Genomic DNA, 288,358 nt, shown 5'->3' on the forward strand with positions numbered 1-288,358 from the left:
AGATATTATAAATAGTCTCACCATTATCATTGTTCCTTCCTACCCAAAAAGGGAGGCGATCGAATATGAGCTCGCAGCGATCAAGAACGGATTTCGAGAGATGGCTAGCACCTGTAAGCACTCTGACTGTCAAGTTAGTAAGAGAGTAAATTGATAGAGTATAGATAAACTAGAGAAGAATATATATTGATTTTGGAGAGAGTTGATTTATATAAAAAGAGGGTGATGGGATTGGTTATCCGATGTTGAGGGAGCTCCCTGGTAGTGGCATAGTGCCGATCGGACCTTCATTAAATGCGAATGATATTTGCCATTAATGATGATGGGATCAGGAGCAGGCGCAGGAATACCCTGCATGCGATTGTAATAATATTGTTGCAGGTTAGTACAATGCCAATATCAGGTTAAGGTTGAGTTGAGATTGGGCCGTGGGCTGAGATCGAGCCGTGATGGAGCTAGATTGAGCCACGGGCTAAGATAAAGTTGGATTGGACCAAACTCGATTTAGGTTGGTACAATCCACTAATAATTGACTTGGAAAAATTACATAGGTATAGAGAGGTGGTTACAAATAGGTTATGTGGAAATCTAGCAAATTGACCTATCCATTCTGTAGCATAAAAAATATAATTATATAAATAAAGTGTACTTCAGGTGGGCAAAAGAGAAGCAGTTATTTTCTTCTGTGCATTTTTGTTTCTTTCGTCCATTTAGGAAATTTCTAATTGATTGACAAACTTCTTTTCTTTTCCAATCATAGAAATCCAAGGTTGTTGACCTTAGAACAGCATACTTCTTGTAGGTGGCATACCAAGACCTCTAAGCAAGCAAATAAATGTATCCCCCCTTAAAAATGTACAAGGGCAGGGCAGATTCATGCTTCTGCAAGTTGGTAAACCAGCTATTTTCAACCCTTTCCCATTTGGTCCCTCATCAAGGGGTAGCAATTAACAGGAATACAGATTTGTGACTTAGGAAGTAGAGAGATTCAAGTGGAAGAGGGCCATATGAGCCACATGATAAATTAAAAGGCTTGAGAGATGCCTTAGAATCTAAAAAACTTATTTTAAGTAGGACTAATACGGAATATAAAGAGTAAGTTTAGCAAAATTAGAAATAAAAATTTGAAACAATAAACTTGATGAGCAACAGGGAAAGTGTTATGCTGGCAAGGAGTTAATCTTATCTTGGTTCAAGTGCTTTTAAAAAACGATAGATTTAGAAGTATGTGGCCTAAATTCAATAGTAATATGACCAAAATGGGAAAGTTCATTGGGCCCTGTTTGATTGGTCACTTTATCTTTTTTTTTTTTTTTGTGAAAAATGGCTATTTTTTTTTACTTAAATTTTAAATTTTGATGTGTTTGATTACCCAATTTTTTTATAAAAAATAATTTCCATCTTTTGGTCACACGACCCTATTTTGCCACTTTTGCTTGAATTCATTTTCTTAAGGGGGGTTAAATTTAATTTCCATAAAAAAAGAAAACCACGCCCACCACCGCACCATGCTAACATTCTTTTTCCATCGCTGAGAGTTTTAGTGACCATCAATGATGGCAATGGACAATGATGACAGGGCAATGGTAGTGGCCGACGAATGCAGTGGACGGGGGCAATGACAGTGGGCGATGGCAACAGTAGGGGCAATGGCAGTGGGTGATGTCATCGACAATAGCAGTGGGCAATGGCTGAATGGCCATGGCAACATCGGTGATGGTTGTGGGCGACGTCACCGACGATGGTGGTGGGCAAGCGATAGTGGCTATGGCTGAAGTTACTGGGCAAATAGGTTATTTTGATTATTTTATACATGTATATTTGATTTATTTTTTAAATATATATTTGATTATTTTATGTAATTAATTATTAATTTGTGTATTTGATTATTGATTATCTATATGTAATTATTTTTATAAAAAATAATTATAATTAAAAATCAAAAATTAGAAAAATATAATATTTTTTTGAAAAAAAATTAAGGCAATCAAACATTTTATCTAAAATTTAATTTTAAACAATTTAATTACTCAAAAAATATTTTCTTCCCACTTAAATTCTCTGCTTGCAATCAGAACGCACCCAAAGAGTTTTGTGATTATGATTTGCATTCAGCTGAAAGGACTATCATGGGGCTGTTATCCTGAAGTCGGTATTGCCAAGAAACTGATTCACACACGCAAGCAAAACAGTAAACACGACATATAATGGTACAATCCTAATATGCCTATCTTCGTGAACACGGTCGGTTTGATTATATGATGAATATTGACTATAACAGCTCCACCAAGTATGAAACGAAGTAACAGAGAAACATCACAAGCAACGCAAAGAACACCCCTCTGTACACGCGTGTTGAAAAATATTAGCAAAAAATTGTAATCCACAAAGCTCTATGAGATCAATTTCTTCGCTGTTGGGGAAAGCCGCCTGTTGGGCGACGGCGGAGCAAAAAATGCAACTATGAAAGAGATTTTGCTGGGAAACTGGCTTCCACCAGATCCGCGGGCAGCCTTGGAGATTCGTCATTTTCATGGAAAAAGGGCTATTGCCCTGGCAATAGCTTTTCTGTTGTGGAATGGATTTATGGAAAGTTTATTAACCATAAATTTCATTTATTTAGGTCTATTCAATTAAAAAACCAAATTTAATATTCAAAAAATTCATGAGTGATATATAGTAGTGGGATGACGAATGAAGCGCAGGCCTGGTACATGGCTTGTAGGTGTCGGTGGTGAATATACAATCTATTCCCCTCTTTCTGGTGGAGGGGCGAAACGGATCGAGCAGCGGTGGCGGGAGCGAAGAGCGGATCGAGCGGCGCTGGCGGGTGCGACTGCCAGTTTCTGTGCGATCGGTGTTGGCGGGGGCGACAGCGGTGCGAACGGCTGTGGCGGGAGGGAGAGAGAGAGAGAGAGGGTGAAAATAAAGTGGGGTGAATTCAGAAAATAAAAAAAAATAAAAAAAAAAACTTTCAGTAAAGTTTTCTCGAATGATTCTATACAATTAGCATTTATCAATTTTCAGCAAGTAACCAAAAGTGAAAAACTTGTAAAAGAGTCTAATACTGTTAAAGGTTTGTCTCGATTAGAGAGTCTAATGATCAGTTGAATAGAGAGTCTAGTGATCAGTTGAAATAACAAGTGTCAAGTATTATCATTAAATAATTAATCTTTATGACTCAATTATAATTTGTTATTAAGTTGAGAGTAAATAGATAATATTTATCTTAATTAGTTATATAAGGATGCCCACTTATTTTATACACAAGGGGTAGGCGTTTGGGTATTCTATTCTTATTGTGAGTATATTTTATGCGATAGAGAGAAAATGTTAGAGATTGTAAATTTTATGATAATTTTTATAATCTTAGGTGAGTCAAAAGATTGTACTTGAATAAAACTGTACTGATCATTCTCAATAAAACGAAATATTCTTAGTGGGAGGTATTAAGACTGGACGTAGGATTATTTCAAAAATAATTTGAATCAATATAAAATTTGGTGTTCTTGTTGGTTTGCATATTTAATTCTATCTTTTTTTAATTCTATATTATGTTATTTATATTTCAATTTTTATTGACAACTAATCTGTAGGTGTGTATGGTTATGAAAGGTTTGAATTCCGTCTAAAGACTCAATTCAGTAATCCCTAAATTAACAAATACATTTGCACTCATCCATAATAGTCGCAACACTTTTAATCTATTCTCCTAATTGATCATTGTCATTAGTTTTTGGTTTTCAATTTTCATTAGATCAACATATTAAAAAATGCATAAAGGAAAAACAACCCATGTACAAAAACAGGTCCACGAATAATTCGCACGTGGACCTACAGACACCAAGGACCCTGTACCTACAGACCATTTGTTTCCCTGCTAACTACCGAAGTTCTAGTGTGGCCATTGGTAAAATAATAAAACAGCTCCCTTTGGACTGCCCTGTTTATAAAAGTAAGATAAGAAGCATACCATGAACTCTTCCGACATTCCACGTGAGTAAATGGTGTCATTGGATTTGGGACCCTTCTAGCCATGCCTACTCCCTCCTCATATATTTCTGAAATAAGCATGGCTTTAGTGTTCATAAAAATTTACGTACACGTAAAACCATGTCCGGAAATGAATTGCTATTCGTCCGAAAGTAACATCTTGGACATTATTTTGGAAAACAAAATACAGCTCATGTTACAATACAATTGTTTTTTTCCCCTAATATGTAAGATCTGGAAATGGTTTGTGATTTGATGAACAGCTATACAATCCTAAAATGACCATTCTTCTATTTAAACTCGACCCTCTAAAGCTCTCCCATCAATATTTCTTTCGCCTTCCCTGTTCAATTAAGGGTGCAATTTCGAGGGAGATGGGAGACAATCGCTGGCTGGGATATTAGTGTACTGGCTAGGCATGCATCAACTTCAAATCCCTGAGCATTAGGAAATAGTAAATTTCATTAACCACCCTGAGGTTTGGTCTATTTTGATAGCACCTCTTATATTTCAAAAATTAAAATAACTAGTCTACGTTTTTGAAGTGGACCCTGCGGGCTGAACAGTCCAATGGGGCTGGACCACCCCGTCAGACTGTTTAGCATTTTCCTTTTGAAGATTACATCAAATCAAATTTCCACCATTAAAGAGCTCTTCCATGGACTTTACTAGAATTTGATAGCATAAGCAAAATATGAGTTATATAGCTAAAAATAACTTCAAAATAAGTTACTTGTAAATTATATTCTAAATCAGTCAAAAATTACAACTTTTTATCAAATAGGATCGCCTATATACATGTAAATAAGTCCTACCATGGGCCGTTCTATAACCATCCGCTAGTAATCATCACTATGTATTGCTCCTGTACAGCAAGCCTGCTTTACAACCATAAAACTTTTATAGAGCCCGTTGGAATTCATCATCCACAATTACAAAACCTTACAAGCTCATACAATAAGCTACAATCGGATAAGGGCGTTTTGCAAATAGCCAAAAAGGAGGGGCCGGGAGGAAACAAATGCCAAAAACACTTAAATTTGGCACTTAAATGCCAAAAACACAAAATATTCATGGCCTCTTCGAAAGCATTCATATTTTCCTCCCAGCATAAAATATACATAAATAAAAGGCTACAATATAAATTACATTTCTTTCATGCATTTCCACAGACAATGAACAAAAAAACCCTACTTCACGGTGACAAAACACATAAAAAAGTTGGATAAATTTAATATATATTTACTGAACTTTAAATTATTACTATTTATTTATTCAACTTCAATAATCCATCACCTATTATATCAAATCTAAAGTGGCTAATGAAAAATGCCCACGTAACTAAAGTGTAATATCTCAAATTTGAAAATAAATAATAATTATTCAAATCAGTGTTTAAGGACATTAATGAATATTCAAAAATTTAAGAGGAAATATTTATTTAGGTAGTTTTGAGGAAAATAAGGGATTAAAGATACTTAATTAAATTATTAGAACTAAGTTAATAAAGAAATATATTAATATAATAATTAATATATTGTATGGGATAAATTTAAATAATAATAATAAAATAAGGCAAGTGAAGGAATCTTGAAGTGAAGTAGCTAATGTGTGTATGTGTGATGATATACTGTGTTAATAGCAAATATTAATTTAAGTTTATACATGTTATGCTAATATCCTATTATATTAATTTAGTAAACATATTATGTGTGTGAAAAAAATCAAGGGAAATGGAAATGAGGATATTTCCATGAGCTGCCACCTCAATTAATGCATGTGTGTGCGTGTCCCTAGCAGGTGAAAATCAAACGGCTGGGAAGAGATGAGGGAGAAAAGACAATTGAAAGGAAAAATTGGCAGGAGGCCATGATTACGTCTGGGGAGAGTGAAATGGGATAGAGACTTAGCCTCCAAGGTTTCAATTGCATGCTATATACATGAGTATATGAATCAATATTTAATTGTTAGCATAATATATTATTAAAGAGGATTGAGATTGAGGCAGTGGAGTCGGCAGAAACTTAAGAGCATATATATATATGCTAGTTTTGCAAAGCTATGATATATATATATATATAACTAACAGTGAGCTTGATGGGTTAGGAAGCTGCCATGGCCGACGAGGAGCAGCCGCGGCTTGAAGAAGTCGCGGCCATGGCGACGTGAAGCAGCGGCAGTCGGGGCGGCGCGGTGGCGCGCGGTGATGGCCGGAGGCAGGCCCGGCGACCAGCGGAGGGCCGGACAGAGAAGGCCGGCCGCAGCCATGCGTGGTTGCAGGCGGCCGGATGCGTGGGAGGAGAAGAAGGAGGCAGCAGCGCGGGGAAGAAGAAGAAGAAGAAGAAGAAGAAGAAAGGAAGAAGAGGAAAATGAAGAAGAAAAGAAGAAGAATGAAAGGAAAGGAGAAGAAGAAATGGAGTTGCAGGCGCGGGTGAAGCAGGGAAGAAGAAGAAGAAGAGGAAGAAAATAAAGAAAAAAATAAAGGAATTTTGGGATTTTTCGACAAGGGAAGTGATCAGGTACATGGGTAAAAATTTGTAGAAGCATGTTACGTTTAAATTATAAATTTTACGCGATTAAAATTAATTAATTTGGGTCCCGGTTGTGTTATTTGTTAGGAAATGATTTAATTTGCATCGGGAGCTCGAGTGAGGTCAGAATCAGCTGGTTTCAGGCAAGCTCCTAACCCTCTTCTCGTGTTCTTTAATTCCCGTGAAAGACCCCGTGATTTCCTGTATTTTATCACCTCCCTTACTTTAATTCGGTACATTGCCTTATTAGTTGAACTATTATTCATTTGTTTTAATTTAAATTAAATCCGAGACTTCTAGAGTTTTGTTTGTTGTGAGCTTATGGGGGTTTGTACCGCCCCCACTCCTTTTGGGAATGATGCTGAACCAGTTTGGGGACTAGGTTCCTAGACATGAGGGTTTATTTACGATTTTATTAGGTTTACTTACAGTTTTTCTCAGATTTATTTGTGGTTCGGTTAGAGCTATCGAGCAGTGGGGCAGGGGTCGGTTGTTGGTGACGTTGGGGTAGACTATGGTACGGCCCTGATGTGGACCGTCGGGTGGACACCCCTAGTCACTGACCGTTGACCGGTGCCGGGCATTGCTGACTAGCTCTGCCGGTATGTGATTTACTGCATGATTAGATACATTGTATTACTGTTCATGATTTGATATGCACATGGGTACGGGATGCATATTGGGATATCTATTTATTGAGAATGCTTGGACACGGACATTCTAGTTTGGTTAGGTTGCATCCAGCGCGAGCATATGCATGGCGTGTGGTTTACTATGTGGGCGGAGCATGGCCTGATGCCTGGATGTATGGGCGCCTTGTATCACGTTGATGCTCACTACGCCATTGCATTTCTATGTGCATTGCATGGATACTGATAGTATTTAGTTCTCGGACGGGAGTACCGTTCCGAGGGAGCCTATGGCTCGGTTGTCGGGAGTACCGACGGATACAGGTGACGGGAGTACCGGCCTGGGACAGCGCGCGCAGGTTTGTTGCAGATATTTGTTGCCTTTCAGGGCAGCGGCAGGTTGGTATGGGACTTGGGTGCCGTGTGTCTTGTGTGGGCCCCAAGGACCGATATGTGCTTTTATTTTGTTATGCTATTGAGCTGTTGTGTTGTAGTGTCTCATGGCTTGTGTGTACCTGGGGGTTTATTCTGGGGTGAGATTTCTGGTTTTGAGTAGCCTTATGCCTTTTCTTCCTTGTGCTTGCTGAGTCTCTCGACTCACCTTGCTTTCCATCATTCCAGGTAGTGGCGGCGTGAGCCACGGCAAGGGAGTCAGCTTTAACGGCAGAGTCGGTGTGGTGTACAGGCAGTCTCGTCAATCCCTATCCACTCTGATGTCTAAGTAGAATTTACTCTATTATTTCGTACTGTGCCAGGTGTTTTCTCGAGTCTTGTGTATGTCGGCACAGGAGTTTGTGTTTATTTATTTATCTTGTGACCGCTGTGTTAGCGGGGTACCCATAGTGCATGCATGTCTTGAGCTTTGCTTCCGCTGTTCTTATTTTTTTTGTGTATGCATGCCGGGATGGTCTTTGTCTGGTGTTTATTACTTTTCTCCTCCCGTAGGTGCTCCCGTTCGGGTAGTCCGGGTGGTTGGAGATATCCGGGCGGGGGTGCTTACATAAAGAATTTAACATACACTTACTAAACTTTAAAAATATAATTACTTACTCACTGAATTTTGGGATATATTTAACATACACTCATTGAACTTTAAAAATATAATTATTTACTCACTGAACTTTAGAAGCAAACTACGTAAGAAAATCAAAATCAAGAAACAAATAAAAAGGCCTACTCATATGGTTCAATTTTGAAAGCAAACTGAAGCATAAACTCAACTAAAAAATCACCATAGAAAAGTTTGCTTAGGTGCCTCAATTTTGAAAGCAATGCATGTGCAAAAACTCAACCAAGACAACAGATAAAAACAAGCTACTCAGATGTATTAATTTTTCAAGCAAACCAGCAACAAAAACTCAAACTAATCAATTAGTATCCTTTAACCAATCAACAAATAAAAAAAATATAGATTTTTTACCTCTATTAAAAATAATGAAATCCACAAAAATGTATTAAAAAATGAGAGCAAGAGCTAAAAATTGATTACAAAAATCGTCTTCTATGCCAAAAACTAATAGCTAAAAACTGATTATAAAAATCGTCTTCTATGCCAAAAAGCAACAATCTTTGAGTACATCTTTGTGAATTTTATTGTTCTTAATGGAGATAAAAAATTTGTAATTTTTTCATTTGTTGATTGATTAAAAGATACTGATTGATTAGTTTAAGTTTTTGCTATTGATTTGCTTGGAGAATTAATCCATCTGAATAGTCTGTCTATATATGTTGTCTTGGTTGAGTTTTTGCATATGTATTGCTTTTAGAATTGAGGCACTTGAGCAGGCTTTTTATGGTAATTTTTTAGTTGAATTTATACTTTAGTTTGCTTCCAAAATTGAACCATCTGAGCATGCATTTTTATGTGTTTCTTTGTTTTGATTTTCTCACGTGGTTTGCTTTTAAAGTTTAGTGAGTAAGTAGTTACATTTTTAAAGTTCAGTATGTTAAATTCTTTAATCATGTGAGTATTTTTTATTAGTCATTTCAGATTTTGTTAATTACGTGGATATTTTTTGTTTATAAGATCAAACGATAATATAATAGGTGATCGATGGTTAACGTTAATCAAAATTCAGTAAATAAATAATAAAAATTCAAAGTTTAATACGGAAGTGGTTACATTTTTAATTTTTAAATTAAGTTAATTGAGTATATATTAAATTTACCATTAAAATTTTCACCGGATAGCATTTGCTTCTTCCATGAACATAGTCTCCAGTTTCTTGCTGTTCGCCTTCATCCAGACTTTTCATTACCTCTTTCACTTGAAAAGGCTTCGCCTCAAGAGCTCCCATCTGAAATCGCTCGAGTATGTTAGATTCGAAAACCGCTTGTGAATAAAATGCAAGGCTCAAAATGCAATCAAGCCGGTTACATAGGAAGCCAACGTCCATGCCCAGCTCCTGGAATGCTTTCAGGGTCTTCTCCCAGGTTGTGAAATCATGTCCAGATGTTGTGAGCTGGGAATCCCTAATAGCGTCGGCAATGTAAACAGTTTCAGAAATTAAGCCGGCTGCTAGTTTACAGTTCAGGCTCAGGCCCTCAATGTAGATGACCATGGAGCCATGCTTTTCGATGGCAGCAAATCTCATAGTACTTTGTCCAGACGTAATGCGGTACAATGGCAAAGTAAATTGTGGCCATCGATGATCTGGAATGGATCATTCTATCACATTCATAATTTTCTCTTGCTTGTCCCTGGCCACTGGTCAGGTTTGAATAACAACCCACAAAAAGACAGAAAATACAACCCGTTTTGATTGGATAAAAGAAAACCTATACCTGGCGTTGAGGTAGAAAAGATCGATGGAAGGGGAATGCCCTGACAGAATGAAATGGAAAGAAATCCGGCATCGCCGCCTCCGCCAAAATCGATACCTCCGCCACCTCTGCGGCCACCAACAATGGAGGATACGGTGATTTCCACGGGTTTTCTTGAATTGTCCCGGCCACAGTGCACATGGCGTTGATAGTACTTCGGGCAGGCTACCAGATCCCACTTCTTGCCGTCGGTCCTCCGGCACCGGCCGGTATCCCGATCCATGGCACCCCTTCTTCTTTGAAGTCGGTTATCTTGGAAAAGGTGAAACTCCTCGTTTTAGAGGGTGTTCGCTTAACCTTTTTTTTTTTATTTTTTTTATTTTTCTAGTTATATTAGGTGTAAAAATTAAAAGGAATTAATGCTTAATAATGTGTTTGAATAAATATATTTTAAGATTTCATTTATATAATTATGTGTTTAGTTTGAAAAAATTGATAAATTATAAAAATTTAATAAAAAAAATTAAAATTGGTTGTTGAATAATATAAATAAAATTTATAAAAATATTATTTTTTAATAAAAAATAAATTATAAATTGATATCAAATAAATAAAATTATTATAATTACATGCTGATAAATTATACGTAATTATTAAAAAATATATTAATATAATATATATGTTCAATATATATATGTATACATAGATGGCGGCCAATAGGGATGGGTCTGGAGGTGGCAATCGATGATGATGGAGAAGTTGAAAGTGGTGATGGCAACGACAACAACTAAAGTTGGAGAGAGGCGGTGACAGTGACAGAAGAGGTGGAGAAAGGTGGTGACGGAAGAGCTGAAGGAAAGTGGCAAAAGAGAAGTCAGAGATAAACTAGATGGGCAAAGGTTGGAAATTAGGATGTTTTTTTAGGGTAAATTGGTCATTTGCTTAGTCAACAAAATAAGTTACCAAGAGTTTATTTGGAAAACAGGGCTCTAGGTAGCACAGAAACGGAAAAGGATACGTTTTCGAAACGAAACGGAAATGCTAAAATGACATTTTTTTATAAAAGTAGGAAACAGAAACGCAGGATAAACTATAAATTTTAAAAATATAGGGAAAATTTTGTAAATATAATTTTTAATAAAGTAAATTATAAAAAATAATTTAAATATAAAAATTTACTTTCGGTAATATGTAATGTGCCATAAAATTAATTTAATTTTGATATAAATAAATTAAAAACAAAATACCAAACAAAAATTAAACAAAAACGTAAAACACAAAAAAAAACTCATACAACTCCAAGGCTCCAACCAAACACGCCCCAATTGGCTATCTACCATTTGCATATTGCTCATGCTCGCAATCCAGTGGGCGACGCCGACATCGATGTGTATTGAGAGGGGTTCGACCGAAGAAGAAGAAGAAAGAGGGAAACTAAGGGGGGTTCAGTCGAAGAAGAAGAAGAAAAAAAGAGAGAGAGAGAAACGAATGGGGGTTCGGCCGACCTTGGGGATGTGTGAGGCATGGCCGCTGTTGCAGGAACCAAAAGAGAGAGGGAAATTGAGAGGGGTTTGGCCGGGATGTGGCTGCTGTTGCAAGAACCAGAAACGTGTTTTCATTTAATTTGAACAAATTGCGAAATGGCCCCCAAACGTTTCGCAATTTACAGAAACGACCCGAAAATCATTTTGGATCGCCTTTGCTATTTTCGAAACGGGAAACGCACTACAACAAAAATGATTTATTGAGGCATCTTTTTTAGGGCATTTTTTAGAAAGTGTCATCTAAAATACCATTTTAAGGCACAATCTAAAAAAGTGCCCCAATACAATAACTTTAAATGAGGCACAACAATTAAGTACCCTATAAAATACCATTTTAAGGCACAATTTAAAAAAGTGTCCCAATAAAACAATTCTAATAAGGCACGATAATGAAATGCCCTAATAGACAAATATAAGTGTCTTAATAGATAAATCTAATAGGGCAGAATTTTTGAAATGCCCCATTAAAATAATTCTAACAAAACACTCTGATGAAGTGTCCTAATAGACAAATCTTAAGTGCCCCAATAGAGTAATTCTAATGAAACTTAGATATACTATAAAATAAACATAGGCACATATATTAATAAGATGATGTGTAGATTAGGTGGTCACGCGTGTGCAAGAAGAAGGAAAGGTTCAGGGTTCAAGCTGAGGGAGAAGTAAGTTAAAGTTAAGAAAATGCTTTGTGGGGGATATGAAAAATAAATTTATAGTGATTTTTTAGACATTTTTAATTGTCGCAACAAACTTAAATTTATAGTTGTTTTTGAGACATTTGTAAGTGCCTCAATACATTTTGGGGGCACAATTACAGGCGGCATTTTTATTAATACCCTAATAGTTAAAATGCCCCAATAAACTATCTATTAAGGCATTTTTAAATACCTCTTAATCCAAAATTTGTTGTAGTGACCATTTGAAAACGCCGAAACAACATCCCAAATGCGTTTCCATTCAACTTAGGCAGGATTTATTGAATAAGTTACTAAAATAGATTATAAGCTCTATAGTGTTTAAGCTACTAAATTTTTAACAAATGTGTAACAAAATATTTTCATATAGCTTATAAACTAAGATAATGTTTATTAACCAAGATATAAATCGAAAAATGTGAAATATGAAAAGTATCTCGGATAAAAGTATTGTTTATTATATTTGTTAAATTTTATGGAAATAAGTCATAACTTTTTATTTTAAACTTTCAAGATAAATTTATCCATTTCTTAATTTATCTTAAATTTTATAAATAAGTTATCTTAATAAAAGTTTATTATACTCATTTAAATAAATACTACCTAAATGAGTAGCTTATAAGTGATTAAACACTGGTAAGCCAAACACCTCTTAGAAATTCAAGACATTCCATAGGCCTGATACCTATTTATAATAATAAAATTATCACTTAATTGCATTATCTTCCCTCATTTTTGGTATATTTTCACGGGATATCTCAAGACTTCAAAATTACATAAAACTATTCATGACTGTACTAGAATTTGATTTTAGTAAAATAATAAAATTGAGAAAAAAACTCTTATTAAGTTTATTGACTATTATATATTTTAAATCCTTACAAAATTATTAGAAAAAACTTTTTTTTATACTTGATTTAGGGTAAATTATCAACAAAATGAAAAACCTTCAGCTTAGGTTTAATTCTATATCAAATTTTTAATTTTTTTAAGTAATATACCTGATCAATTTTTCAATTTCAATTATGGAACATCATTGCTCCCAGTTAATTTTTATCATCAAAATAGTAGCAAGGCATTGAGAGAAAATTGATTAGCTTATGAATTGATGTTAGAGAGAAAAAAAAAAAAAGATAAAATGAAAGAAAGGAGGTAAAGCAAAGTTCTAAAATTAAATGGTACACTTGGTTGGATTTTTGAGCAATGAATATAAAAAATATGACTTTCATTAGTGTTCATAAATAGAGGATGATGTTATAAAAAAGAATAAGGTCATATTACTCGGATCAAAAGTTTTAGCACAAGAAAATTGTGGAGATGTAACCTTATTAGAAAATTATTGGGACTTTAGCCCATGTTAGAGTATAAGGAAAAATGACTAAGGAGCTTGTGGTGAGCGAAAATAAATGTAGCACTCGGGGACATGAGCTATGGTATATACATCTAAATTAGATTTCACCAAAAGAAAGATATGATGGATGAAGGGCTAAACCAAAGTACCTTCGAAAATAAACCTCAATCTCTAGTTGTTAAAAGGTGGACACCATCGAGCAAAAACAACAGTATTGCATAAGGCTTCAGGTTAGAAAACTTTTCCTAAGACTCCCAATCAAATAAAAGCGACTGGATTTTCTTTATTCTTTGGCTAATTGAGAGGGTGTCCAATCTAGCATACAACAAATCTAAAAAGAAGGGTCTTATGCAAAGCTTTGGGCTCTTAGAAAGGTTTTGGCAAAGGCTTAAGGATCCTTATCATCTTTATGCCTTGGATATGACATATGTAAAGGTCACAAGATGATCTAAAGTCTAGATAAACCAAATCGGGGAAGGCAAGCAATGAAATACCAAAGGATGACCTCTAAGGGTTAGGTGCTTTCTATTCTAGACAAATTTGGCTTATTTTTCTGGTAGTTGGTAAAAATTAGACTTAGGTACTATCTTTCTTGTAAAAAGAATGTTCTTCTTGTGATAGCGGAATGTGATGCAACAAGTCCAGCTCGTAGTGACTCCTTTGTCCCATAGCAGTTGTGGGCATCTTATCGTGTAGGTTTTTTTTTTTTTCTTGAGAAGTAAGGGTGTTCAAAAAAATTAATAAATTGTGAAAATCAACCGAATTGAACCGAACCACATTTCACCACGCTATTTTTTGGGGGGAACAGTCTGGCATGGTTTGAGAAATCCTCAAACCTTGCGGTTTGTGATTTGAGAATTTCTCAATTTGGTTTAAAATCGAACATCCAAGTATAATGTAATAATAAAATAATTATAAAATAATTTATTCTCAAACCAGAAAAATAGATCTGGTACTGTTTATATATAAACAATCAAACAGATTGTTTATATCCAAACAGATTATTTATATAAACAGTTTGTATAAATAAAATATTGTTTTATTTATTTTAATTCATGGATTAAATAATTAATGAAACAATTTATTAAATCTTGAAAATTGTACTACGAAAATGAGTGAATTAATATTTTGAATGTTTTAAACAAACTGCAATGCAATTTCGACGCACCAAATCAAACTGCATTATATGATTTGATAAAAAAACTGTACAAATAATTTGATGTATTAAAAATATAAAAAATCAGCTTAAATCGGACCGTGCACACGCCAATAAGGAAGCCTAATGAAAGCATTGCAGAGAGAATTTTTTTATTATTTCCGGTGACAAGCTGATCCATCTTTCTTTTGGCATTTCAAACTTGGTCAATACTCACTCAAAAAGGTAACTAACGAAATAGGTAGTAGATTAATAACATTATGGAGAGGGTTGCAAGAAGTGATTGCATTTTACAACAAATAAATGAAAATTAATTACAAAGAAGTATTCAAAATAAGATAGTTTGAAAGCAATATTTACCGAAGAATAAGTAAAGAGGACCTTCAAAACTAAAATAAAATGATAGAAGGCTTAGAAGCATTATCTACACGATTTCTGGACAACCATCAATTCTTGCTTCTTTCTCGCTCTTATCACATCATTTTCAGGTCAACTCTAATTTACTATCATTTCAATATTTTAACAATAAAAAATAAAAAAGACTAATAGGTTTCACAATTAAATAAAAAGATAAGTTTAGTGTATTACTAGAGTAAATTTAGAATCATTCTAATATCAGAACTAAGCCAAAAGTTAGGCTTTGCTTGTAATTTACTTTTTATTTTATATCTATAATGCCACTTTTTATTAACTATCTAACATAGAAATCCTCTCGTGGAAAGATTTTCAACAATAAAAGATTAAAAGTATTAAGAGAATTGTCTTCCTTAATATACGTTTATATCCACTTAATTTGGTGATAAAAAAAAATTAAGAAATATCAGGGTGGCGGCCCCACGAAGGGAAGGGAAGAGCTGTCCCAGATGGAGTAAACAAGCATACGAGAATCCAATTTGGCAAAAAAGTTAATACCATCCCTTCTAAATATAATGGGTTATGATAGACGTTGCTTGACAGAGAGCAAACCTCGAGACATCAATGCATGTGAAAATTAGGTCTCTGAAATATTGCGTTGGCGTTTAAAAGAAATTAAATATATTCTTTATTTGCTCAAAAGACAAGACTACTGTACCAAATAACCAAACAACGTTTACTACTACTACTACTACTACTACTACTGTAAATTTAAAAATTGAACAAGTATTTTGAATGCAAAAATTCAGAAAAAACGAAAATTTAAAAGTAATCGATTTGTGCAGAGAGTTCTACTTTATCCAAAAGTGCTAGGTGGAAGGTGAACCATCATTTGAACTCTTACAATGTCCATGCCAACAATTTTGTAATTGGCATGCTAGCCTCATATAAAAGCACCGTATCCTCAAGATTCAAAATGAGTTATATGATTTCAGAGTATAAGTTAAATACTTTTCACACTACAACAGCTGCTGCCCTTGTACAACAATGGCGGCAAAAAATGAGGAGCAATGGGGCCAAAAAATGAGCAAAGAGGTGAGCTACTGCTTAGATCAGAACAACTTTCATGTAATTTTGTGCAAAGCAATGTTCAGATCCGAAGAAATGGAGATCAGGAGTGGGAGAGAGTGATGCCATTCGGCCTTAAAGACTCGTTTTTGATGTGCTCTGATTGACTGGGAAGGTTGATGAGCATTATACCTGATATCGAAGATGTGGACAACAGGGTCAGCTGAACCAGATGTGATATAGAACCCATCGGGGGACCATGCCTGATTTATCAGAGCAGACTGCGATTCGCTACTTTCTTGCTTCCAACCAAAAGCATGGATCTCTGTCTGCCTCAATCTTATATCAAACAAGCGCAGCTGTCTCCCTGGAGTTCTGCAGAAGAGATGTTTTATGCTAAAGCCTTAGAGGTACAATCCAAAAATTAGAAGTACAAGGAAATGTGTCTTGAACCAATTTTTTTTTTTTTTTTTAAAAGAGCAAGGAGAGAGATTATCATTGTAAATGGGCACCCAGCCACTGCTTTCTATAATTTAATTGGTTTAGCATCTCAACCTGCGACCTCTAGCATACCATCAGTGGGGAAACAATATCACTTTTAGACAGTACACAAGTGATATGAACTTAAACTTGAAACTATTCTTTCACATCATAGTTGAACTTACGCAAGTGGGGAAACTTGAACTTAACCAAAGAAATCTTTCACATCATAGTTATGAAACTATTCTTTGCCAGCCTGATATTAATTTTTGTAAATTCTGATGTATAGATTGGTAATTTTATTAAACTGTATCCTTCTGCGCATGTGTGTGCATCTTTATGAACCCAAATAGTGAAATAATGCAGCACACAAGTGAAAACAGGCAGCCATAATTGATTGAAAAAGTAATAGTTCTAAAATCACCTAATAATTAGTGAAGGATAATGCGAAAGCACAGGATAAAAGAAGATTTTGATACAGATATTCAATTATGCTTACCCAGTCTGCACCATGAATAGATTGAAGTCGCACGGATTAGGTAGAACACTCATGCATTTGCTTTCTATTTGATGTTTATAGTCTGCCCTCCCTGCCAGTAAATCAAACCCAATAATTCTCTTGTCTGCACCTACAGACAATACAATCTGCTTCTGCTGCATACCAGCAACTCCCATTACAGCTGATGAATGTAGACTCCTGTGCAATGCTTTTGGCTTCCATGAGTTTTCTCCATCTTTACCTGCCCATAGCATTACGGCATGATCACTGCCACCAGTAACAAAACAGACTTTGTCCCATGGCATGAAAACTATGTTGTTGATAATGCCCTTAACATGAGGCTTCTCCTCCAAGAAAGATACACGCATTCCCTGTCAAAGAACAACCAAGAGTCCGAGTTATTTTATATATTTATTTATTTTTTTGGCTGGAACAGTTCATATATTGAAGGAATAGATGGGTATGGAGTCCATCACAAAAGGGGATGTCAACTGTTTCTCTTTATGGTGATGTTTGTGATAAGGGTCTTCAGAATTTCCTTGGATAGCCACATGGAAAACGGGTGCCATTCCAAGGGTAGTATTTTTTTAGAATGTGGACACGCTACCATAGATGCCATATTGACTATAATTTGAGAAGGTGTAGGCAGATGGAGTTGGATGTATCCCCCCATCCAATAAAAGCCATGCACAACCAGGGACTTCCCCATCAAACAACACTTTTCCCAAACAAATAGGGCAAGTATTTAGAAATCATTTCCTTAGAACTGTGACTAATGTCTAGAGTGGAAAGTTCTTCAAGGTGCTCTCTCCTTCCTCATTGGGCCTATGCCTTGACCTGGCATGGAGAGAGATCATGTGAAGGCATGCTAAAAGGCAACTAGCGCACTCTACTCATTTGCAGAAGTAAGCAGGCGGCTCAAAACTCTCTCTTAACACCTAGAGCCTGTTGCCTGAATGATTGTGAGGAGGAAGTCAACTCCTTAATTCTCAATGCCCTCGAGCCATGGAGCACTGGTCACTTCTTCCCACATTGCTGTCCAAGCACATGACGTTGTCAAAGACTAACCAACCCTTAAAAAAGGGGAAGGTTCTCGTGTGGAAGGAATTGGATCTCACTTAGTTGCTCCCAAGATGTAGATGCCTCTCTTTCCCTACCACCTCTAATGGCACTATGAACATATTATTATTGTGTATATAGTGTATCCACTACTTTCCACAAAACTGAAAAGGTCTCCTATCCATGTAATACTCCTATTTTGGGGTAATGAAAAATCTTCTATCTTCAGAAATGGGTTTATGGTTCAATGTTGTTTGAATCCCCTTAAGTTGACAGAGGCACATAATCAGATGGCAAATAAATTCAATCAACTTGGGACATAAGAAGAATGTGGGAGTATCTAACTGGCAGCTGATGTGGTGATAAGAGGCAACAAATCACACCACACTCTGCTCTCACAAATTAACATGCAAACACATGGATGAACAGGGAACCTAACATGCAACTGAGTTATAATTACTAATGCAACAGAATGAAAAGACAAATTGCTTTCACACGCACATTCTCACATGAATATACATGTGCTGATGGCATGTCACATGAACTTTCATGAGACTAAGTTTTCAACCGTGACACCTACCCCTTTTGTTTTATTCAGATTCAGCACTGATATCTGGGAGTCTCCACCATCAGCACTGTACACACAGAATAGGCTGCTGCCCTCTGGGTGCCATGCTATATCTTCTGGCCATCTCCTCTGCTTTGGTGATACACTGTCAGTGCTACTTAATAGACTGGCACTTGATCTGTAATTTCAATGCAATAAACAAAACAGGTCAAATTGTCAACTTTAAACTTACTACAATTTCTAATATGTCCAGAAAACACATGATATGATATCACTTCCAATATAACCAAGTCTAAGACCCAACAAAATATTAATATCCCCAAAACTGGCAGCCTCTAAAGGCTTCAGAAAATATACATTCCTTGATAAAGTCCCAAAAATACATAAAAACATCACATATCAACAACCATAGTCTTTCCTTTGAGTTGAAGTCTCAAACCTAGAAAACATGAAAGGAGCAAGTTGAGTGATGACACTCAATAAGGGCTTTATGAAAATCATACATCTCATGGTTTTTTATGAAGACATAACTGGATGCTCAAGCATTAAACAAAACATTTTGATGCTAGGAAAAAAGAAAATCATACACTTAGGGAGGGGCATATTCTCCTTTTGCACCCTCTAGGCTATCCCACAAGCCCTTCACATTTCACATGTTTTCCGCACAACCGAATGGTGAATACTCCCCAAGAACACACACTTGGGCAAGGTTTCATTCTCATGCAACATTCATTACAAAGCAAGAGCATACTTCAGGTTAACACTGCATCAAGTGAACACAAACAACAAACTAACTGCGCATGCATGAAGTATGCTCATGCATGAGTATTTTTCAACAGTTTTGTTATTGATTCACTACCTTACATAGGACATTGTTCCTCAGTACGTGCCAAGGTGCATATTTTCCAACAGTTACAAAAATTCGAATGGATTGCACCACTGGCTTTGTTTTTGCACAAAGAGATGTCAAACTTGGCAGCATTCAAACATTATTTGATTGGTATTTTTCAGTCCAAAAGTGAGTCTCCTTGCCATGACGCTTAAACTAAAGTTCCATTTTCAGAGGTCTTCCCTTATTGAAAATTGTCCTTGCTCACTTCTAAATACCCATTATATCATGCCCACTACCACCACCTCAAATTTCATGCTCAACAAGGCTTGGCATGCAAATCAAAGTGGCTCACTGGGCATCTCATGAATTCCAAATTCAAGCCTAACAATCTTGGCACCCGTTATAAACTTAGGTTATAAACTTAGGCCACAGACCTCCTCCAGTTTCACTTCATAATCCTTTCGTTTGTGCAATTTTTAACTTTTTTGGGGCTCAAAAGGACTATTGCACCCTTGGGAGTAAAACCATTAACTTTTTATCCACAAACTTGGGTCCTTTCTTAGCCTAAAATCCTTTGCAGGTCCTAAAACCCCAAATGAGGTTTGTCCAACTTCCTTGGCCTAAATGAAAATTTCCATTTTTGGTAGTGGCTGTAACTGCTATTTACGAAACTTCAAAGCCCAAAATTCTTGGAACTTTGTAGAGGCTTTCAAATTTCATTCTATAAGTCACCAAATACGCAGACAAGTCATCAAGATGTCTCCCAATGCATCAGACAAGCATTAAATGAACTCAAATAATAATTTAGTGATTAATTTGCCCAAAGTACAAGCATCAGGGCGTCCCTGGCTTCCATTATGAAAGATCATTTGTGAAGGATCACTGGGGTTAAAGCCATATTAGGTGCAGCAAAGTTAACTTTAAAATGAAAATCTCAAAAAAATGAGAGTTAACATGAGAAGAAAGAATTGGATGAAAAATTGGAGCATACCCTCTGCCTTGAACTTGCCACAAGTTGACAACTCCATCCAAAGCACTGTAAACAATTTCAAAACACCAAAATTAGATCTAAATGGAGTCATATAAAACAATCAAAGAAGTCCATGCTAAGCATCAGTTGCTTTATATGTCAAAAAAGTGGCATGCAAATACATTCCTTATTTTTTATAAGTAATGCATTCAAAAAATAATTCCTTTCCATAGATGAAATAATCTAAAAGGAGCCATGGGGACACTAATAAAATCCACTTAACAGGGCAACAGAAAAATATATACCACCAAACCCCATTTTCACCATGGTTCTGCACAAGTAATGAATAAAGAAGGAAAAAAAAAGAAGCATCAGAACTATAATCTGATAAAATTTTCCCTTCAGATCAACCAGCAGCATTTAAGCTTGAACAAGTAGCAGCTTGTTAATAAACCTTTTTCCCTTATGAAGCAAACTAACAAAATTAGCAGGAGTAATGCAATAATGAACATCTGTAGGCCAGATTAGTATCAATGGAAAAAGAGATTATGCTCATCAACCAAAAATACAAGTGAGACAAATTTGTCTTGCTACAACTTGCGCCAAGTCCTGTAAACCATGAGACAAATCTGATAAAAATAAGGCTCTGGTAAACCATGACCCCTTCATCAAAATTTAATAGTTCCAATTTAGCAAGCACAGGCACATCATTTTGGGCGTCTATCTGCGCTTGACAAGTACTGCACATGGATACTTGTCCGACATTCCAGGATATGTGGGCATGCCAAATGGCATGCCTTAATTTTTTATTATTATTTTAATTTTTGGGCACATCAAGAACACATGGTAGACACAAATGTCCATGAGTTGAACACAAGATGCACACTAAGGAGACAGCACAGGGTTTTTAATTGAACTTTTGAACTTTTTTCGGGGTATACACAACAGAGTAAGTTTTTTATTAAACATTAACATTCATAACACAATTGAGCCTACACAGATCTGACAAAAATAGCTATGTTTTTTTAATAGATAATTTTATTAACTACTAAATCTAAACATTTTGAATATTCTTTTCTATTTGTTTTGTAGATAGCGGTATATAATTTATAAGAAAGTGTTGCTTTTGATTGGTAAACGGCATTTAAATTTAAGATATTCCATCTCTAATAAATATCATGTTTTTGGCAGTTTGTACATGATATTTTTGTTTGTGGATATTATTTCAGACGTAGTTATTAAAAATATAATTTTTGTGATATGCTCATAATATCAATATCCTCATTTTCTTTCCTATGTATCAATATTGTTGAGAATCCGTGTGAGAAGATGAGGACATCAACAAGGCGTGCAACTAGAGATAGAGATGAAGCCAGGATGATGCGGATAAAGTTTCTAGTTAAACTAGAGAAATTATAGGAGATAAAAGATAAGTTCCTAAATAATAGAGATAATAGTATATATATCTTAGAATTTGAAAATCTTTACAATGTTGTAGCTAAGTAGAATTCTAACGTAAGTAGGATACCTCCTATATAAGAGATTGGCCTATGGTCTAATGCATGCAAACGAGGAATATTTTTTCCTAAGTTCTATTCAACCTAAGTGTTTAAGCTTAGGTGTTCATTCTGTTCATGGTATCAGAGCTCGATTGATCTGAGTCTGAGTTATTCAACCGTATCCCTGCAACAGCCATAACTACTCCAACATCTATAGCATCTACAAAATCATCCCTTGACCCTAACCCTCAACCGATGGTGAATCAAGGACTGCCCCTATCATTCGAAAGCCAAACCCTGCAGATCACTCAACACCAATTGAATGGCCAGAATTTCCGAGAGTGGTGTCAATCGATCACATTAGTGATCAAAGGAAAAGGCAAGTATGGCTACTTATCTGGGGAGGTTGTCACACCACCAAAAACTTATGTTGATTATCAAAGATGGGAGACCGAGAACTCGATTATAATGGCATGGCTCATCAACTCAATGGAGCCGAAAATTGGTCGCACATACCTCTTCTACAAGACAGCTAAGGAGGCATGGGATGCAATCCAAGAAACATATTCTGATCTCGAAAATACTGCCCAATGTTTTGAGATTAGACCAGCCATTAGAACCACTAGGCAAGGTAATGTGAGTGTGACTGAATATTACAATACTTTGCTAGAGTTTTGGTAGGAGATTGATCTCTTTTATGATCCAAGCTGGGAGTGCACAGCTGACAGTATGAAGTATGGCAAGATGCTAGAGAAAGAAAGGATTTTTGACTTCCTCCAGGGCCTTAATTCCGATTTAGATGAAGTGAGAGACCGCCTACTTGGTGCAAAACCTCTTCCTTCCCTCCGAGAGGTATTTGCCAGGGTAAGGAGAGAGGAAAGCAGAAAATGAGTTATGCTACCAGCAAGAGATCCAAGTGCAGGGTCGGCACTTGTCACAACCAAGAGGGAGGAATTTCCAGGGATAAACCATGGTGTGAATATTGCAACAAGCCATATCACACCAAGGAGACCTGCTGGAAATTGCATGGAAAGCCAGCTAATTGGAAACCCAAGAATAGAAGAGAAAAAGAGAGAGCATATACAACTTCAGTTACAACTCCTCCTATACCCGAGAAAGGTGTAAGTATGACTCCAACCAGTGACCAGATGCAGATTTTACAGAAGTTACTGAACAACACTCAATTGACAAAGGATCTCGACACACCAGCAGCCAATACATCTGCATCATTGGCCCAAAGAGGTAACTTAAAGTACTCTCTAACTATTAGGAGAATGAATGAAAAAGGGTGGATTGTTGATACCGGGGCATCTAATCACATGACCGGATCAACCCTGTTTTTTGAGAAATTCCAGCCTCAAAATAAGAAGCTAACAGTGTTGATGGCAGATAGGAGTATGTCTATTGTTAAGGGGCATGGGAGTGTATGTGTGGCTGGACTGCAACTTAAAACAGTACTATATGTGCCAAATTTGATATGCAATTTGTTATCTATTAGCAAGTGAACAAGGGATATGGATTGTACTATGACTTTTCTTCCCTCTCTTTGTATTTTTCAGGACCGAACCTCGGGGAAGATGATTGGCAGTGCTGAGAAAAAGAACGGGCTTTATTGGATATCAGACAACCCATCTCCCTCAAAACAGTTCATTCCTAGACTCTTGTTTACCGTTCATTCTAATTCTAATATTTTGTTATGGCACAATAGGCTTGGCCATCCTAGTTTTTCTTACTTGAAATGCTTGTATCCAAATTTATTTTTCAATAAAGAGGGAGTAGTTCTTCAATGTGAAAGTTGCATTCTTGCAAAACAAACACATAGCACGTATTAGTCTCATTCTTACTCTCCTTCTAAGCCTTTTTACTTGATTCATAGCAATATTTGGGGCCCAGCAAGAATTCCAAACTTAACTAGTGCTAGATGATTTGTCACCTTTATCAATGACCATACTAGAGTATGTTGGGTATATCTCATGAAAGACAAATCCGAAGTAAATGCTATCTTTTAAGCCTTTCATAAATTGGTTCAAAATATTTTTCAGTCCTCTATTTGCATCTTTACGACTGACAATGGCTGTGAATACTTCTCTCAATCCCTCACCCAATACCTAACAAATCATGGGATCTTTCTGTTAGGCCCCCGGTTTTGCATACTTACTCTAGGCGTCACAAACAGCTGAAGGAAGTTGGAAGCACAGCTGGAGGAAGCTTCGGCCAGCATGTGCGCAAGGGATAGGATAGACAATTGGCTGGTTTTTGTAACAAACCAGCAGACACGCCTGGCCTGCATAACCAAATACGGTTATGCAGGAGAGAGAAGAGAATAACAACATATAAAAGGGGTAGGAAGAGTGGTAGAGGGTGTGAAGAATTTGGAGAAATTGTAGGAGAGTTTTGGGCCTCTCGAATGCCCAGTTGCTGCTGTATTTGCCTTTAATTTCTGTAATTCCAACTTTGAAGAGTAATTCAATTCAGTTTATCCATTGGAAATCCTTCCTATCGGTTGGATTCCAACATTTTCATCAAAGCACCTGCCCCTATACTCCTCAGCAAAATGGGATAGAGGAGAGAAAAAACCGTCATTTACTTGAAGTGGCTAGATCCCTAATGATTGCTAGTTCTACTCCTCATAGGTATTGAGGTGAGGCGATTTTAACAGCCTCTTATTTGATCAATAGGCTGCCATCCAAAGTGATAGATTACCAAATCCCATTGAAACATCTCTTGCATTATTATCCTTATACACGCATCCTTAACTCACTTTCTCCTAGAGTCTTTGGTTGTGTTGTGTATGTTCACTAAACCGGGTCTAACCATCACAAACTCGAGCCAAGATCCTTCAAATGCATATTCATTGGCTATTCTCCTACACAAAAAGGATATAAATGTTACTGTCCATCATCACAAAAATTCTCTCTTATGATGTGACATGAAAAATGAGTACTATTACTCCAGCAGTAAGTTATAGCAGATTGAAACTCATTGGGATTCTACGGTATCTCTCCCTCTTCCACCTTCCTTTCAAAACACTGATCTACCTCTCAAGGATACAAGCACTCCCTCTCAACCAATCCTCGTGGAATTAGCCAACCTTGACTCATCCAACTTGCTGGTTCCCCAACAACCTGACCCATTGAATCATTGATGACTGATTTAGGGGGAAAGAAGGCTATCAAAGTATATTCAAGACAATCCAAGTGTCCTGATCCTCATCCCAACCAATTGTTAGAACCAAGGAAAGGTCCAACAAAAGATGAGGACCTTGCTGAAATTGCTGAACCAACCAAAGAGCATGATGCCAGCCACGAGAGTGATCTGGACATTCCCATTGCTATCCGAAAGGGGGTGAGATCATGTGTTAAGCATCCTATTTCTAATTATCTAACATATTCCAAGCTGTCTACAAAATTTCAGGCTTTCACAACCACTATTGATACAATAACAGTACTCCAGAATATCCAAAAAGCTCTAAGAAATCATAAGTGGAAGGAAGCAGTGATGGAGGAAATGAAAGCACTGATTGGTAATCACACATGGGATGTTGTTGAAATTCCCAAAGACAAAAAGATCATCGGCTGCAAATAGGTATTTACTGTTAAGTATAGATCTGATGGTAGTGTTAACAGATACAAAACAAGATTAGTAGCCCAAGGGTACTCTCAAACCTATGGAATAGACTATGAGGAGACATTTGCTTCTGTAGCAAAATTAAATTCCATACGGGTTCTATTATCTCTTGCTGTAAATTTGGATTGGAAATTGTTTTAGCTAGATATTAAAAACGCCTTCCTAAATGGGGAATTAGAAGAAGTATACATGAGAATCCCACCTGGGTTTGAAGAAGAAGGGAAAGCTGGCAAAGTGTGCAAACTACAAAGATCACTCTATGGGCTAAAGCAATCTCCACAAGCATGGTTCAAAAAATTCAGCACAACGATCACTAAATTTGGCTATACACAAGGAGAAGCAGATCATACACTTTTCACCAAGTGTACAACAGGTGGAAAAATGTGCATTCTAATTGTATACGTGGACGACATAATTATAACCGGTGATGATACTTCAGAAATTGACACTTTGAAACAGAGACTGAAAGAAGAATTTGAGGTTAAAGACCTTGGAGAAATGAAATACTTCTTGGGAATGGAAGTGGCAAGAAGCAAGTAGAGCATACTAATCTCTCAAAGAAAATACAGTCTGGACCTCCTCAAAGATACAGGTATGTTAGGATGTAAACCAAGGCACACACCCTTGGAAAGAAAGTGGAAATATCTCCTAAAAGATAATGATCCACCTATTGATAAAGAAAGGTATCAAAGACTTGTTGGCATAATGATCAATCTCTCACTCACACGTCCAGACATAGCATATGCAGTGAGCATTGTGAGCCAATTTATGCACTCACCTACTCAACAACACTTAGATGTTGCGCACCATATTTTGAGGTACTTAAAAGGGACACCTGGAAAAGGTTTGTTATTCAAGAAGGGAGAGAATAGAGGGGCAGAAGGATTTGCTAACGCTGATTGGGCCGAATTAGTTACTGATAGCAGGTCTACTTCGAGTTTCTTCACTAAACTATGGGGAAACCTTGTCACTTGGAAGAGTAAGAAACAAACCATAGTTGTAAGAAGCAATGCTGAAGCAAAATTCAAGGCGATAGCTCAAGATATTTGTGAATTAATTTAGTTGACAAGAATAATGGAAGATATGAGAATGCCTCTAACATTGCCAACAAAGCTATATAGCGACAGCAAGTCAGTCATAAGCATTGTCAATAATCCTATACAACATGATAGGATGAAGCATGTGAGGATTGATTGAAACTTCATACAAAGCGAAATTGAGGAAGGAGGAATCCAGCTAACTTGTGTTCCTACAGAAACTCAAGAAGCAAATGTTCTTACAAAAAGCTATGTCAAGATCGGGATTTGAAACTTTGATTAGCAAGCTAGGAATGAAAGATATCTATTCACTAGCTTGAGGGGGGGGGGGGTGTTGAGAATCCATGTGAGAAGATGAGGACATCAACAAGGCGTGCAACTAGAGATAGAGATGAATCCAGGATGATGCGGATAAAGTTTCTAGATAAACTGGAGAAATTATAAGAGATAAAAGATAAGTTCCTAAATAATAGAGATAATAGTGTATATATCTTAGAATTTGAAAATCTTTACAGTGTTGTAGCTAAGTAGAATTCTAACGTAAGTAGGATACCTCCTGTATAAGAGATTGGCCTATGGTCTAATGCATGCTAACGAGGAATATTTTTTCCTAAGTTCTATTCAACCTAAGTGTTTAAGCTTAGGTGTTCATTCTGTTCAAATATTAATACCCTTGCATCCGCCTATGTCCATAAGTCTCCAAGGTGCATACTTCTCTGGTGCCAATGATGCTCTATTTTGTCTTTCATTCCAACAATTTCAGCAAATATAACAGGAAATAATTACATGCATACTATAAAATATCATTGCACTTGCAAGATGCTCAAGCATATATGTTTTGAAGTATTGCAAAAACCTAAACTGATACACACCCTGTTACCATTGATTTGGAGTTATGGAACAACTAGAGTCCTGGAAGGGTTAAATACATTTTGATTTGGAGCTTGATATTCATGAGACATCTGATTGTGAATTACTTCCATCTTAAAAGAAAGGAACAGGGAAAAACAGCAAGATCAAAGCTAAAAACACGGTTCCTTTGAGTTCACAGTACATTTGTGCTGTTTCCTGTTTGTTTAACTTTGTGCCTGTGGCTTACATGAAACACAAAAATCCTTATAATAATTGGGCTGGAAATGTGTTGAGCCGGCTTGTGAGATGTTTGCAACTTGGCTCATTAATTAACTCAAAAAGCTAGGTTCATGAACCAAATGAATTGAACACAAGCTGAAAAGTATAGTTCAATTGAATTATATATAATAGTATATAATACATATTATATGACATCATATATATATATATATATTAATAGTACTATTACATTCTAATATATCTCAATAGTAGAATACATAAAAAAGAATTTCCAATCTTAAAATTCTAAGTATTATAAAATACTTTTTTTTGTGATTAAAAATTTAATTTTTACCTAATGAATATCCTATAGTAAATTTAATTGGACATAATATAATTGATTCTGGTAAATTTATTAATTCAAAATTATTGCAGATTTGACATGTATTTTCTTTCCCAAGTAATTAATTTTTGGCATGCTAAAGTAAGACTTCTTTGGGTTTTTTTTTTTTTTTTTGTGTAGACTCAATTGAGTTAAAGGAGTCAAGCTAATGAAATCAAACCAATTCTAATCAAGTTGAGCTCGAGCCAAAAAATTTGGTTCATATTGAACTCAACCTGAACCAATTTTAATCAAGTCGAGCCAAGCCAAACCAAGGTTCATCTTGGCTCAACTCAACTCGACTCATTTCCACCCTAGTCCTACTTATAAATACTATGCTTGTCCTATATCATTCTACAAGAGAACAAGATTATAACCTAAAAGCAGCACATTCGAACTACTAAATGCAAGCCTTTAGCCATGCTATGACCAAACAACCCAACTACATGAGCAAATTAAAGAACACAGGGAACTCAAATTTTGCCTTGTCAGTAACTCAAAAATTTCATAAAGGCCAAACTACCTGGTCACAAATAGCTGCTCATTTGTCGGGCACAACACAAGACTTCTCAACTTTCTCTTGTGTTGACTGGGGAAAACACAACCCGTCTGGCAGCGAATCAAGCTTGGAGAAGAATGGCTACGAATCAAAGGTATCAATTCTTTGTGTTCCTTCTGCTCTGTAGTTCAGAAACTTGGGATGAATGATAAACAGCAGATGCAAAAATCATTGGAAAAATAAGGACTAAAAACACCGAGGTGATGCAAAAGCCAATTAATAACATTGAATACTACAGGACCACACATGCATAGAAAAACTGATAAACTAGACTATGGAAAAGGAGAAACTATTACCAAATTTCCTTTTTGTCCCTTTGGTTTGAATTTCGCTAGCTTCCTGCTCAGAAGAAATTTTATGAGATTTATCCCCCTTCTGTTTTGAAACACTATCAATGTGATTCAGACCTGATATCCTATCTTCAGCATGAGAACCACTTGAAGCTTTGGTACCGGATCCCACCATTCTCATAGGCTGGGAAATTTTGGGGTTTGCAGCAGGAATTAACAGCTGTGGTCTAGATAGAGATTGGCTTTGAGAAGAAGTTTCAGTGATCTGAATGGGACTAGTTGACCTGCACTCAACTTTAACATTTTTACTAACATCTCCTTTAGAGTTATTGAAGGATGTGATGGTGCTGCGGCCTCTCAGGCGAGCTAATTTAGACTCTGAATCCTCCAATCTTCTCTCTGCTTGATCAAGCTGCAGATGTTTTTGAAAGATGGTCAGCTATATTCCAAGATAAATATCACCATTATTGATATTTATTCAATACCATTTGTTAATCCAATTTTGTAACATAAGGCATCCATCTAAACTAGCACCAGTGATGGAAATAAGTGTACAGGAAATAACACAAATAACAATGCCCAGCATTAGTAACCATATGCTTTCTCATAATGTTCTTAGATTCATTACATCCAGTGAAATAAATCATATAACAAATATCATCAAAGCATAATGATGAAAGATCATGTTAGAAACACAACAAAACAATCAAATATGTGAAGTTTTGTAGACAAAAAGCAAAAGTTATCCAACATTAGTAACCATGTACTTTCTTGTAAAATACACATAATTCTTTTAGATTCATTGCATGCAGTGGAATAATTCATAGAACAAATACCATCCAAGCATAATGATAGAATCAATTTTGAAACAAAACACAACAAACATGTGATGCTTTGTAGACAAAACACAAAAGTTATCCAACAGATATACCTGTTGGAGTATTATAGAAAAACAAAACAACTGGAATTGAATCATACATGAAACAAAAAACAGACTAGTTATGTATATTATTTTGTAAGGTTGCAACCAGTAAAGGAAACAAATCAACTCCATGAAAACCCAGGTATTTTCAGTCAACTGGCTCACGTTTACAATATCCTTTACAGTAGGTCAAACAGACGTTCTATGTGCAAATTCACTATTGCCTTTTGTCTAAAGCTGTCTTGTATATGGTGTCATGTTCCCATTATTCACATCCTCTTAGAGAAAATATTTATTTCATTCAGCGTGAGCTACTCCAAGCCGACAGAAACCTGTTCTGAGTCTTAGTATATCCGTGTGTTAATACTAGAAAGAGTGAACATGGCCCCACAAACACTATAACTTGAAGTAAGATTGGCATATACACTTTAGACAGAAGATTTTGGGATGTATATACAACACAGAGTCACAAATATATCATTCCAGCAAACTTCATAACTAATGTTTTCAAGCATCATACCATTGTGAAATTGGAACATAATGTTTAGACATGTTTGTTTAAACTCGAAGATCCTGTCACACAGAATTCCAGTTTAAACAAACATATCCACACGTTCACCTTCCAAGTTAAGCGGAGTTTAAATACCTAAATTTTGGTGCACACAAAGGGTTTTTTAAGTTGAAGAATGTACCAAACTGGGGTCCCTGCCACAGTTCGAATGAAGCAAGAATGCACCAAACTGGGGTCACTACCACAGTTCAAATCAAACAACAATATACTGTGAATGATTAAACCCATAAACAATCGCCTCAGTATTCATCCACTTTTTAACACTACCAAACAACACAGTTGAACGCAACAAGAAACCGAACTCGCATAAAAGTTCACGAGCCCGTATAAGGTACACGAAGAGACATGATTTCATGAATACAGAGTCCAATCCGATGAATACCGACAGTTTTACGGAAAGACCTATTTGGGGAGGCGGGTTTTGATGTTTCTTAAAAATGGAACAACCTGGGATTGGTAATAGGAGATGCGTTGGCGGAGATGCTCGACTTCCTTGGTGCGATGTTCGATCAGAGCCACCAGAGCTTCTTCTTGCTCGGTGAAGCTGGTGGTGTCGTCTGCTTTGCCGTTCTCGTCGCCGCCTTGTTCTTCTCCTTCCTCTAGCTTGGGCTTCTTGAGCGCGCTCATTTTTCTTCACGTTTCTCTGTCTTTCTTTGATCTATTGGCTGCTCTTTGGCAACATCATCGTGTTCGTTCGTGTATGAAATTGTAATCGTATATATATGCGAAGAAGCCAACAAGGCGGTTCTCTTGGTTGAGGGGGTAATTATGGGAGCTCTTCGCTTAGCAATTGGCATTTGGCATCCTCCCACCAACAATACCTTTGATTGCCCTTATTTTCGTCATTTCATTTCCTCACTCTTCTTTTATTTTTTTTTTCCTAATATATTTTTACTTTTATTCGCAATTTTTGATCAAATCAATGACAGCCTGTTAAAAAAATTAATTCTACCACGTGATAATTCAATATCTTAATACTGGACTTCAGTACGGGCAAATCTTTTAATTAGAATGAAAAATTGAAAGCATGCTAAATAGATATATCTCACAATTATCTACAATTAAAATTTGTATTTTAAAAGCATATTACAAAAACAACCATTAACATTTTTATTTATAGAAATTCAAGATATACCCACTTTCTTCTTAGTCTCTTTAATATTTTAAAATATTATTTCTTAATAATAATTCAATATTTCATTCTTTTTCCTACATATAATTTTATTTTTTTAATTGAAGCAATTTTTTTTATTTTTTTTTGGTGGGGGGGGGGCAGTTTAAAAAAACTAAAATCCAAATCGAAAGTATAAAATGTGACATACCTCAAGTTTAAAGAAATGAGAACTTATAATAAAGATCAAGTACTTAAATTGAATTCCTATGTGAGTAAACATGCAAGCAGACACTCTTAAACAACCATTGTCCCTATTCTAATTGAAAAGTTTCCCTTTTTTTTTTCTATTAGTACAAATTATCAAAATATAATAAATACCAATTAAATAAATTAAACAAAAAATCTTTAAAAAATTCATGGACAATGTGTCTTAATGTTAGGATAAAAGGAACGTTCAGCCTACCATTTTGGCCGAAACTTTCGGGACTTATCATGATGATTCATAGCAAATTCAAGATACCTTGGCCATTCAAAAGCACAGACCAGGTCCTATATAAATCCCAAACCTAAGTTGATTCTGCACATCCTCCATGCCAAACAAATTGAAGGCTGCAAAAATGCTACCATTTATAAGTTTCTTTCCAACACAGTCCCCTACAAGGACAATTTCTTGCCCAAGAAAATAAAACCGAACTTTTAACTTAGGGTCCATCAGTTCTTGCCAGGAAACCTGGAAACAAAGATTAAATCGCATGAATGCAAAGCTTCAGGAAAACAAATATTAAGGGTAAAACTCACATTTCACCCCACCTTATGAATACATGCAAAATTCCATTATCCTGCCAAGTTATACAAGTCCTGCATTGGACACTCAAATAGATCATCCAGGGGCAGAACCTGGAATATACTCCGATAATTTGATTCACTGCCAAGCTCACTGATTTCTCAACGCAACGCGTTCTACCCAACAATGAAGTCTTTACATCGCATCAATTGGTCTAGCACAATTATAATGCCTGCAGTTTAATCAACATCTCAAATACAAGGAACCACACAATCAATGTAGACTCTAAATGGGACTTACTGATCCGTGACAATAGCTGAGAAGGTCAATTGTGCTATAGACCAAATTATGCGGTGTCGGACCTCGTTGTGGAGTAGACTACAGCGAGGATCAGTGAGCTTGGCAGTAAATCCAATTATGTTTGTCTACAAGTATGGTGATAACTTGGCTTAGCCTACTAATGCATCTGCAGACACTATGAGAAATCAAGCAACAAGATCAACTTCGTCACGACCAGGAGGTACCACATCTAACCTCATCATACTCCGATACTCATTTGGAATGGGTGCCCCTGCTTGCACACACAGCTCAACCACAGCAGGAGCCTTGCCATAATACCTTTTCAGGCCGTTATCCAACACAGGAGCATCTGGATCACGGACATGCCATACATAGTTGGGACCCACAAGATCATGGATAGTTGCTTCTTGCCATGCATGCAAACCATTGCGAGACTGATGCTTCGATGCCTTACACATTCGCACCTTGTGTCCCTTGGGACCCACCTGAACCTCGGGACAATATCCACAAGTCTGAACACTGTACTTCTCCATGATCTTCATTGCTCCAGAGATCATCTCAAACCATGAGTATAATGTCATAATACTTAAGTCCCTCAAGCTTTTCCCTTCCTCGCAGACAGAATGATCATTGGAAATGACAAAACCATCCGTGTTCGCATTGCTTGTAGTTCGTTCATTCTTTCCCCAATAACTAATTTCTGGCAGAGATTTGCCCTCCTCTGAATATAAATTTCTATCTATTTCCTCTTTTTCTGCTCCCAACTCAAAATCTACAATTCTACCTTCAATACAGTAAACAGGTTTTACTCTTCTCTTTGTAGGGTACTTTTTAAGGTCCAGACCAGCTTGTATGCACAACTCCACAAGAGCAGGGAGCTGGGGCACAGATTGCCTTTCATCATGCCCAACCCTTGGCTTTCCAACACGGTCATAAAGATGGAAGCAATGAGGGACGTAAATAACATCTTTGCCCCCTCCCCTTCTCCACTCATGAGTAGCACTTCGGACACCACTTTTTGGGCCAGTGCATGTCCTGATTTCATGGCCCACATGACCAACATGAATCTCAAAACAATACCTGACCAAAAGAGAAAGAATGTTGCAAGAATTTAGCATATCTAAGGTCTGACTTACAAAGTTCCCCTACTACTTCACACATGGTAGTCAGGAAAATATGGCAATTTATGCTTGCTAGGAAGCACTATCTTTTTACTGAATCTGCAAACATACCCTGCCACACACCTATTGAGACGTATTGAATAACAAATATTTGTCATTCCAATATGAATTAGTTCCAGCAAGAAATTTCCACAATTTTCTCACAAATGCATATCTTTTGGCTGTTGCACTAACCATTTTCTTCTTTTAAACAGAACTTTCAAAAAGCATTTGTCAACTCAATGAGGGCCGAATTCCTAAATAAATGCAAGGAGCCGATTTCTCAAAAGTTTCTTGAAAAAACAGGGAAAAAAGAGCCTCAACATTGATAAGCAAGGTGGATAGTTGTGACACACTAAATTTTGAGTGCATTTGTTTTGAAATTTCATTTACATGTTAGCTCTAATTCTAATGTGAGTGAAGACTGTGTTTTTGTTAGTTTTCTAAATGAGAATGTTTTGCGACAAATGCTTTGAGAATAGTTTCTAAAAGCAACGTGGTTCCCATTTTCAAGCAATTGTCTCTCATACCTCTAGTTTGGAGGAAGAGGAAGGCAGAAAATAAAATTCCATATATAACCAAAGATCAATATTCCTCGGGGCCCGTTTGGTTGGATAGAAGGGTTTTGGTTCCATTTGTATGTTTGGTACAGTCAACAATGGCAAGACCATTCCATTCCTTTATTATGTTTGGTACACAAGAATTTTAAAGGAATAGAATGGAAAAAATAACCAGATGACAAACATGCCCCCATAAATATGTGTGTGCGCGCGCGCCTATATATACATACATTTATTTATATTTATATTCTAAATTAAATTCCAAAACTAGGATTTAATTGAATATAACTTACACTTAATAAATAAATGAAATATACTTAAAATGAAATAAATAAAATAAAAGCAAAACTATTTTGAAGACTAGGGTTTGGGGATCCAAATGTAACAAGGAAACGATGAGGACCGGCAGTGGAGACTGGTGGCCATTGGTGGAACAGAAGCGACGGTGGTGGTCACAGTGGTGTGATGTGATGTGATGCTCACCAGAATATAGAGGTGGTGATGGTGGCAGTTCCGCAGCCACAAACACAGAGAACGGGAAGGACAGAGAGAGATTGAGAGAGGCAATGGAGGCGGTGGCTGGCGCCTTGAGGTAGTGAAGCAGATGGCGAGATCAGAGAAGACAAGGACGACGATGGAGGTTGCGGTAAGGACGGTGGCGATCGAAGGCTCTGTTTGCGGTGGCCTCGCTAGATTGAGGAAAAGCAAAGACGAAGAAGACGGTGGCGATGGCGTAGGAAGAGGAGGTCGGCAGTGGCAAAAACGAAGGAGGGATGGCTAGAGGTTTTTCCTTAGGTAGGTAATTTCTTAAAATTATTGAGGGTAAATTAGTAATTGTGGTGTGGATACTAGGGAATGGGTATGGGAAATTCTATTTGCAACCAACTGTTTTGCTCTTCACAGCCAACTTCTACAATTTCACAATTATTTTCCAAAAATACCCTTGTACACAGTCATCCACTTGCATCGTTCATCACCAGCCATCATCGCCGGCGGCCCAAGTTCCCACCGGCGACCGCCATCATCTCCCACCTCCCACCCAACATCGCACCCACTCTCTCTCCCTCACCGACGTCGCTCCCACCAAACCCACTTTCCTCTCTCTTTGGCGTCGCTCCCACCGAACCCACTTCCCTCCTCGCTCTCTCTCGTTGGTATTCCTCGAGGCTGCCATCATCGCACCCGAACCCACCCTGGAAGCGACGTCAACAGGAGAGAGAGAGAGTGCAATGATGGGTGAGAGGTGGAAGCTGATGGCGGTCGTATTCTTTGTGGCGCCGGTGGGAGCTTGGGCCACCGACAATGATGGGTGGCTGCAAACAAGGGTAAAAATGACACTTTTTTAAAATGTGGATGCAGATAGCAAAAAGGTTGGTTGCATATAGAATTTTTCAATGGGTATTCGTATTCCCTGGGGAATGGGAATTCCATTCTATAGTTTGTAACCAGATTCTCAACCCATTGGCCACCATTCTGTCCACCCAAACGGGGTCTTAGTTTTCTTTTAAAGGATCAAATAACTAGCTAAGAGTGGTAGGTCCTGACAGAAGATATAGTCTCATAGACAATGCTCAACAACAAAGTACCTAGTGGAAATTCAAATGAACTGAGAAGCATCGAATTCATAAAAGAAAGGAACTAGTCTAAAAACTACCTGCATCGTTGGACAGGAATCACATTGACGAGCTTCGAAATCCCAAACCGAACCGTTTCCCAAGCCTGGTAGACTCGGTGAGCTACCCCGACGAGTTCGGGAACGAGTAGACCATTGTCGGGAGGCTCTTCCAGCATTCGACAAGGCTGAGCCTTTCGAGTGGCTCTCTCCTCTTTTGCCTTCCGAATCAGAACCTTCATCGGCGTCGGGTAGGGTTTCCTCTCCGACTTGCTCCTACGCGGCTTAGGTACGTCCGCGTACAAAGCATCCTCGCCTTCTCCTGTTCCAATAGTTAGGGTTCTGAAATCAAGTCTCACCGAATCGATTATTCTGCCATTCAGGGAATTGAAACGAAGGAATCCTGATAGTATGCTTCGGCACTGCATAAAATTTTGGTGCTAGACTGGAATCAGATTTTCCGGAGATTGAAATTTTATTTTGAAAACGGATACGGAATGCTGTTGGAAACAACCAAAATCGGAGTAAAGGAAAACTCAAGGAATAAAAAGAGGAACCAGAATAGCGTTCCCACCGCCATTTGAAGATTGAAAATGGTCGCCGGAGAAGTGAAACGGAAGGAAAAGAAAAGCCCTTAACCGGATTTACTCCTTGCCAGTAGAAAGCGAAGCGTCGTCAGCCTCTGCTTCTGCTTCTGCGAAGGACGTCGGCCGCAGGACGAAGCTTTCAGCTACGGTCCTCGCCGGCGTTAATCTTCTCTCTGCCGTCGCGCGGCCCATCTCTCTCTCTCTCTCTCTTCCATTGAAGCTTTCTATTCTGGACGCGTCCTTGTTCCCTTTCCGAATTTCACTAGCATATGAAGAAACAAATGGGCCATAGCCCAGCCCTTTATGGGCCACGTGGTCCATTTATTCAAGAATCAATACTTTATACCCTTTGCCGAATGTATGCTTCTTGACCAGGGCAGGGCCCTTGGCCAAAAAATTCATTAAGGATAACGAAAATTTGTTGGGAGTAGTGAAATTTTAGTTTCACCTCTACTAATCTTAAATGATCAAAAGCAAACAAGGAATTATCAAAAGCAAATAGGGGTAGTGAAATTATAATTTCACCCTCAATCACCCTGTTCTACTACCCTCACTAAACAAATGATTTAATAATGCAAGTTATTGTAGGAAATATTTTCTTCAACATCCTAACCAAGAAAGTTGAATTTCTAAAGAAGAGATCTCACGAAATGAATGGTATATAAATGATATAGAAACTAGGGTGGTTTCCACCTTGAAATTATGTTTGCTTTATAAATTCAAAAGAATATGTAGACAGAAATAAATATATATATGTGTGTGTGTGTGTGTGTGTGTGTGTGTGAAAGCATACCAAATAAAAGCCAAAAACTCTACCCCGCACAGCCTGGAAAACAACAGAGATTGCTCTGCTGCATTCACAAAATGGCAAGAGAGATTACAGTTTATAGATTAACATTGAAATGAAACAATGAGAACAGAATTAATCTACATATGCAGTACATTACATGATTGCAAACATCCAAAACTTTAAGCCTATCAAAGTTGTCCCTAATTTAGTTGTGAAGCGAAAACTTCTACAGAACCATGAATATTGTAAGCCAATTTGGTCATGTTCTCGTTTCAAAATTGATAAAAGAGGCATGTTTGTCTAGTGCCTACCATGCAATGCCTCCCCAGCAGTTAGTTGGATTTGGAATTTTAAAAAAAAAAAAGAAACTTCATCTCAATCTGAGTCCGCCGAGGAACCACAAGAGTTCAAGCTGTTAGGAGAGTTCTCTCCATTTACAGAAGTGGACAGGCTGCCCTGCTGACGATTCTCGTTGAAATCATTTTGAGCTTTGCTTGCCTTTGATCGGATATTGGTGGGAATGGGGAATGGCTCCTGCAGGGAGTAAACAGACCGACACTGGTTAAAAAGATCAGGGCCCAAGAAACACTATGCTGTGTTTCAATTTCTGCCTCGCAAATAATAACAGTAACTGTTTGCTAGCCAACTGTTTTGTTATGGGGGTACCTTAGAAGTGTGAAACCCCAAATTGGGATCCTAATAACTTTCTTAGTAGCATGTTTACCCAAGTATATAGTACTAAACAGAGAGCCGAATCACCTTCTGATGTTATTTTGGGGAGAGGGAAATAGATTAGCACCATTGACATAAAAATGGTTGACAATTGATGAGCCAATCATATATGGAATATCCTACCTGTTGACCGGCATTTGGACCTCCAGTGCTGAAAAGAATAGGGCGGCAACGTTTATCCTCATTCATCAAGCTGGAGTTCTGGAAATGAGCAATCAGAGCAGCTTTCCCTTGAATTCGAGCATATGCAAGAGCAGTCACCTTTTCACTGTTGAACTTCTCCCATTTTTTGCCACTAAATGCCTAGAGGAGAAAGTATACTTTTGCCCGTAAGTACAGATGTGAGAATTTCTTCCAAGTGGAAAAGTTATACATGCAACATTCTCACAGCACATTGATCAAACCTTATGGAAAGGAATAATTTGGAGGTGATCAATCAAGTTGATGAATGCGTAACCAACATTGCATTTGTTCTGTTCAACAAAAGGCCAAGAAAAAAGAAAAACCAAAGAAAAAGAACAGTTGATAAAACTAAATTATTAAACACTGCTATTGAATAAGAAAAGGACAGAAAGATAATTAAGTAGAAAATAACTTACCTTAAAATCAATTGGCAAATAAATAAAATCATAACTTCCTCTACAGTGTTCATCAATGGTAGCCAGAAGCATTTTAGAAGTATACCTGCATTGGCAGTCATATTTAAATTAAAACTATGAAAGCATCTTGCGCGATGAGCATAGTTAATCAAAAGTTAGGAACACAAAATTTATAAGTTATCAAAAACTTCTTACATTGATTGTAACTTTATACAGAAATGAACATGGACAGAGTTTATCACAACAAATGGCATTGCAAAATTATTTTCAATTCCTGGTAATCTTACTTCAACAAGTAATAAAGATGATCAGACATGACCAAAGCAAGATTACAGCAATCTTAAAAGATAAAATTTTAATTATTAAACTATCCTAGGGCTGTTGTTTGATGATGGTAATCTGTTTGTTTCTTTTTTCCTTTTCTTTTTCTTTTTTTTTTCGGGGGGGGGGGGGGGGGGGGGGGCACCGAATAAAGCTGCCAAAATATTTGAAATTGGAAAATTTTAGTTGAAATGACAGTACACAATCAAATATGTATAATCACATATCAACATGATTATTCTTTAAGGGAAAAAAAAAACAGTTCATGTAAAAGCAATTTCAAGCACTAGCGTAAATATAGAAGAGAGAACTGAAAATAATAGTCAGAAAGGAAAAATATAAAATAAAATAAAAAGATAAACAGCAGGATTTTTCAATCATATACTTGTTGGGGATATTCTTTATCATCAGTGTTGTTCGGCTGTCTTCTCCACGCAATATGCGATGGATGTCAAGTTCAAACTGCTTCTTGTCAGTTTGCTGATTAGCACTGTGCTGATTTCTTCGGTGTGAGAAGGTTCTTCCACAATTAGAAGGAGAAGCAAGTGTGGTTGGAAATGATGAAACCATTGTTCGACCACAGGAAATGTGAGACATCTGATGAGGAGAATGCAATGCATCATTTGAAGACTTCTCCATGCAATTTCTTAGAGTATTAGAAAAGATATGGGAAGGTCTCCCCAGCAGTTGCAATGGGAAACTACCAGCGAAATCCTCACTTCTAAGAGAATCCAAGCAAACAGCCAAATCTTCAGGAGATTCCCTTGTATAGGAATGTTGTGTATTCCAAAATGGGGGCCTAATGCATGGAGCAGATCCAACATGAAGGTGGCGTGGAGGTGAAACTGTGTTCAGCACATCAGGTGAAGTTCCAAAAGGTCCAAGCAGTTGTTTTGAGCAAGGAGCATTAACACCATTGGAAAACAAGGGAAAATCTGGCCAAACCATGGGACTCGAGGGATGATGATGGCACAAAGTGGAGTTGCTCCAATGATGTCCATTAACAGGATGGGTGGCATTGCTAAAAGGTCCAGCAACTGCAGAGAAAAGGCATGCTATGAGGACCACTTTTTTGAACCATGAACAATGAAATGCTACAACTTCTGGAACAAAACCATGTATAATCACATTCTTATGGGTCATTGCTTAAATCATCATCTCAAAATATTGATGCGTCCAAATTTTACTCTCAAAATCTAATCAAGATAAACACCCACAGCACTAGAGTAACTAATAGATACCACTTGATTATTTCAGTTTGTGTTGGTGTGTTATGATGAATATCATTGTGCTTTTTTGCATTTCAAATGTATGTGCATTCTACTATTTTGTTATTTCCATGCTTCACAATCTCTTTTGGATGGAACAAATTAAAAATTATCCACCCATGCTAAAGCTTTAACAGTAGCAAAGTTCATGGTGATCCGGCTAGTTCATTGAATATAGTTGGACTAAATATCCATGTAATTTCATGCTGTAAATACTACCTTCAACAGCAACAACAAAAAAAAGAGCATAAACTGAAAATATGCACAAAAAGTCTTTGCACTTACCCCACTCTTCAAGTTCCATCGGTTGCCAATTCAAACTCCTAGTACTGGTGTGTCCACCAATCTTCTTATCTAATAATCTTGCACCAATTCTGCCAACCATGTTGGCAACAGTATTTGGAGACTCGCAGGGATTAGAAATATTCTGACAATCAAGGAAGGAATAAGGATGGCAGCTCTCAAAACATTTGTTGCCAAATTCTACTTGACCCAGAGATTGGCTAGGTTTATGAGGGCCAAACTGATCACTGGCAGATGCCATTCTCGGTGGATACCGAAAGGTATCCAGAACACAACTCCCATGACTGAGTGCCTTTTCAGATAATGCACTTGCAGATTGTAATCTCTGGACAGAGCCATTACTGAAGCAACTGACTGTAGTATCTCCAAGTGGAAAGGTAGCTGTACATGATAGTGTACGGTCAGGAACATGCATAAAGAGCAGAGGCAACATAATCTAACTTAACATGCAAATTGGTACCAGGAAGAACCCTACACATGGTCTCTGATAATGACAAGTCATTAGAGCTTCTGGACTGACCAGATTCATCTTGCTCCAACTCAGAGCACTTATTTGAACTACATAAAAAGTAATATACATCAATAGAGTTGCGGAAAAGAAAGTGTGAAAACAGAATTACTTAACATCAATAAGGCAAGGTGGCATTCAGCAAAAAACAAATAAGGCAAGGTGATAATGGAATACAGTACCACTTTTCAAGAAACAAAGCCATTTGAGAAAGGGAAATAGAAGCTGAAAAGTACCAGTGTCTAGCATCTTCAGGACAGTTTAGTTCAAGCTTGATCTGCTTCCCGGCAATATTACACTTGTCCAATGCCTGACAAGCAGCTTCTGCAGCTCTAACATCATAGAACTCTATAAACTTGTGATGACATTTGCAGAGAGCTTCACGGATCTGCCAACCACAAAGAATGTTAAGTCACTGTTAGCTCTAAAAGTTTAAGTAGTTAGGGAAGGGTTAGAGCAATATTGACAACAACATATCAAGCCTTAATCACACGTAGGTGGTGTCAGCTATATTAATTCTAGCTTACTAATCATTTCTATCAATGGCCATATCTTCTACAAGGCCTTATATTATACCTAAAGTCTCCCAGACTTCATTTTCCAAGACCTCTTTTGATAAAAACTTGTTTCATTCCATCCACTCTCCTCGCAGAATCCCCTACTGGGTTCTTCTACATTCTAAAATGTTGCTCCTTGAGCTTCCAGCAATATATTTCAAGTTTTTCAACACCTCTCCTCAAGCGCAACCATGATTTTGCACGGGGGAAGACTAAGCCAAGATGCACTTATACAAATAGAATAAGAATGCATAACAAACAGGAACAAAGAGGAATAAATACATATAGCAAGACTAGAAACCTAGTGCCTCTTAGAACCATGCCATTGCCACCACTAGTTCAAAACGCTTGAACTGTTAACTGCCCAACAATGCACATCTACCTTTTCAAGAATAACATGCAATGTCACAAGTTTCATAAACCATTTCAGTAAGGAAAGTAGAATTAGGTAAACATACTTCCTTGATTTCTCCATAAACGCCAAAAATTTGGTGAAGGGCATCAGTCGCAATAGAAGAGTTGATATTAAACACAAAAATGGTTCCATGGTTAAAATCTTTCCATGAAGGATTATCCTACATTAACAAGCCAAAATTACCAAGTCAAAAATGAAAAGATTGTGCCAAAACAGAAGGCAAAGCAAAGAGTAGAAAAAGGACAAAAGAAAATGATACAGGCATTATGAGTGGACTACCAGACTGCACCTTTGGAATTGAGTAGTGAATATCAAGTCTCCAATGCCCCAACATTTTATTATTAAGATTTCTCATTGCATTCCTAGCAGCCCTTATATCAAAATAAGAAATCAGGGCAATCCCGCGATGCTTACATGCAGTACAGAGAGTTTGGACATCCCCATATTTCTGAGAGAACAAGATAAATTGTCAACAGAGATAGCATTTCTAATCAAAGTGACCAGTTTGTGCAAAACTTCTGATTCATGCATTAATTAGGCTTGAAGAAGAGATAATGAATTCTTCCAAAAGAATAACGTCAGGATGACCTAATACATACCTCAAAAAGAGCCCTTAATTCAAAATCTTCAACATTGCAATTGATGTTCCTCACAGAAAGTGTTCTGGAAGGGTGTTGACCCAAAGAATCTTTACTTGCATAAAATCCATCAGAACTGCTCCAACAACTAAGAATTCCCCCACCTGACTTGGAATTTTTTTGAACAGCACAAGACCCATTATCTACTTCTAGCTCCATGCCTCCAACACTGCTAAAAAGATCAACGTCTTCAGCATCATTTCCTCTGTTGGCATCAGCAATATGGTCCAATTCATTAATAACTCCAGAAAAGAGATCATCCTCATCTGGAAGAAGATTTCCTATGATTTTTGAATCAATTTCTTCTGTGGACCCAAGAAGTTCCACTTGCTGAATGCAAGATGCTACAGCATCAGCAGATTTGTGCACTAGAACACTATTCTTGGATAAGCCCACTGCATAGGACAAGAATTTCAAACAATTGCTTAAGTTTGGGGGAGGGGGAAGGGGAACAAAAAAGGAAGCTTAAGAGACTTAGTGAATACAATAGAATTTAACAATTCCTCAAAATCAATCACAGAATGTAAGTAAAACATTAATAGAGACAAAATGAAGATTTAGAGGGATAGTGTGATTTTAATTCCATAAATGCATGACAAGGATCCAGTAGCAGACACTACTTGTGAAAGTTGTATAGAAGCAAAAAGAAAGAATGCATATGACAGAATTATTGATGAAGTTCATGGGATGTGGGCAGTCAATTGCAGCCTGATACTCCATTAATGAGATAGCCTTAACAATTATGAAAATAATAGCAGTAAAAGCACCACTCAGAGATCATCAAAATAATGAGAGGACACACAACTTGGTTAGACTTAGACTCTCTCTTGTCACCAGTCCAGACCAAGCTCCCAAGAGCAAGGAGAACGACCTCGACAAAACCCATAACTCCGCTCTCCAATCATCAAGTCTCTAGGACTCTTGTATTGAGAAGACATAGACTCTACCTCAACCTAAGTTGTTGAAGTCAAAGATCAACTTCAAGAGAGCTCAACATGGCAGAGGCAACTTACTTGAAGGCCTCACCTCTCTGTGGCATATGAAGTACAAGAAAACATCAATTAAGTCAAGCGTCAATCAGGGCATAAGAACACTCACGCATAGAGTTCTATTGGTCGAGCTGGGTGTTCCAAGAATCAATTAGGTCTTGAAACCTGGAGGGTGAGATTATGCAAACTACACGACACCTAATGCTGTTAGCTCTTGCAGAACAATCATGGGAAGCTGATCCTTAAAGTTAAACAACAACAAACAAGCCTTAATCTAACTAAGCATGGTCAGCTGTATAGATTCTAGCTTGCCAATCATATCTATCCATTACCATAACCATATCTTCTATAAGGTCATTAATCCCATGTTATGACATGAGTTCCCCACCAAGTTTTCCTCAGTCTTCCTTTAACCCTTTCACTAGAAACTTCTTTCATTCTGTTGCCTCCCCGTTCAAGATTAATATTTGGAATTACATCCTAGAGGGTCTGACCCTGAAATGAGAGAGTAGAAATTCATGTGCCACTGTAACAGGCAGGGACTATTCACATGGAAATTCAACTGTCAAAGGAATCCATTCTGGAGATCTTGAATAGTTGACATGAAGGTGATTTGGCATGTACCTCAGCATACATGATAGATTCACCCATAACTTCAAAACCATTTCTACAGCTATCAAACTGTTGAGGTAAGAAATTCAAATGCATTAGTTTCTTGTCTAGTGAGAAACTTTGAAATCAAACATGTTTTCTACAACCACTTTGCAATCCATGCTCAGTTACATATAGAATTCACGTTATGATAGCAGTAATTTGTGCTCATGGATGTCATAAAGTAGAATCAGATCTACCCATGGTTTTATTTATATGGACAATAGAATCAACATTTTGAAACCACTTGATTTCCCAGCCTAGCAAAATTTTTTCAAGTACCTCTAAATTCATTCTTCATCCTATTCAATATTTAGGAACTACTTTAAACTCAATCCTTATGAATCATGATAAGCATTTCTTATAACCACCAAGCAATCCACCCTGAGTGAGAACATATTGGAACCTGTGTTTTGCAGAGAAAAGTATGTTCATGGATATGAAGAGAGTCCAGACAATACAAGTGCATCTATAGCCATGTAGGCAGCATACAGAAATATGTGCACATGCCATTACATGGTAACTTCTCTATTCAGAAGGTCCAATACATATTCATAAAATTAAAACAAGTCTACAAGAGTTGAAATAGCCAAAATGGACCGGTTAAAATCTAATTATTTGTTAACACACACAGACATGAGTAGGCTTGCAGATGCAGCAGGCAACACAGTAAGGAAGAATAAAACAAAACAAAAAAAAGGGGGAGAAGTATAAAGATCAGAAGAAGAAAAGAAAGAGTATGCAGAATAACATAAATTGATGCACACGTTGGGTTTGGGCAATGAGCACTATGTTGACAGTAAACAACTTGATTTATGTGAGCTTGACAATTGCATTTCACAAGCATGCCTTAAATGAGCTGAACAAAATGGAAAAGGAAAGAGAAGAAGAACTGTCAGCATGACATTGGGGACGCATACCTTGGCAGTAGTGGGTACCTTTTGGCTTCCAAAATCCAAACTTTTTCTGCCATAACAATCATTCATCAGAGTGAAAGCTCTTCAAAATTTTGAAACAGAAACCATCTCAAGTAATTAAGTAGTTTGTAGGAGAATTAATGGAGGTCAGGCCACATACTAATTAAAGCATCATAAACAATGAGAATTCGAAAATTTTATATGCATCAGAGAATAAATACCTCGGAAGGAAAGGAAGTTTCTTCAAGGAAGCAAGACGACGTGGACAATCTCCTCTGTCCCATTGTTTCAAAAGGCATTGTGTGACTTTTGTACAACAGAAATCAAGAAAACAAGACATCGAGAACACCCAGCATCATCACTTGCCAGCCAGGTCCAGAACGGAGGGCCCCTTGTTTTAAAAGAATTCAAAGGGTTTCACCAGCATATGTATGTGCCATCTGACCACCAAACCATATAGTAAAACATAGATGAGAACAAATATGGGAATCAAATGCGACTTATAAAATTTTATGCCAGGCAGTCACCCTCCTATAGCCTTTTCTCACTGAGCCCAGAAGACAAAAAAGAACATATACCCAATAGAAAATAACCGGTCAACAAGAAGTTACCAAAGAACCACTTTGTATATACATTTGAAACCTAGATCGCACAAAGACAATTGGATCAAGTTACCATAGAATGAAGCCATTAACCAACCTGTATTCTTTATTTTGCTATAACTAGAACCCAAACCATGATGAAAACCACTTTCTCACCAACCATTAACCAAAAGCAACTGCACATTTTGATCCATTAGGAGTAGGTTTAGAAAACTAGTAACCCAATTGAGCGGCGTATATCAGCTGAAGTGGGACCTAAAAAGTTTTTTGTCTAAAAAAGATCAAAATTTTAGGACTGGAAATTAATTTTGAATGTATTTTCTCGGCAAAGAAAAAGAGATCTATAGAGTAAAAGAGTGGGGGAACTTTTCTTTTTATTTTAAAAAAGAGCAAAAAGGACGTCAGGGACTGATCATGAAGAGCAAGCCCTTAGCTCAGCTGTCCTGTAAACAGGAGAAAAAAGCTAACTCGGTTTAAAATTATGCATTATCCATTTGTCCTTGTGAATTCTAAATGTTAAAAGACGATGATGAAACTTCAAAAAAGCGTAATTCCACATTCTCTTCGTTGAGATTCGCAAACTCCTTTTACATGATTACATACATCATAAAAATCAAACTCTGCCAAAATACGTATAATTGGGAGGAGAAGAAAATATTCAAACCAAAAAAAAAAAAAAAACATGTTTTAGGATCTTGATCCCATCACCTTCAAAACCAAAAAAGAAAGTAAATATACCAAAAAAAAGGAAACAAAAAGTGAAATATAAGTCCATTTCCGAAAACAGTAACGGACTAATTTCTTAACCTGAGAACGCAGTGAACCCCCCCAATCATACAGTACTTCCGTACTACACACTTCGTGAACTATCGTCCAGGTTGAATTTTAGAGAGAGAAAGAGAGAGACAGAGAGAGAGAGAGAGAGAGAGAGAGAGAAATTACATGATCAACAGACGAGTGCACTCCTCTCCATAGGAAGGTAGCTTTACATACATACGTATATAGGTATGTATGTCAAAAGATGTATATACAAAATTGTCTCCAACTTAATCTCTCTCTACTTTCTCATTCACGAGCAAATTCCCAAAATTAACTAATAAAACAGCCCCATATAGTTCCCTCCAGCTGCAAAAAAATCCGTCGTGTTGCAGAGCTCAAGGCGCCGGAAGAAAGTGAATTTCCGGCGATCATGACGACAGATTCCAGCGTGGCCCTTCCAACAGAGAGAGAGAGAGAGAGAGTTGTCAGTTTGGGGTTTTGAATTAAGGACAAAAGCGAGAACAAACAGGCGGGCTTTGAGCCTCCACCAGTTGTTTGGATTATAACGGCTGAGTAGCGTCAGTAATAAGATATCCCGGGGATATCCTGTTCCTATTCTCCTGCACCTCCCGCATGTTTGGCACCGCATCGTAAGTAACGCCGTCTGATGAACGTCGTTTCTTTAATGCACCTTTTGCCGTTAGGCAGTTGCAAAGGGGTTGTTGTATCACATCATGCATGCGCATGGAAAGTGTGAGCTCCGGATCTTGTCGTCCAATTAAATCTTTTTAGTTGTTTTTAATAAATGAAAAACTATATAATATTTTTAATAAAAATATTAAATTGCCACTTCATCAAATTTGTATTTATAGTAAATTTATTATTATATTTTTATTTTTATCATCACAAATAATAATTTTTAATTTCTGCTATAAAATTCCTTCTCTTCTTTAATATTTTTTATGTGACTTCTTGTTAAAATAGTAAGATTTTTTTGTCAAGGGAAATACCTCCGGGTTCATAATTATCTCAATATCTCAGGAAAACAACCAATAATAGTAAAGACATTGTTCACTAAAGAATCAAGCCAAAGTCGCCATTTAGCTCAAGTCCAAGATAGATACCTAACAAATACATCTTAACAAACTGACTAGTAATTTTAATATTTTGCTCAACGAGGATTTCTCGGGAGGTCACCCTTGGATTCCTCGGCCTCAACCATCACTCCGAAGTTCATGGGGGCAAAGATTATCCCGAGCCCCTTAAAAATTGATTACCATATTCATTCCATCAAGATCATGGCTCCATAAGGGACGGAATCTTTATCACGAAAGTTCGAAATGAGAAGTCTTATCTTGACATAAATTGAGGGAGTCACCTTATAAGTTCAAGCGATCAACATAGGGAAGAGGAGGATCTTCTTCTTTAATTTCAACTAAATACTCTAGTTTTAATCCTGCGAACTGACCTGAGTGTTGAAGTAATCACAGGGGAACGAGCCCCCGACTCTTTTTGTAGGTATTTGGTCCGAGATAAAAGAGGGTGATTGGTTCTGCAGCATCATTTTTTAAATTTGTTCTTAAAATTAAAATTAATTTTCAAAATTGCTTAAAAGAAGTCTTTTTCCAAAACGTTCTTTAAAAAAAAAAAAAAAATGATTATGACGTCATGTTATTGATATATGTAATTAATAGGGAGAGGGTGTTCGGATAGGAAAAAGGGGGAGTTTGGTGCCATTTGGTGAGAAAATTTAAGGCAAATTGTGGATGCCTTTTTTCTCATCAGTCCGATGGCGACCACAAATTAAACGTCTTTGGCCATGTCATGGGGCGTGCACCAAATATGTTTTTATAATTATTTTAAAAAGCCAACCCATTTTAAGAATTAAAACAAAATATGCTGGTTTTTTGCTAGTAAGTTGGATCAAATTAAAATTAGGAGCAGCATTAGTTACTGTGTTTTTCATAAAAAGATTAAAAATGGATATAAAATGAAGTGATTGAGATAAATGGACGTCAAAATGGTGGATGGAGGGAAGTGGAAACACATAAGACCATCAGCTGGCGATAGTTGGGGAACTGGGCAGAGTAGACAGGCACTTGTTCAATCAGCCATTTGTTGAAACTACACTGCAACGACATTGCCTACCCCATTTTTGTTCATTTGCCAAACCATGTTTCCCCCTCTGAATAATGAAAACGACGTCTTCACATCCTCGGAATTCTATAAAATTTGATTTTTTTTTTTTTTAAGTAATACTATCGCTGTACTAATTTTTTAGATTTAATTTTGATACTTATAAAATTATAAATATTTTTTAAAAAAATATCCTAAATTATTAATCAAATAATTCAAGAATAAAATACTAAAGTACAACTCAAGTATAATAATACAAACCAACTACAAGAGGCTGGAAGAAAATTTAAAAATAAATCTGTATACAACAGAATTCAAACTTAAAATTCAAAATATTTCAAGATCTACATCTCCAGATTTCTACTTTACCACTAGATCAAAGTTTGAGCATCTAAATTTGTTAGTGCCCAAATCCGACAACTAATTATATGCTCTAAATTTATTTTTATTTCAATAGTATCTCACTGATTAATTTGATAAAGTGAATCTAAATTTATCGAATTCAATTTTAGTTCAAATTCATATTTTTTGAAACTTTTTTTTTTTGTGTGTTTTTTTACAAGATACATATATACTTTATATATATACACTTTTTTTTTAATAAGTTATTTAGATGTCATTTGTAATTTAAGAATTTTCTTGGATTCAAATCTAAAGGAGACCGGGATTCAAATGTTTTAATGTATTTAAAGAATGGCATTTAGTACTTCAAATCACGCGTATCGCGTAGGGGAGGGATAGACTTTGGCCCCACAGAGCTTCAACATCAGTGGAGTCGAGGCCGTGAGAGATGATGACAGCAGCGCCGCGCGCCAAGACTCAGCACCGCACTGTTGTTCAAAGCAAAGAAATGGACTAGTTTGGAGAATTCACCAGTTTTAGTAACTTTTAAATTTTTAGTACTTAATAAAATTAAGTCAATCAAAAATAACAAACATATCCCAAAATTCATCAGCGCAGTGAGTCACTGAAGTAGCAACATCCGCAAGGAAAACCTCTAATTTGATTCCAACCCAGCGCTGCTCTCACTGTAATTCTTACTTATTTTAGGCTTCGTTTATTTGAGGAAAATATTTTTTAAAAAATACTTTATTTATTCTCCTATATTTAGTATTAAAAAACAAGAAAGTCAAAAAAAATCATTTCCAATCTATAGAAAATCAAGTGTGAAATCTTTCAAAAAAACGAAATCCCACCTTGAAAAAGTAAGTCACTTTTCAAAAAGCATCATCTTCTCCATCTCTCTCTATTAAGCTCTTTCTCACTGTGTTTGCATCGATCCATCTCTCTCTATTTTCATCATATTATGTTGGCCTCTGCTTGCGTCACCGTACTACTCAGTATTTCTGTTGGGCTCTACCTCTGTTTGTCTTTGTTGAGAGCCACCTCTCTTAATCTTTGTCTACATCGTTGTACTGGACCACTGGTCATCATCTCCATTGAGTTTCATCTTTGTCCATCTCCCAAGATCAACCTCTCTCAATCTTTACTTGTGTTATTATCATTGTCGAACTCCAACTCTATCCATCTCAATAGTGATTCGTCTTTCTCAATCTTCACCTACATCGTTGTTTCCATTAGGCTTCACCTCTCTCGATCTTCATGTCTCCATTTTTCATCTTTGTCCATCTCCCAAGATCAACCTCTCTCAATCTTTACTTGTGTTATTATCATTGTCGAACTCCAACTCTATCCATCTCAATAGTGATTCGTCTTTCTCAATCTTCACCTACATCGTTGTTTCCATTAGGCTTCACCTCTCTCAATCTTCATGTCTCCATTAGGCTCCAGCTCTCTCCATCTCTATGGGCTCGGCCTCTCTTGGTATTCATCATCATTCACCTCTCAGTGTCGCCATTGCTATCTCTCTCTCTCTCTCTCTCTATTCTTCATTGTTATATATGTGTGATATTATTATGATTCAATCTTTATTAGTATTATATGTTTATTATACATTTTTATGTTTATGTTATAAATTTGATAATAAAAAAATGTAACTCTGTAAGTGACAACCAAACACTAAAAATGATTTTCTAATAACATTTTCAGGTTACAATCATGCAACAAAAAAACATATTTTAGGAAATTATTTTCTCAAGAAACAATTTCCATCAAACAAACAGAAGCTTAAAGGCCGATTACTTGTAAAGAATGTTTTTTTTTTTTTTTTATCTTTGTTTTCATATTCTTATTTATACAAAAAATTAGAGGAAAATGCAGAACGAATTATTTTTACCAAACATAAAATCAATTTTAGACTTCAAAAAATGAGATCAACGATCTGAGAAGACGAGAGACTAACAATTCCCGAAGTATTTAAAAGAAGAAGAGTCAGATGATCAACGAGGGGAGGCACAATTCGAGAAGAGAAGAGACTAACGATTCGTGAAGGAACTGTAAGAGGAGAGCTGTACAATCTGTAATCCTTCAAAGCAGGGGCTGAAGCTGAAAGGTGTGCAATGTAGAGGAGCAGCAGATGAAGGATATGAGGTTTGGAGTATTTGAGAAAAATAATCATTTTGAGCACAATTTTTAATTTTCTGTCTTTGTAAAAAGAAATTTCTAATAAACTACTCCAGTTTTCAACAACTAAACAACCCTTTGGTCTCTTTAATTAATTTGAAAAATTAAAATATATTCAACAATTTTCTAAAGCATTTAAAATAAAATAAAAATTAACCAAATTATGAGAGATTATAATAATTCCATGTGTCATCAACATTAAAATTTTCTTAGAGGGTGAACTTATACAGAACTGTCACTCTATGCATCATTCGATAGATTTATAAGTTTTTGTCTATGAGTTTATGCAAGTTTTGATCGTTAGAAAGAACAAAAAAGAAAGGAAGGCCTGCAGAGGGTGCGAATTGAATTTATTATAATAAGACGACAAAAAGGAAAGAAGCGAGGGTCCAAGTGTCAGTCACCAGTTGAAATAGCTTCCACAACTTTCTGGCCAACCAATCAGTATGAGATAACCACTCTTTCTCGCCCGCCTTGATTGGATTTTGAGTTCTCCCACTTTGGCGGAAAAAGCCCCCTCATAGTCATGCCCCTGCCCATCTCAAAAAAATTGAAAAATTTCAGGCGCCTTTCGCATTCTGAAATCATGTAAAAACACCTCAATTTTTGTATTCTCTTGCGCCCCCGCCAATAGAGATGGACAGATGGTTGCTTTATTTTGGGCTTCGCCCTACAGTGGCAACTCTGGGTCGCAGAAATCAAATAACTGGGCTTAATCAAGTAACCGTAAATTTATTGGAAAGCTTATTATGTAACACATTTTTGTTGTTATACCATTTTCAGAGGACAGAACTAGTCATTCCGAAAGACTTCATACTTCATGTGACAGAGCATATGCAGCAGAGTTTATATACGCAGCTGTTGTGTGCAGTTTAGAAATGTTGGCTAAAACATGGCATGTTGTTGTCAAATGAAGCAATGCATCTATAAGTTGCCTAGCTTTCTTGATCTGAGAATACTAGCAGGTGATACTGAGTTAAAGATCAGGAATATGGATTGCTCCAGTTGCTGCTTTGTCTTCTTTTTTGGACCCTTTCTTCCGTTTTCTCTCAGATTGGGGTTCTTTTGTTTTCAGGTCATTGCTCAACGACCTCAAGGAGGCAGCTAGGTGTTCGTTCCTATGGGCTGCAATCAAATAAGAGTGGTCTTATATTACCAAAAACAAATTTAAAATTGAAAACTTGGAAAAAGAAATGAGGAAAAAGAAATGAGAGCTTGATGTAAACTAAAGAATAGAAGAACAAGAAGCTGCATTTATCCATTTTGGGGGCAGATATCAGTTGCTCTAATTCTCACCAGAAAAGGCTCTCAAAAGGAATTGTTGTGTGCAAACAAGGGAATCCAATAAAAAAGGGTAAATTCCAAAGAGTGCCCTACGCTTAGAGTAGTCATTACACAAAATACCGATGTCATTAATGAATGTTAAATTACAATTTTGCCTTTAATATTGATAATTAATTTTAAATCTAAACATAACCACCTTGGGCAAAGGTCAATTTTACCCTTGATATAAATAACCATTACAATTAGACATCCTATGGCAAACCAAACCAGCTTTCTTCCATCTTTATTTCCTTTCCTTTCCTTTTTCTCCCTTTGATATTCTCTATCTTTGTGAACCCAGACCATATCTGGGTTCATCGGAAAGAGGCAAACTCCAATTCCCTTCACTTCGGCAAACCCCTTCCAACAAACCTAGATATCTTGCCACAAAATTGATATATTACAACATTTTCGTACAGAAAATCCCATGGGAAGAGGATGTATTAAGAGTCATATTTTCTCAATTATTAGTCACTTTAATGAGCATTTTACTTTTCAATTTATGGTCATTAAAATTCTATATAAGTTTTCTATTCGTATATTATTATCCAATACTGATTCAACTACTTTGTTATTTTTATTAGTTATCTTGAAGAAAATGAATCATGATACCTATTTATTATTAATTGAGTTATTTAGGCTTTCAATTGGAATTGAAATTTGTATTGCCAAGAATAAATGAGAAGGATATTATTCTAAACTAATAGCACCAAAAGGGTACCATTGTCATTTTTTCTACCATTTTGTTGTGTTTAATGTAATTTTCCATACATGAATGGTGCTTTTTGTAGTAAGCGTAAACCTCGGGATACAATTTAACCAAAAAGGAAGCCATCATTCCAGAGCATCATAAGTCTTGCTCCAAGCATATGTACAAGCAATAGACACACAGACAAAAAAAAGTGGCCAAAAATATAATGTTCAGTTGCTGAAGATTGAAACAACTCGTGGAAGATAACAAATGAAATAAGAGATGCCAAGATTAATATGATATTAAATACTTGTGAAAGCTGAAAAAATAACAATTAGAAAAAAATTTAAAAAAAAGTTAAAAAAATAGAATAAAAGATTAAGAGTAAACAATAACACTTGCTATTCAAATGGTAAACTCACCAGAAAGTATGACATCTTCCATGTTTACAGATTTACGACCAGCATGCTGCGCAAATAACTCAAGGTCCTTCGCTAACTGTTCTGCTTTTGAAATATTTACTTTTGTCAGTTTCAATCGGCATTGTTGCAACGGAGGGCACAATCTTGAATAACTATCTTTGACGTTACATATGCATATTATCTAATAAGTACATAGAATGTATACAAAGAATTTTACTAGTCAAAGACTTACTATTTAGCTATTATTATTATTATCAGAAACAGAAAAGTAATAGCTAATTTACTGATTTATTTCTCATTCACTCTCTCTTGAGTCATTATCTATCAACCATCAATGCATAGCGTAACTCTTCATAGCGACACGCTACACTGCCAGTGTATAGTGTTAAGTGAGCTAGGGTCGCTGCATTAGTGCTTGGATGTAGTAACAAATGAGCAAAGGTCCCCGCATTTACTTGGACAGATGTGGGTAAAGAAGCTAGTTCAACATCAAAACCAAAATAAAAAACAAAATCAAATTTAAAGTCAAGGCCAAAACCAAAATCATAGATTAAGAATTAGGTCATGGAACATAAGAACATTAACAAGCAAAGCTTTGGAAGTGGTAGATGTGATGATTAGGAGAAAGATTAATATTATGTGTCTTCAAGAGAAGAGATGGGTAGGGAAAAAAGCAAAAACCTTATCAGAAATTGAATATAAAATATGGTACACAAGAAATGATCAAGCGAAAAATGGAGTAGCGATTATTATGGATAAAAGCTTAGTAGATGAGGTAGTGGATGTAAAGAGAATAGGGGATAGGATTATTATAGTGAAGGTTGGTCTAGGAAGAATGACTATGAATATCTTTAGTACAAATACGCCACAAGCGAGGTTAGATGAGGAGATAAAAGAAAAATTCTGAGAGGATTTAGAGGGACTCATACAAATTATACCAAGAGGAGAGAGTAATTATAGGAGGTGACTTAAATGGTCACATGGGTAGAGACGGAAACGACTATAGAGAGGTACATGGAGGGTATGGATTCGAGGAAATTAATAATGAGGGTAAGTCTATTCTAGATTTTGCTATGGCATATGGGCTCATCATAACCAATACTAGGTTCAAAAACCAGAACGAACACTTAATCACATATAAAAATGTCACATCAAGCACCCAAATAGATTACTTCCTCATGAGACAAGAGGATATGTTATGTTGTAGGGATTGTAAGGTGATACCGGGGGAGTGTTTGACTACTCAACATAGGCTTCTGGTACTTGACGTCCAAGTAAGACATTGGAAGAGAAAAAATTACATAAAACAAAATCCAAGAATTAGGTGGTGGGATTTAAAAGGGGAGAAACAACTAATCTTCAAAGAAAAATTAAGGGGTAGAAGGGAATGGAATGGAGAAGGATCGGCAAACCAAATGTGGAGGAAAATGGCCACTGTCCTGAAAAGCACGGCAAAGATAGTCATTGGAAAGACAAATGGTAGAGCCCCAAACCTTAAGGAGTCTTGGTGGTAAAATGAAGAGGTACAATTGAAAATTAAAAATAAAAAAACTTGTTATAAGGCTATATATTAGTGCAACAATGAAGAAAACCTAAAAAATTATAAAGAAGCAAAAAGAGTTATTAGTGAAGCAAGGTCAAAAACATATGAGAATGTATATAAACGACTTGATACAAAAGATGGGAGAAAGGGATATATATAAATTAGCTAAAGCAAGAGAAAGAAAAACAAGGAATCTAAACCAAGTGAAATGCATAAAAGATGAAAACCAAAATGTATTAATGAATGAGGGAGTGATTAAGGAGAGACTGAGGGAGTAATTCACAAAATTATTCAATGATGGTGGGGACACAAGAGTTAGGTTAAGACATCTTAGTAACTCCGAAGGAAACGTGAGCTATACATTTTATCGACACATAAGTCCAAATGAAATAAGACAAACATTAAAAAATATGAAAAATCATAAGGCGGTAGGACCGGATAATATACCAATAGAAGCATGGAAATGCATGGGAGAAGAGGGCATCTCCTAGCTAACGAAATTATTTAACGCAATCCTTAAATCAAAAAAATATCAGATGAGTGGAGGAAGAGTACTTTGCTTCCTATATACAAAAACAAAGGATATGTTCAAAATTGTGAAAAATATAGAGGAATTAAGTTAATGAGCTATACCATGAAACTCTGGGAAAGAGTAATAGAGCAGAGACTTAGAAAAGAAACATATCTCTTGGAAAATCAGTTTGGTTTCATGTATGGTAGGTCAACAATCGAAGCATTATACCTACTGAGGCGCCTAATGGAAAGGTATCAGGATCAGTAGAAAGACCTGCATATGGTGTTTATAGATCTAGAAAATGCCTATGATAGAGTTCCTAGAGAAGTATTATGGAGGGTTTTTGAGAAGAAAGGAGTCCGAATAGCCTATACACAAGCCCTTAAGGACATGTATCACGATGCAAAGACAAGAGTCAGAACATGCGGAGAGAATACTGAACCGTTTAAAATTACAATGAGACTGCATCAAGGTTCTGCACTAAGTCCATACTTATTTGCTTTAGTAATGGATGAATTCACTAAACACATTCAGGCAGAAATGCCATAGTGTATGTTATTTGCAGATGACATAGTGTTGGTGGATGAAACAAAAGAGGGAGTGAACACTAAGCTTGAGTTGTGGAGAAACAATTTAGAATCTAAGGGATTTAAATTAAGTAGAAGGAAAACATAATATATGGAATGTAAATTTAGTAAGAATGCAAGAGTGGAGGATGTTATAATAAAATTGGAAGACCAAATCTTACAAAGAAAAGACCATTTTCGATATTTGGGATCATTGATTCAAAAAGATGGAGAAATTCACGAGGATGTCACGCATAGAATTAAGGCAGGTTGGCTAAAATGGAGAAATGCATCAGGGGTGTTATGTGATGGTAAAATCTCATTAAAACTGAAAGAAAAATTCTATAGGACAACCATAAGACCAGTCTTGTTATATGGCTCAGAATGTTGGGCAGTTAAATACCAGCATGAACAAAAGACGAGTGTAACGGAGATGAGGATGCTAAGATGGATTTGCGGCCACTAGACTAAGATGGTTTGGTCATGTGAAAAGGAGACCAAGAGATGCTCTTGTGAGGAGAGTTGATGAAATGGAACAATTAGTCAAAAAAAGAGATAAAGGCAGAACCAAGAAAATTTTGGGAGAGACATTAAAGTTTGATATGAAATGTATGAATCTAAATGAAGATATGACAAAAGATAAAAATACATGAAAGTCTAAAATTCATGTAATCGACTCCACATAATGGGATAAAAGCTACATATGTTGTCGTTATTCAACATAAAGGACTGAAATTTTTGGATGGTAAATGAGAAAACAGGAACAGAAAAAGCAATAGGAAATTTACTGATTTCTACCACTTTCCCTCTCTCTAGAGTCATTATCAATTAACGTCAATACAAATCAGTAACATTCCACTTCAACTCTTGCTGACCTTTATCTTCGACCATTCAAGATAAATGACTAAAATTTTAGGATGGTGAATAAGAAAAATCCATACAAAGAATGTAGGTTAATACTTGTTAGAAAACATACTCAAAAGGTATCTATTAATATTATAAGTGCCAAAACCCCAAGCAATTACATTAAGGGACAAAAAGTTCCCAGTTATTGTATCGGACGCAGCAGTCGGAAGGTACACTTCTTAGGCTTTTAGCCTCACCTTTTTGACATTGAGATGTGACATTAATGGTTTGCTTCTTCCTAAACGGCATAAAACAGGAAAAAGTAGGTGTTGTTTAATTGTGAAAAATAGCCCCAGTTTTCTAAAAAATAACTTAACAAAAAATGGAAGATTATAGAACTCTTTCAAATACAAAATTTTCCAAATAGAAAATGAAGATTTGGAAATGCAGTTCTCCAAATTTGAACTGGGCTTGAAACCTCCTAAAATAAGTTTTCTAAATTTTCCATACCAATTTAGAGATTTGGAAGATGAGACTTTCCACAAAATTGTCTCTATCTTCTTCTCTAACACTAGTTTAGAAAAGAAAAATAAAGAACTCTCTTTTTGAACATGTGTTTCATTTTTATAGATTGGAAATTAGCCTTCGGCACCTCTTTAACATTTGAACGCATTTTTCAAATTTTCCATGAAAAATGAAAACTAGAGATTTTGCATAAAATTGGAGATGGAAAACTGAAAAATATTTTCCACCACTAGACAAAACTTCTATGTTGCATTTTTTAGATGTATTGAGCAAGGTTTATATCATCAAAATTTCCTTTTCAAATCATAATGAGTCCATCTTCAACATCAGGTATGGTGCCTTTTGGTTGTCCTATTCAAAAGATTGAGGAATTTCTGAGTCATTTCAGTCTTAACAGTGGCCAAAGAAACGAAAGAACAAGTTTCGAAAAACATGAATTACATGAATACTTCATCTAGATTCATACAAATAAACCCATCAGATGAATAGGTCCATTGAGTAAACCTTAGGATATGCAAAAGTTATATCCTAACCCTAACACTGCAATCACAAACTAAGAATGACTGCTATGAGTGTACCATATAACAATGCACATACATATGTATATACAGAGATAGAAGTAGAAGAACCTGCATATTTGAAGGCCAAGTCAGAGATGCAGGCCACTATAGGTTGAGAAATTTCCATGTCGTTCTGCTTTGCTGCTCGAAAACATTAAACGGACTCGGTTAACAGAGTGCAAGTTAAATAACAGAGGAATTATTGCGAAATTACAGGAGAAGAATGGAGATATACGAAGGAGATCAGATCGGACCTTCAGCTTGGGCGATGGAGAGAATGGAGAGTCGGAATCGATCTCTCAAGAGATCCGTGGCTGCTTCCTCTTCCTCTCTATCCACAACGTTTCCACCTCCTTCCATCTACCACCGACGCTAGGGCTACTCTCTTTCGAACAGTGACGAAGAATGCGCGGGAAAAGAAGCAGGACAGATTGCCCTCCGAGAGCGTTAACTAAACAGTAAACACAATTGATAGTGGCTTTGCAGCCGGGTGTTAGCCAGTATTTTGTTACTCATTAGCAGCCCGCGTGGATAGTAATAAATTTTTTAAAATGAAATTCCAAATTTTTATTGGATTTATATATTTAAAATTAAAAACAAAATTTAAGAATTAAACTTGAATTTAGCTTCAAATTCTAAAATTAGAATTACAAAAAAAATTTTGGGAATTTTTTATATTTTTAGTATCACTTATTTATTTATTTTATGTTCACAAATACCTTTTTCATATCATATTTATATTCTTAGGTATTTCCCATCTCCTCAATGCTCATTATTTATTAGTGATTATGATTTTCTCTTCAAAGGTAAATGTCATGGTTATATATATATATATATATATGATTCCATCTATATATTTTTATTTTTGATATTTAATAATTTAATTAAATTTATTTTACAATATAAAAATATGTAATTCGATATTTTTTACCTTATAGAGTTTAACATTTAAAAGTTAAAACTCAATTTTAAGGTTGCATATTAACTTTTTGATTTTGATGAAAATTTAATTTTAACTTTTAGAAAAGGGCATTTATGGTAACCTCTAAACATAAGCAGGACACATCACCTGTTTAAAATCTTTTCAATAACAGAAAGTTATTTATATCATTTCAAATAAAAATAAAGGATTTAAATGTACTATTTTTTATTAATTCATGAGGATTAAATTATCAAGATGCAGGGATCAATGGGCCTTCCTTCATACTAAACCCTTTTTCCGTAGAGGATTCAATCATAAATTTCATTACTCATATCTTGCAATATAATGACTGTAGCCTTTTAGGTCATATAAATAAATACGATTCTTCTCCAATTATTGCAAATCAAAGAACTCTACGAGCATCTCGTGCATCAAGACGTTATTTTAGGTCTAAAGATATGATCAACACAATCTGCCCCCATTCGAAGGGCTGTCCAAAGAGATCATACAATTAAATTAATACTTTTTGCTGTTCCTGCTTGTAGGGTAAGCAAACCTGTTCCTATATTTTGCAAGATTGTGGAATTGAATTGAAGATTTTGACAACTTTTTTCCTGATTGCCTTACATAAATACATGCAAAAGTTTTGGTTTCTTTTGGTATCATTCACAAACTGAAGTTCCTGCTTTTTTTTGCATCAAATTTAACCTGTTTTCCGAAAGAAATTACAGAAACTAATGCTTTGTTTGGACAGTTAAATAGGCAATAACTATGAAGTTTACTCAGCAAAAGAAGAGAGAATAACTGATATGGTACATAAGTTAGTCCTTAACAATATAAGGCCATATTGACCCCGGAAAGGATCGGCTATTATGCTTCCCTATTATGCAATTGATGGAATGGTCCAATCATGCATACAACACATAAATAGGGAATACCAGTAGTTCGCAAATCGTCAAGCCATCTGCTAGAAAAGTTTATCTAATGGTGGCAGAACAGCACGAAAACAATGCTTCTTCGACTAATGGCGTTGAAGGGCAGCAAGCACCCGGAGAAGGGAGTACCGATGATAAAAACAGAATGCTGAGGCACCCTCGATGGTCGAGACAAGAAACACTTATCCTCATAGAAGGCAAGCAGATGGCAGAGAGCCGAGGTCTGAAGTGCCGGAGATCCACTTCAGTTTATGCATCATACCAGCTCGAATCCAAGTGGGACTCTATCTCTTCATTCTGCAAACAGCATGGTGTGAATAGGGAACCAGTCCAATGCAGGAAAAGATGGAGTAACATCCTCGGTGATTTCCGGAAAATAAAATTATGGGAATCACAAGTAAAAGAAGTTGCAGATTCATTCTGGATGATGAGGAATGATTCTAGGAGGGAGAATAAACTGCCAGGCTTCTTTGACAGGGAAGTATATGATGTTTTGGACGGGAAATCACTTGCTGCAACTGCATATCCCTTAAAGGGGGTCCTGATTGCAGATACAAGGAACTGCTGTGGGTTGAAACCGGTCCTTGAAGAGGAAGAGGAGGCCAAGGCAATATTTGATAGCAGCAGACATGCTGCTGCTGACAACGGTCTGTTGTCGGATTTTCAACAGTTGGCACAAGAGAAGGATGGCAAAAGCATAGAGGAGGAACCAAGAATTGAAGATAATCCTACAAAGACAGATCCTAAACCAATGCATGTTTCGGGTAATCTATCAATGTCAATTCCTCCATAGAAGCTAAAGATTTCTCCTTATCTTTTCTGCAGTCTTAATTGCAGTTCTAATAAATTTATCTGAGATAGGAATGTGCTACCAATCGTTCAATTTTTTGTATCAACTCATTCAGGACCTTTCTCCGGTAAGTTATAAGTGCACCATGGATGTCTACCAGCAGCACATTATGGTAGACCAATAAAATCTTTGAAATTAAGTCATTTTATGCCTGCTTTGTCTGACAATAATTTTTACATCTTTTCCTGCTAGCTAACTTAAATCCTAATGTTTTCCTTCCCTGACCAGGGATGCAATATCAACAGTTTCATCAAGCAAACTGCAACGAAGGTACAGTCACTTAACATTCATTACAATTGTTTCTAGAAAAGGTATCGTTTTGATATTATGAAGATTAAGGAAACTAACTCCACCATTAGTTGTAAAATCAAGATGGTGATATTTCAATGTAATACGACAGTCTGATGAAGCCATGAGAATGTAGAAAGTAGAAACACATTAGTTGCCTCCAAACATGAAATAGAAAAGGATAGTCTAAATTGGTAGGTGATAAGGAAGGAACTTCCTCGTGTAGATTTTTTACAGGCTAATAGAAAAGGAATAAGGAACATAATCCAGGTTACAACAAAATAAGACAAAAAAGAAAAAAAACCAGTTTAGAGGAAGAATAAAGATCAAGAAGAAATCCCTCTTTCCTACATTTAGCATTCTGAATTAAACTGTATCGTGCCCTAATTCATGTGAAGAAATATTCAATTTCCAATTGTAATGGTATTTTAATGGTAAATTCTGGCAAACATTATAGTCATGCTTCTTTAAAATTTAAGAGCTCGATAATTCGAGTCTTTCACAAGTTTTTTAACAGTTCCAAATAACAAGTTTTCTTTTGCTTATATCCATCAGAAATTACAGGAGGAAAACAGAAAGGCTTGAATTTTCAAAGGGGATTTACGTCTAACAAGGGAAGAAAGCGGCAACTATCTGTGGATGGATGTCAAGGCACCAACCTCGAGAGACAATTAATCAGGGCTCTGGAGAAAAACAGTAGAATGTTGAATGTACAACTTGAAGTACAAAATATGAATTATCAACTGGAAAGGGAGCAGTGGAAGGACCAAAATGACAGCTTGGTTGCTGCTCTAAGTAAGATTGTAGATGCCCTAGGAAAAATTGCTGATAAGTTATGACTTATGACTAAATATGATGGGGATGCTTAAGGATCTCAATAAAGCTCCCTGCATCATAGCCTAACAACAGACAATGCAGCTTTCAGGTTTCCTTTAAAATGAATTCTGGAATCATTTCTCCGGGTCTCGGAGAAAAATCAGTTAAAAAAGTGAATGATATCATAACCTCTAGGTCAAACATTTTTATAATTTAGAAAAACTGAATGAGGCAATAATCTTTACCCATGCACGCATGTGAAAAATTTGCAGTTATGGATCTACAAGATTAACTAACTACTGCAAATGTTTGGACAAATTTCCAACAAAGTTCTGATAATATGTAATCAGAGTTAAACTCAATCATCTAATATACACGGTATAATTCAAAAGACACATGCACAAAAAGAAGACTCGGGATTCACAAAAGATTATGGACTTCTTAATTTTAGCGAATCAAAAAGATGTACACTGAAAAACTCTTACCAGCCTTCCAGGTTAAGCAGGCACAGCCTCAATTAACCTTGAAAAATAAAACTGTGTTGTGATGAGGCCTCTCTTTCTTATCCTCCATCCAACCTTGTGCAATGCCCTCTCTACATCTCCTTCTGCATGTAGATATGCCCTTGTTGCCTTTGAGGGCCCTGGGAACAATTCTCCCACTCTCTTCAACAAATCGTAGTAAAATGTCTTTGGGGCAAAGCTCAGAATTAACCGCCTCTCAGCCAATGAAGCAAGATGAGCAATCATTGCATCAGCTTTACTTTGTGGGTAATGGATTAAGACATCCAGGCAAACCACTGTGTTATATTTCCCGTCTAGGCTCTCTAAGTCTTTCACCTCAAACTTTGGCATTAGTGGTGCAGGTGAGTTCTCATCTTTCCCTGTTAACAACTCTTCTCTTGCCTGCATCAGAATCAATTCAAACTCAGCTCGTATATCATAATGAAAGCTCGAGGCATTCAGAAGGTTGAAATTGATAATAAGTAGCTGAGATGCCATTAAACATAGTCCTAAGCTATAACTAAACAAGGATTTGCACCAGTTATCAGTTCTTTGCTTTATAAATGAACGAGCATCCAGAAATGTAACAAAAAATTTGAGATGTTTGTGCTAATTTCAACTGGAATCACTTGCGATCCTACTTCGGCAATAACTCCAAACAGCTAATCATTTTGGAAACTAAAATTTATACAAGCACACTGTTTTGGTAACTCTGATATTCCTTGTTATGATTGGATCCCACATGTCACACACTCAAAAATCAAGCGAAATTGAACACACAATTTAATGTGGTCCAGTGCCTATGCCTATCACCCCCACAACAATAATATAATCCACTAACTTTAGTTTTTGCATGGACAAAACTGTAAATCATCTCAATCTTGATTACTCCAAAATAACTAGGTACACACACTTTGGGGATTCTATTTATCTAGTTGTGGGCACACGCATGACACACAACCACAATAATCTGTCTCCGCCATCTCACAGATTATTGGTGTGACCAATCAACATCTGAATCATAATTGTCTATTTAACTCTTAACAAAATTAGGTCTCTTATCCCCCTCTTTATCCACTCTTCACAGACAGATTAGTTTCTATCTAATAGACTCTCTCTCCAGAAAACATGAATTTTATGAGTTATCTGTACAACAACATATACTGTAATATGCAGTAGAAAACTAGCATCGGGGTAGCATTTCGGAAATTACAGAACGTGTTGAAAACCAATAATTCAGTTAATACGACGACAAGAATACGTGCCTGTTTCTCGGCTTCGGCGACCATGGCAGCCGATATGTCACTAGCCGACACAATAGCCCCTTTCTTGGCCAGCGGAATGGATAGGCTGCCGGTGCCACAGCCGGCGTCACAGACAGTCACGCCCTGGAGCGGGCCTTCGTCTGTCAACATCAAGATGGCATTTTCCACAGTCTTCGCGTGTCCAATCCGTATGTCCAGCTGCACTTTGTTGACGTCATCGGTATCGCCATATATCTTCTTCCACCTCTGGTAGCCGGAGTTATTGAAGTACTCCTTCACAACCTCCTTGTCGCTGCCGCCGACCTCCTCCGCCTGCAGCTGCCGGCGCTTCTCCGGGTCGGCCAAGGACAGAACGGCGGCCAGGGCCGCGACCGAGCCACCGCCGAGGACCGCCAGTGTTGCGCCGTCGAATGTGGCGGAGACGTCGGTGGCCGTGGAGAGTGGTGGAATGGCGGCCGGTAAGGGGAGGGTTTTGCGGTTAGGTTTAATGAGTCTCGGAGATAATCTAGGGGTAGGATTCGGGTTTGGGCTAGAGCTGGTGTGGAAACGGATTGCAGATGATAAGGCCGACGAGTACGCCATCTCTCTCTCTCCCTCCCTCTCTGGCTCCCCGGCCGGCGAGAATTTAGTGATGCAGTGTCACGCGGGGAGTTGATAACATAGTCGAGGATAAGGATAGGATTTCCCATCCCTCTTCTGCGTGGGACCCACCTTTTTTATTAATATTTCTTCTTTTAAAATTTGGAATGTTCTCTTATTTTTTTATCAAATTTACGATAAATTTCACCTTAATCCGGTAATCCGTGGGATTTGAACCATTTTTCCAGTTATTTTTATGATTAATTGTCAAAAAATATTACATTTTTAACTAATCTCAAATTTAAATGATTTTTTACCATTTTAATAATATATCTATTTTTTTCAATTTTAATTGTGAAGCCAAGGGTGTTCAAATCTCATATAGGCTAAAAAAATTAAACAAAAAGTCTTGTCCGGTCCAAGACAACATAATATTCTGTCCATTCTTTAGTTTGAATAATTAAAAAAAATAGACCTTATTCTCTTTATTATTTTTAAGTTATTTTTTATTTTTATTTTTCAAAACAGTTAAAACATTTTACTTTCATATTTTTTAAAATATATTTTTGTAAATAATGACAAATTTTGTAAACAAATTAAAACAACAAAAAATCATTTTAATTATTTTCATAACAGACACATTTAAAAATTTTAAAACACGAAAAACACTATAAATAAATATAATAGATTTTAAATAATATCAAAATAGACATTTAAATACTCAAAATTAAAAATGAATTCAAATTTTTAAAATAAAACATGAATAGAACAGCTCCTTAATCTTTCATCTAATTAATTTTATATTAAAGAATTAATAAATAAATATATAAGTAATATTACTCGACAATATAATAATATGCATTATTATATTATTGAGCAATACAACAATACATATTGCAATTACTCTAAATGTTGTTGTATTGTTACTGCAAAATTAATAATTATATTGTTGCAATACATGTTGTTGTATTTGTAGCAGCAATACAAACAATACATGCTGTTGTATTGCCATAAAAATAATTTGTTGCATATAAGATGTAAGTTGTATATACATATAAATTTAATAGAATCGAATTGAATTAGTTTGATATTACTCTTATATGATTTAATGCTTAATTTAAAATTTTTATCGACTATAAATTTGATCTAGAGACAATTTGAAGTAATTAAATAACCCTACATAAAACATGTTTAGTTGGTGTTAAAATGTAAATTAGCTTGTAAAATAATTGATCGCACACCTTTATTTGAGAAAAAAAAAGAAAAATGACTAAGATGAGAGAGCGATTATGAAAAAAATATAAAACAAAAAAATAAAACAGTAATAGTAAGCCCAACCATCAATAGCATTCATCATTTTTCATAATTAAAATATAAACCTTTAAACAAAACACTCTTTAATGTTATTGTCATTAATAAATCACTATTATTTTCAAATTTGTTCATTGTCAATAGTCTTTGTTTTCTTCATTAATTTCCTTTGTCGTTGACTTCTCTATTAATATCTCATTGCGATTGTTATCACTATCAATAATTTTTTTTTAATTACTCAAACTATTGTAAATTTAAAGTGAAAATAAAAATATTACAATTTATAAAAAATATGTAACTAATAAATAATACAATGCATTGTCTTTGGACTCAATTAACTAAGTACGTTGATTGTTTAGGATAATTTGAGAAATCCCAATAATCATCAAAGGCAATGTTATAGTTCATGACCCTCAGACTCACTAAACTTCATGGAATGTAATAAATATAAACAATTAAGAGAAAAAAAATTTCCCATCAAAATCACTTTATATTAAAAATTGTATTAATTTTATAGAACCATACTTAAAACAAATTTAACTTAATATAAACATATAAAATGTATGTTTAATATAAATAGTGATGCGCAAATGATTGATTTGATACTAACTAATTAAACTAAATCAATAAACAAAATCAAATATAATTGATAGATTAATCTAAAAAAACCAAACTAACTAAACCTAAACTGAATAATCGAATCAAACTGATAAAATTGAAGAAAGACAAAAAATAAAAAAAATAAAATTAAATAATCGATAGAAAGTACACAAAATAGAAAAAATATATAATTTTATAAATATAAAAAAATATCATTTTAAAGTTCGATAATTCAATTTTTATAATAAAGAAGTGAAAGTGAAAATAAAAAATTAAATTTTTTAAAAAAATTAACTAAAACAAATTAATGCAAGAAAAAAATCGAATCAAATTGACAAATTTAATTCAATTTGATTAGGCAGGTAAATTAAACTTTTGCTACCCTAAATATAAACCTCCCGCGTTTGCCACACATTTCAAATAAAAAATTACTAATTTTGCGCAATAAATTATAAAATAAAAACTAATGCTAAATATTTTTTAAAATAATTATTTACTTTTATGCAACGGTCGGTCAACAAGCAGCAAGCTTGTTTCATACACAAAGATCGGGGGTTTTTAGGCAAACTGGCAACGGGAGCCGGGAGCTTGAGCCACGAGACAAGCGTTGGAGTTCATCTACGCTGTACAGTAAGGACAAACAATTGCCGCTTTCCACGCCTCCTTCGCAATCCACTGACAAGAGTTCGAGTTCTTCGATCGAAAATGGCTTAAATTAACCCTAAATTGCTCCCAATTGCAAGCATCTCGATCGAACGGCGACTTCTCTTGTACTCGCCTAATAAATTGTTCTAGTCAGCAGCTTATTCGGATCGTATTCAATTCGTTCGTTCAATCCGAATTAGTTATGTGAGAAGTGTTCCGACCAGTTATGGCGATTCGAGCGTGTTTGTTGATTTTGTTTGCGGCGGCGAGCGCTCTGTGCGCGGAATCGAAGTTCACGGTGTACAACACTTCGCACGTCGTTGTGCCGGGGAAGCTCAACGTTCACTTGGTTCCTCACTCGCACGACGACGTTGGATGGTTGAAGACTGTCGACCAGTACTACGTTGGTTCCAACAACTCCATTCAGGTATCTCTCTATTTCTTTCTCTTTTCTTTTTCAGTCTTGACCTGCCTGGTATTTGAATAAAGCTCTCTTTGACGGGGTTTGATTTTTCCTGGTGAAGGGGGCGTGTGTTCAGAATGTACTGGACTCGCTGATTCCATCGTTGCTGGCCGATAAAAATAGGAAGTTCATTTTCGTTGAACAGGTGAGAATTTATTTTCTTTCTGTTCATAGATGTATAGATAAGAGGGCTAATCTTCTAGCAACAGTGAAATTGCTCAATGGTTCAAGTTGTGGAAACAACCTCTTTGACAAAAAGCAAAGGGAGGTTACGTACAAATACAACCCTCCCCCAACACTTGGCAGGGGAGCCACGCTCATTGGGGATGTCTTTTTCATTGATGTATGGATAACTGCACTTAGAGAGATAGGACATGGATTTGACATAGTGCTTATGTTAATTTGGTGATACAGGCCTTTTTCCAGCGTTGGTGGAGGGGCCAGAGTAAGGCAATGCAGAGTACAGTCAAGCAGCTTATCAGCTCGGGTCAATTAGAGCTCATGTATTCAATAACACAGATACCCATTTGATATTCTCTGATAACTGCCGAAACCTTGTTATTTCCCATAGCCTTTTTATTTTATAATTAACTAGTTGATAAGTTTTTCTTATTGAAAATGGAAAATCTAAACTTTTTATTTTTTTAATTAACTGGTTGATAAGTTTTGCTTATTGAAAATGCAAAATCATATTAATATGCATTGGGTAAATTTTGCTTAGTGAAAATGGGAAATCAGATTAATATATATTTGCCTGGAAGGTCTGGTGTGGCTAGTTCTGTAGAAGTTTGAATTGCTTCATTTTTCTTTTTCTACACGGTCTGCAGAAACGGGGGCATGTGCATGCATGATGAGGCAGCTCCTCATTACATCGACATGATAGATCAGACTACACTTGGGCATCGGTTTATCAAAGAGGAGTTCAATGTGACCCCGAGAATTGGCTGGCAAATTGATCCTTTTGGACATTCTGCAGTGCAGGCTTACCTTTTGGGGGCAGAGGTATGGCCTCTTGGTATTACTAGTCCACATAATCTGTTGGTTATGCTGCAAATTCCTAATTGAGTCGAAACTTTATGATGCCGAAGAATATAATTATTCTATATGAACTGGAAAAGAATAAGTTAATTTGATCCACACAAGTTATTCTTACTTCATGGGCTTCCAATTAATTGAACTCCGTACTTCATGTTTGATTAGGTTGGATTTGACTCTCTTTTCTTCGGGCGTATTGACTACCAAGACAGAGCTAAGCGAAAAAGTGAGAAGAGTCTGGAGGTTGTCTGGCGTGGCTCCAAGAGTCTTGGTTCATCTGCGCAGGTGAGTGGTTGATTATATTTCAATACATTTGATAAAGATATTTTGATGGAATGTTATCATTTACAAATTGTCATTTTCTGGTTATGTATTTGTCAACATTGGGAATGAATTCTCTGTTATCACTTCTCTAGATTTTTGCTGGTGCATTCCCAGAGAATTATGAACCTCCAAGTGGTTTTTATTTTGAAGTTAATGATGATTCCCCTATTGTCCAGGTATACATGGAGAATAAATATCAAAGGCTCTTGAGTATTTACTTGTGCATATGTTTATCCCTTCTTTTTTTTTTTTTTGGCATTGAAGGATGATATCGATCTGTTTGATTACAATGTCCACGAGCGTGTCAATGCTTTTGTAGCTGCTGCTTTATCACAGGTAAGCTGGGTGTAGTTTTGGTAAGTGGTAACTTACTACGTAAGATAGCCTTTGCATCTTCCTCTTATTGTTGGAGTGCTTGTTGTCAAGCTCTGAGAAAGAGAGCAACTTTAGCTGTTTGAGTAGCTGTTTGAAACTAGACATATTGATAACCTTCTGATAAAGTTTCTTCTTTCATTACAAATGGAGTCCGAGCCACTCCATTGGTTTAGTACAAAAATGAAAATCTTTCTTGCAGTTAGACGGATGATAATTTGAATGTGTTTGAAGAATTAGTTTTAGGGGATGTAACACACTCTGTGTTATCAATTATTTAGTTATTGTTTTAGAGATACTACCTTCTTCCAGCTTGGATTGGCTTGGAGATTTATCTGTAGAGAAAATCTGGATATGCGAGGCTTACAGGCAATTTTTTATATGTTCTGTCTTCCACAGGCTAACATAACACGGACAAATCACGTAATGTGGACCATGGGCACGGATTTCAAGTATCAGTATGCTGAAACATGGTTCAGGAATATGGACAAGCTAATTCATTATGTCAATCAAGTTCGTTTTCTTCTAAATCAAAGTCAAAATTTCTTTTTTCTATCTGAATTGTCTCATGTTTGTTGTTGTTCTGCATCATCTTTTCTATTCGGTCTCCTGTCCAGTTTTCTTTTCTTTTTCTTATCTTCTTCTTCTGATAATGTTCATAAAAAATGCTTTACCTGACACCAACACCAAGTAACTGGAGAGAAGTGTATCATATCTACATACTGTTGTTATATTTTCTTCTCTCTACTTGACCACACGCGTGTATAAAGGCAGAATGTTACAAGTCTGAACAATTTGAGCATTGTGGCTGATATCTGTTTCCTTATCATATCATTGCTACTTTATTTTACAAGGAAACAGCTTGTTCATGATATAATTTTATCTTCCATTTACTTCATATTTCACAGTGAACTTTTGCCAATCCATTATTGAAAAAAAAAAAAAAAAATACTGAACTTCTCCCAATCTAGGCATTTCTTTATGCATTCTTGTAGGATGGACGTGTCAATGCACTATATTCGACCCCATCAATTTACACTGATGCAAAATATGGAGAAAATGAATCATGGCCGCTTAAGACAGATGACTTCTTCCCGTGAGTTTTAATATGGAAATTTTATATTTGAATAAGTGCCCCAAATATTACCCACCTGATATATCAAGTATTGGTGTATGCATTTATCAGATATGCAGACCGTATAAATGCTTACTGGACAGGATATTTTACAAGCAGACCTGCTCTGAAACGCTATGTGAGAATGATGAGCGGCTACTATCTGGTGGGCCGCATACCTCCTTTAGTTTTCATTGTTTAGCTAGTTGTTTTATCTTTTCTGCTGTTGGGTGAATTTAAAATTGTAATGCTTATTAGATTCTAATATGTAATAGGCTGCAAGACAATTGGAGTTCTTTGTTGGTAGGAGTAGAACAAGGCCCACTACAGACAGTTTGGCTGATGCTTTAGCAATTGCTCAACATCATGATGCAGTCAGTGGCACTGAAAAGCAACATGTGGCTAATGATTATGCAAAAAGGCTGTCAATAGGCTACAAGGAGGTGAAGTCATGCACTGCCAGTCCTGTCTTCATCATCCACTTTCTTTTGTGGTTGTTTTATGCTGTGACCTTCACTGAACCCTATCTTCTGCAGGCTGAGGAGTTAGTTGCCACTTCAATTGCCTGTTTGGTAGAATCAACATCAAAATCTGGATGCAGGAGTGCAGCAACCAAGTTTGAGCAGGCAAAGAATAATGACATTATGCTTCAATAGTTTGCTTTTTTTTTTTTTATATATATTTAGATAAGCCTGCATAACCATCCATATTTTTCAAGTTCCTATAGGAAATTGCTGTCAAAATATGTCACTAGCTCAAGCTTAGCTTCATATTGATAATATAGATGTTTGCTTGACTCAACTCAACCATTCTAGTAGTTGAAGTACTTATTTTTCTATGTTTTATTTTCTCGTTATTTTGGCCAAGATGCACCAACGAACTACTTAATAGCTATACTTTTCATCTCTATGAGGCAGGAGAACCCGAGAATTTTAGATGGCACATAGGCAATGCTGCTACTGCCCCCTTTTTTTTTTTTTTTTAATGACAAGCGAGTTTTCAACCTAACTTAGAACACTGTCTTCTGATGGTGAGACATGAATTTCCTTGTTGAATTTAAAAGTGGATTTTGGTATATCAATGCAATTTGTCTTATTCTGTATCCATTATCCCCTTAGCATTTTAGTTATACAATATCTGGATAACATTAACGTGCATACATGTGCAGTGAGTTTATTACAATGCAAAGGCATCTACCATTGGATTAATTTGTTTTACTTATTCTTGCTTGTGTAATTTGTTTTCCCACTGAAATTTGTTTTCGTTCTCTTATTTGGCTTATGTTGCGTGTTTATTTATTAATCCTGAAGCAGTTGAGAAATGTTGATTTGTTGAAATGACATTTATTTTTGATTTCTTATTCCGGTGTCCTCTTTTGAACATAAGTTATTGTCCAGCAATAGAAATTGATGTATTGAAATGGCATTTATTTTTCATTCTTATTCCAGTGTCCGCTTTTGAACATAAGTTATTGTCCAGCAACAGAAATTGATCTAAATCTTGGCAAAAAGTTGGTAAGCACAGTTTAGCAATGATTATATCCAAGAATAGAATTGCTAGAAGTATTACAGATGTATTACCTTCTCCTTTGCAGGTTGTCATTGTCTACAATTCCTTGGGGTGGAAAAGAGATGATGTTGTAAGAATTCCTGTGAGTACCATCTATTTGCTCCATGTCATTACTCCAATCAGTTCATAATATTATCTCAGAGAAAAGGTCCTATAAAAGTCTCTGTACTGTTCGTGCCTTTGATGCTTTAGTTCAGTTGATCCTTTTGTGTGCCTTTTGTGCTTTAGTCCAGGATGTTAATATACACAATAATATATGGCTCTATTCATCTTACTGCAAAGCAACAATATGAGGAAATTTATATATATATGTATATATATATTTGTGTGGGGGGACGGGACATGCATGCTTTATGATATTGGAATCATATTATTTCTTCTCTCTATATCCTTTTGACCTGAATAAAACCATATGGTTAAATATATTGATACAGGATAAATGGGCAAGGCTGTTGCATCCTGTTTGATTCTGAGAATATTGCATCAATTCTTTTAGAAACAAAGCTACTAGCTATAGCTTTGAAGCATAAAATCCTTATCTGCAATGTCTGGGTACAGGTCTTCTGCCCTGGCCTATAATTTAACGTTTCCAGTCAATCTAAAAATCCATAAATTATCAAGTATGTATGTACATATTTTTACTAAGTACAACTATCAGGCTTTTGGTTGTGGTTTTGGAAAGTGTTCATATGTCATCATGGGTACCTTTAAAGTATATAAACAGTAGAGTTAAATAGAAAATTACCCTAATTCATCACTTCTTTCTTGTTGGGTGGATGGAGGACCATTTTAATAACTTATGACCAAAAAAGCATGGACTATAGTAGGTGGTCATATCTGATGCCAACACTCATCAAACTCTTCCAAATGTATGTTAGTCTGTTAAACACTCATCTAAAAAAGTCCTATTCTTTCTTCTTTTAATTTCCCCAATAAGTGGATACCTAATGGACATTTGGGGATACAGATATCCATCACAAGATGTTATTTATTTGTCACGTAAATAAATTAGAACCATCTTGTAAGTTCAAAAAAATAAGTCGAAAGTAATATAAAATGAAAACAATATAGATTTACTACTATTACCTTTTCTTCCTTTAGACCTTTTAATTTTCAAGAGTTTTGAACTCCACAAATTTAACTTGTTTTTTAACAGAGTTTTCTAAAATTATATTTCAACTTTTTATTCATGATTGATTCCTGTACATGGTGTGTAAATTGTTTTAATGTATACCCTACCAAGTTTATAATTTGCTGTCTGATGTGTCCTCGCCATGCCACGTACCATTTTGTTTTGGTATTATTCATATCCCATGTCTGTATCTGTTTTTAACTTATTTTCACATGTTTATCCTAATTCATATACTTGCAACAGGTCATCAATGGGAATGCCACTGTTCAGGATTCCAGTGGAAAAGAAATTGAATCACAACTTCTACCACTTGCTAATACTTCTCTAGGCATTAGAAACTTGTATGCTACTGCATATGAGGGTAAATCTCCAACTACCGAGCCCAGGTATTGGCTTGCATTTACAGCATCTGTTCCACCTCTTGGTTTCAGCACATACGTCATCTCAGCTGCTAAACAGACAGGTTAACCACCTAATTGCTCTATCATTGAAGGACTTGTGCAAAGTAGAGAAAATCCTTTAGTTAGTTTGTTTGCTAGGTCGACAAAAACTTCTTCGTTTTTTTTTTAAATGTTTCATTTTAAATATGCAGCTTCTAGTTTAGCTGCACAAGCCTCTTATGAGTCCATGCGAAGTCAAAGTGACAGTATCGAAGTAGGCCCTGGAAATCTGAAGCTTGTTTATTCTACCAATGAAGGGAAACTTACTGAATATATTAATAAAAAACACTTGGTAAGTCATCCTTATGTTTACTTTCTTTTTTTTTTTTTTTCCAGCTAAATAGTCATCCTTATGATTCAATTCGTGATCTTTTTATACTTAAATGAGTCACAACTAATTGAACCTAAGATGGGCCTGGCCTCAAATATTAACTACTTACTGGATTTTCAATCGAAATGAGGCCATTCCTTAAAATTTTAAGGCAGCCATGCGACAGTTACAGTTCTGTTTGGCACATTTGCCTTGACCAAGCAATACACCTAGCCCTGCTCATTTTTTTTATGTCGAGATGGATGGATATATTTTTTATTATTTCATTTCAAATATCTGGAGCTAGTTTTCTTTTTTTAATAAATATGTTTTTAATGGGGAATTGATATAAATCATTGAAGGTCCAAGCATCTATACAGCAATCCTACAGCTATTATGCTGCATATGATGGTAGTCAGGATACTGAGTATTTTCAGGTGTGTTTGACTTTCCCTTCTCTTTTCTTTTGGTTTCAAGTTGCGTTGGTTATTATTGTTTCCCTGATCACATGATTGTATTGTAATTTTATGTTACAAATTGGAAGAAGTATTATGATGTTTCAATATCATTTTGAGCCAGTATATGAAACTTTAACAAGTCTTTTTTGGTTGACCTCGAAGGCCTCTGGAGCATATATCTTTCGTCCAAATTATACAGTCCCCATTTCATCTAAAGGGCAGGTATATAATATTTTTCAAACCATTTAAATCATGGAAACTGATGGCCATGATCAACTAAGGAGTTGGTCTTGAAATTGCAGATTCCCTTTACAGTGTTGCGTGGACCAATATATGATGAAGTCCATCAGAGGATCAATTCATGGATAAATCAGGTGATTAGCCTGTTCAACCCCCCCCCCCCCCCCCCCCCTCTTTTTAACAAAAAATTATGGTAGGGTCTGGGATATGTTAACAGAGTGCATACTCTAAGGTGGGTTTGAGTCAGCATTTTTAATTCTAACATGTTGAAAAAATTCATGAGGTAGCTGAATCAGTCATAAAGTGACCACTTCAATTGTGGTGCTCATGTCATTGAAACCATTTTAATAAAAGTTATTACAAAAATTGATATCTTAATCTACTGGCAGTGGCTTCAGAAGTATACTTGCTGGAAACACAATATTACATGGAAGGGCATTATTGATTCATCCCTGAATCTTGGTGGTTCTTCCTAGCTAGAAAGTCATGCCAGGGTACTTTGTAAATGTGGTTAAGATCGTAGATTTACAGTCTCAATAAATGATAGAAATATAAATATTTGATTTATCAGTCACTGTGGTTTTCTAAAAATTTTGTCCCCAGTTTTCTCAGTAATTTAGTGTGCTCGCATGAACAGATCACTAGAGTGTACAAGGAAAAGGAGCATGCTGAAGTTGAATTTACTGTAAGTAGTTTGTTGTTTCCGTAATCTTTATGTTCACATGAGTACTTTATGGTTGTCCAAGGGGAAAACTTCATATGAATGATAAAGTAATTTCACTCTGGAGCTGGTTTCATTAAGATATTCTTATTTGCAGGTTGGCCCCATACCTGTTGATGATGGAATTGGAAAAGAGATTGTAACCCAGGTTTCAACAACATTGAAAAGCAATAAGACATTTTATACAGATTCTAATGGACGTGATTTCATTAAAAGGGTAGGTTGTGTACTATCACATCAAATATTAACAATGTGACATGTGCCTCATTGCTCAGTTGACTGCCTGGCTAGTGCAAATTTTAAATTCCTTTGCAATTCCATCACCGACAAATTTCTAACTAGAGGAAATTGTTTTTATTTTGCAGATTCGAGATTATAGAGCTGACTGGAAACTTGAAGTTAACCAACCTGTTGCAGGAAACTACTACCCTGTACGGAACCATATAGATCTTGTTTCCCTAGTATATTGCTTATAATTTAAAATCCTGCCACATGTGGAACCATTTATATCTTTTCCGAGTGTACAGTTTATGAATTTACATTCTATAATCTGTGGAATCATTTAGATGTTTCATCAGTATATGGTTTATACTTAGAAAGATTTTCTTTTTAATGTTGAAAATTGAATTGAGAAAATTCAGATATTGATATGGGATGAGATTATTTGACCTGTAAAAGACAAAAAAAAAAAAATTGGAGCAGAAATGATCAACCTTGATGACTGTTGTGCTTTGAGAATATGGCATTGCAGAAATTGATTGAAGCATCTTGATATGTTCTGTCTGGTACTACTGACAGACAGATTTATCAAAATGGAGTGAAAATTGTTTGGGAACACTTTCGAATTCAAATATAATTTCTTCTTGCTTTAGAAGTGCCTTGTGGTTGTACAAGTATTGCAAGTGAAAGCCTTCTTTTTTGGCCAGGGTTGCCCTTGAGAATCTTTGTTCACGCAGACAGCCTACCTTTTGGACAAACCCATTAATATTGAACTTCTCAACTAAATATGTAATTCCATGAGCTTCACCGAAAAGCTTGCCAAAGTTTTTTCTATGCTCTTTCGACCAAGCAATATATCCAAGATCAGTTTATCTTTTGGGTTTCTTGGACTGAATGATACACCAACATGTCTAATAGACTACCATTATAGGGATTCACCTTGAAAAAATAGGTGTAACAATTGTCATTTTTAATTTTTTAATTTTTTATATTGTTTAGGAGAATGAGGAAGGATTAAGAAGAGAGGCCAAGGTGTTGGAAGACCATCCAATTTGGTTTCATGCCTGGTAGGTCAACTGTGGGAGCTTTATATTTGTTGAGGCACATGTGGAAAGGTATAGAGATAAACAAAATGATTTACATATGGTGTTTGTAGATCTAGAAAAAGCTTATGATTAAGTTCGTAGAGAAGTCTTATGGAGGGGAGGGTCTTAGAGAAGAAAGGAGTCTGAATTGTTATATATTGGTTATGAAATACATTTATCATGGAGTAGAAACATGAATCAGAACATGAAGGGGATATTGAGGCTTTTCCAATTACAATGAGATTACATCAAGGATTTGGATTAAGGCCTTGCCTATTTGTCGTAATTATAGATGAACTCACTAAACATATCTAGGCAGAGTTGTCATGGGCTATGCTATTTTCAGATGGCATTATGTTGGTGGATGAGACAATAGAAGGCGCGAGTACTAAGCTCAAGATATGGAGAAACATTTTAGAATTTAAAGGTTTTAAGTTAAGTAGAGTGAAAATTGAATATTTGAAATGTAAGTTTAGTAAAAATACAAGTGTGGATTTATCCCATGCCATGGCTCAGAGTTTCCCACTGAGTATCTTTTATTCCTCTATCTCATTTGCTTCAAATTTCTTTCATTCTACTCACTCTCCTCATAGGCGTGTTAGTTGTCTTCTTGTTAGAACAACATATCAAACCTTAATTAGATGTCCATCTTTATGCCATGCACCTTTACAAGTGAAGGAACTTTAGAAATTTGAGGGGGAATTCCTCGAGTTTATTGTAGTCGAAGAGAGAGTCTACTGCCTCCTAGTGTACACTGAATATCTACTCCTCTAGGCCATGAAGGAGTTCCTGTGACACCTTTTGAAAATGAAGTCAGTGTCCTTACCATCACCTATTGGTAGACATTTCTTTCTTTGTCTCATATTCTACTTCTTTATATGCTTCCTCTTCCAGTTTAGTCAATTTTCTTGCCTGGGCTTATGTGCCTTTTTCTCCACATTCATCTAGAGAATATTCCTTTCCTTCTGACTTTTGTCTTTGAAATAGTAACAGTGAAACAGAGTTTTGTAACCCAGGGAGCTTAATTCCCTACTATCATTGTTCATATGGTTAATTTGTCATGAGCATACCTACTTATGCCCTTGATAATAAACTCTAGATTCTAAGCATGGTTAATACCTTTTAGTGTTTGTGATTACAATCTGAATGATTGAATTAATTGTGTAAATTTAATATTGAAAAGCTTTGTCAAATTTCAGATATTTAGGTAATCTTTTATAGTTATTTCATTAACTATGATCTCTCAAGTCTTATGTAGCTGTTGAAGAGAGGGGGGAAATGTTATTTCACAACTCTGGATTTTTTTTTCCAGTTTTTTTGTACCATTCAATTGTATATTTGGATGAGAATTATCCATTGTTACACAAATTATAATTCTTTTAAGCAATTGAGTAGACTTTTGGCACTGGCATCTTACAGTCTACTTCAATTAATTCTTCAGATAAATCTTGGGATCTACATGAAAGATGACAGCAAAGAGGTCTCCGTCTTAGTAGACAGATCTGTGGGTGGATCCAGCATTGTGGACGGCCAACTGGAATTGATGCTTCACAGGTTTCTTCTTCCCTTTCTGTTGCTTGTTTATTGCAAATATTCACTAAAATAGTACTTTCTCCGTGTAACTTGAAGATCTGATAACTAATATCTCCTAATTACATCAGTTCTCCAATAGATAATTTGGTTTTCCTTGAATAGGAGATTGCTTCATGATGATGGTAGAGGTGTTGCTGAGGCACTAAATGAAACAGATTGCATTGGTGACAAGTGCTTTGGGTTAACAGTAAGCACATTGTACTGAGAATGCTGGATTTAGTTTTATTTTCTTTCTTTATTTCTTCCCCTCCCCCTCAACACTTTATTTTGGCCAAATTGAGTGTACATGATTTTTTACTTGGCTATTGTTGTTTACAATTTCTTATTCAATAAGTGTGTAATCTCAAGTCATTTGCTTAATGTACTCCTCGTAGATCCAAGGGAAGTACTATCTCAGAATTGATCCTCTTGGAGAAGGTGCAAAGTGGCGTCGGTCATTTGGTCAGGAGATATATTCTCCATTTCTGTTGGCCTTCACTGAGCAGGTGACAGAGAAACCTTGAACTGGTTTTCTTCTGTTGTAAATATTTTACCAGCATGACTTGACGGTTCATATTTTTGTAGGATGGAGACAAATGGACAAATTTTCCAGTGCCAATCTATTCAGGGATGGATCCCTCTTACAGCCTGCCTGATAATATTGCAATACTAACCCTCCAGGTATTTTCCCATGCTCTTAAATAGCAAATGTGATTGCTTCTTTAGATTGTTCTCTTGAGCAGCTGTTATGGCCCGTAAGATTTTTGGGAACCTTCCAACTTGCACCTATTTTATGAATACTGCAGGAGCTTGAAGATGGAAAAGTGCTTCTTCGGTTGGCACACTTATATGAGGTCTTTTAATTTCTTTCACTTAAATTATATAAAACCTCCTGCCTTCAATGTTTCATTAGAGAATTTGACTGTTGTCTTTATTTGTTTCCTACTCCAGCTTAAAAAATCCACAGTTGAACAACAACTTAGTTGGTTGCATGATCTTATATTTATATATGTAGTAATATTTTTCACATGAAGTCAAATATTCATTTCACATTTCAGAAGGTTAATGCCAATCCTCGCTACTTCAAAGGCTTACCTTTGACTCTGAATATAATGATGATTAGTGGTGGAACCATGTGTACAAGACGGGCAGGGCCATGGACCCGTAAATTTGACAAAATGTAAAGTAAAATAATTCCCGTTTGTATTTTTCACATATAGTATGGTGCTTTCCAAAAAAATATTTTGGACCCCTCAAGATTGAAACCCCGTCTCACCCTGGTAATTGATATTAAAATGTACATATTGATTTGGTCCTTCCTGAGAACTTGCTATAATAAAACCAATATTTTGCTCAAGAGGTGTTGTGCACATACGAAAACTAACCTTGTTGCTTATCTGATTCTAGATTGGAGAAGATAAAGATCTCTCAGTTGTGGCAAGCGTGGACTTGAAAAAATTGTTTCATGATAAGAAGGTAAAAAGTTGTGCATGGCAATTGATCAGTCTCTCTTATAAACACTCTTTGATCACACGGGAATTTTTATTTTGCTTTCTCATTCTGCAGATAACCAAAATTACAGAAATGAGTTTATCAGCCAATCAAGAAAAAGAAGAGATGTTGAAGAAAAGATTGGTTTGGGAAGTACAAGACTCTCAGGATGAAGAATTCAAAGTATTGAGAGGAGGTCCTGTTGATCCTGTAAAGCAGGTGGTGGAACTTGCACCAATGGAAATCCGCACCTTCATTGTCGACTTAGCAAAATTGTCGACTTTAATTGAAAACAGCTTCATACTCTGAGGTAAGTAAAATTTTATTAAGAGTGTGGCAGCTTCCCTAATCTTTACAACTTGGGAAGGATGAATTTGATGTAGTTATGTTCTTCCATTTATGCATCAGGTTAGGTTAGGAAGCAAGTGGGTTTGATAAACTTTGTTCAGCCCACTGCCCAGCAGCAGCACAAGCAATTGGGTTTTGCAGGTTAAGAAGCCCTCTGTTGAAGCTGTGAAAGTGAACCACTCTACAGGTGTTCTGTAATCCCTGAAGCCTTCTCTTTGTTTTGTACAAGGAAAGCAGTATTGAGAATTGAGTACTGAGTGAATAATGTTTGAGTAAATGATAAAGAAACTAAATATCTCATGGTCCACATTACTTTTTAGGTTTAGTTGCTTCAATATAGTTGGGGATGGCACTCATACCTAACAAATCCATCCACCTGTCCCAAATGGAGTGGGGTGAACGAAAAAATTTCTTTTAACGCATCAAGTACATGTGAAGGAAAAAATTCTCCATTTTAAGATGATACAATATATGATATCATCTTAACTATTCATAGTTTTAAATAATTTTATATATATATAATTTTATTTTATCTTAACTATTCTATTTTATTTTTATCTAAATATAAATTTACTCCTTAACGACCATGTTTTTGTTGTGAGTCTTGTTTTGTTGCAGAACAACAAAAACTCTAGAATAAAATAGAATGAGTTCAATCACAAAATACTTACCTTTATGGCTGGAAACTTGCACAAACATACACACAGAAAATATGAAACTAGAAACAAAAATGGATGTAAAAGGGAGGCAAGAATTTTTTTTTTTATGTGGTTCAGTCCAAAATAGGGTTACGTCTACGTTGAACTCTAATAAGAATAGCTTGCAGTACTATAATGAAGAACAGAAATTACACTCTCAAAACACTCACGAATACTCTTTATGCATCAATAGTTTTTTTATCAAAGTGTTTCAATAATCATAAATACATATTAGAGATTGATCCTATAGAATTAGAGAATACAAAAAAAAACTATATAGAACATGAGAAAGAAAAACCCCTGAAACCCTAGCCCAAAGATGATGATTTACCATTCCTCCCTCTTTCTTTTCTTTTTTTTCATTTAACCGTTCATATCCCGACAAAAGAGCTTAATAGTGATTTTGGATAGCTGGGATGGAACCTCATAAAATTTGGAAGAGCGGTTGAGATTAGATTGTGCAACACGATCGATTATTCCAATAGAAAACAACCAAGCAGAAAAGCAATCATGCAGAAAAGCAATCGGCGTCTCAAGGACAAAGCGGATGGTTGCCACGTGTGACCATCCTATTCGCTAAGTCACACGACATCGTTTGGTGCTTCAATAATATTAGTTTTTATTTTTATTTCTGAATTTTTTAAATTTTAACATTTGTCAAAATGTTTTTTTTTGTATTATTTCATTTTTTAAATTTTAGAAATAAATTAAAAGGTGAGAATACATATTGGTTTGAGGAAGATTTTTCTCTCCCAAGCTAATTGTTGGAGTGGCCCCAGGGAATATTAAAACAGGTAAAATATCATTTATTTCTTTTTAAATGGCTTGAGAGGTCAATAATTATATATTATATGTTAAGTATATGTAATAGTTATAACTTCATTCATATTTTTACACATTAAATATGGAATTGTTATAATTTTAGCTAATATTTTTTTATCAAATGCGAAACAAAATTCTTTAATTTATTACTATTTTATTTTATTTAACTTTAATCAGTTAGTATTCCATCTGCAAATTACATGGACATCTCAATAATAGCCCTTACCCAACAAGCGGAGACTGGGCCTGTCTTCTTGAGTCAACCCCAATGTCACTGCCATTCCATCAATTCTTCATCCCTTTTTGAATCTTCACTTTCAGCCCACTGAATGTGTTCATAGGTTCGCAATTAGTATATTTTAATTTTTATAAATACGTTATTATACTTTAAAAATATAATAACTTATTTAATAATTTTTAAAATAATATAACTTATTTCTCAGTTATCCCTAAATTTTACCTAATGAAAACGCCAGTACTGGAGCGATTCCGAACGAAGGCAAGACGCAAGGATGCAACATCGACCCGAAAGTAATCGGACAACTCGACCCGCATGATCCGAATTCCCTTACTTTTTAACTGCAGGAGACCGTGGATGGCGTGGAGAAGAGCCCCAGCTACGTGAGAGCGTCTGGAACCGCCGCCGGCCGAACATCTTAGCGCACAAGTGAAGAACCAGATCGGAATCCAGGTAAGTCATTCTCCGCCGGGATGTTCCATCACGCCGAAGATCGTCGTCTGAATTGGTATGTTCTGTGAATGCCTTAGCCCTTGCAATTGCGGCCTTGTACAGGATTTGATTGATGGGGAAGGAAAGTGACGCCTCCGCGATGGAAATTGACGATCCGAAGAAACTGAACTCCTCTGATCCGATTAATAACCCTAAGTTCTCAATCAACGGTTCGGCCTCCAAGCTCTCTCTCTCTCTCTCTCTCTCTTTCCCTTCCTTCTTGCATAGCAAATGCACATGCCTCGCATATGTTTGTGTTTGTGGAATTGAATTTTTCTGTTTGTCTGTGCAGTGTTGCAACTCTTGAAATCTTCTCAGATGAAGCACGGATTGCGTTTTGGGGACTATACTCGCTACCGGTGCGACTATATGCTTTTAGTTATTGAGATTGCTGTAGTGCATTCGGGCTTTTCTGTCGTGAAATGCAGATTTTGTGTGTTTGATGGAGTTTGATATGGTTGGTTGGAATTAATCTAATTGGAATTCCAGGAGGTATTGTACTGCTCGATTGAGGAGGTTGTATAAGTCGCTGAAGTTCACACACGGGCGTGGCAAATACAGCAAGAGAGCCATAACTGCAGCTACGGTCACTGAAGTCAGGTGCGGCCTTGTTTGTGTTGCACGTGGGGAATTTGAAAGAGAAACGAATATCTCTTGTCCAGTGCAAAGAATTCTCTTGCTTTCATACTTTTTTTTTTAAGTTTTTTCTGATTTGTTTATAAATGAGATTATTTGTTGACAATGCTGGAATGAGGATATGACGTTTGCCCGCTTAGAAATTTGAATATATTTGTGAACAGTATTTGTCATTTAGTCGTGTCATTGGGAAAGAAAGAGATGTAAATGCCTGTACGATGGTTGTCAAGGCATCAGATGAAGAAATGAAATATTAGAAACTCTGGAAATGCTAGAGATCAAACAGTTGTGCTCAGATTGCCTAGGTCTCTGAAACAGTTTATATGCTGCATATTTGGATTGAGAGATAATGAGAAATTTGTACTGTAGGAATTTTGTGCAAAAGAAGAGTTATTGTCCTTGTTGGAGCAATACTAGAAAGTGGCTTAATGAAAAGAATTGGTAGCTCATGTTTATTATTTTTTTCTGTCTTTTGGGGACATTATATGCATTCACCTATCAAAACTGCTGCTTAGGGTGCTATAATGGCCATAGTAGTGTCATAAATGTCCACCATTCCACACCATTGCTTTATCCATTATATGGAGATCCTAGCATCTAGTGTTCTAAAACGCGCTAGGTGCTAGTGGGGTGCCAGATTGGGGCCTAGCACCTAGACCGCCTAGGCGATGCCTAGGAAAACTGTTATTTTTTTAACTTTTTGATATAATTTGATGCAATATTCACAATCAAAAGCAATACTCCACCGGATGCTTCGACACCTTACTTTAAACTATCTGCAAAACCTAGAATCCTATCAAAACACAAATTTCTAGGGCGAGAGCTGAAAATCGAAGCTTCTTGAGAAGAGCTGCAAAAATGATGAAAGAAGCTTCAAACCCAGAAAGAGCTGAAAATCGAAGCTTCTTGATCAAAGAAGCTAAACAAATGATGAAAGAGCTGAAAATCGAAGCTTCTCAAGTAGTCATCATCAAACTAGCGATATGTATTGAAGGAAGAAGAGCGAGAACTGATAGGGAGATAGGCCTTGGATTCGTAATCTGAAAATCGAAGAGACAATTGGCGGTGGCGGCGGCGAGGAGAGAGAGAGAAAGCGACGAGTTCACAAGAGACGAACCCAAACCACGGCCACTTACGAGAGGATATAAAAGGAAAAGGGAAAACACTGAATAGGGGAAATCCAAAGGCATATCCAGGCGACTGAGGTGGCTAGGCGTGCCGCCTGGGCCAGATTAATTGGGCATAGTGCCTAGGGGTGCCGATTTGCATGTATTCGCAGTGGCCAAGGGCGGCCTAATGCCTCGGCGGTGCCTAGGCAGCCGCCTAGGTCGCCTTTTTGGACATGAATAGCATCTGTTAGGGCCTTGATTTGTAGCCCCACCTCTAAATTCAGGTGTAACAGGATCCCATTATCTAATGGTTCTGGCCGATTTGTATACCATGGTTGTCACAATCTAGTTCAGTGATTGAGATCTTGATTTTTACACATTAGTTTTGTATTTTTAAACATCAGTTTACTGTCGTGTTACAAATTAAAGCCGACTGTACAAGTCTTCAGAGAATTTCATATTCATCTTTGTTGTCTTTATTAAGATTTTTCTTGTGGTTCCACGTGTTTTAAGCGTTGATGTCACAGCTAGCTCTTGTTCTGCAACAAGAACTTTAAGAAATAATCTATTCTCATGAATTAATGTATGTGTTTTCTAGCTTGCAGTCCTAGTTGCAATGCAAAATTAGCCACATAAGTAATCAGATATAAAGCTGTCATAACTTCAGTTCTAACAGTTATGATGTATGTTTTAGGTTTCTCCATGTGATCCTTTACATGTCTGAAAGAGCTTGGAGCCATGCTATGGAGAAAAGGCAACTGCCAGATGGCCCAAATGCACGACAAAGAAGCTACCTGATTGGTAGGTTGAGGAAAGCAGCAAAATGGTCTACCCTTTTCGCAGAGTTGTGTGCAATCAAGGCAGATTCCAGAACATCTTTAGAAGCTGAGGTGGGTCTTTTTGATTGGGTTGTTGTGTTATATTTCTTACAACACTTTTTTTAACTCCATCCCAATTATTTCTTAAGCAAGAGGCCGCTATCTTATGTGAGATTGTTGCTCAGAGACTATATATTTCCTAATTTTCTCATTTTCTACTCAGAGTTCTTCTCAGGTTTCATGTTTATTTCATTGGATGTGTCTTGACTTTGATTACCTTATTTATAAACTTTGAGAATTTAATGTTTCAAGTGTTAGTATGTGGAAATATCTGGTTAAAAGAGTGGGATTGTCTATTGAAAAGGGTAATAGTGTGGAAATATTGTGGGGAAAGGGGTTCTCTGCTACTAATAGTGTCAGAGCCTGTTGTGAAGGAGGTTCCTTCAATCCTGAATATCGGTTGTCTTATGGTAGAAATAGTTTTGAGCAAAGTGGATTAGGTACAAATGGCTGTCTTAACTGTTCCAAATGTGATCAATATGCAAAGCTTGGTTTACTCAAGATAATTGTTTTACTAGATGATTGGACCACATTAAACTTGCATTTGCATAACAGGTCGATTATGATTTAACAGAATTAAGAATCAAAGCTTTAAGTTATTAAAAGCATAACTTATATTATGGGACAATTTTGAAAGATTAACACAAAGCTTCATAAGGAACTCCAAAATTTAGTGTTCTTATAAGAGTATTGATGTATCTCAATCATCTATAAATGTAATTGTTTATGTGTTTTTTGATTTCATTGATTAGATTTTTTGGTTCTCCAATCTTTATCCAATTTAGATTTCTTTGATTCTCTTAAATTCTGAGGTCTGGCAGACTTTCTTCTTGTGATGATGATAAGTGCATTGGCCTTTTTTTTGTTTTCTTGAGATTGTAAAGGTTAGGCTTCCCCTTTTGTTTACCATGTTTACATGTATGTTAGTTATTTAAACTGATCTGGTCTATTATAATCATCTGTTTCCTTGAACTTTGATCTTGAGGTTCTATGGGAGTTACCCTTTAAGAGCTTAAACTTGACTCATTCATTTTTGAGTACTACTTTTATTTTAATTGGGCAAGCCTGAGAAATTCTACTGTATGCTAATCTTTGATCTCTAATTTGCAGGCCTATGCTTCTTATATGAGAGGGACTTTGTTGTTTGAGCTCGACCAGAATTGGGATGTTGCCTTGAAGTGTTTCAAGAATGCCAGGTATATTCTAGCCCTCTTGATTGTTGGACATTATTTATTTCCATATAATGCTGAAAGTGAACTAACGTACAATAATAACATACAGAGCCTTTATCCCACTATGTTGGGTTGGTTGACATAGATTTCGAAGAAAGCTACAAATTAGGTCAAAATTCACTGTTTAAATTGACGGGCATATCCTTATGGTTCTTTATTTGGCTTCCAAAACTTTGTTCCATGTCTCATTTGGTATTGTAGATTGTTTTTGTGTCGGGAAGTTTGCTCCTTTCCTTTTAGCAAGTTTTTTTTTTTTTTTTTTCTGGCTATTGGCTAACATATTAATCTGATAGGGCTGTGTATGAAGAACTTGGAAAATATGGAGACCTAGAGAATCAGGTTTTATGCCGTGAGCGTGTTGAGGAACTAGAACCAAGTATACGATACTGTCTACACAAAATTGGCAAGTCAAATTTACAGGCCTCTGAACTTATGCACATTGGTGAAATGGAAGGGCCTGCACTGGATCTTTTCAAAGCTAAACTGGAGGTAAGTTTTGTTTGCATAACTAAATGTAATACATGATGTGTCAAAATTGGCAGATTGATTTATGGTCACCTTTTTAGTAGGTGCTGTCTTATATTTGCCTCTTCTATGAAAATAAAAGGATAAATGTCAGATATGTAATTGTTTATCTCAAAACCTTGCATCATCTTTATTTACAGGCTGTTATGGCTGAGGCAAGGTCTCAGCAGGCTGCATCCATGACAGAATTTCATTGGCTTGGTCATAAATTCCCAATCTCTAATGCAAAGACACGAGTTTCCATATTGAAAGGTCAGTGATAAAACTCTCTTCACAATGAACAGCAGCCTACTATAGCCTAATAATGAACATACTTGTGCAGTATCTGTTTGTCTTTTGGCTTCCATTATTTCTCATGCATAAGCATAATGCAATGGCACTTTGTACTCATTATCTGATGGATGAAAACCTTATTCTTTGTTATCCTATTCTCCTTATGTACTGATTTCCCCAACTACTATTTAAGCATAATGCACATGGCACTTCATCACCTTTTGTATTGATGTAGACATGTGTCGGACGGAGTTTCACATTCTACCGGAAGACTTGGAAGTTCTGTATATTAATTAAGTAGGTAGTATAATTAGGAACACTCATACAAAATAAAGATGTTAAGCCCAAAAGCCAATGCATTGACTGTTAGTCCACCATTACAAAATGAAGGTTTTCACTTATCCCCCCCCCCCCCCCCCCCCCCCCCCCCATTCAGCAGCATAATATGGATGAAACGTGGGGACTCATACTCATATATGTGTTGCTTCTCCACCAGCCAGGCTAATGCTGTTTAACTTGTTACCTTTTAACCTATCATGATAGCAATTTTAACAAATAAAGGTTAGACACAGAGCTTTGGTGTTGATAATGATATGGCCTTCAATATAGCTAGATGGAGTTGGCATTGGGGCTTTGTGATCTTAGGATTGGTAGAGGAGTCTATGCAAGCACTTGAAACGCTGAGTTTTGGTGAAATGCAAAGACAACGTTTTCCTGTTGTTGCTATTTAAGTTGGAGAAAGTAGGTAGCTAGTCCTGTTCTTTTTAGGTTCTACCTATTTGAAATGAATCAGTCCGTGAATCTGAAATCCATTTTAGTTTATACGTTTATAGTGAATAATATTTTTCAGTTTTTTTCCATTGAAACCTTTTTTGCTTTGACTTTATGCAACAAAAGAATTACATGCTGCCGTTTAATATCTTATATTGTACTTCAGTATTACTGTCTAAAGAATTTCAACTAATTTTCTAATAAAAAGAGTGACAGAAGTTTTTAAAATCTCTGCAATTACATGCTGCAGTTTAATATCTTATATTGTACTTCAGTATTATTGTATAAAGAATTTCAACTCATTTTCTAATAAAAAGAGTGCGACAGAAGTTTTTCAAATCTCTGCATTCTTTTTTCCCTGACCATTTAATATGGGACAGTTACAAACTATAAATACTAAAAAGGGTACTTATTGCTATCTGCTTATAATATTTCCCATGTTATTGTGTGCTGAAATCATATGCTCTTTTCCTCAAATCTATGATCTTGTTGGATCAATAAAACAGAGCCTCAACTTTTCTTTACCATGACAAATTTGATCAGCTCAAGAATTGGAAAAAGATCTTCAAAGTGCAACATCAGACTCACTTCCAGCAGAGAAAAGGCTTGTCATCTTTGACAAAATCTTTGCTGCATATAATGAAGCCAGGAGCAGTATCCGCAATGACTTGGTATGAGTTCTTAGTAAAGAAATTCAGCTCCATGCTAATCTATTATAAAAAATGGATTTTGCATGAGTTTTGTTTAGTCCCAGTGTATGAATTGTTTTGTGAAATATTTTTTTGTTAAGTTGATGTTTATATTTCATACTAATTCAGGCATTGTATTTGTTTTAGGTCACTGCAGGAAATTCAGAAAATGTGAAGGATGACTTAAGCGGGCTAGATAAAGCTATTGGTGCTGTTTTAGGACAGCGGACCATTGAACGAAACCAGCTTTTGGTGACCATAGCCAAAAGCAAACTTTCTAAGTCCCATGATGAAAAAAATGATAAAGTCACTAAGCCTGAGGAGCTTGTCAGGTTATATGATCTTTTGTTACAGGTAAGACTTATCACTGCTCCTTAATGTTCTTTCTGTCCTTGACATATTTATCCATCTTGTGATTCTTTAAATAGATATTCTCAGTCCCTATAGGCTATAGCTTTTGGTACATCTGAGTGCACTAAACCTAACTGCTTGTTTTTACTTTTGGCAGAATACAACTGATCTTTCTGATTTAGTTAATTCTGGAAGAGATAGAAGGCCAGAAGAATTGGCATTTGCAGAAGAGTGTGCACTCAAAAGTTTGGCTTTCCGAGCAGAAAGGTTTGCATTGCATGTAGTTGTTAATATTTTGTGAACTTATTTTCAGTGTCTAGAATGTTAGTTCACACTCAACAATTCTACCCATTAGTCTCTCCTCCCCCATATTTCATTCTAATAACAATTTAGTCTTCTGGTTTTTGGATGTCTTGACTTAGGTCTGACCTGTTCCCTGTTTTCTGAAATGAATTAGGCTTCTGCAAATTTTTAATATCTCGTTTGATTGACCTGTGTCAGTTACCAGGCTACACAACTATTTCCAGTTCAGTGTAAAGAAGACATTACATCTTAGGCTGGTTGCATAGAACTTCCATTGTCTTTTTTTTTGCCTTTATTGAAGTTCCCTGTTATTGGGCTGGACTTGTGTGTGTGTGTTCTGGATGATTTTTGTTTTTTTAACAGTTTTGGGGAATGGAAGCTGAGCTCCCTTTTGGTTCTCCCGAAAAACAACATTCCTTTTTTGAACCCATTTTTAAGAAACTAAAAAAAAAAAAAAAAAAAAAAAAAAAGGAACAGAGCGAGAAGTATTTTCGAGTTCTAAAAGTTTTAAGAGAAAAAACAAAATTATTTCTAAATATTTCAAAAAACCAAGTAAGAAACTTTTAGGTTAAACTATAAAGCATTCCTTTCATAAAATGGTATGCCACATTTCTTTTCCTATTCATACCGTCAATATAAATCATAATCTGCAAAATTGGTTTTGGCTTTGTATTTGTTTGTTGTCTTGCTTAACATCATTTTATCCATGTCTGTTTCTTAATTTCTAGCTTACTTGCTTATATTTGTCAGTGTTACTTATTTCATTTATTCTCAGCAGTCACTTCTGAAAACTGCTATATTCCAAGTATGTGGCAGTACATGCTTTACAACAGTGGCATATATGTTCAGATCAATTCTATTTTCTATTATCTGCATGTTTCGTGGAGGCCATTTGCTTGGCTGATCATTTGATCAAATCATAGAAGCACTTCCAGTTCAACAGTTGTTTCATATTCTGACTTATTTTGTCCTGTTATATTTGATCAAATCATTTGCTTGGCTTGTTGCTGTTTGCTGTCCAATGTTTTTGGATTTTGTTCTCTTGGTAAAGTGTTCAATAAATTCAGTTTTTCCCTTTCCTTCATCTGTAAACGTGGCAGACACAGGTTAAATATCACTTGCAATTTTGTATTATTTGAACCACCTGTCTTGCCCAGACCATACCACAATTACCACCATAAAAAGAAAAGATGTGAACAAATAAATTACAAGGAAAGGCAACATATCATCAACTATTGAATTGCATTTCAATTGCTGTAGTTTTCATTGATCATTAGTCTTAAATTTGTAACCACCAAAGTATCTAAAAGTTTAAACTTTGTATATCAACCTTTGTAGTGTCCCTCTCATATTCGGTCACATTGTTGCACTTGGACTCAGAGTTCTAACGCCATGTTAAGATACCATTTGTCCTAAAAGTTTAACCCATTCGAGAGTGGGTAACTTTATTTTTTATATTATTATCTTCCTCACATGCGATCATACTTCACTGGATAACAGGGTCTAAAATGTGTTACTATTCAAGTATTTGGGTGATGTTTGAACATATAATTTAAGCCTACTCTGATACACTTCTGAACTATTAAACACAAACTCATCTGAAACTTTAAACTATTAGAAAATGACCCCCAACAAGATATATAAGCTTTCTGGCATAAAGATATATCATTTTCTGTATTCATCGACTCTTCTCCTGATTATTCCTGAAAATGATGGTATTGCAATTGATGGCCTTAATGTGGTTATCTCTCTCGCAAAAAATTTTAAGGCTGCTAGGTGCTTGTGCTTCTATTTGACATTTCTAGTGAGTTTATTTTTCAGTTGTATTAATAAATATGTCTCTCTATTTGTTTACAGGTGCTTTTACTTAGCTAAATCCTACAGTTCTGCTGGAAAGAGGACTGAAGCATATGCATTGTACTCCCGTGCTGGCTCCCTAGCTTATGACGTCCTTAAAAAGTTCCAAAGCCTGAATAATGCTGATCAGGTTTGGGTACTTATTTGTTCGATGTGGGGAGTTGGTGAAAATTTTATGCCGTTACTTTTTGGCAACTGCTTTATTTGGAGTATATTTATTAATTTGCTAATGGAACGATGAAGAAATTAGTATATAAAAATATTAATATTAGCTTTAATCACTTTGAAGCATTATACAGTGCCTACTTTTTCTGAATTTTCTTAAATCATTATCCACATGCTGATATTGTTAATCTTTAGAAAAATTCAGAGGAAGTAGACATCCTAAGGAATGAAAGAAATAGGAGATCTTTTGGGCATAATGAGTTTTGTTTTTTGTTTAAACAGTTAATTTTTTTGACCCTCTTATCATAGTTGAAGGTGGATTCTGGATTTTTAGTGCCCCTCTCTCTTGTATAAGGTTTTCCCCCTTTTAAGGCATTTATCTTGATATATATTCAGCGTTTATAAAAAAAAAAAAAAAGAATTAAGAAGATTATCGGCAAGCAGATACTAAAAGATTGTGATAAAAAACGCATATATGCAACTCAGTTTTTGTCTTTTGTGATTGTGAATCCCCCCCCAAACAAAATAAATAAATAAATAAAATTTCTCTCCTGCAACAGGTAATGATGAAGGAGTTGAAGAAGTTATATGACGACAGCAGGTCTAATAGCTGCATAGAGCATGCAACTGGAATCATAGAGGAGGAGAAGGCTCCGGAAAATCTCTCGAAAAAGATGGCTACAATATCATTAACTGGAGCAAATAAGAAGGTAAAATTTGACCAGGAGTTTCTACTTGCTTTTCTCTGAAAAGAAATCAACTCTTACAGGGGGCGTTTAGCAATGTCTTCCAGAATAATAACATAATATGTAGAGTTTTTAATATGGCCAGAACATCCGCTGTGCAAATTGTCTCTTGCACCATGACAATAACTTGGTTTATATAGCAATTAAGGGGGCTGCCTGGACAATCCAAACAGCTGGCCAAGATCACCAAAGGTTAAAAGATATTCCTTAGGTTTTATATTTCTTCCTCTTAGTGAGTGAGGTCTTCCAAGTTCGTAAAAGGTGTTGTGGCGTGCTATTGTGCTTCTGAAACTTGAACTCGAGAAGTTGGTTCTGTTTTAAGTACGTGGGATAGTATCTTTTCCGTAATTTGCATTTAGCTATTTGTCTCTTAATTTTTTTTTTTTGTATCAGGAAGAGTCTTTTTCAGTTTAGGACTTTTAAATCATTTTCTCTTATTTTCTTTGCTAATTTAATGCATTTTCATTTTTAATATGTTGTTTAATAGGTGTTGCGGGCGCTGTTCATTTACTAATTGGAGTTTTCTATTTATTCATATATAAATGTGTGCCCATGTATTCTGACATTGCTCGTCCTTTGCAAATCTTTTTCAGCAGGAAAAATATCTTACTGAAAAATTGGACACCTACGAACCGGCAGTCTCTGATTCCACCTCAAAAGGAATTCCTCGCATCGAAGCCTTCCCACCAGTATTCCAAGCGATCCCTCGCAACCCAATAGTTCTGGACCTTGCATATAATGCAATCGATTTCCCTTCCCTTGAAAGCAGGATGAAAAAAGACAAGAAGGGATTCATAAGTAGGCTTTGGCGATAAACACGGATCTCCAAGTGGGTATCAGATTTATTGGTTCTCTCTTTCGTACTTGAGATTTTATTGAATCCTGAACAACGTAAAATTGACAGTTTTTGCAGATTTTAAGACCTCCAAGTTCTCTCCTTTTCAGATTTTAAGTTTTGTGAATCCTGCTGCCGATTTTGGGATCCATCATCCATGTTTGGAGGGAACCTTGAATGAAAGTTTTCCAAAAATTTTGACAGTTTTGGCTTTATTAGTGGAGACTGCAAACAGAAACTTTGACGTTGGACCAAGCAATTCCCTCAGACTCGATGGTGGAAACTGTAGAGACATGGAAATGGGAAAAATGTCATTTTCCTACCTGAATGATACATCTAGTCAGTTTGTTTTGGAATGCCATGGGAGTGGTGTAGGATTTTATCTATACAGGGAACCTCGGTTTGGATATGAACGATATTGCCTTTTGTGATTTGACCCTGGGCTGCTTGCTTTTATCCAAATCCATTGCCTATTTTGTACAGAACTGCGTTAGCAGACTGTAATAATATCAACTAACCAACGCCCAAGAACAGGATCCTAGTGTAGAGGTGGAGAACAGGGTGAACATGCATCATGCATATCAGAAACTGACTGATGGAAAAACAGAATAACATCAGAGAAGGGTACCCTAGTGGCCACACTCCTTTTTAGGTTGTATTGGATCCCCAAGGTTGGGTGTTCCCGGAAGTCCCCCTCAATTATTAATCATGACTCAAATCTCACAATTGTATAAATTTATCAGCTTTGACCAGCATTTTTAGGGGATGACATATGGTGTTAGATAAATACCAAATTTCTATTTTGCCCGAAAGGAAAAAGAAAGAAACCTCTATGTTAAGGAAATAGAGCCGCGAAATTGATCAAGGGAGCAATGTGCATCAGTGGCTTGGATGAAGGGATTTAGAAAGTAACTGTCCCGACCAAGTGGGGCTCCTCCATCAAACCATGAGGTCCCAGATATTGAAGATGGCTCTATTATAAAATAGGAAGCTGTCAGCCACATGCTTCCTGACAAATAAAAAAACAAAAATGGGACAAAAAAAAGAAAGTGCATAGTCACGGAGTAGAAAATAACATTTTTCATACAATTGGTTTGAGTAATCAGCAATTCGAACACCTCAAGATCGTGCTATGACATGTCTGTAAAATATCCCCTCCAAACCATCTTCAAACGTCTTGTTCATCGACTGTAAAGGGTTGCAGTAACTATTTCTTGGCACTGAGATTTGAAATGTTTGAGATGAGTTTTGTTTACGAATTTTTATGTTTATTTAATATATATAATTTATGAATTATTACATATATCAAAAAAAATATGCAGTGCGTTGTGCACCTTTTGATTAGTACCTACAAATTTTATCGACTGGACCAAAAAAAGGTGAAAAAATCTAATTTCTTTTTCATTTTGATTATGTAAAAACTTCTCTTAGCCTGCCCTTTCTATTATTTTATATTGCAATTACCATAATCAGCTCATTCCAAATTGGGAAGGTCATCATCATTGATAGAGCTGTTGTTATCAAACTCCTACGCGTTCATTAGATATCCTAATCACGTGCCCAAGTTTAATACACAATCTCTACTTATAATTTTTTAATAATATATATTTATAGCAGGCATCAGTTGTGTGACCAAATTGAGCATTTGTTGCAGATTTGTCTGTCTTGGAATTATTGCAACTAAAAATATTTTATTTCAAAAATGCATGATTTGTACAGTATATATTCAATGAACTTTATTTAACACATATTTAAAGGGTAATAAAATATTTTTTTGGGAAATGGCAACAAAATAATTAATAAATTATATTTAAAATCATTAAATTTATTTTCTTTAAATTATGCTTTACCTTCATTTGAAAAAAAAAAAATCTTTTCAGATTCAATATTTGTATTTATACTTAGATCATGCACATTTATTTACTTTAAAAAAGTATACTCAAATTAAGTTAAATTGTCACCTAAAATAATGCATAAAACCATAACTGGTCTTTTCAACCTTAGTGAGAATGAGAATAACTCACATTATGTTTTGATGCGAGCTACTTTGAATTGAAGTGGTATACTTAATTTAAGTACACTTAATTAAATACAAATATACAATTGACCCAAATTAGAGGGGCTTGAGTGCAATTCATCTAATAAAATTTAATTAATTCCCGTCGGTTGGGTTAGCCGGAAGAAAGAGAAAGTGAAAATAAAAAAAGAATAATATAGGGGCAGGTGCACGAAGCGTTCGTGTTGGCATGACAAGGTTTTCGCGGCGCAGAAGAGAGAGAGGGAGGGAGAGAGAGAGAGAAGTGACAGCCATGAGAATTCGGAAGAAGAGGAGGTCCCTCTATATTCAGCCCCTACAACTCCAACATTATTATTATTATCGTCTTTCTTCTCCACATCCCACTCCTTCATTTTCGCCCTTTTTTCTCATCCCCAAAACACTGACTTTCCCTCTCTCTGCTAATTTCTTTCTGGCGTTTCTTCATACAACTCATCCGCATTCCGTCGCGATCCAGGCGTTGCGCCACTGCCATGAGATCAGCCTTGTCTGAACGGCCACAGAAGTCTTGATTCGTTTGATTTGGTGTTGATTGGGATCGTACGCGTTACGCAAAGGAAGGGAAGATGATGCATTTGGAGAAACTCGACGACTCGCCGACGTTTCGGCAACAGGAAAGCAAGTTGCAATTCCCGAAGCTCGAAGACTCCCCCATGTTCCGCCAACAGGCAATGCCAACACTTCTTTCGCTCCCCACTTTTGAATTTATATTCGTAAGACAAAGAATCCACGTGAAATTCCAATAATTTGTGAATTGAACAAAAGGCTATCGATAATCACCTCCGTGTGCATGTTATGTTGTTTATTGGACTAACTTGCATCGTAAGTTTCCTATTCTGGTCCACAATTTTCAATTTCTGTCTGACTTCCTTGGAAGTCTGTTGCATATTACCGATTTATCACATAAGAAAAGAGAAACACGAAATTTAATTTATCAGTGGAAACTTTGTGTAGCATTGATTGGGAAAAATAAGAAAATTGTCTCTAAGATTTTTGACCGTTGAAACTATCTCCGGCTATGATTTTCCACGCGTTGAAGATGCTGTCAGAAGTGAGGTCCTATAAGGATTCAGGAAGGATACCAATATTCACATAGAGTTACTGGGAAATGTCGAAAACAAGAGGGCAGATAAAGAAACAAGATTCATGCAGACAGCCATAATTAGTTCTTTTGTTCAGATAAAGTGTCAAAAGTATGTGTCATTTTCCTAATTGTGTCAATTGCTACATGAGTAACTCTGGGTTACACGGAACGCAGATTATTCTGCTACATGGAGTGGGAACAGGAATGCACGAACAATGTGTCCTTCAATGTGGTACAAATACAATGGGGGTACATACAGTGGGGATGTTCAAGCAACATGTTCTAAAATGGGGTACAATAGGTTGTTACCATGAGAATCTTAGGTGCTTCTAAATAAAAACTCCAGTCCTCGTAGATTTTAGTCATTATTTTTTATTTTTTCCTTCCTAGGAAAAAACATTTAAGCAAATAGAGATAAAACATGCCTTGATCCCCATGGATCACTAAATTCAGCACTTTGGGATACAAATGTATTATTTTCATAAATTGCTTGGATATTAGTATTTTCTGGTTTCAAATATTAACTATTGTTCATGTATACTGTTACAAAATTGAGTGATGTTTGCAAACCTTGTTTATATGGAAAAATATTTCAAATCTTACATATATGACATAACGTCTTGTTTGAATAAAATAATTTCAAATAGCAATACAATTAATGCTGCTGGTGACTTGCAATCATTTACGGATGAACTAATGAAGTTTTCCATATGTAAGAAAGAATTCATTAACCTATTCCAATGCAAGATGAGCATATGAGCTTATGAAGTGCCTGATATTGGTAGAAGAAGAGGGTTTGATTGAGCGAAGATCTATATATTTCTTATATTTTCTATTCACTCTTTAATAAGTCAAATCTGCTTGTTGATTGATCTTTTTTTTGTGATGTTCACTACCATGGCTATATTGTCTTCTGGAATTTGAGATTCACATGCTTATTGACTATGATGGAGTGTGTATGCAAGTTTAAATTTGGTTGAAAGTTGCAAAGGTCTAATGTCACACTATTTGGTGGAGTAGATCCAAGGTTTGGAAGAAAATGCTGAATCATTAAGGGAGAGAACTTCAAAATTTTGTAAAGGATGCCGAAAGTACATGTAAGCCTTCCCCTTTTTTCTTCCTACATTCTTGTTGACACTGTCAACCAAACTTTGGAATTGTTTTTGAATGGGATGTTTCCATCAATTAATTTTTTCATGTCCACTCTTTGTGCTGTCTTTATATTGTTGTGATTCCATTTTATCTTTAATTTTTTATATTTGACTCAAAATTGATTTCAATTTTTATGCTGAATTTTTTTTTTCCAATTAGTTTTTTTTTCCCAGATGATTAGTATGTCTTTCTTTCTTTCAGATGTTAATTTTCTAGAAAATCATTGCAAGTATGCCAAAAGTAACCATGAATTTGTTTTGTAGTTACTTTCTGTTAGAATGTGCAAGAGTTGTTATTAGAGATGTGTAGGATTGCAGATGATATGACTATGTGGGCAACCAACTTTATTCGTCATGCCCATCTTGGTGTTACTTAGAATATGGATCAGTGTGGTGTCTAAAATGGGATGGGAAATGTGGTAGAATGCATATTCTAAAATGTGGATCAGTAAGGATAGACTTCAAAGTATTTTAAGAGCAATATCGGTGTCCAATAAAAGACCAGCTTGGGGCTAGATAAGGGATGAAAAGTTGTATAAAGTCATGTATGTACTTTTAAAGCATGCCATAGTATGTTCAGTAGTATATTGATGTATTAAAGCTATACATGAGATATATAACATTGTGATAAATTCATTCTTGACATTGTATTGCCTTAATATTATGATGATGAGGAATGTGTGAAAAGTGAAACCCTCAATAATGAATACTAGACTCAAGACCAAAACAGAAACTGAGAGCCTAATAACATGTCAATGTATAGATATCCATTTAGTGGGAAGACTTACTTGCAACTTCTAGTGAAGGAGTTGCAGTGGGGCACCCGCTCAGGGGTGTGGTGCTACTCAAATTCTCCCTGAGATTGATTTTATGTGGTTTTGAGTTGTCAATTTGTTCATATGGGAACCTTATTGAAAGCATCACCAATTTATATCATGCTTGCCAACACTTCATAAATAATATGTGATAGTATTATTGTACTTTCCTTTGATGGAGGTTGATGCTTGGGCTTCAATTTAATAAGTGGGAAAGTAAAAGATCAACATGGGAAATAATAAGAAAAAGGCCCTTTCAGTAGCAAACCTATGGACCAAGAAGGAAAGTAAGGACCAATGGGAAATGATAAAAGAAAAGGGACTTTTAAAAGAAAATTACGGATTGAAAGTATAGGATGGTAAGCAGATTTGCTCAATCATTGTCTTGTTTGCATGGATGAAATAAAGAGGAAAGAAGGGAGTGAGAAAAAGATGAACATTCAAAAGTACGAAACAGGTAACTGGTACTTAAAAAATGAACCGAATTTTTGAACCCTACCTATGAAAATTTGTACTTGTATTCTTTGATGACATTCTTGTCTACAGCCTTACCTTTGACTAGCATTTGGCTCATCTAAGAACCACCTTTGAGGTCCTCAGGTCTAACTAGCTCTTTATCAAAAGAACTAAGTGTGCCTTTGGTCAAGGTCAGGTGGAGTCTTTAGGGCATTTAATATCAGGAAATGGGGTCAGCACTAATCCTAGGAAGGTGGAAGCCATGGTGGCTTGGCCTAAATCAACTACTGTCAAAGCTTTGAGAGGGTTTCTTGGGTTAACCAGGTATTACCGTTGGTTTGTGAAGGATTATGAGGTTATCATTAAACCCTTGACAGAGCTCTTGAAGAAGGAAGGATTTAGTTGGGGGTAGGAGGCAGAAAAGGCTTTCGAGAAGTTGAAGAGGCTATGAGTAGGGTGCCTATCTTAGGGTTACTTGATTTCAACAGACCATTTGTTTTAGAAACAGATGCTTGTGGAACAGGAATTGGAGCTATTCTGATGCAGGAAGGGAGGTCGTTGGCATTTCTCAGTCATGCCTTGGGCCCTAGACACCTGGGGCTCAGTATATACGAAAAGGATTTCCTAGCAGTGTTAATGGCTGTAGAGAAATAGAGACATTATTTGGAGGGGGGTAGGTTTATAGTAAAAACAGACCATGAGAGTTTGAAATTTCTATTACAACAGAAATTGCATACTCAACTTCAGAAGAAGGGGATGACCAAGCTGATGGGATTGGACTATAGTATATAGTAGTACATAAAGGGCAGCGAGAATGTGGCAGCAAATGCACTATCAAGAAGGTGTCATGAGGAAGGAAGCTCAGCAACCATTACTACTATAGTTCCTGAGTGGTGCCAAGAAGGAATAGCTAGCTATGCTGGAGATGAAAAAGTAAAGGAATTGTTAGAGAGATTGGTTGTCAACCAGAAGTAGGAAGATGGGTACACCTTGGTGGGAGGCATGCTGAGGTACCAAGGTAGGTTGGTAGTTGGAAATAAGGATGATCTCAAGAAGAAAATATTGCAGTCCCTACACAAGTTTGCATTGCGAGTGAGGTAGGTAAAGGAGTTTGTGTTGGCGTGTGATACCTGCAAGAGATTCAAGTATGAAATTGTGGCTTACTTGGGCCTCTTACAATCTCTGCCTACTCCTAACCAAGCATGGGCTAGTTTATCTATGGACTTCATTGAAGGTTTGCCTAAGTCAGAAGGGAAATACAACATACTAGTGGTTGTTGATAGGCTAACAAAATTTGCCCATTTCATAGGGCATACTCACCCCTGTACAGCCTAGGATGTGGTTAGGGTTTTCCTGGATCAAGTGGTAAAATTACATGGGATCTTTAAGTCTATAATTTCAGGTCGTGATAAGATCTTCACTAGCCTTTTGTGGCAAGAGCTTATGAAGGCTTTGGGAATCAAGTTAAACATGTCCACAGACCAAAGGCTGCAAACTTACTTGAGGTGTGTTTGTTTTCTGCATTCTAAAAGTTGGCATAGGTGGTTGTCATTGGTCCAATGGTGGTATAACTCTAACCACCATACTTCCCTCAAAATGTCCCCATTTGAGGCTCTATTTGGGTACAAACCACCCATTTTGCTAGTTGTAGGGGAATACACTATAGTAGCCATAGTTGAGAATTACCTATAGTAGCGGAAAAAGGTTTTATAGGAAGGAGTTAGCTTAAACTCAAAATAGAATGAAGACGTTTGCTGACTGAAGGAGAAGTGAGAGAGAATTTGTAATAGGGGAGGTGGTGTATTTGAGGCGGACGTATCCTCATTTGAATTCTTCCTGTGTCCAAACTCGACCCCAGGTATTATGGACCATTTCCCATAATTTCTAAGATTGGGAAGGTAGCTTACCAACTACAGCTTCTAGAAGAATCCCACATTCACCCTGTGTTCCACGTTTCCTTCTTGAAGAAGTCTATGGGCACACAACAGGTGAGTCCTACACTATCCCTACTCCCTAAGGAGATTAACAAAGTGGTGGAGCCTGGAGCCATAATAGATAGACGGGTGAAGTACAAAGGGCATTGCTTATTCAGGTTTTAGTCAAATGGTAGAACAGTCCTGCAGATAGCAGCACTCGGGAGTATTTACTTGACTTGCTCAAGCAATTTCCCAAGTCTACCAGCTGCCTCAACATTTATTGAGGACAAGAAATTTATAAGAAGGGGGGAAATGTCATGCGATGGACTAGGCTTTATGGGAATTTTAATTTTCTTACTACTGTAACTATAATTTACTGTTATAGAGTTTGTTAGCTTCAAGGGTATCCATGTGCAAGTGGTTATAGGGTGGCAGAAGGTTGTTATAACCATAGAGCGTATAGAATATGCTTCCTTGGCAGATTGTATAAATTCCCAACGATTCCCTGAATTGATTATCAAGAAATATCAAGAAGAATTCTATTTTTTCACTCTTAGCTTTCTCTCTTTCTCTCTCTCTCATTCTACACTCTGTTCTTTGAGAACGCCTTCCCAATTCATATCGAATCAAGAAGGTAAACATTGTCTGGCTTAGGCTGTGTTTGGGCCAAGACACCATGGCTTCTACCTTTCTTAGGTCTATACTAACCCCATCTCCTGATATTAGATGCCCCAAATACTCCACCTGACCTTGACCAAAAGTACATTTAGTCCTCTTAATAAAAAGCTAGTTAGATCTGAGATCTCAAACATGGTTCTTAGGTGAGCCAAATGTTGGTAAAAAAAATGGAGCTATAGATAACGATATTCATCAAAAAGTACAAATTTTCGAAGATTAGGCTCAAAAATCTTGTTCATAAGGAATTGAAAAAGTGGTTAGTGCATTGGCAAGCCTAAATGATTTTACCAAAAATTCAAAGTGCCCATGGTGTGTTTTAAAGGCCGTCTTGGGTTATATCCTTGGGCTTCATTCGGATTTGGTGGTAGCCTGAGTAAAGGTCTAGCTTAGAAAAGAATTTGGCATGGTGTAGATCATCCAAAAGGTCTTCCACAAGGGGTGTAGGAAATTTATCCTTGATGGTTATAGCATTAAGTAAGCGATAGTCCACACAAAATTGTGATGATCCATCTTTTTTCTTGACTAATAAGATTGGGGAAGCAAAAAGGCTTTGGTTAGGTCTAATGATAGATTGTTGTAGCATTTCCCTAACCATTTTTTCGATCTCTGTCTTTTGAATTGGGGGTTAACGATAGAATCTAATGTTGATAGGCTCAGCATTAGGTTTAAGGTTAATAGCATGATCAAACATTCATGTAGGAGGAAGGGTTGTAGGTTCAATAAAAAGATCCTCAAACTCTACCAGTAATTTATTAATAAGTTCTAAATGATGTACCTGATCAATCATTCCCTAGGGTGTGTTGACTGTTAAATAAAACTCTCCTTGCATTGCTTTGTCATCATGGCCCTCCTCCATTGCCACAATAGAAAATAATTGTGTCAGTTGGTTCCATTTGATTTTGAATACCTTTTGCAGCCTCCTTCCAGTGATCATTTTGCAAGCTCCCGCTTCTTTCCCTATTGTTAAGGTCATATTCCTTCCTTCTTTTTCAAAAGAAACCTGCATCCGATTGAAATCAAAACTATTGGGGCTTACCCCCTTCATCTAATCCACTCCAAAGACTACATCGCAACCTCCCAGCCGTTGTAGTCTTATATCAACTTCAAATCTCTCCCCCTGCATTTCCCAACAAAAGCCACTGCATGCTGATTTGCTTATCACCCAGTTTCCATTAGCCACTGTCACACTCAAGGGTGATGTTCCTGTGAGTTGACACTTCAATCTCCTGGTCGTGCCTTCATCTAAAAAATTGTGGGTGCTTTCTACTATCAATTAAGATCATAAGGCTGTTGCCCCTCACCAGACCTTCTACCTTGATAATTTTGTTATTGACTCCTTTAAGGCGTGTAGTGAAATCTCTCCATTACCTTCCTCCCTTAATTCTTCACATTCACCTTCCTCTTCATCCTCCAGTAATTCCTCATCCTCTCCTTCTAACGGTAGTATTTTCCTTTTACACAGGTGTTCATGATAATATTTATCCCACACCGAAAGCACAGGCTAGCAAGTCTCCTCTGCCCAATCAATTTCCCTCCATGGGGAGTAGTGTTGTGGCCTGAGCTTGGTCCACCCACATTCTTCACTCCACTACTTCGCTGAATCACCCCCTTCTGTTGTTGTTTTTGTTTCTTTATTAACGCCTCCACCACCATCTCTTGCAACCGAGCACCCTCAGAAGCGTGTTCTACTGTTCAGGGCCTCATCATTTTCACCATTGGTTTTAGTTTATCTCTCAAACCACTCATAAAACTTAACACAAAATAGGCCTTTAACAGGTGAGGATTATGATTGATCATAAGAGATCTCAATTCCTCTAATGTCCAACATCCCCAATTTGTCTCAACTTGTTAAATTCTTTTATAATGTCCGTCATGCTCTTTTCACCAAATCGTTCGCACAATTTCTTCGAAAATTCCTCCCAAGTATAGTCCTCTCTTACTCTAGCACACCCCTGAAACCAGACATCCACTACATCATTGAAGTATGTTGTGGCTAAGGATACTCTCTGCACCTCCGGGATGTTATACCAATTGAACATCCTCTCACACTTTCTTAACCACCATCTAAGGTTAGTCCCCTCAAACATTGGAATCTCCATCCGAGGCATGGGAAACCCTAGATGATGAGGGTTGGTATGATCGTTCCCACCTTTGTTCATTACTCCTCCTACTTCTTCCTCCGGATCCACCTCGATTTCAAAGGTCCCATCCCTACGATGCATCCTATTACCTTGTAAGATAGGCTCAGTTCTCTCCCTAGGAGGAAAATTAGGAGAGCCTTATTGTATTTTGGTGAGTGAACATCACCATAAATTGCTATATTTGTGCCCCCATATCCTCTCGCATCTGCGAGAGAGCTCCATCCAATCTTTGTTCTGGCCCTTCGGTTGAACTCTCCGTCTTGCGATCCATCGCTATAATTGCTTCGTGATTTCGGTTGGATCCAATCTCCAATTGATCAGCTCTATTTTGGAATTCTGTCATAGTTAAGCTGACTTGCTACAGCTACGACTCGAGATTTTTCATGTGGGTACCCTTCGCTATCGATTCAATCCAATAGAGCTTCGATCGAGAATCGAGCTCTTATACCAAAATTATCACTGCCTAAGCCTAACAATGGGCTTCTTCCCAATCTGATATGAGTTGGGAAGGCATAGAATAGAGAGCATAATTTAGAATGATAGAGGGAAAGAGAGAAAAGAGTGAGAGAGAGTGAACGAGAGAAGTTAGAATTCTCTCAATTTTCTGGATACCCAATCCATGAAGGAAATTGGGAATTTATACAAGGCTTAGGAGGAGTGGATTCCCCACCTGAGGTGGATTCTACACCCTTCCACGGTTATAACAACCTACCACTACCTGTATCCTCTTGCACATGGCTACAAACTAACTATAAAAAAAATTACAGCAGGAAATTTTTTTTAAAGAGACTATAAACCATGGTCCGACTTGTGACAAACATTAGTATAGAGAATGGGTTGCTTCCTTCACATGACCGTTTAACCACTGGAATAGAACTGTAATGGCAATATTTCAGGCTGGGTACGATGTGAAGCTGATACTGCAAGTGCATTTGGCTTTCGGAAAATCAATTATAGCATTTGTTTCAATTCTTGAGAGGGGACCAATGATTGCATTATGATTATTACTGGGTTTTGACATGCTAAGTAATTTGGCTGCAAACTATCAAAATGACTTTCTGATTTATACGGAAGCATATCATAACAAGTGGCTTTATGTGAATATTTAGTTGCATTGTTGGATGTCTTGATTCTTGAAGCTTGTAGTGCAAGTGGATTTGGCTTTTGAAAAATCATCCATAACATTTGTTTTGATTCTTGAAAGCAGACCATTGATGTATTATGATGAGTACTGAATTTTGGCATGTTGAGTAATTTGGCTGCAAACTATCAAAGCAACTTGTCTGATTTGTATGAAACCAGATCGGTGATGCATTGTTGGATGCCTTGTAAGCTTCTCCATTCTAATTACGTAATCCAATGTTATTTAGCTTCTCAGAAATACAAGGCATGGAGGTAGATTGTTGTGGGAAAGCTTGTATTCTTCACAATTAGTTTTTAAACTCGAAATTAGATAAAATCTCCACATGTTAATGTTTGGACAACAACATCCTAAGCCTTTATCCATTATGGGGGTCAGTTACATGAATGTTAGATTTTCATTCATTTCTATCCATTGCCTTTTCCTTAGTAAGTCCCATATACCTAATATCTAACCTAAGTGTCTCCCACCAAGGTTTGTCTTTTTGGGCCTTCCTCTACATCTATTGCTAACTACTTGTTCCATGTCATCAACTCTCCTCACAAGAGCCTCTATCGGTCTTCTTTTATATGATCAAACCATCTCAATTGAGTCTTTCACATCTTATGTTTAATAGGAGCCACTCCAACCTTATTATGAATAACTCCATTTCTAATTTTATCTCTTCTTGTATAGCTACACATCTGTCTTAGCATCCTCATCTTAGTCATACTCATATTTGGCACACGTTGGTATTTGGTACTTTACTACTTAACCTTTCGTGCCATCCAACAAAGCTGGTTTTATAGTTGTCTTATAAAATTTTCCCTTTAACTTTAGTGGAATCTTACTATCACGTAAAAAGCTAGATGCAGTTTTCCATTTAACCAACCTTCCTTAATTCTGAGTAACATCCTCATTAATCTCCCTATCTCTTTGTATGATCGATCCTAGATATCTAAATTGGTCTTTTCTTGGTATGATTTGAATCATTTGATCTTTAGATTTTACCATGACATTATCCACACTTATTCTTAATAAGCTTACATTCTATGTATTCAGTTTTCACCCTACTTAATTTATATATTTTAGATTCTAAGTATTTCTCCATAACTCAAGCTTAGTATGCCATCTGCAAATAGCATACACCATGCCACCTCTGCTTGAACCTGTTTAGTGAGTTCTTCCATTACTAGAGTAAATAGATAAGGACATAATGTAGGTTCTTGATGTAATCTTATTGTAATTGGAAATGCCCCAAGATCTCCTCTACGTGTTAACTTTTGAACATTAAAGGAAAATTTCTTTGTATGTGTCGATTGATACTCCTCCTCTACTTATTGAAAGTCATAATGTTCTTCTGAAACCAATGATAGTAGTGATTTGAAGTTTGACTTAAGGTTTTAACCTTATTGAAATTGTTATGAATACATGTAAAGGCAGCCTTTTTTTATTTGTATTGTAGATACTTCATTATTAATTTCAAACTTGCAGAGAAGGGCTTGGAGAAGGATATGATAGAGACATTGCATTTGCAAGTGCTCTCGAAACTTTTGGTGGGTACAATGATCCAATTAGTATAGCTTCTGGAGGTATGTCTGTTTGACTCTTCTTCCTCAGAACATAGATTTCCCATTTATTGCACCTTTCTTTTCCCCAGGCTTTGAGATATATCTGTTTGATTCCTGTCAAATTATATCTGTATGTAACTTATTACATGGCATAGGTAAATGCTGTATCAATTGAGAAGACTTGTCATGTTAACTTTGATATAACATGGTAATGACTTGCCCTTGATTATTATTTTAGTTGCCCACTTTCTCCTATTAACAATGCGTCATATGAATCATTAAGTCTGAGTTTGTTGAGGCGTTGTCTTACTGTGTGAGTTCCAAGGGGGTATGATAAAGATAATGATAGGGATATGTTTCCTATTTTGATTATTTCCTATTTTAATTTTTAATTAGATTTTGATTAGATTTTATCTTGTTTTGATTATCATAATAGTTTAGATGATAGAATTATATTTGGTTTAGGGATTAGATAGAGTTATATTTGATTTAGAGATTAGAATCATATTTTGATTAGATTATTATTATTTAGATAGGTTTATCATTTCATTCCTATAAATAAGGCATATAATGTATTCTTTTATTCAGCTTTTGATGTTAAATGGCATTAATTTCCCCTCTTTGAGTTTTTTCTTCTCCCTCGGCCCTGATTTTCTCTTGCTTTTCTTCTTCTGAAACTTTTTCTCCTCTTTTTCTTCTTTGTTTCTTTGTTTGCTCTCTACTTTCTGCAATTTTCCATTGCTGTCTTGCATCAGGGTATAGCTTTTCTGAATGTTGGCCATGAAAGTGTCTCAAAGTTTACTTACTGAAAAAAACAAAAAAGGAAAGAGCCTCTTGAAACTACCCTTTAGTATTTTATGATTATAGTTTTGTAGGGTTTTAGTTATTTAGGAACTGAAAGATTAATATATATATATATATATATTACTTTGATTTAGATTCTTAGTTTGGCAAGAACTAGGAATATTTTTTTTTTTTCATAGATTGATAGAGTTCTCCAAGTTTATATATATCTTAGAGAGTTTTACTACTTTACCCGAGAGTCTCACAGAGAGCCTCACCCAAATGCAAATTTACCCCCTTCCTTGCTGCAACCTCCCATCTTCTCTCTCCCTTTCCCATGGTTGCCGCCTCCAGCAAGCTCCAGCACTCGCCGCCTTCCTTGCCCTGCCTTATCTCACATTGACCGCTGCTCCAACAGATTGGGAGGATGCAGCGAGGCAAGGCGAGGCGGTGACGGGTGCTGGAGCTTGCTGAAAGCAACGACCATGGGAAGGGGAGAGAGGAGAGAGGAGAGAGGAGAGGAGAGGTTGTAGCAAGGAAGGGGGTAAATTTACATTTGGGTGAGGGGCATTTTTGTCTTTTTGGCCCCTCTCGGTAAGCCTCTTAGTGAGGCTCTTGGGTGAAGTAGCATTAACCTATCTTAGAAGTGTTAGGAATATATAGATTTTATTTGTTGACTATTGAATGAAGATTATTGGAGAATTGCCCTAGGTTTCTCTCTCTCCCTCTCTACTTTTCTTTCTTCTCTAGTTCTTCCTTCCCCTATCTAATTTCGTCATTTTGCTCTTATGTTTTTGTGTGCCACTTATACTACTCCATTGCAGCACTTATTCTTTCATCAGATTTTTTTTTAAATCTTGTCTCGGTCTATTAAACATTATGCAGCTCCCTTCCCTCAACAAAGCTTCTCTCTTGACCTCACCATGTAAGTTGCAAGGGAGTCTTCCCACCAGATGGATATCTCTTTCATTATTAGAGGTTTCACTTTTCTCACACCGTTTATCATGCATAATGTGATAGTAAGATTCAGTTAAAGCTAAAAGGAGAAATTTTATAAGACAATATAACACCAATTTTGTTGTATGGCACAATATATTGGCTAGTAAAGCACCAAAATTTGTGTCAAACAAGATAAGGTCATGAACTTATTCGTAATAAGGCTAGAGTAACTCTTATTGAAGATAAGATCATGAGACACAATTAAGATATTTTGGTCATGTGAAAAGAAGACCAACAGAGACTCCTATGAGGAGTGCGGATGAAATGGAATAAACTTTTAGCAAAAGAAGTAGAGGAAGACCAAGAAAAACTTAGTGGGAAACTCTTAAGTATGATATGAATTATAAGGGCCTTAGTGGGATTAGGACTTGCTATGTTGTCGGTGTTTGTTTTAAGCTTAGCTTCAAAAGTACACAAGCAGGCTCATGCTTGAGTTCTTGTTTATACTGATGAACATGCTCAGTGTTATTAAAGGCCCAATGCGCACAAGGGTGTTGGAGCCTGAGGCGTAAGGCGCAAGACGAGGTGCGCACTTGGTGGAACTAGGCGCATGTTAACTAAAAAAAAATATATATATATATATGTCCTAGTTGAATAAGATATAAAATAAGTCATAACTCCTAATAATATATTCACAAGCATGTTATCAAGAAAATTAAAAAAATTCAACATATACTAACTAAGAAAAATATTAAAACAAGTTACATACTAGTAAATTTCAGCAAAGCAAATTCCATCATATTTCAGCAACTGGCATATAAGCATCACAAAAGTTAAAAAAATTTATTAAAAAAAGTCTTTAAGTCAACTTAAATTAAACCTTAAATAATTTATAGGTCTTAAATCCTAATTAAGATTAACTAATTATGAATTTTAAATAATCTAAAAATCATCCTCATCATCAAGATCAAACATTTCTATATTTTCATCATTAGAAGCATCAATTTTTGGTTGAGAATCTCTTTTGATTGATTGTTTATTTAGTATTTAGTTATAATTAGAATTATAATATGAAAAGTAAATACCAATTCCAATTAGTATTTAGTTATAATTGGAATTGGAATCTGAAAAGTTTCCTTAGCCTATTAGGATTGGATTCTATTAAAAATCACATCAATAAACAAAATATCAATTCCAACAAGTAAATATCAATTCCAATTAGTATTTAGTTATAATTGGAATTGAAATTGAAAAGATTCCATTTCCTATTAGGATTGGATTCTTTTAAAAATCACAGTAATAAATAAAATACCAATTTCAATTAGTATTTAGTTATAATTGAATTGGAATTTGAAAAGTTTTATTTTCCTATTAGGATTTGATTCTATTAAAAATCATAGTAATAAACAAAATATCAATTCCAATAAGTAAATACCAATTCTAATTAGTATTTAGTTATAATTGGAATTGGAATCTAAAAAGTTTTCTTCTCCTATTAGGATTGGATTCTATTAAAAATCACAGCAATAAATAAAATACCAATTCCAATTAGTATTTAGTTATAATTGGAATTGAAATTTAAAAAGTTTTCCTTTTCTATTAGGATTTCATTAAAAATTACAGTAATAAACACTTAAAAAGTTAAAACAGTAATTTTTTTTTTTTTGAATAACAGCCAAGCGTGCCTAAGCCTTGTGCCTGAGGGCCTAGGCGCGCCTGGTTATGCCTTGCTTGCCTGCGCCTGCCTGGGACCATTTTAGGCACAACAAATGCACCTTTAATAACACTGAACGAGCTTAAACAATCTATTAATATCCTATAACCTAATGTTGTGCTCCCTTTTATTGATCACCCCGTTTGTGTGTCACTTCCTCAGCCAATCTTTAATTGCTGCTTTCTTTAGGAACTCTGTTAGACAACATCTTATTTATTTTGATGTACTCAAATAATATTGTAAATATTTTGTGGCCATTAATTCTAAACGAGAAGTTTTGTTCTGTTTTGTTAGGCCCTGTAATGGCCAAGTTTTCAATTGCTGTGCGAGAAATTGGAACCTACAAAGAAATTCTTCGATCCCAGGTGGCAACTTTTTTGCTTTTTATACCAAATAACAAATAGTTCTACCGTTTTTCTTCTTTCCCTGCTATATAAGCTACTTTTGCTTCTCATCAGCATATTCCTTCAGATTGCACTAAAAAATATTTGATGCTGAGGCAATTTTGATGCTATCATTATTCATGATGTTTTTCTAAGTTTCCAGTCCATTGGGCATCTCGTTTTCCAGTTAGAGCATATTTTCCAAAGCTTTTTGGGAACAGTGATTTGACATGTTCCAAGTTTGTCTGCTTGCTTCTATGGCTTGTTTGTGTTTTTGTGTTTTGTCGTATATTTCCTTTTGCTTGTGTGGAAGCGACATATTGTTAGCATGAAATAGGCATGAATAAATGCCAGGACAACAAGCATGGCCTTTTGTGCCATCATCGCATGTTTCTTCTTCCTCTTCTTTTGCCCGCCCGGGGAGGGGGGGGGGGGTTGGCGGCTAAAAATTGGTTGTAGGTGCTATTAATGGTTTATGGTTCTGAATTGATAGTGCATTTCTGATCATTTTTTTATCTTTTTACTTTTTACCACTTATGATCCTAGATATCCCCTTTTCTTCTGTATCTCTAGTCTTCCTGTTTTGTTTCCCCCCTTTAATGCCTTTAGAATTCTTTGACTCCTTTATTGACTACCCTACCATTTACCTTTTGTAATGTGTAGCAAACACGCACATTTTCAAATCCCAAAAGTCGTTAACTGAAAAAGAAATTCAACATACAGAACATGCGACCAATTTACCTGATCCATAAACATGGCTCTTTGGTTAAGTTGCATTATTTTCATTTATTTCAGCAAACCAGTTGTTAGATTCGTGATGTTGCTCTGCTCTCCCATCCTGACCATCAATTTTTCCTTTTTTTTCTTTTTCTTTTTTTTTTTTTGGTTAACCATAGCATTTGTATTCCTTATTGACCGTACAATGATCATGAATTTCTTGATAATTTGTTTGCAATTTAGAACTTTAGCTCCAATCCTTTTCCTGCACTATGATGCACATCTGTTAGTCTATAATTTTATCCACACATTGTTCTGATGAACTAGAATTGTCTTGAAAAATATGCTTCATTACTTCTCTGTAATAATTAGTTGCTCTAGCCTTGTAAGTGTGGATTTTTTTTTCTTAGTCTTTTCCTCAATGAAACTTCATAGATCTCATTTACGTAAACTCTTTTGGAGATACAGGTAATTCCTCTATTTATGTTAATATTCTTGATTTTATTTATCAGATAGAAGACCTCCTAGATGATAAATTATTCCAATTGGTCAATTTTGACTTGCAGGATGTCAAGGTACTATTTACTATTCTCTTAAGATTCTGTTATTTGCCTTATACCTGGTGACATTCCTGGCATTTTAGTTGCTTTTCCCCACTTGAAGTATAGCATTTGCTTTGCTTATGGATTAGAAACAGCACAGTATTACAGTAGTTTTTCTACTAGTGTACTTTTCATTTTCTTCAAATTAGTACTATTTTTTTTCTTTATTGCTTTGTCTAGGATCTACTTGTATTTTTTGTTTAGATATTTATTCTCTCACCTCTTTGCAGTTTCTTCTCCCTTGTCACATCTCTAAGCATGCTCCTTTTTATGTGGATTTCGTGTTGATGCAGGAAGCTCGGAAGCGTTTTGATAAGGTTAATTGTATATATGACCAGGTGGGTAATACACTCCGTAGCTCAGAATTGAATGAGTTTCTTTTGTACCCATTTGTTAGATGTCTTTTCTAGATAAGTAGTTAGTGTCCTATTTCGTCTTCCCTTTTTTCTCTTTTTGTTTATTTATGGATATTTAATATGATTCACAGAGCTAGATGTCATGTACCTATATGGGACACTATTGTAATAAGTATAAGTGCTGGTAGGATAAGTGCAATTGGTGAGAAGTGTAAAATTTGAATGCAGGAAGTGGTAACTGTTATTAGCACATATAACAAGGAGTTATTGGTTGTGCTTAGGGCAGTGGATAAGTGGAGGCACTATTTAGAGAGAGGACAGTTTACAATTAGGGAAAATCATGAGAGTCTTAAGTTCTTCTCACAGCAAAAGTTGCATACTAATTTGCAGAAGGAGGGTATGGCTAAGCTGATGAGACTGAATTTTGTGATTCAGTATAGAAAAGGAAAAGAAAATGTGGCTGTAGATGCCTTATCAAGATGCTATGAGGAGGGAGATTGTGTAGCTATCATAGCTGTGGTACCAGATTGGTACCAAGAGGTGGTGTAGGAAATGGGGGACAAATTATTCCCCGAATTCTGAGGTCTAATGGGGGGCAAATGACTCATAATTTATGGGTTGTTTGTTTCATTTCTTTTGGTTTTAAATAATGGGAGAGTAATGATTTTGGGTGTATATAAGATGTATGGGTAATTAGGTTTTTTTTTTAAAATATATGGGTGATTAGGTTTAAGGTGTGGAAGATATCATTTGTATTGTTATTGTATGTTTCATGGTATCAGAGCCATCCACAGTCGTATGACCAATGTTTCTAGTCGTACCAGATGAGAGTTGTAGCAGTTGCCTCTGATCTGCTGCTAGAGTTAATAGTCAAGTCCGTCGATGTCATCAAACGCCGAGAGCGGAGAAGGGAAAGAGTCTCCCACGTCCACCGGCACCAGTAACAACCAAGCGACGCCGCCTTTAGCAGCCGCGTTGTCGTGCCATGTCCAGCCATTCTTTGTTTGCGTAACCACTGTAGTCGTCATCGCCGACCTTAGATCGATCAGCCCACCAAATCCAGCCACCATTGAAGCCGCCACGTGTCACCTATCAGAATAGTACGCTGAAACTTCTTTTTCTTCGATCTCTCTCTCTCTGGTGCTTCGATTAAGACAACATCATCACCGTTGAACTTGTCTTCCTAAGTGCTTCCAAATCCCTAAGGTTTCGTTGCCGTCCGCCACCGTCTGCCGCAGCTGGACCTTGTCTACCACTGCCTTTTTTTGCCATCAACTACCACCTCTTTTGGTTCACCAGTGACTCTCATCCACTACTTGCTACACATTCCATCCTCATCCTTTGTTTTTTAATTTGTTGGTGAGACTACTACTATTCAAATTCAAATCTGGTTTGTAACATATCATTGTCACTAACGTGAATATCAACATCCGTTATTATTGATCAAATGACCAACTCCACTTCATCCACATTAGAATCGTCAAGTATCTCGACTGTCTCCACACCACGATTGTCTGTAGTACCCGGTCAGTTTGAAAATTCCTCAGTACAAGTCATATCTCTTAAATTGAATGGGAGCAATTTTAGAGAGTTGTATCAATCGGTATTACTTGTGATCAAGGAAAGATAGGATATTTGACAGGAGCAACAGTAGCACTTCCATCAGATTCTGACACCTATAGCGTCTGGGAAGCAGAAAACTCTATTGTGATGGCATGGTTGATAAACTCTATGGAGCAAAGAATTGGGCTCATGTATCTGTTCTACGAAACAACAAAAGAAGTGTGGGATACAGTACAAGAAATGTACTCAGACCTGGAGGATATATCTCAAAGTTTTGAAATTCGCTCTAGGATTTGAAAAATTCAACAAGGTACATTATTTGTCACTGAGTACCTTAATAGACTCTCAGAACTTTGGTATCAAATTGATTTGTTTCACAATATTGAATGGAAGTGTTTGGATGATAGAGTTTTATACAATAAGATGGTGGAAAGAGATCGAATATTTGATTTCTTACAAGGCCTGAATCATGACCTTGATGACATTCAAGGACGTATTCTTGGCACCAAGCCTCTACCTAACATGAATGCGGTGTTTGTTGAAGTCAAGCGTGAGGAAACAAGGAGGAAAGTAATTTCTTCTCCAATACAGAACTCATCCATCGAGATAGCAGTCCAAGGATCTGCTTTAGCTACAAATTGAAATGAAGGATATAATCCAAAAGGAACTTATGGAAAGCAGAAATGGTTGTGGTGTGAGCACTGTAAGAAGCCCAACCATACCAAAGACGTGCTGGGATATTCATGGCGAACCTTCAGATTGGAAACCACGAAGACAAAGGAAAAAAAATGTCTACGTGGCTAAGACAACAACTGGTGTGACCTCCCAACCATTTACACTAGAACAAATGAAAATCCTTCGAAAACTGATGCCTCCCTCAGTTACTGATGCCTCCAAAACTTCCCTACTAGCTCTGCAGCGCTTACTTCACGTAAAGGTATATTTTCCTTATTGTCATGCAAAGACTCACGTGATACTTGGATAGTGGACACAGGTGCATCTGACCATAAGACAAGCTCCAATACATGATTCAGTAACTATCAACCATGTAAGGAAAGTGTTGGTATTACTGTAGCAGATGGATCCATGTGCACAACAACAGGGAGAGGAGATATAGAACTCAATGGGTTGAAGTTGAATTCGGTTCTTCATGTCCTAAATTTACAATGCAATTTACTTTCAGTGAGTAAACTAACCAAGGATTTGAATTGTTCAGTAACGTTTTTTCCTTCATGTTGTAAATTTCAGGATTTGTCTTCGGAGAGAATGATTGGGAATGCTGAAGAGCGAAATGACCTCTATTACTTGTCAGGTGTTGGTTCTCCTTCAAGACCAAAGTTACCTATTGTTTTTTCCTTATTTTCTAATTCCAATATTATGTTGTGGCATCATAGATTAGGTTATCCAAGTTTCTCTTATCTAAAGCATCTGTATCCTCAGTTGTTCGCTAATAAAGCATCATTTCAGTGTGATTCTTGTACTCTTGCCAAGCAAACCCGTGCATTTTATCCACTTCACACATACAAACCTTCTACTCCATTCCACTTAATTCATAGTGATATGTGGGGACCATCATGGGTGTTGAACTTAATCGGGGACCGATGGTTTGTTACCTTTATTGATGATCACGCCCAGGTATGTTGGGTTTACCTAATGAGAGAAAAATCCAAAATGACTGAAATTTTTAGAAAATTCCACAAGGTTGTCACAAATGTTTTTCAATCATTTATCCATATTCTTCGAATGGATAATGGTAGAGAGTATTTCTCACATGAACTCAATGAATATCTCCAAGAATATGGAATACTTTACCAAAGTTCATGTGTGTATACTCCTCAACAAAATAGGGTTGCTAAGAGAAAAAATCGCCATCTGTTGGAAGTTGCAAGATCCATCATGTTTGCTAGTCATGTTCCACACTCTTTTTGGGGTGAAGCCATTTTTACCTTATTAGTCGTGTTTCCTCCAAAGTTCTCCAATATAAAACACCCCTCAGGGCATTGTTATCTGCCTTTCCCTCCTCTCGGGTTCATAATTCTCTTAAATTTTGTGTGTTTGGGTGTGTGGTATTTGTTCATAATATTCAACCCAACCTAAACAAGTTTGATCCTAAAGCTCTCAAATATGTCTTTCTTGGTTATTCCTCCACACAAAAGGGCTACAAGTGCTATCATCCTTTTACAAAAAGGTTCCTGATTTCATGTGATGTTTCCTTTGTTAAAGATCATACATACCTTCTACACCCAAGTTTCTCTCCAGGGGGAGATTAATTCTCAAGGAGACAAACACGGGGAATCTAATTTCTCTGAGTCCTTTCATTTGATCTCCTCAACGTTTCCTTCTCAATCTGACTCAATTCCCTCAAGTTTTCCTTCCAAATTCGATTTTGTGTCCAAAAACGGTGATGATGTGCGTCAAGGGGGAGAATCTAACACTATAAACCCCCAAACCAATTCTGATTTACTCTAGGAGATCACAAGCACCAATGTAAACTCAAAAGTATGAACCAATGGCAGATCCCATTACTACGGATAATCAAGAAGAAGGTGAGGAAAACGAACCATGTCGAGAAGAAGAAAAACCTACCAATAACATTGATCTTTCGATTTCCATAAGGAAGGTGGTAAGGTCTTGTATGAGAAATTCTAAGTATCCTGCATCAGATTATGTTGTATATACTAAATTATTAGGGAATTTCAGAGCCTTTGTTACAAAGATTGATGAGATTCACATTCTTAGAAATGTTCATGAGGCGCTTCAAGATCCAAATTGGAAGAAAGTTGTGCTAGAAGAGATGAAGGCATTGAATGATAATGAAACTTGGGAAATGGTGAAGCTACCAGAAGGGAAGAAAACTGTTGGCAGTAAATGGATCTTCTCAGTGAAGTATAAATTAGATGAAACCATAGAATGGTATAAGGCATGACTAGTAGTACAAGGATTTTCTCAAACTTATGGAATTGATTATGAAGAAACTTTTGCACCAGTTGCCAAACATAACTCAATTCGAATTCTATTAACTATTGTTGCTAATTTAGATTGGAAACTATACTAGCTTGACATTAAGAATGCTTTTCACAATGGCACAATAGAAGAAGAAGTATATATGAAAGTTCCTCCTGGATTCAAAGCAAAGGGAGATGATCCAAACAAAGTATGTAAGCTAAAAAGGGCCTTTTATAGGTTTGAAACAATCACCTCGGGCATGGTTTACACGGTTTAGTAATGTTATAAAAGATCTTGGATACAATCAGGGGCAAGCTAATCACACTTTTGTTGGAAAGCAAGCAATACTCATTGTATATGTAGATGATATGGTGATCACTGGTGATGATGAAATGGAGATTGGAAATCTCAAAGAAAGACTTTAAGCAGAATTTATGGTAAAAGATTTTAGGGAACTTAGATACTTTCTTGGAATGGAGGTTGCAAGGAGTCACAAAGGGATCTTCATTTCACAAAGAAAGTACACATTTAACTTACTTAAGGAGACAAGTAAACTCGAGTGTAAACCATCTAGTATGCCTTTGGAACGTAACTGGAAACATAAAGTGTCCAATTGTGATCCTCTAGTGAATAAAAAGAACTATCAACATTTGGTAGGAAAATTTATATACCTATCTCTCACAAAACCTGATATTGCCTTTAGTGTGAGCATGGTAAGCCAGTTCATGCATGCTCCCATAAGAAGACACATGGAGGCAGCAAACCAGATCCTGAGGTATTTAAAGGGAAGTCCTGGCAAAAGGTTATTGTTTAAAAAAATTGAAGTCAGGGATGTTGGTTTTTCAGATGCATACTAGGCAGGAGTTGTTGATGATAGTAAGTTAACAACTGGGTATTGCATAAAAGTTTGGGGTAATCTAGTGACGTGGAAAAGCAAAAAACAGTATGTGGTTGCTCGAAGCAGTGCAGAAGCGAGTATGGAGCCATAACTTAGGGAACATGTGAACTCATTTGAATACAAAAGTTGATGGTAGACTTAAACATGACGGTAACAGGGCCTATGAAGTTGTTTCTATTAGTGTAATCCATAATCCAATTCAACATAATCGAATGAAGCATGTGAGGATTGACAGAAATTTCATAAAGAACGAAATTGAAAACGGGACTATTGCCTTGTCCTACATTCCTACCAAGTCTTAGGAAGCTAATGTTCTAACCAAAGTTCTTCAAAAATCAAACTTCAATATTTGTATTAGCAAGATGGGAATGACTGATATCTATTCTCTAGCTTGAGAGGGAGTCTAGGAAATGGGGGACAAATTATTCCCCAAATTCTAGGGTCTAATGGAGGGGCAAATGACTCATAATTTATGGGTTGTTTGTCTTTCATTTCTTTTGGTTTTAAATAATAGGAGAGTAGTGATTTTGGGCGTATATAAGATGTATGGGTGATTAGGTTTAAGGTGTGGAAGATATCAGTTGTATTGTTATTGTATGTTTCAGGCGACAACAAGCTATGATAAAAGGACTTGGGCAAGGGAGCTACTGGAGCAGCTTAGCCTTGATAGCTATAGCAGGCAGGGGTACACCATATGCAATGGCCTAATGAGATACCGGGGGCGATTGGTGATAGGGAATTGTGAGGCACTAAAGAGAAGAATTCTCCAAACCATGCATGATTCTCCCTTGGGGGGACATTTGGGTATTCAGAACACCTACCGGAAGGTAAAGTAGGTGTTTTATTAGCCAGGCCTAAAAAAGTAAGTGATGGAGTTTATATTGCAATGTGACACATGCAAAAGGTGCAAGCACGAATTAGTGGCAAGACTAGGCCTCTTGTAGCCTTTAGGGGTCCTAGATCAGGCTTGGGCTAACATAACCATGGATTTTGTAGAGGGATTGCCTTGGTCAAAGGGGAAGAATTGTGTCCTAGTCATGGTGGATTGATTGACTAAGTACAACCACTTCCTCAATCTATCCCACCCATTCACGGCACAAGAAGTGGCCAAGGTATTCTTAGACAATGTGGTGAAATTACATGGGGTACCCCAAACCATCATTTTAGATAGGAACAAAGGGTTCACTAGCTTGAGCAAGATCTACTGAAATCCTTAGGCTCTAAGATCCACGTGTCCACCGCTTACCACCCAGAGACCGATAGCCAATCGAAGAGGGTTAACCAGTGCCTTGAGACCTATCTGAGGTGCTTCTAATTATGCAGTCTAAGGGGTGGCACAAATGGTCGTCTCTGGCACAATGGTAGTATAATTCCAGCCACCACTAATCCATTGGGATGACACCATTTAAGGCTTTGTATGGATACAAGCCTAGCCTACTACCATTTATCAGAGGACCAACCTTTGTGGCAACTGTGGATGCTTATCTGTAGCACAGGCAAGACCTTCTACAGACCTTGAAAACAAAATTGGCCAAGGCCCAAAACCAGATGAAGCAGATGGCAAATAAAAAGATGAGTGTGAGGAAATTTGAGGTAGGAGAAGAGGTATACCTCAAGCTCAATCAACCCCATCTGAGGTCCCTTTCGAGGCAGCCTGTCACTAAACTAAGGCTCAGGTTCTACGACCCTTATACCGTCACTGCGAAGGTAGGACTGATAGCCTACAAGCTGCAACTACCAGAGGGAACACAAATTCACCCCATGTTCCATGTGTCCCTTCTTAGGAAGGCAACTGGAAACCAAGCAGCCAGTCAATCCCTTCCACTTCCACTCAGAGAGGAAGAGCTAACAGCCACACCAGTAGCCATCCTAGACAAGAGGGTGATTTTCCAACAAGGAGCCCCACTCACCCAAGTGCTAGTGCAGTGGTCCTCATTGCACCCTAACAACAACACTTGGGAATATCTACTGGAGTTCCTCCAGTAATTCCCAAGCACGGCCAGCTTATTTAGCATTCTCGAGGACAAGAATTAGCTTTAAGGGGAGGGAAGTTGTCGTGTAACTATATGGGGAACTATTGTAATAAGTGTAAGTGCTGGTAGGATGAGTGCAATTGGTGAGAAATGTAAAATTTGAATGTGGGAAGTGGTAACCATTATTGGCACCAACTTCCCGCCGAGATCGAGTATATAAGCCCGTCCCAAATTCATTGTGAATCATTGAATATCATTTGAATTGATTCTCATTCAATTTCCCTCTCTGATTCTCTCCCTCTCATTTCATTCTCAATCCTTCTCCCTCAATTCTCTAATTTCCCTTCCCTCCATCTCAATTCCTGCCTAATTCTCTCTACAAAGAGGAGAGAACCCTGCTGGATCCAGGGGTTTTGACACTAGAATCCATGTAGACAACCCCTCCTAGTGGCATTAAAGCTTTGTTATTGCTAGTGTATTTGTGCATAGTTAAATAATCATTAGCTGTATGTCACGACCCCGCTCTTGTAATTAGAAGTTGCTTCTTTTTCGATAGAGTCGTAGGGAGGAATTAGTGGGTAGCATAGAGAAACGGAGAAAGAAAGAAGGAATTAGAGAGAGAAAGTGAGTGAGGGAAAAACAGAATTCTAATATTCTCATTCATGCCCGTTCACGATGGAGGGACGCGGACATATATGGGCTGTTTGGAGGGGATATTCCCCTGTCAGAGGTGGGCCCACACCTAGTACGATCCTAACAAACTATATTCTTCTTTCCACCTGGCCGATCGTTGCTCTAATACAGCTAATACTCAAATAGCAATGGTAGAGTTCACACACCAAACTACTACCGAAATAAACTAAGTACAGGAATTTAAAAATGCAATGGAATTAGACGTTGGAGTTAACAAATCATTCTGTGACACTGTATTTTCTATTTTAAGTGGTGGCATCAGTATAACTACCAAATGGATCATTTGTGGAGTGGAATACTGTTCTAGAGAGCTCAGGCTGATTAATTGTTGGGTGGGTTCCCTGCCCTTGGTGTATGCAGGTCTCCTTCAATTGACATCATTCTCTGCTGGAGAAAAAGTCTCCAGACCTGTAGCTCTGTGATCGGAAAATTTTATTAGTCTGTGAATATGACCTCTCTCTCTCTTTTCTTTCTTTTTTTTTTTTTTTTTGGGGGGGGGGGGCGGGGGGGTGGGGGAAGCTGATGATAAAACTGTCTGTCTTTCATCAGTTATATCATTCAATTTTATTTTTCTCTGGGAGATTCTCTATGGCGTAATCACCTACCTAACTTGTGCTATAGTTCAGCATTTGATTCATTTAAGTAGGGCCGGATGAAAAGTGCCTTGGTACAACATGTATTATAAAGCATTAGATTATTCTAGTGCTGTTTGGCTTATGCCTAAAATGTAAGCAATGTTGTCTATGTTTATAGCCTTTCATGCATGTAAAAATTTCACAGTAACATTAGGGGGGATGAAAAATGTTGTGCCCACTTAGTTGATATACAACACAGCTGGTAAGAATGGCAAAAAGACATGGAAATTGACATTTTATGTATGCACCCAAACCAGATTTTGCATTTGGTAACTTTTCAATTGAAGCACTACTAGGAACTACACTTGGGTCTCTTGCAGTTGACCAGTCAAATTTACAGGGTTGGTCTGCCAAATTCAAGGATTTTGGACTCAACTCAATTTGAACCAGTCTCTATTTGCAAACCACAACATCATAAGCCTTAATCCCACTAAGTGGGTCAACTATATGAATTCTAGCTCTCCAATCATCTCTATCACTCCAATCATAACAATTCTTTTGTCCTTGTCCCTAAACTGCGTGACTTTTCGTGGGTTCATAAATTTTCCAGTCTCTCTACACATTACCACTAACCTCTCTTAAAACCTTTATTCTCTTAAACTAATTATATGTGCATGGTTTCATATTGTTGAGTTTGTTGTGCCATGAAGCATAGGCCTAACAACTTTATAAAGCTATAATCTCATCTCTTCCTAGAAATATTTTCACCCTTCCCAGCATTTCCTCTAAATGGTAAGAGAGTAAAAGAAACAAGTAGCTTTTTTTTTCTCGTTTAACTGAAAATTTTCCTTCAACACGGGGCCATGCATAAATTGGCAAACTTAATCTGCTTCACGTGCTGCACATACTATTCAATTCTGTTTCTGAATTGTGTGTGTTCCCAAACTATATGGTCATGCTTCACCCATTATGAACATATTCCAACAAATTATTTATATGGGCAATCAGATGAATTTAGTACCATTTGATATTTTACCTAATGCCTTCCCAATCTTGATGCCTATTTTGTGCCACAGGCACGGGAGAAGTATCTCTCACTGCGGAAAAGTACCCGGATGGATATAGCTGCTGCTGTAGAGGAGGTATGCATGTTCTCCATATGAAATGATATTTATTCTGAAACATTAGTTGATCAGAGAGTTTTTAGGGGTAACCATCACTTGTTCTAAATCCTAATTTGGTAGAGAGCCGTTCCAGGAACTTCATAATGCAAGATCAACATTTGAGCAGGCACGCTTTAATTTGGTAACTTCGTCAATCGAAGCTTATAAATAAGTGTTTTTCTTATTTAGTTGCCCCCCTATCCCCCAGCCCACCCCCCTTTTTCCAAAAAAAAAAAAAAGGCTTACTTTTTAAATTGTGTGTTCTGAACTTAGGTTGGTGCTCTTGCTAAGGTTGAGGGAAAAAAGAGGTTTGAGTTTTTGGAGGTTATTAGTGGGACAATGGATGCTCATCTTTGTTACTTCAGACAGGTGCATGATATGAAGACAACTTGACACTTCTTATTTGTCCTATTTAAGAATACTGTTTTGGTTCTGAAGGCTTTCTCCTAAACTTTTAATTTCATGCAGGGATATGAGCTAATGCAAAAACTGGAACCTTATATCAACCAGGTATAAATCATTGTGTGTTAGAACTCTGTAATTTATCCTTGCTTCTTTAGATATGAAGCTTTATCTTTCTCTAATTGAATTTGTCTCATCTCATTGGAGAATAAAGAAAAGAAGAAAGAAGCAAGACAAAAATGAAAGGCTCCTCCATTAAAATAATGTGCCGAAAGTAACATGCTTCATTTATCTGTTTTTCCTAGTAAGGTTGAAAAGATGTGTCATATAGGCTCTTGTTTTCTTTTGGAAAGGGAATCCTTACGATTTCTTCACCAATGATTCCATAACTTCTATTGTACAGTGTTTCCTGAATAATCCTTAATAACGAGCATGGTGAACATTGGAAGTAGTTTACCTCCTGAATAGTTCAACATGATCATCATTATAATTATCACAAGCTTTAATCCCACTAGATGGAGTTGTTTACATGAATTCTAGTCTCCAATTTTTGGCTAGAATTTATTTTGAAAGCTCCAATGATTTTTATGCTAAGAGTCAGTTGCCTAATGGAGCCGTCTTCCATTATCTGGGATAAGATTTATTCCATTTTTGACTAACCTCAAGGAAGAGTCAGTAATGATTTCAAGCCACCACCAAGCTTATGTTAACTGAAATGTGGATTGTTTAGGTTTGTGGAAGTGGGTTGAGAATGCAGTAAGCCACTTGTTTTAAAATATGGTACGATAGGAGTAGACTAATATAAATTACTCTACATAATTTAGAATACTTCCATAACAATGTGCTTTTAACAATCAGACATCTAATAAATAATAAAAACACTCCATTTTCTTTTCTTTTTCAAATTATCGTGGAACATAAATTTCTTATATATGATGGAAATTTTGTGTATTTTCTTGGCAATATTCTGCTCTTCCTAGATTTTATATTTGATTTGTTGAGCCCTGAAAAACACTGGGAAAAGATAAAACAAAGTAAAACTTGGGGATTGTTTTGGTCAGCTAAATTAACTGTTTTGAAATGAGTAACATGGTAGCATGCAGCCAGAACAAACCCGCAATGGATAATAAGGATACCTGTCTATTTTTCTACTTCAAATGCAAGTAGATAACTAGAGAATCAGGATTGTACTGCATTTTAGGTGGCTCATTGTAAGGATCAACCATAATATGCCATGCAGGGATGCCTATAAATTTCCGGGCTGCTTTTGTAGTGATCTTATGCCTGCCATTTTTAGTTTCATGAATGTTCTGACCACTTTATTGGGTGACTGTTAAAGTTTGAGCCACTTGTTTTCAGGTTTCAGCTTATGCACATAAATTAAGAGAAGGTTCCAAGTATGAGCAGGCGGCTCTTAATGAGAGGATGGAAGAGTACAAAAGGCAGGTTGATCGAGAAAGCAAACAGTCCTTGAATGGCTCTCGTGGTTCTTCTAATGGAGATGCTATACAACCATTTCCCAGAAGTTCCCATAGAGAGATAAAGGCAGTAATGCAGTCTGCTGCAGAAGGAAAGGTATTCAATACAATCTCCTTCACCTCTCTGTTTATTGTTTGAGTTTATTTCTCACTTTTCTTTTTTTCTTGTATTTGTTTAAACTTTGAATTTCCAGGGCTAACACTTCAATAGTTTAGGTACAAACTATTAAACAGGGATATCTCTCAAAACGTTCCTCAAATTTGAGGGGTGACTGGAAGAGAAGATTTTTTGTTCTTGATAATCGAGGCATGCTATACTACTATCGCAAGCAAGGCAACAGGTCCTCTGTAAGTCAACAAAAAAAAAAGAATTTGAATTTTGTGTGCTTAAAATATTTTTCTTGTCACTACTACTTATTGAATCTTCAGCACATTGCTTCAGGGAGGTGGGGGCCAAAATAATCCTTCTGAACCCAGTCCTGGGCTGCTCAGTCGGTGGTTGTCCTCCCATTATCATGGTGGTGTACATGATGAAAAATCTGTTGCACGCCACACTGTAAACCTACTGACATCAACAATTAAGCTTGATGCAGATCAGTCAGACCTGAGATTCTGCTTCAGGATAATTTCACCAACAAAGAACTATACTTTGCAGGTGCATTTTCAAAAATTGAGCTTTACTTGTACATATTGGCACTTCATAAGCTAAGTCAACTATTTGGTTTAATATTCTTATTGAATAAAAGTAGGTTAATTGGTCACAACTTGTCAGTACGGGCTTAATAATATCTTGAAAATTCTTGGAAATACAGGCAGAAAGTGCACCAGAACAAATGGATTGGATTGAAAAGATAACTGGAGTAATTGCTTCGTTGTTGAGTGCCCTACCTGAGAGAGTAAGATACTAGGAATATGAAGCTTACTGTGTGTCCTTGGATTTCTTTTTCCCCATAATTATGATTCAATTATTTTTCAGAATATCTCTGCTAGTTCAACTGCAAGTGGGCAACATGGGTATTCCAGTGGTGGTAGTTCAATTGAAAGTTCCTCTGATTTTGATCAGTGGGCAAGTAGACAGAAGATGACGGATAACCTTCCTCCCAAGAACTTGGTGCGTTCATCCAGAAGCTCACAACAGCTACAGTCCACTTCAAAATTTGAGAATCCAGTTGATGCAATAAAGCGAATCCCTGGAAATGATAAATGTGCCGATTGTGGTGCACCTGATCCAGACTGGGCTTCTTTAAACCTTGGTGTGCTTATCTGCATTGAATGTTCTGGGGTTCACCGTAATCTAGGGGTGCACATATCTAAAGTGAGTTACTTGCGCCACCCCCCCCCCCCCCCAACCAAAAAAAAAAAAAAAAGCTTGAGGCCATGCGCAAGGGTGTTTACTCTTTTAAGGCCAACACACCGTTGAGTTATGATAATTAAAATAAAGGTGTCAATTATTGAACAAACTCAGTATGTAGTGGAACATTTCTAAAGAGTTCATGATTGTTTATGTTTCTGCATATTTACTATTAAATATGAATTGAATATAAATTATCTTTAACATAGAAACTGAGTGAAAATTGTCTATGATGTAGGATAGATCTGGAATCCTACTAATACTGACTGATCAGAGGCAATTATGAGGGTTAGGATTAGGGAAAATTGGTGAAAAAGCTACGGTTCAGGTATGTAACAGGTTGGTAGGCAATTCAGAGGCCAAATATGGATCAAAAGCTGAGATTTGGGAGCTGAGAACAGGACTGGAAGTAAGGTTACGAGATCAGAATTTGAAATTGAAAGATTAGAGAGAGAGAGAGATTTTAGGCATCACACCTAGGGTTAGAATTGGATCACACAATTCAAAGAAAGCACCATAGCTTAGAGAAAATTGAAATTATTCATTAACTAATGAAAAGACAGATTCAGTAGTATTTATAGAGATTTGGCCCAGCAGTTCTCTTGCATTTTGACTAAAGGCAGGCCTTTACCTAGTCTTCACAGTTAAGTTCTATGCCATTTCCTGTTCTCTTTCATTTTCTCTTTTGTGTTCAGTTGGGAGTTGGAGCATAGAGGGGTTTGGGTAAACATTGTGAAATGTTGATTTTGACAATGTTTCTTTTGCCACCCGTATAGGAATTGTGAGAGAACAAGCTCCTAGTTTGGTGCAGTTGTATGAATGACTTGTTTATATTGATAAATGTTGCGGTAGCTAGCTAAATAGTCATTGTAATTAGGCTACCCTTGCTTATATGCTAGCTTATAATACTTAGACCTTGTTTGGCATAGCTAGAGGAATGTTCCAGCATGCTGTTAGAAGGCTATAAGTGCAAGTGGGCGCAAGTGGGCAAGTTGAGGCAACCGTTTTTGGCGCCTAAACTCAGCTCAGATCAGTATAAACAATGTTGATCTATGCCAAGTTACATATGTTGAATGAAATCGGAAATTAGTTTCCCTCCAATTCTCTCTCTTTCCATTCTGATCTCCCCCTCCCTTCCAAATATCTTCCATTCTCAATTCCTCAAGAACTCTCTTGTCAGACTTGTAATCTGACAAATTGGTATCAAAGCAAGGTCCTGTCCAGAATTTGCGAACTAATCAAGTATGGCTAACGGTACCAAGATGCGACAGATGGAGGCGCAACTGCAGCAAGTTTCAACATCAATGGCCGAGATGCAAGGCAAAATGGATACGATGGAAGAGAGGGTCGGATTGACGATGGATAGGAAGTTGGACGCATTGGCCGATAGGCTTAGGGGCGATATGCATATGCAAATCAGGGAGGAAATGCAAAAAGTAAGGGATCAAGGGAACATGTTGCACGATCAACTGCAACAGCTCATGAGGATGTTTGCGAGTCAACTGCAAGTGAGAATCTCCCTTGATTTTCCACCCAGGGAACGATCAGAACCAATTCTACCCGGAATTGGTGGCAGTAATCGTAATGTGGAATTGTCAATGTCAGAGGGAGAATCGGTTACGTGGAAGAGTTAGCGTCGGAGAGGAGGCATGAGGTGCCAATTCGCTCGCATCAAATCGGATTTCCAATACCTAAGCTGTAATTACTAGTGTTCGAAGGTGTGAAACTACAGTGGTGGTTAAGGGGATGTAAGAAATTGTTTGAGATCCATCGTGTAACAGAAAACCAGAAGGTAGCCCTAGCTGCGGCGTACCTCCATGATGCAGGGGACATATGCAAGGTGAGGGAGAGTTATAGTTGGGACGACTTCGCACAAAGGTTGTGCGAGAGGTTTGGAGAACCGGTTACGGTGGAAGAGTTAGGGTCGGAGAGGAGGCATGAGGTGTCAATTCGCTTGCATCAAATCAGATTTCCAATACCTAAGCTAGAATTACTAGTGTTCGAAGGTGTGAAACTACAATGGTGGTTAAGGGGATGTAAGAAATTGTTTGAGATCCATCGCGTAACAGAAAACCAGAGGGTAGCCCTAGCTGCGGCGTACCTCCATGATGCAGGGGACATATGCAAGGTGAGGGAGAGTTATAGTTGGGACGACTTCGCACAAAGGTTGTGCGAGAGGTTTGGGCAGCAAGGCAAATGGGATGTGGTGCAGGAATTCAACCGCCTAAGACAAGAAGGGACGATGTTGGAATATCAAGCAAAGTGTGAGTAGCTCAAATTCATGATATTGAATAGGAACCCCTACCTAAACAAGGAGTATTTTGTATCTAGTTTCATAGGAGGATTAAATGATGAGTTGAGGTTAGCAGTACAAATTCTTTGGCCTAAAACAGTGCAAGAGGCAGCAGAGGGGGCTGCCTTGTAGGAGATGACGTTTGAAGCATTACTGAAAAAGCAAAGGGGACAGAATAGGGGAGTATAAGCCGGAGCTATGCAATATGGGAGTTGATCTATGGGGAAGGAACTAGTAACATTTGGTGCTGGCAACAAGCATCCAGCATTACCCCCAGCTTCCCAAAATATGCAAAACAGGGACAAGTTGATAGAACAAAGGAGGTTAGCTGGATTATGTTTCAAGTGTGGAGAGAAATACACACCAAGGCACCAATGTAGGAAGCAACTCCTGTTGCTAGAGGGAGGAGATGAAGAAGAGGAAGAAATGGATGTGACAAGAGAAGAGGAGGAAGGCAGTGGAGCCATATCCTTGCATGCCATTAAGGGGGTAGCCAATAGCAAGATTATTGAGGTTGAAGGGAAGGTACAGGACAATTTTCTCATGATCTTGATAGATAGTGGGAGCACCAACAATTTCATTGATAAGATGACAACCAAGAAGATGAGGTGCCCAACGGCTAGTACTCAACCCTTGTCCATGACAGTAGCCAACGGGGACAAAGTAATCAATAAATCAACTTGCCTAGGGTTTTGTTGGGAGATGCAAGGGGAGGAATTTTCAGCTGATCTAAGGCTACTCAAATTAGGGGGATGCCATATCGTCCTGGGGGTGGATTGGATGCGAGAGGCAAGTCTTATTAGTTTTGATTTCAACAATATGGAAGTGACACTCAAGGAGGGAAGAAGGGTGGTGCTACTGGGAAACATGGAGGTGGGAAGTTGCAAAATGATGAAGGGAAAGAAGCTGTAGCAATTATTTAGGAAGAAAACGGCATAAGTGGCTCAGTTATTCTCAATCGAAGCCACTGAATAGTAGGAGGAAGAATTAGGAAGAGGAGGCTCCAATCCCACCTGGCAGGTACATGAATTGACCCTCCTTGATTCTTTACTGATTAAATACTAGGATCTCTTTGTAGAGCCTAAGACATTACCCCCCAAAAGACTGCTAGACCATACTATACCCTTGTTGCCCAATGTTAGACCAGTAAACATATGGTCATATTGGTACTCACCCAAACTCAAATTTGAAATCGAAAAGATGGTCAAAGAAATGCTAACCCAATTTGTTATATGCCCTAGCCACAATTACTTTGCTTCCCCTGTCCTATTGGTTAAAAGGAAGGATGGCATTTGGCACATTCCAAAGACAGCATTCAAAACACACCATGGGTCTTCTTTAACGATATCCTAATGAACCAAATTTTTGAACCAAATTCCAAGTGGTCTTCTTTAACGACCTGGGAATACTTGGGGTGGGGATACTTGGGAATACTTGTCAGAACAATAACACCTGGGAATACTTGTCAGAACTTCTCCACCAATTTCCTAATGCAGCGAGCTTGCTACACATTTCTTGCAGACAAGAAACACTTTAAGGGGCGGGGATTGTTACAGTTGCTAGCTAAATAGTCATTGTAATTAGGCTACCCTTGCTTATATGGTAGCTTATAATACTTAGACCTTGTTTGGCATAGTTGGAGGAATGTTCCAACATGCTGTTAGAAGGCTAAGCACAAGTGGGCGCAAGTGGGCAAGTTGAGGCAACCATTTTTGGCGCCTAAACTTAGCTCAGATCAGTATAAACAATGCTGATCCATGCCAAACTGCATATGTTGAATGAAATTGAAAATTAGTTTCTCTCCAATTCTCTCTCTAAATCTCTCTCTCCCTCCCAAATATCTTCCATTCTCTCTCAATTCCTCGAGAACTCTCTTGTCAGACTTGTAATCTGACAATAAAAAGAGAAAACAAGCTATTAACAATGTATAGAATTCTTTTTTCTTGTCAGTATTATATATTTTTTTTAACTCTTAACAATTCAACTGACCTTAACCTGTAAAGTTTTATCACCTTCAAGTGAGAATGATGCTTTGATAACTTTATTTAGCTTACTGGATGACGCAGCGTGTAGCGCATGTGTGAAAACACACACCAAAATAAACCCTTGAAAGAGCAAACTTCAATGGCCAAAGCTTGGCTTTCAAGAAGACGCAAAAACAAAACTGTTTTGCTAAGAAAACCCAAATAAGTTGCTAAAATTTGATTAAGAAAAACTTGATTACAAACTCTAGATCCTAGGCATATTTATAGTATTTGGCTAATCCAAATCCATTTAATATTTGTAAACAAAATTCAACTAGAATCCTAATAGAAATAAATCTTAAATAAAAGTCAACTAGAATCGTAATAAAAATAAAACCCTAATCAAACATGATTTAGAATCCTAAATCAAGTAGAAATATAAAGTAGAATCCTAAATCAAGTAGAATTCTAAAACTTAAGAAGTATTAAAATAACATTATGGCACTACTATTTTGATGATACTGTTCTGGTTTGGTTGGGTTGGCTTTGGGCCAAGTCTTGATTGGTGACCGCATCATTGGATAATTCTGTTGCATTATTAGAGATGCTCTCTCTCTCTCTCTCTCTCTCTCTCTCTGTGCTTGGTTGAGATGCTTTTTACTAAAACAAATCCTTAGGCCTAACTAGACATCTGATGGATATCTTTAACATTCTTTCTATTGATTTTGTTAATGGCTGTCAATGCAATTGGATAGTAATCTAAAAAAGTGGAATATATACCATTTTCACACACATTTTGACATTTATATCTAAATGATGTTAGGGAGAGACCGTGCAACCTACAGCTGTTTAGCTAGCTATTGGCATTAAATCATGTTTAACAGATTTAAAACTTCGAAGTACTGCAGTATCACTGCTGCGCATGCTTGAGCTATGCCCAGTCATGGCTGGAAACCTTTAAATGGCTTATTGTAGTTTATTTTTGTGCCAGGCCTCTTTCCAATGGTGTCTTATATGTTGAAAAGTTTATGTTGATAGGCCCAGTCCTTTAGTCTCCCGTTTGTTTATGTAACCCATTTGTTCAACTACCATTGCAGGTAAGGTCATTAGCACTTGATGTTAAAGTGTGGGAGCCTTCTATAATTAACATGTTTCAGGCGCTTGGTAATGTCTTTGTGAACTCTATATGGGAGGGGTTGTTACAGGCAAGAAGAACTCTTCAGGCTGATGAATTACCAATCAAGTAAGAACTGCATGATAAATGTGATTGAAACGTTTTAATTTTTTCTGTTTGCTTATTATTTTAAATTGTGTTTCAATGAATGTTTTATTCATGTAATGTAGGCTTGTTGAATCTGACAAGCACAAACAGTTCTTTAGCAAGCCCTGCCATGACGCTCCCATTTCAATGAAGGAAAAGTTCATCCATGCAAAGGTTTTTGTTCAAATAATTAGTTTCTTTCCTTATTTCCTTTCTTGTCTTATTCTTCTGTGTGCATCTTTTCTGAACTTGCTTTTTTTTATTCATTTTCTTCTTAAATTGGCATACTGTGATTTTTAGTTGTATGAAATTTACTGCCTTGGTGCGAATGTAGTTCTAGTGTTATCAACACAGAAGTTGTTTACTGAAATCTTTATGATTAATATAGGACAGAATTATTTCGAGTTTGAAGCTACAGTTGATCCCATCACGGGGCTTCATGTACAACATCCCTCCTCCATGGGATTATATTTGGGATGGCACTGTTTACAAGAGGCAAGATTTTTTTTTTTTTTTTTTGCTTGGTACAAGAAGCAAGAATTCAGTACATAGATTTTTCATCATTAACAGATTTTTTTGACAATTCATGGGGAAGTTGCTCTGGCTTGAATTTATATGCCAGTGGGGTTGAATGCAGAGTCAAGAAGCTAGTATTGTGATCTACAGCCGTTTATTAACACAGTTAAACCACCCTGTTAGCCAGAGGCGGATCGACCGACGGCTGAGAAGTGTCAGCCGCCCCCACTGAAGAATAAAAATTAATTAATTTGGTGATTAGGTTAACTTATCTACTAAATATATGATACGGCTCTTCTGTTAACTGCAGTTTGGCTGAGTGGTTTAAACTTTAAAGGTACAAGATATGGACTTGGTTCTAATTTGGCATGGGGCCAAATCCCACTTGAAGCACAGCGAGCACTTTTTTTCTTCTATGGTTTTAGAGAAAGTGATGTAGGACATAGATGTAACATTTAAAAAAAAAAATATTAAGTTAGATTGGAAAAATAGGAATTAGTATTATTTGTTCTAATTTATTTTGTCACTCCTGTAGTTATCAGGTTCCATTAGAATTATAATTAGATTGAGATTATGTCTATCAGAATCCTAATTAAAGTAAGATTACATTTATTAGTGGTCTATATATAGTTGCTCAGGATGTAATCGAAGGAAGACTTTGATTAGTGATATTGATTTGATTTTATATTGATTGAGTTTTTGCTTTGTTATTGCTGTATTCTTTGTAGTTCTGCATAAGAATGATTTGATCTATTGAGAGATGACTCCCTGGGATTAGTTTTCCTTCACAATTTTTTATTTTCCCATGTCTTTCAAGCATCATTTTTGAAAATTTATAATTTACCATGTAAAATTTTATCCTTCAGTCTTGAGACTAGTTTTAGATGTTTCTGCCTTTAGTCTTTTATAATTAAATTGCCTAGTCACGTACATAGGAAAAGATATATTTGACACCATTGAAAATGAAGATATTATACAATGGTTCCAGAACATGAGATAAAATTATAGGTATGTATTGTTTTTTTTTTTTGCCATCATTTTTGTAAAATATATATATATATATATATGTCAATGTATTTTTACCCCCACTGGATTAATATTTTGGGTCTGCCACTGCTGTTAGCATTCAAGTAAATTATGGTATCTGCAAGATAGGCAGTTCCATTGATATCTTTTTCACAGAGAAGCTTTGAGTTGATAGAACTTTCTCATATGTAGTTTATGAAATTTTGGTCAGTCAAGATATAGCATCAGGGCGTAAACTGTGCGAACAAGAAATGCAAAGTTTAAATTTGTGAATAACAAATGTGACCATGCACCTGGTTTACTTGTGCAGCCATATTTTGAGTGCTTTTATTATCTATGGTGGTCAATATTTGTCTGAATATAGGTTTGATAATGGAAACTTAAGTGTATTTTTTCTTACTGCAGTATGGGGAAAAACGTTTTCTTCAGAAGGTAAAGGACAATCACTACCTTCTTCCAGTGGTTCAACACTTGTGGCAAAGTGTCTCTGCTAATGACAAGAAAACAGTTTACCGCCTTATTGTTGCTTATGAAGCAGATGTTAATTCTGTCCTTAGGCAAACTGCATCTGATACAGCATTAGATCTGCCCAGAGCAATGCAATTTCAGGAGCCAGCACAAAGTCCTGATCACTTCTTTGACTGCTTGGCTGATTCTTTTGACTGCTCCTCGAGTTCTTGTAGTTTACTCGGAGAAAGTGAAGATCAATTTATAGGAGCACTTGGCAGCTGTTCCCCGCTTCATCTTGCTTGCCAAACTGCTGATATTGGCATGGTAGAGTTGCTCCTACAGCATGGTGCAAACATCAATGCATCTGATTCTAGAGGTCAGACGCCATTGCATCATAGTATCATCAGAGGAAGAACAACAATTGTGAAACTTCTTCTTACTAGGTGAGATTTATCTTCAACATCTCCTTTACATTGGTACCTTCAAATGTTTCTTCTCTGGTTGACTGGATGCAACTCCATCTTGCGATTCTATGCTTCCAGGCTTCAGTTTATGCATGAAAGTAGTTATATTCTTCTTTTCTCTCTCTCATCAAACATGATATATGACAGACCATTTTGAGAAATCTTACGGCATTTTCTAAGATGGAGAAATTTCTGTAGTTAATTAAAGTTATTCACTAGACATCCCCATTTTGCCAATCAGTTTCATTTGTTTTCATACAATAAAACTGCTAACCGGGCAAGCATTTTTGTTTTTGTCCTGCCATTCTTAAGATACTCGAGGCATGATAAATTTCCCTCTTCTCTGTTTGCAATAAACCAGATAGCTTTTTCTAAACTCTCGTAATAATATTGAGGTTTAAAATGGTTTGTGTCGATCCAGGGCAGAACTTCTTTGAGTCTTCTAGAAATTGATAGACGCGGATCATTCTTTTTTCAGTCTCCCAACACTCTGAAACTGTTCTGATACTATTTCATGACTTGATCTTAACACACTGAACATTCTTCTAATGATATTGTTCTGTAGCTTTTCCCAGTTTCCCTTTTTGCTTGCTAGAAACGTACCTGATTGCATCTTGTTGATGCCTACCCTTGCTACTGGTGCAGGGGAGCTAATCCAGAAGTTGTTGACAAAGAAGGTAAAACACCTCTTCAACTTGTCCAAGAAACCTGTGATGATATCCAGGTCCTCGCGATTTTGAAAAACCCAAAAAGTAGCATTAGACACTATACCACTTAAATAAATGCATACCATATTGGAAGTCCAGAAGAAAGTGGAAGATTCTGCGTCATACATTGCAGCCCTCTAGGCCCAGGGGAGAGGCCCAGTTTTTGGTTATTCAAACTGTTTGGCTTCTTAGATGCCTCTTTAAGTGGAACTCCAAGATCTTCCTTTTGTATTTATTAATAGCCTTAGCAAGCTGTGCTTTTTATTCATTAGGTCTCCATTTATCCCCTATTTATCTCGCTTCTGGGGTGAGACTAATGTGAAGTAGCTTGTTCTATGGTTGTATTTGTACATAAGCCGTCTGCAATTTTGAGACCCAGGTTTGGAATCTTTGACCTTGATATTCCCAATAAACGGACACCCAAACTTGTAAAAATAAACACACAGGACACATACATATATGCACTAACAAGGTGCAAAACTATAGCCTCTGAAAGTTTGTTATAATGAACTTAAAATCCAAAATGGTATTGCTTTAAAGAATTGGATTGAATGTGCAGCAACGAAGAGATTCAATTCTCAGGATATCTTATGGGCAATTTTATGCTACATGGGGTATTGATACCTCACCTCTCTTTATTACACTACGTCCCTATTTGAATTACATTGCTTTTCTTGTGCTATATGATGACTTTTACACTGCACCTCCGTTGATGTACACTGTACCTTTCTCTTCTTTCACATCTGACCATTATTTTTGTATTGCAACTTGAGTATCGATAACCAATGATATTCTAGGCGTTCTCCTTGGGATGGTAATAGGTACCTGCCAATAACACTCCCCTGATGAGACCACTCCTTGCTCTATATACTGTGTTATGTTATTTTCCTATGGCTGGGTGCTTCCTTAAGTGGTGGAGCCTTGTTATTGTTCCTGAGCTATAAATTGGGTCCTAAGATTGTATGAACGTTCTGGTGATTGATTTGAGTGTGCGCTGCGCCTGCGCGGGGTTTGGACTGAATGGGTTTGTAATGGCAGAAATTTCTTCAATCATCATCAGCTATGCCAAACGGCGTGGAGAGAGACATAATGGAAGGGGTACTCAAATATGAAGTGCAAGTAAGTGGGATGTATTCGAAAAGTAGGTAACTGAAATTCACAACAGTATTCCAGAGTTCTCTGCTGAGAGGACTGATACACCCCTCCCTCAAAAAAAAAAAAAAAATTATGCCCATATATATACATATATGAAAATAATTTTATATTTTTTTAAATATTACTATAAATTGTTGTTTAAATACATTATTAGTTCTTGTCTATTCAATTAGAATTATAGTTACAATTATAATTATAATTATAACTATAATTAATATTTTTTAATTATAATAGAATTTATATTTATTTTTTATTTTTTTAATCATGTTTGTTGGATATGAGTGTAATTGAATTGATTAAATTATTCAGATGAACTTGGCATGATTTAATTTGGGAGAGTAAAATTGAGGGTTTAATTAGAAGAGAGTTTTAAGTTTGTTATTGTTTGAAGTATATTAGTGTTGGAAAACATAAATGGTTTAATATTTTTAACTTTTATGATTTTTTAATCTATTCAATTTGCGCATCTAGTCGATCAAATTGGTTTGATTTAAAAAAAATTGATCTATTCAATTTGAATAATTTGATTAATTCAGTTACATCTAATTATTTATGTTGTCGAATATTAACGTAATACAGATAATAACATATTTAAAGTTCTCATCCAATTAAACCTCATATTTCATTCCTCTTTCTCTCAATTAAATCACATTAGACTTTTTTGAGTAATTTGATCGATTAAGTTACACCCTTATCTCACATATATAATTAAAAAATATATAAAATGTGTATAAATTTTATTATGATTAAAAATTAAATAAATTATTAATATTATTAAAATAATTATAATTGCAAATGTAATTCTAACTAAATAGACAAGAAGTAATAATGTATTTAAATAACAATTTATAGTAATATTTTTAAAATATAAAATTATTTCGATGGGGGGAGGGGGGAATTGGGTGGTGGGAACGCGGGCAAGATATTAATTCTATCTCTCTCTGTAAGAGTTGAATAATGTTCATTATTTCTATTCGATTCAATGGAAGAATAGCTATCGCAACACGTACATATATATTTTTTTTAAACTCAATTGCCCCTCCCCTGCCCAATGATGTAAATAGTAAGTACTGTTCTTTATCATGTTTTGTTTACTTTCTCATCTGAAAATCGGATGGTAGCTAGTGTAACTAAAAGGATATATATATATGTATGTATAATCAAACTTCTGGAGCCCATCTTCACTGAGAAATGGTTTTCCCACAGCATGATCCGTTTTGCCATCTTGACTGTAAGTACATAAAAGACAAAGTACGGAAACTTCCAAGTATGGCGGCTTGATAACGGGAAGACATGAATGAATGAAGGTGCTCTTGTCTTGCTGAATCTGGCTTAGCTGGAAACTGGAAGAATTGTTTCATCGTACCGGCACCCCTGACAAGAAAGAATCGTGAGACATTGTCGGCTGCCATAGATGAGGATCCGCCGCTACAGAGGGGGTGTTTGGCTTGCCATTTTTAAAATCAGTTTTTTAAGTTGTTAAGTTTTTAAATTACGTGAAGCTTAAAAATTGAGTACCATTTAAATTGATAATATATTTAGATAAATATGTTTTAAATTATTAGTTATATAGTTATGTATTTGGTTTGAAAGAGTTGATAAATTATTAAAATTTGATAAAAAGACGAAAATAGATATATTATTGAATAATATAAATAAAATATATAAAAATATTAAATTTTAATAAAAATAAATTAAAAATTAATGTATATTTAGATATTAATAAATTATATATAATTATTAAAAATATATATTGATACAATATTTTATTAAACCTAGTGTATATTATATGTGATATATATATAGTGAAGGAGGCGATGGTGATGGACGACGATGATAAAGAAAGAGATGGGTGATGGAAAGAGGCAGCAATGTATGCAACAGGAAGCGATGATGGATGCTGGGCTAGAGACAACGGTTGATTTGCTAATAAGAGGCGATGATGGATGCGACCAAAGTTGGAGATCCGATGATGGCATTGGAGGCGACGACTGATTTGTTGGAGGCAACATTGCTATAATGTTAACAATGGAGGAGGTAGAGAAAAAGATGGGAGAAGAGAAGTGTGTAAAAGGATAGAGAGTTGTAAATGTGTAGAATGTTTGAAGGTAAATCAATAAATTCATTAGTCAACGCAAAAAACTCTCAAAAACTTATTTGGAAAGGCTGGGAGAGGAAAGTTTTTCTCAAACACTATTGAATTAGTTTAAAAGTTAGATAACATTTAAGTCTTTAAATGTTACCAAACGGATCAAAAAATAAGTTATGCAACTTATAACCTATTTCAATAGCTTATACACGGTCAAACCAGTAAGCCAAACACCCTATAAGACTTGATGCTTGTCAACAAACTAGTGATAATGATCCAACCAAGGAAATCAACGAAAAAGTGGGAGTGTGGGGTGAATCACACCAAATGTTACAAAATTTTGGTGTCTTTTGCAATGTGGTTACTAAACTTTAATTCTTTATAAAGTAATCACAAAAATTTAAAATGTTTTACAATCTAGTCACATTTAACATTTTTCGACATGCAGTAGCCGAAGCTATTGATATGGTAATGATGTGGCAAGCAGTCAAAGTCACATGCTGAGTATACAAAACCACTAATAAAAATGCACCACATGGCACAACCCCCCATCCCCATAAATCCATTCTCATTTCCCTCCTTCTCTTTCTCCCTCACTTCCTCTCTCTTTCTTTTCACTTGTTTCTACTATCCTCCCTTTTTAGTCGTTGATCGCCTTTGTTGCACCCATTGCCGCTTCCACCTCCATTGTTGTTTGTCATTGCCATCAACGCTTTTGCTTTGCCAGCCATTGCTTTGGTTACTGCTACCTCACCCGTCAGTCACCGTTGCTTCATTGTCATCTCCGCCTTCAATCACCTATTGCTTCACCCCTGCCTTCGATTGCTTCGGTCATCGCTACTCACTTGTCGTCATTCACTAATAATATTTTATGAATAACTTGGTTAAATATTAATTTTTTAAATAATTACTACATATATATTTATGTAATAACAGTGTCATATTTTTTAGATCCAATATGAGAAAGTTTACATGTTTTGAGTAATTGTTCCCTCTCCCTCTCTAATAACTGTACGGATGCTATCAATGGGGCAAACAATCATAATTTTTTATTTAAATAAAAAATTAAATCTTGGATGAAAGAGGACCTAATATTAGGGATTTGGTTCTAACGTGCATTTGCCTATGAATTCAAGAAAGATTAATTTAGTTATGCTTGGCCCAAAGACCACCTCAGATTCGTTCCCGTTTGTAGAGTCAATTTACACTACCACCAAAGGGTTATATGAAACTGTGAAAAGGGTAAAATTAAATGAACTTTAAAATTACAAATTTTGGGTTGTTTTTCTAAATTTCATAAAATCAATTTTAAATTATTTTTATCAATCTAATTATGTTTAGCCATCACAACACTGAGATATGTTTAATATTTAAGAAATATTTTTTTTACAATTATAGTTGTAGTTTTTATTCTTATTAAACTTGTTAATATAAAAAAATCCTTATATTTTCTTTCCTTTTTTTTTATCTTTATTTATCCAATAAACTAGTCAAAATTCGATAATTTATTAATCTTTTTATTTTACTAACAAACATTCCAATTTTAGTTAGTTCGTGAAGGGAGAGAGAGTGTTGTATAATTTTTCTAAAGCCTCCTTCTCATGTAAACATGATGTTTTTCTGCCACTATTATGAATTTTTTTGTTAGTCTGTGAAATTATTTTTTTAAAATTATTTATGTGGTAATTATTTAAAAAATTAATATTTGACAAAGTTATTCATAAAGTATTATTAGTGAATAGTAATGAGTAAAGCAACGATAACCGAAATAGTGGCTAATGAAGCAAAAGCGTTGATGGCGAAAATTTCAACGTCAATGGTGAATAGCGATGGAGGTTGAGGCAACAGCGGTTACACCAGAAATAAATGACAACAAGTATAACAACGACAACCAGGATCAATGATCAAAAGAGAAGGGTAGCAAATGCAAGCAAAAAGAAATAAAGAAGTGGAAAAAGGGAGGGGGGAAGGAGAATGGGTTTATGGGGATTGGGGAGGGGGTTGTGCCACGTGGGGCATTTTATTAGCAGTTTTATACATTCAGCATATGAGTTTAATTGTTTATCATGTCATCGTCATGTCGTATCCATGACAGCAACTTTAGCAAGTGCATGCCAAAAAATGTTAAATGTGACCGAATTGTAAAATATTTTAAACTTTTGTGATCACTTTATAAAGAATTAAAGTTTAGTAACGACAATACAAAAAATTGTCATCTTTAGTGTGATTTATCCGAATTAAAGTTTAGTAACGACATTACAAAAAATTATCATCTTTAGTGTGATTTATCCTACGAGTGTGGTTAACAAATTATGTCTCCTAACTAACATCACCTATGCCTAGTATGTATGATTTCTTTTTATACAAACTACAAGACTTTTACACAAAATTATATAAAAACTAATAATATGACAAAATTATATACGAGCAACTTAAAAAGTTCATACTAATAGATACATAACTATTGATTGTCCTTTTAATCTCAATTGGGTTAATGAGTCTCACTTTCTTAACTACGGAATATTTATTTAACTTTGCTTTGGTCGCGTTGATTATTTTTCTATGTCCTTTTGTCTTACTTTAAAAACATTAAAAAAAATAAAAATATATAAAATCACGCTGCGTGGCGGCTTCTAAAGTAGATAATGGGTGTTGTACTTGCTGGGTTCAAAGCAAAAGATAAGATCCTAAGAAAAGTGTGGTGTCATCCGAAAAGAGACAGGTATGAATGAATACCCTATCTCACGTACCCAAGGATGCAATCCCCTTAATTTGGGCCTTCAAATTGAAGAAGGCAAGGCCCAGCTCACGGCCCAATCCCACTTTCAAGCCATTAGATAATGGTCTCATTGTTTCGTACTTATTTCTCATAAAATGAAAAATTTGTCCCACCATGCCTTTTATTTTAAGAAGCCCAAATGACTAAGTCAACATTGCCAAAAATTGCAATCATTTTCAATAATTGGGTCATTGGTAGGTATTAAATTCAAATTATGAACATTAAGTTTGGTTTGACGACGAAGTGATTAAATTAGACTAAACTTTAGAAATTAAATTAAACAAGATTGTTTCATTGGCACTTAGAAATCATTACACAAGTGGGCATGGCTCCACCCCCTTGTGGAATGACATGACATAGGCATTGAGTTGTGGGATATCATTTAAAACTTCTTACTTTTGGCACTTGGATGCGACATATCATTTAATGTATATATTACGGAAATTAATTCTTGTCACTTCAATTAGGTAACATTTTTATATGAAAACATGTATCACAAGCAACCACAATTAAAACACAATCGATCATGTGGCCATGAAAACAAAATTAACAATTAAGTGGTTTTATTGAATATTCTATCCGAATATTAAATTACCCTAAACCTGAAATTGTAAATTGAATTAAATTATTTCATTGTTACAATGAGAAATCATTAGACAAGTTGGCATGGCCCCCTTGTGAGATGGCAAAACATGGGCATTGTGTTGCGGCATATTTAAGGTTATCTTCCAATGGGAAGATTGTCCCTCGTAAGGAGTACAAGGACATGTCATATGGTATTAAATTAAAAGAACCCTAATTGATAAAATAGTGCTTATGTTACTTGAGCCAATTAGGGGCTCCCAAAGTTGATAGGGATGTAACCGCCACTCTATCCCTTTTTGGAATTTTATATTTTTATTTCGAAAAAAAATAACTAAGACTAAGAAAGCAACTTATTTTAGAAATAAAAACAGCATGTTGTGAAAGAAAATAACTGAAATAAACAATGGAGAAAAAAATAAAACTTGAGATTAGGATAAGAAAAAGAAAAATAAGCGTGACAGTGATAGTGACAGTGCACCATACTGTGAATTACCAACCAACTTCGTCTTATTAATATAGTTTAATGTCATAATCAAACTATTAGTTATCTAACTTCAAATGTGGCAGATATCCTTTTCCCCAACATCAATTAAGCATGCTGGAGCCATAGTCTTGCAAGGTTCCAACAAAATGGTCAATGTTATTAAAACTCAACTTAGGCGTTTAATTATGATTTAACTCTTTTTAATTATTTCATTTGGTTGTATGTACATAATGTAAATGCATAATTATCGTTTTAATTAACTTTCAATAAATGTTTATAACTTTTATTAAGTCAACGATACTACTATTAAATATATTACGCAATTGATATAATATGTAATAATATATTAACTTATTCTTTTTAGACAAGATTATTTATATTAATTTTACGATTAGATGGGCGTTGTGGGTATTTTTTATTTTGTTATAAATAAATAATTTTTTTTAAAAAAAGAGAGAAACATTTTACTATTAACCAGAATTGTCTGCAGTAAATTTCAAAACCCTAAGTGAACCAAATTTGTTGAACATTAAAATTTCTTAAAATTTGTCAAAGTGAAAAGTCAAAACGGAGGAGGAAACGAGAAGGAGGGTCCCACCACCCACAAGGGGGCATAGAAATCTCCGAAGCCATCAGACGACACAATTGCATGGCATGGAGCAAACGACCTTTTTCGTGCCGTTTGATACTTACTACCAAATCTGCCAAACAGTCCCTTTTAACTCTCCATCCACAACCTTATCCCCTCCCTCTCCCAACCTTATCCTCTCCCCTCCAAATTCCCATCTCTAAGAAATTTTAATATTCTCACAAAATATGCTGATATGTTATATATTGAAAAAAAATAAAAATAAAACAAAAAATCTACACTCACTGTGGTATTATATTTTTAAAAGATGCAAGAAATGTATAACATATAAATAATATAGAAATATAAATATATATATATTATTTGCGTTTCAAAGATTAATTAATTAGATGCGGGAGCGCAAGCATCCGCAATGGGTTTTCCTGCGAAAAGGCTGCTGAAGCAGTTTGAAGTGGGTCCCATATGTCCGCGCTCTGTGACACGCGGCGGTAGCCCATTGCAGTTTAAAGAAAGATTCCTGCTTCTAGTACAGCGTTCTTTTCTGGAAAATTAAAGCCGAATCCAATATGGGTTTGGAGTCCGCAAGAGAGCTGGAATCCAATCCCGTTTCAAGTCCGTTTCATTGATTTGTAATTGTTGGTCCCAGGACGAAACGGAGGGCCGTTACGGAACCGCCGACGCTTGTGGCTAAAAACCTTGATCGAGCACTCCGCCTTAACTCTCCGTTAGATCTCACCGGTAATAGGTTTTCCTTTTTATTTTTTCCCTATTAATCAGGTGACGTGGGTTTCAAAATGACACTGAAAAGTAAAAGAAAATAAAACAAAATTCCGAATTTAGTTTTTTTTATAAATTTTTAACATCTATATATTCTATATATTATATTATATATATTATAACAAAACAACTATCAATTTTTTTTTTTTTTTTGTCTATTTTCACTTTTTATTTCGATATTTTATTATATTTTGTTTATATTTTTATTTACCTGAAATGAATTTTTTATAAGTCAATAATTAAGGCTAAGTTTGTAGAAACGTGTAGTTCTTGAAATCTGTAAATGACTTTTTTCATTATTAAATAATGTTTGAAGAATGTGTAAACATACTGGTATATGAAGAGACAAGATCTAATCTATATTATTAATTTTTAAATATTAATATAAAAATTTAATTAAAATAAATTATAAAAAATTGAGACTTTCTTAAATCGAGAAAAATCTTGAGATATCATGCAATATCGTCAAATATTGACTACTAAATAAATTTTTTAAAAAAATAAATTTAATTTTTTATTTTATTTCTCATAATTTACCTCTCATTCTCTCTCAATAAAGCCACCACTCAAAACTCTAAAACCCTTAATTAATTCAGAATCATGCAAAAAAAAATACAAATCTTATATATGTTTATGTTATTACTTAATCTTGAAAAATAATTAATTTATAGGTTATGTTAAATTAATTATTTAGGCATAATTAAATTATTTTAAATAAGTCATTTAAGTTATTTTGATAAAATTAATATTTTGTATAAGTTATTTATATTTATCATATGGTGTCATATTTTTTTTGAAAATTTTATTATGTTTTATATTTTTATTAGTTATGTTATTAATTTATTATATGTTGTTATATTATTTATTATCTTTATAAGTTATTTATATTTATCATATGTTAAATTAGTTATTAGTTTGTGAAAAATATATAATTTTTAAGATGAAATTTATAATTATGAGATTATTAATTTTAAATAAATTTAATATATATAAATTTTCGTCTATCGCAAGAGAGATGAACGAGTATAATATTAGACAAGAATAAAAATTAACAAAATTTAAAAATAATGAAATTTACTCTCTCTCTCTCTCTCTAGACGTGTTTATAGAGAGACAAAGTGGAGTCGAATTGAGGGTAGGAATGGGAGGGCGGGGGTTAGGTTGGGGAAATTACAAATGCCGAGCGGAGAGGGGGCAGGACGGGGTGTCCTCATGGCGGGCGACACCACCAGGTGGGACCCACCTATTCCTTCCACATATACATTTCTTAATCCAATTAATTATTGAAAATATAAACCTTTTTTACTTTTGTCTTATGGATACACTCTTTAGTTTAGTTTAGTTTAGTTTAGTGTCCATTTGATTTGACTAAACTTTATAATAAATTATTTTCACCAAATCTAGTCCCAGTCTTCTTCCAAACCCCCCTTTTTGTTTCTGTTGCCACGCTATCCACGTTTGTTTTGTGTTGTGCGCCTTTCGCATTTGCCACAACACCTTTATAACTCTATCAGAGTTTTATTGTCAATTTTTATATATTTCCTAATACTTATTTTACTATCGTTTTCGTTATTTAAAAAATATAAATTGAACTTAATTAGCACTTGATAGTGTTTTTTTTATTTTTAAAATTTTTTAGCCATCACTTAAACTACAATTAAAAAATAAAATAAAAAAATATTATTTAAAATTTTAAAATATGTATATATATATATGCATATTAAAAGAAAACCAACTAGTTGGATCTTATCTCCAACACAAACCTAACTGGGCTTGACTTATATAGAGAACAGCTGTCAGGCAACAAATATTGGAGCCATCTCCCGAAAGGGCACGGTCCGATTCAACCAGCACCACACGAAATTATGCACACAAGGTGCTCGTTTAATTTCCCCAATGAATACCAGGGTTTAGTTTCGTGTGTTTGGCCTAAAATGACTTCCATGCCGCTTTGGGGGACGTGGGCGTGCGAGGCCGACGCGGACGTTTGGATGGCCGATCGAATTTGCGCACATTTTATTCAATTCTCTTGCTTTTGTTTGATTGGTTTTCATCTTTCAGCGTCTTTCTCCTTCAACCAATTGCTGCTTGTCGAGGTGTTGGTACTTCGGGTTGTCCATGGCGATGTTGTTTGTCGCTAGCGTTTCGGATGTGCAATTTTTATCAAGAAAGAAGCGAGTTGTTCTCTTGAGTACTTGTGCTGATTATATATACTATGCGAAATCGCTTTGACAACAATGGTTTTTTTTAATAAGGATTATAGCAATAGTAACGACTTCACTGTGCACATGCAAGTAATCGACTCTTAAGTTTAGGTGCTTGTGTAAAATATGCAATTTTTGTAAACTTTTATATGTGTTATTTTAACTGACACATTATCGTGTGAGAGAGGTCACATACTACATAGAAAGCTTAATTTTTTTTTTTTTTAATAGCATAGGAAGGAAAGGAGATCCTATGATGATTTGACGTAATAAAGTGAATGTAGAAGAATATCTAGTAATACTATTCTTTTTTTTCTTATTTTTTTATGACGATTCTATGTCAACTTTTAGATATATTTCGTAACTTGCATATAATAGTTTACTTCCACTTTGCATCTTGTTCTAATCAGCATTATTACTTTAGTGGTCAATTTGCTTTAATGACAAATGAAAATCACCACCAAACTAGCTTGGGTGATTCTTGGAAATTCTATACCACGCTTGGGTCATTTCAATATCCCCTTAGTGATCCATTCATGATCCCACAAAATGGTCCAATCCCATTTTCATAATTATACTAAAGATGCCTTGAGAAAGGAAAATAAATAATATAAAAAATAAAACAAATTTGAAAATAGAACATGCGTATTTAAAATGTTAATTTTTTGTAAACTTGATCGACCAACTTGATATTTTTCATGCTTTTTATGAAAAATACAATTCGATACAAATTATATTACTATTCTTATCATCATTTTTGGTAGGAATTGTCATTTAATACAATCTTATAATTTTTATACATATGATATTATTCAGTTTATTATGAATATTTAAATTTCAAATATAATAAGTTGATTATATAAAGGCGATCATTTTGCAGTCCATTTATTTTTTATAGATAAAAAGCAGTGCAAGGATAAGAAGGCCTCAATGAATCATTATAAAAAAGTAAAAAAAAAATGATTTGTAACATACACGTACAAATAAAATAATAAAAAATTTAAAATATAATTTATTTGGACCAAGTTTTAAAAAAGATTGACACTTAATGTAGTGATTAAATTATTTTTATAAATTAGAAGACATAAGTTAAAATCTTATTTAATAAAATTAATTATATTTTCTTAAGCTAAAAATTAGAGAGATATTTAAAAGGCATCAATTTATTATCAAAACTTCTACTACAAAAGAAGTAGACAAGGGAGAAAGAAAGTTTTGGGGGGGGGGGGGGGGGGGGGGGAACAGAACGGGGCATCCAACGCGTTGGCTGGCTGGCTGGCTGGCGAACGAAGGCCGCTCGGCGTTGGCAAACAGAAACCGCAATAAATTTAACCACGGTTAAAGAAGCGGCGGTGGTGGGTGGGGTTAAATTAACCCCTCCGCCCTTTCTCAATAGTCAACAGACGCCCTTTCCCCTTCACACCCATCTAATCTGCCTGCTAATCCCGCGACAAAGCCCCTTCCAACGCCTCCACCTTTCCCCCTAACGCCCCTGACAAACGCCGTCACCCCCACCTTTCCTTACCCCTGCACGGCACATCAGACGGCGGTTTCCTTTTTTCTCTTTTTTATGTCCATTCATAGCAATGCCCCGTTTGGCAAGACCTTTTTGCTAAAAAAACAAAAAATTCACTCCGAAGTTGTAAAATGGCCACCGTATAGTTTGGAAGGAAATTGCAATTAACTAATTTCATAAACTTACTGTTAGCCACTGTACTTTGAAAGTTTTTAGTATGTTTGGAATTTAGTTATGTTCCTTTCTACCTAAATGAGATGATCCAATAAATTATTTAAGGTGATAACAATTCATGTGATAGGGTAATTGACACCTACAAATATTTCGACACCCAAGTAAGTGAAAATTTAAGATAATATAATTTTTATAAGATTGAAAGTGATTGATTGGCCAACTAACTTATATAGGAGATAAAAGAATGGTTTCTTTCTTGTCATCGATGAGTTAAGAATGAAAATCTCAAGATAATTATAACTTATTCAGAGCGTAAGAATTTTGATATAAGAGCATTTCCAGGAGAGAGTGCTATTTTGGAGTGCTAAATTATCAATTTATAACTTTAAATAGTGTAATAGCACTTCTAAAAAATAAATCTGCTCCAATGGCAAGTGCCAAAATAGAGATATCATTAATATTTTAAATTCAAATAATTAATATTTTATAATAAAAATTAAAATAGACCAATTAAAAATGACGGTTGGAGTTTGCATCTCTTTCTTTTTCTCTTTCCAGAGATTACAAAAATGGCACTCCAAAAGGGTTATTGCAATTTTGCAACACCATATCCCATTCCATTAAAGTGGTTAATTTTTAATCTATGGTGTCATTTTGACAATTATGAAAATGGTATCTCAAATACCACTCCCCGTTAAAAATGCTCTAATGATGAAAACACAAAAAATGTTACAAAATTAACTTACATGAGATGAGTCCTGAAAATTAGACTCAATACTGAACAATGAACTTATTTATTGAGCCAGACCCGTGAAATTAGTCCCGTCCCAAGTTACATGAACTTACAATCTTATTATTATGTTTGCAATTTAAGATTTTAAACTCCAAAAATAGTATTTCAAATGCTAACCAAACGGGCCCTTAGATATCGGCGGAACGGTGCGGCCTTTCGACGTGGCGTCTTGCCGGTAAAAGCCTTTCCGGAACCGGCTATACCCGGTTGCCACCCGGGTTAGAATTTGACCGCAGTTAAATTGATTGCTAAAGCTGTTTTGACCCCTCTGGTTAACCAAAGCCTGTCGCTCCCTTTTCTCTGTCCGTTTCTCTCGATACTCGAGACTGTGTACGATTGTTCTGCCGCTGCAGCCAGCACAGCGATGTATTGATGGAAGATAATCGATTCCAGTCGCCTTTCAGACGAGAGATCTGATGAAGTGTCGAGAGCTTTCGTCGGAAATGGCTTCTTCAGAGGTGTCGTTCGCCAGAGGCGAGAGCTTCTCTCCGTCCTTCCGTGAAGCCAACGATTGCGCGGGGGTTTCCGTGGACGCTTCCGAGGAGCAGAGGGGCTACTCGACAGTTTCCGGCGGCGGAATAGGTAATTCCGGCGGTGATTTTGAGTTTTCCGGCGTGTTTGTGTTGATCTAGGTTTGGTTTTGGTGCAGTGGATCCCGAGAAGGCGCTTTATACAGAGCTTTGGCGCGCTTGTGCTGGTCCGCTAGTGACGGTGCCTAGACAAGATGAGCGCGTCTTCTATTTTCCGCAGGGACATATCGAACAGGTTAGTTTCCATCTCCGAACTAGCAATTACCATAGTTCTTTAATTTTACAGACGCTTAATTCATTATATATTATCCCAATTTTCCTTTTTTTTTACTACGTTGGTATAAGAGGCCTCTAGTTCGTCGTGGTCATTCAGAAAGTTTTCCAGAAAAAATATATGTATATGTGTATTTTGCTGTTTCTTGATATAGAGTTAAATCAGTTTATGGATGATGATGGCTGTCGTGTGGGTTCGATTAGGTGGAGGCATCCACGAGCCAGATGGCAGACCAAGAGATGCCTGTTTATGATCTTCCATGGAAGATCCTTTGCCGAGTGGTGAACGTCCAGTTGAAGGTAATTTCAATTTCATCAGCTATTTGAATTGAAGGTGTATTCAGGCTTCTCCAGTTTCGGGAGTGGTTTTCTGAAGTTCTATTGTGCGTCTTCCTGTGTAGGCTGAACCGGAGACTGATGAAGTGTTTGCACAAGTGTCTCTGCTTCCTCTGAAAGTAAGTTTCAACGATCATGTTAAAATCAAAAGCGTGCAGCGTTAAATTGTGAAATTTCCAACTTGTTACTTACAGGAAGATGAGAATGAGGTGGAGAAGGAACCGATGCCGCCTCCACCCCCACGATTTCACGTGCAATCCTTTTGCAAGGCCTTGACTGCTTCAGACACCAGTACTCATGGCGGATTTTCGGTGCTGAGGCGCCATGCTGATGAATGCCTTCCCCCCCTAGTTAGGATTCTGTACTCATAGGCTTGTTTGTCTTGTTCGTTGGTGATGTTGGAATTAGATTCTTAGACGAATTTTTGCTTGCTATTTGTCAGGATATGTCCCGGCAACCTCCAACTCAAGAGTTGAGTGCAAAAGATTTACTTGGAAATGAATGGCGCTTCAGGCATATCTTCAGGGGTAATAACTAAAATATATTTTGATAGCTTATGATACTCTTTGGAATTCCTTCTACTGGCTTGCATCTGAGGCATGCAGTATGTTCAAGTTCGTCATAATTGAGGGCCTTATGATTATTACTGCATAGTGTGATGGAGAGTTTAATGTTAATTATGTTCCTAACAGTCATTAACAAGAATTTAATGGGAATGAAAGTGTGCGTCAGTTTTCCATAGCATCACTGAAGTGCTTTTGTTTGTGAGAACATGGAAAAGAAAGTTATTGCTGGGAAGGAGAAGGCTATGGTTATATCATTTGTACTTTGAAATATTTGATTATAGCTTATCGTTATTATGTCAAAACGAGAACAATCCAGACTCTTGTCACAGTGTGACAGCTAGTATGGCCACATTATATTACATGATTAATTTCACAATTACTTAGATTGTAGCGGATGTCACAAGGAATACTCTCCCCCATAGAGATGTATTTAACTATGTCTTGAATGATTTCAATTTTCTGTCTGAGCCAGTTTGTTTGCTGATACTCTTACATCATTGTTATCCATGCCTGCCTTTGTTGTGCTTTCAGCACTTCACATATGACTCTCAATTTCATTCCTCCAAATCTATTAATTTGTAGAGTGATTTCTGAATAATCTGTCCTTCCTTTCGAATATTTCACTCATTCCTAAGCCTGCGTTTGTTGATATACAGTACTATCACTTTTAAGACTTATCTTGGTTTCCATTGGAGAAATTTGTTCTCAATCATGTTAAACTGTCGGTTTGATTTACATGATTTTGGGAATGCAGGACAACCACGGAGGCATCTGCTTCAAAGTGGCTGGAGTGTGTTTGTGAGTTCTAAAAGGCTTGTGGCTGGTGATGCTTTTATATTTCTAAGGTTCACTCTTACCACTATCATCAGTTTTTCCGCATTCGATTCTTTGCCCTTACTGATATGAAATGTTTACTTGGACTGTTGGATGTTTAGAGGTGAGAATGGGGAACTTCGTGTTGGAGTGAGACGTGCAATGCGACATCAGGGTAATGTTCCATCATCTGTCATATCCAGCCACAGCATGCACCTTGGTGTCCTTGCAACCGCTTGGCATGCATACACCACTGGAACAATGTTCACAGTCTATTACAAGCCGAGGTTTGTCTTTTGTTCTAAATAGTTATTGTAAGGGCATTCAATCTGTTTGGAACAACATCTTTTATGCATGTTTGTGCAAAAGGTGATCCATCATGTTTGTTTCGACCATTCATCATGTAACAGGCTACTAAACAGATTCGGTTAGCCAAGTCACCTACATTGTTAAAAGTTCAAACACATGAATCATCTCAATTGTGGAATTAATCCCTGTTTCTAGTACTACTTAAATTCTGCTTTTTTTGTTTTCTAATCACAGGACAAGCCCTGCTGATTTCATTATTCCATATGGTCAATACATGGAATCAATCAAGAGCAATTATTCCATAGGAATGAGGTTCAAAATGAGATTTGAAGGTGAAGAATCTCCGGAACAGAGGTATTGCCCCTGCAAAGGGACTTTTGACACAGGCTTGTTTTAGATTTTTCTCATAATATTAAAATTTGGCCAACTTATCAATTATTTACAAGAGAAATATTCAGTTGTTCAACTTACTTGTCGAGAAGAGAAATCAGCCATTTAATTTACTTCTTTGAAGGTTTGCTGGGACTATTGTTGGCATTGAAGATGCTGATTCCAAACGGTGGCCTGGATCTAAATGGAGATGCCTCAAGGTAGAACTTTATCTATAAGTAAAATTGCTATCACGGACGATGCAGAGGGTGCTTAACCTCATATTTTTGGGTTTAAGGTACGGTGGGATGAAACTTCTACCATTCTTCGTCCAGATAGAGTCTCTCCCTGGAACACGGAACCGGCCTTGACTCCACCACCGCTCAATCCTCTGCCAATGTCCAGGTCAAAAAGGACTCGATCAAATATGGTTCTTCCGTCCCCTGACTCCTCTGTTCTTACAAGGGAAGGTAGCTCCCCTTTCTAGTTACAATTGCATGGACAATTGATCTTTTCTTTTTTGAGCCTTTGTTTAGGTTTCATTTGAACTGGGATTGACATGGCTTTTTTTAAAAATTGAATTAGTTTCAACAAAGGTTGTAATAGACCAATTGCCAGCAAATGGGTTTTCAAAAGCTGTGCAAGGTCAAGAACCATTGACGTTGGGAGGTACCTTTTCAGAGACCGAATCTGATTCTACTGAAAAGACAGTTATGCGGGTTCCAGCATTGGATGATGAAAAATATGATGTGGCCTCTATTTCGGAAAAATTTGCACCTGACAAGCAGTTGCCAGTAGTGAGGCCGGAATTATCCTTCACAGATTTATTATCAGGTTTTGGGAAGGCCCAGCCTAACACATCCCATGAGAGTGGCATTCGAGCTCCTTGTGGTGATAAATCAATGAAGCAAAGTTTACCAAATCATAGGGGCAAGTTCAGTTCTATTCCAAGCAAAAGATCTGCAATTGATGCAGATCTTTCGCTCAACTTGTTAGATTCTGTCCAAGGCAGTGATGTGCCTTATGAGATACGAGGTGGCAGATGTGGTTATAGTGAGTATTTCTTGCTCCAAGGGCAAAGGGCCGAGCAACGCCAAGGAAATTGGTTGATGCCTCCACCACTCTCAACTTATCTTCAGATGCCTGTTCAGTCAAGAGAGCTGATACCACGACCTGAACTGGTAGCACAACATGAACCTGTGAAAGCGAAAGATGGGAACTGCAAGCTCTTTGGTATAGCACTGGTAACTAATGCTGTTTCTGTGGATCCAGGCCCACCACCATCACATAATACGGGCTGTGCAGTAGGTCATGTAAAAGTAGTGCCATACACGAAGCAGTCCCAAGCCTTGGAATCTGATGAGAGCTCTGAACAAATGGAGGGTGCCAAAGTGTCCAATCATTCAATTCCAAGTAGGGAGCAGGAAAAACCGTCCCACTTGTGTTCACCACATATCAGGGATTGCCTGGGGAAAGTCCAGGGTGGTTCAATTAGAAGTTGTACCAAGGTTTATGTGTGTCTATTTTCAATCTGTTGTTGATACCATTTTAGAAGTTCCTAAATATATTTGCTTATAAATGTTGTTTGTTTCAGGTTCATAAGCAAGGGATTGCCCTTGGTAGGTCCGTGGACCTCACCAAGTTCAATAACTACGAGGAATTGATTGCTGAACTGGATGAGCTATTTGAATTTAACGGTGAACTGAAGGCACAGAACAAGAACTGGTTGATCGTTTATACTGATGATGAGGGTGACATGATGCTCGTTGGAGATGATCCGTGGCCGTGAGGACTCTTCACGCTCATTATCTACTAACGAACTAATCATTCCTTCCCATTTTTTAATTTTGCGCCCCCATCTGCTTGACTCACTATGGTTTGCCATTGTTCCATATGCAGGGAATTCTGTGTCATGGTTCGCAAGATCTTCATCTATACAAAGGAAGAGGTCCAGCGTATGAACCCTGGTACCCTGAGTTCAAAGAGTGAGGAAAGATCGTTGATTGGAGAAGGCATGGATAAAATAAGCGAAGAATCTGCTGCAGCCATTGGTGCCATGTCAATGGAAGGTTAAGTGCATACAGAATTCACCCCCGAGAATTGTATGTTTGCTCTTTTTATTGGGGAAAGGTTTATGCAGTGGCTTCAGCATTGGCAGCAGCTATCTCGTGCTAATATAAATATAAAGGTTCAAGTGCAATTTTGGACATATGTTTTTTTGAGGCATTGTTGTATGTTACTTCATATTATGGTGAAATAGGGTAAGTATGCTCATATTCCCAGTCTCAGCCGTGACGGCTTGCGATCAACCGATAGATCGGTTTCCCGCCTTTTGTACATTGCTGCAACTTCTGTATGATGTAAGTAAAGAAAGTTCTTATATATTTGATGGGTCTCTGTCTTGTGTTTAACTGGAGTTTTTACTATCTTCCAGGTACATTGTGTGTTATCATTCATCATGCTTTATTTGGTATGCATTATTTTTTTATCAAATGTAGGTGTGTATAAATGATCAAAATGTATAATACAAATATTCTGGTCATACTCAGGTAGACCAAGAGCACCAACCAATGCACGCTCGTTTCCCGTAGCTAGGGTCATAAATTGGGATAAAACATCGGGATATAAAGATAAAATATTTAATTTTGTATCATTGTGTTTTAATTTTTTTAACAATACAATTTATGGAAAGCCTTTAGTCTTCAAAAATGAGATGGTTCCCTGTTGACCAAATGAGTAGACAAGGCAAGCAAAAGCATTTCTTTTGGCTTTGGACTGCCAAGAAGTCTCTTGAACTTTCTTTTTTAACCATTTCAAGAAGTTAGAAATCGTAGACATTATCCTTCGAATATCAATTCACGATTTAATATGTGCTCAAATTTCTACACTAACTGGACATTGGAAGAAAATGTGCTGTAGAGTTTCCTCTGATACCCCCCACATAGCCCACAGGTTCTGTCCGTATTCAAGTAAAGCAGCTTATCCGTTGAAAGTAATTTGGAATGCATTATTGCATGGTCTATTGTTTGTTATTGCAGTAAATTGGCTCCTGAAGGGAAACAGCAATATCCGCTGATGACGAATTAGGGAATATGTTGTAGTTGGACATAAACTGGGTTGGGGAACAGCAGATGTGTGTTTAAACGTAAACTGGGTTGAGTTTGTGGAAGTCTTGGAGCTCCAAGATACGGTTTGTGTGTCGATAGAGTTGTCTTCCAACAAAATTGACAATCCCTTGGGTGTAAAAGGTGAAATTCCTCACCTTCAGAGCCCCTATATACTGTTCTATGCTCGTGGAAGGGGTTAATCACGGTTCACAGTAGCGCATCAGGTATGAGGCACAGTGCATGGTGCCCAAAGAAGCCACCCCCACAAAATGGTGAAATTCTCACACTGCGCTTGTCATGACTCGAACCTGCATTTTTAAGTACAATCTGTTACCTGAGAACCAATCGTGTTACACCTGTGAGGGCAAAATTGATTATCCCGATCAGTGGCTGCCTTGTGCAACGCGCATTTGATAAAATTTGACGGGTTTTCATGGTTACCAGAAAAGTAAAGATAGTTTTGATAAAATTGGGTAAATTATTTTAAAATCCTCAAGGTTAAGTCTAATTTAGGGATTAATTTTAGAGAAAATGTATTTTTCATAATCATAATAAAAAATTGACTTTATTACTGTTGTGTAACTTGTGGTCATTATTATTATTTTTTAGAATTAATACATCTTAAGTTGGAACTAAATGTCAAGACCCTAAACTGAACGAAACCCAGCTTAAAACAAAAAAAAAAAAAACTGAACGAAACCAATCCAATTCTTCTTCAGTTGGATTGGTTTAATTTTATTTTATAAATTCAATCAAGATCCGTTTAAATCTGAACTATTATGAAATTCAAAATAACTTGATTCAACGTCAAATGTTTAGGCTGTATTTGATGTTTTCATATTATTTTTAATTTTTTAAGATAATAAAAATACGTTTATTTTGTAATTTTTAAAAATAAAAAAATTATAAAGAAAATAAAAAAATAACAAAATATTATTTTAATTATTTTCGGCCAAAACAATCTCTAAATCCAAAATATAGAAAACACAATCTATTTTTCATATTTTGACTCTAAAAAAGAAAATAAAAAAATATTTTTAAATTTTAAAAATAAAATTATATATTTATTTAAAATTTAAAAAATATAATATATCTATATTATAATTAAAAATATAAGATATATTATTAAGTATATTACACTTATGTATAATAATATTTAATATAAATTATCATTAATAATTTATTAATTAAATTTATTATTTTATTTTAATAATAAAATTTTATTAAAAAGAATTAATTTTAGCACTTAATAATTAAATTTATTAAATATTTTTTTTAAATTATAAAATAGACGTATTTTCTAAATTTTTGTTTTAAAAACAAATTTTTAAAATAACAAAAAATATATTTTTTTTAATTTTTTAAAAATAGACTATCAAAATAAAAAATTAAACATTAATTCAAAACTTAAAATTAAAAATTGAACTCAGTCTTGAAGTTTGAAACAATTTGGGCGACCACGAGAACTCCACAAACCAAGCCCCCCCTCCCTCTCTCTCGCTCTAACCCAGCAATGGATGCCTCCCTCCCTCGTTTTTCTCTCCCTTTGACAGATGAGAATGCAGTGTTGAAGTGATGTGAAGGGACGCCAATGGAGAAAACAATGGACAAACCGTTCCAAGTTTAAGAACTGCTTGCAGAGCAGCTTCATTCCATTTGGGGGATGGCAATGCATTGTTTAAGTAGAAGCCTAAACTGAAAATGCCTTGCCACATGCTTAAATTCAAGAAGAGCTACTTCAGAAGAAGCCTAACATAAATTCAAGAAGAGGTTCTTTAGAAAACTAACATATATAGAGCTAAGCTAATGCAGGTTGGTTGTCTATACTAGATTGAAGAACTACTAAAACAGATGATGCCTGATACTGGCCAAATCCCCAGAGAGCCCATAAGCCGCCGCCGCCGCCGCCGCTGCATGAACTTGCGTCTGCAGATATTGTTAGACGGGGAAAGCTCACAAACTGCATAGTCGGGCGGTTTTACCTGCAACTGTCGAGGTGATTGGTTGAGAGCCATAGATCATGCCAGCAAGCCAGCTGAATCCAAGAGAACTGCTCTGATTTGGTCTGGGTGGACGTCTTGGCCTTCTCTGCATTGCTGAATATGAAATACACGAAGTTATCTTCCATTTCAAATTTCCCGTGCTCAAAAGACTAGTTTAGTGATCAAATCTAACAAGTATGGGAGAAACCTATATTAATGTTATGAGAGTAAGAGAAATGGGATCTAGGCTCCAAGTGCAATCCTATATTACGTTTGATTTTTACATTGTCAAGTTTGCAGCCAATCCCAGGACATTATGTCAAAGAAAGATGAGAGAATGGTACCTCAGCTCGAAAGATATCCAATGCAAAACCATTGAAGCAGCTGATGACAGCTTGTTGGATGTCGAGCCCAAGGTCGTCCAGAGCCCTCATGGTTGAGAGCAAGAGACCTGGTCTGCGGCCACAAAACATGTGGATGTTAACAGCTCTTCCTTCTCTCATCCTTACTTCAACCTACAAAAACAGCAACAACGACAAGGCATTATTCTGAAAATTTCTCTTTGATCCTAATGTGCTTTAGCATGAAAAAGAAGACCACCAAAGAAGTCATGCTCATTATGAACAGACTGTTTCAAAATTAAGTTTTTTCACTGAGAAGAATGAAAAAAATACCCTTGCAGGCTGTCCGTTTGGGCTTGGCAATGAACTTGGGCAAAACTCTTCCTTGATACGACCGGGCAGAGAAGGTGGGGTGGGTGTCAAAGGGTAGAAGCTTGTGGTCGTGGGTGTCAATAAAGAGCCAGGAGGGCTTGATTCCAGTTCATTGTTGAGGTCATTGATCTTCTTCAGAAGCTCCTTCAAGTATTCAATTGCATCTCCAAGAATTGAAGCCCTATCCATCTGTTAACGCACAGAGTAATATGAGCTGCTATGCCATTTTTCCCAGAGAACAAGTGCATGATCAATGTGTTCAAGTAATATCAGAACAAGACATTATCAAATGATGCATTTATATACAAAAACAGAGAAAGGGTAAAGTATGATTGCTAGGAATACCTAAAATTTCAAGCCCTTTCTTCTCATCAGATTGTAATCAGTAGAAACAAAACATCCTCCAAAATTACTTGTCAAAAGAAGAAATATAATATTTCCAAAGTATCGGCAACTTTTGATATTTCCAAACCCATTGGGATCAAACAGGATGCGGGATAAGATAGGCATTACATTCACAGTTTCTACAGTTTAAGCAGATTTTAGAGAAGTTTGGTGGCCAAATTTTTGAAGGTACAACAAATAGAAACAACTACTTTCCCACTTTAACTAAGATCTAGCATTAATTCTTCGATTCATATGAACACCTTGCAAGAAATTTGTCTAACTTGTGGCTTAGATCTCCCCAGTACAGTCCAAAAAATTTCCAGCCTGGATTACCTAATAAATTCTCATCAAAGTCACATATTAAATTCATCTCAAGCAGTTACCAAGTAGAAATTCAAACTCCAGAACACTCTTGCTCATAGAAGTCCGAAGGAAGCCACCGCGGAGGAGCGATTGAACAAGAGGTATAAAAAAGGGCAAACTTCAGAGTAATCAAGAAGGAGAACCGAACTTCTCAGTGAACAAAGCAGCATTCACAAAGATTCTTGCCTGTGGTCCAAACCCATTCACCCATTTTCCAAACCACTCCATCCAATTCATGTGACTGAATTTAATGCCAATATTCATACCCAATTCAAAGCAAGCAAAAATGGTGGTTACTAATCCAAAGCATGCCAATAATTCAATCCATAATTCACGAGAAATAAGTGTAGCGAAATTCTCACCTTGCTAATCTTCGGCACCACAGAGCGCAGCATGTAAAGCCTGTCGTTGAGCTTCTTCCGGCGCCGCCTTTCGGCCATCAGATTCTTTGCCGGAAGCCCCTTCTTTTTCCCCTTCTGATCTACACCGGTAACAGTACTGTTAGCATTGGAACTGGTTCCACCATTTTTGCTACTTTCTTCCACCTTGTTGGTTTCCATGAACTCGTCCGAATCGTAATTCAGACCAGACCCGTCAATGCTCAGGTCCTCAACCTCTTCCCCACTACTCTGTTTCCTCTTCCTCTCATTTTCTCCTTCGGCAACCAGAACTTCAAAATTGGCGTCATTGTTGGCCAAATTCTTCCGCAGAGCCGCTCGTTTCTGAAACAGAGTCGGCTGCTCGCCGTTCGAAGCGAAATTCTCGAGCGGCTTCAACAATTTGGAGCGGTTGATGAACAAAGAGGGAGCTGCAGAAGAAGCCTCGCCGAAACCCGGGAACCCGACAGGGCCGAAACCGGGACCCGTCACCGGGCGGGCGTTTCCGGCCAATTGGAGCAACTGAGAGGTGGAAAATTGAGGATCGGAGCTCAAATTCGGAATACCCAGATGAGGCTGCGGCCTCAAATCGCCGAAATTCTCAAGAAATCCACTTTCCAGACCCAGATCGAAGGCGTTCTCTAGTGGGTTGAGAAGCGGCGGCATGGCAGGCTTGAGGGGCAGGAAGTACGGCGGCGGAGCGGGGTCCAGGCCGGTGAACACCGACGCCGACGACGGGGAACACGAAGCCGACGAGTCCACCGGCTGGAGCAGCAAACTGTTATCGGCCTCGCCGAAGCTCGCCGGGAAAGTGATCCCGTTGCTGGCGTTCAAATACCACTCCTCGTCCTCAACTCCGAGCATTGATTTGAACGTGGAGATTGGACCCATCTCGTGCGGGTTATGGTTCTCCATGCCTAATCCGGCGCCGCCGCCACCATTGTTGTTGTTGTTGGGCTCGTCGGCTCTGTGCTCTTCCATCCACGGCAAGCCGGTAACTCTGGGCAACATCTTTCTTCTGGTTCTGCTTCTCTTTTCGTTGCTTTCCTTCGAGAAGAAGGGCTTTATAGAGAGGGGGAAGAGAAGCAGGAAAACGTTGTTGGGGAAGGGAAATGGAAAAGGCTTTTTCAGAGAAGGGATTTGAGGGAAATGTGAAGGGATGAGCTAAACGCCATCACTGCCTTCCAACGTTACCGTTTCTGAGGCTCTTGTGTAATCATTAACAGGGCATCTCTGTGTATGTGTCTATCTTGCACTCCTATATATATATATATATATGTATTGGTGTATTTATTTATATAATTGTATATGCATATGTTTTTAAATTTGTGAAAATTACTCGAGGTTTTAGTAAAAAAAATTGATTTCATATGGGTTTGGACAATATTTAGGTTTTCTTAATTTTAATTTATAAAATTTGTCATCTTAATTTTAATAAAAAAATAAATTTAATATCAGTAAATATTTAATTATAATAATGTTCTGTATTGTCACGTGACTCGTAAACTGTTATATAAAAAATCATGTAAACTTGTTTATGCATGCTTAAACACAATGATTATAAAGAAAAAGTAAAATGTAAATGTTTCACCAACGTGAAATCAGTAATAATTTTGTAATACCAATTGATTGGTCAAATTTAAAACTGCATAGAGAAAATGAAAGCACAACACAATTTTCGTGCCTACATTTTTGTCTCATTTGGTTTGATTAAGTAGCCATTTCTTTTTGTCGCATTAATATATGATATTGGATGAACCATATTATATATATATATTTATTTATTTATTTATTTATTTATAATAGATGAGTCCTTTTGATTCACGCACATTTAATCAGTTGATAAGTATTTTTTTTAGAACAATTTATTTTTAATTAAAAAAATAATAACATTGTCAACACACAAAATTAACACCAAAACCAAATTGGTAATTGCAATTTGACCTATTATAGTCCATTTCACATCACTTAATTTTTCTTTTTACTTAACAATTTAAGTAGTTTTTGTTAAAACAAGTAACATAAAGTTATATAATATATTAAAATAAAATTAAAATATTTTTTAGACTAAAATATAGAATGATTAAGATAAAATCGAAAAATATTCTAAATTTTTTATCAAACTATTTGTTAAATTCTTTGAAATGCACGGGTAAAAGCGTTGTTTGTTCTTATCATTAAGGATCAAGATAAATTTATCCGGAGAGAGGAAGAGATAAATTTATTTAAAAAAATTCATATAAAAAGTCACGTGACTTATTTTTTAAGGGTCGCTAGATAAATTTAACAAAAAATATTTTTATTTGTAATGCTTTTCACATCTTACTTTTTTTTTTTATCTATATCTTAATTAATAAATATTACTTTGATAGGATATTTACTCGCATTTAATTTATTGTGTACCCTTAAAGTCGGTGTGACTTTTATTTTTTTAAGTAGAATAATGGAGTGAGAAATATATATTTTTATATGAACTTATTAAAAATAATTTATCATAGCAATTTATAAACATATTGTGGGAATAGTAATTTGTACCTAACTTGATAGGTACATGTCATGAGATTTTTATTTTATTATTATTATTTTTTATAAATGTCGTGAGATGAGTCCAATTAAAGGTGAATATTTGATCTGTTGAATTTTTAAATTGACTAAACTTTAAAAACTGATCAAACTAAATTTAGAGAGTTTGAAATTGACAATCAACTCTCAAAAAGATTAGAGAGTTGATTGTCGAGAGTGAAGACTAAGGACTATAGATAATGAAGAGATTAGAGTGCTTGAAGACTACTAAAAAATAATGAAAGGGAAAAGACTTAGATGATAAAAAAACATGTATTAAGATTGGAGTGACGAGAATATACAAATACGACGAAAAGACTATAGAAGAGAAGAAAGACAGAGTCTAAGTTGATGAGTTAACGCAGGGTGTGCTTTAGAATTAGGGTTTAATTAATATATATATTATATTCAAAATGGTGGCATTTGATATACATTGCCCGATTTGATTAGTTCAATTATTTTATAAAATTAGTGAAATTCAACCGAATTAATCATGAAAAATAATTGAACCAAATCAAAATAAAAAACTAACTAAATCGAATTGAGAATTTCAATCAACTAGATTCAATTAACTAAAACTTTTGCATGCTCCTAGATTTGATAATTAATTTAATTATAATTTAAAATAAATTATTTTAAGTCACAATCTCACAAAACCCTCAAGCATGGAGATGGTTGTAGCAATGGTTATTGGGTACGAATATTATTAAAAAGGGTTTGTAAAACATGATTGGATGCAAATGTGTCTTATGATGATTTGGGTAATGATTTATTTCTGTTATACATTATAGTATTTTATTTATATTTATATTAATATTAAAATATATCTTGCTAATTTTTATATTAAAACTGACTTATTTATTTTAACCATGCTCTTGTAATGTTAATCATTGTCTTCTCTAAAGAATGATTTGGATAATGTTAATCGTTATCTTTTTTAAAGAATTATCAATGTGTAGTAAACTTATATTTAAAAATATTTTTATTAGTTGATAATAAATGTGTTGTATTTTGTAATATTTTATTAATCAATAAAATATTCTATAATTAAAAACAATGTAACACAATATATATTGTCAAAAAATAATATATGTTTTTATTATATTTTAATTTTTGTCTTTAAAAGAATAGTTAATATTGTCTTATATATAATGGGTCTAACAATAAATGCACTTCATTCATTTTTAGATAATCTCCATTTATTATACCTTATTCTTAATATCTAAATAATAATTCTATTAATTAGTGATAAATGCATCATATGTTTAAAGAATATTAATATATATATATAAATTAATAAATTTTAAAAGGTGTGTCGTGTAATTTGTTTTATTTAATAAAGTGCAAGAGATTAAAAAATAATTAGGCTAATTAATATCCTTAAGGTTCCCAGGCAGGCAGGCAGGCACTAAAGGGGGAATAATAATAATTGGGCCAATTGCCATTGCGCATTTATGAAGAGCCAAGTTTCTCGTGAAAACCCCAATCGCAATCCCAATCACAATCACAAAGCCCTCTTTATTTTGGGCCCTACCCAAACTCCCCCCCTATGTAATAACGCGACCCTTTTCAAGGATTTGCCAGCGCTGCTGTCAGCCTTATCAATTTTCTCACCCGCATATATATATAAATATTTTTTTTGTAGTTTAATATAAATAAATAATATTATTAATTAATACAAATATTTAAATAACTTGTCAGTCACATTCTATTATTAATAATAATAGTAATAATAAAACAAAAACTATATTCACAACAATAATAAAAGGCGATGGTTTTATTTAAAATAGTTTCTTAATGTGATTTAGGATGATGATGTCATTGTTGATAAAAATATTGAAATTAAATTCCACCACTAACCTATTATTTAATAAAGAGATGCTCTTGTTTGGCCTAGCTAATTATCAAATGGAATTTGATCATATATAAGGGTAATATATTATATAAGATAAAATTATTATTTTCTTATTGAATTTATTTACCTTTAAATGGGATGATAGAATTTATATATATATATATTTATAAATTTGGTTGGCCAGTTGGGGCACGGCAGCGCAAATAAATGTGTTATGTGGCTCTGCGTAACAAGTGGAGGGGGGGATGCTTATTGATTACACAGACTTTGAAATTGCAATCCCATAAAGAAAGACAAATAAACATCAAATATTTGAAGTTGAAGTGTCGAAGTTGGATATGGGAACTTGACTTTGAGGAAGGCAATGGCAAAGGCAAAGGCAATGGCAATGCCGCTTGGCCTTGGGGGGTGAAAAAGGCGAAGCCGCATTGAATGTTGGCGAACCATGCCCGTGAATCTGAGACCATTATTATTATTATTATTGAAAGAAATATGTTAATTCATTTGCCCTTCCACTGGGGCTCTGCTCTGCCTCTTCCTTCCACCACTTGCCCCACTTACCACTCACTCCTCCATCCATCTATCTATCTTTACAACACAAACAAATATACATAGAGTTATTGTTCAATTCCACCTACCTACTACTACTACTACTACTACTGCTACTACAACTACATCCCTCACAAGAAAAACTCCCCCAAATTCTTCATATGCCATAAATTGTGGCTACCATTGTTTCAATTTATAATTCATTCAATTACAGTTTGGTTTAATTTTATTTTATTTTATTTCTACTCTACTTTAACGTACATTTTGGTCGGCCCAATCCAAAATCACCAAGATGCAATTTGTAGAAGTGAGTTGGGCCGGTGAAAAGCCCAAAGTTAAAAGCCTATATGGGTGGAGGCGGCCTCAAGTCTGGTCAAACAAGAAAGAAATGTGGTTGAACTTGAAGGTGAGATGCTGCCTGCTCAGCTTCTCACGCTGCGCCCTTCACCTAACTAACATACCCGCTTAATCTTAGAGATTATTGATTAATTTTATATAAAATATATATATTTATAAAATTAAATGATACTATACATACATACATAAATTTAAAACATGAAAATAGAGTTTGATTTAAAATATATAAGCGATTTGAGGCAAGGCTATTATTAGATATAAATAAATAGTCTTTGTCAGTCTTTTATATATAATTTTTTTTATTATAAGTAAGATAAAATCAAGTAGTCACGAAATACACTTATTATTTTATTTTACTTAATTTATTATTTTATTCACAAGATTAAACACAATGTGACTAGCTGTTATATTTTATGATTTACAAGTTCGAGTAACATTACTATGGTATTTATAAATCAAAGTATTTTATTTATTTCTTAAAACTTAACTAAATTTGATTAAAAAACTAAAATTTAACATAATTATATTATTTTTTTTGAATTATCTCTCTTACACGGTCCTTGCTAGTTGTGTCCTTAATTTTGATAAAAGAATTAAATCGTAAGCGGATATTTAGTCTTTATCTAGATCAAATATCAAACTTATAAATATTAACCCTAGCACATGATTTATATTTATAATTTATTAATATTAATCCTAATATATGACTTGTCCATCGCTTAAACTTATGTTTTTGGAGACAATTATATTATTTTTTGGGTCGGCATGGCATGGCATGATGATGTTGATGGTCAATGATGAGAAAATAGATGAACAATACCGATGATATGATTTGAGGAGGTGAAAGGGCGGAGAATATTATAACGATAAAATTAGAACCGACTGTCTGTCGCCGTCCACGTCCGCCCATCCTTCCGATTCGACGGACACCGACCCTATCATATAAAAGCCTCTCTCCCTCAACCCCGAGCCCGACCCCTCCTCCGCTATCTGTCCTTCTCCGTCCCTTTTCCTCTTCCAATTCTTTCGTTCTATTCCCATTCTTGTCTCTTCCATTTTTCTTCATTCAATCGGCTCCTTCTCCACTCCGCTCAGGTAAATCAACTTCGACCTAATCCACGTCCATCGATTTTGTGCCCTTCTACGGAACTTAGGGTTCCTAGCTTCTTGCGCTACGAATTTTTGCTCATTTCTGTTTTGTAAATATTTCTGGGGTGCAGATAATGTACTTTTGAGTTTGTACTGGCGATATTTTGGTTTTTTTTTCCGTTTCCAGCTAATGCTCCTCGGGGAAGTTTCGCGTTAATTTGTATTTTCTAATTATTTAATTTATATTTATTACGTGGGCGCTTGATGCGGATTGTGTACTTGTGAGTTTGTATAGGTTTTACTGTGTGCTGCCTTATCTTGTCTTGTTGTTTGACTCGAAGTATATTCTTTTCTTTTACCAGTTTTGATAGATTACGATTGTTCCTTTCTATTTTTATTGTTTAGTTATCTGAGAAAATGATTTTGATGAGGATAGCCATGTTTTGGGAGTATAAACTTTGCTTGATGCTTTTCGCTTGGGTTTTCTTCTGGAATTCTATTATGTCGTTATCTGCTATGAGTTTAGGCTACACGGAGTTCTTATCCTCATGCCTTGGTAGCAGTCATAAGTTGCTTCTTTATGACTGGAAGGCCACGTGTTCCGGTCATAAAAAGAGCCTTTTTGCAAATTTAAGGTTTTGGCTGCGTAGAAAAGTGACCCTTACCTGGCCCTTTTAAAGCTGGAAGCCTTGTACACTGAGAGTTGTTATCCTCCCCTTCACCCACCCCACTCCCCGTAAAAGAGAGAAAAGGATGAATTAAGGTAGCGGTGACATAAACAAAAGATGGTAAACTATACCCAAGCGAGGGAGCTAGAGGAGACTTTGGTGGAGGCCCAAGGCAATATAGATGTTAACATTGTTTTGTCTAACTTGGGTACAAGGGCGAGATGATCTTTTATTTCTACTTTCTAGACAATAGTTCTGTAGCTATTTCCAATCTTTTACTTTTTCAAGCTTTATATTGTATTCTGTTCTTTTCTAATGGTTTCATTTTCATGGATTATGAAAGCTGGATGCTTTTTTATTCTTGGAAATTTCAAATTGAGCTATGTTTTTGACACACACTATTTGTTCATGGTACTGAAATTTTTATTTTTAATTGCAGACTAGATTTTGTGTAAGCCATGGCACGAATTCTAGTTCAGTCGACCAATTTCCCTTCTTTGGCTGCTGGTGAAAGACACGACCAGCTTAAGGGTTCTGGGAAAATAAAAAGAACAATCAAGATGATGTGTAGTTTCCAAGCTCCTCCACTTAGGATTGGAAGTTTTTCAGGATTACGGGGGTCTAATGCGCTTGATACTATGGTAAGGTCAGGCAATAATTTCCATTCTAAAGTGGCAGCTGCAACCTCTGTCCGACGAGGAAGGGCTAAGCGAATTTTGCCAAAAGCTATGTTTGAGCGATTCACGGAGAAGGCAATAAAAGTTATTATGCTTGGACAAGAGGAGGCAAGACGGCTTGGTCATAATTTTGTTGGTACAGAGCAGATTTTGTTGGGTCTTATTGGTGAGGGCACTGGCATTGCCGCTAAGGTTCTGAAATCCATGGGAATCAATTTGAAGGATGCCCGTGTAGAAGTGGAGAAGATAATTGGAAGAGGCAGTGGATTTGTGGCTGTTGAGATTCCCTTCACTCCTCGTGCAAAGCGTGTTTTAGAACTCTCTCTAGAGGAAGCCCGCCAACTTGGTATCTTGCTTTTTGTTCTTGAATTAGAAAGTTCCAGTCAATGAGTTATCTTTATGATTCCCCAGGAAAATTAAAAAAGAAAAAGAAATATTGAAAAACTACAAACAGGGTCTATTTTCATTGTGAATTTTGTTCTTTGTGACGAGCATTTGACTTATCATTACAGCAGTGCATATGTCGATGGTAAATCCTCTGGAGGATGACACATATATGTCCTAAGAAATGTGAGAAATTTTCAGGTCATAATTATATTGGATCTGAGCATCTTTTGCTGGGATTGCTTCGTGAGGGTGAAGGTGTGGCGGCTCGTGTTCTTGAAAATTTAGGTGCTGACCCAAGTAACATTCGGACACAAGTAAGATGTTCATAAGCCTAGCCTTTGATTCCATTGATTTGATTCCTTAATTCAAATTAATTAAAATAGAATCTCTTTTGGGGCAAGTAGGTAATCCGAATGGTTGGGGAAAGTGCAGAAGCTGTTGGTGCTGGGGTTGGAGGGGGATCCAGTGGCAATAAGATGCCAACACTGGAAGAGTATGGCACGAATTTGACAAAACTGGCGGAGGAGGTAGTTTATGATTAAAATTATGGGAATTGATTTGCTATTATTCATGGCAAGGGTGGATAAGCTGACTATTTACATTTTCAGGGAAAATTGGATCCTGTTGTTGGAAGGCAGGACCAGATAGAACGTGTTACTCAAATTTTGGGTCGGCGGACAAAAAATAACCCCTGCCTTATTGGAGAGCCTGGTGTGGGGAAAACAGCTATTGCAGAAGGCCTTGCACAACGAATTGCAAATGGTGATGTTCCAGAAACAATTGAGGGGAAGAAGGTTGGTATCAGTTCATACATATATTATACAACTGCAAGCAATTCTGATAATATTGCCTGTTATGAAATGTGCAACATGAGTTCAAGTGTTATGTGTAGGATGTTGTGTCCCAAAATAATTCTACAAGACACCTTCTTAGAAGTGTCTGTCCCTAGGTTTATGTTCATCTTAGTAATTCTTTTCCTCCATTGGTTTTTGGGTGATTTTTTTTTTTTAAAAATTGGTTCTTACTTATTTGCTTTCCACATTCTTTGAAGTGTCTGTCCTGAGGTTTATGTTCATCTTGGTAATTATTTTGATGTTTTCGTCAATTGGTTTTTATTTAGGGCCAATAGCAAAGCCCAAACATTTTTGTGAATTTGCAACTTTATTCAATCGTTTCAATTTTGGCAATTATATCCCAATTGATTCAATTGGGTGCAATTTTATCCAACACCTAAAATCGATTTGCGACACGTGTAGTGTGTCATTGCTGACATGGCACACCACGTGTCATTAAAAATAAAAATATGGGTGAGACCTACATGTACACATAAGAAAAAAATAAAAAGTAATACGAAAAATAATTTGTCTACATGTGAGTCCCACCCATATTTTTATTTTTATGACACGTGACGTGCCACGTCAGTAATGACACATGCCTTGCAAATCGATTTCAAGTATTGGATAAAATTGCACTCAATTGAGCCAATTGGGATATAATTGAAACAATTGGATGAAGTTGCAAATTCGCGAAAAGGTTTGGGTTTTTTTTGCTATTTGCCCTTTTATTTATTGTTTTTTTTTGCTAAAACTTTTTTGTTGTTTTTTACTTATTTTTTTTCCTTTTAATTCTGTCATGAAAAATGTAAGTCAAATCAAACCGAAAAAAAGGAAAAATGATTATTTGAAGTGACTAATTGTGGAAAAAATACTTAATTTATTTCCCTGGGGTCAATAATAAGGTTTTATGGGTTTGAGTTGATTAAGCAACCTATTTCACAGTTTAGTAGATTGTACTTAATTTAGTACATGTTTGCTTTTAGTACGATTGATTGCACACCTTTATAATCATTTAGTCAGTTGAAGGTCCTATCTGAAGTGTTATTTATCTAAAGTGTCTATCTGGCATATCTGTAGAAATACTTAGTTAAAAGTTCCTACATTTAACATTTAGGGGTTGGGAATAATCACATTATGACATTCTTGCCTGAACTGCCACATTAGAATGATCCACTGCATTTTTCTGGTTGTAGTTTCTTACTTAGACACTTGAATATACTTCTTGCTTGTTATGGCACCAGATTTTTTTCTGGATATTAAAAGGTAAGTTAAATTGTTAACCACCATCTCATTTGAAAGCTTAAACTGTTACCCAGAGGGTTAACTTTATATTGTATTGTCATTTTTACTCTCAGCATGCCCCCCTCACGTGTGGCTAGGCTCAACTGCATGACTGGTCTAAACATGTGCAATTATTTAAATTTTGGGTCAGTGGTGAGGTTTCAACTCAAGACCCTTTCTTGCTTTGATACTTTGTTAAATTGTTAACCACCATCTTATCTAAAAGCTTAACTGTTAGATGGAGGGTTAACTCTTTTAAATTATCATTTTTATTCTCTGACAGTCATTATCATCTAATATTGTTTTCTGATGTATGGTGTTGTATCTTGTGTGATAAATGGGAAGCAGTCCTATATGTAAATTGTATATTTGCTGGAAGCTCAAACTCTCCATTTGACCATGAAATATACAAGTTCTCTCTGTTAGTTAATGGTCTATATGTCTTGTTTTTAAGATGACATTCTCTAATATAAAGTAATCACCCCTAGGAAAGAAATTTGTCATGTTCCATGTCTTATCAACCCAGGTAAACATTTTTTGTTCTTTCTTTTCATCCTGACAGCTGGAAGATAATTATATTTGACTGGTTGATTCAGGTTATAACCCTAGATATGGGTCTCCTTGTTGCTGGCACAAAATACCGTGGAGAGTTTGAGGAAAGACTAAAGAAGCTGATGGAGGAAATTAAACAAAGTGATGAAATAATATTATTTATTGATGAGGTGCACACATTAATTGGAGCAGGAGCAGCAGAGGGGGCGATTGATGCTGCAAACATCTTAAAACCAGCTCTTGCAAGAGGTGAACTGCAGGTAACACTGCCACGTGCATTACCCTGTAGGTAGCTGCATTTCTTTTAAGCTGTGGAGATACCAGATATGGATATGACATCAATTATGGGTATATTATAGAATCAACTTATTGAAATACCCTAATCCGATGGATTTTACTTTTCTTTTAACATCTGCCATATAACTTTTCCTTCAAAACTTGTTTATTTTATTTGTACATGGGTTAACTCTTCAAATTTTGGCCCATTCCCCTTCTTTCTCTTCTCATTATGGAACTTAATTTCTTTTCCCTTTGCTGAGAGAGTTTTTTTGTGTCTGCAAGGCAAAAGCCGAAAGTTTCAAACATCTGATATTTTAAAATGAAAGTGCATTTTTTTCTTCGATGTTCAGACACTGCATTCTTTCTTGGCCAGAATAATATGTCAAGAGTTCTTGTTTGATGGTTCTACTTCTTCTTCGTCTTTTTTGTTTTGACTTGATGTTTTTATATTGCCTTTAGACTTTTAAAGTCTTACCAAGATGTAATGTATGTTGCCTTTTAAATGTCTAAAATTTATTTGTTTCTAAAATTTGATTAATTTCTGTAGAAATTTTGATGTGGCAGATCTGCGCCACTCCATGTTTGATTTCATGCTCCTATGTATTCTGTTGAAGCTTATTGTTATATTAGCATACAACAAAATAACTATCCGCATCCCATATAATCCAGTGTATTGGAGCCACCACACTAGATGAATACAGAAAGCACATTGAGAAAGACCCAGCCTTGGAAAGACGGTTCCAGCCAGTTAAGGTGCCTGAGCCTTCTGTTGATGAAACAATACAAATTTTGAAAGGGCTTCGAGAAAGATATGAGATTCACCACAAGCTGAATTATACAGATGAAGCATTAGTGGCTGCAGCTCAGCTGTCATACCAATACATTAGGTATGCAGCATTGATAATTCACTTTGCAGTTAGTCTTTTTCCTTTTTCTGTGCTCTGACACTGGTATGTGATTGTTATGTGTTTAAGAACATAAAATATACCAGCACCAAATTAACCTGGCAGATTCATTCATTCACACATCACGTTATATAGCGGTGTGCAAACGGTTGGTTTGGTTACCGAACTGACTGAAAATCACTAACCGATATAACCGAACCGAATGTAATAACCGAATTGAACCGACCGATTAACCCCAACTAACCAAAATCAAACTAACCGAAACCTAAATTGTGGTAATCGAAGCGAACTGAAAACTGTACTAACCCACAAAATAATCGAAGAGACCGAACATTAGTTCGGCCTTATTGTTGCCGCTGGCCACCTAGCTGGCCGGTGATTCCAATGATCGGAACCGATCATCGGATTCCCCCAACATTGGTGATTCATATATTCAAAAATGGGTTTGATCCAATGGTTGATTTTTTGTAGATCTAAAAATTAATTTTATAGTCAAAAAACTCAAAATACATTTTTGGAAAAACGTTGCCGGCCCCCATCCACGGCAGATTCTGACGAGCAGAATTGACTATCACATTCGCTTTGGCTCAGTGACCCCCATACTCAAAAATCAAAAGCATCTAATGATTGAATTTTAGTAGATCTAGGTTTTAATATAAAATAGAAGTTGCTGGAAAACTTACCGAAGGGGCCATCGGTGTCGACGGGCAAGCATGATGGTGCAAATCGGAGGGAGAGAGAGATGCTGGGTCGGCGTTGACAACGGAGGGAGATGAAGGGCCGAGCGAATCGAAGACGAAGATGAAGGGCCAGCCCTTCAGCTTCGGCCCTTGGCTCGACCAGTCGACCCTTCATCTTCGTCTCCAGTCGATAAGCTTGGAGGCAAGGGATGGTGGTGGTGACTGGGGGTGGAGGTGGTGGTGGGTGGTGGCTGGTGGCCGGGTCGGACGTCAGAAAAGAAGATAAAAGGGCGGGCATAACTCAAAAGGAGGGATCGAATAGGCGACATTGATTTGATCCTACCCTGTTAGTTGTTTTCCTTTTATAATGCACTCAAAATGACGTCGTTTTGCATATCGGTTAGTTCAGTTAAACTGACAACGAAAACTGAACTGATAACCGAAATTTCTACAAAAATTAACTGAACAACCAACTACTAAAAAACCGAACCAAACCGACTGGGTCAGTTTGGCTCGTTTGGTCTAACCGAACTTTTGCTCAGTCCTAATGTTATATTTTTCTTTATTTTGGGTGAAAAACAAGTTCATGTTAGAATTGGAGGATTAAATGGTGGAAGGATGAAGTAGAAGGAAATAGTGTTATAATAATCAAAGTTATGGAAATGGATTCTGGATAGCTATCTTTATTGACGTTTTGCAACATAAGCACGTAGTAGACTTAATTGTCAGTTCTTTTTTCTTTTTAAAATCTTAGCCACTCCTCTTATTGGTAATACCTCAGTGCATGTGCTCTGCTTCGCCCACTAAAAGATAAAATAGAGTAAATAAAATATAGCATTTATATACTAGGAACATTGTCACTGGGGGAATTTCCCTTGTGGACCCCGTCAGACTGTAACTGAAGAAGGGGTGCTGGATCTATTGTTGCAGGGATCTGCTAACTAGATAGTGAATGTAGCTCATGCTGCTTGATATGCATGTGTCACGACCCTAAGGGGGGTACCAGGGGTATAATTGTAGTTGGTGCTGGTAAATAAAAGCTGTTGTAGCTGTTGTACTTAGCAATTGAGGCTTAGGCAGCTTGTACTCTTTCAGTTAGGAAGTTACAACTGAAGAGGCGCCTATAAAAGGAACCAGATGTAAGAGGATGGGAATTATGTGAGATAATACACAAATTCTTTCCCTCCAAAACTTCTTTCCCTCTCTTTTTTCTCTCTCTCTCTTGATTCTCCCTCCTTTCAAATTTTCTCCCTATTCGAACTTCTCTTATGGTTACTATATATTCTGGAATTGCACTAAGTGTCAGATCTTAGACTTATCAGCTCGTAAATGGATCATTGATTACAGCTTACAAGAGGGCTGTAAGTTCTGAAGTTTGGGCTATGTGGATGTATTCTTCTAAAATAAACATCTATTGGAAATCACTCTTTAGATATGCTTGGCATGTGCATCTACTGAATTAATAAAGATTCACCAAAAAAAGGTAAGGAAAGAAAAGGAAATATGTGACAACAGCTTGTTTTGAGGTATGTGGCTGTTATGACTGACCAAATGGACTATCGGCACTCTGGTTAAAGTACTACCTTTTCAGATATTGTTCTTGACAAATTTATTTCTAGATATGTCAGTTACCTTCTTTACTTTCCCACTGCACCGTCTATTTTTCTTGCCTACCTATCAGTTCTACAATTGATGGTTACTTCTGTAAATTTCAGTGATCGCTTTCTGCCTGATAAAGCAATTGACTTGATTGATGAAGCTGGTTCTCGGGTTAGACTTCGCCATGCACAGGTACTGAATGCTTAGGTGCCTATCTTTCTGCAGTTCCTTTTTGCTCTGTAACATTTTTTAAGTTGTCATAATCTTGGTTTGTTGCAGCTCCCAGAGGAGGCCAGGGAGCTTGAAAAAGAGCTGAGGCAGATAACTAAAGAGAAGAATGAAGCTGTTAGAAGCCAGGACTTTGAAAAGGTACTCATCCTATGTTCTCCCCCCAACAAACCAAAAGCCCGCGGGAGCAATATCTTAGGCATTCAACTGTCATATATAATGTTTAGCCAATGCAAATTTTTTTAAGGTGGTGGACCATATCAACAATGTTTAATCATATTTGGCCTTACTATAAGAAAATTATGGTTTTTCTTTTTGGGAAGGATTTCTCCTTTAAACCAAAATGTACTAAATTAATCTGAAGTCTAGATGAGCCAATTGGGGTGCTGAATGTTCACTTCTATCTAGATAGCTTACAGTACCAAAACTTTTCAGGCTGGGGAGTTACGTGATAGAGAAATGGACCTTAGGGCTCAGATTACTGCTCTTGTAGACAAAGGCAAAGAGATGAGCAAAGCGGAGACTGAAGCAGGGGAGGAAGGACCTGTGGTAACAGAATTGGATATTCAGCACATTGTCTCTTCTTGGACTGGCATTCCTGTTGAGAAAGTGTCTACTGATGAATCAGACCGGCTCCTTAAGATGGAAGAGACCCTCCACAAACGAGTTATTGGTCAGGATGAAGCTGTCAAAGCCATTAGCCGTGCCATTCGGCGTGCTCGTGTTGGACTCAAAAACCCAAATCGGCCTATTGCCAGTTTTATCTTCTCTGGTCCTACGGGTGTTGGAAAGTCAGAACTGGCAAAGGCATTAGCTGCCTACTACTTTGGTTCTGAAGAAGCTATGATCCGGCTTGACATGAGTGAGTTCATGGAGAGACACACTGTGTCCAAGCTCATTGGGTCACCTCCTGGCTATGTTGGATATACAGAAGGCGGTCAGCTAACAGAGGCTGTCCGCAGGCGTCCCTATACTGTCGTACTATTTGATGAGATTGAGAAGGCACATCCTGATGTCTTCAACATGATGCTTCAGATTCTTGAGGATGGCAGGCTAACAGACAGCAAAGGCAGAACAGTGGACTTCAAAAACACACTTCTGATCATGACCTCAAATGTCGGAAGTAGTGTGATTGAGAAAGGAGGCCGCAGAATAGGTTTTGATCTGGATTACGATGAGAAGGATAGCAGCTACAACAGAATTAAGAGCCTGGTGACAGAGGAACTCAAACAATATTTCAGGCCAGAGTTCTTGAATAGGCTGGATGAGATGATTGTCTTCCGGCAACTCACAAAGCTGGAGGTCAAGGAGATAGCTGATATAATGCTAAAAGAAGTATTTGACAGACTAAAGGTCAGGGATATAGAGCTTCAAGTCACAGAGAGGTTCAGAGAGAGGGTGGTTGAGGAAGGATACAACCCGAGCTATGGGGCAAGGCCCCTTAGAAGAGCCATAATGAGACTCTTGGAAGACAGCATGGCTGAGAAGATGCTGGCGGGAGAGATCAAAGAGGGCGACTCGGTTATTGTTGATGTTGATTCTGATGGTAATGTGACTGTTCTTAATGGTAGCAGCGGTGCACCTCCTGAATCATTGCCAGAGCCAATCCCCGTATAAGTTAAAAAAATTGCTATTTTGACCTCTCATTGTTAACCCTACTTTCAAGTTACCTGTAGGGGGGAAGTACGGACAGTTTAGAGACTAGTTGTTAGTTGGCGGAAGCCTGTCTGATCATGTGGCCTGCTTGCTGGGTTGTATTTTAATGCATTTGAAGTGCACGAATAGTTCATTTAAACAATATGACGATGATGGTGTTGGTGTAGATTTGCTTGCACAGAATTCTTAATGAAGGGGCTAAAGTTAAAATGGTTTTGGTCGGTTAAAATTTTTCTGACTTGTTGAGTAGTCTTTAAAATTCTTGCCGTCCTGTGCTCCAATATTTTGTTGCTCAACTTTGTTTCTCATTTGATGATAATGGTTTAACTCATAAGACTTGAAATCTTGGTATTTTTTGGGGGGAACTCTTCCAAGTCTCCAGGATGAACTGGGAGGAGCTTCAAGGTGCTAAGTGCGTCTTCAGGTTGTCCAAGACTTGCAGAGTTAACACTGTTTTAATGGCAGTTAACATTTTAGTAGCGAAAATAATGGTTCTCTTTTTTCGCTTTTGTGATTGGGAAGCCATAAGCTCGGGTTGAGAAAATAACGTCTTTTCAAAGCAGACATACTGAGATACCAATTGCCATTTCTGGAGACAATTGGAACTTGCCATCTGCAGTTTACAGTCGATAAAAAGTATGCGACTCGCTATTGCTAAAGCATGTGACAGCGGGCGGGCTTCTTATCAAGAAGCCTCTTGGACGAGCTTAACACAAATTTCTAAGTGCTTTCTGGTGCGTCAGTTTATAAAACTATAACAATGGTAAGCCCTCATCAATAACCCAAAAAGAAAAGAGTGCTCCTCAGGAAGAAAGCCGGCATTACTTACTCGCGTGGATACAAATGAATGGGGCCCGTCCGGCTAAAAAGACGAACGAATTCGTCCAGAAGTACATCCCCCAAAACAGTAAGTTCACTACAAACGGTGCATATGGCGATTGGTGACCAACTGCAGCAAAGTCTTATTCCGATCTCAACTGTAGTAATTGGTTTTCCATTTTAATACAAGTTTTTTTTTTTGGTAGTCCAAGTAGTATATACAAGACAAGAATCAATATTCATATAAATGCTCCCGTCTCATGGTATTTAGTACACTGTCAAGCATCATTCTTAAAATTTACAAAACAGTCAGCTGAGAAACTTCAGTGCTTACTGTCTCAAAACAATCTTTAGCTGTGGCCTGTTGCTCATTTGCGCAATCAATATCCATCCAGTACAACTGACATTTCCAGTGCTGGCGTTTGACCCACGAACAAGTTCTAATTCTATTTTGGAAGCTTTGGGATTGCATTCCTAATAAATCATCAACGAAGACGAGGCCAACCAAGCAGCACCCTTCTTTCAGGCATGCATTGGTTACATTTTGCAAAGAAAGAAAGCTTACAGTTCGTTATTCATCCATCAATGAATTAGATTGCCTCTGTGTGGGGCTGACACTTCGATTCATCTTCAGCACACTCAAAGCCTTTTGTATTTCCATCGTCATGGCACTGTCCACGCTCCCTGATGATAGGTTCTTGTGTTCTTTCTGCAAATGGAGCTTCAATGAGCTACTGCTCAAGCCGGCATTCTTTCCACAAATGGGGCACACTTTCATAGTTGGTTTCCTATGTTGCCATTCCATGGAAACCTTCCCATACAACTTCTTATCTAGCTCCAACAGAATCTTAGCAAACCCATCATTGGGCTGGGCTCTACGGTGCGCTCGTTTCAGTTTATTCCATGCTTCGAGAAGTGTCAGGTTCCTATGAGTAAGGCAATAATCAATAATGTATAGGATAATGGTGGGTTGTTAAACAATCAACTTGTACGTTCCTTGCCAAACTTATATTTTCTTTAGACATGTTATTGAAGTCACAACATAAACATACAACCACGAATTGCCTACTTACTTCCGGAGCATCATGTAGGCCAGAACTACAGTTGTGCTTCTGCTTCTCCCTTCGAAGCAATGAACCAAAACCTTTCCGCCTGTTTTCTCAACGTGATCAATAAAATCATGTGCTTCTTCAAAGATATTACTGATGTTTGTATCTTCCTCATCATTTATCTGTGCACATGGAGAACGAACATCTACTGTAAGACTTGGAGAAATGCTTTGAGGGAAGTTGACTGCCGATGCATATCTGATAGTTGTTTGTTCAATTTAAATAATGTACATTCATTTAGAAGTTTCAATTTTATGAAAGAAAGTGTAGCACAATAAAAATGTAAAAAAAAAATAAAAAAAATTACACAGGACAGTCAAACTTACAACAATAGAAGAAATAAAAGCAAGAAAATGACAGAAGAAAAAATGTGGCCAACTGGCAATGGATACCAAAAGAAAGAAGACCCAAAAAATCTGGAACTATATAAGGTGATTTTCTTCCCTAGTAATGCATCTTGTTCTGGAAAGAAGTTTGTGAGGTTTCATCACAGTTAAGCACCATGAATATATAAGAAGATCCAAACTATAAACATACCACAAGTTAAAGAGATAAGCCATTATTGAAAAGCCACATTGCAGTGCAGTCATGTCACGATGACTTAATTATGTTATCCATATGAAGGGCTCTGAAAAATTCTGTATTTTGATTCAAAATAAGATAATTGTAACCTAAGACTTGTAACTTCTTCAAGTTAAGTATCTCATCATCTTCTCAACTACGAACTTATTACTTTTGCACCTTTTTTTTTTTTTCCTGTAAATATACTTTTGCACATTTTAAAGTCACCTTTAATCAACTCTTATGGTTTCTCAAGTATTTGATCTCCAATTAAGACACATTTGTGTTTTTGGAAAGATCTCAAGCAAAATTAGAAAAATTAATGGCAGAACATTAGAAGTGAAAATGGGCCTTGACAAAGGCATCACAAACGCAACATTCATGAGTTCAGATTACCTCAAAAGCAAAGCAGATAGCATACTAGATAATTACATATACCTAAGTCTATATCACAATATAAATATAAATCCAATAATAAAAAAGACAGCCACCAGCACAGCGCCAAGGAAAAAAAAAAAGCAATCAAGGAACAGAACAACAACAATCACAAGCCTTAGTCCCACTAGGCAGGGAACTCCAAGACTAGAGATTTAAGGAAAAGAGAACTTACAGAGAAGTTTCTGTACTCGAATAACTCAGGATATTGAGAATCTGACTGCCCAATTTCATTAGAGCATAAGCATAATATATGTGTGACACCCAAATGCTGCAGTGTGTAAATAGATCTTGCAGCTAGGGCTCCACCAATAAAGAGGCTACCTGAAATTAATGATGGCTTCTCCGTGTTTGCTGCATCTGATATTAATTGTATCCTCTCAAGTATATGCTCAAGTCTGACCTGAAAAGAATTTGGAACAACACAAGCAGCTGATAATGTAACACAAGCCAATAGAATAAGTAACAGTTAATCCATATAAGCAAAACCCAAATTTGAATGAAACTTTACCTTTAACTCATAAGCATCAACAACACTATTGTTTTCATTACCCTCAAAAAATCCTGTATTAAAATTGTTCTCCTGGCATAGTTTTACAACGTCATTTCTAAGCATGTCATTCCATTGCTCCAATTCTTTGTTTAGTTCCACATCAACCTGAGTATGGTAGTGACCAGAACAATTGTTGTCAAAAAAAATAATCATTCAAATTTCGTGGGCTGGTGAACAATGATTCCATTACAAGTAAGGAACTCTACAATGACCCAAAAAAAAATGGTGTCAGTCATTGAGCAGAAAATCTTTAGTTCAGCTAATTCTACATAATGCATGCAAGAGATACACATTTTTTTTTTTTTTGTTTACTGAGATACACCCATTATTGGATACAACAATATATCACGTCTTAAATCCCAAACTAGGTGGGGTTGGCTACATAAATTCTAACTCGTCAATCATCTCTATGTATGCCCATATCTTGTATAAACACCCATTAGTGGATACTGGATAGCTAAAAGAAATGTACGCCCAAAAATATTCATTAGCAGCATGTCTAAATCTTAAAGCACAGACGAAATCTACCAAGGTGTCTTTTCCCAAACAATGCCGACTATAAAGTCAGAACCACCTGACTGCACAACAAACTGGAGCCACAGGGATCAAGCTCAGTTCTTGAAGTAAACATTTCTGAAATATACATAGCTTTAACCCTTGAATTGAGAAGAATGTCATTGATTATTCTGAAACCAAGATACATGAGCACAAAGTACTGGACTCCTCTGAAGGGAAAGTTAATGCATCAACTATTATTTTAGAACGGCGCCCGGGGGTGGCACTTTGACGATTCCAAAATGATAGCCATGTATATATCCGTACAGAGTCATCAGACTACAGGTGTCAAATGGCCCGTGAGAAACATCCCACACTTCTCTCCACTCTCTCTTTCAATTCCTTCTAAACCTTCAACACACTTAATTGCTATCTACTTTCTAACATTCAAATCTCATTTATATCAATATTTCAATCCTTAATTATTTCATCCTATCTCAGAAAATTATTAACTGCATTATTTTGTGCACTTTGTCTAAAAAAAAAAAATACTAACACAAGTCATGGTATATCTTCTCAACATCATCCCAGCTATACTGCAACTATGCAACTTCCCGGCCTAGTCCATCACCTCTTCAACCTCTCCACTATCATGTCCCTCCTGAAATGCTATTTTGTGAGAGGAGTTCATTGTCAACAATCTCCATATTTCAAAATGATTCCAGAATTTCAACAACTTGGTGTTACTTCAGCTGTACAAATTGAAAAACCGAAGTTGTCAATCTCTTACTGTAAACATTTTTTGGTACCAAAAATATCACTTTCTGTTTTGGTCATAGAACCAATTGGTACTGAAGGTACTGGTTGGTACCAGCCAGTAACAGCCAATACAGCAAAATACCGGAGTTAGACCAGTCCATCACATTCACTCCCACACAATCTCACTATCTCACTCCCTCATTCTCTTGCTCTCACTTCTTGTCACCTCTCATGGTAAGCTGATGTTCTTTTACTTCTTTTCTTCCTCCCTCTCTGGCTGATTAGCTGGAGAGCCACATCTGAACTCTGGTTCCAGAGAAGAACCAACATCAGATCTGGCCCTTGAGCACAGAACCATGTTGAAACCAGAAATGATGGTTAGCAGGCCTGGAATTCCCTTGACTCGCTAGGGAGATTTATTACAAATGTTGCATCACTTTAAGACTGGTGGCTGTCAGATCCTAGATCTGACTGGAGAATTCTCGTCAATTTAGAGGAGAATTAGGCAGAAATTGTAGAAAGAGAGAGGGGATTTGAGAATTGAGAGAGGGGTTGAGAAAGAGAAAGAGAGGGAGAGAGGAGAGGGAAATTTAGGAGGAAATGAGGCAATTCAAATTGTATTTTAATGCCTTCAAACTGAGCCGGGACCATGCTTTTAAACTGGTCCACAGCTTGGGATTTGGCACCAAAAACGATTACCACTCCCGTGTACAGTTCCTGATGCACCCCTTAGGTACAAGTCATTACAGCCATAACTACCCTTATTATAATAGCAACCTCATTACAATAGCTTCGATCTAAGTACATGACAATTCCCCCCCCCCCCCCCCCCCCCCCAAAAAACTATTTCTTGTCCTCAAGAAATGTGTAGTAGATTGGCTGCTGGGAAACTACTTGAGAAGCTCGGGGAGGTACTCCCAGGAATTATTGTCAGGATGTAGGGATGACCACTGAACTAGGACTTGAGTTAAGGGGGGCCCTTGCTGGTAGGTTACTCTCCTATCCAAAATGGCTACTGGAGAGACTGCTGGTTCTTCTTCCCTGATGTGAGAAGGGAGGGCTTGGCTGACCACATTGCTCCTGGCTGACTTCTTGAGAAGGTAGACGTGGAACACCGGGTGAATGTGTGTTCACTCAGGTAATTGCAAATTGTAGGCCACTTGCCCAATCCTTGAAATGATAGGATATGGGCCATAGAACTTGGGACTCAACTTAGAGATCGGCTGCTGAGAGAGGGATTTGAGGTGGGGATGGCTGAGCTTTAAATATACTTCATCTCCTTCAAACACCCTTTCACTCCCTTTCCTGTCTGCTAGTTGCTTCAACCGATTTTGGGCCTTGGCTAATTCTGTTTTTAGGGCTTGCAGGGTGTGCTGCCTATGCTGTAAATAGGCATCCACTGCTGCTACTGTAGTAGGTCCCCCAACAGCTGGTAGTAGGTTAGGTTTGTAACCATACAAAGCTTCAAATGGCGTCATGTTGATAGGGTTGTGGTGGCTGGAGTTATACCATCATTGGGCCAAGGCCAACCATTTGTGCCATCCTTTACGCTGTAGGAAACAAAAACACCTCAAATATGTCTCTAGGCACTGATTTACGCATTCAGATTGGCCATCCGTCTCCGAGCGATATGTCGTAGACATGTGAAGCTTGGAGCCCAAGGATCTCAGTAGCTCTTGCCAAAATAAACTCGCGAACACCTTGTCTCTATCGGAGACAACTGTTTGAGGGATCCCATGCAGCTGGACCACATTGTCCATAAAGAGCTTGGCTACTTCTTGGGCAATAAAGGGGTGGGATAAGCTCAAGAAGTGGCTGAATTTGGTATGTCGTTCCACCACCGCTAGGATACAGTCCTTCCCCTCCGACCTAGGTAATCCTTCTATAAAGTCCATAGTAATATTGGCCCATGCCTAATCTGGGATGCCAAGGGGTTGTAGGAGACCTAATCGTGCTACTGACTCATGCTTGCATCTCTTGCACGTGTCACAATTGAGGACAAGCTCCATCACTAATTTCTTCAAATTAGGCCAATAAAACACATGTTTTACCTTCCTGTAGGTATTCTGAATACTTGAGTGACCTCTGATGGGTGATTCGTGCAGGGTTTGGAGGATCTTTCTCCTTAGAACTTCACAGTCCCCAATCACTAACCACCCTTGATATCTCAACAAGCAATTGAGTATAGTATATTGCGGCTTGCTATTATCATCTATACTCAACTGTTCCAAGAGCTCTTTCATCCATTCTTTCCTTTCATAGCTAGCTGCGACCTCTTGGTACCAATGCAGTAATGGCTGCACTAGAACCCTCTTCATGGCATCTGGACAAAGTGTCTACTGCCACGTTCTCCTTCCCCTTCCTAAATTGAATCACATAATTAACCCCCATTAGTTTGGCCATGCCCTTCCTTTGAAGGTGGGTGTGTAGCCTTTGCTATAGGAGAAACTTAAGGCTCTTGTGATCAATTTTGATTACAAACTGTCCTCCCTCTAGGTAGTGTATCCACTTATCTACTGCCATAAGTATAGTCAGTAGGTCTTTATCATAAATGCTGAGTCCTTCATGCCATGGGGCTAAGGCCCAACTAAGGAAAGCCAAAGCCGACCATCTTGTGCCAAAACAATTCCTACTCCGGTGCTATTGGCATCTGTCTCCAGTGTGAATGGCTTGTTGAAATCAGGCAACCCCAACATTGGAGCCTTACTCATGGCCCTCTTCAACTAATCAAATGCCACCTCAGCTCTTTCATCCCATTTAAAACTATCCTTCTTCAATAGTTCAATTAGGGGTTTGCTGATCCCCCTGTTGTTTTTCACAAAAACCTTCATTGATGAAACCCCCTCAAAGCCTTGACATTGGTGGGTCTAGGCCAAGCAATCATGGAAGCTATCTTCTTAGGATTTGTGCTAACTCCCGTACTAAATATAACGTGCCCCAAATATTTGATAGGCCACCGATGTACTGGATCTACTAAAGACGCCACAAGTAGCAACAAGCATGAAGGTTAGAATAGGGAATCAACACATGCAGGTGTAACAACCAGCATGTGCGCATGGGGGGTAGAATTGTAATCCGCATGCTGAGGGAATAATTAGCATGTGCAAGGGAATTCGGTTAGAGAGGAGGGTTGGTTTTTTAGTAGAAAATTCTGGAGAGTGAGGGCCTCTTGAATGCCTTGGATTGTTCCTATTCCTTGCTGGTAATTACTGAAAGCTATTGATATTGGGTTATAATAATGGATAACTATCAGGGATCTCATCAATTTGGTATCAGAGCATTGTCGACCCTCATGGTGAACTTAACGAATAGAGTGAGTGAATTGGAGTCGAAGATGGAGGGCATGCAACGGGGAGTCAAAGCCATGAGAGGCGACATCCAAGCGATGGAACGAAATGTGGCGATGATGGTCGAGCAGTTTGCTTTCATGTGAATGAAGTGGGATGAGCAGGAGTGAGAGAGGAAGAGCAAGTCTAAGGAGCGAGAAGGACCTTCAGAATTCACCATGGATTCCGAAGTAACCCCTGGGATTGTGGGAGGCCACGACTTGGAAGGAGGAATCGAAGGTGGGTACTGGTCGAAAATACGGGGAAGGAGGCTAGAGATGCTCATATTCGAAGGAGAGAATCCAGATGAGTGAATTTTTCGAGCTGAGAGGTATTTTACGGTCAATTAATTAACAGAGGAGGAGAAGATCGACTCTGTTGCATTGTGTTTTGAAGCTGCGGCCCTGGCTTGGTTTCAATGGGAGTCAAGGCAAAGAGGAATTCGGACTTGGGAAGGCTTGAAGCAGGGAATTCTGGGCATGTTTTGCTCCACTCAAGAAGGGTCGTTGGAGGAGTGTTTCTTGGCTCTCTGGCAAGAGGAGACTGTTAAGGAGTATAGGTTGTTGTTTGAGACGTTGGCCGCATCCGTGCTAGATGTTCTTGAGGCGTTTTTGGAAGGCCAATTCCTAAACGATCTCAAACCGGAGATAAGAGCTGAGATCAGGGAGCTGCAACCCCGGGGGCTCGATCGGATCATGGTCGTGGCTCAAAATATTGAGGACAAGAACGCAGCTCTTCAGAACTGTTATAAGGCAGCAGGACCACCAAAGAGTGGCTACCCTTTGGCACCATCGGTCGCCAATCGGATGTCCCCTGTACCAATGAAGAGTGCGGGTTCCTCCCGAAAGTCCGTGACCCAAACAGGACCTTGGTATCACGCCTCTGGAAATGTTGGGAGCTTTCCTTTTAAACGACTTAGTGAGGCTGGAAGGCCAAGCGTGAGAAGGGCCTTTGCTTTCGTTGTGATGAAAAATATTTGATAGGTCATAGATGTTAAAACAAGGAGCTCCAAGTTATGATGATCTATGATGAAGAAATAGGAGAGGCTGTAAGAGAGGAGGAAACATTGGAGGGGAGCTCCAAGTTATGATGATCTATGACGAAGAAATAGGAGAGGTTGTAAGAGAGGAGGAAACATTGGAGGGGGGGTAAAGAAGAGTTATGGTGTGTGGGTGAAGTGATCAAGCTATCTATGAATTCGGTTGTGGGATTGACTACACCACAAACGATGAAGCTAAGGGGACACATGGAAGGGCAGCCGATAGTGGTTCTTGTGGATGGAAGAGCAACCCACAACTTCATAGCGTCTGAGCTGGTGTAATGTTTGAGTTTGGCGAGGACAGAAACTGTTGGATATGGGGTGACAATGGGAACCGGGATGGCTGTGCACGGAGCGGGAATTTGCAAGGGCATGAAATTGATCTTTGATAACCTGCAAATAGTGGAAGATTTCCTTCCGCTAGAGTTAGGGAGTTCTGATGTCATCCTTGGCATGAAGTGGCTAGCTTCGGTGGGAAAAATGAGTGTGGAATGGAGAAATCTGACCATGAAGTTCCAGGTTGGTGGAATGGCGATAACTTTGCAGGGTGACCCTAGTTTAAGTAAGCCGTTAGTCTCCCTGAAATCTATGATGAAAGCATTTAAAGAAAATGGAGAGGGAGTACTGCTGGAAATAGGAAAGGTGTCTACCAAGTTCAATGAATTGCAGGTGGGTTTGCCTCGGGGTTTGGAGGAAGTGTTGGCTGAGTTCGAGGGGGTTTTTGCCAACCCGAAGGGACTGCCACCCACCAGAAACAAGGACCATGCCATCAACCTCCTATTCGAGAAGATGATACGTGAGATGTTTGCAACTAGGATTATAAAGTCAAGTGTCAACCCCTATTCCAGCCCGATGCGGCTAGTGAAAAAGAAGGACGGGGGGTGGAGGTTTTGTGTAGATTACCGGGCCTTGAACAAGGTAACGGTCCCCGACAAGTTCCCAATTTTAGTCATTAACGAGCTGCTAGATGAACTACACGAGGATACGATTTTCTCAAAGCTAGATCTCAAATCTAGTTATCATCAAATTCGAGTCAAGGCAGGGGACGTGCCAAAGACTGCATTTCGAACACATGAGAGCCACTATGAATTCCTCGCACTTCGAATTGACGAATGCACTGATCACCTTCCAATCCTTAATGAATGACATATTCAGGGAGTATTTGAAATGATTTGTACTAGTATTTTTTGACGATATATTAATTTACAGTCGTGATTTTGAACAGCATGTGCAGCACTTGCGTTGTGTTTTGAAGGTGTTGGCTGAAAATTAGTTGTTTGCAAACAAGAAAAAATGTTCATTCGGGCAATTGGAGGTTGAGTATCTAGGCCACGTCATTTCCCAACAAGGCGTGTCGGCTGATCGTTGCAAGGCGCAAGTCATGATGGATTGGCCCACACCCACAACTTTGAAGGAATTGAGAGGGTTCCTCAGTCTCACGGGGTACTATCGGAGGTCTGTAAGAGATTATGGCAAAGATGGTGTGGCCCGTCACAGAGAGATTAAGGAAGAATAATTTTTTTGGGGATATGGAAGTTGAGCAAGCCTTCCAGCAACTCAAGGCAACAATGGTATCTCTTCCGATTTTAGCACTACCAAATTTCGATCAGCCATTTATCATTGAATCTAATGCTTTAGGGCAACGATTGGGGGCGATGTTAATGCAGAATCATAGGCCCATTGCGTACTTCAGCCACACTCTTAAGCCGTCGGAGAGAAAAAAATCAGTTTCCGAAAGGGAGTTGATGGCTATGGTGTTTGCAATTCAAAAGTGGAGGCATTACCTTTTGGGAGAAAGTTCATTGTGAGGACAAGATCAGAAAAGCTTGAAGTTTTTGTTGGAACAACGAATGGTGAGCCCAGAGTATCAAAGATGGATGATGAAGTTGATGGGGTTTCACTTCGAGATACTCTATCATCATGGGTTAGAAAATAAGGTAGCAAATAGTCTCTCGAGAATCAGTCACTCGACAGCCTTATTAGCCTTAACGGTTCCAAAGGTGGTTCAACTAGACCAGCTGGCCCAAGAAGTGGAAAAAGACGCCTCCCTATAGGGAATTATAAGGGAGCATGATCCTTCTTCCCGATTAGATTTCCAGTTGGTGGATGACCAGCTCCTCTACAAGGGGCAGTTGCTCTTGCCTAAGGGTTCTTCTCTAATTCCATTATTACTTCATGAGAGTCACGATGGAAGTGTTGGAGGCCATTCAGGGTTCTTGAAAATGTATAAACGAATTGCAACGAGTGTGTATTGGGCCAGTATGAGGTGTGACATACGTCAATATGTGAGCAGTTGTGACGTTTGCTAGCAAAATAGGTATGAATCCTTAACGTCGGGGGAACTTCTACAGCCTCTTCCTATTCCAGATCAGATTTGGGATGATATAGCCATGGATTTTATTAAGGATTTACCAAAGTTGGGCCATATGAATTCTATATTAGTGGTGGTGGACAGACTAAGTAAATATGGGCATTTCATTAGTCTCAAACATCCGTTCACAGCAGGAGTAGTGGCAGGGATTTTCATCAAAAAAATAGTGAGGCTTCACAGCATGCCCTAGTCTATTGTTTCAGATAGAGACAAGATATTTATGAGCCGTTTTTGGGACAAATTGTTCCGGCTCCAAAGTATTAAACTTAATTGAAGCACGACCTACCACCCACAAACGGATGGGCAAATGGAGGTCCTTAATAGGACCTTAGAGACGTACTTACGTTGTTTTGCATCATCGAGGCCTAAGGGGTGGTATGGGTGGCTGCCATGGACTGAATTGTGGTATAACACCTCATACCACACTGTTTCAAGGGTAAATTCTTTTCAAGCAGTGTATGGGAAGGAACCGCCAGCCTTAATCATATTTGACAAGGGAACTACACCCGTGTCTACAGTGGAACAACAATTAATGGAGCAAGATCAAGCCTTGGAAGAACTCAAGAACCAACTGTCAAAAGCTCATGCTGTCATGAAGAGGGAGTTGACTAGAAAAGAAGGGATGTTCAGTTTGTTGTGGGTGACTTCGTCTATTTGAAACTAAGACCCTACTGAAGGAAGACCTTGGCTGTCCACCCTAATGAAAATTTGGCACCTAGGTTCTATGGGCCATTTGAAATTGTGTAGAGGGTTGGGCCAATGGCTTACAAACTGGCGCTACCATATTCATCTTGTTTTCATGTGTCACAGCTAAGGGAGGCAAAGGGAGAGGGGGGAGCAAGAGTGGAGATTCCCCACCAGCTGAATGCAGACCTAGAGATGAGGGTTGAACCAGAAACAGTGCTGGGAGTTCGGCCTAGAAGGGGTACTAATTTGCACTGGATGTCTTGGTCCAATGGAAGGGTTTACCCTATTAGAGGCAACCTACAACATGATTTAGCACCAATTTCCTACTTTTCACCTTGAGGACAAGGTAAAAGTACGAGAGGGGAGTACTGATAGGCCACCAGTGCACCGGACCCACTAAAGACGCCACATGTAGCAACAAGCATGAATGTTAGAATAAGGAATCAGCACATGCAGGTGTAACAACCAGCATGTGCACATGGGAGGTAGAATTGTAATCCACATGCTGAGGGAATAATCAGCATGCATAGGGGAATTCAGTTAGAGAGGAGTTGAGGAGAGGTATAAATAGCTGAGAAGAAGAGAGAGAGGAGGGCTAGTTTTTGGGTAGAAAATTTGGAGAGCAAGGGCCTCTCGAGTGCCCTGGATTGTTCTTGTTCCTTGCTGGTAATTACTGAAAGCTATTGATATTGGGTTACAATATTGGATAACTATCAGGGATCTCATCAATATTCCACCTGCTTTTGAGCAAAGGCACATTTGGACTTTTTGGATATATAGTCGATTGAATATAAGGACTTGGAATGCAGTCCTAAGGTGTTCTAGGTGTTTGGAGAATGTAGGGCTATAGATTAATATGCTATCAAAAAACACCAGCATAAATTTTCTGAGGCGGGGTTCAAAGATATAGTACATTAGGGCTTGAAATGTAACTGGTGCATTGGTTAATCTGAATGGCATTACTGTAAATTCGTAATGTCCATGGTGGGTTTTAAAGGTTGTTTTGGGTATATTAGTTGGGTTCATACGATTTGGTGATATCCAAATCTCAGGTCAAGTTTGAAAAAATACTATAGCATATCTAAGTTCATCTAATAGGTCTTCAATAATGGGAATGGGCAATTTGACCTTGACGGTTATGGTGTTGACTTGGCGATAGTCAATGCAAAAATGTCATGTTCTGTCCTTTTTTATTAACAAAACAAGTGAGACAAATGGGCTTTGGCTAGGGTAGATTATAAAATGGTTCAACATTTCTGTTACTAGCTTTTCAATCTTCGATTTGAGTTTAGGAGAATATCTATAGGACCATATGTTTACTGGTTCTGTATTAGGTTGGAGGGATATGGAATGATCTGTTATGGTCCACTGCAAGGTATGAGACTTGTCCCACATTGGAAGTTCACGCTTCTGGTGTGGGGTTTATAACCTCTTGGGCACCCTCCCCTTAACAGCTAGCTTTTGAGGGTGAGTTCTACTTGAGGGTTATAACAGTGGTATCAGAGCCGACTCCATGGCTCCTAGTGCAAGCGAGCGGTGACGAAGGTGACGTTGGCATTGCAATGTTCGCCCGAAACTAACAGTGGCTAGTGCACAGCCTGCCATCGTGGGCTAGACTGCAAAGCGTGGTGGTATGTTATGGTCCAAGATATGGGACTTGTCCTACATTGGAAGTTCAGGCTTCTAGTATGGGGTTTATAATCTCTTGGGCACCCCTCCCCTTAACAGATAGTTTTTGAGGGTGAGTTCTACTTGAGGGTTGTAACATGATCAAATGGTCTTTTGAGTGGTAAGTCCTTAGGTTCTGCAAAGAAGTCTTGAAATTTAATCCACAATGTATCTAATAAAGCCAATTCGTGTACATGCCATAGGGGAGGTGCCTGGTTGCTAGCTGCCATCATGCATTGCCCCTCCTGTTCTTCTTGATCCTCCACTTCCTTCGTTGCCTCAATTGAAAACAATTGAGTTACTAGGGAAAGTTTGTATTTGAACAACTACTGCAACTGCTCCCCCCTTGATCATTTTGCAAATCTAAGTTTCCACATTCCCTTGGAGAGTCACCCTCCTCCCTCCCTTCTCCAAAGTTACCTCCATCTTGTTGAAGTCAAAGCTAATTAGGCTTACACTCTTCATCCAGTTAACCCCTAAAACTATGTGGCATTCCCCAAGCTTCAATAACCTCAAATCAACCTCAAAGGTTTCTCCCTGCATCATCCAGCAAAACCCCAAACAAGCTGACTTGCTTAGTACCTTATTCCCATTAGCAATTGTCACTAAAAGGACTTGGATATTAGATAGCTCGCAATTCATCTTCTTAGTTGTCCCTTCATCAACGAAACTGTGGGTACTCCCACTGTAAATTAACACCATGAGGGTGCTATCTTATACTCTCCCTTCCACTTTAATGATCTTATTGCTGGCCATTCCTTTGATAGTGTGTAGCGAGATAGCCCTATTGTCCTTTTCATCCAATTCATTCACCGCAACCATTGTTTCTTTCTCAGTATCCTCTTCTATCTCACCCCCTTCCAACAAGAGTAATTGTCTCTTGCATTGATGTCCCAGGGAGTACTTATCCCCACAATCCAACTTGCCTTCTGTGCTTTATGAGTCTTCCCCCTTGTTGCATTGTGGATGTAGGTAGCGGAAGTGCCTGATACTTGGGCCCTGCCCCTGTTTTGTTCAACTCCTTCCCCTACACCTTTCCCCTTGGTTGGATTAGCCCATAGCTTCCTCCCCTTCCTTGGATCATCTGCTTTCTCATCAATGCTTCCACTATTAATTCCTACATCTAGGCATTCTCCGCTGACTCCTGCATTGTTCTAGGCATCATCATCTTCAACCCACTAATAAAGCTTGACATGATGTACTCCTCAGTCATGTAGGGGTTTCGGTTAAGCATAAGTGACTTCAACTCCTTAAACTTAAGTTGATACTCATGCACAGTCCCACTCTACCTCAGCTTATTAAATTCTTCTACTATATCCACAGTCCTCCATTCCCAAAACCTCTCGCACAATCCCCCAACAAATTCTTCCCAATTGCAATCATCTATCACCCTTGACCATCCTTGGAACCATACATCCCCCACATCATTCAGATAAGTTGTTGCTAGAGTAACTCTCTGGTTATCAACCACTTGATGTATGCTAAACAACTTCTCACACCTCCAAATCAACCATCGGGGTTTCATCTCATCAAACATAAGTACTTCCAATTTTGGCACCGAAAAATCAGAATGATTTGAAGTCACCTGGACTTCCAATCTCCTTTCAACTACATTATCACCAACTGTCGTCGGATCAGCCTCCAACTCTGAAGATCTACCCACTCTATGACTGGTGCCAATGCCTGGGAGTATTGGATCCAATCTCTCTCAAGGGGGAAAATTAGGGGATAATCTTACAAGTGCCTGACTTGAGAACATCAGTATGAATTGTTGCATCTGATCACGCAACATGATGTTTTGTTCCCGCATCTCCTCATGGATCTAATTGCGCATATCTCCTCGCAATCAATCTGAGGCATACTCCAACTTCTTATCAACCACCACACCAATCGCCTCCTCCATAGATCCCACTTGAGTCTACACTTCCATCACCGTAGCTGTCACTTGTTGTAGCTGCATCTTCATCTGCTTCATGCGAGTACCATCAGTCATTGCGATTGGAACATCAGAAACCTTTAGCCAAAAGCGTGCTCTGATACCAATTTGTCAAATCTGAGATCTGACAGGAGAATTCTCGTCTATTTAGAGGAGAATTTGGTGGGAATTGTAAAAAGAGGGAAGGGAATTTGAGAATTGAGAGAGAATGATCGAGAAAGAGAGGGAGAGAGGAGAGGGAAATTTAGGAGGAAATGAGAAAATTCAAATTGTATTTTGATCCCTTCAAACTGAGCCAGGACCGCGCTTTTAAACTAGTTGACAACTTGGGAGTTGGTGCCAAAAACAGTTACCACTCCCGTGTACAATTCTTGATGCACCCCTTAGGTACAAGTCATTACAGCCATAACTACCCTTATTACAATAGCTTCGGTCTAAGTGCATGACAATGGCCAACAGAAATGAAGGCAATCACAGAATGAAAATTATCTCTAGGAAGACATATAGGTTGCATGACTAGGCCATGCATGAGTTGAAATGGGTTGTGTGACAAAGGCTAGAGTGGTGCAAACCTTGTTTTCTCACTATGGTTTAGATACTTCTATACAATTTGTACATACAGACATGGTTATTAGGTAACATATATATATATATATATATAAATTGTTGTATTCACATCATACCAATATCCTTATTTTTCTCAATCTATGTGACACATATGCATATCCTTCTGTACTTATTAAGGTATCTTCATATTATTATGCTATATAAGGTATCTTCCTATAGATGAGAACATTGACTAGAATTCTATAAATGAAGCTATACTTGAATATGTATGTGGCATGAATGTAGCGTCAGGTTTTATGCAGTGATTTGTGGTCATGCCCAAAAATGTCAAATTATGATTTCCAATTAACAATGTAGTCTAGGAAACATGACAAACCTTGGCAAATTTATGGAAGTCACGAAGCTTTGATGTCATACGCAAGCTATGAAGTGGTTCCCCGCATCCTTTATTGAACTTTCCATGAGAACTATCTCGTGACATAGGGGAAAAAGAATCCAACCCTTCTTTACATGATGACTTTGGAGCTGTCCTCTGAAACTCTTGATCATTTACATCAGGATGGTTGTCATTAATAGGACGTTCTTTACTTGGTGGTGAGGGACAATGAATGCCCAGTACTGGAACTTGTGAAGAAGACTCTGAAACCACTAAATCCTCTTTGTCAAGATCCTCTGAGGAACTTCTGTTTATAATGCTCAAAAATGCCCGTAATAGGCTATCTAACTTTTGGTGAAGTGTAAGTAAGAATATATGAAACCCCTGCAAGTCCCTGAGAGCTGCACGGAATCCACTCCGAAATTCATGAACAACTGAAGTCATGTCAGTCAAACGTATATCAGTCACCATATCAGCATCATCTGCTGGATATCCTAATCTCCCTCCAGTTATCTCATGTAACAGATTTGAGGAATAGTTAGAACTGTTGATAAGGAGCTCAACCAGCTTGGGATAAGTTTCATGATCATTTGCACGTTTTCCTGCAGGTGGTCGACGTGGAACAAGAGAGTCAATGGCCACTACATGAAAGTCAGACACTGTTGATGCATTTGAAGATTGACTTCTTAGGCTGATGTTGCTGGATTTGGGTGATTCTATAATATCAGAAAGTTCTGAGGTGTGAGGTGTCAGTGCTGATTTAGTAGGGCTCAATCTGCTATCATCTGAAGTTGTTCTTCTTTCTTTCTGAAGAGCTCGAATTACTCTTGGCCTATATCTCTTAACTGCTGAATCAAAGGCTTCCTCCAATATATCCATATTTACTGATGCAATTTTGTCAGCCAACAATAAATTCGCAGAATTTCCACGCCATCTGAGCTGACGACATGGAAGCCTATCTTCATTTCGGATGACTAGGTCCAACATCAAGATCCTTCCAAGGGCTGCTGCTGTCCTCTCTGCAGCTTCTCGTGAATCAAAAGCATTGGAACTATCCAACAGAGGAGACCCATGTACATAACTGCAGAAGCAGGACAAACAAATTAAGATCAAATGATGACTTTAAATTATATTTAACTTTGCTTTGCATCATGAAGTTTCATGCTTCCTCCATCAACTGCTGTCTATATGGCTAACTATGATGATCATAGTTCATTTTGCGCCCATAGAAGCATTGACAGTTGGGTTATGTACAGGATAATCATCAGCTCTTTTTTGTTGCCCAATTTCACAATGTCTGTTATCTAAAGATCCTTAAATGCTCTAGCTTTTGTGATAATAGGTGCCAGTTTGCACAATGAACCTGTGCTATTAGAAACAAATAGTTTCCTAGTTATATAGAATGCATGTTTGTCCAAAAAATGCAGTGCATTTTTACTTCAAAACAGTGAATTTAGCAATTACAGTTTCCAGATATATTTCACATTAATTTCCTCAGCAAGATTTCTTGGGAAAGAAAAAAAAGACTAAATATAAGGTGTTGGAGTTTAAGAGACTAGTGTTTTCCCAACAAAAAAAAAAAAAACTGGCCATTATGCTTCAAAAAAATATTTTCACATGATTAATTTGATGTAAAAAAGACTTTATTATTTAATTGGAACACAAATGTACACAAATCTACCATTATGATACTACATTTCAGAACATAAGGCATACAGTCTTCCCATTAACATGTTCATAGCAGAACATCCGCGTTTCAGTTAACATGGCACTTAACCAATTGAAAGCTGTTCCAACAAAAAGTACGTGATACCAAATGCCTTGGCTACCAACAAGATCCCAACATCTTAGACGTAAGATTTAAGCAACCTATGATTTATATGTAGTTAGCAGATTGGCTTATCTCTGTAAAAACCCAACATACACCATAAGTAGACAGCAATGAGAAGAGGAAGCAAGGATATCCATGCAACTATAACACCTTAATTATAGTAGAATCAGGTTCATGCTCGCACTTCATCAAAAAAAGACATCGGCTCAGCTCAAGAGCTTCCAAAAGTTCTGGACAGGTCAATTCACCGTCATCTCCTAGTAAAATTGATGCATCTCTTGCTTTCTCAGCTGCTTCCTTTATCCGCAACCATTCTGTACTTGAATTGTGGATAACTCTGGCCTGCAACATTTAAATGAGATATGTTTTTAGTTGGTCAGGCTTATAGCCAGGATGGAAAAAATCATGTCAACAGCTGAAGTAAGAAGATATAACCTGAGGAGTTCGGACTCCTAGCCACTTTGCAAATTCATAACCTAGGCGTTCAGACTGTGTTGCCATCCTTGAAGATGATATCTTGATAACGGCAGCTGCTTCCTTACAGGAAGATTCATCAAACACAGGTTGGTTGAATAGAGCAAAAAAGACAACTCCCCCAGAGTTTACAGTGACCTATATCCACATGAATAACTGGTAAAAATATGAACAATAATGTTATTTGGGATACAAAACATTGTATATTTTCTAAAAGAAAATGTGAAGCAAAAACAAGGAAAAAGGAAAAGAATCCAAAGAATGACGTACATATAGAAACAAAAGATACTGATAGTACAAAAAACTGACTTAAGGTATAAGAAATGACTGTTACACTGAGTATTTATTGAGCTTATGACCACTGACCCCATCTAGTGGGATTAAGGTTTGTGATTGTTTTTTTGTTGTATATATTGTGCTTATGAGTACGCAAGTCCTTGTAAAAATAATGCAATAACTTTCTGCACACGGCTTTGCATGACAAACTAACGGAAAATACAAAATCCACTTTCTGGTAGTTTGACTTTGGTTTGCGTACAAACTCCAAAATTCCAAACTTAATGAGCCAGATAACAGTTTCACACTGCCAAACTAATTTAACCTATGAGACTAAGACTCATCTAAATTAACCTCAAAAGGAGCATTAAGAAAACTGCATCCGGCTTATAACTTTAACAATGTTAGCTTTTCTTGTGTCAAGAGGAAAATAAAAGGAAATTATATCCTTTTAAACTGTAGGGAAATAATGTCGGCATTCCTCCTCAGACTGCTAATTTCTTCATCAAATTTTTTTAATGTTCAGACATGAAGTTGGAGGAGACTCAAAGCCCTCCAAAAACCAAAATTTAGATGTATCTACACCTCTAAGGGTTTGTTGATTTCATCCTCTGACTGCTCAGTGCTACTACTATGCTCAGTGTGGTGAAGTGAAGAAAGCATGTCCCATGAAAAGGAATTTGGCTCAATGTCCAACATAGCAGCTTTTCCAAGTCTCTCCCACAAACTGATTTCTGTAGCTTGCTCAGAAGGTGGAGAACTTTTTGAATCCAAAATCAAGTTTCCTGCACTGAATCACAACAGGAATAAGAATCATGTCATAATGACAGTATCAGACTGTAAATTACACACTTTAACCACATCTTTGGCGCACAAAACACACATATTTGTGTCAATTATTCAATGGTAGCAATACGGACAATAGATATCATGTCACACAAGATAATTACTGAGGTAGCAACGCACACAATCACTTGCATTTTAAAAGACGACCAAATTTGGAAGTGGAAAACATGCAAGCTATCTGATGTTGGGGGTGATAATGCAAGATGGCAGGATCTTCTCCTCCTTTTTCTAAAACAATAAAAAATTGCTAGCAGTATACTTTTAGTGTATAAACAACTTCTATTGATGACAAAATATGTGACAATTAAAATAATTGTCATACAAGAAGGCTAATAGATGCTTCCATAATGAGAGTGGATGAAATTGGTAGCAGAAGTAGAGCAAGCAAAACTTGGTGGGAAACTCTTAAGTGTAACTTGATTATGACGGGCTTATAGATGTGATCATAAATAAGAATGATTAGCTAGTTAAGATCCATGTAGTAGACCCCAATTAGTGGGAATGGGCCTTGGTGTGTTGTTGTTGTTGTATATTCATCCGAGTCGTAATAGCATTGAAAATATTTTATGGAATTAGGATTGTCAAAGAACTTCGCTTATGGATTCCTATCTATTGTCAAACCAAGCTCGGATAAAGGAGAAGGGTTGTATTAGGCAGCCAACAACAAACACAAACTCTAAACAAAGTCTTGGTATGTTGTTGTAGTTATTGTATGAGTGTCAAGCAAGGAAAATGAGATTAGTTATGTAATCAACCAAAAAAATGACTGTTTTGATAAGCATATGCTTTTTATCTTATTTTATAACCATCAAAGAAGAATAAATAAATTAATTAATTAAGCTTCAGTATCTTTAATTTCCTCTTCAACCTTTTTCTCTTTTCCTAGTTTTCGCCCAATAACTTCTAGTTCACATTATTAGTGGAATCAAATCCTTGAGATGGTCTTAAAATCATCAATTTCCAAGTTCCTTTTTTTGATAAAGCTAGAAGTCAAGATTTTTTTATTCACAAAAATTTGGTCTAAAGGAATTACATTATCTTTTTTCCCTCTTGATAACTTTAATCTCTTGTGAATCCGTGGTCTGCAGCATGTTGGTTAGACCTAATCCAATGATCAAAGAAAAAAAAAAAACAGCTACTGAGCATACAAGACAACCGATTAACTAAACAAGAGAGAAGTTTTCAATCGCAGAACAACGGTGTGATGAGCAAAAATAACCTCGATGGCATAGGAGGATCGAGAGGGTGAGAACGGTGGGGGAAGCCGGATGATCGATTTCTGCCCCTGCGTTTACGAACCACTTCCAGCCATTGCGAGAATCGATACGGCGGCCCAGCTGCGATATCCCCCAACATATACAACACCTGCTGCATCCACAATCACCAAATTTGCTAGCAAGAGATACATCAAACAACGCAATGTTATAGACTGTGTAAAAATGGGCCATTACCCTAGAAGTGACGGTGAGAGGTAATGGGACCTCCGGCTCTTCAGATCCGAGATCAAAGTCCTCGTCTTCGTCTTCTCTCTGCATATATGGATCGATATGTATATACACACACAAACACACAATAACTAAGGAAGACAAAAGAGATCAAATGTCCAAATACACGAATAGAAACTTAGAACCTGGAACCCTAGATCCAGATTTGTATCGAAATGAGTAGAGAAACATAAAAAAAGTAGAGAGAATAAAAGGTAACCTGGAAGGTACTGGTGATTGCATCTGCAGGGGATTCCTTTCGCTCTTTTCCCATTGCTTTTTGTTTTTCTACTTTTTTGGAATTCCTTTCCAGAGACGTGGAGGTGGCAGTTAGAAGCCCTTTTTGTGGGGATTTCGAAAAAAACTTGGTTCCCGCTTTTTCTGGTTCTGGTTCTACGGTGGAGCCCCTCGATCCTGATTGGCCCACTTCGCATACATCGGAGAGGGAGAGAGAGACTGAGATGTTGACTAGGAGGCTTTAGAGAGAGAAGAGAAGCCGTCTGCCATGGCGGAATGCCGGCGGTTATGGGCAACGACGGGCGGCGTTCAGTGGTCCACTTCACATTGGTGCAATCATTTGGGGGTGGCCCACGGGGTATGATCCGATTTCTTTCGGCTAAATTATTAATAAAAAGCTTTAATTAGGTTTATTTTTACTTTTTTAGGAAGAATTTTTAATTTACACATTAAATTTATTTTTTAGGGAAATTGTCTTCAATTCTATTATTTAAAATTATTTTTAAATTTCTTTTATAATTTATCTTTTTTATCTAGATACTCATGAATGATATTAATCAAATTTACTACTATTCAAGAATTTCATCCATAATTCAATTAACAAGAAACCAAATATAATCATAGTATTATCAGAGGAAAAAAAGAATCTCAATCACCAACATTATTAAAGGAGATGAAACTTATTTCTTATGTCACTATTATGGTGAAGAAAACCCTTGCTTGTTTAGCGTTTAGGGTTTACTTGTTCATGTCACTGTGTTATAAATTCGACTATTAAATAAGATAAGTCTCTTGACTATCTACTATCTAGGTGTGTTAATTTGTTACTGTTCTTAGTGATTGTGTAACTTTTATTTATTTGTTAAATTTTTTTATTTTGTTTAAATTTAATTTAATTAACATTGTTTGTAATGCAATTGGTATATGAATAAAAAAGATATATAATAAGAATTTTAGAAACATTTTTTTAACTACATGGATTTTTGTGCAAATGGTGTTAATTTTGGCCAATTTACCAATTAAATGTTGTCACCACTGTTTATTTTAGCCATTAAAATGGTGACATGGTCATAATTTAGAGATAAAGTGGCAATTAATTGAAAAATATCATAGCTAGTGATTGTCACTATATTTAAGTTATTGTCTTGTACAAAGCAAGTGAATGAAAACGTAGTTAAGTTCGTATATATAGACTTTCGAACTATAATTATCATGATAATAAATAGAGAATTCTATTCGACCGTCTGTAATATACAAGTCATTTCTTTTGCATTATACAATTTTACCCAGTACGATCTAGATTCATTTGATTTGCTGACTGAACAAATGAAGCAGTAAGTTATGGACCTTAGAAACATAGAATACTCTCAAGATGATTTTTCATCTCATTTTATCGGCCATGGGACTGATTTCAATAGGATGGTTAATCCTATGGTAGATCCCACACTTCACATTGGGTCAATATTAGTTATGAACCTTATTTACCAAGTTATGATATCATAGGATGACGTCAAATGTGTAATATTCAAAAATTGTAGTGAATTTTATATATTAAAAATTAATTAAAATTAAACTTGAAAATGAGCTTAGTGATAATTTGGTGAATAATCAAGTCGTGCGAAGAATCCAAAAAAACTAAAACGTGAATTCAAAGTCACATGAATTCATGGAGAATTAGGATTTATTGTCAATAAGATTGTTAATTCTATGGTAGATCCCAAACTTACATTGGGTCAACGTTAGTCATAGGCCCTATATTGGGTTGTAGCATCATAACATGACGTTGAGGGTGGAACATCAAAGAATTTTAAAGAATTTTGCATATTAAAAATTAATGTTAAATTAATTAGAATTATATATGAAAAAGGACTTAGTGATAATTAGTGAATTATTAGGCAGTGAGAGGAATCCAGGAGAATCAAATGTGAATTTAAGGAGAATTGGGTCTAAGTGCAATTTGTTAAAAATTGCAAAATAGAGCTAGCTTTAATCGTAAAATTTGACCAAACTAGATCAATTTGAGTCCAATCCAATGTGAGGTTTCATAGATGGGATTGAGACAAACCTGTATGATCCAATTTTAAAAGAAATTATCAAGTGAATTTAAAGTTATTTAATCTCAAGAATACACAATAGATTAGTTGATTAATCTAAACCTAAATAAAATTTGAATGGGCTTGGGTTAAGATGGATTAAAAGATGTGGAAATGGCAAAAAGTAACCACTATTCAAATATAAAATTCCTTTTTATCCCCTTTTTAAAAAAAAAAACGTTTATGTACTTTCAAACAAACTAATTACATAATATAGCCACTTTGTCAGATTCAACCATTAGTTTATTTAAAAAGTTAGAAAGAAATAAAAATTAAACACAATAATAGTCAAATACTAAAATACCCCTTATCCCCTCATTACCCATTTCACCTACCCACTTCATCTCTCTCACTAAGCAACTGCCCGCCGTCGTCGTGACAGCCACTCGTCGCTGCCGCCGCCGCCGCCGTGACAGCCACTTGACCGCCGACATCAATCTCATCTTGGCTAAACAAGGTTAGAGTTTCTTTGTTGATTTTAATGAAGAAGATGCTGGAAATGGTCGTCGACGACAAAGCTTCATCGGCGACCATGGAGATCGACCGGGCTTCGTCGCGAACGAAGACCCACGGTCGGGCTTCGTTCACGACGAAGCCCGCTGTGCCCCACGGGCTTCGTCTTTGGGGCTTCGTTGCAGACGAAGCCCGATCGGGCTTCGTCTGCAACGAGCCCCCTGCATCTCGACAAAGCCCCATCGGGCTTCGTCTCACTGCAACGAAGCCGAAGCTCGATCGGGCTTCGTTGCAGGCCAAGCCCGATTGGGCTTCGTTTGCAAACGAAGCCCGATCGGGCTTCGTCTCACTGCAACGAAGCCCGATGGGCCGCGACCAAGCCCACAGCCCAATCAGGCTCTCTTGGGCCCCAGCTCGATTATCTCTGCCCAACGAAGCTCGATTAGGTTTGGATTGCGATGATCTGGCTGCGACAATTGGGCTTCTTCTTCTTTTACTTGTGTTTTTACATGGTCACTGTCTAAGACAATTGTTGTTTTTTTTTTTTTCCCTTACAGATGGCTGAACAACAAACTATAAAATTTACTTATGTTCATACTCATCGAATATTACCGCCCGGAATGCGAGTTACTACTCATTGTGGGATCAAACACCTTGAGGCGATGCGTCGTGCTCTAGACCGATACAAGTTATTAGATAGATTCCTACAGGGCCCATTAGGACATTTCTTAAAGATGCCTTTGTCTCTCTATTTGACTGCACCACAATTGATATATCATGTTCTACTTAGGGAGGTGACATTTCCAGGTGCCCACCACGATGAGATGTGGTTCGAGATTGGTGGCACACCATATAGGTACGGGAGGCAGGAGTTCATACTTATTAGTGGACTCCGATTTGGGGCTATTGATAGGGAAAGCCTTGAACCAAAACCTATTGAGCCGGAGAGTTTACGTGCTCGACTATTTCCACAACATAAGAAGGGGGTGACTGGAGACGACCTTGAATTACTTATTAGTACCAGAGAGGACATGGTTTCAGAGGATGCCCTGAAACTGATTTACATTGCTGTGGTCGATATGTTTTTGTTGGGCCAGGATGAGCGTGGGCATGTGGATGATTTCTTGTGGACTATGGCTGAGGATTTACAAGCATTTGAGATGTTCCCTTGGGGTACGTATGTCTACAGTAAGAGTCAACATTACATCCGATTGGCCACGAAAGAAAGAAAATTGACTGGTGAAGGTGGGAAGAAAATCAACATTTATGGTTTTGTATGGGCGTTTCAGGTACTCTTTCCTTATTGTATATGATTTGTCTATAATAACTAAATGTTTGTTTTGTTTTTTAATTTTAATTTTAATTTTTATTTTGCTCTCTACAGTGGTGGTTGATCGAAACGTTCCCATGGATTCAGAATAAATGGGCCGTTAGACTGTCTGATGCAGACATTCCAAGATGCAGAAAATGACTATAAAAAAAAAGGCCGCAGATAAAAAATTACGACGATTGTCTTAGGAAGGAAGTAAGTGTGCAACTTACCTCTAAATTTTGTTTATTTTTAAATCATATCTATCTAAATAATACAATTTTGCAGGCACGAGGATCGAGTCAGACTCTTGAGCCCACTGATGATGAGCGGGAAACGAATTTTTGGAGATCTTTTAACCCTCAACACTCGGTTGGGGTCGATGTCTATAAATTTGGGGGCGGAGGGGGTGAAGAGGAGGAAGAGAATGGCGGGGATGAGGACGAGGACGGGGATGAGGATAAGGCGAGTAGGATACATTTAGATGAGAAGGGAAAGGAAGAGAATGGGGAGGAGAAGGATAAGGAGAAGGCAAGATTCCCTGATAGTTCGCACCACAGACAATACGAGGTAGGGGTATGATTTTTATTTAATAATGGTTTTAATTTATATTTTTTGTAATTGTTTATATATTTTTTATAGGAGGGAAAGGAGGAGAAGGATAAGGAGAAGGCAAGATTCTCTGATAGTTCGTACCACGGACAATACAAGGTAGGGGTATGATTTTTATTTAATAATGGTTTTAATTTATATTTTTTGTAATTATTTATATATTTTTTATAGGAGGGAAAGGGGGAGAAGGATAAGGAGGAGGTAAGATTCGTTGATAGTTCGCACCACGGACAATACGAGGTAGGGGTATGATTTTTATTATCATAATGGTTTTATATTTTTTTTAATTATTTATATTTTTTTTGTTTGCCTTTTGTAGATCACTGAGATGCTGAAACAAACTCTAGATATGTTGCGGAGAATAGATGGGGAAATGAGTCAGGTGAGGACACAATTGTTGAGACTAGAGAGGGGGCAGGAATCACTAGAGAGGGGGCAAGCAGCACTAGAGAGAGGGCAGACATCACTATGTGCTCATCTACGCATCCCGCATATTTCCCTAGATCACAGCGATAATGTTCATGAGTAGTCCCAGGGTGGTGATCAGGTAGATCTTGATCATCACGATGAGGAGCAGGCATCTACATCTAGAGTAAATTCCAAATTTACTTTTATACGTTTTACTTCATTCTAAAATACTATTTTGTAACGGTTAGGTTTTGTTCAGTTACAGGAGGAGGAAGTGGTTAGGGTCGACAGGCGACCTATGCGAGATAGATTGCCATCGCAGTTTCGTTGTCCACCCTTCACCGATCCAACAAAATATAAAAGGAGAAAGAATGATGCTACTTTGGAGGGGTCGGACGTGGACCCGATGCCGCCGGTACTAGACCCAATGCCGCCGGACATAGAGACAGAGCCCCCTGAGGGTTATATTGAGTTCATAGGTTCTAATGAAAATATTAGGTAAGTAACAATATTTACATTTTTTCTATTTGCATAAACAATATATTCTTACTCTTATTTTTCTTGGTTGTTGTAGTCTTTACACCGGTTTCATTCTTAACCTAACACCGGATGACCTCCGAAACATAGAGAATGAGGCCAACTGGTTGGAGGGTTACCATATCGATAGTTACATGTGTTGCCTGAGACGTATACAGTCTCGGCGTCAATATGACACAAACTACGCTATCATGTCAACTTCGTTTTTTGTGAGTTTGCACTACTTTTTTTTTTTTTGCATATTAATTTAATATATGACCAATATTTTTATTTTATTTTATTTTTCAGGCATCCATGGTAAGATTTTGGGAACAGAAGTATGGGGGCAATAAGAGGGTTTTTGTGCCTTCTATCGCATCTGTTCCAGAAGAGTGGATCGGTTTCGTTGACGGACGCACTGACGGAAGTCTCCCTTGGTGGACAGTCGATTATGTAAGTCTTAATTCATTCTATTTAATTAATTATTTATTTATTTCCGTACGATTGACATATTAAAATAAAATACAGGTGTTGCTCCCTTGTAATGTAGCAAATTCTCATTGGTTTCTCTTAAAGATTTGCTTGAAAGATAGGAGAATTATCATATATGACTCCAATTCCATAAATGAAGATAGTTGTAGGAGCAGGGTCGAAGCTATACAACCACTTGTGAGTTTGTTACCCATTCTACTAAAGAAAGCTGCATATTATGAACATGTAACTGCAACTGCGACGCTAGACAGAGATTGGGAAGTGGAGAATACTGATCCTCAGAAGTTGCCTCAACAACCGGATGGATAAATTAATTTAAATTATATTACAGGGTCAATTTTCATGAAAATATGGTTATGCTACCAATGTGTGTTATGTCTAATACAGGGCTAGCTGCGGGTGTTACGTTATCAAATACGTCGAGGACATACTGAGGCATAATGAGGATCACTGGCAGATGCACCCAACTGTGGATGTCCGTACCCTCCGAAGACAGATTGGAATATTTTTGTATAGACATAGCACGATAGTATACTTGTAGATCAATAGATTAGAAGATTCTTTGTTTTGTGTTTTTATTTTCATCTAGTTCAAATGTTGTATATTTTTGTATAAGTATAGCAAATTGTATATTGCTCACTTGATGAAATGTGGTTTGCGGTGTTGTTGATGGTAAGGGATAAGTGGTTGTGGTGGCAGTATGTTGTTGGGAAGAGAGACTGAGTCTCTAATGTTGTGATGATAAATATTGTCATGTTATTATGTTGTTGAACATAGAGACTGAGTCTCTAATGCAGGTTCAATGTCCAAGGAACAAGGGAGACTCTGTCGAAATTTTTAAATTACACTTATGGGGTAATTTGAAGATCATTACATCATGTTGATCCAATGTTAGTAGTTAGAACAATTCATCATGTATTTGTTGTGCATTCTACCTTTAACTAACTTGAACAACGTAACAAGAGATCATTTTAGTGTTAGTGGAACCCATATATTGAGAGGAAAAATGAAAAACTTGGAAATGACTAATGAATTTTTTGTAGTTGTTCCTCACAAAAAGTGAAAAATAATGACTTTGTTGTGATATATACATTTGGGTTTACCCAAATAACATTAAAAGACATTATTTTAGTGGTAATGGAATATATTAATTTGAAGAAAAATCAAGAAAAATAAAAAAAAAATCATTTTCGGGCTTCGTGGGCCACAAAACCCGATGGCCGGGTTTTGGTGGCCCACAAAGCCCGATTTTATTATTATTATTTTTTTTTTGCAATTGAATTTTTTTTGAAGTTTCCCACTAGTATAGTCTCAAATAACAGTGATTGTTAAGAAATTACACTCTAATTTTTGAGCAAATTTATTATCATAGCGTTATTATCTTGCTTTGTCCAATATTATTAGAAGCAATTGATCATGTGTTGGTTGTGTTAATGGTGGATGGACATCCTCACACAAAGTGAAAAATAATGACTTTGTTGTGATATATACATTTGGGTTTACCCAAATAACATTAAAAGACATCATTTTAGTGGTAATGGAATATATTAATTTGAAGAAAAATCAAGAAAAATAAAAAAAATCATTTTCGGGCTTCGTGGGCCACAAAGCCCGATGGCCGGGTTTCGTGGGCCACAAAACCCGATGGTCGGGTTTTGGTGGCCCACAAAGCCCGATTTTTTTTTTTTTTTGCAATTGAATTTTTTTTGAAGTTTCCCACTAGTATAGTCTCAAATAACAGTGATTGTTAAGAAATTACACTCTAATTTTTGAGCAAATTTATTATCATAGCGTTATTATCTTGCTTTGTCCAATATTATTAGAAGCAATTGATCATGTGTTGGTTGTGTTAATGGTGGATGGACATCCTCACACAAAGTGAAAAATAATGACTTTGTTGTGATATATACATTTGGGTTTACCCAAATAACATTAAAAGACATCATTTTAGTGGTAATGGAATATATTAATTTGAAGAAAAATCAAGAAAAATAAAAAAAATCATTTTCGGGCTTCGTGGGCCACAAAGCCCGATGGCCGGGTTTCGTGGGCCACAAAACCCGATGGTCGGGTTTTGGTGGCCCACAAAGCCCGATTTTTTTTTTTTTTTGCAATTGAATTTTTTTTGAAGTTTCCCACTAGTATAGTCTCAAATAACAGTGATTGTTAAGAAATTACACTCTAAGTTTTGAGCAAGTTTATTATCATAGCGTTATTATCTTGCTTTGTCCAATATTATTAGAAGCAATTGATCATGTGTTGGTTGTGTTGATGGTGGATGGACATCCTCACACAAAGTGAAAAATAATGACTTTGTTGTGATATATACATTTGGCTTTACCCAAATAATATTAAAAGACATCATTTTAGTGGTAATGGAATATATTAATTTGAAGAAAAATCAAGAAAAATAAAAAAAAATTATTTTCGGACTTCGTGGGCCACAAAGCCCGATGGCCGGGTTTCGTGGGCCACAAAACCCGATGGCCTGAGTTTTGGTGGCCCACAAAGCCCGATTTTTTTTTTTTTTTTTGCAATTGAATTTTTTTTGAAGTTTCCCACTAGTATAGTCTCAAATAACAGTGATTGTTAAGAAATTACACTCTAAGTTTTGAGCAAGTTTATTATCATAGCGTTATTATCTTGCTTTGTCCAATATTATTAGAAGCAATTGATCATGTGTTGGTTGTGTTGATGGTGGATGGACATCCTCACACAAAGTGAAAAATAATGACTTTGTTGTGATATATACATTTGGGTTTACCCAAATAACATTAAAAGACATCATTTTAGTGGTAATAGAATATATTAATTTGAAGAAAAATTAAGAAAAATAAAAAAAAATTCATTTTCGGGCTTCGTGGGCCACAAAGCCCGATGGACGGGTTTCGTGGGCCACAAAACCCGATGGCCGGGTTTCGTTGGCCACAAAACCCGATGGCCGGGTTTTGGTGGCCCACAAAGCCCGATTTTTTTTTTTTTTTTTTTTTTTGCAATTGAATTTTTTTTTGAAGTTTCCCACTAGTATAGTCTCAAATAACAGTGATTGTTAAGAAATTACACTCTAAGTTTTGAGCAAGTTTATTATCATAGCGTTATTATCTTGCTTTGTCCAATATTATTAGAAGCAATTGATCATGTGTTGGTTGTGTTGATGGTGAATGGACATCCTCACACAAAGTGAAAAATAATGACTTTGTTGTGATATATACATTTGGGTTTACCCAAATAACATTAAAAGACATCATTTTAGTGGTAATGGAATATATTAATTTGAAGAAAAATCAAGAAAAAAAAAAATCATTTTCGGGCTTCGTGGGCCACAAAGCCCGATGGCCGGGTTTCGTGGGCCACAAAACCCGATGGCCGGGTTTGGTGGCCCACAAAGCCCGATTTTTTTTTTTTTTTTTGCAATTGAATTTTTTTTGAAGTTTTCCACTAGTATAGTCTCAAATAACAGTGATTGTTAAGAAATTACACTCTAAGTTTTGAGCAAGTTTATTATCATAGCGTTATTATCTTGCTTTGTCCAATATTATTAGAAGCAATTGATCATGTGTTGGTTGTGTTGATGGTGGATGGACATCCTCACACAAAGTGAAAAATAATGACTTTGTTGTGATATATATATTTGGGTTTACCCAAATAACATTAAAAGACATCATTTTAGTGGTAATGGAATATATTAATTTGAAGAAAAATCAAGAAAAATAAAAAAAAAATCATTTTCGGGCTTCGTGGGCCACAAAGCCCGATGGCCGGGTTTCGTGGGCCACAAAACCTGATGGCCGGGTTTCGTTGGCCACAAAACCCGATGGCCGGGTTTTGGTGGCCCACAAAGCCCGATTTTTTTTTTTTTTTTTTTTTTTGCAATTGAATTTTTTTTGAAGTTTCCCACTAGTATAGTCTCAAATAACAGTGATTGTTAAGAAATTACACTCTAAGTTTTGAGCAAGTTTATTATCATAGCGTTATTATTTTGCTTTGTCCAATATTATTAGAAGCAATTGATCATGTGTTGGTTGTGTTGATGGTGGATGGACATCCTCACACAAAGTGAAAAATAATGACTTTGTTGTGATATATACATTTGGCTTTATCCAAATAACATTAAAAGACATTATTTTAGTGGTAATGGAATATATTAATTTGAAGAAAAATCAAGAAAAATAAAAAAAAATCATTTTCGGGCTTCGTGGGCCACAAAGCCCGATGGCCGGGTTTCGTGGGCCACAAAACCCGATGGCCGGGTTTTGGTGGCCCACAAAGCCCAATTTTTTTTTTTTTTTTTTTGCAATTGAATTTTTTTTGAAGTTTCCCACTACTATAGTCTCAAATAACAGTGATTGTTAAGAAATTACACTCTAATTTTTGAGTAAGTTTATTATCATAGCGTTATTATCTTGCTTTGTCCAATATTATTAGAAGCAATTGATCATGTGTTGGTTGTGTTGATGGTGGATGGACATCCTCACACAAAGTGAAAAATAATGACTTTGTTGTGATATATACATTTGAGTTTACCCAAATAACATTAAAAGACATTATTTTAGTGGTAATGGAATATATTAATTTGAAGAAAAATCAAGAAAAATAAAAAAAAATCATTTTCGGGCTTCGTGGGCCACAAAGCCTGATGGCCGGGTTTCGTGGGCCATAAAGCCCGATGGCCAGGTTTTGGTGGCCCACAAAGCCCGATTTTTTTTTTTTTTTTTATAATTAATTTTTTTTTGAAGTTTCCCACTAGTATAGTCTCAAATAATAGTGATTGTTAAGAAATTACACTCTAATTTTTTAGCAAGTTTATCATTGCATCATTTTGGTGCTATTGAAACTGCATTATATACTCAGTTCTTTGCTCAACAACACACAACAACACAAGCTGTCAATTAAATTAATTATTATGAGTTTAGATGAAGGAAATTGAAAGATTACAAATATGAATAAATCTCAATTTCAAATATTAATGTAAAAAATAATATTCATTTCTGAACTCCCGACAAAAAGATATTTGATTGATGTTGTCATCCTTTTTGTATCGTGCCAGTGATTTTTGAGCATTGCTGAAACACAAAGGATATATATGGTCAGTAAAAATTCCATTAACACTTTGCGAGTAAAAAACATTTTTTTTTTCACAAACGATCTAACAACTATTGATAACATATGTGATAACATTATATCATACCTGAATGAGTTAATGTCTATTGATTGTTTTCATCATTGACAATATTATCATCACCTGGAATTGACAACTGTATAGGGCACCGACGACGAGTGTGTCCAGTCTCTTTGCAAATGCTGCATTTCCGGCTTGCCCTTGCAGAGGCCCTAGCAGCGTCCCTGGATTCTGAAGTAGTGTCTGTGCTCGACTCTCCAATGGAGGAAGTCCATTCATTAGGGCAACCAAGACTGTTGTGTCCTAGTTCACCGCATTTTCCACATTTTTTTCTTCGACGAGCTTCCCCCATGGAAGGAATCCGACCATTTCTCGGTCTACCCGGTTGTCGTCTTTGCACAGGTGGGAGTATAACTATCTGTCTGACGTACGCTGGAAGAACCCAAGTGGCCTTGTTAGGGAGAGGATTGATGGGAAGTGCATATGCGCGTCTGACCCAATCTGCAGTGTAATATGAATGGCAAAGCATATGGTAGTGCACCCTCATGAAACTGTCGCATAAGGCAAAGAAACACATAGTGTTAACATATCACACTAAATTACGAACATAATACGCAAATAAAAGTCAAACCATGATACCTGCTAGCAGCAATTGCATGAAGACATGGCATTTGATCAATGTCCCACTTGCGACAACTGCATGTACTCGCAACAATGTCAACTATCCCATCGCCTTCCTTTGCATGTTGCACGAGGTATTTGTTCCCTTGTATTATAGGAACTACACGACATCCTCGATCTAATGTTTTGGCATGCGCCAAGTTAACATGTGCCACTGCAGCGGAGGTCACAATGGTTTCGAGTCTGGCAGCTGCAGCACGTCTATCACTAAACCATTTCTGAAGCATATGTCTCAAAAATTCATGTGCACTTGTTATAGGCAACCGACATGCTTTCATCATGCATTTATTGAGAGACTCGGCAATGTTGGTGGTCATCATGGAATATCTTCTTCTTGGACAATATGCACGTGACCACTTTTCCGGTCTTGCTTCCATCAATGTCAAATGAGTCTGAGGATGCATCGATTGTATTTCTGCCAAGTATGTATCACACTCTATTGTGGTGTAACTGTATGCTGCAAGGTAGAATGCAGTCATCACATCTTTTCGCTGTCTACAACGTTTCTTCAAGTTTTGCTTAAGGTGGAAGAAACAAAAGACATGTGGGATAGAAGGGAAGACATGACTCATCGCATTCGCAATGCTTTGGTGACGATCAGAAACAATGACTAAATCTTCTCGCACTCTGATAGCCTCTCTCAATTTCGTCAAAAACCATATCCATGATCTGTCAGACTCACCATCTCCAAATCCAAAAGCGATGGGATAAATCATTTCCTCCCCATCTTTGCAAGTTGCAACGAATATCACCCATTTGTGTTCACCTTTCAAATGTGTGGCATCAACGGCAACAACCGGTCTTATGTAAGACCGAAAACCATGAAGGCAAGCTCCGAGTGCAAAAAATGAATATAAAAAATAATTATTTTCATCTGTCTCTATTGCCGTGATACTGCCAGGATTTGTTTCTTTTAACATGTGAAAATATAAGGGTAGTTGCTGATATGATTCATCTGGATTACCATAAGTAAGTCTCTTTGCATGTTGTAAAGACCTCCAAGCTTTAGTGTACATAATCTGCACACCATGTTGTTCCAGCAACTCCCCCATTAGCATTCTAGGTGTATATTCACTACTCGCCACTCTTTCAGAAAACAAACTTCCAATGACAATAGCCTTCACACTTCGAAAATGTGAATCGTATACGTCCGGAGTACACGTGTGACTCGGCATAAATTTCACCACATGCCAAAACGAACAACCAGGTCTACATCTTGCACGAAACATAAATTTGCAGTTCACATCCTTGCAACCAGCCTCAAATCGAATTGTGCACGAACGTCTGACTCGATAGTCCATCTTCACATCAACACAATATTGTCCAAATGCCAAAATTAGTTCCTGTTTACTTTTAAAGAGTGCACCCATGTGTAAAAGATCACCTTGGTATGGAATAGACACTTCAGGTCTTGTTTCCTCAATTGCATTATTTTCTACACTAGGAACGATCCAGTTTCTTTGTAAATGGTTGTCCTCAAATTGTGAACCTGAAAATCTTACTTCTGGGTACTCCGGACTCACTTCTCTTTCATCACCACCATCATCACATTATCACCATCGCTATCGTCACTATTATTATCAATTTCATTATCACAATCATCATCCGTATGTGGAACGTCATCTGACAAACCACCCATACCATATGTACCAAAATCATCATTTTGCAGTGGACTACGTGCGGATGTAAATGGAACGGCACCTGAATCTTGATTACCACCACTACGTAGGTTACAAACTCCAATATCTTTACAAATCATATCAACATACATCACTTTATATTTTCTGTCATCGCACATAATAAACCTGACACCGTAGTCGTCCTTGATAGGGAACTTGGTAGCTGGAAGTTCGCTTGAGTGTTCCGTTACAAAATGAATGGTGATGTCGTACCTTGTTTTATCAATTCCCGTTACTGTGTACACAATCTCAACCAATTGAGTAAAAGTCGTATTTTTGTAGATTCCCGCACACATCCTATTACCCCCAATATACTTATTATCATTTCATTCCCCGTTCCACACGATGACCAACTGCATTAAATCCATTGCTGCAAGATTGAAAGGAGTAAAAAATTAGTCTCACCATTACCATGGATGCAACGGACCCACACACACCCAAATCGGGTTCATTTCCTTATTAAACCAAGTCATAACTATAAGTAAGTAAGTTTATTTGCTTTTTGAGATTTGTATTTTATTTTCTTTTTCTAAAGAGATGATTTGTACAATTAAACATGATTTTTGACTTATAAACTAACAACCAAGTTATGATAATTTTTCATATGTAATTTAAGAAAAATATTTAAAAATTTTATGAAAAACATTGGAGGATTTTAACATAACACATTTAGGCACAAATGCTTAAAAAGTTAAATTTTGTTAAATAATATGATAAAATTAAATATATTATATTAAATTATATTATTTTACTCATATATAATATTAAATTATTTAACAAAATACTCATATTATTTTAAAAAATAATATATATAAAAACCATATCAGGTTTGTAGGCAACAAAAATCATAATCGGGCTTAGTGGGGGAACAAAGCCCGATCGGGCTTCGTTCCCCCCACAAAGCCCTATCGGGCTTTGTTCCGAAACTAAGCCCGATCAACTGTTATCGCCCACAAAACCCATAAACGATGTGCAGTTTTGAAATTTTTTTTTTCACCCGAATTAGAGCAAATTTGGAATGATATCTATCAAAATATGTTCTGCTCACAACTACAATCATTCTACACAACCTTAATAAGCAATGTGAACACAAAAATTATTTTAAAAAAATAAAACAAATACAAATCGAATAGATACCTTGAGATTGGGTGAAATTATTTGTTGGAGAGAAAGAAACTTATTGAATGAGACTTCAGTGAGGTCGCTGCAATTGATAAAGAAGATTGAATGACCCAACAAGCAAAAAGATTGAATGTATGAAGAATGACTGAGTTTGGATAGTTTGACAATGGAGAGAAAGAGAGTAACGTGAATGTGGGAAGAGGAGAGAGAAGAAAGGTTATATGAAAGAGATAAGGATATTTTGGTAAATGAGGCTAAGGACAGTAGGGTTTTCTATTTTAAAATCTCATTAAGGGTATTTTTGGTATTTTACATAAAAGTGGCTATAGAGTGTAATTAGTTTGTTTGAATAGTTAAAAACGTTTTTTTTCTGTGAAAAGTACAAAAAAGATTTTATACATTTGACTTTGGTCAAATATGAATTCATCCCTTAAAAGATTGGTCTTAAAGTTGGCATGATTGAGAATATAAAGGTACTTTCAGATTATATTATTAGTCATCACATAAAAATTAATCAAACTTAAAAGATTACAAAAATAATTATCAGAGACATGAAAAGTAATTCTAGCAGATGACATTAAACTCAAATTCTAGACAAATGGGTTTGAATTAGATCAAATTGTCTGACGAATCTTATAGATGACATAGAAGAAGGTAGAATGGTAATTTCGATACACATTTTTTATAATCTACGACAAATATATTTGTGCATGAAAAACAACAAAAATAACCCCTTGAGATCATAAATTTCAATCATGACAATGTTGTGAATCTCTAATCAAAAGAGTCAATGTTGAGACTTTGACAAGATTAAGGATTGAGATCAATTAAAGACCAAATAGGTGTCAAAAATTAAAGGATTTAGATGAAAATCCAGGCAAGAAATCATTAAAATTGATATGATACATGTGACAAATTTGAAATTGAGACGAAAGTTCTACTACTATAAAAAATGGTCATTCTTCCCTTAGCACTGTTATGTTTTCATATATATATATATATATCAGTGTAAGCGTATGTGTGTGAGAGAGTGGGTTAGTGGTGTCTCGCATCAGTGGGATAAAGAAAACACTAGTGATATTTAAACCCTTACCTCTCTTTTGGAGTTAGGTCTCAAAGGACACCTAGATTTTGTGAGCAAGCAAACACTTACTTGTTGACACATGTTGCCGTCGCCGTCTGATTGATCAATTCAGTTTGAAAAATAAATATGTTTTCATATACCAAAAAATAAAATTATTATTTTTTCCTTTATTACAGCATTTGGGTGGCCCAACGTCTTTATTCTTCACTCTTTATTACAATAGTTAACCGAAGTTTATCTCCGGTTAAAGAGGCGTGCGTAATGCTGCATTCACTCCACGAGTAAATGCTGGTGTCGATTTGTGCGTCTCCAAAACGCTATATAAGTATACCTCAGTGTGTGGGCATCGAAGTCTCCTACTATTGCTTTCTGTTGCCTGGTTTTGAGTCGTGGAAAGCCAGTGTCTGTGGGTTCTGCTAGAGTCCACCGTTGTGGTTGTCGTCATCGGGTTGGTCGTTGTATCCTATGAAGTCAGACGTCATAGCATGTCGTAACCTGTGCAGGGCAAATCTGTTTTCAGGATAACACCTCTGACGTGCTTCGACTGTTGTTGTCTCTTATCATCGTTTCGAGGTCCTACATTTTCGGTGTGTTGGTGGTTTGAATCCCCAGCCTTTTAAGGTTACAATGCAAGTTTCATTCTAGAAATTTTGTGTTTCGTGTCATTGTCGTTACGAAATTATATATACTGTGTTGTTATAACTGTTGTTATTGTTGTGAGAGATATAAATATACATCCATTATGTTTGACATTTTTCCAACAAGCACCACGTAAGAGGAAGGAGAGCTAGGGGAGTCGACGAAATGGTTTAACAGCAACGATTGGTGATTTTTGGTGGTTTCGACGTTGGGTGGTGATTTCTAGTGGTGCAAGGGGTGGTTAACAATGTATTATGGCGAAAAGCAGTGGTTGGCAACAATTTTCGGCAGTAGTGATAGTAAAACCAGTTGCTAGCGAACTGGATACGGTAGCGACACAATAGTTCGACAACGTTCTCCAACTATTCTCAACGTATTTTTGGTGGATCTGAAGTGCAGATGATGAGCGATCGATGATGATAAGTGGTCCGACATGAAGAATAACAGTGGTTGCAATGACTAGAGGTGGCCAAAGGGTTGATCAATGGCAAGTTGTGAGAACGGATTGAAAGTTTGAAACTTTCTCAAGGTGACACTTCCATCCCTTAAAAATTGGTTATTGTAGTTATACCCACTATGTTTTGTTTATTATGCACATGCCCTTTATTTTTGCCCAAATTGTTTGAACACCTAGCGATTTACATGTTATTAAATTTATTACTATTAAGATTGCATAAATTACACTATTGTCTTGAAATTTATGAATAGCATGGTAGGAAGTTGAAAATCTTGTTTATTGCATAAAAACCTATTTTTTATGAAACATGTATATGACCATATCAATGCCTTTTATGACTTATTGGTTAAGTGAGTTGAAACATTGTTATCAAATGAGTAATTGACATTTTATCTTGAATCAAATGATATAAGTTCACCTGATAAATAAGAAATGATGATTATCACACTATTTGTCATAATAAATGTAATAAATTTATGCATATTTTCATAGAAAAATTATTTTAGAGGTGTCACTTGGTAACTTATCATCTAATTCAATATTATTCAAATGTGTTAGAGGTAATCCAAATAGTTTAAGGGGGAAAGAAAAGATAGACAATTAAAAAATAGTTTTTTTTTATAATTCTATATTTTAACTATTTTCTTGCTATAGTATTTAGTTTCATTAAATTATTTGAACATTGAAACATAAAATGTAAGGATTTGGTTTATTAATTCGACATCTAATTTTCAACATTTACATCTTAATGGGTTAAAAGGAAAATTCATAAAAATTGGTAGAGATAAATGTAATTTTGGGAAAAATTTTGAGGCAATAGTGTGTTAAAAATATGAGGTGTTACAAAAAGATTTTTATCTTCTTATACATATTATCTCTAAATAATGTCCACCACTCATGGTGTGTTATCTCAAACGAAGGGTCTTATTCAATATTGGAACCGCCAATTTGAGCAAAATCTTAGCCTAGAGTCCATCGATCTAATCAAATCTCAATAAATTTGAGATAAACATCTCTTCCTAAATTTCAGGAAAATGATTTGCAAAGATAATCTTAATCCCTCTCAACCTATCTATAATAATTACTCTTAAGTGCTATCTAACAAGGAGACTTAATTCAAAATAAAAGATTATATTTACATTGCTATAAATAGAAAACTATCTCTCTTCCAGGATAAACTTTCATTCTCAATATTAATCTTAAGCTACATCTAGCTTTATTGTCTCATTTGTATTGTCCCACGTTTGATGTAGGTATCAGAGTTGCTTTCCTAGGATATCTCATCTCTTCTTCTCGTTTGCAGTTTACCAATTCCTATGATCCAAAACTAAAGTTTCTTACAAACTTGTATGTTCTTTTCCCATAAATATATTGGTGGTTGAATTTGAGCATCGTCACTGTCCTATTGCAGTAGTCCTCATGTAAACAACTTGCTTTACTGCCAAACCGAAATCTCATTAATTCAAAATGTTTGGGGTGTTAGTTATACAAATCAATAAATATTTTCTACCCATTAGGGTAATATTTAACATTTCAACGATAAATAATAGAAATTTAAATGGATATTTAAGTTAATTACCTTGAAGCAATGATCTTTGTTAATTATTAGCCATATTATATCCATTCTAACTAGGGCACTCAATAACACTGGAAGATAGGTAGGAGAAAAATAGATACAACTTAGGTTTTCCCTTTAAATTTGTTAAAAATTAGGAAAATTGACAATTTTAATTTGATGCAAAGGAAGAATGATATGGGAATAGGGAAAGGGGAAAGGGAAGTTTTGCAACAAATAGGTCTTAAAAATTTGGAGGGACATGAGCCTTCGTAACTTTATAGGACACATGTGACTTTGCAATATAATATTATGCCACAATGTCATATTTTTTATTTAATAAGCTACAAAAATTAAAACTTATAAAAATATATTAGAAATTTGTATTAATGTATTCTTTTTATTAAACTTTGACGATTTAGGAAAAAAATAAAATTAAGTACTCAACCACATCTTCTGTTCAAAGATCCCATTGATGATTTTAAATCGCTCAAAATATCATGAAATTAGAGCATGTAGTTATGCTTTTAAGTAAAAGGGTTGTTTAAATAAATATAATGTACATTTAAAGAAATATTAGTATTATTGTTTAGATACAATAATAAATTTGTAATTGTGAAAAAGTATTCATCTCAAGATTATAGTATCTGAGAGACTTGCGAAAGCGAAAATAGTCAGGGACAGTGAATGTCTCCCGCACAGATTCTCTAATACTTAAATTTTGTGAAAAAGTATAAGAAAATAAGAAGATTATAATCTGAGTAGAGTTTTAATCTTACATTGATTGGAAGAATTACCTCTTATTTATAGAGATCAAAGTTGATAGGTAAAAGAGCATCAATGTCTTTCAAATCATTTATTTTAAATTTTTAGACAGAGATATTAAAAATGACTTTGACACATTCTTAACCTTGAAAAAACTTTCTTGACACAATTCAATTTTCTCAAGAAGGCCTCGAGAGCATCCCTTTTTTAAGGTTCTTTCTTTTGACTTTATCTTAAAGTTGAGCTTACTTTTTTGAACACAATAATTAGAATACTAACAAACGAGTCCAATCAAGTATGTTTTTTAATATATAAATTATTTTTTATATAGAAAACTATATTAAATATTTTTGTAATCTTAAAATTAAAATAATTTAAATATATTATTGTCAATAAATTATCCTTATGAAACTATAGTCAAACTTTTAAATTAGTAACAGGTATTTTGTAATATTTTTTATTTCTGGCAATCTCTTAAGGAAAAAAACAATTATCTGGTTTGCAAGCTCATAAAATAATCGTAATAATTACTTTTCATTTGAGTAAATTTATTGTGCATAAAGCTTTAAAATTATTTTGAATTTATTTAACACAACAAATTCATTTGAATAATTAAATGGGAAAATAGAAAAAGAATTCATTTGAATGATTTTAATGTAATTTATTGGAGTTAATAATGTGTGAAACAATGAGACTTTAAACTCATACTAATAACGTTAAAACCTACAGAGACAATGTATAAATTTTTCAAACCCATTTTATTTATTCATTTAAAGTCCTTTAAATATTTTTTTAAAATTTATAAAACTTTACAAAATCATTAAATTTCAAGCCCTACAAATGTTTTCTATCATTTAATAGCTTTAATGTGTTTTATTAAGATTTGAACAATTATGTGGCTGAATTTGTGAATGTCTTTGTTTAGTTGGGATTACTGCTCTTACATGGTTTCCCGTCGCTCGTGTCATCGATTTTGGCAAAGAAGATAAATCGTAGGTGGAGACTTTACTTCATTGTGTATAACAAGAAATCGAACTCATAATTTATTGGTGCGAATCTCATTTTATCGTAACCCAACCACTTAACTTGTGTCTTACGTGCAATGTCTCTGCATAATTGCTTAATAGATTGCCAACAAAAGCATAGAGAGACAGAACTCCGCTTGGCCCACCCATTTTATGGGTTGAGCAGAATTTGGCCTGCAAGGGAGATGAACTAGGTTGGGCCGGTCAAGGGGAAATGGGGACCCAACAGAGCCCTATAACCCTTAATAAACGGGTTAAAGTAGGTCGAGTCGGATCATTTTAGTGGGTCACACTCATTTTGATGGATATTTTGATCAGTCAGCTATAATTTTTATGGATTGGACAAGGTCAGATCACAAGCCACAAAACACTAGCTAGACTCAATTTATTTGCTATAATATCAGGTCGAGCTGGGCAGGATTGAGACGAGGGCCGGCCGGGCGCGCCCCATTTGCAACACTAGGTGCAACACCTGAGAGTCTTTGGCTCGTGTGCGAAAAGGTGAAGAGACAGAAGCTAAATAGAAGGCTGAGATTGGCATTCTAGTTGGCTACGGATATATCAACCTTTGACAGCAACAACAGCAGCCAACAGAGATGTCAAGCTCAATGAACTGGCAACTCATCAGAAGAGGACTCTGCAAATATCACATCAACAGATCCTGAAACAATTCATGAGCAAAAAATGCTGACATGTCCATTGATCATGAAATGTAACTGTTAGGGAGTCAATCCAGCAGAAAAAAACTAGAATAGTATTGTACACACAAGATAAAATTTATGGGGTTTGTTGCACTATGTGTTTTTCATTATTTTTAAAAAATTATAATTACAAAAATAAAGACCACATATTTATAGATAAGATTATAATTACTAGAATAAAGGTCATATATTTATAGATAAAAATTAGGACAAATGAAACTCATAATTTAAATAAAATCTCTATTTATTTAGAATTTTAAAAATAAATCTTCTAATTCTAATTTTTAAAGATGATTGTACATCAACTCTAGTTAACATTGTTATACCTGAGCTTGAAGGACATGAAGAAGCAACAAAAGACCTAAGATGGAGAGAAGTAATAGAGGAGAAGCTAGACATGATTGAAAAAAATCAAACATGGGTGTTAGTGGACAAATCAAGTCACAAGAATGCTATTAAAGTAGAGTGGATATTTAAAACCAAATTGAATGTTGTGGTTCTATTAACAAATAAGATTAGTAGTTAAAGGCTTTAATAATATGGTATGAATTTTTTAAAGACTTTTGCTTCATTAGTAAGACTCGACACCATAAGCTTGTTGTTAGCTTTAGAAGCTTAGGAGTGGAAAATTTTTCAACTCAATGCCATGTTAGCATTTCTAAATGGTTGCTTAGTGGAGGAAATTTACATTGAGTAACCTAAAGGGGGAAGTGAAAACAAGAAAAGGCTTTGGATGGCCTAAATCAGGCTCCCAGCTTGGTACAATAGAATTAATGAATTTGAATTTAGAAACAGTTAAAAGTGAATAACTCTTTATGTGAAAATTATAAAAAATAATGATTTACTTGTGAAACAATCATTAGGTCAAATGATGAAGGTTTTTGAAATGAAAGATACAAGAGAGATGTATCATTTCCATGGCATGGAGATTTCATAATCTCAACAAAGAAATTATCACAAGACAACATAACTATGAAAAGGAAGTGCTTAATAAGTTGAACGTGGAGAATTACAAACCAATAAGCACTCATTTGATGCCAAATGTGAAGCTAAGCAAAGAAGATGACACAACAAAGGTTGATGAAAGAGTATATAGAAGAAGCCTCTATAGGTTGTCTAATATATTTAATGGTAACAAGATTTGATATTTGTTTTAGCCACATAACTTGTACATATCCATTGTATACACTCCATAAGACACAACAAATGCATTATTATTATTATTTTTAGGCATAGATTGGATGACAAAAAGATGAGCGATCTATCAATGTAGTCTGGTGAGTCGTGATTTCGATTCCTCTTTTACATAAGAGCCAAAGACCGAATCTACGATTTACTTTCCTGTATAATCAAAGGCATGAATACATAAAGTCGTACAAGAACGATGATCCCAAAAGAGACATTATTATTATTCCTTGTGTATACACTTAAATGCCAACCCAACAATGAATACATAAATAAAATCACGAAACCGAGAGACGCAACAAAAATGACAAGGCAATTCATTCACAGTCTCAAGCCATGGAATGGAAGCAATTAATGCTGCTGCATTAGAACCCTCGCGGCAGAGGCCGTCCCTGTAGAAACGACTGGAACAGTACCAGCGATCTCTCCGGCTGCGAGAAAGGAGCTTCATGAGACGCGCCTCTAATGGTGGCGAACGAGAGGATGTTGCCATAGACTTCAGTCCATCCACCAACCTGACCATCGGGCAAACGAATTAATAGCTATAGTTAGGATCCATTCGTCCAAGTATAGGCTAGGCTATTCCTGATCGATAACAGCATTCATTGAATAAATCCTGGAACTACAGCTAATCGAGCATTGATCAGCTGATCAATAACAGCATTATGTTGCTTCTTGATATATATCATCTAACGAAAATGACAAACAATGCTCTATCGTTATGGCCCTTGTTTTTTGTTTTTCCTGGGAAATTTATGGCAGCCATTGGAATGAAATTGTTTCTTTGGTTTACCTGTTGCCCGGCGAACCAGACTCTATATGGTGCAGTTGTGTTCAACCCCAGTTTATTTGCGAGTCCATGGACCAAGGTGCGGCTTCCAGTGAGTGGAATGACGGAATCTTGATCGCCACTGCAATCAAGAAGTTTGATTACCTTAAACAATTAATGGAAACTCTGAAACTCTTCGAATTGAGATCATTAACTAAGCAGCGAGGATAGTTGTGTTTCACCTGTAAACCAAGACTCGAACTCCACTCTTGAGAAGTAACCCAACTAAAGAGATAGTAGGCATCTCCACATCAAGCAGCTCGTATTCCAGAATGCTGCGATACAAGTAGAAATGAAGAATTCCATCAGTTATAGTTTATTAGAACATTCTGAGATTTTTTTTGTTTATTTTGTATAATCTTTCCACACTTGATTTTTACCTATTTAGGTTAGTCTCAGAAGAACTTATATATGCCCATCATACACAAACAATACGATTTTGACATTTTCTCTTTCAACTTGGTATTTTTTCTTTTCCTCCAAGAAATTTTCAAGCTGTAGCACGATTAACACAACTTTAGCCGGTTTCCTAACAAAAATTCTCGTTAGAGAAAGAGGAGGAAGACGACTTACTCACTACAAACAGACCATCCACGTACACCAACTAGCCGGGCATGTAACGCCGTCTGCACATCTTTCCTGTTCAAATAATTGACAGTTTCATCTTCTACACATACATCTATCTTCTCACCAACTTGCTGCAGATAAGGCAAGGTATTAAAAGGGGCATCAAACCAATGAATTCTATAGATTATAAACGAAGAGCAATGGATCATTGAGTACGGAAGACCAACTTGTGGAGCGATAATCTTAGACTGCGACAGCACAGATGGAATGCAGACATCAAGAGTTACATCATATTTGTCCACAAATCTACTGGTTTCTCTGCTCACTTGGCTCATAACCTTCGAGCAAATGGGTGAAACCGAGCTTCTGTAATACTCACTCACGTACCGCGAGTAATTACAGGCAGAAGTGAAAAGTCTATACGTCGAATCAGATAATAACCCATGAGACCACAAGAACTCGGCCCTTGAATTCAAGTCGGTGGCAAATTCTAGAACAGGATTGCCCAGCTGCAACAGAGACAAAACTGCCACTTAGCCTATAAAATTAGGCCCATTTTCTATTCATTTTTACTTCTTATTACACCAACAGGAATAAATAATCAGAGCATTTGGCAAAAAGATGAACTTACAGCAACTCCTTTCAAATTGAAAAACTTTTCCTTCCGATTGAATTCAATCATCATTTTTGCTAGCTGAGGAATATAGTGACCTGCCATTAACAGGCAACATATCACACACACAGATTTTTACTTATCTCTAGATGTTCCTTCCATTATAGTAGAAAGAAATTATATGGGCTACAAAGGAACCTGCATAGCTTTCTCCTGTGATAAAGAGATCTCTATGGCGGTATTGGGGGAACTTGTTGAACCATCTTTGCAAAAAGACAAGGTTATCTCTGGCTTCAGACATTAGCATATGAATTAGCTTTAGAACATAAACAGAACTTGATAATATCTAGTTTTTATTTTTCTACCCAGAACTAGCAGCCACTGTCCTTCTGGTATATGCATTATGCCGGGGTCAATTCCCCAGACACATGCACCAAGTAAATATAAAAAGGAGATTTAAATCTTGATAGCAGAGGTGACCCTTATATTCTCTTAACACGAGGCCAACCCTGGGGTTGTAGTATCTAATTTATCAACACCGAAAATCTTGAAGAAAATCTTAAAGAACATTGGAGATTACCAGTTGATTCATCATTTACAGCCACATAGGAGGAGGTATCAGTAGAATAAGAGAATCCCACTCCAATTGGTGTCTCTAAATACAGCATATTTGCTTCTGAAAACAACAAATTTTTCAGTTTGTTTCTGAAATTTCCAGCAAAACACACAAAACACAAGTCGGAAAATAGGAAAATGGGCTGCCAATTTTGGTGTAATGCTTTCTTTACCTTTATTCCAGCTACACTCATTTCTAACCAGAACCTGGCCGCTGGGTCTGAAAGGACCATTTTCAGAGAATGCCCCCACTCCCAAAGAAGAACAACCAGGCCCTACAAAATCCAAATCAACCCATTTCAAAATCACAATGTACAACAAGTTTAAACCCATTTCAAATTCAATGTTTCCTCTTCTTCTCAACAATTTCTTTTTTTTTTTTTTCAATTGAAATCTACCTCCATTCAACCAAAGAACTAGAGGCTTCGAAGCCGGATCCATTTCTGCCTCCACAAAGTAGTAGAAGAGAGACTTCTGATTCTTTCCATCCACAGTGACATAGCCTGAGAACTGGTTGAAACCCACAAGAGGCTGCCCAGGCAACCGATAAATCTTGTCAGCCTGAGATAAAGAGCAAAGCTGAAGCACAAAAGCAGCCATTGCCATGGCTGTCCAAGCTTGGCAATGCATTGTTTCAGAAAGAAGTGAAGCTGTGGTGGCTCGGCGGAGAGGATGAGCTTTTAAAAGTTTTGTATGATTACAGAGTTTCAGCTTTTAAATAACTGGGGAATTTGGGTCTGTGGGTTAGGTAGTGGGCTGAGTCAGGCTAGTGAAATTGAAAGATGAGAGCTGGAGATTCAGCTGTCCTAAAAAATTCTCAACTTTTTTTTGTAGATCTTGCAGACCTGCTGGTTCCTTTTCTTTTTTGTTTTTTTCTTTATTTCTTTGCTGAATAAATTGAGCATAAAGTCAACATCCCCCAAATTGATTGCCCAAGTGAACGTTTAGACTTTATACTGGCCCTTGCCACCAAAAGGCTCCAATTTTGCCTTTTTTTTTTAATTTATAAATTAAAATCCTTAATTAATCACATTCTCAATATTTAAGACTGGGTTCTCTTTAAATTTTAATTTTAATTTTTAATTTTTAATTTTGATAATCTGTTTTTAAAAAACTAAAAATGCGTTTTATTTATTATTCTAAAAATTATTTTTTAAAACAAAAAATTAAAAAATACATTTAGTTTAGAATTTTAAAAAAAATTATTTTTACTCACTATTCTCCTTTCTATTTCAATTACTATTTTATTTATTTATTTTAATAAATTTTAATTTTATTTATTTTACCTTATCTATAATTTTCACACATACACAAAATTAATAATCAAATGCATAAATTAATAACCAAATACACAAAATAATTATATGCATGCATAAATAAAATAATTAAATATGCACATACACAAAATTAATAATTAAATATACAAATCAATAACTAAATATACAATATCAATCATCCAACACATTGATAAATAAAAAAATATCAAAATCCCACAAATCTATTTCAAAAGAAATTTAGTCTCCATTTTCTTGAAATTCCAATCCAAAATTCAAAGAAAACCCACGAAGATGCTCGTCGCCACTGTATATTTGTCTTACAAAACCCATGAAGTTAAAATTTGGTCTCCATTTTCTACTGTTGCTCGTCGCCATCATTGTCGCTGCTAATTGTCACTGTTGCCGTTGTTGTTGCTCGTTGCTGCCTCCATAATTAGTTCTTCTTCGGGCGATTCAACCTGTCTCGCTTCTAGCTGCCACCAGATCTGGTGGTCATTAATGACCGTGGGGGAAGGGAAGAGAGAGATGGTCGCCACTGGATTTGTTACTATTAATAGCCGTTGCATTCGACTAGGTGCAAGAAGGAGAAGAAGAAAAAAAAAAAAAAAAAAAAAGTCATCGTAAAAGCTAGAAAATACGACATTTTCCGTGTTTTGATTGTTTTACTTGAAAACATCCAAAATAAATTTTTCTAGCTTTGAGTTTTTTTACAAATTTTTTTCTTGTTTTTAAAAATAATAAAGTAAACACATTTTAAATATTTTAAAAAATTGAAAACAAAAAACAACCTAAAAACTATAAAGAAAACACAATCTAACTTTTTCTATCACATTATAATTATCTCTTCGTCCGACACAATCAATTCAGAGAAATACTTCTTAGCATTATCTACTAACTCAATTTCAAACTTTAAAGCAATTTTTAAATAAATAGCTAAATGAGATTTTAAAATTTAATAAATTTTCGGAAACACTCAACAAATATATATATATATATATGTGTAAAAAAAGGACAATTTTTAATACTTCTATTAAGGAGAAATAGTCTCTTTCAAAGAGAGAGAGATGATGTAAAACACAAACCTTTTTTTATCCTTATAAAATAAAATTTGTGTACATTAAAATGCTTTTTTTAAGTTAAATCAAACCCAAATATGACTCAAGACTTATTTGGGTTATTTATATTATTTTATATGTTTAATCAGAGAAGATTATAATGATTATGTCTAAACAATATCATAGCATTCATTGCCCCATATTACTTGTTTTTAATTGAAAAAACATTCAATAGAGAGTTTAAAAACCAACACTCTAGGTAAGGTGCTTGTGATGTTTGGGTAGAACAAGGCAGAATGGGTATGTTCCATAGAAAAGTGACTTTAGAGGATACGTTCCCATTTCTCAGAAAAATGTATGAAAATGACCTCTTTAATCAATGGTGTCTCCCACCTCCCAAGAAAAACTTATGCCCACATTTATAAAGCTAATAATATGCCAGTGTGAAAGGGATCATTCACACATCATCACAAAATTTATGTGAAATTGATCTCTCTCCTAGGAGATGCCTTGGTGCCCATTCACCCATTTCAAAATAAATAAAAAAAAAACTAAAATTAGGGTGTTTATGGTGGAATAATTTTTGTCTAATATAAATTTACAATTCAATTAAGTTTTAATTTAAAAATTTAATAATAGATCTTACATTAAAATTTATAAAAGTTGGTATTGAAATTTGCCGTTATAGAGTTGTAGTAAAGAAGACTTCTTATTTGTCAAAATAGAAAGAAGATCATGTCAGGGTACAAGTCAAGTGATTGAATCACGATAAGTTGAGATTTGCACCAATAAATTGTGAGTTCAATTTCTTATCTTGTGTAGTGAGTCAAAATTTTTACTTATGATTTATCTCTTCTACAGAAATAAAAAACACAAGCGACGAGAGATCGCGCAAGAACGATAATCTTAAAATAAAAAGAAGATTATTTTATATCCAGCCTCTTCTCTCTACTTTGCAAAATAGAGAATTTGGACTTCTAATGGGTTAATAGTTATTTTCTTTGGAACTAAACCAAATGAATTGAAACGTATTAAGATTGAAGAACTGTTGACAAGTATTGTAAGTGCTAACAATTATTGTATATTTTGCTGCATATCACAAAATCCAGTTCATTCATTGCACACATCTCACCCAAGCTTCAGTTGTTCCAATTAAAACAACAGCTTTTGAACACCATTTACAGAATGGGTGGAAACCACATACATGGAGTGAGAAAACCTCCAGAATTGAACTGTCAGAATGTGACAACTCAAGAAAAAGTTAAGTGTTTGCTTCATGAATGTCGCAAATTCTGGGAAAGATGAACTTATCCAAGATGGGGGTTTATTCAAACAGAAAATGATTCAGAACCAAATAAACAATGCAAAAGCATGGCAGAGCATATACCCTCTCACTCAAACAATGTGCTGCATAGTTCACACATTAGCTTTCTGTACTTATGTGGGCGTGAGATGCACTCATTCTTTTTGACCTCTTTGAAAAGGTTGGATAAATAATAATGAGGTTCCCACCACTCCACTGCCATTCCATTCCACTTTCCCAGAGCATAGGCAGCCCCTATTCTATAGCTTCTAAGAGAAGGGCGCCCCCACCCACCTTCTGAGATTGGCGGAGCAGAAGGGCATCTTAACGAAAGTTGAATATACTTTTGCCATGTCTGCCAAAGGAATAGGAAAAATGTTAAGAAAGCCCATCGGCCTTACCGATGAGTTTATCAAAAGGGGGCAAAAAATTGATTTTGCCCCCATGCTTGCTTTCTTCCTCCCCCTTCCATGAATCCTTCCCCTACTTTGTACGTCTTCGTCGTCGTGTCTCACGGCCATCGCCTTGCCTCGCCTCTCAATCATGGCCGCCTCACTCGTCTCGCCCCGCCCTCACCGACAGTCACTGCATCAACTGTCGGCGAAGGCGAGACGGCCATGGCTGAGAGGCGACTGAGGTGAGGCAAGGTGATGGTCGTGAGGCGCGACGACGAGGTGAGGCGACAACCATGACAGGCGGACGCACAAAGAGGGGGGTGTAGTGGCCCGCTTTGTAAATTAGGCTGGACAAAATCGTCTTTTTTGCTCTTTTCTGTAAGCCGCTCTGTAGGCCCGTCGAGCCCTGTAGAGCGACTCAAGGAATAGTTACAAGAAGATCTACAGCGAAGTGTAAATATAATTTTATATATAATTTTTGAACACTTATTACTAAATTTATTAATAGCTATATGCATTAAAAGTTTATTTTTATGACATATATATAAATATATATTATAATATTATTAAGATGAAACTTTTGAGGGGAAACTGAAAAAGAATTAACATTTTGGTTAGCAAGCATGTTGTCTGTGCTATCTTTTCCAGCAGAGGGGCAGGCAGCAGCTTGAATGGTTGCTTTCTTCCTTCTGTTGGTCATGCTTTGGCTGGCTGGCTGTCTGTGGGTTTATTCATTTGTCTTATGCATACGCATGGATAACCTAGAGAGGAATAAAGTAGTAAAATCCTGTTTGTATGCATTGCTAGCGCAATGGGCTGTAGGGATCTTTTCTACGGGTAAGGTTGAACTCTTTATAAAGGCAATTAAATATAAAATTTTTAGGCATTTAATGCATGTTATGTTGTAAGTGTTATGGTATTATTATTATAATGTCTTATGGGTATAGAAAAATCGTCTTCCTACTCAACATTATACGCATTTCATAAAAGAACTATTTTGACAACCTGTGATGTAAATAAATAAATGTAATTAAAAGAAAAAACAGTTGGAACCATGGAAAATGCATACTTTTGTTTTAACAAATATATATATATATATAAACATAAATAAGCCCATAAATACGAGATCCCTCATCCCCTGGCTGCTGGACCCTCCTTTTTCCATTTTTTTTTTTCCATTTGTAAAATAGTAGTCAAATGCACAAACTTCCACAAAGAAAGCACTAATTTAGGGACAAGCCAAGGGCTCTGTGAAGGATTCACGACACACGAGGCTTCCAAATCCAAGCAATTGATGACCAGTCTAAAGACTCTATTCTAATTAATTGGCAGAACAGAAGAAGAAGGGGGAAGAAGGAGAAGCAGTGGGGGACAGCGGGCAGGGCAGGGCAGGGCAGGGCTGAAGAAGAAGAAGCTATCATAATTGAAAAATGTGTCATTTGATTTGTTCGTTGTCTCCCTCTCTCTCTCTCTCTCTCTCTCTCTCTCTCTCAATCATCAATTCAACTTCAGCTTCTGCTTCTGTTTCAAAGTTGCGTACACGCCAAAAAGTCCATTCTCTTTTCTTTTTCTTTAATTAATCCCCTCCCCATTTCACTTTTCATTTCTCAATCGCAAATTAATCCCCACCACGTAACCAAGCAAATGGCATGATGAAGCCCCTTTGCTACTGCTATTGCTAGGTAGCTACTGCAATTTTTCATCACACACTAGGAGAAGGAGTGTGATTGATTGCATATATTTATTATAAAAAATTTATAATTATTATATATTTTTTATAAAAAATAATTAAATATTTTTAATTTTTTTATGAAAAAATACGTATGGTATAAGTATTTAAAGGTTCTTTTTATGAAATTTATTTTTCAAGGAGGTAGGGTAATTTTTATTTTTAGATAATATTACTTAGAATTAAATTATAGGTAATGCAATCAAACACACCTATAAAAAGAAAGAATGACTACATACAAGTTAAAAAGAAAGAATAGAGCATTTGGCTTCAATATTTTAAAAACTCTATAAAAAAATATTTGTTCAATTTTTAATTTTATTTTTTATTATTTCTATTCTCTCATTACGCTTCATCTACAATCCAATCTTTACTCCCAAAAATAATTTGGAATCTGCCGAGTCGTTGACGACTTTTAAAAATAAATTTAGGTCCATTAATGACTTATCCAAAAAGAAGTCGCACCAATTAAATTCTATCTCCATCTCATCTCATCTACATTTGCAAATCAGCACTAAACTAATCTTTGGATGGATAGCTCGTCACTTGCTGAAGAAACCTTTTGCGTCTTCTCCAATTGTCCACCATATTGGTAGAAGACAAAATTACAATTCTCAAATAACATGTCAATTTTCATTTTTTTTTTTCAAATTGCCAAACATGCAAGTTTTCATTTTTAAAATAAAATAAAAAATTAAAAACCCTATCAAAAGGCTTTTTTTCGTTCAACATCAATTCATTTATCGTCGCAGATACATTACCAAGTTTATAACCTTGATATTCTAGCATATATATATATATATTATTACCAAGTTTGTGAAAAGAATTAGCTTATGTAGGAATCAAAAATCAAATGTATAGAATTTAAATTTAATAAAAATCTCACCATAAGGACAATGTCGCATGGAATCTTAAGATTATCTCTCAGATATTTTACATAACTTATTCAAAAAGAAAGAAGGCATTTAAAAAAAACTACCACCAAAAACGAAATTAAAACAGAAAATGTAGAATTATATCCATTCATAAAATCATTTTATAATAATTAAAAGGAAAATTTGGTATAACAAGTGTAAATGTTTGTTTTAGAACTCGCCCGGCCTGACTCATCTCTCTCTTGTTTCCTTCCGGGGGTATATAACAACGTAGAAATTTTATCAACTCTAATACAACTGATTAGTAATAATCATGTATTACAAAAAAAAAAACATAAAAAAAAGGGGCCAAAAGGCAAGAATTTGAAATTGCCAAACCTTTCCAAATCCTTTCCCCTTCCTGCAAATGGGTATCGAAATCTGAGTCAGAAAGGACAAGAATAATAGGCCATATGACCGAACAGAGTCTTACCAAAAAAATAAAAAGAATCACTAGCTTTAAATGTACGGCTTCCAATATTGTTTTTCAACATCCCATCTATACTACAGTATTATACTCGCATATCCCCTAAACTTTCTGCACAATACACTTAAAACTCCAGTTTTTCCTGTCTGTAAAAGCAACCATAAAAGATAAAACAAACAGTTTGACAATGGCTTGGCTCATAGGAACTAAAGCGAATAAAGAAGGCTCTACTCTTAACAACCTGGCGGATAAAAATTATATTGGGAAAAATTATAAAGGAAAAACAATAAATCAAAACAGAGAGAGGACGATACAGAAATCACAGCCACAGCAACTATGAAAATGTCTCCGATTCTGCAACGACTTTGCCATTAGCAACTGAGGCCGTAGACGGTTGCTCAATTTCCTTACGGGATGCTTCCCACAGTTGCTGTTCTATTCCCAATTTCCTCAGCTCTGTCAAACCCCGCTCAACTGCCACAAAGCACGCATTTTGTAATTTTGCATGTGCACAAATATCATTTTAACAAGTGTTCAGATTTCAAACACCTAATATTTCCAAGTAAGCAACCATGCAGCTGTTTTCAAGTTCCTAGCGTTGGTGAATATCTATATCCCACCGGTTTAAACAATTGAGAAGGAGATCACGGTTGCAACAAAATGCAGGTCAAAATTCACTGGGAAATTTGGTGCATCTCCATCACCAACTTGTTCAGATAACCAGGTATACCATTCATTCCGTTATGACAGTTTTCACTAATATTTGTAAAACTCCAGCGCTAACCATACTAGATGGTGGAACAAATGATACTTCTATCCTCTTTCTTTTTTCTTGTTTATTAACTGTTTTTCAGGGAAGCGAACTCTGAGTGGGGTAAGGGATTTCATCAAACTTTATAAAACATGAGTTCCAGCAATGAGGACTACCATCAACGGCATCATGTGTTGTTGGAGACTGAGCACTCCGGCTTATCCAAAATTGAAGTCGTTCTTCTGCAATATCCTGTTCTACACCATAAGCTTTGGCTCGTCTCCAGAAGTAGATCAGCCAAGCCTGAAAATATCATGAAATATGCAGAACACGATCACTTTTAAAGACTGCAGAAATACAAAAAATCCTCAACACTCCTAAAAGCAAGCAAACCAGTTTCTAGAACTGAGAACTAGAATTCAGTGGAGAGCCAATCTACCCTAATCCCTAAGATTCTAAGGAGGGTTAGACAAGCCCCACTAAGTTTGGAGGGCATGAAAACTCTTAAAAAAATACACAGTAACAATTAAAGTCCATGTAACGTATAAACATCTATACTACAGGAATAAAGGGTAAAATTAAAAAAAAAAAAAAAAATCATCATCATCATAATGCTAATCCATTCAACTAAGACCCTTTTCCCCAACTACTTCAGTCAACTATTCAAAATCTGTTTCACCATTTTGCAGCAACAGTTTTGGTTAAACTGCAATGTCACAAATCACAATCTTTTTATTATGATATTATCTCAATCCGCGTTAATTTGCTCTCTGATTGCATAGCATCATCCCCAGTATGGATGGTGCCACTATTACTTACAAGCGAAACCATTGGCCCTTTATGTACATTGCCAATCAATTTTCTCTTATTATATTTTTCATAAATGCTACTTCTATTATCTGTCAAATTCGGTCATTCTTTCTTTCCTAACTATACAATGCATCCATCTTAGCATCCTCATAATAATAATGCAAGCATAAAAAAAGTTGAGGGTTAAAAAGATTTAACTATGGAAAATTCTGATGGTTCTAGTTCTAGAGCAAAATAATTTAAAAAAAATTAATAATTGAATTTGACTTGTGTAGAAGGTTGTTACAATGTAAGAGTTGATCGTAAAAGAAAATGCAAGTACTTATATATACAACTGTTTCTATAAACAAATGTGTATATAGTTTACAGTGAACATTAGTTTTTAAGTGTTGACACCCAGACAACTTAAAAATATCAAATAATGCAAAAAAATGGACCAAAATTTAAAAACTAGCAGGGCTAACACTATTTATATATGCACATATATATATATATATTTATTGCTTGCAGAATGGAGGGTAAATTAAACTCGAAAGGCTACTAGTGAGAAAATTAAAAATTGAATGCATATAATGTACGTTTAGTAATAAAAATAGAAGTGTGGATGATGTCAAGAAAAGATCAATTCAAACATATTGGATCAATTATCTAAAATGACAGAGATGAAGGTGTGTTACCCATAGATGAAGGCATGGTGGTTAAAGTGGATAAGTGTTTGTGTTGTTTTATCAACAAAAATAACAATCACAGAGACTTAATCCCACTAAATAGTGTTTTAAACAATTATAAAATATTTTTAAAACTAAAGAGAATTTTTATTGAGCAGCTATAAGATCAACTTTGTTGTATGGAACTGTTGTATGGCACAGATGTTGGGTAGCAAAACACTGACATGTGCAAAATATGAGGAAACTGAAATCGGGATATTAAGATAGATGTGGAACCATACAAACAAAAAGGTAGAATTATAAGAGTATCCATAATAAGATTAGAGCAACTCCTACGGAAGATAAGAGGCATGAGACAATTAAGATGGTTTGCTCATATCCAAAGAAGACTAATAGAAGCTCTTGGGAGGATAGTGGATGGAACAGAATAAGTTTGTAACAAAAGAGGTAGAGGAAGGTCAAGAAAAATTTGGTGAAAAACTCTTAAGCATCACATAGGTTATAATGGGCTTACAAAAGACAGTTATACATAGAGATGATTGGCAACCTAGGATCCATGCATCTCTAATGTCACCTATAGGGATTAAGGCTTAGTATGTTGTTATGTAGACATACGAGTTAAGATATTAGATAGGACCTCCATATTGTATAAAAAATTATTCTTATCAGTTACAAACATTGGTCTGGGTGCATAAAATAGAGAGGATATATATATATATATATTTATAGAGAGAGAGAGAGAGAGAGAGAGAAAGTGGACAAGAAACACTGATACTAAATTGATGTACAACTAAGAAAGGAAGTAAAGTTTGAGAGGAAGGAGCAAAATGGTAGGAAAGAAGAGAGAACAGAGAAGGGAAGAATGAGTTATCCAAGGAGAGAAAATGAGGAGTCGTCAGAATTGGGGAAGGCTAGGGAAGAAACCAGACAGGATCAGTAGATTGGGAGAATCCAAAGCCTAATACTCGATAATCAATGTTCAAGCTCAAATAATTCTTAAACTTAGTGAGAAATTTATATTCCTATACAATCCTGTTGAACTTGGAAATAAAAATAAAGTAAAAAATAAAAATAAAAAATATAATAAAATCCTAATCCAACTAAACTTCTTCTAAAACCCATAAGTCCCAACAAAAGCAATCTTCTAAATTTGTACTCGTCTGGTTCTCCATCAATCATTAACCACTAGGCAACTACAGTCTCCACATTGCTGCTGCAAATAATAATGTGGCATGAAATGGAATATGCCCTTCAAAATTATTCATTTTTCAGACTGAACAAAAGATACTGAAAAGCTTCAAGTCACTTCAAGTAAGAAAACCTCAAGATGCCCCATGCATATCACAAGGTTAACTAACCACAACTCCAGCACCCACAGTTGCACGAACATGAACCATCAGACAAGGTAATGCATTAAAAGGATCTTAATCAAGATTAGATCAATGAATTTAGAGAAGTGAGCAGCAGACCTGCTTGAAAAGAACATCTTCTGACTCCTCTGGGCTTAGTTCTGCAACCAAGAATATAGAACCCAAAATTAGTCAAAACAATACAACTACTTTATTTAACACCAGAATTGAGAAAAACTATATCTTGAATCCTCAATCAAGAAAGCGGATTAAGAAAAGGTAGGGTTCTGAAATGAATGCAAGCTCAGAAAATCAAAATGGCCATTGCAAAATCCAGATATAAGGCCACTGATAACTTGTTGTAAGGGCACTGACAGTATAAATAAAAAATAGTAGAACCAAAAATACACACAAAGAGAAACAAAAACCAGTTCCAAGTCAGAATATTAGTGGAACAATATAGCATATGCAATATGACAATAGGTTCCTACTGCCCCATGTATAAACTTAACACAAACAGAATCATTAAGATAAAAACAATCCAATTGTTGGATAGTGAGAAATCGCCCCATAATTCTTCTTGATAAGAAAGAAATTGCATCCTCATAATCTAGAGACATGATAGATTTATAGCCAAAGGAGGCCAAAAATGGAAAAAATGACTAGTAATTCAGAAAGAGTTCCCCTGGTCAATCACAAAAGCCCAGGAGACCAAGACAAGAAGGCAACATGAGGACACATGGGACTGGAGATGGAGAAAAAGTAGAATGACAAACAAGGATTCAGAGTAAAATTAAGACAAAGAAGAATCCATTAACACCACCTGTCACCATTACTGACACTACAAAAACAAGTCAAATTGAATTGTCCCATTTATCTGAGTATAAAAACATAGCATAACAGCCATTAGAACATATATTTTACCAAATGCCTCCATGAACTTGGGATCGGCTGATAATTTTGGATCTGCACCACAAGGGAAAAGATAACAATAAATTTTAGCTTGCAACCCTTGAGATCTCTGGAAAAACTCGGAACACAAAATAATACTTTTGAAATGGATGGAAATGTCTTGATAAGTATTATAAGGACAGTGTAAAGGCACCAAATCTTTTCACAAAGGCAAAATTCAATCTTATAACATGTCAAGAGCAGTTGCAAGAATGTTGGACAGTAAAGCACCAACACGTGCACAATATGAGTGTAACAAAGACAAGGCTGCTAAGATAGATGTGCGGTCACATAAGAAAAAATAAAATTAGAAATGATATTATTTGGTCATGTGAGAAGAAGATCAATAAATGAGTCAAGAGGATGGACGGAATGGAACTAGTATTGATCAAAAGCGGTAGAAGAGGACCAAAACAAACTTGGTCAGAGACGCTTAAGTTTGCTATTAATTATATGGGTCTTACCAAAGATAAGACCATAGTGAAAATGAATGGAAAGCCAGAATTCATGTAGCCAACCCTACATAGTAGGATAAAGACTTGGTATGTTGTTTTCTAGAGCAGTTGCAAGTACAACCCAAAATTATCATGTATCACCAGCAAAAGAAAAGGCCTGAGCCAATAAGATCAACAGGAACACTGAACGGAAGTAACTATTTTACTGAAAGGGGCCAAAGCATGGCAGCAGTGTACCTGAGTGCAATTGTCGAGACAAATTTGGACGTCGGCACTCAGCAAATGCAAGCACAGCTGCATCCTCAACCTTAGAAGAGCAGTAATAAAATATCTTTAAGGGTGTAAAAGACCACAAGAGAGAGAAAAATGAAATTTCAAAACCAAAAAAAATAAAAGAGTGTGTGATTTAAGGTAAAAATAATATTTTATTTGGTATAAGAAAGAATCAAGTCCATTCTAAAACCAATATCCCATGTAATTTATGCCTAATTTTATACGCATCAAAGCGAAAAAGAAAATCAACAAGATAAAATAACTGTACTTAAACAACTACAGGGAGTCAGGGACAAAGTAGAATATGCCAGAGAAAACCTTCAAGGAAGCTAGTTCTCTTAGGCCCATTTCAACTGAAAGCATGCTTTCAATATTGCCTTCTCCAGTTAGGTCATTCAGGTCACGAACAAGTTTACTCCTATCTGAATCCTCTTCAGCTGCTCCTGGTTGTAAAGAATGGAAGGCTAGATAAGTAAAGCACAGAGAAGTAGACAAATGCCAAAATGATAACAGCAGAAGAGGGATTATAGGCAAGTGACATATTGAAAGCGAAGGACTTGCCACTAGTCCAAGACAACTCCTTAGCTTTTTGTCCAGCAGAAATTACAACTTCAAAAGGAAGTGGTGCCAGAGATGACCAAAGCTCATGCTTGGAGACAGCTATGTCTGCACATATGCCTGTGGAGAAGCCAATTAAAAATGGCAAAAGATTAACTCGGAGGTGATAGAACAATTATGCTCAAAAGAGAGGCACTTAATGGCAAGATAATAACTAATTAATGGGATCAAACCAAATTTGTGAAACAATCACCCCCCCCCCCCCCCAAGCCTTAATCCCATTAGGTGGGGTCAACTATTGCGAAATAATCAAATGGGAAAAAGAAAAAAAGGTTTGGCTTCTGACAACTTGTTGCTCCACAAGTCATTGTTTCATACAATAACCAGATAAAAACTAGGGTCATAAATTGTCAGAAAACTGTCAACATATCCAACTGCTAATACGCAGCATGTGCATTACCATGCTGTACAGCCAAGCCCCAGTATCGAGCAAGCCAGCACCTCTTCAAAACGACCTCCTCCTGATATGCAGGATCAAAGAGGTAAACTTCAGTTTGGGGGCAAAAAAGTCTTTTCAAAGAGGTAGTCATAAATCTTGCTATAGCTTTGAAGGACAACCATCTCTTCATGAGTCAGAATCATTCTCTGCGTCATTGAGCGAAGAGCCTTTGCTTCAGATTCTGCCTCTCGAAGTTGTTCAACAGCACTTGCAGCATCATCTTTTAAGTTCTGATCCAAACAATTAAGAAGGTAAGATAGGATCCGCAGTACCAAAATCAAACAGAAAGCAGAAAACACAATTCACACTTAACTATTAGCTTACACTACCTCAATTTCTACACGAAGTGCTGCAATTTCATCCTCTCTCCCATCCTTTGATGCTTTTGCTGTTTTCAGGGCAGCCTGTCAAAGAAAACATAATGTAGTGCAAAGGCAGCCTCTGAGCAGGGATAACATTTGGCACCAAGTGAATAACAAGTACTCCCTCATAATGGGGAATCCAGCACCATATATGAAGCATAATTGCAACAAATAAGTTGGAATATATTTCTGTTGTGACCAAGCAATAGTTGGTAATCAATCCCATAGAAATGACTTCCACAGAACCAATAAAAAGATGGCAACATATATGCACAGAGAGTGCCAATTTTGTATTTTGCAGATACAATTACCTCTCGTTGACGCAATGCTGCTTCCTTCCTGCATGTAATCACATAAGATATCATATGCAGAATATTTATGTAGGTGTCTTCATAGTCGTACAAGGGATTAAATCAAAGTCTACCTGCTCAACAATTTAGCTTCCAGTGATACACCTTCTCCAAGAGCAGCAACCTATAAATTCAGAATTAAAATGACAGAAATGAAAAAGTAAGCATTGTTACTGAATTTGTAAATGCCAAAACAAGATATACTTCATACATATTCAAAAGAGAAACATGTTAATAAAGCATTCAATTACTAAACCTGCAATTCAGAAGACACAAAACTGGATTTTATTATTTTAAGAGGTTACTTGGGAGTAAAAAAATGATTTTAGATACATAAAAACACTGAAGGATCGGAGCTGTATAGCATGATATGCTGGGACAATTTTCTGGAACATATTTAGCATGTCCATCTAGAAGTAGTAAAATGAATAAAAATAAGAGGACCTTTTTTCTATATGGAAGTGTCTCCCAACTAAGTAGTTGACACACACAGGATATGGCATCATGGATATAGTGATCCAGAAAATCCCAAAAACAAACAAAATTGCAAGGAGAATAATATAGCACACATTCTTATATAATTTCGATGTATACACAGTGAAATGTGGTTGAATTAACATCGCTGCGAGAACAGAAACCACATTCCCTGCAGTCAGTTGATGAGTATATGACGTATAGATGATATTCTTACACACCATTGGACACTTCAATAATGGTGGCCATATAAGAAATCAAAGTTCCATTAGAAAGAAAAAAATAATTAATATTTAAGGTTGGAAATTTAGAGTTCAATAATATTGTTTGCAGAATATGCAGCTCCTAAAAATAAGAAACATGGTGTCATGAACCTAAGGTTTTAATAGGAAGATGGAAGAATTCGAGGGAAATAGAACAGGAAAGGGGGAGGGGGGGGGGGGGGGGGGGGGGGGGGGGGGGGTGATATTCAGACAGAACAGCAAAGAGGGAGAGATTAGAGAGAAATCAGAAATTCTGTTTATTACTCAACTGTCTAATTCTCTAGGCTACAGCCTATTTATAGGCTTTCTACCTAAAGGTACAAAACAGCAAAGCAAAAAAGTACTACCACTAACTAATACATAATTACTATTTGTTGGGCGAGATCAAGAAGATTCGAAAGTCAAAATAGGAGATTGATAAGATAAGGATAAGTCATTATCCTTGTAGAGTAGTTGTTGTAAATTTGTATTTTAAGTTTGGTTTGTTCCTAGTTTTTAGGAGATAAAGAATCCTAAATCTTCTCCTAAAATGTAGGATATAAGATAAGAGACCATTGCGTATATATTCTTCCCTATTCCTCGAGAATTAATTAATTAAGCATTCTATCACAAACTGTAATACCTCGAGAGCCCAAGGTTAGGTTCAAGAAAGGACTCTAGAGAAGCTAGTATATATATCGAGGATAGTAAGGAAGAAAACAACACCAGCTAGATACTTCTTGGGCTGAATGTGGATAAAGAACTCCCGGATTAAGCGTGCTTGAGCTGGGTACTGTAATACCTCGAGAGCCCAAGGTCAGGTCCAAGAAAGGACTCTAGAGAAGCTAGTATATATATCGAGAATAGTAAGGAAGGAAACAACACCAGCTAGATACTTCTTGGGCTGAATGTGGATAAAGAACTCCCGGATTAAGCGTGCTTGAGCTGGATACTGTAATACCTCGAGAGCCCAAGGTCAGGTCCAAGAAAGAACTCTAGAGAAGCTAGTATATATATCGAGGATAGTAAGGAAGGAAACAACACCAGCTAGATACTTCTTGGGCTGAATGTGGATAAAGAACTCCCGGATTAAGCGTGCTTGAGCTGGGTAGCTCAAGGATGGGTGACCCCTGAGAAGTTCGCATAGACCCATCAGGGTAAGTTAATCCGATCCTTTTTATCGCTCGATGCGGGATGTTATAGGTGGTATTAGAGCCGACTCTTGGAGAAGGCAGTCCAATGAGGGCGGGGAGTGGCACCGGGGTGCGAGGGCCTGAACAAGGAACGACTCTTGGCAAGCTTCTAGGATGGCAGCCACCAAATGAGAGAAGATCTCGGACCAGTTGTAAGGTCACATAACAAGGACGTTATGTGCTCAAGGGGAGGAGAATGTAATACCCCGAGAGCCCAAGGCCAAGTCTAAGAAAGGACTCTAGAGAAGCTACTATATATATCGAGAATGGTAAAGAAAGAAACAACACTAGCTAGATACTTTTTGAGTTGAATGTGGATAAAGAATTCACAGGTTAGCGTGCTTGAACTAGAGTAGCTCAAGAATTAGTGACCCCTAGAAAGTTCACATAGGCCCATTAAGGTAAGTTGATCCGATTTTTCCTATCGCTCGATGTGGGATGTTACACAAATAACATTAAAGCTCTTCGATGTTCTTCTCTCTCTCTCTCTCAAAGATCATGGCCAATATTCACCAGAATCCTGCCCTAACAAAGGCCTCCACTACAAGCTCCCCGTACCCTCTTCCTCCTTCTGTTCTAGCCCCCTCTTCTCAAAATCTACCATCCAACTCTATCAATAACCATCCCATACAAATTACTCACCAAAAGTTAAATGATAGTAATTTTAGGGAGTTGTTTCAATCTATTTTATTGGTGATCAAAGGGAAAAGAAAATCCGGCTATCTCACGAGGGATATTCCTACTCCTTTGACCGATTCTGTCACCTATGGCACTTGGGAAGTAGAAAATTCAACCATAATGGCATGGTTGATCAACTCAATGGAGCCAAGACTAGGGAGGACTTACTTATTTCACAAAACTGCCAAGGAGATTTGGGATTCTTACCAGGAGATGTATTCTGACCTGGAGAACACCTGTCAAAGCTTTGAAATATGGTCAGCCATTAAGACAACAAGGCAAGGTAACATGAGTGTTACAAATTATTTTAATATATTGGTTGAATTATGGCATGAAATGGATTTATTCCATACTATAAAGTGGGAGTGTACTGCTGACAACAAGAGGTATCACAAAATGATTGAAAAAAAAATAGGATATTTGATTTCCTTCATGGACTTAATACTGATTTAGATGACATAAGAGGCAGGATTTTAGGAACAAAACCCATGCCATCTCTCAAGGAGGTCTTTGCCGAGGTGAGAAGAGAAGAAAGTCGACGAAAGGTAATGTTTCATCAACTCAGTGATCTAGGTATAAACCAACAAAATTCTGCTCTTGCAATTGTTAAACCTGCTCTCACAACTGTTAAACCAAGGGAAAATTTCTCGAAAGGAGTAGGAAGGGAAAAACAGTGGTGTGACCACTATAAAAGGCCATATCATACAAAGGATACTTGTGTCATGTCCCTAGGAGTAATGTAAGGTCAATATTGTAATAGAGATATAATAGGGGTAATCTTGTAATAGGTTTTTAATAATTGTTAGGATATATTTTAGCAAGTGGTTAGAAGCACATGGGAGCATGTGCTAGGCTGTTAGAAGGCAAATATGACTACATAAGGTTGTTGTAATGGGTTATTTCTCATCCAGAAATTAAAGAAATGAAATTTGATTTTTGCCCCTCTGAATTCTCTCCCCTTTCTTGATCTTCATCTCCTTTTCTATTCTTCTAATTCCCCCTAACACTTCTTCTAATCTATCCCTCATTCTTTCAAATTCCCCCCTAATTTCCTTCTATTCTTGGCCTTAGTTGAATCAAATTCTTCCAATTCTCGAACTAATCCTAGGTTAAGCCCTGGGTTCATGACAACTTGTTGAAAAATCCATGATAAACTTGCAAAGTAGAAGCCTAAAAACAAGAGAGAAAATACTTGATCAGCCTATGTTGTCAAGGCACCTAGTGAGGGCGGAAGTAGGACATATTTAAATATGTTAGAAGAACAATTTCAAGCCCTCTATCGATTGCTAAATTAAGGTACCAGCCCTACCAGACCCTCTACACATGAGCCTACTGCATCCATGGCTCTACAAGGTAATCCTTATCTCTCCTTGACAACACATAGATTGCCTAAGGACGCTTGATAATAGACACAGGGGTAGATCAGAGGTCTTAGGTAAGATTCCATCAGAAGCTGGAATATGTTCTGCAGTGGATCTTGAATAAAGATCCACTGATATACTAACCTGATACTTCTTAGAAAACATCACAAAAAAATCATCAAACTTCCTTGATAGGCCATCCAATTTTCTATGATCTCTGTCTAGAGAGTTCTCCAACTTCCAATCCAATGTCTCATAATTCTGGTTGCTTGCCTCATGATTTCTATTGTGTCCAACTAAACTTGTAGCATTCTTTTGTTGCAATTGTGACTCGAATTATGAAATGTGTGTTCTGTCAGCCATGGCAGAAATCTCACGAGCAAGAGAAGTTGAAGGCCAAGGAACCTGAACTGATTCCGACAATTTGTGGTGAAAATCTTACTAGTTGAATTTAGGTATCAACTCATAGGAGGCGATTCAGGGAGCGGAGATAGAGGCAACTCATGCTATGGATTTCTCAATTCCAACGATCTAGGCCGCAAAGCAACACCAGGCGAACTCACACGAAGTTACATTAGAGTCGGTGGATGCAGATTTGAGGTAGTAGCAAGAAGGAAGGCGCAGTCGGAAGCAGATATTGAGCAATTGTTGAACAGCAAGTGTGACCATCAACACTCAGCTACAGTTCATCGGAGGCGATACTTACAATGATTCCGACGAAGATTATCAGCTCGGAATTGAAGGCAAAGTAGAGCCGGTTGATTGCAACTGTGATAGGCGATTTATAGAAGCGGTTCCATTGACGGGATTTCGATGACTTTGGAAACTGAGAGTAGGCGACCCTCAGAAAGCCACAACAAAGCTGATCAAGTATCGGTCCAGGTAATTTCCAATTGATTCCTAGCAGCAATAGAAACCAATTGAATTCTCAAAAAGATTACAGCGAAGCAAGTTAATTTGCAGAGGCAATTCAGATCTAGGCGACTGATTGATTCAGGTGAGCAGAGGAGAATTTTCAAAGAAATCAAATTGAAGAGATGGATACAGGAATCATGAACACTATGGGCAGGAGCAAGAACTCTATGGATAGAATCGAGAACACTATGGACAGAACTAACAGAAAATTGGAATGTCTGTCAAGGATGTTTGATGAATTTTTGGTGATGTTAAAGAAATATCAGGTTAGTATACCAGTGGAACTTAATTCAAGATCCTAACAAATTGGCATCAAAGCCGACGATTCTCAGTTGTGATTCTAAAAATTCTTAGCAACTGATCCTTGGTTGCTGCATAGCGAGAAAGGTGAAGTCCAACGATCTAGAAGCAGAGCACTTCTCAACTTGAATCTGCTAATGCAGTGATTCTGATGGTTTTCAGCTGTGACCATGAAGATTTTTGGCTCGGATCTTGAAGGCGAAGCAACTCCAGGTGATTTTAGGTTGTTGTGCCAAAGCAGCTGGCTCTTGGTTGTTGAAGGCGAGTGCTAGAAGCATAGTCAGGCTTTCCTTGGAAACTGATGGTAGGCAATACAGTAATTCCAATCTGACAACATAATCTAGCAGAGTAGCTGATTCATGGACAGCGAAGCAAAGCAAGAAATTCTTGGAACTAATTGAGTCGCAGGAGGTGATTTGAGGACCTAAGTTAGAGGAGACTCGGGCTGCCAATTTCTCAATTCCGACTGTAATTCAGGATTGCTAAGGTTCGATCTAAGTAATTCCTTGAAGCAATTTCAAACAAAGCAGATTAGGTTTACTGAAAATTAAATTCAGGTTCGATTGGACTAGAATCAGTTCAGAGGCAGCCCTTGGAAAGTGATTTCTGGAGGCTGGAACAGGACCGATTGAGTCATAGGAGACTGTCAAGCAGTTTTGAGAATTGCTTGCTTTGCTTCGCCGTCCATGAATTAGCTACTCTGCTCAGTTATGTTGTTGTATCGAAATTACTGTATCACCTACCATCAGTTTCCAAGGAAAGCCTGGCTATGCTTCGCTATCAGCTTCCAACACTCGCCTTCCTGCTTCGCCTCAATCACACTTCAACAACCGAGAGCCAGCCGATCTAGTGCAACAGCTTAAAATCACCTGGAGCTACTTCGCCTTTAAGATTCGAGCCGAAAATCTTCGTAGTCACAGCCGGAAACCATCAGAATCACTGCATCAGCAGATATGAGCCGAGAAATGCTCTGCTCCTAGATCATTGGACTTCACCTTTCTCGCCATGTAGCAATCGAGGATCAGATGCTAAGAATTTCTAGAATCACAGCCGAGAATCATCAGCTCTGATACCACTTCGTCAGGATCTTGAACCTGACGGACCAATTCTCTTCAATCGATGAGAATTGGTACATAATTTGGGTGAGAAATGTGAGAAGAATGGAGGGAGACAAGAAGAATAGGAGGGAGCGAGAGAGAATTGATGAGAGAGAAATCAGAAATTCTATTTATCATCCAACTATCTAATTCTCTAGGTTACAGCCTATTTATAGGCTTTCTAGGTAAAGGTACAAATCAACAAAGCAACTGTCTGACAGTGGTTATTTCGGTAAAATTCAAGAGAAATTGGAAGTAATGAGAGAGAGTTGAGAAGAGAATCGAGAAAGAGAATGAGAGAGAATAGAAAAAGAGGGAAGGGATTCAATCTTCCATTGCCTGAATTCTCATCTTCTTACAACTACCCTTTTATGGTTGTCTTCAACCATTTCAGATATAGTAACTGAAAGCTCCAACAAAATATAACAACCAATGCTTCTAACTACTTCACAACAGTAGAGACAACCACCCAACAGCTTCTAACCATTCTACAACAGTAACAGCCCCCCAATTACACAATTACCCCTCCTTTATCCTAGGGTCATGACAGCAACAAATTACAACCACTAACTACCACTAACTAATATATATAATACATAATTACTATTATATCCTTGGGGTCTTGACACATAGTTTCCACTAAGACCATCAGCAAAGTGTTTAAAGTAGGACGACACACCATGCCTTATTCAAACTAGATGGGGTCAATTACATGAATTCTAGCTCACCAGCTATCTCTAGTTATGATCATATCTTCTATAAGCCTATTATAGCCCATGTCATGACTAAGAGTTATTCACTATGATCTGTCTTACTCTACCTCTTCAGCTACCAACCTCTTCCATTCCATTCACAATTCTCAAAAGAGCATCTTTTGATCTTCTTCTCACATGATCAAACCATCTTAAATGCATCTCATGCATCTTATCCTCAATAAGGGCCGCTCGACCTTATTATGGATACCTCATTTCTAATTCTTATCATTTTTGTATAACCGCTGACCCACTGTAACATCCTTGTCTCAGTTATGCTCATATGTTGCACATATTGGTGGTTATTGCATACCATTATGTGCCATACAACAAAATGTTTTTAATAATCCAATATATTCTTCAACTGTAGTAAGGCACATTAAGTCTGGCCAGAGGTCACCTATATCTCCTAAAGTGTCTGTCTCCAGCAGAATCTTACTCCCCATAGGAGTGTACAGACCTCTTCATTCCAGGCAGGGACACTAAAAAATATTACATGTATAAAAATCCTTTTCATGATAGCAAAAGAAAACAACTATTTTACCCTATCAGCTATCCCTTTAACAGTTCTTTGCAATAAAATTGTTTGCAAATTGAAGATTGCTAACTGATGGGATTGTTTACCTGTTTCTCTAGTTCCCTGCCTCTGGCCTCTGATTCTTCACGCTTTTGTTCTGCACGGCGAAGCTACAGAGCAAATGCAGACATAACTTGAAGATTAGCAGAGTGTAATTGATTTATTGAATGCATATAATTTATAATTATCCAACAATTGATTTGGACGTGGGTTTGTGAAGGGAACTTACTTTATCAAGGAGAATCTCATTCTCCTCCTGTAGCATGTCAAGCTGCATGCAATTGATATGAATGTCAACTTAATATTAATGACTGGGGCTCAGGTTTCAAACTTAACACAATAGAAAGATTCTCTACAAGAATCTCATTCAAACCAACCCAAGACAAATAAATATCTGGTATGACCTAGAAATGGTTATCCACCATTTCATTTGAGAGGTAAAATGTCACCCTCATAAAAGGATGAAAAACCTGAGGGATGAGAAATAAACATAGTTATACTTCATCTCTAAGCGCAGAAGCCTCCCGCTGATTTCCTGCATCTTTCAAATTAGTCCGCCCAACATCTGAGGCAAACCTGCAACATTTGAGAATAAAGGAAATTATCAACAATGATACCAAAGTATGATGCACATTGAGTTGTTCCCTCCACACTTGCACAGAAGATGAAGCATATCAACATACTTTCGAATAAGTTAAGCCATTCATCAAGTTGAATGATGTGGTCCTATCAGCATCCAGACAATATTGCATTTTAAACACAGCCAATGATCGATACCAGCAAGTAACATTGTAACTTGTAATCATGGCAATGGAGAATTAGAGTTAGACCAGCAAGACATTCTATTTGTATGTTGTATATTAACAAGTCGTATCAACCCTTCAAATTTTGGATGCAGCCCCTTTTCAAACAAGTCATATCAGCCCAGCATGGTCCATTTGACACCATTAGTTGTTGTGGTATATGCTGTCTACAAATGACATTGTCTTGGCGGATGAAACAAAAGAATGTGTGAATATTAAATTCAGGACATGGGGGAATGCCTTAAAATCCAAAGGCTTTAAGTTGAGCAAATCAAAAACCAAACATATAGAATGTCATTTTGGTAGATAGAAGTGTGGAACATGTTATGGTAAGACTTGAAGATCTCATTCTAAGAAAATATGAAACAAGATATCTTGAATCAATTGTCCAAAGAGATAGAAAAATTATTAAGTTACTCAAAGAATTAAGACTTGATTAAGGCATGTGTCATAGACCAAGGGTGTGGGGGTAATTAGAGCAGTATAGGGCAGTATTGTAATAACTATGTAAAGGAATAATTCAAATTCCTTCAAGCGGGTGCGCGCTGGGCAGTTAGTTACTGCCCCGCCAACTTGTAATTCGCATATAAATACCAGATGGTAGAGGATGGGGAATTATGTGAGGATTATTCCACAAATTCCTTTCCCTCCCTTTTCTCAATTTGCTCTCACTTTCTCTCTCTCTTCCGTTCTAATTCTTAATTTCTCTTCTTAATTTCTCTATCTTTTTCTCTCAATCTTTCCCTCCTACAACATCTCCTTCCCATTTATGGAAGGAACCCTACTGTCAGATCTGAGTCTGACATTTGGTATCAAAGCCAAGACCTGGAGTTGGTAATGGTTGATGGAACGCACGCTAAACAGTTGGAGAACAGATTGGATGCAATCGAAATTGGATTGCGACATCATCAGGAACAAGTGGACGAGAGGTTGGAGACGATGGAGTTGGGAATGAGGCACACGCAGGAGGAGATCCACGGGAGTAGATCGGAATACACGTAATCGATGGATCGCACAGTGAATGGCATTCGGGAAGAATTCGTGGGACTTAGTCAACAATTGACGACAACTTTGAGCATGTTTGCGAGGCAACCAAACATCAATTTGCCAACGGATTTTCCCCCAAGACCGCCATCCGCACCCATCCTGACTTCACCAACATACCGTCCGCAACACCCAGATCCAAGAGGTGGCAGAGATCCAGCTGAATTTGGAGAAGGTATGAATTACCAGAACCAGGGAGGGACCAATCCACCCCATCCTGGTCCACGAATGGAGATCCTAGTTTTTGATCGAGATAAGCCGAGGTGGTGGGTACGCAGATGTGAACAGGTATTCTACCAACATCATGTCAAGGAAGGGGATAAGGTATGTTTGGCTGCATCATACTTAGATGACGTGGCGGATGCTTGGTTCCAAACTTGGAGCCATGGTAGAGGGGATTTGAGTTGCCCGGAGTTCATTAGCCAATTGTGCCAAAGATTTAGGGAGAAAAACCTATCTAATGTCATTGAGGAGTTTAACAAATTGAAACAAAATGGCACGGTGGAGGAATATCAAACTAGATTTGAGGAGTTAAGGGCCTTACTTTCATTATCTCATCCATATCTAGATGAGGAGTATTTTGTTTCAAGTTTTATCAGTGGGGTTGGAGGAGTTAATTAGGCCTACAGTTAAGATGTTTCCCACCACAGTGGCCCAAGCAGCTGAACAAGCTCACCTGCATGAGCTATCGATGGAAACCTTTGCTAGGAGGCATAGGCTATCATCCAAAAACAACCGAGAGGAGCACAACCTTGGGGCGTATCCCAGGGGTAATACTTCACAATGTCAGAGAGGAGGAACCATGAGAAAGACCAGTCAGCCTATCTTACAGCCCAAGAATCTGTCGATGGATCAAAAGAGACAATTAGGCCTATGTTTTCGTTGTGGAGAGAAGTATGGGCAGGGTCATCAGTGTAAGAAACTTCTAACTATGGAAAGACAGGAGGAAGGAGAGGACGAGGAAGCAGGGACAGAGGAGGAGGATGAGAAGCTTGAAGGGAATGAAGGAGGTGAAATCTCCATGCATGCTCTTCAAGGTCAGGCAGCTGGTAGAGTCATTAAGGTGAAAGGGATGGTCCGCAAAAGAAGTTTAGTGGTGCTGATTGACAGTGGCAACACTCATAGCTTCCTTGATGAAACAACTGCCCAAAGCCTGCAGTGCAATCTTCAAGAAACACCTTCCCTCTCAGTACTAATAGCCAATGGAGCTAAGATGGTAAGCCAACTAAGGTGCAGGGGAGTCAAGTGGTTAATGAGTGGGCGAGAGTTCTCGGCTGATCTGAGAATACTCAAACTGGGAGGATGTCATGTGGTGTTAGGGGTAGATTGGATGAAGACCGTAAGTCCATTGGTGTTTGATTTCAACACATTGGAGGTCACATTTAACTGGGAAGGCTAGCAAGTAACTCTGCATGGCAGTCAAGAAGTGGGAGAATGTAAGGTAATGTCTGGCCAAAAGAATTCAAAAGTTGCTAGATCAGGGGAGTACCACCGTGGGACAACTACACTCCATTTACATAATGGAGGTTGGGGGGACGCTTGCTGGAGATCAACAGCATGTCCCTCACATAGACAAGTCGCTGCTAACAATGAACGGCCAGGTACATCCTCTTAAACCTATTCACGATTTATTAATGGAATTTGAGGATTTGTTTGCCGCTCCCCAGTCCCTTCCACCCCACCGAATCCTTGATCACTCCATCCACCTTAAACCCAACAGTGAACCGGTTAATTTGAAAGCCTATCGATACTCCCCCATACAAAAGGCAAAAATAGAGAAACTTATACGAGAAATGCTGTCCAAAAACCTTGTACAACTAAGCCAAAGCCCCTATGCTTCACCAGTCCTCCTAATTAAGAAAAAATATGGGTCGTGGAGGTTTTGTGTGGATTATAGGCAACTTAACTCACTAACCATCAAGAACCAATTCCCTATTCCCATTATTGAAGACTTGTTGGATGAATTAACCGGAGCATCCATTTTTTATAAACTAGATTTAACCTCCAGTTACCATCAAATTCGCATGAACCCCCTTGACTGTCCAAAGATTGCTTTTAGAACCCATCAAGAACATTACGAATTCTTGGTAATGCCCTTCGGCCTAACCAATGCTCTCGCTACGTTTCAAGCATTGATGAACCACATTTTTGCTCCATATTTGCGCAAATTTGTCTTGGTATTCTTTCACGATATCCTCATATACAGCTCCAGCCTAGCCCAACATCTAACCCACCTCAAGCTGGCATTTCAGATTCTTAGATTCCATAAACTGTATGTGAAGAGGTCTAAATGTTCATTTGCAGAAGAAAAGGTGGAGTAATTGGGCCATATTATATCTGGACAAGGAGGTGAGCACCGATCCACACAAAATTGAAGCTATGAAGAGTTCGCCACGACCAAAAACACTGAAGGAGCTGCGGGGTTTCCTAGGCCTTACTGGATACTACAGAAGGTTTATAAGAGGCTATGGGGTAATAAGCAAGGTGCTGACTAATCTATTGAAGAAGAATAGTTTCAATTGGGGTCCAGAAACAGAGGAAGCATTTGAATCTCTCAAGGCAGCCATGACTCAAGCCCCAACATTAGCCCTCCCGGATTTCTCCAAGGAGTTTGTCTTAGAAACGAATGCATGTGATATTGGAATAGGGGTTGTGCTCAGTCAAGAAGGGCGCCTTGTGGCGTATCTAAGCCAATCACTAGCTCCACGCCACCTGGGGCTCAGCATCTATGACAAAGAGCTACTGATAGTTTTAATGGCCGTGGAAAAATGGAGATACTACTTACAGGGCAAGAAATTCACTATTAAGACCGACCACGAGAGCCTCAAATTCTTAACCCACCAACGAGTGCATAATCAATTACAGAGAAAGGGAATCACTAAGCTCATGGGCTTTGACTTTGTTATCCTCTATCGACAAGGAAAAGAGAACAAAGCAGCCGATGCTCTGTCCAAGAGGGAGGGCTTAGCATCTTGCCTTGCCATTTCAGCGCTAGTCCCGGATTGGGTGCAGGATATAGCCCATAGCTATGATCAGACTCCTTGGATCCGAGATTTAATCACTAAGATAGCAGTAAGGACCACTTCTGACCCAAACTATCAGTTAAAAGGGGGATTGCTGCGATTCCACAATAAGGTAGTTATTGAGGATGACAACCAGCTGAAACAGAAGATCCTACAGAGCCTACATGACTCTCCCATTGGGGGTCATTCAGGACTCAACGTCACTTACCAACGAGTCAGACAACTCTTCTACTAGAAGGACTTAAAAAGAGACGTGAACCGGTTTGTCCTGGCATGCAGTACATGTCAAATATGCAAACATGAGAAAATACCCTACCTGGGCCTCCTACAACCATTGGAAATACCTTCGCAAGCTTGGGAATTGATTTCAATGGACTTTGTGGAAGGGTTACCGAAATCTGAGGGAGCCGACACTCTATTGGTGGTGGTAGACAAACTGACCAAATTCAACCATTTCCTCACATTGGCTCATCCGTTCACAGCGGCTGAAGTAGCTAGAAAGTTGATGGACACAGTCTTTAAGATTCATGGCTTACCTAAGGCGGTAGTATCCGATCGTGATAGGGTCTTTACCAGCCAATTCTGGAAGACCTTATTTCAAGGGCTAGGCATCAAGTTGCACCTCTCTTCAGCATACCATCCCGAAACAGATGGGCAGACAAAGAGAGTTAATCAGTGCCTCGAAACCTATCTAAGATGCCTATGTATCTCCAAACCCAGAAGCTGGAGTCGGTGGGTGGCCTTGGCACAATGGTGGTATGACACCAACTATCATACCGCACACAAACAAACCCCTTTTGAAGCTTTGTTCGGGTATTTACCCCCCATTATTCAGGCGGTAATGCAGTACTCCCCCACCAAAACGTCTCTTGACCTGTATTTGAGGGACCGACAAGAAGCTCTCCACATCATCAAGTAAGAACTAACCTTAGCTAGTCAAAGAATGAAACAGTTGGCAGATAAACATAGAACATAAAGGCAGCTTGAAGAAGGAGAGGAGGTTTATCTGAAAGTAAGAAGGTTCCAATAGCATCTGTTTTGCAAAGGGCCAATATCTAAGCTCAGCCCCAAGTTCTACGGGCCATTCAAAATTCTAGCTAAGGTGGGACCCGTGGCTGCCTACAGCTACCGGAAGGAGTGGGTCTGCACCCCGTCTTCCACGTTTCGCTCTGGAAGAAATCGATCGGGCCTACGAAGCTCACCAGTAGAACACTGCCAGCACCACTGGAAGCCATAGCAGAGACAGGTGAACCCTTGGTAGTGTTGGACAAACGCGTGATATACAACAAGACTGCTCCATTGACTCAAGTCCTGGTACAATGGTCACACCTCCATCCGGACAACACAACATGGGAGTATCTTCCCGACCTCCTACAACGATTTCCAAGAAGTTCCAGCCTCTTTTAATTTCTTGGGGACAAGAAATATTTTTAGGGGGGGGGGGGAATTGTCATAGACCAAGGGTGTGGGGGTAATTAGAGTAGTATAGGGCAGTATTGTAATAACTATGTAAAGGAATAATTCAAATTCCTTCAAGCGGGCGGGCGCGCGCTGGGCAGTTAGTTACTGCCGCGCCAACTTGTAATTCGCATATAAATACTAGATGGTAGAGGATGGGGAATTATGTGAGGATTATTCCACAAATTCCTTTCCCTCCCTTTTCTCAATTTGCTCTCACTTTCTCTCTCTCTTCCGTTCTAATTCTTAATTTATCTCTCTCTTTTTCTCTCAATCTTTCCCTCCTACAACATCTCCTTCCCATTTATAGAAGGAACCCTACTGTCAGATCCGAGTCTGACAGCATGGTGTTTTATGCTATAGTCAAATCCCATTAAAGTTAAAAGAAAAAGTTTATTGAAAAATTATAAGGCAAGTTTTGTTGTATGCTAACGCACTAAATTGTGTAAAATATGAGCTGAACAAAGATGAAAATGCTACAATTAATTTGCACCCATTCAAGAAATGATAGTTAAAAATGAGACTACACGTCATATGGTTAAAATCACTCCTATTGAAGATAAGATGCAACAAATACGATTAAAATGGTTTAATCACATCACAAGAAGACCTATAGGGGCTCCTATGAGTAAAATGGATAGAATGTAAAAGGCTTTTAGCAAAAGATAGAGAGAAATTAAGAGAAACTTAGTAGGAAATTCTTAGTTATAGTATGCATTATAATGATCTTGTAGATGATCTAGACATCAAATAGATAAGATTTGTGAGCTAGAATTCATGTAATGACCCTACCTAATGGGATTCAAGCTTAATATATTGTTGTATGTTGTTGTTTATGTTCACATATAAACATGTGTTTTATTGTTTCACACTCTCCTCATGTCTCAATTCTTTTGAAAAGTACAATGTCAAAGTTTTCTTATTTATTTCCCGTGTCTATATCCATGTTTATTATATTAGGCCAAAATTGCATCCAAAAATTGCCCCTTGCTAATTATTGATACTGCTTCTTATACCTAGTGGGACTCGAGATTGATACATTGTTATATGTTGTTGTTCGTTGCTTATCTTTACATGTAAATATATGTTTTATTATTTCAAATGTTCCTCATGTCTCAATTCTTCTGAAAATTATATGTCAGAGTGTTCCTGTCCTGTCGTGATTTATCTCCTTTGCTGGTTATTAATAATGGAAAATTGTACCTCATATAAAATGTTGAAAAAAAATTCATGAAAATTTGCCTCCATTCCCACCAACCGAAACCAAAGGCTGAAGAGAAAAGAAATGATGAAATGTTTAAGTTTATAGCCCATGGTTAACTTATAAAATTCAAGATGATCAACCTTCAAAAAATAAAGCCATCTCTACTGCTATAAATCCAAACTGCATACAATTATTATCAAGAACAAACAGAAGACAAAAAATATACCTCTTCTCTCTTGGTCTAGTGCTAGGAGGTTCCAATGGTGGAAGTGAAACCTGTGTTTTCAGCGATCCTCGACTAGGTGGCACTATTATAGTTGAACGAACTGACATTGAAGGTCTTCCAGCTGAAGTGGAACGAACTGAAGGTGTATGCTCCATAAAGTTCCGACCTAACTACATTCAGCAATATCCAATTATCGTTTAAGTAATAACCATGGTAAACTATTATTAAGCATTTTTTCTTTGAACTGATGGTTAGACCAGTAATTCAAACTGAATTCATAATTTGAGTTAGTTTTTTCTATTGATAGAATATCCAAAACAGTAACTAAAGGGTGCAAAGCATGGCTAGACTTTATACTGCAAACTTTCAGATGCTAAACTTCCTGGACCCGCACCAGAGAGTTAGTCAACTGGCGATCATTCCACCAAGCATGGAATTCAATGAAAGGTGATAATAGTTTAAGAATGTTTAGAATTGCTAAAGATGCTGCATAAGGTTATCGGTAGCAAAATAGAAGTAATTCCTATATGAGAAACAGCACGGCAACAAAACAACTTCGCAGAGAGTTTTAAATGTTAAATTTTCTATTCTGCAGTTCTGAAGTTCCATCAAATTCCGTCTAACATAAGCAAAAACAGTCAAGACATTTCTTTGGACAAGTATACGTTTAGTCTTTCGTCTACTAAAGATCAGGTCGAGAAAGCACTTAGTTGATGAAATTACCGCAGGCGACGGAGATCTATTAGGCTTAGCAAGAGAAGCAGGAGGCACGTTACTATTACTATTAACATTGCTCGAAAAGGGGGGAGTCGGGCCAAGGAATCGAAACCCTAGATCGTCCTCTTCGTCTTCGTCATCAACCGTCTGCGAAGCCATGACCTGCGCCAAGCGCTGCGCGGCCGCCTTGGCGGCCACGTTCTGACTCCTCTTAATCGTGGAGTACCCCGTCCCCGGCGGCAGCCTCGAGTGCGGATGCGCAGGCGACCTCGCCGGAGACGACGACCCCGTGCTGCTCGATCCGCCGCTCCACTGCCTCGAGTACACCGGACTGCCCGTCCTTCTCCGATCCATACGCTCAGCGTAAATATATGTATCTATAAGTAATAGATAGATAGGAAAGAGACTGTTCGAGTATGGGGCTAAAATTTCCAGGGCGCTAGATCATCGGGAAAAGCCAGAGAAAAGATCGGGGAGATGGATCGACCGAATTGAGACTTGAGACAGGATCGGAAAAAGGTTTGAATCTATCGAATCCGTCGGGTTTGGGGATTGACGGCGACGCCGACGGGCGACGACGTGTTTCGCGGGGGAATGAGTTTAGAGATGAAAACAAGAGAAAAGAAAAGAAAAGAAACACTTGGACTAGCTATCGTCGAGGAATTGAATAAAGAAGAATAATGGAATCGTGACGTCGTCGTCTGGTAAGAGTTGGTTTGGTTTTAACCAGCGGCCAGCGGAGCGGTAGAGGCTGACGTCACGTTTCGGATCCAAAACTACAACTTGTTTATTCGCCAGTGCCACCTCATTATTAAAGTATTTTTCGGATCCTAATATTATTTTTTTTCTATAATTCTCACATTTATAATATGTTTAATTTTTTTATCCTTTATTCTCTACGAATTAATGAATATCCATTAAATGCATGCTCGTTTAATTTGAATAAGAAATTTATCCATCCATTTCTAATCCCAAATTCCAAAATACTTTTAAGGTTGTTGTTAAATATTGGTGTTTTTAAGACAAATTATATATAACCTTTGGGATTTGGAAAACATACAAACAGTAGTCTCAATTTTACAAAAAAATATATATATATTTTTAATTTTATTCATCACGAGTCACTTTTCTCCCTTCAAATGATAAAACAACGATTAAATTTTCAATATTTCTCCAATCTCTAATTATTTTTCATTTTAAGTGAGAGCAGATCTCTTGTTCTATTTCTGGTCCTCATCCTTTCAGCATAGCGATGTTGAAGTCTTGAAAGGGAAGGAGAAAAAGAGATTCACGCATAAAGAGAAGCTGATGCTAGTGCAGCCCCAATTGATGGGCCATATGCCTTTGCAAGGAGCCATCCTCCCCTCTTATTTTTCACTCCCTCTCCCCCGGTCAATCTCTCTCTTCTCCCCTCTCCTTCTCCAGCTCACTTCCCCCTCATCTCTCTTATAATGGCATCTTTAATTTTTCAAAAATAACAAAGATAAAACCTTTTCACATTTAATGCTCAATGCAAAGATTTAGAATAAAAGATAAACTACGATCAAATTATCATCAAACACATAAACGAATATATAAGATTTATGTAAAAAAATTAAATTAAAAAATTACGATCAGAAATAACAAAATATTACTATGATAATATTACTACTACAATAATTCAAGGGTACTAACTATTTATTTATAGATATACTATTCATCTATAAATGTATACGAAAAAAATGTTATTTCGTATAAATCTATGTTCTGATCAAAATATGAGTCACAAGAATAAGTTTTTAATTGTAAATGTATCCTTATCATAATTAAATTTGAATTATGAGCCATAATTATCACAAATTCCACCTTGACACGAAATTCAAATACAAAATTATTCATAATTTTTTTTTCCAACAAAATCATGGAGAACTAATATTCGTAATGAATATCAAGTAAATCCATACAATACTCATTCTAGTCAATATCTTCAGTCACACTCAAAATACACAACAAGATGTGCCTTAATAACTATCATATATTTAGTTTCAGTAGTAGACAAAGCAACAGTGTATTGTAAAGTAATCTTTCAACTAATAACACAATTACTAATGATGAAAATATATTTAGTAAGGGATCTTATTTTGTTAATATCTTGTAAATATTGTAAAATCTATTAAATTCTCTTTCAATATTATTTATCAAGGTTAGCGATGTATCTAAGCGTGTACATATCGTAGTATACATAAGACACCCCATTACACTAAAGCATGGACTCAATCTCATGCTCTGCCTAAATATTAGATTTCTGTTAACTTAGAAGGTTAGATTCATTTCGAGTCAAACCACAAAATATGATATTTTATCATATCCCAACAAAGTATCATCTAAATATATTTACGTCAAAATTACTCGCATCTTAATATGCCACAGTGAGAATCTAATATTAGTATATCAATAGAATATCATATTTAAAGGTTGTCATTGCTTAGGGGTGTCAACGGTTCGGATTAGTTCGGTTCTATAAGAATTCAATAACCAAATCATTTTTAACCGTTTCGAAAAAATAAGAATCGTAACTGGACCATTACATATATAAAACCAAACCATGATTAATCCATCGCATCAGACCGGTTTCGTTTCTATCCAATTAACATTTAACTTTTAAACATTTTCACAAAATATGAAATTACAAACAAATTTGTTAATTAAAATAAACCCATAACTTCATTAATACTTCAAATCTTGAAGTAAAAGTAGAACAAAATAATTCATAGACTAGCTCATCAAAAGATATTATATCAACCATTTAATATAGCAATAGCACATAAAATTTTAGAAATAAAAGAGTTCATGAATAACAATAACAAACAACAAAAAAGAAATAAACAAAAACTAGCAGATTAAAATTGCAAATAATAATATATTTATGCGTATGTAGATATATACTCAAAAAATTATAATATATATACAAGTATAATATCGGTTCCGATTTGGTTTGAACCACGGTTTGAAAAGAAAAATCAATAACCAAACTAAATATATCGGTTCTTAATTTTTTAGAACCAGAACCTAACCGTTGAACCATAGAACCAATCCAAAAGGCATAGTTCGATTCGTTTTGATCCGGTTCACCGATTTTCAGATATTTTTTGACACCCCTACCATTGCTGAGATTAAATAACTCCAAATAGTATTAAAAGCCAGTAAAATAAAGCCTTAACAAAAAACAAATTAGGATAGTGGATTTGTGCAGCAAATCTAGCTAAGACATATTTGGATTTTTTAGATCTGGGCCGAACAGATATTAGTGGATTTGGGTCAGGCTATGTCATATTCGGGTAGATTTGGGGCAATGCTTAGAAGACTAACGGCTATGGTGGAGAGTAATTGATGACAATGGCGTCGACAGAGATGGAAGGTGATGGCAACAATGATGGAAATAGCAGAGGCTGTTGGTGGTGGTGGCGAAAAATGAATGATCAAAAAGACGCTGAAAGTCTAGCACTTGCAATTGAGCAGGAGGCGATGACTAGAGAAGATGAACAAGCGAACATTTGCGAATATGTCGATGATGGCAGATCGATTACAATGGCCATTGACGATTGGAGGCAAAAGGACTAATGGTAGTGGGCGATGATGGAGCAGAGACAGCTCAATACTGTAGTCAGGGGCGGAGCCAATATAGGCCTAGTGAAGGCCTTGGCCCGCCACTGATTTTGGCCTGCACTCAAGCTCGCTAGAAAATTGGGTATTTGAAAACCCTTACTCAATCAATCCCTCTCTCGCTCACCTGCTGCCCACCCCCTCTGTTATTCTCCCTCTCTCGCATTAACTCTCACTCATTATCGTCGGCTTCTACTTCATGTCTCTCGCCCTCACTTGCTCCGGCCTTCCTCCGTGCCTCCGTCGAATCAGACGACTCTGACCATTGCTGAGGTGAGTGACTGCACTCTCACCCTGCAATTAAAACACAATAAAAACAAATCATAATAAAACTTTTATATTTTTTTTATTTTAGTGAGAAGTTTATACTCGCCAGTGTACGAGTGCAGTTGTAGTCCAAATTTAAATTTATATTTTCTGGATGAATCCAGGTCGTCCACTGAGAGATTTATTTATAGCAAAAGAAAAAGAATGTCACACACACGCACACGCATTTGGACAAATTGACAACAAGATTTTTTATGGTTTTGTTTTTAGACAACAGATACTAGAAAATAAAGTAAGGCAAAAATTGAAATAAACATTAAACGTAAAAATATGAATTTAGATAGTGCTTGAGTTAAGACAATTTCAGTACCAACCCGTTGATTACCAAATTTTAGCATAAAAAATTAGCAACATTAATTTAATTTCAGATATGAGGGTTTGTTATTAAATGCAATTAGAGATGATGATAGTTCTAGGTTAAGCAATCCCCATACATGATATGCGAGATTTTAATTTAAGCAACCACCATAAATCCAATTGCAATTAATATACAAAACAACTAAATTAATCATCTGGGTTTAGGTATGATAGCGTTTCCAGTTCTAGTAACTCTCATACATGGCATGAAAGCTCTAAGTTAGGCTTACGATCCAATCCAAACCTAGTGATTTTTCAATAATTAATACACACTCATACTGAAATTTAAATTAATGTTACTTATTTAAAGCGTAGCTTTCTTTAGGAATCATTGGCGTTGGACACTGTCCTTGCCTTAACCCAATATTAGATTTAGCTACTCATCTTTATTTGAAAGTTAATTGACAGGAATTTAAATGACGCAATTTAAATAACAGAATTTAAATGACAGGAATTAAAATAGTAAAAACTAACCGGCCATTTAGGCGGTGAATAATTAAAAGACAAGAATTAAAATTGCAGGAATTTAAAGGCATAAACTAACCGGGCATTTAGGCGGTGAATAATTAAAAGACAAGAATTAAAATTGCAGGAATTTAAATGCATAAATTAACCGGCCATTTAAGCAGTGAATAATTAAAAGACAATAAATGACATAAGAATTTAAAAGAAGAAAAAAAAGAAGTAAGATTATAAAAGAAAGTACTAAAGAAAATGAGAAAGAACAAGAACAATTCTCAAAGAGAGAATTATAAGGAAACAACTAAACTTTTATTCAAGAATAATAATCACACTTACAAATGCAATCAAGTGATCTATTTATAGGCCACAAGATGCAATACAAACCACACAATTTCAATTATTCAACTAGACATAATTATATCTAATGGGTACTCACACACTTAAAGTTAAATAGATTTTAGTTATAATACACGTACACCTAATATTAAATGGATTTTAGCTAAAATACACACCTAATAAAGCACTCATAAAGTTAAATGGATTTTAGCTATAATATCCACCTAATAGTTAAATGGATTTTAGCTAAAAAACACACCTAATAAAGCTCTCACATAAAAAATAAAAATAGATTTCTATAAATTGGTTTTTAATCTTCATTAGGATTAAAAATAATCCTTGGGCCTTCTCCAAATAATATCTTCCATGGGTTGCTCAAATTGGGCCTTAATTCTTCATGGGTTTGAATTCTTCATGCCTAAAAAAAAATAAAAATAATTTAATGTTATTAATAAATTATATATTATATATATGTATTACACATGACACATATATATATTAGATTATATTATATATATATATATTACATGCATGCATATAATGATGTATATGTGTTATATATAATTTTATATATTATTATTATTTACTTTAGAACTTCATTTCATTCATCTTTCAATTTAAATTTGCATATAACCATAAAATATATATTAATATCTAATTTAAACCATTTTTAAGATCAAAAGAAGGGTATAATTATAACAAATTTTTTATAAAATTAACCACTAATCAGTGAGGTCGTCGTTGGCTCGTTCGTTCGTTCGCCTCGCTCACCCTCCTCGGTCTCTCACTCGCTCGCTTCGCTCAGTTCGTTAGTCGTTGTCGCTCTTGCCTTTTGCTTGCTGTTTGCAACGTTGCTGTCTCTCTGAGCTCTCTCTGGGCCTTTGGCTCCATCGCTCATTGGCATCGCCGACTAGCTGCCTCTGCCTCACCCTCGCCGGCGTGACGGCGTCGTCGCCTCTGCCTTGCCCACTCAGGCTAGGCCTTCCGGGCTTTGGCCCTCTGTCTTTCTTATTTTTTTCTTTAGTAAGTTTGACCCTCACTGAAAATTTTTCCTAGCTCCGCCCCTGACTGTAGCAGCAGTGACGACGAATATATAGAAACCTTAGGCGATGAAGAATATGAAGGGTTGCAGATCTGACGATTAAGATATGCCAAAATGCTAATGGTTTGATACCAATTTATAAGGATTTAAGATTGAAAGTAAACCATAATCAAACCATCAAACATACAAACGAATACAAAAGATTTAAGAATAAAACTCAAATAGAAAAAAATCATATGTAAAAATAATAAAATATCACTATAATGATATTGATATTGCAATAATTATAGAATATTGAATACTTATTTGTAGATCTATTATAGATACAACAATAACAACATATTCAGCCTTTATCCCACTATGTGGAGTCGGCTACATGAATTTTAAACTTTCATGTATTTCTATCTTTTGTCATATCTTCATTTAAATCCATACACTTCATATCAAACTTTAATGTCTCTTCCAAAGTTTTATTGGGTCTACCTCTACCTCTTTTTTTGATTAATTGTTTCATTTCATCAACTCTCATCGCAGGAGCGTCTTTTGGTCTCCTTCTCACAGACCAAATCATCTTAGTCTAGTCTTTCTCATATTCTCCTCAATTGGCACAACTCCTACCTTATTACGAATAACTTTATTTATAATTTTATCATTTTTTATATGGCCGCATATCTATCTTAACATCCTCATCTCCGCTACACTCGTCTTTTTTCTCATACTGGTATTTGACTGCTCAACATTTTGAGCCATACAGTAAGACTGGTCTTATAGCTGTCCTATAAAATTTTTCTTTCAGTTTTAATGGGATTTTACCATCACATAACACTCCCGATATATTTCTCCATTTTAGCCAACTTGCCTTAATTCTATATTTTGATTAGAAGATAATAAATGAAAATAAATTTTCAATTATAGATATATTTTAATCATAGTCAAATTTAAATTACGAGTCACAATTTTCACACCTAAAATGCCTTCCCCTCTCTCTCTCTCTCTTAAATTTGCTGGCAATTTTTTTTTTTAATTATAAGTTTGTATAAAAGATTGTATGTAAGGCAATTATAACAGAATTCTGTAATACAGGAAAACATTGACAAAACAAAATTTATACTAAGCAATCATTTAAACACCTTTTTTGTAAAAAAAAAAAAATTATGTAAAAAAGTTATACATGCAAATTTGTCAAAGTTTTATGCAAAATTGCAGAAGCCGTATAATAGTTATTTTACTGTTCTATTATTTCACGTAAATGATTGTCTTAAATATAAATAATAAATAGAAACATTATATAGACTAATAATAAATGTTATAAACTTATAAAACCATGTACAAGTAGGAAAACTGGAAAAGTAAGGGCGGAGCAAGCGAGGCCCATAATTAAGTTCAATTCTTAAATTAATTTTAAATTATTATATTAAAATTTAATCTAAATAGGTCAAATGATTAAAATCCACTTAGTCTTAAGTCCTAATTTATTTAATTTCTAAATTTATTCTATTTCTTGTTTTTTTTCTTAATACCCACTCAATTTTCTTTCTTTTCTTTTTGTTGCTACTGCAATAGTTGAAAAAATATTTTTTATAATAAACATTATAAAGAATCGTTTATATAAAAGAATTGAAAATTAATGAATGAATGATAAATTAGTTGCATATGTTAAAAATAATATATTTAATAAATTAATAATAAAATTATTATATGACGTTATCAAAACATAAAAAGTTATAGGAAATAATTGTAAAAAGTTTTTATATTTTAATATTTTTATTATTATCTTATTTTTAAATTATATTTTCTATATTAACTTCATCTTCATTGAATTAAAATTCTAACTCCACCCTTATAGAAAAGTATATATAAAATTTTTATATAGGTTGATCTGATTTTAATATATGAAAAAGCATTCATCAAACTACCACAATCTTTAATATATAAAAAATTCATTAAGTGTGTGTCTCTGCATTTGGGTTAATGCCTGGTCGTTGAGGAGTTGCAAGCTTCATGGGTGACGTCTCGACTCTTGAGGGTGGAGGCAGGGCGGCCCTCAGATTTTGCGGGCCTAAACAAGTATATAAATTAAAATTTTATTGAGATTTTAGATTTTTAAAATTTTAAATTGAATTTGACATTAATAATTTATATAATTAATTTTAAAATTTAAAAAAAATAATTAAAATTTTTTAAGATCCAATAACTAGAACATTAATTTTTTTTATATAAAATTTTGATATATGAATGATATTTATTATTTTAAAAATATTAAAATATAAAAAAATTTAATAAAATATTATTTTTTTTATAAAATTTATAAGATTGATATTTATTATTTAAAAAATATTAAAATATAAAAAATTTAAACGTGCTAGTGAGGTGACTTGAACCAGTGGCCTAATAAATTTTTGATTTAGAACCCACCACCCTATCTATCAATTAAGATAAAATAAAAATAATATAAATTAGGTATTTTATTTCGTATTTATTATATATTTAAAATTCGAATTTATTTTTTGGGGGCTGTCGCCTACCCAGGGCCGGCCCTGGTGGAGGCGGCGCTTGGGTCAGCATCTGCGGTCGACACATGTCCCATGCAAAATGGCCAAGATGCTTGGAAGGTCCAAGTCCTCCCAATTGAATTTGCTATTTGACTGAGCTTTGTTCAACTTGAGTGGCCGCTCAACCCACGTCTCGCTCACCGTAGTCAATCTTCTAAAAAGCCATTCGCAGGGCATTCAATTACCTGCGTGCCATCGCAGGCCGACCATTAGACGCAACAGAAATTATGCGAATGGCCACTTCTGTAAATTAAGAGACCCAGAGCCGTAGGGGCCAAAAATATTTCGAAGATATTTAGAAAGCGGGGGAGGGCCCGGCCTTTGAATTCGCAGGCAGAATCGCAGCCAGCGACTTCCACCTATAAAAGTTTACGCGCCCCCGCCAAAGACCAACGGCCTAACCAGTCTTTGTCTCCGTCTCCATTTCCAATCTCTCTCTCTCGGAATGGATTTCGCCGGCGACTATCGGAAATCTCTGATCCCGAGCTTCTTATACTCCGCCGCATCGCCGTCGGCGAAGCTCGTCGACTTGCCCGAGCCTTCCGCTCTGCGTTCTCCGATGTCGTCGTCTGTGGCGATTTCTCCTTCGCTGCCTAAGAAGAGCTTCGTGGTTCCGGCTCCCAGCGAGCCATTCGGTAAGATCCAGATGTTCTCGCCGGCGTTCTACGCCGCCTGCACCACCGGTGGAATGCTTTGCTGTGGCCTTACCCACACGGCCGTCACCCCTCTCGATGTCATCAAGTGCAACATGCAGGTTAATTTAATTTCTTTTTCATCGCCGCTCTGTTTTAATTAAAATAGGAATCCTAATGATATTCAAATTGTTTGGAACATGTTCTTATTAGTTGATTCTGTTTATTAGAGCATCTCCAACCCTTCGCTTACCTCAAATTTGGGTAAGACCTAATTCCTCTCCACCTCTTAATCCCAAATTTGGGGTAAAGAAATAGTTTATTTATTTATTTTTTATTCTAAATATTTTTTTATAATGTAAATTATTTACTTATTTATTATATATTAATTTAAATTATTACCTAAAAATTACATAATTAACTAAAAAAATTAATTATCAATAATATTAAAAAAGAAAAACATTACATTTACTATCTCAATTAATAAAATATTATATTAAACAGACCAAAATTTATTAATTTTTATTCATTAATTGATTATAATTTATTAATATTATTTAAATATTATTAATACTAATAAGAAGTAAATAAAAATGTAAAAATATATAAATGTGAGATATAAAAGGAATTAAATTTTGTTATAGTTAAAATGAGGGGGGCAAAATAGGAATAAATATATTACCCCAAATTTGGGGTCAAGGAATAGTGCAACCCCAAATTTGGGATAGGATTTAGGGGTGAGTTGGAGAGGGTTTTACCCCAAATTTGGAATTTACCCCAAATTTGGGGTTGGGTTGGAGATGGTCTTAATTCCATGTTTGCATATTAGCTTGTGAGCTTACTTTTATACATGACCCGGATAATGAATGACAGAATGAGGTTTCTACCGTTTTTGTACGCGTTTGATTCATTACAATCAATAAGCCCATAAAAGTAGTTGATAATTACAGAAAGCAACTGTGCCATATTGTATGAGTTTTATATATAAAATTGTGTATGGATTTCATTTTCCAATTTCCATTTGATGCTGGATATGCCTGTGTGTTTTAGTTGTTAAATTAGTTTTTTTTTTAAGTAAAGTGTAAGATTAGATGGTTAAGAAATACCATGTGTATTGTCTAATTTTAGTTAACTTCTTACCCTATTCATGAGACTAAACATGATACGTTGGATAACTTTATACAAGATTCATAACATTGGCTAGTTAATTTTTCATAACATTATTAATTCATGTTGAAAAATAACACCGGATTAGAGCAAGGTCGTAGCTAATAATTTGAGAAAAATAATAAAAATAAAGAAAATGAGACACATAAATTTTACGTGAAAAACTCCTAAATAAATCAAGATAAAAACTAAGAGTAAAGATAAAATAATTCACTATAGAAAAATAATAGAAGTTACAACATTCTCTCTAAATCACAAGAAAATAATAACAACAATCTCTCATGAAAATAGGAGAAACATTCAGAATATTTTTAACTCTCTATTTTCTCTCTCATAATGGAATACTTGGAATGGATCAATTGAGTTTGGGAAAACAAATTTATAGGTCTCCCCACCGCGTTAATTGTCAAGGATGGCGCTGCATTTTGACACCCTCTTTTTCCAGGTTCCAGTTTCTTCTTTCTTTTTTCCATTATTTTCTTTATTTAATTTTGTGGCTGGCCACCTCTTCAATGTTGCAGGCACCCACTTCTTTGGCTTCTTCTTTCAATTTGATTCCACAACCTTATATAATATTATAGTCGTAACTTTTTGACATTTCAACAATCTCCCATTTGAAGATTTGATTGAGGATCAATCAATCTTCACATCATTCTTTCTTCCTTGCCATTTCTTGTTGCTTATTTCTCTGCTAGACCACTAGAGAATTGACACTAAATAAACTTGTCAGTATTGATCACCTTTGTCAAGAAATCTGCTAGGTTGTCTTTGGTATGATTTTTTTTTACATATCCACGGTTCCTTCCTTCACTTTCTCACGAACGAAGTGGTACTAAACTCGAATGTGTTTTGTTTTTGAATGAAATGTTGGATTCCTTGCAAGATGCAAGGCACTCTGACTATCACAGAATAGAGAAATTTTCTCTTTTTTGTGCCCGAGTTCCTCCAATACCATCTTCAACCAGATTGTCTCTTTACTAACTTGTGTAACTGCTACATATTCTGCTTCTGTTGTTAACGTGGTCACAATTGACTGCAGTTTTGAAACTCAGCTATAGCTCCACTAGCAAGTGCAAACACATATTCTGTGGTGGATTTGCTTTTGTTAAGATCACCAGCATAATCTGAGTTAACCTATCATCTGATAATAAAGTCTGATCCCCCAGACACAATGTGGTCCCCTTAATGTATCTTAGGACCCTTTTCACATCATTCTAATGCTCTTTACCAGGATTCGCAATATACCAACTAACCACTCCCATTGCATGTGCAATGTTTGGTTTTGTACAAATCATAGCAAATATTAAACTTTCCACTACTGATGCATACGGTACTCGAGACATCTCCATATCTGTTCCTCACTATTAGGACTCATATTAGAGGATAACTTGAAATTAATAGAAAATGGGATAGAAATTGACTTACAGTCTTGCATGTTGAAGCGCCACATGACCTTCTTCAAATAATTTTTTTGAGAAAGCCATATCTTCCTATTATTTCTGTTTCGGTGAATTTGCATCTCTAGAAACTTGTTTGCAGGTCCCAAGTTTTTCATTTCAAACTCCCTAACCTACTGTGCCTTCAATTTTTTAATAAGATATTTGTTGGGACCTGCTACCAACATGTCATCTACATAAAACAACAAAATAGTGTAATCACTTTTACCAAACCTCTTGAAATATGGACAAAGGGCCTGCCTTAAATCTTTTGTATCCAAGGCTCATGATGAAGGAATCAAATCTCTTATACCAACATTTTTGCGCCTGCTTGAGATCGTATAGAGATTTGTTCAACCTGCAAATCAAGTTCTCTTTTTCTTTTTCTTCAAAACCTTTTGGTTGGAGCATGTAAATTTCTTCTTCAAGTTCTCCATGAACAAATGCAATTTTCACATTTAGTTGTTCTAGTTGTATGTCAAATGCAACACACATTGATATGACTGCTTTACTTGTTGTAAGTCGTACCACTAGAGAAAATATTTTCTTGAAGTTAACACCTTTTTCCTGAGCATATTTTTTTACCACCAGTCTTACACGATACCGCTCCACTTGGTCATTGCCATCACGCTTGATCTTGTAAATCCATTTGTTTCCTATGGCTTTTCTTTCTTGTGATAGTGGAGTAAGATCTCATGTCTTGTTCTTATGTAAGGCATCTATTTCTTCTTGCATTGTTGTCATTCATAAGGATACATCTGAGCTCTCAGTAGCCTCATGGAAAGTTGATGACTCTCTATCATCTGTTAAAAGACATCTATTTCTCCTTTGTAGTGCCATCACTTTCTTTTCCTTGCAGTTTATCTTTTGTAAATATCACATCTGTGCTGATGACAACTTTGTGGGCAGTGGGATCCCACAAACGATACTCCTTGACTCCATTAGCATATCTCAAGAAGATACATTTTTTGGATTTTGAATCCAATTTCGTTGTTTCTTGGGCATTGTGCATCACGTACGTAGGACTTCCAAACGTATGAAGGTGAGAATAGTCAACTAGCTTATCAGTCCACATTTCCATCGGTTTTTTCAGATAAATCATAGTTGATGGAGATCGATTGATCACATAACAAGTGGTTTTAACTACTTCTGCCTAAAATGACTTAGCTAGATTTGCAGTCTTTAACATTGCTATTGCTTTCTTCAATAAGGTTCTGTTCATCCATTATGCCACTCCATTTTGTTGTGGAGTGTATGTTGTAGTGAACTGTCTCTGTACCTTTCTCTTGACAAAATTCATTAAACTCATCGCTAGTAAATTCTCTTCCATTGTCAGTCCTCAAACACTTGATCTTCCTTCCTGATTCAAGTTCTACTCGCACTTTAAAGACTTTGAAAACTGGGAATACATCCGCCTTCCTTTTGATTGGGTACACCCAACATCTCCCGGAGTAATCATCAATGAAAGATACGAAGTATCTTGCACCTTTTAGGGACAAAATCGGTCCTTGCCAAACATCGAAATAAACTAGTTCCAAGACAACTTTACTTCTAACAGTGGAATTGCTGAATTTTAATCTATGCTACTTACTCATGACATAATGCTCACAATGGGTAATGATACCTTATTAAGTCCTGAGAGAAGCTTTTGTTCTGAGAGAGTCTTCAAACCTTGTTCTGACATATGACCAAGTTTACGGTGCCATATCATCATTGATTCTTTGCAAAGCTTACCGAAGCAACATTCATTTCTCGCTCTTGTAGTCTCTCATTTAAGCATGTATAGATTTGCAGCTATCTTTTCTACTTTTATCACCACAAGCGTGCCTTTGACTATCTTCATGATCCTATTCTCAATGCGGGTTTTGCACCCAACATTATCTAGTTGTCCTAAAGATAATAGATTTTTCTTCAGGCTTTTTGACATGTCGTACTTCTTTGATATTGTGAACTGTATCATTATACATCTTTATTTTGATAATACCAATACTAGCGATCTCCAAAGCATGATCGTTTCCCATAAACACAGATCCTTCTGAGATAGGTTCATATTTATGAAACTATTCTTTTCGAGGGGTTACATGCCATGGGGCTCTTGAATCCATTATCCAAATATCAGTGAGTTTCTTTCTGCCTTCAACAATCGTTGTTGCCTTACTGTATAGAACTTCATCATCATTTAAAGTACTAGCAACATTTCCCTGAGCATTTGATGACTCGAGACCTTTTCCACTCTTTTGAAAACGTCAACACTTCTTCTTGATGTGCCATTTCTTGCCACAATGGTGGCATTTTATGTTTTTCTTACTTATTAACTTCGATCTACCATGATTATTGCCTTCATTAGGACCACATTCCGTTAACTCCCTCTTGTCATCGATAATGCCTTTGCTTGTTGCGAATTTGCCAACCTGTCCTTATTTATGTGCCTTTGTTCCTCTTCTAAAACTATGGCTGCAACATCCTCAAAAGACTAAATAGTCAATGAGAATATTAGTGATCAAGTTGATGATGAGTTGGTCATACGAATCTAGCATGCTTTGAGGTTGAAGTTTTGTACGCTCATTTATATCTATTTTGTAACCCAACTTTGAGAGTTTAGAAAATAGTGTATTGATGGTGTTGATATGATCTGACACTGAAATAGATTCCAACATTCGAAGAGTGTAGAGTCTTCTTTTTAAGAAGATTTTGTTGTGTAGTGATTTGGCCTTGTACAACTTTGTGAGAGTATCCCAAATCTCCTTTGCAGTCTTCTTCTTTTCTACACTTGACAAGATTTCATTGGCTAGACTTAAGTGTAAATTGGCGACAACAGTGATTCATTTTCTTTCACTTGCTATCATTGGTGATCTCTATTGGTCTCTGTCCAATCGCCTTTATACAATCTTTTTTTTGTTAAGATCGCCTTTATGATCTTCATTTTCCATAATGAGAAATTATTCCCATTAAATTTCTCTATCTCGAACTTTGTTGTCATTGCTTTTATCTCGAATTTTTTTTAGCACAAAATTAGCTCCCACTATTTCACATGAATAGTAACCGTACGTGTGAATAGTACCCAGTACCTTTCAAAAGAGTAATTAATAATCTAACTTATTTTTTTGATATGGAGGATCTACTTTTATAGTGGCAATCACAGAACATACGATAAGTAGATATATAAACACTTCAATGTAGGATCTGATACCACTTGTTGAAAAATAATATCGGATTAGCATGGTTGAAGCTAATAATTTGAGAAAAATAATAAGAATGAAGAAAATAGAACACACAGATTTTACGTGAAAAACTCCCAAACAAATCATGATAAAAATCACGGGTAAAGATAAAAAAATTTACTATAGAAAAATAATAGAAGTTACATTTCCTCTAAATCACAAGAAAATAACAACAACAATCTCTCTTGAAATAGGAGAAACATTCAGAATATTTCTAATTCTCTATTTCCCACTCTCATAATGGAATACTTAGAATAGATCAATTGAGTTTGGGGAGACCAATTTATAGGCCTCCCCAACGTGTTTAAAACGCGTTAATTGTCAGGAGTGGCGTCGCCGCATTTTAGCGCCCTCTTCTTCCACGTTTCAGCTTCTTCTTTTTTATTTCCTTTGTTTTTCTTTATTTAATTTTGTGATTGGCCACCTCTTTAACCTTGTAGACACCCACTTCTTTGGCTTCTTCTTTCAATTTGATTCAACTACTTTATATAATATTATAACCACAACTTTTTGACATTTCAACAATTCATTCACCCTTTAATTTATCCAATTAGAGGTGAAATATTTTTTTCTAATATAATAAATATTATATCGGACAATGTCAACAATATGAACTACATTTCCCCTCCCTCCCCCTCTTACTTTTGCCGAAGATATGTAAATAATAAGATCAAATGATGGCACTGCTACGGTTTAAACGGGCCTCTTCTATAGCCCAACAAATAATATGATCTTGCAAATTAATTGTATAATGGACCACTTTATTCACAGTCAACCTTGATCTTGGAATCTTATAATTCAGCGGATACATCTCTAGATTCTCTACACCATGAGTTCAAAGTGAAATTCTCGTTTTTGTTCTTTAATTTATTTAGAACAACTAATTTCAATTTTTTGTTCATGAGATAAGAATTTCCTCTCTCTCTCTTTATATATATATATATATTCCCTATCAATGAGAATACATGAAGTCCCTTTCTTTTCTTTTCTGTTTTTTTTTTTTGCTAAGAATAAGAAGCCTTTTCATGGAAACTGAGTTTTCTCCCATAATGGCACACATGATACAAATGCGATAAATTTTTTATATGCATCTAGTTGCTCGTAAATTATATATACACTCCTACCATAATAAACAAGGCAATTGTATCTAAAGCATGAAACTCTATTTCATAACAATGGGGCTATTAAAAATTTTCATTTTCCACTTAGTTTATTTGTTGGTAGGCTCGGTACTGATACTGCTCAATTTCAGATAGATCCTGCAAAATACAAAGCTGTCACTTCTGGATTTGGAGTTCTATTTAAAGAGCAGGGAGTTAGAGGTTTCTTCAAGGGTTGGGCGCCAACCTTCCTTGGCTATAGCGCACAAGGGGCCTTCAAGTATGGATTCTACGAATTCTTCAAGAAGTACTACTCTGATATTGTTGGCCCAGAGTATGCATCAAAATACAAAACGTTGATCTACCTTGCTGGCTCTGCATCTGCTGAAGTAATTGCTGATGTTGCTCTCTGCCCCATGGAGGCAGTGAAAGTTCGTGTCCAAACTCAGCCTGGGTTTGCCAAAGGGTTGTCAGATGGCCTTCCAAAAATTGTGAAATCTGAAGGAGTTCTGGGGTATGACTCGCAATTTGGCTGTCTACTAAACAACATTATCATTTTTATTTTCTTTAATGTTTTTTCTTTTGAGCTCGTAGTTTATGACTTTCCCTTATTTGGCAGGCTTTATAAAGGGCTTGTCCCTCTTTGGGGTCGACAGATTCCATGTAAGCTCAGATCCCTCATAATTCTATTTTAAACCTTTACCACGAAGTGCAGGGTAATGTAGTTGACCTACCAAAATTTGATCTTATTGAATTTCTGGTCTTTTCCCCTCTGCTTTCCTGCCAGTGGGCTAGTTTCTCTCTGTTTTTTGCAGTCTTATCTTTTTTTGCCAATTCCTGATTCCAATGGAACAGTAGTTCTTAGTTTTAATGTCTTGTTACGGTGCAATTTTCTTGACTTGCTTCATGTTTTCTTTCACATGTTTGGTCCACTCCTGTGATCTCGTAATATATCTGTTATTGGCTGTATATCTCTCTTGCATTGGCTGGAAGCAAAACTAACATCTACCTTTGTTACTGTTTTCTTCTCCAATGTCTAGTAACTTTAGTTCTGCGTAAAAAGAACGGTATCTAAAAAGCTTGCTTTTGTTCGGTGGCATGGTGATTAACAAAAAGGAAATTTTGCAGATACAATGATGAAGTTTTCATCCTTTGAGAATATTGTGGAGCTGTTGTACAAACACGCCATCCCAACCCCAAAGGACCAGTGCAGCAAAAGCCTGCAGCTTGGAGTGAGCTTTACCGGTGGATATCTTGCCGGTATACTCTGCGCTGTTATATCACATCCTGCAGACAACCTGGTCTCTTTTATGAACAATGCCAAGGGCGCAACAGCCAGTGATGTGAGTCAGATACCCCATACCACTCAAATCAATAATTTTCTTCTTTCACTTATACGTGCTTGTGAAAATTTGGGTCAGGAAGGACATTTTGCCTAAAATTTTGTCACCTCGTTAATGGAACTTTTGAAAGTCAATTGATATTATGAATGTCAGTCCACCCTTATTTAGCTAGAATAAAGTGCAGTTGCCTCTGAAGATGATGGCTTATGCTTGCTTGTGTTATCTATTAATGTCATTAATTTGAATATTGCAGGCTGTGAAGCAGCTAGGCTGGTGGGGTCTGTTCACCCGTGGCCTTCCTCTCCGTATTATTATGATCGGAACCCTTACCGGATCTCAATGGTGTATCTACGATGCTTTCAAAGTTTTTGTTGGACTGTAAGTCTACCCTTCCTTCCAAACATGAACTTAATAGTTTCATTCCATGGTAGATTTTAATGTGGTTTAAGCCAGTTTTATAGACATTTTTTATGGTTTATTTTTTAACATTTCAGGTCCTTATGTGTTTCCCCCCCCCCCAAAACAAGCCCTTCCATTACATCAAATATGTTTATCCTTCATTTCATCTATATTTTGGAAGCTTGATCATTTTTGCAGATGTTATTGTTTATGAATTAGTTTCTTGTTTTTTCTTAAAAGTGAGCCAGCCTTGCAAATATGAACATATAAACTAAAATTTGATCTATAATATTTGTGCTTGATTTTTTTAAAGAGGTTTGTTATGTTTATGAAGTTTCTCGCTTCTCTTTTCTTCTAAAATGATGTACGGCTCGTTTGCTTCGACCAGGCCAACCACTGGTGCTATTACTCCTGGCACTGCACCAGCAAAGATGTGAACAGGGAAAATCAACTCTCTTGCAAAGATTTGAGGAGATTGCTCTCTCCTTTGGTGGATACATGACAATGGTATTGGTGGATGGCTTCTAGCTGAAAATTGATGTCTTCAGAGTTCAGACAACACAAATATCAGTTTGAATGTCAATCTAGAACTATCTTGCAGTTGCATTTGATTTTTTAGAGGATGGTTTTGATTTCATCCTCTCTGCTGCGAAAATAAAATTTGTATGATGATACCCTCCTCATTACAATTATGCAAAATTTCATGATAAATTTTTGACGATTGATTGATATTGTCACACTAGTCATAAAGAAGATTAATTGTGCTTAGGTTATACGTGATTTAGATTATTTGTAAGAAATTTTTTTATAGTTTATAAATGTTTCTAAAGATTTCTGCCGTTCATATATTTTGTGCAGACAATTTTCTATTTTAAACGGTGCCAGTTTAACTTAATTAAATTAAATTTAACAACAAATAAAATAAAATTAAAATAAAAAGTCCAAATTGTCCAAGGGTTTCAGATTTGCTTGAACCCATCGGTTGCCTTTGGGGTCAAATCTGGAACCCAGTTCTTTTTCTTTTTCTTTTTTTTCTGAAGGGAGATAAAGAGAGTAATTAAAAATTTGTGACACAATTTATTTTAACATAGATTTTAAACTTGATTTAGTATTAATTGAGTCCAAAAAGAAAAGGCAAAACCGAACCAAATTAAAAAAAAGAGAGACTAAAACCAGCCCACTTGATTTGAATTGATTTTCAAACCTACTTGAATCAATAAACTTTGAATCTAGATCTTAAGTTTGGGCGGAAAGCCAGTGGCCCAAACCTAGCCTGATCTGGTTTCTCTCGGCCCGTATACCCAAGTTTTGTGGCCCAGTGTTATCCAAGAAAAAGTTAATGGCCCACCCCGTGGACTGCAACTGATCTAGACTGGACCCGTAGTCAGGGATTGGGTGTAATTGAAAAATGTTACTTTGTCAAAGTGGGTTACCAAGAGGCACCAAAATGATGAAAATATGTCACACCAATTGTAAAATTATTTGGCCGTCTCCTTTCTCCTCTCTTCCCTTTTTTTCATGGCCCTCTTCAGCAACCGCTTGTTGTCACCTCGTTTATCGCGCATCGATCATCGCTGCATCCCCCTCTTCGCAACAATAAATGTAACGACGATCAACGTGTGAGAGATGAGGCAGCGCGAGATGAGACGACGAGAGAAAGGCAATGCTAAACTATTGCTGAAAGTAGCCATGGGTAAGGGAAAGAGAAGAGACAAGAGGCGGCCAAGCAATTTTGCATTTTGAGTGAGAATTTTTATTATTTTAACGCCTCTTAATAACCCTCTAGATAACCTCCTCTATCAAAATAGCAAGGCCCATTTAACTTTACAAGCCCACCCAACTAGAAAATGAGAAAGTTAAAGCTCTCATATCTAAAAAATTATTTAATATATTCTAGAAAAAAAGTTCAATACTTTTATAATAATTCTATTAGTATTTTTACTGTTTCTTATTTCCAGTAATATTATAATAAATAATCAACAATTTTTTTTTAAAGATATGATGCGATTTCATTAGCCTCGTATTGACTTGTAAAAATTGAAAACCCAAACTAATCATGAGCGTTTTAGTTTAAATTAAAATTTAATACTTTTATAATAATTCTATGATTATGAGCATTTTAACTGAGTTAAACATTTTTTTCCCAAAAACAAAAATTTGTGTCACCCTATTTTTTATTAATAGATTAGTAATTAAGAAGAGTTGGAGAAAAGATAGAGTGAGGCGAACATATATGATGGAACAGTTGTAAATCAAATAGTATTTTAAATGGTATATAGAGTATTTGTTCCACATTGGTAGGATATAAAGTTTTTATCATCTTTTTTTTATATATATTGAGTTTATTTGGGCTTATGAAACATGTTAGAGAGTTGGCCTTGCAAGCATGAGATTGGGCTAATTCAAGACAAAATCGATGATTTTTCCCCTCTGTGCACGTGTTAGATTGTACATTGTAACATTTTGTTCGATTAATTTTTTTTTTCTCTCTTACTTTACTTGAGATTGCCCTAAATTGCTCTTTGATAATTGGGAGAGAGATTGACTCTTTACTGATCAATTCTTTTTTTATAATTCTTTATCCTTCTACTGACCACCTTATCTTATTTTTTTCTTATTCATCTAGTTTTTTGTCATTGATTGTCTCTTCCAACGTTCAATTTCTTCACCTATAAAAGCATCCCCTTGTTGTACTTGTGAATCATGAAATCCATTACCCTTCATCTCTTTACATTTTCTTTGTTGTTTCTATAGTCGTTTGGCTGGTTTATGCACTCTCTCTTATTCTTCTTTTGTTTCCAAATTTCATGAGTACAAACGTGTTTGAAAGAACTTGTTGTATTCTGGGGGATAGCCACGTAAACTTTTACATCGTTTATCGAGAAGTGAAAATTATTCTTAATATTAGCGACATTTGTTGTCGCGTCTCGAACTTCATACATTTATTGTCAGGCTCTGTCTATTTTTTTGGGACAGAAACACTACTCCAAATTTAAGATTAATGGGCCTCGGCATGGCTAAGAGGTCCCTCTAGTTGTTGCTTTTTGGTTGGGATAGAATTGAATTGAATGCAGATGCAGGCACCCGTTTCTTTCATGGTTTGGACCATCGTCTTCCTCTCTCCTCCATAACCGGACAAAGAAGAGCAACGACATTAATCTGACCTCAAAATCATCCAAACTCCCATGTCATGGATTTAACATTACCATTTTTCCCTTCTCTGCCAATCATTCATTGCGCTTTCTGCAAATTTATTTCCCCAGTTACCTCCCAAGAAGGCTCACGAGGTTCATGAACTAAATTGTGTCTTTAAGCAAGCAAGCGCTGCTGCTGAAATCTGCAGGCATGCTAACTGCAGTTAGATGGTTCGCTACTCATCTATAATAATCTCTGTCCAACTAACCCTACAGTTAATCTTATGAATGAAAAGAGCTGTGACATACGAGTATGATTTTGGATCCTCAAATCACGTGGGCATTTGACGAAGTCGTCGGGGAAGTCATTTTCAAGCTTTAAATGGGAAGGGATGCTTCCTTCTAAGGCCATGTGAAGAGCTTGGAAGTTGGAAAAGCCATAACCAATCAGCAACTCTGTTCTACAATCCATTTGGCCAATCACATGAAAATGGGCGTGTCGACGCTATTTCTGCAGGCGCCCATTGTCCAAGTGGCAAGGCGGGTTTGGGGGGGAGTGCAATTAGTTAAGCCTAATGTTAATTTGCGGTCGTCTGATTGCAACATCAGATGGATTGTGTTTTATACTGTCTTTGTCCTAATCCCTTTGCCGACTCCACAACCATTTGGTTTGGCGGTGATTATTATTATTATTTAGATAAATTATAGATACACTTTTTTAATTATATATGTTTATTAAAATGTATAAAATAAGAGAATATCAAGATAAATTTGAAATATTTTTAGACTAAGATATGAAATGATCAAGATAAAATTAAAAAATATTTCAAGATTTTTATCAAATTGTTTGTTAAATTTTTAAAATACATCTGAGAACACGGGTGTCATTTATTTTTTTATTTATAACAATCAAGATATACTTATTTTGAAAAAAATAGAGAAAGCATATCATAAAATAACGTTTGGTAAAATGAGTAAGATAAGGGAGTATCAAGATAAGTCCGAAATGGTTTTATGATCAAAATATAGAATGATCAAGATAAAGTTGGAAAATATTTTAAAATTTTTATCAAACTCTTTGTTAAATTCTTTGGAATGGATTAGAAGACACAGACGTTATTTTTTTTTTTTTTATATAAAGGGACTAAAATATACTTATCTTGAGGGGAATGAGAGATATGAATATCTTAAAAAATCAAGATAAAAGTTTGGAATGCATCACATATCTTGATTAACAAACGTTTTCTAAGAAAATAAAATAAAAAATTACATAATTTTTTTTAAAAAAATCATCAAATAAAATTAACAAATATTGAAAATACTTTCTAGAATTGATATTTTTCATTATATATTTTAATTAACAAGCATTGGCTACCCTATTAGGGTGGCAATCACAATTGAGACAGCTGAATGACACGACGAGGAGTAAGGTGACAATGAGCCGTAACATCGCATTAAATTCTTGGGGGGTACTGAATTCGACACAAAAACACAAAACGTATTTTCATGCCTGAATTTAGAAGCGATTTTGACGCTGCCTACATTGCCAACTACAAACAGCGTACAACAATTGCAGCCTGGTCCTGATTGACATCCTTCACTCACTCATCAACACATTTATTTCTTTTTGGGTGAGGATACAATGGACCACCATTAGCTCATCAAATTCAAAATAAAAATAAAATATCTGGAACCTTCATTAAGATATTTTAATTATGTGACCAAAAAAAAAAAAAGTAAATGGAGTCAAGTATGATATAAAATTTTAAATAAAAAATTGTTTATTTGTTTGGGTGTAAAATGATTTTCAGGGAAATATTTTTTTTTGTTTAATTGATAACAGATATTTTTATTGATGCAAAATAACTTACCAATTCAAAATTGGTAAGCCATTTTACTATTTACATCATCTGCTTTTCTCTTTTGTCAAATATATATTTATATATATATATATATAAATAGACTTAATACATACGATATTCTGTCAATAATTAAAAAATATAACGATTGGTTCATAATATATAATTTTTTTATTACTTTATGTTTTTATCATGATGAAACGTTAGCGCATGTATGAACGTACCTATTTTTATAAGTGGCACGCTACGCAGATAATTGGTTGACAGTATTTGAATAAATTGACTAGTTTGATTACTTCTCAATAATTAAAAAATATTGTGTTTGATTCTTGATGTACAAAATGTCAAAATTTTATATTTTAATTATAAAAAAATTTTATTTAAAATTTTTATCATGAGATACAAAAAAAGATATAAACAAGAGAGTATGGAATCTAGGTAAATTTATTTGGAATTTAGAGTTTTTTTAAGGTGTGGGTAATTTGATCATTTTTCCATCAAAGTAAATTTTAACATGATGTGTCTTGTTGATATAGATTTTTTTATGACATGATAATTTTTCTTTTTTATGTATCCGTCTTGCATGGCATAAACAATGTCTCTATTTACTTTTAATCAATGTAAGGATTTAAAGTAATAATTTTTAATAATTAAGATATAAAATCATGATGTTTTGCATGTTAGGAACCAAACGTCATATTTTTTAATTATTGAAAGAATATCGTTTGTATTAAGCCATATTTATAAATAAATACACACATAGAATATGTAACATGCATGCTCATTACACATGCATTTATTGCATCATACTAAATATTCATATATACATATAACTAAGTGTTAGAAATATAAATATTTTACAAATGCAAACAAACGCTAAGATAGGGTTTATTAATTAAAATATATGGTAAAAAAAGTAAGATATATGAAGCATTTCGAACTTTTGTTCTTTTTAATATATTTGTTAAACTTATTTGACAATCTTTGAAAAAACACTCATATGAGTTCTTATCTGACTTTTTATAAATAAATTTATCTGGTCATCTTCTTCAAATAAATTTATCTGAAATTTTACAAAAAAATATAAATTACCTATATACCCCTTATATAAAAGCTCTTCATAAACCCCTTATTCAATCTCTTTTTTCTTTGAATCGATAGCGATTTGGCTTCTTTTTCTCATTCTTCTTCATCATCTCCATTTCCTGATAGAACAGTCTGGAGATTTGTAATGAATTGAACAGAATCTAGAGATAGATAATTAGGGTTGAAGATTGCCATGGAACTTATTCGAAGCCTCAGCTCAGCCATCTATCTCTGCTGGATGCAAACGTCAGCTTGGCTACAAACCTCGGCTAAGCAGCAACTTCACCCAACTTCCTATTTTCTAGCTTAGATACTTGCTTTGCAACCAACTGACTTGGGGGCTGTGAACCGTACTAGCCAAACCAGGTCTGACCCAGTTCAAAAGGCCCAAAGATTGCCTAGCCCAAAGGGTTGTGAATGGTTCGGATTAGTCCGATTCTATAAGAATCTAGTAATCGAACCATTTTTAACTGTTCCGAAAAAATAAGAACCGTAACCGAACCATTACATATATAAAACCAAACCATGACCAATCCGTCACACCAAATCGGTTTCGGTTCTATCCAATTAACATTTAGTTTCTAAACATTTTCGCAAAATATGAAATTACGAACAAATTTGTTAATTAAAATAAACCCATAACTTCATTAATGTTTCAAGTTTTGAAGTTAAAGTAGAACAAAATAATTCATAAACTATCTCATCAAATGAGATTACATTGATCATTTAGTATAGCAATAGCGCATAAAAAATCTAGAAATAAAAGAGTTTATGAATCTCGCTAGTTTCTTAGAAAGTGATACTATTTATGCGTATGTGTATATATATATATACTCAAAAATTATAATATATATATAAATATAATATCGGTTTCGGTTCAGTTTGAACCATGATTTGAAAAAAAAAAAAAAAAACCAATAACCAAATCAAATATATCGGTTCTTAATTTTTTAGAATCAGAATCTAACCATTGAACTATATAACCAATCCAAAAGGCACGGTTCGGTCCGATTTGGTCCGGTTAACTGATTTTCGAATATTTTTTGACACCCTTACCAGCCCATGGCCCGGTCTTGGCCCAACTTCAGCCTACGGTAGCCATCATTACCACTACTTACTGGATACTCCCACGCCCACTTCAGATCCCATTCTTATTAATGACATATCTCATCCACATTGAATGAAGGTTTCCTTGGTAGCATTCTGCTGTCAAAGAGTCCTGTCGGCACTAGATATCCAGTTTCATTACCCTGCAACAGCGGATGCAAGCATGCATGCGGGATGACCTTTCTTCCTTCTATATAAATTGGCTCTATCAAGAGCCAATGTATGTTCTTTTCGAGTATACTGATACTCTGCCATTTTAATCTCACGTTCGACCATCTTTTTAGGTCAGAAGGAACAAAACTCAATTGGTCGCTCTTGGATGTCAGAAGAATGGTTGGTAGGTTGTTTTTATATATATTTAACAAAAATATAAAAAGAAAAAGTATAGTTCTCAATGAATTATAAAAAATTTAACAAGTAATCTAATAAAAATTTTAAAATATTTTTTACTTTTATTTTAATTATTTCATATTTTAATTCAAAAAATATTTTAATTTTAGGTTAATATAATTTTATTTTAATAAATGAAACCTAAAAATGGAAGGGAGAGTAAATGAAATTGATTGTGGTGGGACTTGAAAAGCCAGATTGAAGCGAATAATAAGGTGGGAAGCCGACAAGACAATGAAAACGTTAGAAAAATCGATAACAGAAAGATTCCACATAAAATTCACTGCGTGGTGGTGGTGCTGCGCCCTCAACGCAGGCCTCGCCGGTTATGTCTTTCAGTACAATTCCAGATGAATGAAAAAATAATCATTACCACCCTAAACCCAATAATGCCTCCTTATGATTCACGAATCATGATTTCCTTCCGTCCCATGTATGCTGGCTGGCTGGCTGGCTGGCTCTTTTAACTCTTTCAATTTCCGAAACTTCGTTAAATTTAAGGTAAGGAATAATTAAGGATCTATATTTAAATAAATAAATATGAATACTTTTAATGAAAATTAAGATTGCTTTTTGTACATCAAATTAAACAACCCTGTTCATCACGTGTGGTGTGGGTGGTCCTAATTTCCTCTTTCGAGGATTTGCAGGTCATGGCACGTGACTTTTCCAGTGAGGAGATGTTTGGGTTTATGTAATACATGCATTGTAGCACATTTTTCATATCATCTTTCACTTGGTAACACAAGTAGCATGCACATCCCCTCTCTTTACTCTTGGACAAAAAAAAGATAAAAAGAAAAATGAAGTTTGTATGACTCTTTGGAATAATCAAAAGTGGGACCAGAGACACATTTATATCTCATTTTGAATCTGAGGACTAAGGCCTCATTCAATAGAAATAATACAAATGTAGAAGTCAACTTAAGTAGTAGCTTTATTTTAGGATGAATTGATTTCTCAATCGTGATCATTTTTATATTCGTGTTTTTTAATTAATATATAAATTAAAAAAATATAAGATATGAATTTTTCTTTTAAATTTTTGTCATTTTCAAAGTGTTTGTTAAATTTATCTGACGACTCTTAAAAAAATAATCACGTGACTTCTTATATAGTATTTTTCATATATGTATATCTTAAATTTTACAAATAAGAAAAAATGACGCATATGTCCTTCAGTGCATTTTAAAAAATTTAACAGTTTAATAAAAATGTTAAAATACTTTTCAGACTTATCTTGACTATTTCATATTTTAATCAAGAAAAAATATTTTAATTAACCAATGCTACCTTAACTAATTGAAAACAAAAATCATATTGAAGGAAGATGTCAGTTAATTCTCCTTGCAAGGCCAGGCCCATCTGAGGCCCAACCATAGAAAGAACAGCAAATGGCCCATCTTGTGAAGTGCTAGATTCTAGTGTTGGACCTGCGCTGCGCCGTCTAAATAAATGTAAAATATATAGATGTAAAAGGTCAAAAATAAGATTTTTACAGAACAGAAATATGTATGCAAACGATGTGACTATTTATGATCAGTTCGTAGATAAATGAAACACCCACTAATTTGTGACAATATATATATATATCATTATCGTTAATAATATGGTTACATTTTATTTTGATTAACTTTTCCTAGTAATATGGTTTAGATTTATATATGAAATCAATTTTACACAAAAAAATATAATTTTAAAGTAATAATTTATTTATAGTGACACGCCAATAAGACAAATAGAATAGAATAAGTAATGCTATTTACACCTATATTGACAGTCCATTAATTAATTATTAATACATTTCTCAATTGAATAATTCCTAATACACCCCCTTAGAATAGAAGAGTCGTCATCGTCTCGTATTCACAAAGAATGTCATCTTTCGTGACACTTTGATGTCATTTTTGATACGAAAGTCGTGTAAGATTAATCAATGCCTAAGATAGGGATGTTCTAAGGGAGATTGCTAAATGATTAAGCCTTTTGCTCTCTAGCTTAGACAATTGGATGTAGTTTTTGGAGATTACTCTTTTGTTTATTTTCTTATTACTTACTAAAAAAGAGTTATTTTTTATTTTTTTTTTGGAGGGGGAGGGGGGTTGGTGTTGGGTATTTATAAAATAATTATTTAATCATCCACGAACTACAATGTTATAAAAAATTAGACCACCAAATGTGAAATAAACTTGTGTTCATTTTTATGTTTTGTTAAAAAACATAAACTAAATATTGTGTGTAATTTTCATATCTCACTATCTCTCTCTCTCTCTCCCCTCCTTAGGTTATACCAACCATTTGGTATGGTCGATCTCAATTTAGCGATGACCAAAACCTAGTTTCTTTCACGTTTGACTGGTCCCCCCCCCCCCCCCCCCCCCCCTTCTCTCTCTTTCTGTTCTTCTTATTTATATATATGGACCTAAACCTACTTCTTGCACTGTCTCAGACGCACCTGACTACCAAAACCTTTCTTCCTTTCCTCGCGCGCTCTCTCTCTCTGCCATCGCTAGCATTCATTTCTCGTTTGGATCAAATTCCAAAACCTCTCCAAAAATGGCAGCCTTTTCATACCAGTACAGCCCTTTCCTCCCTGACCCGTGGTTCCCCCAAACCTCTCCCTTTAAGATTTCCTCCCCTTTAGAGGACCAACCGCCCTCCACCACTACGTATTTTTCTCAAATGTACTCACCCGATCAATCTCTTCACCAGATCTCTCTTGATGCCAGTCTTCAATATCAAAGCAGAAGTGTTTTTAGCAACAACAATGATCCTTCTGTCACCCACAAACACAGCTCCAATTCTTCGTCCGTCGTCGATAAGCCTGAAACCGGCGACGATCAAGTGGTCTCCAGGCTGACGGACCGGAGGAGGAAGAAGAAGAGCCGAGATGATCAGTCTTCCATCAGCTCAGCCGACCAATCTAAGGTAATTAGTTTCAGTTGGTCCAACTAAATCCATCCCGAGTGGTATATCTAATCTCAGTTACTAAAAAATTTGTTAATTTATCAGATTATTATATATATATATATATGTATAATTGATCAATTGATTGGTTTTTGTTACATAAATATATAGGATGAAAGAGAGGTGAAAGGCAAGAAGCAAAAGAGGTGCATTAATGGCGAAGAGAAGACGGGTAAAGGTGACAAGGAGGAGGAGAAGAAGATTCCTCATCATCAAGAAGGCCCAGCTGAAGGCTACATTCATGTAAGAGCAAGGAGGGGCCAGGCCACAGACAGCCACAGCCTTGCAGAGAGGGTGCGTACCACTACTACCATTCCTTCCTATTTTCGGCCTTTTTTTTTTTTTTTTTTAATTTTTTATCGTCGAGAATGCACTCACACTGAGAACACCATATAATCACACAAAAATTTATGTGTCTGAAAATTGTATTTAAAACCTTGCCGTACTACAGGAGGCTCTACCCTCATTTACTTTGTCATGCTAATGGTTTTAATTGATGAATGCCCTAACTCTAGTGGGAAAATTTTTAGTTGTATTTTCTTGGTTGACACTTATATATATATATAATTAATTATTTTCTTATTTCAGGTGAGGAGAGAGAAGATAAGTGAGAGGATGAAGCTGCTGCAAGCTCTAGTGCCTGGGTGTGACAAGGTCTGAAGCTGAGTACCTTGTCTTCATTTTTGTCTGGTTTTTGAAGAAATAATATTATTACTTACTCATTTGTGGTAACTATTCTTCTCTGACTGTTCGCATGTGGGTTTACTGAAAAATAGGTAACAGGGAAGGCCCTCATGTTGGATGAAATTATCAACTATGTCCAATCCCTGCAAAACCAAGTCGAGGTACTTAACTAAACCTTGGAAAATTCAACTTTTTAATTAATTTCAAAGAATTAATTTTCAGACAGAAAATTATATATAGTACAGTATTAATTATAATGTAGCAATAATATTACAACTAGTGTTTGTAATTTTCTGAAAATTTTTGCAGTTCCTTTCCATGAAGTTGGCTTCTATGAATCCCTTGCTCTATGACTTTGGAGTGGACTTGGATTCATTCATGGCTACCCCTCAGGTATATATTTGTATATATGACAAAACCCTGAACATAATATTCAATATTTCAGAGTTATTTATTTATTTATTTATATTACCCTTTATTTACTTGTTTGTGATATCAATATTTTTCTACCTGATTATTCTGCATTGAAGCTGAAGTTAATTCTGACAATATTGGATGAATGTATTCAGAGGTTGAATGACTTGGAATCACTACTGCCAAATAGCTATCCTCTTATGGACGCTACACCTTCCTTTCTCTTTCAACAAGGCCAGAGGCCAAATGTTCTCCTTCAGGTGTGCTTTCCTATTTCATGCAAGGCCATGCACCATAATATGCAAAAAAAATAAAAAAAATTATATAAATAAAAAGGCTATATAAAATAATATGATTTATTGATATTTATACGTTAGAAATGACAAAGCCGATTTATGTAAAAAATTACAATATTATAAATTTCTTGTACAGAAATTATGTATAATTTTTAACACCATTTTTTTTAGAATTTTAATATATATCTAAATATTAACATATTTAAAAGGGAAAATAGAGAGAAAATTAATTAAACCAATATTGAAGTGTGTTTTAAGTTTGAGGAATACATCACTTTCAGGATAAGGGACAGCTCTTATGGGATATGGATGAGCAAAGACAAAAACTTGATGATCCAACTGGCTTTGCCAACAACTTGTATTCTTTCAATTAAAGAAATACCAAGCTACGGCTGTCCTACCAACATCTGGTGAGCCCTCTTGTTACTCTCATCCCCAATATATGTATATATGTCTACCCATACATACATAGAATTAATTAGAAACATGTATGCATTAATTATCCATGTATGTATTAATAATATATATTGCATCTGCATACCCACAAGGATTTTATTCAAAGTAAAAGCTATTCTCTTTCACTTTGGTGGCAAAACAGATGTTCCCAAGTAATTAATTAAGCTCCATTCCTAGAAAAAGTTTAGATCATTTCATCCAAAAAATATAAAGAAACTATACCACCAAAGGTACTAGCATTGTGGGAGTCATTTCTCGTGTTGAGAGTATGAAATCTCAAGTTCGTTTAGCATTACATATATATATATACATATATATATATAGAAAAATATAAAGAAATTAAAAAGACCAAAAAACATATATATATAAAGAATATATGGAAAGACCTTTTCTTTTCTTTTTCTTTTTGTTTCTTTGTCTCTGTACTGACTTGTGTTTTAATGGAGTCTGCAGATTTTTAAGGAAATCCCAAACCTAGAGGAGGGGAGAGGAAGAGCCACCAGAAAAGAGTGAGCCAATTGCCAAAGGTTCACGTGCTTTAGTATCAATGCCAATGGAAAGAAGATTTAAATCCATCTCTAAAAAGCTCATCAGATTCCATATATGCCTACTAGTACTTCTAGTCCATGCAGTAGAGATACATTCTATCTCTCTCTATATATATTATATGTATATGTGATTGAAAATGAACGGTAGCAGAGTGCAAGAGAGGCCAATGAATAACCGACCAAAGATGACCAGATCTTTTGCAAGATCCCTTTTTCTGTTCCCACTTTGACTCACCTCCGAGCACAGATTCCCATGGCTGCCTACCCTTCTTGTGGCCTAGATTTTAGTGTGGAATCAGCCCAAAACAGCATCGAACATATATAGTACAACGATTATGTTGTGTGATATGATAACTATGATTGTTCTTATCGTTATTGTAGCAGTTATTTCTGTTTTTACAGTTAGATTTAGTTTAATAAATGTAGCAGTTGATTTTGTTTGTCCAAATATTGTACAAATAAATTTTATTATTATATGGGTTGATGATATGACATATTAGTTTTTCTTTTTTCCTTGAAAGGTTGAGTATTAACTCAAAAACAGCAAGAAACACTAAAGAAACATAGCCGATCAAACTTATGCTCAAAAACCAAAACTCAAAACATTTTGAAACCTAAAGCAAACCAAAATAAAAAGAAGACCCGAACAAACCAAAACAACCCTACAACATCAACATGGATGATATATGTTGGGAAGAAGACTGAAGATCCAAGGCATATTACTGTTAATGTTTATATATATATATATATATGATGATGATGATGAAAGAAAAACGTAATTAGAATAGATAGGCATCTAATTATTCAGTTTAGATCAAAACTTGGTAATTGACAAAGGAAGTGACATATATTCTTGGCAAAGCATGTAATTGATTTCGGACCCACCTAAATTATGATGGTATGTAATTTTAAACTCAAAATTGACCTATTTGTAAATAGAAAGAACCGATCCAACCCAATCAAAATCGATTATGATCGGGTTGGGTCTTGGTTCTGACTTGTATAGTCTCACCAAAATTAATTATATTTTAAATAATTTCATATATTCAGTAAAAATGTGCATGTAACAAACATATATAGTTCATTAATTTGAGAAGCCAAATGTGTATAGTAAATCTATATGTGTAACTCTTTTACAAACAATTAACAAATTGCCATGTCATATTCAGCAAAAAAAAAATAAATTTGTCATGTCATAAAGAAATTCCACTCCTAATTAAAATAAACAAAAAAAACTTTTAGGATTTCTATTTTATATATAATAAAAGATTTGGGAGATTTATTAATGGGGTGATCGGTTTAGGATGGGCACATCTAGAGGCTTGAGGGTCAAAATCTAGACCTGAATTGATATCAAATGAGTCCAATTTTATAAATTAAACTTAACCAAACTAGAAAAAATAAAATCAAATCAAATGGACTGAATCACTTCAATTCTATCCAAAATTATAAGCCCTCTACATATAACATATTTTATGATATAGTACACATATAGCATGACCGTCTCATTTAAACCCCAAAAAATTAATTAACATATATACTATAGAAATGTTTTACATTTAGTGTATTGCTAAACAGAGAAATTAATCAAACTCCTATAGGCTATCTAAAACAAAATTAAATTCCCATGTTATAACAAAATAATGCATCAACGTTTTTTATATACATAAGCGAAGCCATTTTTCTATCAAAAAATCTGCAAATATTTGCTAAAGAGTAAAGTCTTCCAACTTTTTAATTTCCCTTTTTATCTTCTTCTTATCTTAATCTGCATTGCTTTTGATCTGTCAGATCACTTTCCAAAATCAGATTAACAAAGAGGAAGATTGAGTTCATAGTATGGAAACTGTTTTTTGCCCCCCTCCCTAGCTAATTTATCCTTTTTTCTTCTATAAATAATAATTGAGCTGCCTCTCCCTCTCCCTCTCCCTCTCCTCCACAGAAACCAAAAGATATTAAAGAGAAAGAGAGCACATTAAAGCCAACGGACACGGACCCAACACTAAATAGTACAGTTGGGGCCTCCCATTAATTAAATTAAACTGAAGAATGAAGGTTTTAATGAAGATTTTACTTAACTCCATAAGTTGGACGGTTGATGAAAAGATTACTTTTGCCCCATCACTCTTGTCCACGTGTACGCCTCCATCTCCCTTTACATACGCTGCATGTGCTGTCACCAAATTAACAATAAAATCAAAAGTGTACATATAAAGAGAGGGGGGCAAAAATGACCCCTTTTAAGTCGCTCTGCGTGAAAACTGAAAAGTCGATCCATCTCAGTACTCGGATGGAGTATTTTCGTTTTCGTTTTAAATTAGACATCCGCATGCAGTTTAGTTTAGTTTTGATAATCATTAGCGTATGCTCTAAGCACACGTGTCATCCACCAGCTCATCATGAAGCAAGTGTTGTTGACAAGTCAGCACCAAATCCCCGATGACGTGTCACGAAAACTTTTCCACGTGCAGCTAAAGCATGTATATGGTTGCATGTATTATCAAGAACATGAATGAATGGAAAGAGCTCGAAAAATGAAGGTTGTGTTTTCTTATTTTTTAATTTTTAGTTTTAAGTTTTGAATTTATTTTTTATTTTTTATTTTGATAGTTTATTTTTAAAAAATTGAAAACGCGTTCTCTTTGTTATTTTAAAAAACTATTTTTTAAAACAAAAAATTAGAAAACGAGTTCTCTATGAAATTTTGAAAATAATTTTTTTAATAATATTTTATTCAATAAATTTTAGTATTCAGTAAATTAAAAATATTTAATGTTAATATATTATTAAAAAATATATACATTTTAAAGTTAGTAAATTTTGTAATAATTTTTCCCATTACAATAATAAAATATGAATAAATAAGTAAATAAATGTATTTTAAGTTTAGAGTTTGTTTCGGATGAAAACACTCAAAACAACTTTTTGTTGTTTTGAGTTTTCTTTATAATTTTTTTTTTGTTTTCAAAAATGCATTTTTAAAAACAATAAAGAGAACGCGTTTTCATTATTTTAGAAAATTAAAAACTAAAAATGACTTGAAAATAACAAAGAGAACGCAACCGAAGGTTTGTGGGTGCTGTGAGGTCTCTCTTTACGTGGCTTCAGTGCCAGCTCAAGGGTTGGTGGGACATTTGGAGGTGGTTCAGTGATCAGTGGTAGGCGAGTGGCTAGCAATTGACAGCAAGTAGTTATGCAACAGGCGATCGACCCTTTCTTTCTCTTTCTCTCTCTCGTTGGCCATCATCTCGTCCTGTGTTTGCATGAACTCTGACTTGCGACTGCGAGTTTGCCATCGTCCCCATCCTCATGTCGGCGACTGTGTCCCGTTGAAGTCCGTCGCCTCCATTGGCGTCTCCTCCTTTTAGGTGGTTGGTGTTTCCTCCTTCTAAAGCTTCTAGGACAGAGAGATAACCTTGATTAAGCTTAAGGCATAATTAGATTTTGTAAGGCACGCCTTGATCTTGCCTCAATTCTCCGAATTGGTGACGTGGTTCCTCAACTAGAACGAGAATCTGGCGAGTCGATAGTCGAAGAAGGCATGGTCAGGGCAGGTAACGACGAAGGTGAGGACGGGGACGACGACGACGAGGAAGGCCATGGCAAAGAGGTAGAGAGTGAAGAAAGACTACTTGTTTCAGTAGGCGCCAACGAAGCCATCTAGCTATTAGATATAAGCCTTTAAGACCAATTCTAATGACACAAAAAGGGGCTCAATCTTGTAATTATTTAAATGTTATTTAAATGACAAGTTTATATTTTATTTAAATTGTAATATGATTTAAATTAAACATATATATATATCCTTTAGTATAATAAGGAGTGAATACTATTTTTAAATGTTAAGAATATGCGTGACGAATAATCCACGATTCATTATACGTACTATAAACAAGTTCCTGGCCATAATGTTCTTAACTTGAATAGTAGCAACTCGCAAAGGCCAACAAATCGTCTTATTTTTTGTTCAGTATAAAATATTGAAAGATAAAGTTGGTGAGTCTCGTGTCATTTTGTATCTGATATAGAAATAATTAAGGTAAGTGGGTATTCGTTATAGGAACGAGTTTACTGAATGAGACTATTAACATTGAATCACATGGATTTTATCTCACAAGTCAATGATTCAAATGTTAACTATGGATGTGCAACTATTTCTTAGAACTCAGATGACATGGATATCTATATATTTGTGGATTAGGATATCAACGATATTACATGGTTGTTCTAATCAATAATAATCATACGTATCTATGTGCCTAGTTTAGTGATGCATGAGGTATGTGTGCATCAGATATAAAATCTATCACATTGAGATTTATAAGGAGGATATCCTATGTGATCCAGTAATCATTTGACCATAAATCATTCACCGAGGTAATATGAAGATTGAATGTGTGTTCCATAAAAGTTGTGTTATATTAGTCAAGATTGATTTTGAATTTGGTCATATGACGAGATTAAGAAATTTGACCTGTTGATCGTGATTTTATATCTTATCGGGATATAAGATGATAAAAGAACCGTATTATATAATATTGTAGTAAAAGATTCACAATACTCACTTCACATTAAATTGGGTAATTATGACATAGACAACTCATGATTTATGAGAATTAATAATTGATTAATTCTCATTACCAATTTAATTGTGAACTAAAAAAGTCTCACCCAATAAGAAATCACTTTTAAAGATAAGGAGGATAAATTAGTAATTATGTAATTACTAATTATGGTGTATTTATTTATTAGATAAATAAGAATAATTAAATAATTATATTATAAATATAATTATTTAATTATTAATAATTGAATAGGGATTTTTGATAACACATTAAGCGCGTTCCAATGGCATCTAGGGTTTTCAATGGTGCTCTAAAAATATGACCATAAACCCTGAATTAGAAATGTGTGAATTCAGATTCAGTCAGAAATTTTTTAGAAAATTTTTGTCTTCTTCTCTCGAGACTCTTGGGTCAAAAGTGGTTTTGGGTGGACTGAGTCAGCTACACTTGAAGGATTTTACAGTGGGTTACCAATTGGTGGAATTTGATTTTTTCAAAAAAAGTATTCTTCTGTCTTATCTTTAGTTTTGTAAATTGTATTTTCTGAAAAACGTAATACTTGAAAAATCTAAATTTTATTCTATTGTGCATGATCAAATCATCGTAATCTAACAGTGGTATCAGAGCCATCGTTTTGTAGATTTATGATTTTTGTTTATGTGATTGTTAGACAATGTTTTGTATTTTGAATAATATATATATTGCTGAAAACAAAAGTCAATAGAGGAAGTTGAAGGGGTACTGTCATTGGAAGACGAACACGACGCCGGTGGTCGCTATTAGGTGTTGTTGGGCGGTGCCATCAGTAGATAATACCCCAAGAGACCAGAAAATTGTAGTATATATCGAGAATAAGTAATGAAAGAAATAACACTAACTGGATACCTTTTAGACTGAATATAGACAAAAAACTCTCGAGTTAAGCGTAATTGAATTGAGGAAGCTCAAGGATAGGTGTCCCAGGGGAAGTTCGCCTAGGCCCATCAGGGTAAGTTGTTCCGGTCCTTCCTATCGCTCGATGCGGGATGTTACAATCGCTCCCCTCTATTGATGGTGGTCGCGACGCTGCCTAGCGTTGTCGTCGTCGTCGTCAAAAGCGATTGTAGCATAGGAAGGGCACCACGTTCATGGATGCCGATGAAGACGAAGAGGTCGCTGGGCGACCATTAGACTGAGGGAAGACCATTGCCTAGGGCGGTGGCATGCCATGCATGACGCGGGCTGGGCCCGCAAGTCCCTCAACCAGACTTTTGGGCTGGCCTACAATTCGTTCGTCGGCCATGCGCGTGGGTTTGGGCCACTTTGTGTGTAGCCTTACCCACTCGTGCATGTGCATGCTCACCAACTGCATTGCCTCCTATTTTTTGATTTTTTGACAATTTATTTAAGAAAATTATTTTGTTTTTCAAAACAGATAAGATATAATTTTTATACCCATGTCTATTAATCGCATAAATTGCTTATTACATGTTTTTAATTGTTAATAGCATGTTATAGATGTCTTGTCACATATCAGTATTGCTCATGGATTTAGGACATTATATGAATGATGTATGTGTTATGTGGATATATGGATTGTTTTATTTGACGGTCTGCGTGCCTAGATTTGTCATCTTTGGTTAACGATTGTAAAAATTAATTATTTTATATTCTGCTTTTATTTCATTATAAAAGTAATTTATAGTAAATGTAAAAGTAATGGATGTACATCGATTGAAGCATGACATGGAATGAAGGCGTCAATGGTGAAACAATCAAGGAAATGAAGGCAAGGTTATACTTGTAATAGTTATAAGTGTTTTCTATTATGCACCCACTTGTAATAGTTATACTTGTAATAGTTATAACCGTACAATTTCAATGGCTAGAATTGCACCTAAAATGCATGTTTAAGTCTATGATCATATTGACTATATTTATACAATATTTATTTACATAATTGATATATATTAAAACGTTTCATGTGAAAAGAATATATTTTTGTCTTATCTTCAGTTTTATAAATTGTATTTTTTAAAAAATATGATACCTGAAAATTTTAAATTTTATTCAATTGCGTATAATCAAATCGAGGACACCAAGAGAATAGCTCTAACCGAGCAATTTTTGAAGGGCCCCCTTTTGGGGCCCTAGGGATAAATCATAGTGAGTTATGCCTTAACTCAGCCCTACATGGCCTCGGTGTTTCGATCTCCCGTCACCATTGACCCATCAAATCTGGTTGGGGCAATGGCCATGGAATATGAATGGATGCACGGCATTTTCTGGGGCCATGCCCCATCTCATCTGATGACACATGGCCATGCGTGATAACCTCCATTCCTTATCCTTTCCTTTTCGTAAATGTAAATGTAAATATATATATATATATATATATGTTGTCATGCATGTATAAGTGTCGCCATCTCGTGTCATGGCCATGGAACTTTTCTCTCGGCCATCGCCCGCCCATATATGTGTGGTTGCGGGCCCAATTTTTCTTTTTCTTTTTTTGGGGTGGGGGGGGGGTTTGGTTTCAAGTAAATAAGTAGAGGTAAGTTGGATGATATAATGTCTTAATCTTTAATACTCTCTCTCTCTAAATCCAACTAATTATACATTAATTAATGGTATGAAATTTCGTCAACCAAATTGACACAAATACTAGATTGGACATAATTGATAGATTGATAAGAATACGATGATTGAGGTAAATAATTAATGTTAATTTGATAATCACACAAATAAATAAATGATGAATTAGAGAAAATGGGTATATATATATATGTGTGTATAATTGTATTTCTTTTTATTTCACTTAATTAATTTCGTGGTTGTCTTATTATGAATTGGTCTCCTTTCATGTGGATTGTCTCTATCGGTTTCACTTACGTCCGAAGCAACACAAATTAAAGTACGCACAGATACATACATAGCCCCCATTAAACTTTAATGCTCCCTTCTGACAAATTTCTCATTTGGCCATTGCCATTGCCATTGCCATTGCCCCTCCAAGTATACGTCTCTTTCACTCTCTCTCTACAAATATATTTTATGTATTCTTGTCTGAATTAATGAAACTCCTATCAATTTCTTTAGCAAAAGCAACTCTCTCTCTCTCTCTCTCTCTATATATATATATATATATAATATTATATAGATTGGCATATATATACTGCTGGGATGATAATTCATATTTGAGAAACATCATATAAAGAGGCGACAGGAAACAAAGTTGGGATAAGATGTTTTCCGGATGTTCCAGTCAAACTGCTTTTCCCTTAAAAATGCTTAGGCTACTCTACATCTCCTTGCATGACCTATACATCTATATATATATATATAGAGAGAGAGAGAGAGAGAGAGTATTTTTTATTTTGATATTCGATGAACTTGATGATAGAACTGTTTTTTCTTTATTTTTTTGGGTGGGAGGGGGGGGGGTCCGTGGGAGGAGGAGGTTAAGGAATGCAACTTGTTATAAAGTGAATTGAATGTATATACAAATTAATATTAAAAATTATATATTTTTTCCTCATTAATTATAATTCCCTTCCGGAAATCCTAGTTGTAGACATACTACTACGAAGAAATCATTTTCTAGAATCTCTTCAAGTCATGTCCTGTAGTTGGAGGATAAGGATGGATCATGGAGAAGACTAACTAGCTAGCTAAGCTAGGTCTTGTCAAATTTCAATATATATTTTAGCAGGTCATGCAGGAGGATATATATATATATATATATATATGGAAGGCTTAATTAGGGAAGGGCACAACTGTTGGGGCGGTGGCGGGAAGGGCCGATAGGACGGGGGTCCACCGCCGGCAGGAGGAGGAGCAGCCCTGCATGGCAGCATCCGTTGAATTGCCTTCTTTAATTGTCTCCTTTTTTTGCAAATTAGAGAGAGAGAGAGAGAGAGTCCAGAAGATGGTGTGGTGGACTCTTGTGTTTCACCCAAGGCATGGGCTGTCCAAACCTCGACTCTAGTCTTCACCCCCACTTGCTTTCTTGTCCACATATATATATATATATGTATATATATAAAACCATGTTTTTTTTTACCCGCCCTTAATAAGATGGACATGGAGGATTGGTCATAAATAAGAGGGTAGGGACCAATTGCAACATTGGAGATGAATAGAGATACTATTTTCAAATACGAGCACAATTA

General features: G+C 36.3%; 17 protein-coding genes across 43 annotated transcripts; 8 read left to right on the top strand and 9 right to left on the bottom strand.

The window, feature by feature from the left end:
- Positions 1-15,980: 15,980 nt before the first annotated feature.
- On the bottom strand, positions 15,981-31,304 carry LOC127796045 (uncharacterized). Its single transcript, XM_052328091.1, has 7 exons — positions 30,898-31,304; positions 28,964-29,369; positions 28,632-28,788; positions 20,514-20,558; positions 18,703-18,868; positions 17,064-17,434; positions 15,981-16,459 (listed from the first exon to the last, which is right to left on the bottom strand). The coding sequence occupies exons 1-7, from the start codon at positions 31,075-31,077 to the stop codon at positions 16,141-16,143; spliced, it is 1,644 nt and encodes a 547-aa protein (XP_052184051.1). The 5' UTR covers positions 31,078-31,304; the 3' UTR covers positions 15,981-16,140.
- An 870-nt stretch (positions 31,305-32,174) lies between these two features.
- On the bottom strand, positions 32,175-36,819 carry LOC127796046 (APO protein 3, mitochondrial). Its single transcript, XM_052328092.1, has 3 exons — positions 36,555-36,819; positions 36,023-36,402; positions 32,175-33,728 (listed from the first exon to the last, which is right to left on the bottom strand). The coding sequence occupies exons 1-3, from the start codon at positions 36,558-36,560 to the stop codon at positions 32,834-32,836; spliced, it is 1,281 nt and encodes a 426-aa protein (XP_052184052.1). The 5' UTR covers positions 36,561-36,819; the 3' UTR covers positions 32,175-32,833.
- Positions 36,820-37,365: 546 nt separating this feature from the next.
- Positions 37,366-58,381, bottom strand: LOC127796047 (protein MEI2-like 4). Of its 5 annotated transcripts, XM_052328096.1 has the most exons (16): positions 58,335-58,381; positions 53,712-53,792; positions 51,680-51,807; positions 45,477-45,695; positions 45,259-45,304; positions 42,660-43,093; positions 42,350-42,508; positions 42,104-42,220; positions 41,325-41,476; positions 41,041-41,138; positions 40,563-40,961; positions 39,395-40,046; positions 38,689-38,773; positions 38,494-38,562; positions 38,213-38,392; positions 37,367-37,891 (listed from the first exon to the last, which is right to left on the bottom strand). In XM_052328096.1, the coding sequence occupies exons 4-16, from the start codon at positions 45,552-45,554 to the stop codon at positions 37,733-37,735; spliced, it is 2,628 nt and encodes an 875-aa protein (XP_052184056.1). In that variant the 5' UTR covers positions 45,555-45,695; positions 51,680-51,807; positions 53,712-53,792; positions 58,335-58,381; the 3' UTR covers positions 37,367-37,732. The 5 variants fall into 5 exon arrangements, with proteins under 5 accessions (XP_052184058.1, XP_052184056.1, XP_052184057.1 ...); XM_052328097.1 differs by lacking the exons at positions 51,680-51,807; positions 53,712-53,792; positions 58,335-58,381 and adding an exon at positions 46,800-47,140 and having other exon boundaries at positions 41,056-41,138; XM_052328094.1 differs by lacking the exons at positions 51,680-51,807; positions 53,712-53,792; positions 58,335-58,381 and adding an exon at positions 46,800-47,140.
- Positions 58,382-58,591: 210 nt separating this feature from the next.
- On the bottom strand, positions 58,592-64,488 carry LOC127796048 (magnesium protoporphyrin IX methyltransferase, chloroplastic). 2 transcript variants are annotated; one of them, XM_052328100.1, is made up of 3 exons: positions 63,845-64,488; positions 62,562-62,981; positions 58,592-58,716 (listed from the first exon to the last, which is right to left on the bottom strand). In XM_052328100.1, exons 1-2 carry the CDS (start codon positions 64,424-64,426, stop codon positions 62,574-62,576), a joined length of 990 nt encoding a protein of 329 aa, XP_052184060.1. In that variant the 5' UTR covers positions 64,427-64,488; the 3' UTR covers positions 58,592-58,716; positions 62,562-62,573. The 2 variants fall into 2 exon arrangements, with proteins under 2 accessions (XP_052184060.1, XP_052184059.1); XM_052328099.1 differs by lacking the exon at positions 58,592-58,716 and adding an exon at positions 59,947-60,419 and having other exon boundaries at positions 63,845-64,487.
- Positions 60,172-62,099, top strand: LOC127794270 (trihelix transcription factor ASR3-like). The gene is made up of 2 exons (XM_052325245.1): positions 60,172-60,886; positions 61,816-62,099. Exons 1-2 carry the CDS (start codon positions 60,172-60,174, stop codon positions 62,097-62,099), a joined length of 999 nt encoding a protein of 332 aa, XP_052181205.1.
- Positions 64,489-66,868: 2,380 nt separating the features above from the next.
- Positions 66,869-80,197, top strand: LOC127795180 (probable alpha-mannosidase At5g13980). Its single transcript, XM_052326691.1, has 30 exons — positions 66,869-67,406; positions 67,504-67,587; positions 67,857-67,945; positions 68,270-68,444; positions 68,643-68,762; positions 68,894-68,977; positions 69,066-69,137; positions 69,573-69,686; positions 70,169-70,269; positions 70,360-70,453; positions 70,563-70,730; positions 70,824-70,913; positions 71,736-71,801; positions 71,882-71,938; positions 73,232-73,451; positions 73,581-73,720; positions 74,101-74,175; positions 74,359-74,418; positions 74,499-74,570; positions 75,074-75,121; positions 75,255-75,374; positions 75,523-75,588; positions 77,903-78,015; positions 78,157-78,241; positions 78,429-78,539; positions 78,619-78,714; positions 78,840-78,887; positions 79,441-79,509; positions 79,600-79,834; positions 79,933-80,197. Exons 1-29 carry the CDS (start codon positions 67,206-67,208, stop codon positions 79,831-79,833), a joined length of 3,072 nt encoding a protein of 1,023 aa, XP_052182651.1. The 5' UTR covers positions 66,869-67,205; the 3' UTR covers position 79,834; positions 79,933-80,197.
- Positions 80,198-81,858: 1,661 nt separating this feature from the next.
- LOC127795639 (uncharacterized) lies at positions 81,859-92,928 on the top strand. Of its 3 annotated transcripts, none has more exons than XM_052327436.1 (15): positions 81,859-82,083; positions 82,186-82,292; positions 82,415-82,481; positions 82,612-82,722; positions 84,562-84,757; positions 85,856-85,941; positions 86,271-86,466; positions 86,643-86,754; positions 88,090-88,217; positions 88,383-88,589; positions 88,744-88,853; positions 90,747-90,876; positions 91,472-91,621; positions 92,251-92,486; positions 92,603-92,928. In XM_052327436.1, exons 2-14 carry the CDS (start codon positions 82,196-82,198, stop codon positions 92,470-92,472), a joined length of 1,812 nt encoding a protein of 603 aa, XP_052183396.1. In that variant the 5' UTR covers positions 81,859-82,083; positions 82,186-82,195; the 3' UTR covers positions 92,473-92,486; positions 92,603-92,928. The 3 variants fall into 3 exon arrangements, with proteins under 3 accessions (XP_052183396.1, XP_052183397.1, XP_052183395.1); XM_052327437.1 differs by having other exon boundaries at positions 92,254-92,486; positions 92,562-92,928; XM_052327435.1 differs by having other exon boundaries at positions 81,860-82,083; positions 92,562-92,928.
- A 1,765-nt stretch (positions 92,929-94,693) lies between these two features.
- LOC127795685 (ADP-ribosylation factor GTPase-activating protein AGD3-like) lies at positions 94,694-133,317 on the top strand. Of its 6 annotated transcripts, XM_052327509.1 has the most exons (21): positions 94,694-94,824; positions 95,006-95,216; positions 96,653-96,729; positions 105,404-105,501; positions 109,211-109,281; positions 110,529-110,591; positions 110,912-110,956; positions 120,699-120,764; positions 120,880-120,927; positions 121,059-121,154; positions 121,254-121,295; positions 122,547-122,762; positions 122,882-123,013; positions 123,108-123,320; positions 123,478-123,561; positions 123,642-123,980; positions 129,371-129,516; positions 129,618-129,708; positions 129,928-130,029; positions 131,482-131,969; positions 132,636-133,314. In XM_052327509.1, exons 2-21 carry the CDS (start codon positions 95,115-95,117, stop codon positions 132,766-132,768), a joined length of 2,652 nt encoding a protein of 883 aa, XP_052183469.1. In that variant the 5' UTR covers positions 94,694-94,824; positions 95,006-95,114; the 3' UTR covers positions 132,769-133,314. The 6 variants fall into 6 exon arrangements, with proteins under 6 accessions (XP_052183469.1, XP_052183472.1, XP_052183468.1 ...); XM_052327512.1 differs by having other exon boundaries at positions 94,719-95,216; positions 123,642-123,776; positions 132,636-133,317; XM_052327508.1 differs by having other exon boundaries at positions 94,719-95,216.
- A 12,789-nt stretch (positions 133,318-146,106) lies between these two features.
- Positions 146,107-151,449, top strand: LOC127795143 (auxin response factor 2B-like). Of its 2 annotated transcripts, none has more exons than XM_052326621.1 (14): positions 146,107-146,424; positions 146,492-146,607; positions 146,850-146,945; positions 147,047-147,100; positions 147,176-147,331; positions 147,424-147,508; positions 148,302-148,392; positions 148,483-148,647; positions 148,904-149,023; positions 149,184-149,259; positions 149,337-149,508; positions 149,624-150,552; positions 150,633-150,823; positions 150,938-151,449. In XM_052326621.1, exons 1-14 carry the CDS (start codon positions 146,259-146,261, stop codon positions 151,110-151,112), a joined length of 2,592 nt encoding a protein of 863 aa, XP_052182581.1. In that variant the 5' UTR covers positions 146,107-146,258; the 3' UTR covers positions 151,113-151,449. The 2 variants fall into 2 exon arrangements, with proteins under 2 accessions (XP_052182581.1, XP_052182583.1); XM_052326623.1 differs by having other exon boundaries at positions 146,108-146,424; positions 149,624-150,546.
- A 2,318-nt stretch (positions 151,450-153,767) lies between these two features.
- On the bottom strand, positions 153,768-157,193 carry LOC127795843 (transcription factor ICE1-like). 2 transcript variants are annotated; one of them, XM_052327769.1, is made up of 5 exons: positions 155,953-157,193; positions 154,802-155,029; positions 154,472-154,642; positions 154,128-154,241; positions 153,768-154,071 (listed from the first exon to the last, which is right to left on the bottom strand). In XM_052327769.1, the coding sequence occupies exons 1-4, from the start codon at positions 156,976-156,978 to the stop codon at positions 154,164-154,166; spliced, it is 1,503 nt and encodes a 500-aa protein (XP_052183729.1). In that variant the 5' UTR covers positions 156,979-157,193; the 3' UTR covers positions 153,768-154,071; positions 154,128-154,163. The 2 variants fall into 2 exon arrangements, with proteins under 2 accessions (XP_052183729.1, XP_052183728.1); XM_052327768.1 differs by having other exon boundaries at positions 153,768-154,241.
- A 4,949-nt stretch (positions 157,194-162,142) lies between these two features.
- LOC127794076 (ATP-dependent Clp protease ATP-binding subunit ClpA homolog CD4B, chloroplastic) lies at positions 162,143-172,356 on the top strand. 3 transcript variants are annotated; one of them, XM_052324965.1, is made up of 10 exons: positions 162,143-162,385; positions 163,487-164,070; positions 164,310-164,425; positions 164,516-164,638; positions 164,720-164,905; positions 166,825-167,040; positions 167,729-167,946; positions 170,360-170,435; positions 170,523-170,612; positions 170,907-172,356. In XM_052324965.1, the coding sequence occupies exons 2-10, from the start codon at positions 163,506-163,508 to the stop codon at positions 172,086-172,088; spliced, it is 2,772 nt and encodes a 923-aa protein (XP_052180925.1). In that variant the 5' UTR covers positions 162,143-162,385; positions 163,487-163,505; the 3' UTR covers positions 172,089-172,356. The 3 variants fall into 3 exon arrangements, with proteins under 3 accessions (XP_052180925.1, XP_052180926.1, XP_052180927.1); XM_052324966.1 differs by lacking the exon at positions 162,143-162,385 and adding an exon at positions 163,040-163,255; XM_052324967.1 differs by lacking the exon at positions 162,143-162,385 and adding an exon at positions 163,280-163,299.
- A 705-nt stretch (positions 172,357-173,061) lies between these two features.
- Positions 173,062-194,316, bottom strand: LOC127794074 (dual specificity protein phosphatase PHS1). Of its 5 annotated transcripts, none has more exons than XM_052324963.1 (11): positions 193,960-194,316; positions 193,707-193,784; positions 193,475-193,620; positions 191,995-192,194; positions 191,095-191,271; positions 190,844-191,001; positions 188,829-189,909; positions 175,563-175,709; positions 175,227-175,454; positions 174,020-174,177; positions 173,063-173,872 (listed from the first exon to the last, which is right to left on the bottom strand). In XM_052324963.1, exons 1-11 carry the CDS (start codon positions 193,980-193,982, stop codon positions 173,518-173,520), a joined length of 2,751 nt encoding a protein of 916 aa, XP_052180923.1. In that variant the 5' UTR covers positions 193,983-194,316; the 3' UTR covers positions 173,063-173,517. The 5 variants fall into 5 exon arrangements, with proteins under 5 accessions (XP_052180924.1, XP_052180923.1, XP_052180922.1 ...); XM_052324962.1 differs by having other exon boundaries at positions 193,475-193,623; XM_052324960.1 differs by having other exon boundaries at positions 191,995-192,199; positions 193,475-193,623.
- Positions 194,317-204,856: 10,540 nt separating this feature from the next.
- On the bottom strand, positions 204,857-205,979 carry LOC127795998 (uncharacterized). 2 transcript variants are annotated; one of them, XM_052328012.1, is made up of 3 exons: positions 205,618-205,979; positions 205,048-205,529; positions 204,857-204,922 (listed from the first exon to the last, which is right to left on the bottom strand). In XM_052328012.1, the coding sequence occupies exons 1-2, from the start codon at positions 205,977-205,979 to the stop codon at positions 205,064-205,066; spliced, it is 828 nt and encodes a 275-aa protein (XP_052183972.1). In that variant the 3' UTR covers positions 204,857-204,922; positions 205,048-205,063. The 2 variants fall into 2 exon arrangements, with proteins under 2 accessions (XP_052183972.1, XP_052183971.1); XM_052328011.1 differs by having other exon boundaries at positions 204,864-205,529.
- Positions 205,980-216,071: 10,092 nt separating this feature from the next.
- LOC127794016 (serine carboxypeptidase-like 45) lies at positions 216,072-219,403 on the bottom strand. 2 transcript variants are annotated; one of them, XM_052324875.1, is made up of 10 exons: positions 218,894-219,403; positions 218,669-218,770; positions 218,461-218,556; positions 218,079-218,171; positions 217,899-217,978; positions 217,495-217,776; positions 217,274-217,398; positions 216,883-216,975; positions 216,665-216,782; positions 216,072-216,386 (listed from the first exon to the last, which is right to left on the bottom strand). In XM_052324875.1, exons 1-10 carry the CDS (start codon positions 219,123-219,125, stop codon positions 216,237-216,239), a joined length of 1,371 nt encoding a protein of 456 aa, XP_052180835.1. In that variant the 5' UTR covers positions 219,126-219,403; the 3' UTR covers positions 216,072-216,236. The 2 variants fall into 2 exon arrangements, with proteins under 2 accessions (XP_052180835.1, XP_052180834.1); XM_052324874.1 differs by having other exon boundaries at positions 217,274-217,776.
- Positions 219,404-225,594: 6,191 nt separating this feature from the next.
- LOC127794387 (coiled-coil domain-containing protein SCD2-like) lies at positions 225,595-249,363 on the bottom strand. Of its 4 annotated transcripts, none has more exons than XM_052325420.1 (17): positions 248,692-249,362; positions 247,969-248,138; positions 240,711-240,786; positions 240,440-240,481; positions 240,258-240,320; positions 232,696-232,745; positions 232,583-232,610; positions 232,239-232,313; positions 232,029-232,139; positions 231,871-231,931; positions 231,417-231,530; positions 231,171-231,292; positions 230,817-230,886; positions 230,098-230,139; positions 229,294-229,334; positions 226,523-226,649; positions 225,595-226,069 (listed from the first exon to the last, which is right to left on the bottom strand). In XM_052325420.1, the coding sequence occupies exons 1-17, from the start codon at positions 249,037-249,039 to the stop codon at positions 225,930-225,932; spliced, it is 1,680 nt and encodes a 559-aa protein (XP_052181380.1). In that variant the 5' UTR covers positions 249,040-249,362; the 3' UTR covers positions 225,595-225,929. The 4 variants fall into 4 exon arrangements, with proteins under 4 accessions (XP_052181380.1, XP_052181379.1, XP_052181382.1 ...); XM_052325419.1 differs by having other exon boundaries at positions 231,171-231,295; positions 231,414-231,530; XM_052325422.1 differs by having other exon boundaries at positions 231,171-231,295; positions 231,414-231,530; positions 247,969-248,134; positions 248,692-248,836.
- Positions 249,364-257,714: 8,351 nt separating this feature from the next.
- Positions 257,715-267,430, top strand: LOC127794388 (mitochondrial phosphate carrier protein 2, mitochondrial-like). The gene is made up of 6 exons (XM_052325424.1): positions 257,715-258,157; positions 265,112-265,473; positions 265,579-265,622; positions 266,088-266,302; positions 266,556-266,680; positions 267,090-267,430. The coding sequence occupies exons 1-6, from the start codon at positions 257,849-257,851 to the stop codon at positions 267,136-267,138; spliced, it is 1,104 nt and encodes a 367-aa protein (XP_052181384.1). The 5' UTR covers positions 257,715-257,848; the 3' UTR covers positions 267,139-267,430.
- A 9,275-nt stretch (positions 267,431-276,705) lies between these two features.
- LOC127795235 (transcription factor bHLH137) lies at positions 276,706-280,134 on the top strand. 2 transcript variants are annotated; one of them, XM_052326782.1, is made up of 8 exons: positions 276,706-277,205; positions 277,356-277,538; positions 277,833-277,898; positions 278,021-278,089; positions 278,238-278,321; positions 278,498-278,602; positions 278,920-279,048; positions 279,541-280,134. In XM_052326782.1, the coding sequence occupies exons 1-7, from the start codon at positions 276,834-276,836 to the stop codon at positions 279,010-279,012; spliced, it is 972 nt and encodes a 323-aa protein (XP_052182742.1). In that variant the 5' UTR covers positions 276,706-276,833; the 3' UTR covers positions 279,013-279,048; positions 279,541-280,134. The 2 variants fall into 2 exon arrangements, with proteins under 2 accessions (XP_052182742.1, XP_052182741.1); XM_052326781.1 differs by having other exon boundaries at positions 279,548-280,134.
- The last annotated feature ends 8,224 nt before the right edge of the window (positions 280,135-288,358 follow it).

Source organism: Diospyros lotus, chromosome 2 (assembly GCF_014633365.1).
Source record: "Diospyros lotus cultivar Yz01 chromosome 2, ASM1463336v1, whole genome shotgun sequence".
NCBI classification, from domain to species: Eukaryota; Viridiplantae; Streptophyta; class Magnoliopsida; order Ericales; family Ebenaceae; genus Diospyros; species Diospyros lotus.

Excerpts from the sequence above, each read along its gene's own strand:
- LOC127796046 (XM_052328092.1), bottom strand. Across the intron at positions 33,729-36,022 it reads ATTCCTGTCCAACGATGCAG|GTATTGTTTTGAGATTCATG; the intron begins GTAGTTTTTAGA and ends TCTTTTGGTCAG.
- LOC127794016 (XM_052324874.1), bottom strand. The coding sequence starts at position 219,125 with ATGCATTGCCAAGCTTGGACAGCCATGGCAATGGCTGCTTTTGTGCTT. Across the intron at positions 218,771-218,893 it reads AGTTCTTTGGTTGAATGGAG|GGCCTGGTTGTTCTTCTTTG; the intron begins GTAGATTTCAAT and ends TGGATTTTGTAG. Across the intron at positions 217,777-217,898 it reads TCAATTTGAAAGGAGTTGCT|CTGGGCAATCCTGTTCTAGA; the intron begins GTAAGTTCATCT and ends TCTCTGTTGCAG.
- LOC127794388 (XM_052325424.1), top strand. The coding sequence starts at position 257,849 with ATGGATTTCGCCGGCGACTATCGGAAATCTCTGATCCCGAGCTTCTTA. Across the intron at positions 265,474-265,578 it reads AAATCTGAAGGAGTTCTGGG|GCTTTATAAAGGGCTTGTCC; the intron begins GTATGACTCGCA and ends CTTATTTGGCAG. Across the intron at positions 266,681-267,089 it reads TTCAAAGTTTTTGTTGGACT|GCCAACCACTGGTGCTATTA; the intron begins GTAAGTCTACCC and ends TGCTTCGACCAG.
- LOC127796048 (XM_052328100.1), bottom strand. The coding sequence starts at position 64,426 with ATGGCGTACTCGTCGGCCTTATCATCTGCAATCCGTTTCCACACCAGC. Across the intron at positions 62,982-63,844 it reads TCGCCGAAGCCGAGAAACAG|GCAAGAGAAGAGTTGTTAAC; the intron begins GCACGTATTCTT and ends ATTCTGATGCAG.
- LOC127796047 (XM_052328096.1), bottom strand. The coding sequence starts at position 45,554 with ATGCCTTTTGAAACAATGGGACAGAGGAGATTGTCCACGTCGTCTTGC. Across the intron at positions 45,305-45,476 it reads AAACTTCCTTTCCTTCCGAG|AAAAAGTTTGGATTTTGGAA; the intron begins GTATTTATTCTC and ends TTGTTATGGCAG. Across the intron at positions 42,221-42,349 it reads TTCACTACTCAATTCCAAAG|GATAATCCTTCATGGAAAGA; the intron begins GTGCAGTCTGGT and ends TTGTTAATGTAG.
- LOC127795685 (XM_052327509.1), top strand. The coding sequence starts at position 95,115 with ATGATGCATTTGGAGAAACTCGACGACTCGCCGACGTTTCGGCAACAG. Across the intron at positions 105,502-109,210 it reads AATTAGTATAGCTTCTGGAG|GCCCTGTAATGGCCAAGTTT; the intron begins GTATGTCTGTTT and ends CTGTTTTGTTAG. Across the intron at positions 129,709-129,927 it reads AAAAGTTCATCCATGCAAAG|AATTATTTCGAGTTTGAAGC; the intron begins GTTTTTGTTCAA and ends AATATAGGACAG.
- LOC127796045 (XM_052328091.1), bottom strand. The coding sequence starts at position 31,077 with ATGAGCGCGCTCAAGAAGCCCAAGCTAGAGGAAGGAGAAGAACAAGGC. Across the intron at positions 18,869-20,513 it reads TGGCAAGTTCAAGGCAGAGG|ATCAAGTGCCAGTCTATTAA; the intron begins GTATGCTCCAAT and ends TTGAAATTACAG. Across the intron at positions 17,435-18,702 it reads ATCTGAATAAAACAAAAGGG|GGAATGCGTGTATCTTTCTT; the intron begins GTAGGTGTCACG and ends GTTCTTTGACAG.
- LOC127795235 (XM_052326782.1), top strand. The coding sequence starts at position 276,834 with ATGGCAGCCTTTTCATACCAGTACAGCCCTTTCCTCCCTGACCCGTGG. Across the intron at positions 277,206-277,355 it reads GCTCAGCCGACCAATCTAAG|GATGAAAGAGAGGTGAAAGG; the intron begins GTAATTAGTTTC and ends ATAAATATATAG. Across the intron at positions 278,090-278,237 it reads CCCTGCAAAACCAAGTCGAG|TTCCTTTCCATGAAGTTGGC; the intron begins GTACTTAACTAA and ends AAATTTTTGCAG.
- LOC127795843 (XM_052327769.1), bottom strand. The coding sequence starts at position 156,978 with ATGTTGCCCAGAGTTACCGGCTTGCCGTGGATGGAAGAGCACAGAGCC. Across the intron at positions 155,030-155,952 it reads TGGTGCCGAAGATTAGCAAG|ATGGATAGGGCTTCAATTCT; the intron begins GTGAGAATTTCG and ends GTGCGTTAACAG. Across the intron at positions 154,643-154,801 it reads CAAACGGACAGCCTGCAAGG|GTTGAAGTAAGGATGAGAGA; the intron begins GTATTTTTTTCA and ends CTGTTTTTGTAG.
- LOC127794270 (XM_052325245.1), top strand. The coding sequence starts at position 60,172 with ATGGTGGCAGAACAGCACGAAAACAATGCTTCTTCGACTAATGGCGTT. Across the intron at positions 60,887-61,815 it reads TAAACCAATGCATGTTTCGG|AAATTACAGGAGGAAAACAG; the intron begins GTAATCTATCAA and ends TATATCCATCAG.
- LOC127795998 (XM_052328012.1), bottom strand. The coding sequence starts at position 205,979 with ATGATGACCACCAACATTGCCGAGTCTCTCAATAAATGCATGATGAAA. Across the intron at positions 205,530-205,617 it reads CATGCAATTGCTGCTAGCAG|TTTCATGAGGGTGCACTACC; the intron begins GTATCATGGTTT and ends CTTATGCGACAG.
- LOC127794076 (XM_052324965.1), top strand. The coding sequence starts at position 163,506 with ATGGCACGAATTCTAGTTCAGTCGACCAATTTCCCTTCTTTGGCTGCT. Across the intron at positions 164,639-164,719 it reads TGACAAAACTGGCGGAGGAG|GGAAAATTGGATCCTGTTGT; the intron begins GTAGTTTATGAT and ends TTACATTTTCAG. Across the intron at positions 167,041-167,728 it reads TTGCAAGAGGTGAACTGCAG|TGTATTGGAGCCACCACACT; the intron begins GTAACACTGCCA and ends CATATAATCCAG.
- LOC127795180 (XM_052326691.1), top strand. The coding sequence starts at position 67,206 with ATGGCGATTCGAGCGTGTTTGTTGATTTTGTTTGCGGCGGCGAGCGCT. Across the intron at positions 67,946-68,269 it reads TCGGGTCAATTAGAGCTCAT|AAACGGGGGCATGTGCATGC; the intron begins GTATTCAATAAC and ends CACGGTCTGCAG. Across the intron at positions 70,914-71,735 it reads CAGCAACCAAGTTTGAGCAG|TGTCCGCTTTTGAACATAAG; the intron begins GCAAAGAATAAT and ends TTCTTATTCCAG.
- LOC127795143 (XM_052326621.1), top strand. The coding sequence starts at position 146,259 with ATGAAGTGTCGAGAGCTTTCGTCGGAAATGGCTTCTTCAGAGGTGTCG. Across the intron at positions 147,101-147,175 it reads TGTCTCTGCTTCCTCTGAAA|GAAGATGAGAATGAGGTGGA; the intron begins GTAAGTTTCAAC and ends TGTTACTTACAG. Across the intron at positions 149,509-149,623 it reads CTCTGTTCTTACAAGGGAAG|TTTCAACAAAGGTTGTAATA; the intron begins GTAGCTCCCCTT and ends AAATTGAATTAG.
- LOC127794387 (XM_052325419.1), bottom strand. The coding sequence starts at position 249,039 with ATGGATCGGAGAAGGACGGGCAGTCCGGTGTACTCGAGGCAGTGGAGC. Across the intron at positions 240,482-240,710 it reads CTTCTGCGCTTAGAGATGAA|CTTGACATGCTACAGGAGGA; the intron begins GTATAACTATGT and ends AATTGCATGCAG. Across the intron at positions 230,140-230,816 it reads GTCTCGACAATTGCACTCAG|ATCCAAAATTATCAGCCGAT; the intron begins GTACACTGCTGC and ends CTTGTGGTGCAG.
- LOC127795639 (XM_052327436.1), top strand. The coding sequence starts at position 82,196 with ATGGGGAAGGAAAGTGACGCCTCCGCGATGGAAATTGACGATCCGAAG. Across the intron at positions 82,482-82,611 it reads GGGGACTATACTCGCTACCG|GAGGTATTGTACTGCTCGAT; the intron begins GTGCGACTATAT and ends TTGGAATTCCAG. Across the intron at positions 84,758-85,855 it reads GAACATCTTTAGAAGCTGAG|GCCTATGCTTCTTATATGAG; the intron begins GTGGGTCTTTTT and ends TCTAATTTGCAG.
- LOC127794074 (XM_052324960.1), bottom strand. The coding sequence starts at position 194,013 with ATGGGAAAAGAGCGAAAGGAATCCCCTGCAGATGCAATCACCAGTACC. Across the intron at positions 192,200-193,474 it reads GATCCTCCTATGCCATCGAG|TGCAGGAAACTTGATTTTGG; the intron begins GTTATTTTTGCT and ends GTTGTGATTCAG. Across the intron at positions 191,272-191,994 it reads AAATCAACAAACCCTTAGAG|GTCACTGTAAACTCTGGGGG; the intron begins GTGTAGATACAT and ends ATGTGGATATAG.